General features: G+C 50.0%; 1 protein-coding gene and 1 long non-coding RNA gene across 5 annotated transcripts; one reads left to right on the top strand and one right to left on the bottom strand.

Annotated features, from left to right (window-relative positions):
* Positions 1–82491: 82491 nt before the first annotated feature.
* On the bottom strand, positions 82492–227721 carry NFATC2 (nuclear factor of activated T cells 2). 4 transcript variants are annotated; one of them, XM_038572609.1, is made up of 11 exons: positions 227579–227721; positions 208755–209766; positions 203122–203293; positions 162595–162797; positions 161462–161634; positions 146416–146556; positions 129430–129485; positions 128907–129033; positions 125702–126391; positions 93921–94008; positions 82492–86600 (listed from the first exon to the last, which is right to left on the bottom strand). In XM_038572609.1, exons 1-10 carry the CDS (start codon positions 227706–227708, stop codon positions 93965–93967), a joined length of 2748 nt encoding a protein of 915 aa, XP_038428537.1. In that variant the 5' UTR covers positions 227709–227721; the 3' UTR covers positions 82492–86600; positions 93921–93964. The 4 variants fall into 4 exon arrangements, with proteins under 4 accessions (XP_038428537.1, XP_038428536.1, XP_038428538.1 ...); XM_038572608.1 differs by having other exon boundaries at positions 82492–87065; XM_038572610.1 differs by lacking the exon at positions 93921–94008.
* On the top strand, positions 195997–198155 carry LOC119865690. The gene is made up of 3 exons (XR_005377978.1): positions 195997–196348; positions 197082–197158; positions 198070–198155. It is a non-coding gene; the product is annotated as an uncharacterized LOC119865690 (long non-coding RNA).
* Positions 227722–249482: the final 21761 nt, after the last annotated feature.

Consider the following 249482-nt stretch of genomic DNA (forward strand, 5'->3'; position numbering starts at 1 on the left):
ATCTCCATTTTACACGTGAGGAAACTGAGGCACAGAGATACTGAAAATTGAACATCGGGTCATAATAATCATGGCCATGCGCTGGCTGCTTTGTAGGGCCAGACACTGCAGTTAGCATTTTATGTGCTTATTAAATCTTCATAATATCTTTATAAAATAGACCTGTGGCAGGTCCAGAATTCAGGAGTCAGGGATGGCAGTCTGATGGGAAGGAAGGATGAGGTTTTCTATCCCTTTACCTGAGATTGAGGAGATCCAACTGCCCATATCAGGGAAGTGGAGGGGGTACTTCCAGGGGAATGGGCGCCACTTCTGTTCCCAGTTTATGGCTGAAGCACAGAGTATTCAGTAACACGTTTAAGGCCACACAAAGCCCGGGGGGGGGGGGGCCTGGTTCCAGTGTCCCAAGGCACGTTCCTCCTGTGTGTCTCTATCTGCTTTGCTGAGTGTCTTCTCCCTGGTGACCCCTGCAAAGCAGAGCTGAATGGAGGTGAATCTTAATGGAGTAAAGCTAGCATGAGAAGGAAATCGAAAGTTCCAGGAGATAAGGCTGATGAAGGGCTCTAGTTCAGCGGAACTGAAGCAGATTGCTTCCAGCAGAAGCAAAAGCAACTTATTTAACCCACTCAAGAAAGAGGAGACCAAGTGGAAACTTCCAGCCTCGGAGCTTTGATGAGCTTTCAATGCAAAGTGCCCCGTTCTGTTAGGTGGTGACAGGCCCAGGTAACTTCTCCCTCACTCTCCCACACATACCCTTGCCTCACCGTGCCCCTACCCATCCAGGAAGGGGACTTACTGGGGGGGGGGGGCTCCCTGGAATCCTTGGCCCCCAGAGGAGAAGGTGAGGACGAAGCTGATGAGAAAAGCTGAGAATTTACCCAAGCCCCAGAGTGGCAAACCCGTGCCTCTAGCCGACTTGGCAGGCACAGATAGGAGAGATAACAAGTTAGTTAGAAGGCCACGTGGCCAACCAGTGGGCTACTCCAGGCCCCTCTGAGTCACTGCCAGCCCTGCCAACACACACAGCACCTGTCCCGAACTGAAACATGCCCTTCCCAACCCTCTGGAGGAAGTCAACAACTGGTGTTGATTTTGCTGATTCTAAAAAGTAATGGTTACTATTATCCTGCTGATCCTGCAATGTAGTGCGATGTTGAGCTTGTGTTTATGGCAGTATTCATACTGACTGAGAGCATCCTAAGGTCTGAAAGGGACACTTCTGTTACACTTTCCTGCAGTCTAGAGGGAAATTAAATTTGGCAGCAGGGACGGCCAATGCAGGCATTTACCAAGGACTCAGGAGCAAACCCTTGCAAAGCACATAGGATTGATTCAAGGGCAAAGGTGATGCTCAGCGGAGAGGTTTTCTACCTGGAAGCCCCACTCACCCAGCGGAGCACCAGGACATGACTAGTACCTCCCAACACCAGGAATCTGAGGACAACCCGTTGCCCCCTTGACTTTTAGGTTCAGGTCAACAGCGTTGGAGGCAGGTAGATCCGGCTCTCTGAGGGCTGTGTCCTAATCTGCAAAATGGAAATAACCAGTTTCCTAGTGCTGTGGTTAAATGAGATGGTGGATGGCCAATGCTGTAGCACATGGTGCTAGGAAGTGCTTCACACACCCTAGGTGCTCCTGCTAAAGCCACTGGGACCAGGAAGCCACACTGTGCACATGCAGTGAGTGCAGCCGAAGGACCAGGAAGCCACACTGCACGTGTAGTGAGTGCAGCCCAAGGACCAAGAAGCCACACTGTGCACATGCAACGAGTTCACCCAAGGACCAGGAAGCCACACTGTGCACATGTAGTGAGTGCAGCCCAAGGACACAGGCCCAAGGACCATGAAGCCACACTGTGCACGTGTAGTGAGTGCAGCCCAAGGACCATGAAGCCACACTTTGCACATGTAGTGAGTGCAGCCAAGGACCAGGAAGCCACACTGTGCACATGCAACGAGTGCCCCCAAGGATGCAGGCAGGTATAATGGCTTCTGTATCAGCTCAGGGGAGTCTTCACCATCTCCTCTTCTGAGAGCAGCCTGTGGGTCTCTGCCACCACCATTCCTTCCCCTTCAGCCTTCCTCAAGCTTCTAGAATTTCCTTCAGGCTTGGACCCCACCCCCACGCAGCCCCTGCTTTGGGGAAGGATAACTCCACCCCCGGCCCCAGCAGCGGGCCCTGATTGACCCACAGGGTGAGCCGTCCATTTCCGCACGAACCAGTCATTGGTTCGCAGGCGAGCATGTGGCCCGGGGGCCCAATCAGGGTGCATCTTGTTTGGCAGGTGCGCTCCCACCTGCGCGCACCTGCGTGCACCTCCTAGGGGAGGGTGGACCCTCTGGGCCTGCAGACCACAGGTGGCTGGGAGCAGAGATGACAAAGAAAAGATACCTGCGCGCAGGTGGCACTGTGAGGCCTCTGGGCCATCCACCTGGAGGCTCAGCTCACCTTCACCTTGTGTCCGCATGACACACATCCCCTTGACTGCTCCAGGCCGCTCAAGTTTCTTCTCCGTTATTTACATCTAGAAACATCCAGTGGCCCTGCGCTTTTATGGAAGCAATGAGGACAGTAACCTCTCCATCATCCTCTGCGCTCACAGCCTCTCGCCAGGGCCTAGGACACCTCAGGCGCTTAATCATTGTTTGTTGAATCCATCGGACAGGACTTACCCAGTGGAACTTGGGTCTCTTTGAAAAATGAGACACATGGTTTTGAATCTAAATAAGATGTGAGACAAGCAGTGACCAAATCCCAGCGCTAGTCCTACAGGCTGTCAGTGTTGTCATGCCTAATCCTCCTTGAAGTGACCGTGCAATGCTGTCATGAATGAATGACCAACCCCTGTGAGCCAGCTGGGCTTTGGGGGAAGGTGCACGGAGAGGAGGGGAGTGTTTTTCTTTAAAAGGTAAGTTGGAATTGTTACAGAAAGTGGGAGACAGGCCCCCACACAAGGTGTCTATTAAAACACTTCTGGTTCAAATGGGACAGAAAAGTGGTTGCAAAGTGCCTTAAGCACAAAAGAGGCAGAAAGAGGGAGAGGGAACTTATTGATTCGTGTGAAAGAACAATCCAGGGGCAGATTGATCCTCAGGAGTGTAAATGTGAGCAGAATCCTGGCTTTTCTCCATTGCTGAGATCTGCCTCCCTCTCTGTTGGCTTCAGGCTTCTGCTCTGCCTGGGAGCAGGATTGTGACAGCAACCGCCACCGGTACTCCTCATAGGTTCACAGTAGGTGGCAAGTAGCTGGGGTTTCCTACCTCATTGACCCACGTGTCTGGGTCGGCACTAGTGGTTGCGGCTGGGAGGTGTTAATGCTTTGATTAATTTAGGCTTCAGTTGCACGCTTTGTCCCCTTGGTGCAGCCCCACTGTCAGTCCTTGAGATGCTAGGGCACTTGCCAGAAGGGCTGGGTGCCGGGGACATAAACAAGGGCTGTCCACTGCACACAGCAATGGATAGGAAGAGTGGACACGAAGAGGCGCACACATTTCCCAACTCACTCTGTAAAAGACCTGCCCCTCATCAGACCCCATGCTCTGAATACAGGGACACAAAAGAGACAGGGTCTGGCTCTGAGGAGCTCACAGTCCAGATGAGTTTTCTCTAGCGGATGCCTCTTTTAAAGGTGGAACTTGTTTCTTATACCTCTGGGCAACACTAGAGCCTGTGTGAGGCCTGGCACACAGTAAGCATGCAGTCAGGTTGAACAAATAATTTCTCATCATTTTCCCCCACCCCCTGACTTCTTTAGATTTCTAAGACTTGGCCTCAGGGGGTGAATATTGCCTTATGATTTATTTTGATCACTCTACAATGTGAAGCCCAGTGCCTGGCACAGAGTGGGCACTCAGCTGTTTGGTTTCCTGGCACCTCCGTAAATGCATGGGGCATCATCAGTCCACAGAAAAGGAGGGTCCGTATCCTTATAAACCTCGCTATGGGAGTCAGGGCTGACCGATTCTTAAACATGCAGAAAAAGAGAGCGATGGTATTGGAGTTAATGATCACCGACTGAGCACCTACTATATGTTAGACTCTGTGCCAGGAACTTGGCAAGTTGTTTCAAATCCTCCACCAACCCTTCAGTGTGGGTGTTATCCCCATTTTCTAGATAAGGCAACTGAGACGTGGAGATGATGAGTAATTAGCTCACTCTTTTAGAGCAGGGATTAGCAAACTGGCCGGTGGGTCAAATCTGGCCCACCACCTGTTAATGTAAATAAAGCTTTATTGGCACATGGCCTCAACCGTTCATTTACATAATGTCTTCAGCTGCTTTCGCACTACAACAGCACAGTTGAATAGTTGCGACAGAGACCATATGGCCCACAAAGCCTAAAATATTTACTATCTGGCCCTTTACTGAAAAAGTTTGCTTGGTTTAGAGGAAACATTTGAATACTTTCTTTTTGCTAGGCTGGAAATCAGATGGGGAAAGGCTTTGTAAAGGAAGGAGCCTCACTGGGCTGGTAGAGGATTACCACTGCAGGGGTTTGAGCAGGGGAGGGACTATTCGTGTTTCACGACAACCAGTCTGGCTGCAGCTGAGTGGAGAACTGTCAGCAGCAAGCTGACAGAGTGCGCGCAGACAGTGAAACCTGTTGGAGTCTGTTGAAATAATCCAGGCCAGAGGAGGCTGGGTTGGAAAATCCCAGCTGGGTGAAAGAATTAGGAGGGAGAATCAATAGGAATTGGTAACTCATTTTCTGGGGGTGCAGAAGGGGCAGAGAGGAACCAGAGAAATGCCTCCCATTTGGTGGGGGGTGGGATTAGAGGTGTTATTCCCTGAGCTAAGAGAGGGAGGAGGAGCAGGGAGGAGGAGGAGCTACTGGTGCTGGAGTCAGAAGTTCAGTTTGAGAGGCATTGATTTGAGGTGCCTGTTGGGTGTCTCAGCCAAGATGTCCAGTTGGAAGTTGGCCTTACGGGTCTAGAGCTCAGAAGGGAGGGACAGGCATGAACCAGAAGGTGGTGACTTAGAGGAGTCCCCAGTGTAGACATGTCCACGGCCTGAAGAATGAGCTGAACAGCAGGGTGTGTTCAGACCTGGGGCTGAGTTCTTGAAAACACACATTCTAGCAGCTCCAGCACGGGGCTTCTCCTCATGTCCTCCTGAGACCATTTCTTGAGCCTCAGGGGCATCTGCAGCCAGCGAGGGGAGCCTAGAATCCAGCCAACCCCAGCCCACCCTCCCTCCCCCCATGGCCGAGTCCTGTTCCAGGCCTCGGAAGCAGGGAAACAGCTCTCTACCAAGAGTCAGAGATCCCAGGAGAGCTAGAGGCTGTCACTCTTCCTGAGAAGGTGACACCTGTCACGCTGACAAGGCCTCTTCTGTTGCCTCACACCCCCAGCTGTGTTTCTGCTCTGAGGCGTGGCTCCGGGGAGCTGGGCTCTACCCCCACAAAGCCGTTTTCCTGGAGTTGTTTGCATCTGTGGGCTCAGGTGAGTACTCGCCTGTGGGAGAGAGCTGGAACAGGCCCCAGCTGGCCCTCAGGTACCGTCCTGGGTGTACAGAGCATCCAGGACGCATGCCTCATGTGGGCCTGGGAGCGGATGGCAAGTGGGAGGCATCCCGCACGCTGGAAATGTTTTGCACCTTAAGGAAGGCTGAGGAATCTCTTTCCTCTAAAGATATGACTGCTGCCTCGGATTTATTTTTTGCCATGAAAGATTTCAAGGCTGCCTGAAACCCTGAGGGGGGTGGTGAGGGGAAGCAGGGTGCTCAAAGAGGCTGGGTGCCCCGGCGGAGAGCAGCTCAGGGATCCCTCCATCTGGGAAGATGCTAATTTTTCTGGTCAAAGCCCTGGCTGACTTCTGGCCTAGTCTGCCTTGGAGTTTTGACTCCCTTTTCCCCTTTCTAGTGGAGACTGTGCCACAGGAAGTGTGCCGAAGGATGGCGCTGGGGCTAGCACAGGCCCTCACCTCGGCAGGTTTGCACAGTTGGGGAGAGATGGCCCCCTTCCTGCGACTGGCACTCTCTGCCCCCACCCCACCTCCCGGCCGCCTCCTCACGTGTCTCTACCAACCAGCTACTGACTAATGCTAGCTCTGTGCCTCAGAACAATTTTAGTAGCAAGTGACAAACTCAAGGCCAGCTGGCTTGAGCACAAAAGGGAGTCCACTGGCTTGGGGCACTGCAGATTGCAGGAGTGGCCTCGACTTCAGGTAAACATGGATCCAGGTGCGCAAATGGTATCATCTGAACCGTCTGTCTCTAGCTCTGCTACCCTCCGTGCTGGCTCTATTCTCAAGTCAGGCTGTTCCCACGCTGCGGGAAGATGGCTGGCAGCTCCAGGCTTTCATCTACTCAGCTCGGCATTGCCACCCGAAGAACAGCACCACCTTGCTGGTGGACACGTGGTCAGAGTCCTGGAATTCAATGGCAGTGGTGCCAGCTGGAGTCATAGGGACCGTTCCTACCAATCACGGGGCTGGGACAGTGCTGTGTGCTCATTGGCCAGGCCTGGGTCATGTGTCCTGCCTGGGCTCAGGGGCTGGGGGGGCCACAGGGGATAGGGGTGGGCTCCTCTGGGTGGGCTCCAGGGCCCAAGTATGGGGGTGAACAGTGGTTCTCTAGAGGCTGCACTGGGGTTCTATTCCCCAAGGTAGGGTGCAAGAGGCAGGTGGAAGTAACGGATGAGTATGATGCTTGGAGCCTCTGAGTACAGTGATGTGGAAACAGGAACTGGACTGGCCTTCATGACCAGAAGGAAACACTAATGGCAGAGTGTTATATTCAAGGCAGCTGTCTACACAGAGTTAGGCCGGCTACTGGAGTCCAGTGAGGCAGGGGTTGTGTGTGAGGGGCTGGGTGGGGGTGGAGGTGTGAAGGGAACCAGCCCCTGGGGAGGTGGGGTAATAGAAGCTCAAGAATGAGGTTGGGGGGATGGGTCTCCAGCTTCCTCCTCCTCGCCCACTCGTCCTCCCACCTTCCTTTCTTTTTCCTCCCTCCCTTCTCAAATACCTGAGTGTCTCTTCTGGGCCAGGCACGCCATTCAGCACCAGGAACACAGAGATGGAGAGGATGAAAGCATTCCCTGCCCCCTTCATGCTTATATTCTCCTTGGGGGAGAGAGTTAACAGATAAACGAGACCATTTTCAAAAGATGAGCTAGAGAGCGTCTCGGAGGAGGTGACATTTGGGCAGAGACCTAATGATGCGAAAGAGCTGAGCCCGGGAAGAATAGGGGAAGAATAGGGGAGGGACGGCAAGCATAGTGGCCTTGAGGCAACAGAGAGCCCTGGGTACTGGAGAAATAAGCAACAGCCCGGGTGTGTGGAGCCTGAGGATGGAGAACGTGCTAGAGGTCAGAGCAGGGCTAGGCAGGAGCTGAAGGGCAGTCCTGGAAGGCCAGGCAAGATGTTTGGGTTTCGGGGATGTTGGAAGGGAGTTGAGCATTGGCGCCTCATGGTCTAGATGGAGGATGATGGAGCCATGCTGTGGCTTGGGCCCAACCTTCTAGAAAAAAGATCAGTGTCCTTCAGAGGCAGTTCCGTGCCAGCTGCCATCTATCTGTGTCCCTCAGCCTTCAGAAAGACCCTGCGAAAGGCGTGATCCCCATTTTACAGATGACAAAAACGAGGCTCAGGGAGGCGAGTGGCCCAGGCCTCTTGCTATACTTGGTGGAGCTGGAATTTGAACTCGGCTCTTTTCAGCTCCCAAACTCTTCCTCCTACACGAACCTGCCTCTCGCCACACGCATTCAAAAGAGGCAGCGGTCCAGAGTGATTCATCGCTCCTCTTCCCTTCCCGCCGCCGCGCGTTTCCTTTCTTAATTTCCACATTTCTGAGCTGAAACAGGCTGGTATTTAAATTTGCCAGTAGCAGAGTAGCAGATGGGGGTGGGGGTGGGGGTGGGGGCAGCATTGGCCCCTCTGAGCACGAGGGATGGGAGGCTGAACCCCACCTGGCCGCCGAGGCTGGCGGGACCCCCCCCAAGCCAGATGCTCCCCGCAGCCTGCGCCAACGCCCCCCTTGCCCAGCTCCTGAAATGGTTTCAGAGTAAGAAAGGAGATATGCTTCTCCTAGCACGTAAATGTCACTTTACTTCATGTCTTCCTTTTTTGTCAGTGCGCTGGGAAAGCGCCTGCTATCTCCAAAGAAACGGTTTTGGTTTCATCTTCCAAATGCCACCACAGTTGGTGCCGGCACAGGGCTTAATAGCAGATTATTTTTACAGCTTGTGCTCTTCCCCGTCTTTGAATCCTGATACCATCTTGGTCAGACACGTGAGTGGCTAAGTGGAAGATTGCCATCATAAACAGCTCATATGTCCTGCGTTATGGAGACTTGCAGGGCCCTTCCTCGGAAACCCTAAGTCTGGGGCTGGACACGGGGTCCCTGACATGGGCTCAGGCTTGAGGAATTTACTGCAGAAGAAAGAGTTCCTATTTCACCTAGACATTTTGTAGGGCAGGTCTGCTGATTTTTCCTGCCCAGTCACTCCTGAAAACTGGACAACAGTTCGGGCATGGCTCGTGCCTCTGCACTTAGTTCGTACATTTTGGGTGAGGATGAAATCCATCTCTACCCACCCCCAGTTTTAGGGGCGATCAAATTATCCAGGCCTGGCGAGTGGGCATATTTTTTCCCTGCTCTACCTTGGCGATTCAGACATGAATGGGAAACCCAAGTCAGGCCAGGGAGATTTGGTTTGGGGACTTATATGGGAAAAGAGTAATTGTCCTTCTGGGAAGTGGCTGAATGGGGAAGATAGAAACCAGAAGCTGCTGGCAGCCAGAGTTCTGGGAGAGAGTCTCCTTGAGAATGAGTCCAATCCAGGAAAGCAGAGCTAAACCTTGGAGGAGAGGGAAGGAAAGATGGGTGTTCTAATGACATCACTTGGATGTCTGGATCCAGCCATTCCTGAAGCTAATTTTGGAGTTGATAGCTGCATGCATTCATAAATTCAGTTTGATGGCAAGATTACTGACTAACAGCTGTTGGTATGGCCTTGGCTGCAAAAAACAACCTTGTCTCTGAGTTTCCCCACCCCCACATGTTACTACAGAGGTATAGCTCAGGGCAAGAAGGATGGGCAGGAGCAAGGCATAGACGAGACTCCTCCTCACCTATGCGGACCCTATGGGGCCATCTCTTGAGGATTCATCTGCTCCCTGGGGATTCCCCGAGAGGGATGCTCAAAGGATAAATAGCAGGGCTACCTGCTGGGACGAAGTTGGCATTTGGGGGGTGCAGGTGGGGTCACAGAGTGAAGAGGCCTCTCATGGCCTCATCCTTTCCTTAACACAGGACCTGAGGTCTCCAGTTTGCACTCAGCAAGGGCCCTTCTAAACACTTTCATTCTGTTTATTTTACTCCCAGAGTTGCACTTAGACTCAGAAAATAGTTACCGGGGAGTCATGCCAGCTACTGGGGTTTGACATACTTGGTCTGGGTTCCTCCATCCTTGTCCCTTAGGAACTGTGGTGTTGAGCAGGGTCCCTAACCTCTCAGAGCTTTCCAGTCCTTATCTGTAGATGCTTCAGAGGGTGATTAGAAAGACTTAATGTTCAGCCCTGGGCCTGGCGCACAGTAAGCAACTGCTAAGCATTTGCCAGCATTACTAGAGATGACTATGTCCTAGTCCCTGTGTGTTGGGAGTCGGGGGTAGAGGGGTGGATAAAGGTGGCTCAAGTTTTAGAGAGTTATATACATGGATTATTTCTATGTTGTATAGTTGATAAGATGGACATAAGCCACTTGTACAGGCAGCCCCTGGAGCCCAGAAGAAGTGTCTGATCAGTTGGTGGGATGCAGGGAAGGCTTCCTGGAGGAGGTGACCACTGAGCCGAGCCTTGAGGATTGAATAGGACTTAGACCAGAGAATAGCAGGGGCAGATACTTAGAGGCATAGTGGGAGCAGGAAGTGTGCCCAGTTTGAGTAACTAGATGGTGGAATGTGATAGAACATCAGAGTCCGAGAGTAACATTGGAGAGGGCACTGGAAAGATGATAGCAAGGGTTCCAGGTAGATCCTGGGGACAGCAGGGAGCCTTGGAGGGTTTACTAATGAGGGAGCAGAAAGGTCAGATCTGAGTTAGGAGTTTCCCCCACCTGCCCTGCAGTGGGGCGATCAGAGGGAGAAGTCTCCGTTGAGCAGGGAGGCTGTTGGGGGCAACTGGACCAAGCTAATGCGGTCCACTACCGGGCAGAGGCGATGGCCTGGAGGGAGGGAGGGAGGGGCAGAGCTGGACCCACACCAAGCACCCAGTTTCCCTCCGAGCCTTGGTGCCCCTTGACTATGATTTGAAAACACGTCACACGTGCCTTATAGAATGATGGCTTGTTTACCAGGACCTCTAAATGCTGACAACCTCTCTCCCCAAATGAACCTCATTTTTTTTTCAGCCCATCTGCCGTAGCGGGGCCTATTTTACCTCGATCAACAGTTGTCTCATTTTCATTTTTTTTTTCTATCCCGAATACCAATCCTGACTCTCAGCTGTGGATCTGATTCTCTAAGTTCTTTAGACGCCAGAGCCCTGGACCACTTACCAGATGCTGTCCTGTGCATTATCCCACTTTGTTTTCACGGAAACCCCAGGTAGGAGCTGCAGTGGATATCCCGTCCATTTCAGACACAAAAGAACAGAGGAACTGGGAATTTGACTGATTTGCCTGAGTATCTGTTAGAGCTACCTTATGTGTTTGGGGATTATTTCTGTTTTTGTGGGCACGTGTTTGTTTTCTGTGCTAGACACTTAAGCAGGAAATTAAATTCCAAAAGATCTTTGAAAAAACAATAAAAATAAAAGATCTTTGAAATCCAGGGGTGCCCCTCGTTTGCCAGGTGGTAGATGTAGTGAACTGGTGTTGGGCATCCATCCCGCCTGCCTTCTGCACTTGCCCAACTACACTTCCCAGAGTCCCTTGCAGCCGGTGTTCTAGATGTTATTTAGGTCGGGCCAGTCAGTTGCACCCACAGGAGATTTGCACTTCCCTTGAGGCGGTTTGCTGTGTCTTGTTTTAATATTAAGCTTCTGTGACCTTAGCACATGCTCACGGCTATGTTTGTTGGACAGACTGCAGGGGATGTGTGCAGTCTCATGGTGGAAGGGTATTTGTTTCGGAGGTCGGTCTGCATATTAAATGCATATGCAGACACATTTATCATGGGTTGATGGCCAGAAATTCTTACTCCAGACAAAGCTTTGCTCAAGTAACACTTGAGTAAACAGCATAAACAGTATCACTAGCTGTATCCGTGAGAACTGTGTTGGCTGCACCCAGAGCAGGAAGCTGACCACCGCTGGCTTAAACAAATAGGGATGGTGGGGGTGGGAGGGGGTGATTTGTTCTGTCCCCACAAGATCCCCAGGGGTAGGGAACTGCTGACATTGACTCAGCTGCCCAGAAGGGACACAAGGAACCTGAGCTCACCCTTTATTCCGTCTTTCTACGTTGCTCTCCTTGGCATGACTGTCCTTGCCTCATAGTCACAGGAGGGCTCCTGCAGACTAGAGGTCATTCGTCCTTCCTGCGGCCTCACCTATTTGCTGGGAGAGGCTTTGTGTTGCTGCTCCCTCTGCTCTGGGTTTGGCCAGGATGGCCCCAAGCCCCCATGTCCCATTTGCCCTGAATGCCAACAGCAGCTGACACCACTGCTCCGGGAGCAGCCTGGGCATCCACAGGGGTTGTTGCTGGTGTCGGCGACTAGGGCCAGCAGCGATGACGGCAATTTGATTCAAGTGTGAAAGCTGATCCAAAGCAGCACAAAATGACGAAAATTCACAAGCTTTGAAATGTGGTGATGAGGACTGCAGATCAGCCTGGCTCGGTTCTGGAGTCTGGGTCTCGGGCCTGACGCTTACTGCTTCCTCCCTCTCGCCCTGACAGATGTGTGCAAGTGGGCACCTTCTGCCCAGATCTGACAGTCGTGGCTGGTGGCCCCTGTCCATACCTATTACCTCATCTGGGACACAGGGAGACCTCTAACCACAGGATATATTTCCTGTGGTCCAAATCGGAGGCGGCTCATCCCTTAGCCCCACGCCTGATCCTGTTCACTCTTGGAGGAGGAGTTGGATAGTTAGCCAGAAGATCCCTTCTATTCAGGTGATTGCTGTTTACAAGAAGCATTTACATATATCATCTTGCTGAATCCAGCCCAGTGGGTATGGGCACCCATGTTTTACAGGCGAATGAACCAGGGCTCAGAAAGACCAAAGTCATAGAGATCTGTAAGTAGTAGAGCCATGGCTGGGACCCAGGCCTTCCTCTACTGCAAGCAGCGGGGCCACGAAAAGGATGAGGCAAGTGAGGCACTTGGCCTCAGGTGCCAAATGTAAGGGACACCAAAAGGCTGAGAAATCAAGATAAATGATATTTGAATGCAGTACTTTTAAAAATTAAAATTCATGCAAAAAGAACCCAAGGCAAATACCCACAAGGCAAAATATCACAGTTTTTTTTTCTTAATTTTTTTATTTATTTATGATAGTTACAGAGAGAGAGAGAGGCAGAGACACAGGCAGAGGGAGAAGCAGGCTCCATGCACCGGGAGCCCGATGTGGGATTCGATCCCGGGTCTCCGGGATAGCGCCCTGGGCCAAAGGCAGGCGCCAAACCGCTGCGCCACCCAGGGATCCCCAATATCACAGTTTTAAACAACGACAGGATCTGTCTGATTTTTCCTTTTGCTCAAATTCCCGTGGGGCTTGGCACAGCTGCACCTGACACTGCACTGGCTGCAGGCTCCCCCTTGCTGGTGGCCACTGTGGCCCCAGGAGCCTCGGGCAATGTGTCCTCCTCCACGAGATGCACACGGAGGCTGTGGACCCAACTGTCCTCAACTCCTGCTCCTGGGGATGGAGCCCAGCAACGCGTGATGAGGAGTTTAGGTAAACCTCCAGCAGTGCTGAGAATGTCTCTTTATGCAGTACAGCACAAGAACAGTGGCAAGTTTCTTCTAGAATGTTGCTTCTCGGAGGTTCACCTTTCCCATAATGATAAGTCGGGTACTTGGGAGCCAGGGCCAGGCTGGCAGGGATGACAGGAGTCAGGGGAAAGGTTGCACATCTGTGGGTAGTCTGTGGGAGCCGCAGACCCCCGGGGCAGGGTCTGTGCTCTCTGTTTGCCACAGTCTCCACCACTCCCTGTTGTGAATTAATGTCTCTCTTTTTCCCCATTGAGACTAAGCCTTTTGCATCCCAATATCAGAGTATCTGGAAACAAGGTGGGGGGAAGGGGGCTCATTATCTCTCAGATCTCCCAGATCAGCCTTTAAGTAATTGTTCAGCAAATGTTCACTCTGTTCCCCCTTCTGTAAGCCTCTCTTCAAGGAGTATATTCCCTGCCCCACTGACATTGGGTTTGACCTTGTGATTTGTTTTGATCAACAGAATATGGGTAAAAGTGACGGTGTGGCAGTTTTGAGCCTAGACGGTAAAAAGGATCACACACTTCCACTTGCCCTTCTGGTAGCTCCAGATTTTACCCATGAGAATAACAAACTCCTGGGTAGTTGCTATCTTTCTACCCTGGACCCCAATAAATACATGTAGAGAAAAACCATCTCAGTCTTCCCATATACCTTTGAGCCTGAGTGCAAATTTTTATTGTATACTGCTGAGTTCAGGCATGGTTGGTTATGTCACAAGAGCTAACAGATACAGAGCTCAGGGCTTTTTGCAATTCAAGAAAATTGTGGTAGCAACAAGCATTCATGGTACTGCCTTGGGGCCAGATCAACCTTGGTTTGGGCATCCCGGGTGGCTCAGTGGTTTAGCGCCAACTTCAACCCAGGGCCTGATCCTGGGGACCCAGGATGGAGTCCCACGTTGGGCTCCCTGCATGGAGCCTGCTTCTCCCTCTGCCTGCCTCTCTCTCTCTCTGTCTCTCATGAATAAATAAATAAAATCTTAAAAAAAAAAAAAAAAAAACACCTTGGTTTGACACTGGTAGGATCTTATACTTATCCCCTGTGAGCTTAGGCATGTTACTTAACCTCTGTCTTTCAGGAATGTCCTTGTGTGACAAATGGGTACGGTCACCCCTGCTTCCCAGGGCTATTGTGAGAATTAACGAAAATTGTATCTAAAGTACTGGAAAACACAGGCAACGACCTTTATGAACTTTGCCACAGCAGCTTCTTACAAGACACATCTATGAAGGCAGTGGAAACAAAAGCAATAATGAACTATTGGGACCTCATCAATCTCAAAAGCTTCCGCACAGCAAACAGTCAACAAAACTAAAAGACAACCCACAGAATGGGAGAAGATATTTGTAAGTGACATATCAGGTAAATGGCTAGTATCCAAGATCTATAAAGAACTTGGATAAAAGTTCAAACTCAACACCCAAGAAACAAACAATCCAGCCAAGAAATGGACAGAAGACATGAACAGACAGTTCTCTGAAGAAGACCTCCATGTGGCCAACAAGCACATGAACAAATGCTCCACATCACTTGCCATCAGGGAAATACAAATCAAGGCCACAGCGAGATACCACTTGACACTGGTGAGAATGGCTAAAATGAACAAGACAGGAAATAACACATGTTGGAGAGGATGTGAAGAAAGGGGAACCCTCTTGAACTGTTGGTGGGAATGCAAACTGGTGCAGCCACTCTGGAAAACCGTGTGGAGGTTCCTCAAGAAGTTAAAAATAGACCTGCCCTACGACCCAGCAATTACACTGCTGGGGATTTACCTCAAAGATACTGATGTAGTGAAATGATAGGACACCTGCACCCCAATGTCCACAATAGCCAAACTGCAGAAGGAGCCACGATGTCCTTTAACAGATGAATGGGTAAAGAAGATGTGGTCTATATACTCAATGGAATCTTACTCAGCCATTAGAAAGGACAGATACCTATGACTTGCTTCGATGTGGATGGAAGTGGAGGGTATTATGCTGAGTGAAACGAGTCAATGAGAGAAAGACAATTATCAGATGTTTTCACTCATGTGGAATATAAGAAATAGTGAAAGGGACTATAAGGGAAGGAGGGGAACTGAGTGGGGAAAAATTAGAGAGGGAGACAAACCATGAGAGATTCCTAACTCTGGGAAACAAAGGGTTTTGGAAGGGGAGGTGGGTAGGGGGTTGGGGTAACTGGGTGATGGGCACTAAGGAGGACACTTGATGGGATGGGCACTGCTGTTATATGTCGGCAAATTGAATTTAAATCAAATTTTTAAGAATCAAGTACTGGAAATGTAGTAGGTCCTGCGTGCCTTGGTTGCCTTTTTTCCTCCCTTTTCTTTCCAAGTACTGCCAAACTGTTCAGTTTTGAGAATGGCTTTGTGAATCGCTGTGTCACCAGAAGCCCCTTGATAGAAGCTTTACGTTTAAAGACGGAAGGCTCTGCGGTGGGGCTGCCTTGCTCCAGTTCTGGGAGCGCTCTTCCTGGCTGGGTGACTCTGGGTCAGCTACTCAATCCCCCGCACCTCAGCAGTAAATAGCTACAGTGACACTTCCTGGGTCAGGGCTGCTGGCCGGGAAGGAGTCTCTGAGAAGGCAAGAGGGTGGCACCCCGATAGCATCCTGCAGCCAGGGCCACTGTTGTTAGTGATGCAGGACGTGGGTGTTCCGTCCCACCTGGTCTCCCTTCCTCTCTGCCGGTGCTTCTCCAAGTAGGGCCCACGGACCACCTACCATAGAATCCCTTGGCTGGTCAGAGTTCAGGCTCCTGGGCCCTGTCTCTGACCATGGGCTCCCACTCTCCATGGGTGGGCCTAAGCTCCTGCCTTTCAGCCGTCTCCCCGCCTCCGACCCAGGCTCCTCCCTGAGGACCATCTCGAGAGTCTGGCTGGGTGGCCTGGAATCCACTCAAGTCTCAAGCTGGAGGCATTTTCTTTGAGCCAAATCAGACCCACATGCTCTACTTGCATAGCATTTTCTTTTTTGTGGACAGAAAGTACTTGGAGCAGTCACGTTCGTCTGCGTGCCTTCACGGTGTTGGCAGTGTCCCCCAGCGGCAACCAGGGAAGGTTTAGAGAAGCGGCCCGGTTTCCGGGGTGATGTGCCCCAGAACTGGCAGCTGTCCACTCACTTGTAGGGTTCTGTATGCCCCAAAGACTGAAAAAGGTTTTCACGTTTTTATGCTTTTGGAAAAAATCCAGCATTGCAGTTGATTGCAATGATAGTGAACACTAACTTCGAACCCCAATTAAGTGAATACTCTCATCCACCTCCCATTCCTCTCAACAGTAAACTTGTATTATTTTTTAAATCTATACTTAGTTACTATATTTTGAATTTCATCAATAAAAAATGTGTGGAGATTATTTTTTATCTTGGAAATAGAAGTATGTAATTCTATTTTGCCTTTAGACCCACAATCTAAAATATTGACTCTTTGGCCCTTGATAGAAAAAGTTTAGGGGCACCTGGGTGGCTCAGTGTTTGAGCATCTCCCTTTGGCTCTCAGGTTGTGATCCCGGGGTTCCAGGGTCGAGTCCCACATCGGGCTCCCTGCAGGGAGCCTGCTCCTCGCTCTGCCTGTGCCTCTGCCTCTCTCTGCGTCTCTCATAAATAAATAAAATCTTTTAAAAATTTTTTTGAAAAGAAAAAGCTTGGTATTTCTGGTCTGCCCTCCAGGGAGTGGTCTCACTAACCCCTTGGCTCTGTGTCCTGCGGGAGAGCCCGGGGCCCCGGCTGCAAGGCTGAGAGTCGGAACAACCTGCTGGCTGGACAGGACTCTCTGTTTCACTCTTCCCTTAGAGTCTATGGTGGTTTTACACACACACATAACTGTCAAGAGAAAGAAATGCTGTTCAGAAAATGCACTGCCCCACGCTGGGGTGGTGCAGCCTTGGAGAGCCTCCCCTCTGCACTCCCCCCACCTAGCCCTGCTCCCCACACCCTCCAGCTTCTCCCACCATGGCTGGCTGGAGCTTTCCTTCTTCCCCACTGGCCTCCCCTCGCCCCTCCTGGAGGCTGGACTTTCCCGTGGCCAAAGTAACAGAGGGAGCATTATTTTGTGATGTAGCTCAAGGCAGAAAGGGCACGGGGGACGAGCACAGTGGGTATCCTATAGGCCTTATCCCTGCTGCGGGCCCCTCCTGCCCCCGCCACGCCAGGACAGAAGGCAGAGAGCCCCCCCCACCGCCGCCCTGGTGCCAGCCAGGAAAACAGGACGAGCCCAGAGCAGGGGGTGAAGGAGAAGCATTTCCAACCACTTGGGGTGGGGGGGACACGGGGCAGAGAGTCCCTGGGGTCGCCCTGTGAGTCCCTGAGGCCCTGGAAGCCCAAGCCCCATGCCAGCAAGTGGATCCCCCCAGCCTCCGCTGGGGGATGAGCACCCAAGTCCCCACTGCCCTGGTGGACTCAAATTTGGATTCTGTCCTTTGAGATAAAGAACCAGCAGAAGGGATCCCTGGGTGGCTCAGCGGTTTGGCATCTGCCTTTGGCCCAGGGACTGATCCTGGAGTCCTGGGATGGAGGCCTGCATCGGGCTCCCTGCAAGGAGCCTGCTTCTCCCTTTGCCTGTGTCTCTGCCTGCCTCTCTCTGTGTCTCTCATGAATAAATAAAATCTTAAAAAAAAAAAAAAAACAAAACAGCAGAGTGTTATTTCAGGGCTTTATGTACCTATTTGTTGGGGCTCCATGCCCACCCACTTCCAAGCAGGGGCAGATGCTGGAGGAGACAGGAGAGCTTGGGCCTGTGTGGCCCCGTGGCTGCAGCCAGGCTGTTCTGTGTCGTGTTGAAGCCACCTCTGCCCCCAGAAGAAAGGACGTGGAGCCCAGCTAACATGAATTTAAGCAACTATTTATAAACGCACTAAATATGCTTTTCCAAAAAAAAATGGAAAGGAATCATGTCATAATATTGCCCTAAAATTTGCTTTTCTGACCTATTTCAAGTCTCCCAGTGAGTCTACCTCATTCATTTAACGGCTTTAAACTTTCCCAGTTTTCTGTTGGTGCCAGAACTTATTTAACCCACATTAGGTTGTTGCTATGTGCATGAACATGTGTGTATACAACACATACCATTGCACGTGATGTCGTGTGAACCTTCTGGAATGTGAATCTTACTCAGCCTAGATTCCTCGTAGGAACATTTTGGAATAAAAGGGGATTCATGTATTTCACTGAAATTGATTTTGCCAACCCACGCTCCAAAAAGCCTGGACTGCTTTGTCCACTAAGTAGCTCCAAGTCGGATGTCCACTTACAGATGGGGAAACTGAGGCACAGACATTCAGTGATTGGCCAGATGTCGCACAGATAATGGTTGTATTGGTTCTCGTGCCCAGGTTCGTGTGACTGCAGGGCCGGACCTCTCTGCCACAGTACGGGGCAGAGAGATTGTAATTGGCCGCTCAGTGATACTTGGGGATGTGACAGCTGGCTTGGGTTTCCTCAGGAACCCTAATGAACAGATTCAGGATTCACAGAACTGCGTAATGGGGGCCATGATTCACATTTCCTCCACAAACCTTCTCTTTGATGCATTTTAGCATGCAGTTCTGCAAAAGTCAGCTGCTCATATACTTTTCCAGGAATCATCTACCTCCTGGGGAAATCCAGGTTCACCTGTGAGCTCAGGGGACACTGCGGGCAGCCCCTGCCTTCATCCGTTTTGTTGATGAACACCCAAAGCAGAGCTGCTGACTCTAACTGCCTGCTGCAATAGAAGGCTCTTCCCCAGGAGGTAAGTGTTAATGCCTCCGGGTGTCAGATGAATGAGTGATGTCTCGGGGTGCAGTGGGGATGGTGTGTGTGTTGGAGGGAGGCCGGGAGGCCGGGAAGAGAGATGGGAGCTCAGCAGGCAGCAGCCAGAGCAGAACGTATTGTGGCAGTTGATTCAGAGTTAATTTTTCTCTGTTGGCCAAGAATTTCCATTAAGTGCAAAGAACAGACACCTACTCAAATGAGGTCCAGCAAAAAGACAAATATATTTGTTCATTGGGCAGGCATTCCCTGTGTACCTACCCTGTGCCACACACTGTGTGCCCTCAGAAACTTAGGTTCTCATCTAGAGGAAAGCCAGTAAACCAGGCGCTGAATAAAGAAACAAGGCCATTGCAGGTAGTACTGGGTGCTGGGAGATGAGTAGGATAGATGCTCAGGGTGCATGGAGCAGGAGGTCGTGGGGGACAGCGCCTCTGAGGAGGGAACATCTGAGCCCAGGCCTGAGTGATGAGAGCCGGTGTTGGAAATCCGGGTAAAGAACTTTCCAGAGGCAGGGAATAGCAAGTGCAGATGCCCTGAGGCAGGAATGGACTTTGCATAGTAGAGCAGCAGAGAAGAAGGCTGGTGTGTCAGGAAGGAAGGGAGGAAGGGAGGAAGGGAGGAAGGGTCAGGAGACCAGGCCTTCAGGGGCCTCAGCGTGGATCTTACCCTCAGTGCAATGGGCAGGGCAGCCGTTGGAGGCTCCGAAGGGGCGTGAGTATTAGCGCGTTCCCAGAAAGGACAGGAAATTCAGGTGGGCCCAGGCTTTCTGCTCTCTGTGTGTCTGTGGCTTGTCACGTCACAGTGTCACGATGGCCACCGGAGCCGCCAGCATCCGAGGCAGGAAGGCAGGGCTGGGAGGCTGCCTGCCTGCCCTGTCTGTGACGCAGACAGAGGCAGAGCCTCTTCCAGAAGCCCCGATGAGGTCCCACTTTCAAGCTGTTGGCCAGTGGTCTCAAGGGCCACTGGGTGGGTAGGGGATGAAGCATCTCCCCTGGGGAGGTAAATTGCAATCTATCACTCAGGCTGGACCTGCCCCAGAGCTAAGGTTCTCAGAGCAGGAAGGAGGAGAGGACCAGCCCTGGGATCTAGTGGAGAGGAGGAAATCTCAGATCAAGTAAATTAGAGGCCTGTCCAAAGTACAGGGCCATTCACACCCCTACCCACCCCACCCCCGCTGTTGTTGAGGGGAAGGTTGCAGGTCAGGCTCCAGTGTCCGGGGATCCTCAGTGGAACGGCTGGCAGGAGCAAGGCCTCTGTGTTAGGAAAGGCAAGTGCTCCCTCTCGTGGCTTCATGGAAGTGAGCCCTGCAAGCTTGGGGTGGGGGGGGATTTGGTGGTGGTGTTGGTGGCAGGAGCCAGAGGTCTGCCCTGGCAGAGGGCTTAGTCCTCATGCATCCCAGAGCCTGGAAGGGGAAGTGCACCAATGCTGCCAGAAGGCGCGAACACTCCTGGGCACTTACCGTATGCCAGGGACCCGTCTAGGCAACTTACAAACATTAACTCAATCCCCTCGACAGCTCTGTCCCATTGATATTTCCATTCTAACGATGGGGACCTTTGCCCAATTTTGTAGGGATGGGATTGGACCTGCGTCCATCCCACTCAGAGGCTGTGCTTCCAGCCAGTGGATTTGGGGACTGCAGAAAACACCCTTAAATGTTATACCTGGCAAACAATTGCATTGATCACGAATTAAACATCTCCGCTGTTTTATTTATTTAATTATTTATTTTTATTTAAGATTTTATTTATTCATGAGAGACACAGAGAGAGAGAGGTAGAGACATGGGCAGAGAGAGAAGAAGGCTCCATGCAGGGAGCCCGATGTGGGACTCGATCCCTGGTCTCCCTGGTCTCCCTGGTCTCCAGGACCAGGTCCTGGGCCAAAGGCAGGCGTTAAACCTCTGAGCCACCCAGGCATCCCCATCTCCACCGTTTTAACTGGCTTACTTAAAAATCCTTGACTGGCGACTTACGGGGTCCATGAAATCCCTGGATTTGGATGCGAATTGCTGTAGGCAGCTCTGCATACTTCCCTGGAGAGAGGCCCAGAGCAGCTATCAGAGGGGCAAAGGGTTTGGGAAGCAAAGAAGTCAAAGAGCCTCTGTTTCTTATTATTTCGATGCCATGCTTCCCCTTGCATAGACTTTTGGAAGGGGATAGGGATGGAGCTGATTAGAGGATGTTTGTCACAAACGCCTGTCTGAGCCCTAATTGACTTGTTTGTGACAAGCTTAGATTTTGCATAAACCCAGCTTTTGTTGAGCTCTGGAAACATCTCGAGGTTGGCACCTAATCAGGGCCTCTCAGGGATGAGGAAAGCCAAAGCCACCTCCCTATTTAAAATAAAAATTTTGCTTTTAAAAGTTAAAAGGGAATATGAAAATTATGGTAGATTTTCACTATTTGGGCTTAATAAAGTAGTGCTTTTTCCATGTAGAGCTCGATGACTCATCTAAGTTCAGACAGCGTCACAAGTCTAGGCTGGAGAATCTACGAATGAATGGCCGGGAGCCAGATTGCCCTCCTGCCCATTACCATGCTCTGTAATGGGCACCCAGGAGCTGAATCATATTGACTCCGGTGCTGGATTCGAGCGGAGTAACAAAGCATCTCCCATCCTTCCAGTTCCTGGAGAAGGTGGCAGAAGCAAGGCTGCCTCTACTTGACACAAGCAGGTTCCTCTGTGCGGGAGTCAGGAGTCTAGGTGGATCCAGGGCCAGGGCGGGGGAGGGAGAATGAGGTTAAGGAAATTTCTCACCCAAGCTGAATTCTTGGCCATCTGGCTTGGGGGGAGGTTGATCCCCTGGACCCAGCCCCTATTCAAAGGGCACAATTCCAAGAACAGAAAAAATAATTTTGAATTCTGAGTCATTGGGTGATAAAGGGAAGAGTGTGGACTTTGGATTTGGTGTCTATTTCAACCCCTTCGGGGCTGTGCGACTTTGGGTTAACCTCTTTGAACTTCTGATTCCAGAAGTTCAGGTCAGCTGGATAACTACCTCTTCCCAGGCAGCCATAGGAGAAAGTGGGGTTCCTTCAGCCACCACTCAGGGTGGGCTCCTGAGCACTGGGGTGCCCATCCCAACCTCAGGGGCCTGCTGTGGCCTTTGGGAGACAAGGTGTGGGGATTTCTAGAGAAATCGGTGCAGGAGTTGGGGAACACAGGGCAGGCCTGCGGATCCCACCGCCTGTGGCTCAGAGAGAGGGTCCCAGGAGCCAGGGTGGCGATGACAGCAGGGGTAACCATCACCTGGGGAGCGGGTACCGTTCGCCATTTCATCTTTGCAAAGCCCTGTGATTTAGGCGCCGTGGCCCCATTCTGCAGGACACTGAGGCACACGCTAGCTTAGATCATGCCAGATGCCTTGTTGGCAGCCAGTGGCAGAGCGGGGTCTGGTGCCTGCCCCCACAGATGTCAGGATGGACTCTGTCTGCTAGGGCAGGGGTGACACGCGAGGAGTCCAAGCAGCCACCCGTGGACCAGTGTGACTGCCCGGAGAGGGGATGCGAGAAAACAGTGGGTGACCCTGAAAGTCCTTTTTAGGGAACGGAGGAGAAGCAGCCGTTACAAACAGGGTAAGTTTTTATTAGATTTAGTTTAACTCTACTCGTAACAGACTCTAAAAAGCCCGTGTTTCCAGCTCCGCCGTCCAGCTCCTAGAAAGGCCCTGGGCAACCTCAACATTTTGATGCCTCCTAAGGCTCATGATCCCCAGGGGCACCTGTCAGCCCGCACCCCGGCTCCTACTGACATCACTGCATTGAGAGCCGTCATCACCCCCGCCCCCCGCCCCCGCCTCGGGTGGCTGGTGTCCCAGGTTAAATCTCTCACATGAGGAGCACAGAAGCTTTGGTTAACTTTCACACGTGCACACAGGACACTCTGGGAAGGCGATTGGGCCCAGACAAGGTGTGGATCAGTGGGAGGATTTGCATCTCAGTAACCCAGCACAGCTCACAGTGTGATGCTGGATGTCCCCCATCTTATGAGGAGGCTCGAGACTCCTAGCATTTTCACGGTTTGGCTTGTCCCCAGCTGTGCGGTCCCCCTCGTGTCCCACCCCCCCCCCCCCCCCCGCTCTCCCCTCCCTCTTTTCTGCACTTCCCCCTGCCTTCCAACCCGCTTTGCTTGGGCACAGAGCCCTTCAGCTGATCTCTCTGCGGACCTGACCTCCAGGACCCCTTTCTGCCTCCAGAGGCACCTCTGTGGCCATCGGAGCCCAGACCTGCCACGCTTTTCAATTTCTCGCAAAAAGCTTCAAGTCTAGATTTTGTGTGAAATCTGCCCACTTGTGAGTATTAACATTCATTATTCAAATATTATGCAGACTTTCCCAGCTCCACAGGCTGACAGCTTGTGACTTTTGGACCGAAAGTCAGTGATACCCTCCCCAGTTTAAAATGTGTGTGACTCTGACACAACCCTCGGGGAGAGCAAAATTGAATACACACCCATCCTGTGACACACCAGTTCCACCCCACTGCTTAGATACCCTGGCAAAAGGCTCACTCCCGTGTGCGGGAGCCACACCGAAGGATATTCATCCCGGCGTCACGTGTAGATGTGCGTAATAGAGAAACACGGAAAGCTGTCCAGGTGTCCATCACCAGGCACGTGGAGCAGTGCTTGTGACATTTGCAGTGAAAGGAAACTACAGCTATATTTATTAACATGGACAATTCTCAAAACATCACTTTAGAATGAAGAAAGCATCATATTTTATTTACGTAAAGCGTTAAGCCTGACAAGTAATAACACCGGTTGTTTACATAGATGTGTCTTTGCTCCGTCAACGTGAAGGCACAGACGTGGGAGTGACGAGTGGCGTGTTCAGGATGATGGTACCAGGGTGAGAGAGAGAAATAGGTGGGGAGGAGTTACCCGTGAGGCTTTAGATAGGCTTTGTTTCTTAAAAACAAACCATGGGCGTATGAAGGGTTTCCTGGGATGTTGGTAATAAATTTCTTCATCTGGATGCTGGCTTCACTTTGTGGAACTTCATCCAGCTGATCACATAGTACATGTGCATTTTTCTGCACATATGTGATTTTTCAATAAAAATTAGAGAACTTAAGTCACGAAGCAGATTTGATCCAAGCTGGGCAGTGGATCTGTGCTGTTCTCCTATATTAGTCTCTGTTCTTTGTCGTGGGCTTGAAATCCCGAATAACGTAAATTCTATGAGCCTGTAAATGCTTGGCAATGACCCTGCAAATTGAGATTGTGACGGTTTTCTCATCCCGGCTGCCTGCCTGGGTGGCTGCAGGGTTGCTCTAGGAGGGTGAGCCTGTGACAAACACAGGCGTAGAATAAGATCGGTCTGCCACGTTGGGCTCCTCGTGCTCTTTCTGTGAGCCTCGGTTTCCTCATTTGCCGAAGGGGAAGGGCCATGCCAGCCTTACAGCTCTGTGGGGAGGCTCCCCAGTGCCGGGCCCTTGTGACCCTCAAGGAAAGGTAGCTCCCAGACTTTCGCGCTGAGCACAACAGAATGGGACGATGAGGGGGAGCCAGTCCGAGGGAGACCTTCTTTGCTAAGTCAGCGCTATTAGGAATTTGCAGGGTGACTTGTCCAGGGAGCAGATTCTTCTTTCACATGCCTGTCCCCATCTCTGGCACTTCCTTCCTTCTGATGGGCCTGACACGGGCTGAACAGAGCCTCTTCCCCCCTCTTCTCTCTTTTTTTGTGCACACACACACACACACACACACACACGTGCAAGCACACACACACAAACCATCCCAGATTTGATGGATGGCCAGTGTGTTGATTGGAAGATGATGGTTCATCAGCATGAAGATGATGCCTGTTCTCTGAGCTCTCAGAAGGAAAAATAGCAAGAAGCAGGAGCTCCAAGAGGGGGGTCAACCAGGTGTCATTTTTGTCCCACTAGAGGTCATTTGGTCAAGTCTGGAGATGATTTGATCCTTACAAGGTAGGGAGGTGCTGCTGACATCTAGTGGCTGCCGGCGAGGAATGCAGCTGAGCAGCCTGCCATGCCCAGGACACTCCCTGCCAGCAAAGAAGGATCTGGTCCAAATGTCAGTAGTGCCCAGGTTCAGGCTTCTAGGAGAGGAGGGCAGAGGGGAGAGAGTAGAAACCACTTGGAAAAGCTGACCTGGGATCCCTGGGTGGCGCATCGGTTTGGTGCCTGCCTTTGGCCCAGGGCGCGATCCTGGAGACCCGGAATCGAGTCCCACGTCGGGCTCCCGGTGCATGGAGCCTGCTTCTCCCTCTGCCTGTGTCTCTGCCTCTCTCTCTCTCTCTGTGTGACTATCATAAATAAATTTTAAAAAATTAAAAAAAAAAGAAAAAAAGAAAAGCTGACCTACCCCATTCAGGATGTGCAAAGAGGCTAACAGACTGGAAGCATCTTCTAAAGGCCAGCTTTCTCTGGAGCTCTGCCTGCAGAGAACCGCCTGCCCCACTCTGCTGTTTTTCCCAGGGCCTGCCATCCAGTGAGGGGGCCTCTCCTTCTGTCTGGACTGGCTTCTACAGGGTCCGAGCTGGTCTTGGGGCCTTCTCTGAAGCCCTTAGAAGGGCACAGGGGGGGATCCCTGGGTGGCGCAGCGGTTTGGCGCCTGCCTTTGGCCCAGGGCGCGATCCTGGAGACCCGGGATCGAATCCCACATCGGGCTCCCAGTGCATGGAGCCTGCTTCTCCCTCTGCCTGAGTCTCTGCCTCTCTCTCTCTCTCTCTCTCTCTGTGACTATCATAAATAAATAAAAATTTAAAAAAAAAAAAAAGAAGGGCACAGGGGGACACATTCCAGCATTGGCTTTCTCGCCTCTTTGATTACCGACTTCACACCCTAGTGAGAAATAGTGCATTCGAGAACAGTTGAGGGAGGAAGACCCAGGAAAAGATACCATCACCTCACTGTGGTCTAGGACTCTAGAGTCACGGGCTTTCCCTCACTTAATACCCACAGCAGCCCTGGTAGGTGGGCATTACCTGCGGCCTCACCCACAGATGAGGAGACTAGGCTCAGAGGCAGGTTATGGCTTCACGTCCCACCACTAATAACAGACTTGAACTCAGGCCTCAGACCCCAGAGCTCAGAGCCATCCCTGTAGACACCATCTCCCGGGAGCTGGACACCAGGACAGCGAGCTCTGAGCAGCCAGGCAGCTAGAGGAGGGAACAGCGGAGTGGAGACATTGTGGGAGTGAGCTGATGTGTCTTGCTCATCCCTGCTACACCTTACTGAACCCTTTATGCACAGGGTGTCATCTGGTCCTTCTAGAAGCATTTAGCAAAAGGCTAAAAATGTTGTCAACTCCATTTGCCAGAAGAACACAAAATTAAACCTACCCAGCGTTACCCAGATAAAAGAGGCGCAGAGGCAGGATTCGAACTCTGGCCTCTGATTCTCTAACCGGCCGCTTATCCACCACACGAGGCCACCTTCCGTTCTATACCACTTCCAGCCCCTGTCACCACAAGTTCGGACCCATTTCAGGATGTGAAAGTCCTGGCTACTTCCCCTCATATCTTAGGAAATGGAATTTGCCAGCAGATCCACTCTAAGGCTTCAGGCTTGATGCTTTGGCTTTTGTGCGTCTGCGGAAAGCTAACTGGTTTTAGAGGAACTGGCTGTGTGTGTGTGTGTGTGTGTGTGTGTGTGTGTGTGTGTGTGTGTTTAAAGAACAGAGTTGAAATACTGTTTGCTCAGAGGGGTGTGGAAATTTTTCCAGCGTTTCCTTGGTTACGTGTTTTTCTAGGGTGCTCGGGGAGGCTCCAGCAAATCATTTTAGAAGCCGTATTTTATAAATTTATAAATCTTTAACCTCAAACCCCCTCCACTCAAAAATCTGTAGAATTGGAAATCGGTCTTTGTGTTTGGCAAGTCCGTTAACAGCTAATTCCCATCCACAGCGACCATATCCATCTCCGCGTGGTGCCAGAAATAGAAGCGCCGGGGGTTTCAGTGGGCAGACGGCCGGAGGGGAGGCCTCCCACAGGCGCACCGGTCCGGCCTCCGCAGGGGTTGTCCTCATGTCACGTCTCGGACACAAGCCACGGTGATGTCACCCGCGGCCACGGCGCGGAACCCCCCTCCGTGGTGTCTGTGGTCAGCCCTGGGCTCAGAAGTGTCCCCCTTCCTGGGCTTCGGTGTCCTGATGAAGTCACATTTCCTGGGCTGTGGATTCGGTTACCGATAATTGCCTCGCGAACTGGCAGATGCAAAATAAACATTTCTGGAGCCCGGCGCACACGGAGCCCTGGCGGCGGCCCACCACGCGGCGGGGGGGCCCTGGGCCACGCGGAGTCCGGGCGCGTCAGGTGCGCTCGCGGGGCCCAGGGCCCGGCCCGGGGACCCGCACACCCCGAGGGCACCCTGCACGGCCCACGAGCGTGACCTCCAGCTCGCAGCGAAGGGAGAGATGAGAGTGTGTGACCGGGGGCCAGGCCGCGGGCCCTTGTGGTTGTGGGTTTTGCACACTCACGCAGAAAGCAGATATGGCAGTGGGAGGGTCCCCCCTGCCAGGCCCAGCAGTGAGTCACTTTTTCCACAGCCTCTGTGCCCCTCCAAGCTGCTCTCTCACGCTGTGGTGGTTCTGGGGAGGGATTGCAGGGCCTGGAAAGGGCAGATCCTGAGCCCGGGCCGGAGGGACCGTGTCCTTCCCGCTGGCCAGGTGCACGTCCGGTGGTGGGACATCCCCAGCAGAGAGCGATTGCTGCGGAGGAATGGGCCTCCCTTCACAAAGAGAGTAAACCCTGGGTTTTCACAAGGTCCTGCACAGTGTAGGCCCTGCCTAGCACCCCCCTCAGCCACCCACCTTCTGGATGATTTGGCCTCAAGATCCCCCGTGCTGTTCGTCAGCTACCCTGGGCCCCTACCCACAATCTGACCTCAGGAGGTTTGCACTGGCTGTGCCCTCTGCCTACAGTGTTGGTCTCAGGTTTCTACCTAGTTGTCACCTCCTCAAGGAAGCCCTCCATGATAACCCTATCTAAAATACTACCCCCATACTTTATTCTCTCACTCTTATAGGTTTTTCTCCCCTATAGCCTTTATAATTACCTGGCATGATGCCACATTACTTGATTATTTAGTGATTGTCTGTGTCTCCCTCCCTAAACTATCAGCCCCATAAGAGTGGGGATTTTTGCCTGTCTTGCTCACGAAGTCTCTTTGGCTTCTGAAAACTGGAGCTGGTAATAACACCCACAAGAGATTTGGGGTCGGTCTAGTGAGATAACACAGCTAACAAATTTAGCTCCATGCATGGCACTTGGCACACCTGCAATAAATGTCAGTTTTAAAAAGATCTGATTGTGCAAGGGACTGTCTTGATCCACCTCAGGGTGCTGTAACCCAGAATACCATAGACTGGGTGGCTCTTGAGCAACAGAAATTCATTCCTCATAGTTCTGGAAGCTGCGAAGTCCAAGATTAAGACACCAGCAGATTTTGGGGGTCTAGTGAGGGCCCACTTTCTTGTTCACAGAAGGCCCTCTTCTCACTGAGGCCACATGGCAGGTGGGGCAAGGGAACTCTTTGGAGTCTGCTTTATAAGGGCACTGATCCCGTTCTTGGAGACTCCACCCTCAAATGTTCAGTCCATAATACCACCCAACACCTGGACCTGGGAGGACAGGTGTCACTCTGCTTGGGCTTGCTTTCATAGGCTGTCCAAATACTCAACTATCTAGGCCATACTTTTTATTTTTCTGAGAAGGACTTTAATTTGCATGCCTCACACTATTGAAAAACATAGAGGTCTTAAGAGGTAGATATAGTTGATACCTAACAGCTTTTCACATGTTTGGGACCCGCGTGGTCTAGAGACAGGCGTATTAGTTACTGCTGTGTGACAAAGGACCACAAACCCAGTGGCTTAAAACAGCACAGTTAAAACAGTCTCCCAGTTTCTGTGGGTCAGGAATCAGCACGGCTTGGCTGGTTAACTGCTTTAGCATCTCCCAAGGCTGCAATCAAGGTGTCTGCAGGGCTGGGGTCTCATCCAAAGGCTCAACTGGGGGTGGATCTACTTCCAAGCTCACTCATGTGGTTGTGTGCCAGTTCGGTGCCTTGCAGATTGGTGGGCAGAGGGCTGTAGTAGCCACCCCCAGCTTTGGGGAGCTCTCTTGGTTCCTCACTGAGGTGGCCTCCCCATGGTGTACCCAATGATGCAAACTGACTGTTGGTCCATAAGGTTGCCTCATCACAACCAGCAGGGGAGAGAGTCTGCTAGCATGATGGAAGTTAGAACCTTCTGTAATGTGACCAGAATGTGACAGCCCACCACCACTGAGGTATTCTATTGGTTAGACACAGGCTACCCAAGAGGAGGGGATTGTCCAGGACAGGACAGCGGGGCAGAGGAGATCACTGGAGCCATCTCAGATGCTGCTGACAGCAGGAAAGAACCTGTGAGGTATAAGTGAAGGCATAGCCCAGTGGGCTCAAGCTTATCCTCTCCTTTAGATCGCAAAAAGGCCCCTGAACCTGCCCTGCACCTCCACTCAAGCCACCTCACAGTAAACCTTTGATCGGGAGGCAGCTGGTCTCTCTTAGTTCATGTGACGGGGGCAAGTAGCACCATTGCTCAAGGGTGGTTGTAAAGAACTTGTGTGACCCTGGGAAGCCCGGGTGGCTCAGCGGTTTAGCACTGCCTTCAGCCCACAGCCTGATCCTGGAGACCCAGGATCGAGTCCCGTGTTGGGCTCCCTTAATGGAGATTGCTTCTCCCTCTGCCTGTGTCTCTGCCTCTCTGTGTGTGTGTGTGTGTGTGTGTGTGTGTGTCATGAATAAATAAATAGAAATCTTAAAAAAACACACACACACACACACACACACAAAGAACCTGTGTGATCCAACAAAGGTGAGTCTCTCTCCATAAAGACCTAGTGGCTGGGGATGGGGCTGAGGGAGGCTGGATCTCTAGAGAACAAAGGGGCTCAGACACCCGACCCCTGTTCCTCAAGACTTGAAGTCAGGATAAGCCATCAGAGTGGACTCTGAAGCTCCCACCTGATAGCCACCGTGGGAGAAGGACAAGAAACCCACGTGGGAAATCATCAGGAAGGTGGCCGAAGACTGAGAACCCCGAGGAGCTTTGCAGGGGGCTGCTTCGGACAGGGCAAGTAAATGAGCTGGAGCCCCATTAGGCCCTGGCAGTCCTCGCACAACTGGGTCTGGGATCAGCGCTGATTGTGAACTAGGGAATCTGGGACAACCGCGCGCCGCCTGTGTTCCACAGTGACCCCTAGTGGCAGCGAGGACAGGTGGCCGTGGTTCACACTTCAGATGCCCCCGCTGGTCCCCTCAGGGACCATGTAAATGCCAGAGTTCTTGAACAATAGGCATGATGACAAAGTCAGAGGCTCAAGAGGAGGTGTCCGACTTTTCAATGAGACATAATTTATTTATTGAAAGCATGAAAGCAATAGAGAAGTTGTTGAACGCTTCACAGGTCACAGAGATTATAGAATAAACCAGAGGTCAGCAAACTTTTATTCGAGGATCACATAATAAATATTTTGGGGCTTGCAGGCCATATGTCTCTGTCCCGGCTAATGAACTCTGTCCTTGTCACATGAAAGCAGCCACAGGCCATAAGTTAAAAGAACGAGCACAGTCGTGTTCCAATAAAAGTTTATTTACAGAAACAGTCAGCCTGCCCTGGGCCCTCATTCGCCGCCCCCTGGAATAAACAGTTGAAGTCAGTCTTTCCAACTTTAAAAAACAGACGATCATTTACGTTTTTGTAAAACGTCTTTCCCTCTCTTAGGCAAATGAAATCTCAACCATGGGTTTGCTTATTTGCCCTTTTCTCCTTTAAATAGGTAGAGGCTCACTCATGGATTTACTCATTTTTTTTCCCTCCTTTGGATAAATGGAGGCTTATCAACAGATTTTCTAGTTGCTGTTCCCTCCTTTGTATCGGTGGAAGTTTATTGATTAGTTATTTTCTGCTTTAGGTTAATAGAAGCTCAGTGATAGTCTTGCTTATCCCCTTGCATAGTTCTTCATAGTTTGAGAGTTACGCTTGATTAGGTCATTTGAATGCGTTGACATATACACTCATGTACAAGCTTAAGAATGTACTACTTGTGGTTGTAAAAGTGAGGCTGTTCATCTTCTGCTGTGAGAGTCTGGAAAAGCTTATGCATATCGAGCAGTATCCGCTGGCATTGTCCAAGAAGACACATCACTTCCTAGTGTGCGGGCACTTCTCTCCTGTCTAGCCGCATGCTTGCAACACAGCTCACGCTGGCATCAGGATTTTCCACTAGACAGTCCACATTCTCCAGCAGCCAGTTCGGAGCTATTCCTGCCCTCAAGGCCACAGCCAAGTCCAAGGCCTCGGGGGCAGGTCTGGAGAAAAACCACCAAGTGATTTGGGAGAACCAAGGAGTCTGGGTCAAAGGCATGGGCATTTCCTCCCACCTCAGCACCTCTCCAGACAGACTTGCCATTCATCCCGAGGGTGTATTTTTCAAAACTTCAAGTAGAGCTTTTAGCCATGATGGGTGACACCTGTAGGTATTCCTTACGTGCCCATAGGTATTCGATGTCAGTATTTGAAAACAGTGATGCTTTGAGAATAGTCTTGGGTTATTATATTTTAAAGGACATCAAATGAGAATTAGCCTTCAGTTATTGGCTAAGGGTTTGGTCAGAGAAACTACTGGAGGGATTTATCATGGGGGTTTGACATTATGCAGATGTGGGAGCTGGTCCGATAGCCTACGTGAGCCTGTTTCTTTTTAATCTGGTGCTGTAGCCTGAAGTCAGCAGGGCAGCCACCAAGAAGGCAGGGTGAACGAGAAATAGAGGGATGAGGACAGCCTGGAGCCCCACCCAAGGACGGGCCGGAATCCCCACCCCAGTGACCCGCTGGAGAAGGTGGCTTCCTTTATCGTGGAACTAAAGCACGCCTGCCGGGATTCAGAGGAGCTGAGAGAGGACTTGCAGGAGCTGGAAGCCATGGGCTGTCTGCTGCCCCATGCCAACCAGGTGAGCCAGAAGAAGAGCGTCGGTGTGAGTGAGCCACAGCCTCGTCCCCACACCCCACCTCCAAGCATAAAAATGGTCTGTCTGCTTCTTCTACCTTCCCGGTCTTACCTGAAGTGTCTCCTGTGGCACATGCCAGCCAGAAAGCCTACAGGGGAAGGAATTCTGGGAATTCTAACTTAGCTGAGTGGACACAATCCAAACCCACCACAATTACTACATTAGAAAGTAAATAGCACTCAGTGAATTGATTTGGGCTTTTATTAGAAATGTCGCTCCCCACTGTCAGTTTAAATGAATGTAACACGATGTAGCATAGTGGCTGCACATAGTAGATGCTCAATAAATGAAGAAGGAATTCGTCAAGGCACTTAACAACCCATGTTGTTTTCAGAATGGACCAATCCATCTGAGTCTCTCACTAAACTGTGAATCCATGATGTCAGGGATTATGATTAAATGACCAGTGTAAATGAATCAATGAGCTTTATCCCTGGGTGCTAGGCAGAAAGCGTGGGGCTACTCCCATTTAAATATGATGAATGAGGGAGGCCTGGGTGGCTCAGCGGTTGAGTGCCTGCCTTTGGTCCAGGGAGTGATCCTGGGGTCCCAGGATCAAGTCCCACATCAGGCTCCCTGCATGGAGCCTGCTTCTCTCTCTGCCTATGTCTCTGCCTGTGTCTATCATGTAGAAATAAATGTTTAAAAATATTTATAAATAAATAAATAAATAAATCGATCAATTGATCAAATTAAACTCTAGTACTTGACTGATTGAGTGGCCAAGCCAGGACCAGGCACTGACTTTCTACTGTCTAACCTCGTGTCCTTAACCCCACATCCCTACATCTTTTCTGCACATCAGAACATTCTGGGAGTATCATGAGGAGGTGACTTTGTATTCAGAGCTGTTGCTTTTTCTTTTATTTCCCCCATTATTCTGAAGCTGTGGCACACGGTTGGCCTCACAGGCCACCCAGGGTGGGGGGCAGGGGGAAGCCTCTGTTGGACAGGCCATCTTCCACCTGTCCTCAGGGAGGTGTGTTCATTCTGCTTTGGCTGAGTTCCACCTGTACTGTTTACTCCTTAAGTCAGTCGGTTGTCCAACAAGATGGACTAAGAATCTGTTACGTGCCAAGCATTGTTCTAGAAACTGAAGACAGCTGTGAATAGACATGGTCCTGCTGTCATGGTATTCATGCTCTGGTAGGTGGTGGTAGCCAGCCTCTATGATGGCCCCAATGATCCTTGCCTCCTGGTATTCACATCCTTGTGTGGTCCCCTCCCACTCTGAACAGGGATGACTTCTCTCTCTTCGCCTCCCCCCAACACGGGAATGATGGAGGGGACCGCTGAGGTAAGGTTGTAAAGACAGAGTACCTTCTATCATGCTCTCTCTTGAATCCCTCACTCTGATGGAATCCAGCTGCCGTATCGTAAGCACATCAATCGGCCGTGAGAGGGTCCAGGTAGTGAGGAACTAAAGCCTCCCACCAACAGCGGCATGTGGGTACCATCTTGAAACAGAGCCTCCAGCCTCAGTCCAGCCTTCAGATGAGACTGTGGTGCCAGCTGACTGCAACCTCATGAGAGACAGTGAGCCAGAACCATGCAGTTAAGCTGCTCCCAAATTTCTGACTCCCTAAAACTGTAAGGTAGTCAATATTTGTTCTTTTAAGGTATTTAGTTTTGGAATAATTTATTATGCATCAATAAATAATTAATACATAGGGAGAGACAAATCATGCCCAAAATAATGCCAGGTGAAGGATAAGTGCTATGGAGAGAAATAAAGCAGGGAAGGGTGAGGTGAGGGGAGTTGAAGGCCTCAATAAGATAGTCACTGAGGCCTCACTAAGAATAGGTGACAATTGGCTAAAGGCTGAAAGGATTTGAGGGAATTAACTCCATGGAAGAGTCTCTGGGGCAATGAGATGACCAGATGCAAAGGCCCCGAGGCAGGAGCTTGAGTGTGTGTCACCAACAAAGAGCCTGATGTGGCTGGACCAGGTGAGGGGAAGAAGATGGTAGAAGGTGAGGTCAGAGAGATGATAAGGGGCCCAACTGTGAGGCACGGAAAGCTCCATGATGAGAAGATTATAGTGGCTCATGGCCCCTGCGTGCCTCAGTGCCAGGTGCCGCCCTCCCTGTGCATAGCCCCCTCCAATCCTCACCAAATGGGGTAGACACTATTACTGCCCCCACTGGCCACATAGGGAAACTGAGGCCCACAGAGGCGATGTAACTTGCTTGAGGTCACACAATCAAGTAGGGATTCAAATCCCAGTTTGAGGTCTTCAAACCTATGGCTTTAATAACCAACAGGAATTTGGGTGGGAAGGGAAGATGGGTTGCGGGGCGGCGGGGGGCGGGGGGACTTCATCTGTTTCCCTGAGGAATCCTTACACTTTGTGGTACTTGTCTGGATCGGGACCTGTGGACCTGTGTGGTGGGCAGTGCGTACGCAGACTGCGGGCCCTGGAGAGAGCACAGGAATTCCACGCCGCTGGGTTCTGAGGATTAGCAGAACCCAGATTCTGAGAACCTCCAAGGTTCTGAGGATTAGCAGAGTCGCCTGGGGCATCTCCAGCCCCGGGGCGCAGCGGGACCAGCCGAGGCCCACTTGGCAGCGGAACCCGCCGGCCCTGGGCCCGGCTCCCCACAGACATGCATGAGTCACCACGGGCAGCCCCGCGCGGTCTGCCCGGGACGCGCCGTTCTGCGGGGACCCCGGCTCCCACGGCTCCCACGGCGAGCTGGGGCCAAGTGGGCAGCGTCTGTGGAAAACTGCTGTGGTGGGGTACACCCTGGCACTCCGCGGTGTTCCGTGCTGCCCCAGATTCGCCTGGGGCCTCCTGCCAGCCCAGTGGGATTCGGTGCATTGGTTTAAAAAAAAAAAAAAAAAAGCCAATAGAGCACTTTTTGAGAAGCCAGAGGCCTAGATGTTAGGTTTCTCTGTTTTCCCCGCATAGGTTATCGCCACAGCCAGAGCGTGAGACCCCCCCCTTACTCCTGGCCGACCGAGGGCCAGGGGCTGTACTGGTGTGGATGGTCACTGCTCCTGTCACACCAGGCCCCCCTCGGGCCTTCTGGGCCAGATGCCTTCACAGGTCCTGTTTCCCGAGTGAGGGACCTGAGGTTCAGGGGGTTAGGTGACACGACCAAGGTGAAGAGGGACCCCGTGTGGTGTGGCACCCCGAGGCCCCTCTCTGGGCAATTCAAGGTCACACTGGGGCGTGGAGGGCACCCACTTCTCCCCACTTTGAGCACCCCGTGCTTCTATGGGGGCCTTCGGGTGAATAGTGTTAGTTCAGCATTAGACTGGCTCCCGTTTGTTTATTGAGGCTAACGGCATTAAGGATACGCGGCAGAGGCTTAATTGTCTCTTCAACCTCCATTCTTCCTTTCCTCACCAACAAAACCCCGGTTTTATCTAGTGCGACATCGTATCTGCTAAAAGACCCCATCCCACCCCTGCTTACGGCCAGAGGCAGCCAGGGGGATAGAAGCTGAAGTCACCAGATGGGGCTTTTAAAAAGGCTTCTTTTTTTTTTTTTTTTTTTTTTTTTTTTTTAAGATTTTGTGTATTTATTCATGAGAGACACACACAGAGGCAGAGACACAGGCAGAGGGAGAAGCAGGCTCCTTGCAGGGAGCCCAATGCGGGACTCGATCCCAGGATCCCTGGATCATGACCTGAGCTGAAGGCAGATGCTCAACCACTGAGCCACCAGGTGCCCCTAAAAAGGCTCTTAATAAAGAGGTTACTCATTCACTGGAAGGGGAGTCCTTTCAGCCCTTCCTCTCTTTGTCTCCTTTTACCTGCTGGGAACTTCAAAGTAATGGCTGGAGCCTTGGCAGCCACCTTGGACCATGAGTCATCATGGAACAGGGAAATTGTATGCAGAGGATGGGTGAGCAGGAGGCTGGGGTGTTAACGGCATCTTGACACTACCAGCCCCGTACTGCCTTCCACACGAAAAGAAAAGGAACCCTACATTTTTTAAAAACTGTATTTAGGTTTCTGTTCTATTCAGCTGGAGTTAAACTTACACAGTAGTGTTTGTTGAGCATTTGCCACATGCGGGGCCCTGAGCTAAAATTGTACGCATGATCTCATTTAATCCTTACAATAACCCAGTGAGTTAGGTGGGCTCTGGAGCCAGGTAATCCGGACTTAAATTCTTACCTCGTTCGAGTTAGGCAAGTAACTCCGTCTCCCTGTGCTCCATTTTCCTTCTTCTTAGAATGGAAACAGCGGCAGCCGGGGTCCACCTCATCAGGCCACTCAGAGGGCCAGATGGGGTGGTGTGCAGAGAACACTAATACTAACACCAGGCACGTAGTTGGCGCTCAGCGAGTGTCGGCCCTTATCCCTGTCGTACAGATGTGGACATCTGGGGGGTCGGGCCCCAGGTTCCATAGCCAGCATAGGGAGGGAGCAGGAATTCGGAGTCAGGCAGGAGTCCGTTACTAAAATAAAGGAGCTGCTTACTCTTAGGTGATCTGTAAAGATTATTCTCGTTTTGAATCCTGTGTAGTCTGTTGCGGTATGTGTCTATGATAAGGAATACGGAGCTAAAATGTGTCTCCACTTTTCAACCCGTTAAGAGACATTCAGTTTAAACAAAAACACTGAGCCCAGCTGCATGCCCTGGAGTGGCAAGGGCTGGGAATACAATGCAAATTACCCTGGTAAGTGGGAACTGGTGTCCTCAGGGGGGCTCATCCATGGTGCCCCCCATGCCGTAATGTAATAAGTGTCACAAGGGGATCCCTGGGTTGCCTAAGCTCAAAGAAGGAGCTCCTAACCCGGGAATCAGGGAGGGCTTCCTGGAGGAGGAGATATTCATATTTAACGCTGAAGGAAGGCGTGGTAAGGGTGCTTTTGCCACAGTCCCTAGGGCTCCCTGCCTGCCACGTGTATGCATGTCCTTGTGCACGCCGGACCTGATGACCTGCTTCCAGTGAATAAACTGTGGCAGAATGATGGGATGTCACTTCCAGGATTAGGTGCAAAGCACTGCAACCTCCATCTCGTGGGTCCCCACCCCCCCACCAGCCTCATGGTATGGAGAAGCCAGCCAGCGGCCTGCAAGGACCGTGGTCCTCATCAGTCCAACAACTCAGGAGGAATTGGGTCCTGCCCACAGCCCTGGGGGTGAGCCAGGGGCCTCATCAGTCAAGCTTTGGGACAACCGCAGCCTCCGAGAGCCCCACAGCCCGAGGACTCAGCTGACGTGTCTGGATCCCTGGCCCATAGAAAGCACGAGATGAAAAATGTTTTAAGCCACTTAGTTTTGAGGAGGGTTGTTACACAACAACAGATAACCAGTATAGAGGAGTGGGAATTGGCTGCGTGTTGGGAGGGACGTCAGGGAGCGTGGGGAGGCCACGGGCAAGGGGCCAGCCTAGCAGGAGCCTGGAAGGAAGAAGACAGACGATGCTTAGGCAGAGCCACAGCCATCCGGGCGGAGCAGAGCTCAGGCTGGGGATGCCCAACCTGGGAGGGCAGGGCCCTCACCTGCGGGACTCAGCACCCGCGCCCAGAGCGTGAAGGGCGGGCACACCGTAGGTGCTCAATAAACGTGTATGGGAGCTGTGATCCTGGGGTGAAAGGGTCGAGGGGAATCTTGCGGAGGAAGCTCCAGCAGTCGCCGACCGCTTGCTGGCCCGCTCCCGGTGCCCGGCCGGGGCCTCAGGGCCACCAGGCCTCAGCTCCCGTGTCAGCAGGATGACAGCTGTGTCGCGGGAACGGCGCAGAGACGAGAGGTGAGGGCAGAGGCGGAGGCCGGCCCGGAGCTGCCGGGGAGACGGGCCTGGACGGGCCCGGCCCCCGGGGAGGGGAGCTGCGTGCCCAGCCCCGGGGCATCGCTGGAAGGAGAGCCCCAGAGCTGCCCGTAGGTAGGACGTGAGGCAGAGGAAGTGGGGACATCGGGGGGCACCTACTGTCACGGGCCGAGTGGCCGGGGTGGGGCAGCCGGGGGCACTGCATTTTGGGATAGAAAACACCAGAGGCCTGACCTTGGGCAGGTCACTTAGGCTCTCCGGGCTCAGTCTGAGTCATCAGAAACGTAGGGGTAGTGAATCCACCTAGTAGGGCCGTGGAAAAATTAAAGGAAGTCATGGACAAAGACCCTGGAACAAGACAAAAAACAAACCAAGGTTTATACACACACACACACACACACACACAATTTATGTGACATGCGATTTCTATATTACACATGTGGTTTCTAGTAGACGGGTTTCCGTCGTATGTCTGAAATACTAAAGCCCTGGAGAAGGAGCAGGGGCGTCCGAGACACGGCCCTCGGGGAACGCTTCCCCCCACCCCTGTTCCTGGGAAGAAACAAGCCACTCGGAGGAAGTCAGGGCGCTCTGCATGAAAACTCCCTTTTGCCAGCTGTGGCGGAGGCCGACTGCACCGCTGGTGCCGCGATCTGCACCGGGCACCCCTGGGGGCGACCCGCACAGCCTCTTAAATGGGCCTGGGAGGGTGCAGGCCCACCCGCACCCCACCGCGGCTCAGAGCCTCGGGGCTGCGTCTCAGCAGGACACACGTGTAGATTCGGGGGGTGCATGTGCTGGCGGGGAGCCGTGGCCCGCTCGTGGGCCCGCCACCTCTGAGCTTCCAGGCCCGAGATGAAAGGGCCTGCCCTCCCACATGCCGGGTATCTCAGGGTCCTGACAAAGACAAATGTCTCAGGGGCCTGGCGACAGCCAGGTGATTGTGGGGTATCCGTGGGGTGGTGTCTAAGGGCTCAGTCTCCTTGGGTGAATTAGGAGCCTTCTGGTCATAAGTAAAAGAAAACCCTGCCAGACGCCGTGGACACCACCCCCACCTCCTCACCTCCTTCCTGGAAAGATGCTGTGGCCTTTCCATAGAGCAGAAGTCTCATTGGATCCCCTTTCTTTACATAAAACTCACCTAAAGTTGGAGGCCATCTCATGAAACCAGCTGAATTATAAAGCATACCCGAGGTGAAACCTGACTATAAACCTATTTCTTGTGTAAATGAGGGGTTTGGATATGCCTGCCACTATTCTGTTGAGACTTTCAATCGATTTTATTTGGTTTTTAGACTTCTTCTAAAAAGAAGAAGTGGCATCTGCTTCTTTTAAGTAAGAACAGGAAGTGGAAATAATGGAAGAAATATAATAACATGCAAATTAAACATCATGCAATTAAAAAAAAAAAAAAACCACTTTCCAGGAGGATTAAGTTCAAGTAGAAACTCTGCAGTACTGCCAGCAGCAGTAGCGGTGATAGCAGCTCATCGGTATTGGCCCCTCCTGCAAGCCAGGCATTGCTCGAAGGGCTTTATCAGTATATGCCAGATGCTGACACTGCCCCCATTTTATAGACAGGGACACTGAGGCACAGAGCAGTGAAGTGGGTGAGTTGGGCAGGGTAACGTGGCTAGTAAACGATAGAGCAGGGATTTGAAGCTGCCTCACCCAGCTATGGAATCTGGGTCCCCAACCACTGGCCCATGGGCCTGGGATAGCCTGGGTCCTGGCCATTGCATCCTAAGTGATGTCACCCTTTCTAGGTGGCCGAAAGGGAGGCCACCCCACTTGAACCTGTTTTCAGGTTCCTTCAGCAAAGGCCGGAATTCATGACTACTCAGGGTCTTTGTAGTTAAGCTGAGAAGCCATGTTGGTGGATGGAGTTTCTCAGTTTCTTCCTCCGCCAAAGTTCTCTTGGGCTGCAATCCTCAAAGGCACTTTGCATACACAGACTTCAAAGCCAATTACACGCAGCCTGACGTGACTGGAGGGTGCCTCCCAAGGCCCTGGCAGAGATGACAGTTGGTGATGGAGCTGTTTTTAATGATGTTTCATTTTGATCAAGCCAGAAAAAAAATGTGCAAATGCTCAAAAGATTGTTTACAAACTCCAGCTGTGGCCACTGACCCGCATCTAATTCTGCTAATGACATAGACACGAGTTTTATCCCCACCAGAGGAATGCATTTCCAGCCATCCCCACCTTTCACCCTCCCCCCATTCCTGTCTCCACCCCTATCCCCACCCCAAGCCAAAAAACCACTTTTCTTTGTGACTCCAATTGCTGTAATTAGCATTGTCTACACAGCAATACCAGGCCTGTTCCCTTTCTTCCCCTGTCCCAAGTTGTGCCATTAAAACAGAGAGCTTTGAGGTTTTATAAAATCTAAACATCCCAAATGGGTAGGGCTGCACTTGTAAAAAAAAAAAAATTCAGAGGAAGAGTCTCACTTCAGATTTTCATTTATAACCAATTATATCTGTTAGGATTGGGTTTTACTAAATATAACAGGAAAAAAAAACACCCGCCCCAAATATGTTATGCCTTAAAAAAGACCAGTTTATTATTCTCTCATAAAAAATCAGAGACCCAGACTATCTTTCTGTTCCACCATCCTCAGCATATGGCCTCTATCCTCAAGGTCATCTCACGATTCTAAATGACTGCGGCAGCTCCAGCCATCACGTCTACCTTCTAGGCCAGCAGCCAGAAGAAACGGAGGAGCCAGGGGCCCTTACACACTCCCATTTACAGAGCCTTCTTGGCAATAACCCACCAAATCTCCTTCTATATCTCCTGAGCCAACTCATAGTCATGTGGTCATATCTAGCTTCGGCAGATGCTGAGAAATGTGGTCTTTGGACTTTGGCGGACAGTGAGGTCTCTGTCACCATCAGAGATATGGTGTGACTGGATCAGCCCAGAAGACCTGGAGTTCTGACCACCCAGCATAGTGCTGGGGAGCCAAGGAGTCCTCTGGTGCTGCTACCACCCTTCACGGACCCTCAGTCTTTATTTCCTGGGGCAAACTCTCCTCTTCCAGAGGGGCTGTGGTCTGGGGATAAAAGTGACTTCCCGGTTTTAGGTAAATCTGGCTCAGCAAAACCAAAGGAGCGGTCTTTGGGATCTCTGGGTGTGTCTCCACGCTCTGCCCCAGGGGCAGCCCTGCCCTCTGGTCACTCAGTAGCTGAGAATCTGTCCCCTTTGCTTACAGTCTCCTGGTCTCTACCCCTTGTGTCCCAGTAGAAGAGCATTCCAGGCCTGTCCTCTGGGTCCTGCCATCTCCCTCAAGGTGGCCTTACCAACACTCATCTCGCCCTTCACCTCTCATCAGCTTTTTCTGGAACATTAGAGGGTCCTGTGGGGTAGGGGCCTCAGGAGAAATGGGGTTTCCTTCCACAGAGGCCCCATGGGATTGGCCGTGGTGCGGAGGGCTCGACAGTGGGGTTGACCAACCGCCTCGTCCTAGCAATTGAAGGGAGAGGGGATCCCTGGGACTTAAAGCAGGACTTAAAGAGGGGGAGAATTTGGGTAGAAACAATGGTCCTCAAGCAGGAAGGATTTTGCCCGAGGGGAAATGTGGCCATATCTGGAGACATTTTTGGTTGGCACAGCTGGGGCGGGAGGTGTTACAGGCACCAAGTGGGTGGAAGCCGAGGGTGGTGCTAAACATCTGCAGCATAGAGCACAAGCGACCACAAACAAGGCATCTGGCCCCAAGTGCCGAGAGTGTTAAGGCTTAAAGGGAACAGAGATGATGTAGCTTAGTAGTTGAGAGCATGTGTTCTCAAGTCCAAAGGCCCGGGTTCAAATTCCAGCTCTGCCACATGGCAACCCCGTTGACTCGGGACCGGCCCCCTGGCCTCTCGGACCCGCTTGTGCATCCTCAGTAGTCAGACCTACCTCCGGGGTCTTCTGAGGGGTGAAGGAGAGATGTTCTGTAGAACCCCTGGCACCCGGAGCTCCCCGAGTTTGCAGAGCAGGATCGAGGAAGGGAAACCCTCCGGACTTGCATGCCGAGGCTCACAGCATTAGCTTCCTCTCCTGCGATGAAAAGCTAGGCAAAGGTGGACTCTACAGTCGGAAACCAAGAAACACAAATCTAATGTGATTATGCAAATACTGTTTCCTGCGGAGGTCCACACCGCTGGACCCAGCCAAGCACAATCAGCCAACTGGATTCTCTTCTCTCTCTCTCTCTTTTTTTTAAGATTTTATTTATTCATGAGAGACACAGAGAGAGGCAGAGACACAGGCAGAGGGAGAAGCAGGCTCCATGCAGGAGCCCGACATGGGACTCGATCCCAGGACTCTGGGGTCAGGCCCTGAGTCGAAGGCTCAACCACTGAGCCACCCAGGCGGCCCAGGATCCTCCTCTCTTATGTTCTGTTAATGCTCGCTACCGTGCCCCACGTCAGATGGTTGGAGATTGGGCCTGTGCCTTTCCTCGTCCAGATTTCTTGTTTTGGTCTCGTTAAGCGGGGGCTCCTCGAGCTCAGACTTGAGGGAGACAAGAGGAGCAGTGGTTTCAGGCAGCGCGGGCCAGGCAGAGGGCACAGCAAGAGCAGAAGTCCCCCGAGTGGAAGCTCGTCTGACCCTCCGAGGGCCAGCAAGGGGTCCAGCGTGGCTGGAGCAGGATGAGAAGGAGAGGTGACGGCAAGAGGCAGGTGCGCTGGGCCAGTCTGGGCTTCTGTTGTACGCCTCCCCAGATGAGGAGCCACTCAGAAACTGAACGGGGGAGGGACGTGCTTTGCTTGGTTTTAACGGGCCCCCTGTGCTGCTGTTCTGACTATGGGCTGTGGGGAGCCAGGGAAGAGGCAGGGAGCCCTGAGGACCTAACTCGGGTCCAGGTGGTGGGGGTGGGGGTCAGAGCAGGGGTCGGGGAGGAAGATCTTCAGCATCTATCTGGAAGCTGGGACCATGAGGATTTGCTGATGGGCTGGAGGCGGGCTGCAAGAGAGTCATGTCATCAGCAGGGTTGTCTCCAAATGTTCTGGCCTGAGAAACTGTGGTGGGGTAAATATATCACTACCCCGCCTTGCCAAAAAAAAAAAAAAAAAAAGAGAGAGAGATGCCCAAGTCCCAATCCCCTGGAACCAGCAAAAGTGACTTTATTTGGAAAAAAGGGTTTTTGCAGGTGTAATTAAGGATCTCAAGGTGAGATCATCCCAGATTTAGGTGGGCCCTAACTCCAGTGACAGAGGTCTTTATAAGAAATAGAGCGGGGGGGAGGGGAGGGAAGCCTCGGTGGCTCAGCAGTTTAGCGCCGCCTTCGGCCCAGGGCATGATCCTGGAGACCCAGGGTCGAGTCCCACGTCAGGCTCCCTGCATGGAGCCTGCTTCTCCCTCTGCCTGTGTCTCTGCCTCTCTCTCTCTCTGTTTCTCATGAATAAATAAATAAAATCAAAAAAAAAAAAAAGAAGGAAGAAAGAAAGAGAGAAAGAAAGAGAAAAGAAAGAAAGAAAGAAAGAAAGAAAGAGAAGGGCTCCACGGTGGCTCAGTGGTTGAACACCTGCCTTCGGCTCACATCGTGATCCCAGAGTCCTGGAATCCAGTCCCACATCGGGCTCCCCCTAGGGAGCCGGCTTCTCCCTCTGCCTCTCTCTGTGTGTCTTTCATGAATAAATAAATAAAATCTTTTTTAAAAAGAAAAAAGAAATGGAGAGGACACAAAGACACACAGAGGAAAAGGGTGTGTGAAGAGGGGGGCAGAGATCGAGTGGTGCATCTGCGAGGAGCACTGGCAGCGAACATGTCCACCAGGAGCTGGGGTGGGGGGTGGCGCGGGGTTGACACCCCAAATCAGAGACCCCGGAAGGAACAGAGCCTGCTGACACCTTGATACTGGTCCTGCCACCTCCGGACCTGCGAGAGGACACATGTCTGTTTTTCAAGCCCTGCAGGGTGCATGCCTCATGCTAGCAACCCCAGGAACCCAACACCCCACCCCTCAAAGGATGGGGCTGACACTATTTGAGATGCAGGAGGTTGGTATAAAAGGGAGGGTGTCCCTGATAAATACTGCGCAGGGCTGCTGTGAGGGTCAAACGAGGCCGTGTAGGCAAAGCACCCAGCACACCTGACCCTGGCTGGTGCACCTGGAACCTTCTCCCCCCCATTCCCTGCCTGCAGACCTCAAGGCTCTCTTCTCCCCACCACCCCCATGGCCCCGTGACTCCCACCCCCACAGGAAAGGCCTTCCTCCTCCACTGTCTAAAACAACCCTCCGCCTCCCGCTGGGCTCTCCCATCCCATCTCCTGCTCCCCACCGCTCCTAGCACGTAGTACTTTCTGGAATAAGCTCACGCTTTGTCTGCTTTTTGCCATCTGTTACCGCAGCACCAAGATACTCACGTGCTCCAAACTGAAATTTGCATGTGGGTGGGGGCTTTTCCTGGTTTTATTTCGTTTTATGTTTTGTTCCTTCATTTTATGTTCTAGGTGTCATTTCCTGTCATGTGTCCCCAGGGGCCAGGGCCGTGCCTGGGCCATAGCAGGCCCCTGATGGGCCGTCATGGAAGTTGCTTGGCAGGTGCTTGGTGAATGTGCAGCCTCCAGCCCCCTGGCCTGATGGCCCTGAGTCCTGTGAGGATCCCTTGCACGATTCTGAGTCAATGGATCTGGGTTAGGACTTGGAAATCTGTATTTGTGATGCTATTCCCACACCATCCCCGGGCAAGTGGCCTGGAGGGGCGCATGCTTCGTCACACACCATTGTCCAGGCTGCTCCAGGAATGGTACAGGGCATGGGCCTGTTGCTAAAATGCTGCCCGCCTGTGAGGCTCTTGCCTCTGGGACCTTGTCATTTTTATCACTGGCAGGAGCTTGGACTCACACACAGCTTCAGGCCCTTCTCCTGAGGCCTGTTCTTTGGGGCGGTGCTTCGAGATACCCACACAGGGTGTTTCTGCACATATGTGTGTATCTGACTCACACGACGTTAGATCGAGCCAGGAAGGAGCCTCCCAGCAGGACACCCACTTTGATGCCAGCCCTGGGATAATGTCACTCTCATTGCCTTGTGACTGACTAACCCACAGCCCCAAGGGCATTCCTGGGTGGGGAAGGAATAAGGTCTGGCATCTGCAGAGTTTAAAACCAAACACCTCAAGATGATCTCTTAGAGCATCGAGTCCACTCAGGGAATTTTCAGATAAAGGCCAGGGCTTGATGGATGAAGGCAGGGAAGGGTAGCCAAGAGGTATACTCACGAGCTTGACCAACTAAGGGCATGGCTTCCAGAGCCTTAGGCATCACTGACCTCCAAAGTGATACTTGACCTTGGAAAAGCAATGAGTCACAGGGCTCTAGCGCCTGGTTCCTGATAGCAGAGTTTCCCACGTCTGTGGGCCTCGGGGCATTTCTGTCCTCACAGCGTCTACTTGGCCTGTGTCCGCCACTTCGGCCAGAATGAAGAGAGGCATCTTGCTCTCTGGGGAGAGCTCAGCTTTCTGGGGAGCCCCCCTCCCCAGCTGGATAACGACAGGCTCTCAAATGAGTCTCAGCTGGTCCCAGGTTTTGGGGGGACCAATAGGCCCCGGATCCATACATAAATTTTGTTGGCGTGCAGGGCTGAGGCCAGGGAGAAGCAGAGAGCGGAGGGGCAGGCAGCTGGCGGGGTGGCCTGTCTTCTCTGCTTCAGGGTGCACCGATCAATAACAGCAGCCAAGATTGATGGAGCAGCCTCGTATGTCAGAATGAACAGGAAAAAAAAACCCTGTCCTGTTTTCTCACACATCACTAGGGCACTTCTGGCGGGAGATGTGTGGGGTTTCCCCCACCAGCAATTCTGCAACACCAGCCTCAGGTCTACAACTCAATCTGACACTAACCGGAATCAGCCCCACAGGCTACGGGGTCAGTCCCACGAGCCTGCCTCCCCCTCCCCTGGTGACAGCAACACCAACCGGAAGTCCAGGTTGTCACCCGCGCTTCTGACCCACCAGCAGTAAATGGGGGTTCCCGTAGCCCCCTCCTCGAGTTTGGTAATTTGCTAGACGGGCTCACAGAGCCCAGGAAAACACTTTACTTACACCGGCTGATTTATTACCAAGGATATTTCTGAGGATATGAATGAACAGCCAGCTAAAGAGATTCCTAAGGCGAGCTCCAGGAAGGTCCTGAGGGCGGGGGGGCTCTGTCCCCAAGGGGCTGGGATGTGCCACTCTCCTGGCACGTGGATATGCTCACCAGGTCTGAATCCCATACTTCTGGAGTTTGTATGGGGTCTTCATCCCATAGACACAATCAGTTATGGATTCACTTCCCAGCTCCTCTCTAGTCTCTGGAGGACGGGGGGGGGGGGGGGGGGGGGGGGGGGCTGAAAGTTCCAAGCTTCTAATCATGGCTTGGTCTTTCTAGCAACCAGCTCTCATCCAGGAGCCCAGCCCCATTAAAACAGGAGATACTGCTGTCACGCAAGACATCCCAAGGGATTTAGGAACTCTGTGTCAGGAACTGGGGTCAAAGACCAAACATTAAAACAAAAGATGCTCCCGGCATCCCTACTGACAAGGGTTTTGGGAGCTCCGGGTCCCAGGGGCAGAGACCTATATATAGTAGGTTTTCAGACACGTGTGCCCTAAGTGCTCTGCAAACATCTCATCTCCTCTCTGTTCAGAGGTGGAGTGAGTGGGAAAAGCATTGGGCTCGGAAGCAGGGGATCAAAGTTGGGGACCTGATTATTTCTAAATTGTTGGAAGGCCTTGGGAGACTTAGGGCAGTGATAACAGCAACAGTGACCGCGGCCTCCTTCCTCCAGGGCTTCACACGTGCCAGCGGCTGGACCAAGCCCTCTTCACGGAGTCCGCTGGGACGGGGGGCAGGTGTGTGAGCAAAGGAGATGGGCTCCGTACGCACCTCGACTGTACCATGTGGTTCACAGTTGCCGTGATGTGGGATCTGGGACCCCCACCGCCAACCTGGAGTTTGGTGAAACTCAGAGCGAGTCCAAGGTGTGCGTGTTACACTTACAACCAAGTCAAAGCGGGGTTGGGCGGGGGTGCACCGACAACCCCGAGAGGCCAGGCTTTCTGCCAGAACCAGAACCTGCTTTGGATGTAGAAACAAGGCAAATGCAGAAAGAAACAACGACCAGCCAAGGAACCGTTGCTTACACGTGGAACCTGCCTGTCCTGGTCTCTCACAGACCCTGAACACGAGGACTCGGAAGGAGAGGAAGGATTGCAGAACCCATAATTCCTGCTCCTCTCTGACAGTCCTCACTCCAGGTGAGCGGAAGGCAGACGGGGCTGCTAGCACGTGCATGTATCCAGAAGCTTCTGTGCAGTGTTTCCACGGTGCTGGTGAGGAGGGAACGTGTGTGTGTGTGCGCACACCCGTGTGAGCTACGACACACCAGTCACGTAATTCGGGTGAATCTGCTGATGGGCTCGGTGCCCTTATATTTGAATTTAGAATTGGGGTTTTGCAGTAGACAGATGGGCGGCTAAAATTCATGCTAATAATTTCAATTTTTAAATTCTCCCGTACTTAGAACAACATTAAATAGCAAAGAAACACCATGACCAGTCCAGAAAGAAAAATATTTTGTGTGTTAGTACCTCGAGTCCCTGTAGCGGCACTTTTCTTCCTGCTTTTTGAACAAGGGCCCAGCGTGTTCACTTTGCCCTGAGCTCGTGCCTGCACCACGGTCCCGAGCGCTGGTAGCAACAAGAACGGAAGGGAGCGAGGGCCCAGCGCGGTGTGGACACCGGGACTTGGCTTGGAGCCCAGGCCTCACCTCCTCCCTGTCCCAAATTTGCAGAGGAAGGAGCTGGAAGATTTGTTTGCACTCAGTTCAGTTAATCAAGTGGCCGGGCAGGCATCAGCAGTAACTTAGACTTTATCACAATATTTTCTTTGGCTCCTGGCTTTACCCTGAAGGTGAAGTTTGGGGAGGGCCACGGCTGCTGTGAGCTCAGTCCCCTGGGTCCTTCTGGAGGCGTGTGAGCACAAAGAAAGCTCATTCTTCGGCTCTTAAAAACAATCAGGCCCTTTCCCTCTTTTATTTATTTTTTCATTTTTAAGTCCAATTTAGAAAGGGCGGGGGGGGGGTGCTGTGACTCTGTCCTACCTCGTGCCCCTTGGAGGAGCTGAGGACGGAGTGTGGGGCCCCGTAATCTCCGGGAGCAGCATTTATGACCCGCTAGGAGGTGGAAGGCACACACTGCTAGCTTTCCTGTCACGGTGACTGGGAGCTGTGGCTTACAGGACCCTGCCACTGGATGGCCGGGTGGCGGCCCAGCACACTCCCACAGGGACAGCCTTGTCGTCACCAGCTCAGCTTCTCTGAAAGGCTCTTCAGCTTCTGGGGCTGGCAGGAGTGAGGAGCAAGGGAGATGGGGGGCCACTGGCCTTTCCTGGGTCTGAGTGAGAGGTAGTGTCAACAGTTCGCTTGGGCGCCTTCTGTGGTCCCCAAGCTGAGGACCGGATGGGAAGAAGCATGTGCCTTGAGCCCTCAGTGATCAGGAAGGAAGTGAGAGATAGGGCACTGCCTGCCCAGATGGGGAGATGATGTCACTCTCAGGCGGGGGTTTGGGGGTAGAGTGGTTTGTGGAATTTACTTGCTGCGCCATTCTGAAGCTTTCTCTAGCATGCATCCAGCAGAATATGGGAAGGAACTAGGTTTTGCTTCTATTTGGGGGTGAGTTTGAATGCCAGTTCCCAATCTCAGATGTACCCCCGTCAACATGGCCAATGCAAGGACACGGAGAGGTGCTCGATGCACGCAAGTTCTCCTTGTCATCAGTATGCCCCAGAATCGATAATTCCCCAATTTTAAAATGTCAGTGTGTCAGAGACTACTCTTTGTCACCCAAATTGATGTTCTCCTTTTCCTTTGATAAAACCACCTCTAAATTTTTGTCAGGCTTGAGGCCAACCCAAATACGATACACTCCCAGCAACTACGTGTGGCCAAATGATCAAGTTCAGGCCAATGGCCTATCAGCAGAAACGATGTGGGAAACTGCAAGGCCTTGACCCCAAAAGGAAGGGCCCACCCTCCCCTGGTCTTCTGCCGCTGGTGGGGTACAGACAATGTGATGGTGAGCCACCATGGACCTTCTGGATGGTAGCACTTAGGAAAGAAGGCAGAACAGGAGAGAGGGGGCCTGAGTCCCCAGCCCGGTGGGGCCTCTCTATCCACCTGCTTGTCCTCAAACTATTCTGGCAGAGAGAGAGAAAGTTATTTCCTCCTTAAGCCGCTATTGTTTGGGGTCTCCAGCTCAGCAGCTGTACCCTCACTAATTCCTTTAGCAACTATCTCAAGTATTAAAACCACCTTGTGGGCTGACACCCGGTGTGCCAAACAGAACGCACCCCAGCCTGGGCACAACGTGTAGGACCCTAGTTTATAAACTCTGCCTTGGATTTGGAAATCTGACCTAGGGAATAAGACAGGAGAGAAACCAGTTTTGTTAAAATAAATGCATTGTAGTAATAATAATTAAAATCTCAATAATTGGGACACCTGGGTGGCTCAGTTGGTTAAGCATCCAACTTTTGATTTTGGCTCAGGTCATGATCTCAGAGTCGTAAGATTGAGCCTGTGTCAGACTCCACATTGGGCTTGGAGCTTACTTGGGATTCTCTTTCTCCCTCCCTCCTCTGCCCCTCTCCCCCTGCTCATGCACATGCACTGTTTTTCATAGATGATAGATAGATAGATAGATAGATAGATAGATAGATAGATAGATAGATGATAGATAGATAGATGATAGATAGATAGATGATAGATAGATAGATGATAGATAGATGATAGATAGATAGATAGATAGATAGATAGATAGATAGATAGATAGAATATATTACCATGAAATGTCTCAAGTGTATCAATAATTATCATGAAGTGTCTATGTCAGTCCTTTTCCTGCATTATCTAATTGGATCCTCAACTAATCCTATAAGGTAGGTCCTTTTAGAGATGAGGGGATGAGGGCTTATGACATTAAGTGTAGACCAAAACAAATTGTGCCTGTGGTCAGTGAGAGCCTCTGGGTACCTGGGGCCAGCAAGAGGCCACAAGGACCACAGACGTCATGCATTCTAATTGCACACTCACCATGGCAGAGATGAGGCTGTGGCTGGGATGGGAGAAAAGGGAGAGCTGACACTCCACAGACAACCAGGTAGTGGCCACGGTGGGCCTTAGGAGAGGTGGCATTACAGTAGGGAAGCAGAAAGAGCAAGCATGTGAGGGACCAGAAGATTCCCTCCCTCATGGCTGGGTGTCCAATCTCCCTGAACTCCATCATAAGGGGCCTGGATGGGGGAAGTGCCCAGAGGGTCCTGAGAGTGTGTTGAGGGGAGCCTTTTGGGTCTGGCTGAGGCTCTGTTCCTGTGGTTTCCTGAGCATAGATGCTCTTGGGAGTACCCTCACCCCAGGTCCCCAAGAGCACCCCTGACTCATGCTTCTGCCGTCACAAGAGAACTGTTCCCCCAAACAAAGGGAGGAGGCCTGCGGTGTGCTTATGGGCAGCCACAAAATGAGGGGTCTCTGAGCCACCAAACTGCAGCAAAGCAAAGGTTATTTTAAACCAAAAGAGAGAGGTTTAGAGGATTAGGAGGATATCCTGACAAGTTGGAAAAAAAGAAGGCATTATTTCCCAGGTTGATTTGCAGGGCACAGCTTTCATGCTACACTCTTGCCCTTCTGAACCTTCTTAAGTTTTTTGTTTTTTTGGTTTCTTTAGCTGAAGGCAGAAGAGCAACATGTTAGGAACATATCCTAGCTCCCATTTACCAGCTGTTTGATCTTGGACAATTGACAGAACTTCTCTGAGTCTCAACTTCTTCTGTAAAATGGGGGTGATGGGAGTAGTTCCCTGGCAGGGTTGTGAGGATTGAGTGGAATCATTTGCATTATGAATTTGTATTGTGAGCGTTGGATGAAAAACTCTACAAATGGCTACTTTAATTTTCTCATGGCTGGTGTATTCGTTTCCTCTTGCTGCTGTGACAAATTACCACAATATGAAAACAACACAAATTTAGTGCCTTACAGTTGTGGAGCTCAGAAATCCTAAACTGGAGGTGTCAGAAAGGCCGAGTTCCTCCTATGGGTTCCGAGGGAGAATCCATTCCCTTGCTTTGTCCAGCTTCCAGAGGCTGCATTCTTGGGTTGTGACTATTATCTCCATCTTCAAAGCCAGCAGAATCTTTATTTTTTTTAATATTTATTTATTTGAGAGAGAGAGAGAGAGTGGGAGGGAGGGGAGAGAGAGGGAGAGAGAGAGAGAACTTCCAGCAGACTCCCCACTGAGCTCAGAGTCCAACGCAGGGCTCAATCTCATGACCCTGAAATCACCTCAGCTGAAATCAAGAGTCGGACATTTAGCCAACTGAACCAGCGAGGTGCCCCCCACCCAGCAACATCTTTAAATCTCTATCTCTGACTTCTGCTTCTGTCACCACATCTCCCCCTTTAGCTCTGACCTCTCTCTCTTATATGGACTCTTGGGATGATATCGGGTGCTCCGGGTCACCCAGGGTGATCTTCCCATCTCAAAATCCTTAGTCACGTCTGTGAAGCCCCTTTTGCCACCTCAGGGAATGTATCCATTGATCCTGGGAATTAGGATGCTGACGTCTTAGGGGGCTATTATTCTGTCTACAACTGGTGATGGTGATTTGGTGATTTTTTTTTTCATAGGACCAAGAAGGCATCTTTAAGGTGGTTGTTTGGACTGAACATTTGCAACGGAAGCCCAAAGAGCAGCGGGTAAAATAAGATGAAGCTCTTGTCAGAACTAAGGAGGTGTCCATTATGTCAGGTCCTCGCTCTCTCCACCTCAATGCTTTACCATCACCTGGCACGTTCCAGAAAAGTCTCCATCACATCTGCAGCCTAGCCAATGGGAAGGAGTGAAGGGGGAAGCACATCCTTCCTTTCCCTTTGTGAGCACACCCAGAAGTTGGCTCCTTCGCTTCTGCCATCACTCTGTTGTCTGGGACTTGGCCACCCAGGCACACCTAGAAGCACAGAAGGTTAGGAAGTGTGGTTATTCTAGGTGGCCAGGTGCCCAGGAAAAATGGGAATTCCATCACTATAAAGGACGGAGAGTTCAATAGTAGGGAACAAAGAGCAATCTCCACTACAGGGCTGAGAGAAGAGAGAAGATCCAGATCTCTCTCATGGACGTAGGGCTGGTGAGGTGGGGGGTGTATGTAGATAAGCAGCTCCCCTGGGGGGAGGGATATGGAAGCACCTTTCCCACACACAGGTGGTCGCTCACCCAACATCTGATTTCCTTCGTCCTTTCTAAGAGGAACCCTGGTTTCTTCAAGATCACAAAGCGCTTGGCCAAAACGTTTTAACTCCCAGCCTCCCTTGAGACCATGTACCTGACCAGAAATTGGTTGGGGATTTCTGGAGTATCTTCCAGTCTCCTCTCTTCTTGCTTCCCTGGTCTTCCACTTCTTACCAGAAGCTCAGGAGTGAAGCTTCAAGGTACATCAGCCATCTGTCTGTCAAACATGAGAAGTGGACATCGAGGAAGAGCCTGGGCCCTTGGTGGATGATGTCACCAAGCCTCCCTAACATCTGTGGACTTCCTGTCCTCAGACTTCCTCCCTCCGGAGAAAAATCAACCCCTTGTTTGTTTAATCCTCTTCGCTATGGCAATTTGGAATCTCCTTTGCCTGCCTCTCTGCTCTCTGCCCTTGTACCCAGGCTTGTTGGTGGTTGTGCCCTGCCCATGTTTGCACAGCCCATAGCTTGTCCCACCCTTCCAAGGAGAGGCCCACTGGGGAAGGAAACCATTTGGAGTCACAGAGGAAAACCATGCCTCTCACAGACATTGGACAACTTGATCCAGTATTTGTCAACGTAAAACAACATCCAGGGGATCTCAAGGCACTTGGAGAAAACAAATATCACAAAAGCGAAGGATCGCTATGAATAAACTGACTACTTCACTCTGGAATAAGCAGAGATAATTCAGGGAGGAGGATAAAAGTGGTTTTGTCCAAATTTGCATCTTGAAGAGGATTTGAGAGACTTTTGCATCAACAAGAGTAGGCTGGTGTGAAATTGTAGTCATCTGAGAAGAAGAAAATGAAAGAAATATGATCTCATTTGAAAATTTCAGTGAGTGGGATGAAAAATAAAATAGACCCCGGCCGATGATAAAGTTAATATCTGGAGAACAGAATTGAAGAAATATCCTGAATGTAAAGAGAGAACACTAGAAAATATGAGGAAGTTGAGACAGAGGGGAACAAATCCAGGAGTTCCAACCCCTGTAAAATGGGAATTTCCAAAAAGGGAAGAGAATGGACCAGAGTGGGGGCAGGAGGACGGTGGTGGGAAATAATAAAAGAAATGAGAAGAATATTTCACCACACTCCAGGAGAGACTTAAGGTCTGCAGATTACATGCTCCACTGACTTCTGTTTCTGATGCATACCCACAGACGTTTCAAAGCTTTCAGAATAAAGAGGCTGCTGTACAGGCTTTTGGAGATAATTTTAAAGTGGCCAACGACAAAAGATTGAAAATCAGATCAGCACCACATTTGTCATCTACTTGGATGCCAGAAGATGATGAAGCTAGGTCTTTCATGATCTGAATGTAAAAGATTTTCAATCCAGAATTCGTTGTATATAGCTAAACAAAATAAAGATATTGTTAGACATTCTAGAATTCAAACATTAACAGGACAAGGACTGTCCTCTATATGAGAAAACTACTCAAGGGTCCATGTCAATCTCCCAAAAAAGAACCTAAGAAAGAGGATGGCATACACATTTTTTAAAGTGTCAGTTGACAGTCATACCATAGAGGCAGGGAATACTAGAAAGAATTGAAAGGAGTACATGTTAGATCTGACATTTGGGAGATTTTCCTTTGAGTGGTAAAGGTCCTTCTCTGTGGGTCCACGCACACTTAGCAAATACTGTTTACTGATCACAGTTTTCAATTTTTTGAGTCAGCCTATTGACAGTTCAAAGAGGACTTAGTTCTAAATTCTAGAGCAGAATAATGAGAAATAATTTAAGTAATAATAACAAATTAATGATAATTGATCGAAAACTTCTATAGCAAGCACTGTTCTAAGCATGTAGCCTGAATTAGCACATTTAATCTTCATGGCAACTTTATGAAGCAAAAACTAGCATTATCTGTCATTTTTACCAATGAGGAAACTGGAACACAGAGAGGTTAAGCAACTTTCCCAGAGTTACACAGCAAGAAGTGGGAGAGGTGGGATTTGAATTCAGACTGACCTCAGGGTGCACAAAGTAAAACTAACATAACTATACTAAGTCCCTCATCTTTCAATGGAAGGAGTCATTCAGTACTTCTTAATATTGATAAATCAAGAAGTAGAAGTAAACATATCATTAAAGGTAAATTTACATCAGAAAAACAAGAAAAGCCAAACCAAGAACGGACAGCACCGCAGAAGGAGCTCTTGTGTACCCTGGCGGAAGAAGACTTTGTGTCACACTCTTTTTCCCCCCTCAATATTAATATCCTGAGATAATTAACTTTGTTTCCATGTTTGCTGCTAATTTTTGTCTTTATTATTGAAAAGGGTGTTATCATGTGCATATGTTATTGCTTTCATTTTGGAAACTACTTCAATTTTCAAAGAACCTAATTCTCTCCATGCAGCGAGCCATCCTGACAGTCCTGAGTGGAAGTTACACGTTTTGGAGTAACAGTTACAGTGGGTCTGGGGCCCACTTCTAGCAGCCTGCTCAGCCTGAGCCCTCAGTCCTGTCCAGTCAGGGCTCTCTCCCACCCTAGGGAAAAGTTGATCTGGCAAAGTCTTCCAAGTTCAGAACCTTGGCACACTCAGCGTTTTAACAGGAGGCCCAAGGGGCACCTGGGAAGCTCAGTCAGTTGGTTAGGCCTCTGACTTTTGGTTTTGACTCAGGTCATGATCTCGGGGTCATGAGATCCAGCCCCACTCTATGCTCAGCATAGAGTCTCCTTGGGATTTTCTCTCTCTCTCCCTCACACCTCCCCCTGCTCATGCTCATGCGTGCCCTCTCTCTCTCTCTCAATAAACAAATAAATGGAGCCCCAAGATTCCTGGGAAATGGCTGTTTGTTCTCCCCCAGAGAGAAAGGTGTTAGGTGAGGCGACCCAGAGAAAATCTGGAGAAGAGGTCACTGACATTGCAAATAGAGTCACCATTCAGAGCATTCTGGACATTTGTAAAACCCCATCTTGGTCTAGCAGGATCCTCCAGCTCCCTGGAAGCTAGTATGGGGTGGAGTCGCCCCAACTTTGGGGTCTTTCTGTGGTCTCCCTCACTACCTTCTGAGTCTAGAGTCCATTGGCCTCCTAGGTCCACCATCCATTAGTGCCAGGATCCCAGGGCCGTCTTGGGAGCTGCCACCCTGCTGCTGGCCCCTCCAAGGGGTCCAGATGGCCTGGGTCGGCCATATCCCTGTGGTTCCCGCTGTGAGTCATGTGGGTCGACTGTGCGGTCCCCGCTATCTCGGGGAGCCGGAGATCCCCGTTAATTCCCTCCAGCTGCCTCTCTGCTGGGCTGAGGTCATCTGTTCTGGCGCAGGAGGAAAGCAGAGTTTGTTGTGTCTTTGTTTCATTCAAATGGTTTGGATGATGACTCACTTAATTTCTTCTTTCTTTCTTTTTAAACCAGGGCACCGTCTGGGAGTCGTTTTTGATTAGGAGTTGACCTCAGAAATATGCTCGCATCATTTTGAAAACATCTTCCAGCACCACAGAAACCAACCCAGAATGAGAAAGGACACTGAGTGGATGAGGGCCAGAACTGGGCGTGTGCTCGGGACCAGGGCCTTCCCGGGGCTCTCGGGGGCGTGCTGGCTTGAAGGGAAGTGGGGATGCATCCTGGTCATGCCCCCGGAAGCGTATTGGCCTGGCCCAGCTGGGAGTGATGATGATGATTGTCATCGCCGTCATCATGCGTGACACCAGCCAGTATTAAGGCCTACCTACCACAGACGGTACAGTTTCTAGGGGAGTCCCATCAGTACCTCACTTTGTTCTCCTACCTCCTGTCAGGTGTTCTCATTGGAGCCTGAGGTCTGAGTGGCATCGTCAGGTACTGCTCCAGAGCTGGGAGGTCAGGGTGGAAGGTCAGTGCACCCAACCCACTTGGTCAGGACCATCATATGGGTCCAGTGACTAGGAGCACAAAGCTAAGAGGCAGAAAGTGTGAACCCAGGGTGGGCATGGGAGAGTGAGGGAGGTCACAGGGGGTAAGCAGGGCATAAGTGGGGTCAGAGGTCACTGTTGATAGGAGGGGAGCAGAAGGTAGGCAGTTGGGTGCACAAGGGTGGGGGGCAGCAGGGAGCTATGTTTGACCAAGGACGAGGCTCTCTGTTTTCATTTCTTGCTATCCCTCTGCTGTGTGCCAGGTGGCTTGGGAGGGGGACAGGTGAGGCGGGAGCCGCTTGTTTCCCCAGGAGTCCACAGCCTATGGGAGAACCAGGGAAGAATCACCGCCAGGCAGGGGATTAGTGAAAGCTCCCAGCGGGAGGCAGCTTTGAAGTCAGGTGGGGGGGGGGGCGGGTACTCCGCATCTGTGCAGTCAGGTGAGTTACACACCTGTGTGTGAGGGAGTCGCTCCATTTGGCAGGGGTGTGAGTTGAGGGTGGAGGCCTCCAGGAAATTCAAAACAGAGGTTAGAATAGACTTCGAAGGTCTAACCAGAGTAGCAGGGAGGCTCCTGGGAGAGAGGCCTGGCGTCTCCCGGGGAATGGCAGGCGCCCCCAAGGCACAGAGGGCCCAGCTGGCTGCGCCGCCCCCAACGGTGCTGCCTGGTGGGTGGGGGTCTTGGGAGCCCGTTTGTGGGGTGTTTGCTGGTTGCTCAAATGTATTGGTTTCCCAGGGCTCGGCCATAACAAAGTGCCACACACTACGTGGCCTAAAACAACCATTTGTGTTTTAAAAAACAAAGTTTACTGTCTCACAGATCCGAACTTAGAAGAAGTCAGGATGTTAGTAGAGCCAGCCTCCGTCCAAAGGCTTCTGGGAGGAATCATTACCTTCTGTGGCTCCCCCGGGGCCCTGGGTGTCCCTTGGCTGTGGCCGCCAGGCTCTGGTCTCTGCCTACACCTCCGCAGCCTTCTCTGGGTCTTTGCCTCGTCTCGTGAGGACGCTTTGTCATCGGATTTAGGGCCCACCCAGATCATCCAGGATGATCTCATCTTGAGATCATTAACCTGATTACTTCCCCAAGACCCTTTTTTTTCTGAATAAGGTAGCGCTCGCAGGTTCCTGGTGGGCATTTCAACCTACTATATAGTCAGGAAGGTGCATCGTCCCCTATTAAGTGGGAGCTCCTTGAGAACAGAAACTGTACGTCTTCATTCATTCCTTCATTCATTCCATAGATATTGAGGGAGCATGTAGCATGTTCCAGGGCCCGTCATGGGGTGTGAAGCGATCCCAGCAGATCCCGTGCCCGCCCTCACGGAGCTGACCTTGCAGTGGGGGAGGCGGACCCAGCGAGACCTGAGGCACGACTGCACATGCAGGTAGAGCTGCCAAGGGAACAAGGGAGAGACGAGGCCAGCGGGGTGGGGTGGGCCAGCTGTGACCAGGGAGGGCAGGGAAGGCTTCTCAGAAGATGTGACCTGTCAACCGGGCGCTGGATGCAGAGAAGGACCTGGTTGTTCCCGCCCCCTCACTGCTTAGCTGTGTGATCTTGGGCAAGTTGCCTAATCTCTCTGTGCCTCAGTGTCCTCCTGTGTAAAGTGTGGATGGTGACAACACTACGCGAGGCAGAGCCATCCTGAGGACGAGGTGAGGGAGCCATGAGGGGCCCTCAGAACTGCAGCGTCCCTAGGACCTGCCCAGAGAGCAGTAGCTAATCCTCATAAAAGAATACTTAAGTCTTAGCATTATTACCACATGAACAACGCGATGCGCCAAAAATTTTTTGTTAACGGTTGGAGGGATATTTATTCTAGAAAATGAAAGAGACTTCAAAGCAGTCGTCAGGCAACACTCCGAAAGGTCTTAGATTTCCTTACTCTTGTTTTACGGCTTAATGTTGGGTTTTGTTGGAATTAGATTAGGGGGTGTGAGATGTCCTCTTCTATTCAGGGCGTGGGCATTTAAAACCTTTGGAGAAGGCAGACGTGCCTGGGGACGCCAGTCACTCCTTAGGGCAGAGCAAGCTGAGTCCTTGGGATTCAGCGCACGATCCAGGGACCTGACTCAGCCAGTGGGGCTGGGAGCCTCCTCCACCTTAATGACTCAGCAGATGGACTGTGGTCGAGCTAATGTCCTGGGGTGAGGACTGGAGGAGGGCAAAGAAGCTGGGGGGAGGGGGTGCACAGGGAGGACCCCAGGCCCCAGGCTCCAGGCCTGCGCATCCCCAGCAGAGCCTCCAGAATCTGCCCCTCTAGGGGGCAGTAGGGCTCCACTGAGTCCCCATCTCGCCTCCCAGAGGCCAGCAAATGCTCCTTGCCTTAGAACCTAGCTCAGTGTTCGGTGTAACGGAGAGTTTCTGCACAAACTTTGCCTTGTCTGGGCGCAGAGGTTACATCTTTTCACATTCAGATGTTGGTGTGGATGCGACACTCTTTAGGAAGGGGGAAGTTCGTGTCCCCGACCATGAATGTTTCTAAAAACAGAAGCCCAACAGCTGCATCCACTTAGGGGACACTTAGGGGTTCCAGCCAGCATGGGAAGTCCACCTCGTGTATGGCCGGGGAAGGTGGGTGGCTTTCTAAGGCTTAGAATATTCACATGGAGAAGAGGTTTCCTTGGCTGGCTCTTCTGCACCATCCTAGGGAGCACCTGCTCCTCCTCCTCCCCTCTCTCCATCTTGGCAAACAAGGGATAGCCCCTGGGTGTGTTTTGGCGTAGCCACTGTGACCCCAGATCTGAGACTTGTGGGCAGCCCCCCCCTGTGGCCCCATAGTTTCCCCCACCCCCATCCCGAGGGGCAACTGTGGGAGTTCTGAACATTTCTGCCTTGGGCGCACACAGCCCTGGGTTCAGATCCTAACTCCACCACTTCGGGCTGTGTGGTCATCAGCAGGGATCCTCCCTGACCCTCCCACCTAGCCTGGGGAACAGGGGGAGACCTGCCTGCCTTGCAGGGTGGGTGGCTGTGATTCCTGGACACCGTTCCGGGGACAGGCTTCCTGGAACAGGCTGAGCATGGTGCCAGGTACATCGTAAATATGCCTCACGACACTGCCAGCGCCCCCTCCCTGCTGCCACCCGCCCTGCCTGCGAGACTCCTTCTACCTTGACCTACTTCTCTCCTCCATGGCACAGGTTATTTGTTTCCATACGTTCTCTGCATCCTGTTTACAGTTGATCTCTCCTGCTGTAATGCGAGCTCCTCTGCTGCATCCCAAACACCCCATTCTGGGCACATAGTCAGCATCGGCATAGACTTACTGTGTGAATGAATAACGGGAGCTCTTTTTTAAAATAATTTTTAAAAAGATTTTATTTATTTATTCACGATAGACAGAGAAAGGGAGAGAGAGAGACAGGCAGAGACACAGGCAGAGGAAGAAGCAGGCTCCACGCCAGGAGCCCAACGTGGGATTCGATCCTGGGACTCCAGGATCAGGCCCTGGGCCAAAGGCAAGTGCTGAACCACTGAGCCACCCAGGGATCCCCATGGGAGCTCTTTTTAAAAAATATTTTATTTATTTATTCATGAGAGACTCAGAGAGAGTCAGAGAGAGGCAGAGACACAGGCAGAGGGAGAAGCAGGCTCCCTGCAGGGAGCTCGATGGTGGGAATTGATCCCAGGACCCTGGGATCATGACCTGAACAGAAGACAGATGCTCAAATGCTGAGCTACCCAAGTGCCCCCAATAAGGGGAGCTTTATGACAGCTCTCTGGGCCTCAGTTTCCCCAGCTGTGCAAGGAGGGTGATGGTAGTATTACAAGTCTCTGAGGTTGCTTTGGATGGATTAATACAAGCAAAGCTGTGTGAGAGCACCGGGCCCAGGCACTCTTACTTCCCGGTAAGTAACATCAGATTTCAGATGTTGGCCGAGGCTGAATAGTGCTATCAGGAGCATCGCCAGCCCACCACGCAGCTCCCAAGTGCAGCTCAGAGCTATGGGTCACCAGCCACCCGTTTACGCAGACTCAACCAGCGAGACTCTAGTTGGTTCTCTGCACCAGGCACTGTCCTGTCAGATCCTTCCGAACGCCAGGCAGAAGAGCCTTAGGTCAGAGAGGAGGACCTGGGGCACAGAGAAGTGGGGTCACTCATCCCTGCAAGTGGCAGCATTGAGCCCCGGAACTGTCTCAGCTGTTCCTCTCTGTGAAACAGCCAGGGACTGTGAGTCTCCCGGGGGGGAGGTGGCCCATGGTGGGAGACAGACCTCCCGTGGTGGCCAAGAGCAAGGACTCCTGAGGCATGAGTTTTCCCCTCTGAGTGGCCTCTGGTAGGTGGATTCACAGCTTTGAGGTTCAGTTTCCTGTGAAATGGGGGTGATGCTAGCCCCTCCCTCCAAGAGCCATAGCAAGACTATAACCAGCACCATAAATGGGAATCCTCACTGTGATGAGTTCGCTGTTGAGAGAGGAGTAACAGCCCCCAAAGATGTGCTAATCCTGGTCCCCAGAGCCTGTAGAATTATATTATGTGGCAAGGGGGCGATTAAGGTTGCTAATCAGCTGACCTTATGATAGGGAGGCTAGCCCAGAGTAGATGCAGTGTAACCATAGGACCCTGAGTCGAGGAAGAGGGAGGCGGGGGTGTCGGGGCTAAGGGGGATGCAGCGAGAAAGGCTCCATCTGCCATTGCCAGCTTTGAAGATGGGCAAGGGGCCATGAGCCAAGGTGTGCGGGCGGCCTCCGGAGGCTGGAAAGGGCAGGAAACTCTTAGAGCTTCCAGAAGGAACACAGCCCTGGACACACCTTGCTTTTAGCCCAGGGCGGACTCTGATCCCTCACACTGTTAGATGATAACTGTTGCTTTATGCTGCACACTTGTGGCAATGGGTTATAGCAGCCATGGTCACGCGGGGCGCTCCCTCTTGGGAAGGGGATCCATCCCACACCTGCTCACAGTGAGTGGAAAGGCCTAGAATCCTGGTCCTTTAAAACTGAAAAGAGAACTTCAAGATCATGTAGTTCAACATTTCAGAGTGAGATGTCCCCAGAATCAGTCCAGGGCAGGGGATCCACTCCAAAGGGCCACATAGACCCGTCAGGAAATGCCACAGACGGTCCACATCTGAATAAATCACAGGGTTCTCAGCTCTTGGATGCTCTGAGAAGGTCAAAGGCAAAGAGCAGAAAAGGATGACCGACTTTAACTCAGCACTTCCAGAGACGATGTACCACAAAATACACCCCCCCACACCCCACACCGGCCCAGAACACCTATTGGCAACTCACAAAGCATGTGTTTAGTGCAAGGGTGACCTCATCAGATCGATCTGTGTGACAAATGGAGAAACTAGAGCCCAAAGAGGTAGCAAGTGCAGCTGCGAAGTGCTGCGTCTTGGTGGGAAGGACGTAGGCGTTGGAAGCCGGGAGAGCCGGTCTGCGGCCTGGCTCTGTGGGAAGCAGCTGCATGACCTGGGGAGGTCACGTCGCCTCTCAGAGCCTCCATTTCCTAGTGGGTAACACGGAGATAAAAGTGCCTGCTTTGCAGAACACCATGAATGGCTGTCTTAGTCCGTTCGGGCTGCTAAAACAAGCTACTATAGACTGGCTGGCTTATAAACAACGGAACTTTATTTCTCGCCGTCCTGGAGGCTGGAAGTCTGAGGCCAGGGGGTGGCACGAGGCCTCTGTGGGGGCCTCTTCTGGGCTCTGCCCTCACGTGGTGGAGCAGGGCTGGCGAGCTCTTTTATAAAGACACTCACCCAGGCACCTGGGTGGCTCAGTGTTGAGCATCTGCCTTCGGCTCAGGGTGTGATCCCGGGGTCCTGGGATCGAGTCCCGCATTGGGGGCTCCCTGCAGGGAGCCTGCTTCTCCCTCTGCCTGTGTCTCTGCCTCTCTCTCTCTCTCTCTCTCTGTCTCTCATGAATAAATAAATAAAATCTTTTTTAAAAATTAAAAAATAAAGGCACTCACCCCCTTCTGGAGGATTAGGCTCCACCCCATGACCTGATCTCCCCCCCAAAGGCCCCGCCTCCTAATACCATCACTCGGGGGGGGGGGGGGGGTTAGGATTTCAACACTGGAATCCTCATTCCATACAAGGATCCGCGGCGGTGGCTGGCACGCACATGGTAGTTAGGGAAGAGTAAATATTACTGTTTGTATTAGTTTCCTATTGTTGCCATAACAAATCACCACCAACTTAATGGCTTCAAACACGAATTTATTATCTTGCGTTTCTAGAGGTCAGTCGCCCTAAAATCAAGATGTCGGTAGGGCTCATTCCTTCTGGAGGCTCCGAGGAGAATCTTTCCTTGCCTTTTTCAGGTTCTAGAAGCTGCCCATGTTCCTCGGCGCACATCCCTGTGGCCCCTTTGTCCTGTCACCTCTCTTGACTCTGACCCTCCTGCCTCCATCCCCTCAGGACCCTTGTGGCTACACTGGGCCCACCCGGATAATGCAAGACAGTCTCTGGACCTCATGGTTCTTCAGCAAGGCTGCAGAGTCCCATTTACCATGGAAGGTGATGTATTCACAGGGTCCAGGGATGAGGACGTGGACAGCATGGGGCCGTTACTCAGCTGACCACTCTACTCTTCCCTGGCCCTCCATTCCTCCTGCTGCCATGGGTTCTCTCTCTTCCCCTCCAGCCTGGACACCAAAGGGGTGATTGGGTTCTCCTTTAGGGTTCAAGTTGGGTCATAGGGAAGAGAAAGTTTGTGTCTCCCCCAAACACCCCTCATTACCCCCAGACCACATAGGTTGCCATGGGGGCTTCTTGGAAGTCAGTCTGCAGCCAAGGATTCCAGAGAAAACTGATAGATCCATTCACTTGCCAGATATCAGAGTGCCTGCCACATGCTTGGCCGGTCTCGTCTCTGTGGGCACAGCTGTGGACCGGAGAGACTGGCCTTGCTCTCAAGGACCTGCCGCCTTATGGGGAAGAAAGTCAGTCAGAGGAGAGATGGCATCATAGGCACTAGACCAAAACAAGATGGCAGGTATGGAGATGGAGGGTGGCAAAGGGGTGGCCAGTAGCCATGCTGGGCTGGGGAGGTGGGAGGAACTGAAGCTGAATCCTGGGGTTCTAGATTCAACAACGGGGTAGATGGTGGTGTCATTTTCTGGGAGGGGTTCACAGGAGAAGAACATTTTTCAGGCATGGGGGAGACGATGAATTCCATGCTGGGTACACCAGGATGACAGCATGGAGGGTCTAAGCTATATCCACATGGGGTGTCAGTGGTAAGGGGAGATCTGAGCTGGAGCAAACGGACACAGGCATTATTGGTCTCAGGATGGGAATCAAGGCTGTGGGGACCCCGTGCGTGAGAAGATGAGCCTGGGGAGCCTCTGTTTTAGCTGTAGGGGAAGAGGGCCCGGTGGGTGGGATGGGAGTGGGGGAAACCAGTAGCATGGGTGTCCTGAAAACCCAGGGGAAGGGGACAGGTTCGTGTGGCAGAGAGAACTGGGCAGTGCCAAATGCTGCAGAGAAGTCCAGGAAGAGAAGGCTGGAGAAGGATCCATCTGATTCAGCCTGAGAAGAGCGCTGGTAGCCTTGGTCTCAGCAGTGTGGTGGGGGCAGAGGCTGTAGGGCAGTAGCTGAGGAGAGAGAAGGAGGAGAGGAGAGGAGAACACACGTTAAAGTCTCTTAGACCCTTGGCTGGGGTTGGGGGGTGGGGGTGGAAGAGAGATACGCCAGTGGCAGGAGGCAGCGGTGGGGTGAAGGGTTTTTCTGTTGTTGGTGGTGGTGGTGGTTTTTTTTAAGATTTTATTTACTTATTCATGAGAGACACAGAGAGAGAGAGAGAGAGAGAGAGAGGCAGAGACACAGGCAGAGGGCAAAGCAGGCTCCACGCAGGGAGCCCGACGTGGGACTCGATCCCTGGACTCTAGGATCACACCCTGGGCCGAAGTCAGCCCTAAACCGCCGAGCCACCCGGGCTGCCCTCTGTTTTTGTTTCTGGTTTGACAAGGGGCCACCTAGCACGTTCATACGTGGATTGCCGGAAGCCAGAAGAGAGAGTGTGAGGATAAAGGGGAGGGTTTGGCCCCAAGTGAGGGAGGTGGAATGAGGTAGGGGGGCAGCCCTCCCCGAGGAGGGACCCAGGCAGGTGCAGGGAAGCCCGTGGGCTTGTAGCCGGCAGGGAATCCTTGGAGGGGGCCTGTGTGCAGCAAACACATCGTCACGGGACCCCAAGAGCCCGGTAAAGCGGTCATCCCAGGGCTTCACATCTAAGAGTGACTGGGTCTGACTTGAGCTTTGGAGCTAGTGCCTGGCAGCTGATGAATGTGGAGGGGGCATGAGGGCCGGTCAGGAGGCAGATGTGCAGCCCCATCAGCCTGTTAGGAGCTGGGTTCACAGCCAGATGCTGGTGGAAATGTCTCTCATGAGACAAGATGCAGAATATCCTGAGAGGCAGTTTGTTTTGAGATTAAAAAGCACAAGTTCTAGGGGATGGACTGGGCTTGGACACTGACTCCCTTCCCACAAGCTGTGTGACCCCGGGCTGGTGATTAGACCTCTCTGTGGGTATTAGTTATTCATTGTCGTATAAGCAATTGCCTCAAAACTCAGCAGCTAAGGGGCACCTGGGTGGCTCAGTTGGTTAAGCATCTGCCTGCGGCCCAGGTCATGATCCTGGGGTCCTAGGATTGAGCCCCACATCTGGCTCCCTGCTCAACGGGGAGCCTGCTTCTCCCTCTCCCTCAGCACCAGCCCCATCACCATGCTCTCTCTCTCTCTCTCTCTCTCTCTCCTCTCTCAAATAAATTAAAAAAAAAAAATCTTAGCAACTTCAACCAATACGTTTATCATCCTATAGTTTCTGAGTTTGGGGGATCCAGGAGCAGCTTCACTGGGCCCCCTGCTTGGGGTTGATCATGAGGCTGTGATCAAGGTGTCTGCAGAGTCAGAGTCCCTAGAGTCCCAAGAGGCACAATCCGCCACTGTTGGCAGGGTTCAGTTCAGTTCCTGGGGTGGGGGGTGGGGGCTTTGGAGGGATCAGTTTCTCACTGAGGCCAGAAGCCACTCTGAGTTCCACGCAGGGTTTGTCAAGCAGGCAGGTAGATAGTTGAGTCTGGAGTCCAGGGACAGGGGATCCACGCAGGTACATGAATTGGCGAGTCCTGTGCATGTAAGTGGTATTTAAAACCACGCAATTGGGCAGCCAGGGTGGCTCAGCAGTTTAGCGCTGCCTTCGGCCCAGGGTGTGATCCTGGAGTCCTGGGATCGAGTCCCGTGTCAGGCTCCCTGCATGGAGCCTGCTTCTCCCTCTGCCTGTGTCTCTGCCTCTCTCTCTCTCTCTCTGTCATGTATAAATAAATAAAATCTTTAAAAAAATAATAAAACCATGAAGTTGGATGAGGTCACCAAGGAAATGAGTGCAGATAGAATGGGGTCCAAGAGCTGAGCCTGGGGGTGTTCTAATGTTGGGGAGATGAGAAAGAGGCAGCAAAGGACAGAGGAGGGTGGGGGACCCAGCGGAAGCCCCGTAAAGAAAACAGCAAACAGAATCCGTGCTCAGGACCCATCCAAGTGGATGGTGCTGGGCAGGTGGCCACTGTGTTCAACGGTGACCCAGGGGTCGGTGACCTGGAGGTCGTTGGTGACTTTGACCAGGTGCTGTCGGGGCTGTCAACGCTGACGAGAGTGAGCTCAAGAATGGCGGGGAGGGATGTGGGAGAAAGCCGATATGCACGGTGTTTCAAGGAGTTCTGCTGTGGAGGAAAATAGAGAAATAAGGCAAGAGCTGAATGAGGTTGTAAAGCCAATCATCATTTTTAAGGGAGGTGAAATGATTGCGTGTTTGTATTCTGATCAGAATTATCTGGGATAAAGGAAAATTGATGGGGCCGAAGGCATGAGAGTGCTGAGTGATGTCTTGGGAAGGTGGGAGGGAGCAGAGGCCTGGCCTGGCATTTGTGCTTTGCTGGAGCTCACTCATGGGTGCAGGCATGGAGGAAACAGAGCTGGATTTAACCCGCGTGGGCGAGACGATGATGATGCTTGGCTATGGGATTGGAGCTGGGAAGGAGAAGGAGGAGGCAGGTGAAGGCAAAGGCAAGGGGGAAAAGTTGGAGGGGCAAAGGATTGTAGGTGGCAGGTGGGATGTAGGATTATTGGGATCAGGTGCTGGAGAGGGAGGAGTCTGGATCGGAGTGGGGTACCTGAAGTTGATTAGAGGGAGGAGCTACAGTTACTGGTGCTCTCAGGGTCAGGGTGATGGTTCTGTGTGGCGGCCCAGGACCTTGTTAGAAACGCAGATTCTCTGATCCCGCCCCGGACCTGCTGCCTCAGACTCTCTGGGGATAGAACCAGCGATCTGTGTTTGAACTGGCTCCCAGGTTTTATGATCCACAGGATGGTCTGAGCCACAGCTCTAGGGTATGATGGCTAAAGGAGGGGACAAGTCACGGGACCAGAAGAATTTAGGAAACTGAGAAGTCAAGTTGAGGAAAGGATCCTTTGATGGACGATGCAATTGCCAAAAATTAAGCCAAGAGTAGAAGCTGAAGAAGTGCCCCGACCCAGGAGCTCAAGTCACCAAGAAATGAGGACATTGGCCAGGGGGTGAAGAACAGCCTAGAGCAAGGAAGGCGCCTACAGGCAGAGCCTGGTGATTTACAGGCTGTGGGGAGCACGGTGGGCAGGAGAGCAGGCCCCCGACGTCCCCCTCGCAATCCCCAGTACTTGTGGATGTCACCGTGCCCTCTGCAGGTGTGAGTGCTACTCTTGGGCTGGACTGCATTCTCCAGGTGAGCCCAGTGCAATCACAAGGTCCTTAAAGAGGAAGGCCGAGGGCAGGTGTGAGGGGTGCCATCGCCGGCCTTGAAGATGGAGCGGGCCCCAGGCCAGGGGGCTGATTCTCCCCTGGAGCCTCCAGAAAGGACGAGGCTCCATGGACACCTTGGTTTAGAGACCATTTTGGATTTCTGACTCCGAAATCATAAGTTAATGAATTTGTGTCGTGTCAAGCTACTGGGTTTGTGATGATTTGTCACGGGTCTCCGAGGGAAACGGGGGCCTCGGTGGTGTGGCATCTTCAGTTAGAGCAAAATCAGCAGGCACGCGTGGGTCGGAAGAGCAAGGATGTGGGGATTTTGTCTGTGGCTGGCCATGAGAGGCAGAGGGCGAAGCAGCAGCAGTGTCTTTGGGAGCTGGGGGGCAAAATGGGTGTGCGGAGCCTCATGGGGACCAGCGAGTGGGAGATAACGGAGGCTGGCTTGCATCTGACAGGAATAGGGATGAAGGACAAAAAGAAAAAGAAAAACAAAAAAAAAAACCAGCGCTGAGGATGAGGCCAGGGCAGTGGGAGATGGGAAGGAGGGCCTGGGATCCCTCCTCACAAGACTCAGAGCGGGCCTGGACCCACTCAGGGCAGTGTTGGTCCCTGCCGGGGCCCCGGGGAGGTGTCCAGGGGGTAGGTAGGCTTGAGAAAGACGTTCCGCAAGGCTTGTGCCTGGAGGAAGCCCTGGCGCCTCTGCACCTGTTGGAGGATGGAGGAGAATGTGGGACCAGGTGTGCCCAGTGCAGGTGTATCTAGGGAGGACCAGGCCGAGAGGAGCCACAGCCACGCATGTTTGTACAATCTCAGGTGGCAAGCAGGGCACTCTGGCCGCGCCTTTTGCCCGCTTCAGACATTCCCATAACTCACCTTGTCGAACAGCCTCCCCAGAGAAGTGGTGTTTCACATTTGGCTTGTAAACGGCAGTTGGCCAGCCGCCCTGCTCTTACCTGTCCCCGAGGAGCTGTTGAGTCACAGCAGCAAGCATTTTACAGGCAAGAGGGCCACGGGTGACTGCAGGATGCCAGAAGGCAGATAATAGCCTGGCAGGCTCCAGGATTCTGGGGAATAATGGCCTTTATTGGCTTCTGCAGCAAGGAGAACTGGCTCTTTCTAGAAGACGGGCTGGAATACACTGATGTGTAATTAGAAGTGAACAAACTGAGCCATGTGGGACAGAAGAAAGGTCTCTCTTGAGTCAGATGCTTGGCTTTTAAAAATGTATTAAATAGTAGGAAACAATTAATTTTTCATGCGTTCCAGACAAGTCCGATGTTCTCAATGTCACTTGCATATGTGAAATTGAGCCACGTTTATTCATTGAGCACGCCGCTCCAGAGAGCCTACTGTGTGTAGGATCTAGGTGTGTGGCTTTGAGCAAAGACCATCCCTGTCTTTACCCTCATGGAATTGACAGGTGTAAGAGCTAGACCGTGAGCAAACAAGCAAGTGGTTATTCAAGCAAGAGCGTGCATGGCTTGTGACGCCTGTATATGTCAATCCTGCATTACCTGGTGGTCGGGGAAGTCCTCGGAGGATGAGCTGTTCGATCAGAGACCCGAACAAGGGAGAGCCAGGTCCACGAACCTCTGGGGTCAGAGCATTTGAGATCCTGGGAGAGCAGAGAAAGAGGCTGGGAAAACAGTTTTCGTCTGAGCAAAGACCAGAGGAGAGACTGAAGCTTTAGTCAGAGGCGAGTCTGGAGAAGTGGTTGGCAGGGAAGATCACTGGAAGTCTTGCCTGCAATCTGGATCATTCTAAATGCACAGGGAAGAGCTTGGTCCTGTGACTGGCAGGACACCAAGGCTCTTGCAGGGTCTCAGATCCAAGTGGTTGAGATGCCTGCTCCAGGTTTGAAGTTAAAATAAAGAAGTGATGTCAGCAAAATGGCAAAAGAAGCTCTTTTTATCCTCCTCCTCCTACAGAGCCTTGATTTCCTCCCCTGCCCCAAGCAGAGCATTGATCTCCAGCCCCCGCCCAGCTTTATCGAAGTGTAACCGACAATAAAGGTATAACATATTTAAAGTGTACCTCATGGTGAGCTGATATAAGGTATATACATTGTAAAAGGATTTCTCCCCCTTCTAGTTAATCCATCACTTCACATATTGACCTTTTCATGTGTGTGAGAACATTAGGTTGTCCTCGTAGCAAATTGCAGTTATTCAACAGTGTTATCAACCATCATCCCCATGTTGTATGCTAGATCCTCAGAACTAATGTACAGAACATGTATGTTCTGAGGATCTAACACTGAAGGTCTGCACCCTTTTACCAACCCCTCTGTATTTTTCCCGGTCCCTGGGAACCTAACCACTTTTCTACTGACTGTTGGAGCTGGACTTTAATTTTTTTTTTTCTTAGATTCCACATAGAAATGAAACCACGTAGTATTTGTCTTTCCGAGTCTGGCCAACTTCACTTAGCATGACGCCGTCCAGGTCCATGTTGCTGCAAATAGCAGGATGTCTTTCCTTCTCGTGGCTGGATGATCTTCCACTATGTGTACATACCACGTCTTCCTTGTCCGTTCATCCACTGACAGCTGCTTATGCGGTTTCTGCATCTTAGCTTCTAGGAAGATTGCTGCAGTGAACGTGGGAGTGTAGGTCTCTCATTTCCTTGGATCCATACCCAGAAGGCAGGTGGCTGGGTCATCTGGGAGTTCTATATTTAAGTTTTCAAGGAACCTCCATACTGGTACCAGCGTACATCCCCACCAACAGTGGATAAAGTTTCCGTTCCCTTCCTCACCAGTGCTTCTTTCTTGGTTTGTTTGTTGCTAACTGCCATCCTAACAGGTACGAAGTGAGATCTCCTTGTGGTTATGAGTTGCATTTCCCTGATGGTGAGCGATGCTGAGCACCTTCTCACATACCTGTTGGCCAGTTGTGTGTGTTCTTTGGAAAAATGCCTTAGTAACTCTGCCCATTTTTGAAATTGGATTGTTTCGTTGTTTGTTCTATTGAGTTATGAGTTCTTTATGTATTTTGACTATTAACCCTTACTAGATTTGCAAGTATTTTCTCCCATTCTGTAAGTTGCCTTTTCATTGTGTCGATGGTTTCCTTTGTTGTGGTTGATGGTTTCCATTTGTTTTCGTCTTTTTTTTTTTTTTTTTTTGACTTTTGTGTTTGTTCCCTGGGCTTTTGGTGTCCAATGAAGAAAATCATCATGAAGACTGAGGTCCAAGAGCTTACTGCCTATATATTCTTCTAGGGGTTCCATGGCCTTATATTAAGTCTCTAGTCCATTTTTAATTGATTTTTGTGTATAAGATATGGGTCAAGTTTCATTCTTTTGCATGTGGCTGTCTAGTTTTTCCAGCACCATTTATTGAAGAGACTATCCTTTCCCTGTTGTATATCCTTGGCTCCTTTGTTGTAAATTAGGCAGCCATATATGCATCGCTTTATTTCTGGACTCTTGTCTATTCCATTGATCTGTATGTCTCTTTTTGCCCGTACCACACTGTTTTGATTACTATAGCTTTGTGATGCAATTTAAAATCGAGAAGTGTGATGCCTACAGCTTTGTTCATCTTGCTCAAGATCGCTGTGGATATCTGGAGTCTTTTATGGCTCCATACAAATCTTGGGATTCTTTTTATTTCTGTGAAAATACCGTTGGAATTTTGATAGGGCTAAAATCTGTAGATTGCTTCAGGTAGAATGGACTTGGGATATTGTTCTATTTATTCGTGTCCTCTTCAAATTCTTTCATCAGTTACTTATAGTTTTCAGTGTACAGATCTTTCATCTCCTTGGTTAAATTTATTCCTAGATATTGTATTCTTTTAGGATGAATTTCTCTTTCAGACAGTTTGTTAGTGTATAGAAATGCAACTGAGTTTTGTATAATGGTTTTTGTACATTGTAATGTACAAAAACCATTATACAAAAGTCCATAACTTCACTGAATTTGTTCTAACAGTTTTTGGGTGGAATCTTTAAGATTTTCTATATATGATATATCATCTGCAAATATAAACATTATACCTGATAACAAAGAAATACAAAGGATCAGGGGCGCCTGGGTGGCTCAGTGGTTGAGCGTCTGCCTTTGGCTCAGGGTGTGATCCTGGGTCCTGGGATTGAGTCCCATGTTGGGCTTCCTGCAGGGAGCTTGCTTCTCCCTCTGCCTGTATTTCTGCCTCTCTGTGTGTGTCTCTCATGAATAAATAAATAGAATCTTAAAAAGAAATACAAAAGATCATAAGGGACTACTACAAACAAATGTATATATAGAAGTAACTGGATAATCTAGAAGTAATGGGTTGATTTCTAGCAACCTACAACCTGCCAGGACTGAATCATGAAGAAAAAGGAAATCTGAAAAGACCAATTACTAATTTAGTCACCTTACTAGCAATCAAAAATCTCCCAAGAAAAACCCAGTACCAGATGGCATTACTGGTGAATTCTATCAAACATTAAAAGAAGAACTGATGCCAGTCCTTCTCAAGCTCTTCCAAAAAATTGTAGAGTAGGGAATACTTCCAAACTCATTTTTATGAGGCCCCTATCACCTTGCTACAAAAGCCAGACCAAGGACCCTGCAATAAAAGGAAACCAGAGGCCAATATCTCTAATGGACACAGATGCAAAAATCCTCAACAAAATACTTGCAAACCAAATTCAGTAGCACATCAAAAGAATTATACACTATCAAGTGGGATTTATCCCTGGGCTGCAAGGATATTTCCTTGCATATACAAATCAGTAAGTATGATATACCGCTTTAACAAAATGAAGGATAAAAATTAGATAATTGCGGTTTGGCGCCTGCCTTTGGCCCAGAGCGTGATCCTGGAAACCCGGGATCGAATCCCACATCGGGCTCCCGGTGCATGGAGCCTGCTTCTCCCTCTGCCTGTGTCTCTGCCTCTCTCTCTCTCTGTGACTATCATAAATAAATAAGTAAACACCTTAAAAAATTAAAAAAAAATTAGATAACCGTCTTCATAGATGCACAAAAAGCATTTGAAAAAATTCATCTTTAATGATACAAACTCTCAACAAATTTGGAATGGAAGGAATGACCCTCAACTGCTAAAGGCTGTATGTATGCAACAAGCTTACAGCTAACCTCATATTCAACAATGAAAAGCTGAAAGCTTTTCCTCTTAAATTAGGAACAAGACAAGGATGCTAAATCTGACCTTCCATTCACCACAGTACTAGAATTCCTTGCCAGAGCTATGAAGCAAGAAAAAGATATAAAAAGTATCCAAATTAGAAAGGAAGAAGTAGGGACGCCTGGGTGGCTCAGTGGTTTGGTGCCTGCCTTTCGACCCAGGCATGATCCTGATGTCCTGGGATTGAATCTCACATTGGACACCCTGCATGGAGTCTGCTTCTCTCTCTGTCTCTCTGTCTCTTATGAATAAATAATAAAATCTTTCTTAAAAAAAGGAAGAAGTAAAACTGTTTGCAAATGACATGTTCTTCTATATAGAAATCTCTGAAGACTCTACCAAAACCAAACAAAAAAACCCTGCAAGAATAAATGAATTCAGCAAAGTTGCAAGAAACAAAATTAACAAATCCATTGCATTTCTCTACAAAAACAATGAACTATCCAAAAAAAGAAATGAAGAAAATGATGCCATTTATAATAACATCAAAAAAGAGTAAAATACTTTGGAATAAATTTAACCTAGGAGGCTAAAGATCTATATGCTGGAAACTATAAAACCTTGAGAGACCCTGAAGAAGACCCAAATAAATGGGAGAGATACTCCATGCATATGCCAATTAAAAGAATTGTCAAATTTCCCATACTACTTAGAGCCATCTACAGATCTAAAGTAAACCCTAAGTGGCCATCAGTGGGTGAATGGATGTGGAGAATGTAATAAATTTATGTGTGTACACACACACACACACACACACACACACACAATAGAGTATGATTCAGCCATAAAAAGGACATCCTGCATTTGAGACAATATGGACAAAACTGGAGGACATTGTGCTAAGTGAAGTAAGTCAAAGACAAATAGTCCATGATCTCATTTATATGTGGAATCTAAAAAAGTCAGACTCCTAGTAACAGAGTAGAGTGGTGGTATCATGGTTGAGGGCTGGGGAAAATAGATATTAGAGGGCACGGACTTCAGTTATGAGATCAGTGAGTTTTAGAAAGCTAATGTACATCATGGTAAATAGAGTTAATAATTACATTTGAAGCTTATTAATAGATCTCAAGTGTCCTCACCACACAGACAAAAAAGGCAACCATGAGGCGATGTATGTGTTAAATAGCTTGATTTTGGGCAATCACTTCACAGTGTTTGCATATATCAAGATACCTTGTTGTGTACCTTAAACACATAGAATTCTTGTTTGTCAACCATACCTCAACACAGCTGGAAAACAACTAAATGCAAAGGGACTCCCTCAGAAGTCTTTAAGTGAGCATGTGACACCCGAATTTTCTTTAAGCTCAGTTTGGCTGCTGTGTGGTCACTGAGGGCAGGAGTGGGCCAGAGCAGTGAGGGGGCTGCTCTCCCAGTCAGGTGGAACATAAATGGTGGTCCAGGGGGCGTGAAGCCTAGAGGTAATTGCAGAGATAGACTCACCAGGATTTGATGTGTGAGCCTTGGGGACAGTGAGGGATCCAGGGTCACTCCTGGGGTTTTGGCTGCAGAATGCTTAGGTGATTGCCACACACTGATGGGGAAGACTGGGCGTACTTGGAAGACCTAGGGGGGGTGGGGAGAGAGGAGACTGGGAATTGGGAAGATCAGGGCACATCGAGTGAGAAATAGTCTATGGCTATCAAAGTGGAGAAGTCACAAAAGCCATTGCATAAGAGTCTGGGGAGTGGATATGTGAGGGTAAACTCTGGTGCCAAGGTTGTCCTGTGAATCCTTTTCCTCAAGAGCTGTCCTGATGGCATCAGCTACAGAGGGTTCTTGATCAGATCACAGTTACCCTCTGGTATTTTGAGGACCAACAGCAACGGTTCTGGGGTGTTTACTGGGAAGATCTAGCAAAAGCTCAGGGCAAGACACCATCTCCGGGCCCCTAGAGAATGTTTAGGATCAGATTGTCCTTGTACTTCATGTCTGAAGTTCATTGCACTTTGTGTGTAGAGTTTCAGGGTTTGAAATTTCTAGGAAACCAAGAAATCCTGGGCTAGGGAAGAGGATTCCTTCTCATTGGTGATAACTCTGCATCAGCCCGCTTACCAAGCTTGATTTCTGAATTTTACCAGAAGGAAGAAGGAAGGGACTGTTTAGAAGTTTAGAGTGGGTAGCCGTTTTTGGAGAAAGTTTGGTCCAACCCTGTTCAGCAATTGTGCCTCATTACAGCTCTTTCAGCTACCCAAGTTCCTGAAACAAAAATGACTTTCATTTTTTTTCTCTTGAAAAATTTTTAAAAATTAATTCTAGTATAATTAACATACAGTATTACATCAGTTTCAGGTATACAATATAGTGATTCCACAATTCCACACATTATTCCGTGCTCATTATGATAAGTGTACTCTTTAGTCTCTGTCATCTATTTCACCCATCCCCCACCCACCTCCCCTCTGGCAACCATCAGTTTGTTCTCCATAGTTCAGAACCCGTCTGGGGGCACCTGGGTGGCTCAGTGGTTGAGCATCTGCCTTCACCTCAGGTCATGATCCCATTGTCCTGGGATCAAGTCCCACATCACCCCACAGGGAGTCTGCTTCTCCCTCTGGCTATATCTTTCTCTCTCTGTGTGTGTCTCTCACAAATAAATAGAATCTTTAAAAAAAAAATCTGTTTTTCGGTTTGTTCCTTTTGTTTCTTAGCTTCCACATATGAGTAAAATTATATGTATTTGTCTTTCTGTGACTTATTTCACTTAGCAGTATACTCTCTAGATCTGTCCATGTTGTTGCAATGGCCAGATTTCATTATTTTTTATGGCTGAGTAGTAGTCCACTGTGTACATATACCACATCTTTTTTATGCATTCATCTATCGACGGATACTTGAGTTGCTCCCATGGTTTGGCTGTTGTAGATAATGCTACAATAAATATAGGGATTCATATATCTTTTCGAGTTAATGTTTTCATGCTCTTTAGGTAAATACCCAGCAGTGTGATTACTAGATTACAGGGTACTTCTATTTTTACTGTTTTGAGGAACCTCCATACTGTTTTCCAGAATGACTGTGTACCAGTTTGCATTCTAACAACAAGACATGAGGGTTCCTATTTCTCCACATCCTCCCCACCCCTTGTTGTTTCCTGTCTTTTTTTATTTTAGCTGTTCTGACAGATATGAGGTGATATCTCCTTGTGGTTTTGCATTTTCCTGATGATTTATTAATGATGTTGAGCATCTTTTCATGTGTCTGTTGGCCATCTGGATGTCTTTGGAGAAATGTCTATTCATGTCATCTGCCCATTTTCAATGGGATTATTTGGGTTTTTTGGTGTGAAGTTGTAAAAGTTCTTTATCTTTGGATACTAACCCTTTATTGGATATGTCCTTTGCAAATACCTCCTCCCATTCAGTGGGTTGTCTTTTATGGACAGTTTTCTTTGCTGTGCAGAAGCTTTTTATTTTGATGTAGTTCCAATAGTGTATTTTTGCTTTTGTTTCCCTTGCCTCAGGAAACAGATATGTTTCTAGATATAGAAAAATATTCCTGCAGTCAATGTAAGAGAAATTACTGACTGTGCTCTCCTCTAGGATTTTTATGGTTTCAGGTCTCACATTTAGGTCCTTGATCGCATTTTGAGTTTATTTTTGTGTATGGTGTGAGAAAGGGATCAGTTTTAGTCTTTTGCATGGAGCTATCCAGTTTCTCAGCACCATTTGTTAAAGAGCCTGTCCTTTCCCTATTTGTGCCTCCTTTGTCAAAGATTAATTGACCATATAGTTGTGGATTTGTTTCTGGGCTCTTTATTCTGTTCCATTGATCTATGAATCTATTTTTGTGTGTGTGTGCCAGTATCATACTGTTTTTTTTTTTTTTAATCCTACTGTTTTGATTTGATTACTACAGCTTTGTAGCGTATCTTGAAATCTGGGATCATGATACTTCCAATTTTGTTCTTTTTCAGATTGCTTTGGCCTTTTGGGGTCTTTTGTGGTTCCATACAAATTTTAAGATTATTTTTTCTAGTTCTGTAAAAAATGCTATTGGTATTTTTATAGGGATTTCATTCAATCTGTTGATTGCTTTGTGTAGTATGGACATTTTAACAATATTCTTCCAACTCATGAGCATAGAATATCTTTCCATTTGTGTCCTCTTCAGTTTCTTTCATCGGTGTTTTTTCACCAGAGTAGAAGTATTTCATCTCCTTGGTTAAGTTTATTTCTAGGTAATTTATTATTTTTGGTGCAATTGTAAGTAGGGATTGTTTTCTAATTTTTCTTTCTACTACTTCATTATTAGTGTGTAGAAATGCAGTGGATTTATGTATATTGGTTTTGTATCCTGCAACCTTACCGAATTCATTTATCAGTTCTAGTAGTTTTTTGAGAGTCTTTAGAGTTTTCTCTATATAGTATCATATCCTCTTCAAACAGTGAAAGTTTTGCTTCTTCTTAACCAGCTTGGGTGTCTTTTATTTCTTTCTATTGTCTGATTGCTGTGGCTAGGACCTCCAGTACTATGTTGAATAAAAGTGGTGAGAGTAGACATCTTTGTCTGGTTTCTGATCTTAGAGGAAAAACTGTTTTTCACCATGAAGTATGATGTTCACTGTGGGTTTTTCATATAAAACCTTCATTATGTTGAGATCTATTCCCTCTAAACCTACTTTGAGGGTTTTTATCATGAATAGATGTTATACTTTGTCAAATGCTTTTTCTGCATCTATTGAAATTAAGATATGGTTTTTATCCTCTTTTGATGTGATATACCATATTGATTTGTGAATATTGAACTACCCTTACATCCCAGGAATAAATACCACTTAATCGCAGTGAATTAATTTTTTGATGTATTGTTGGACTTGGTTTACCAATATTTTGTTGAGGATTTTTGCATCTATGTTCATCAGAGATTGGCCTATAGTTCTCTTTTTCTGTAGTATCTGTCTGGTTGTGGTATCAGGGTAATGCTGATCTCAGAATGAATTTAGAGGCTTTCCTTCCTTTTCTATTTTTTGGAATACTTTAATAAGAATAGGTGTTAATTCTTCTTAAAATGTTTGGTAGAATCCACCTGTGAAGCCATCTAGTCCTAGACTTTAGTTTGTTGGGAGTTTTGTTTTATTGGGGGGGAGGTGCATTGTTTTAGAGACAGAGCAAGAGCAGAGAGGGGCAGAGAGAGAGGGAGAGAGAGAATCTTAAGCAGGTTCCGCATCGAGGATGGAGCCCAACGTGGGGTTCAGTCTCATGACCCTGAGATCATGACTTGAAATCAAGAGTTGGCTGCTTAACTGACTGAGCCACCCAGGCACCCCTGTTGGGAATTATTTGATTACTGATTCAATTTCATTGCTGGTAACTGGTCTTTTCAAATTTCCTATTTCTTCCTGCTTTAGTATTGAGAGGTTATATCTTTGTAGGAAGTTATCCATTTCTTCTAGGTTGTTCAATTTAAGAGTATATAACTTTTCCTAATTTTCTCATAATCCTTTATTTCTGTGGTGTTGGTTATTCTTTCTCTTTAATTTCTGCTCGTGAGTCTTCCCCCCTCTCTCTTTTTTTTAAAATGAGTCTGGCTAAAGTAAAGGTTCTATTTTGTTGCTCTTTTCAAAGAACCAGCTTCTGGTTTCATGGATTTTTTTTCTATTCTTTTTTGTTTCTGTTTTGTCTATTTCTGCTCTAATCTTTATTTTCTTCTACTGGTTTTGGATTTTGTTTTTTCCTTAGCTCCTTTTAGGTGTAAAGCTAGGTTGTTTGAGATTTTTCTTGCTTCTTGAGGTAGGCCTATATTGCTATAAACTTAAACAGCTTTTGCTGCATCCCAAGATATTGGCCCATTGTGTTTTCATTTTCATTTGTCTGCATATATTCTTTGATTTCCTCTTTGACTTCTTGGTTGACCCATTCATTGTTTAGTTAGTTGCATGTTACTTAACCTCTGTGTATTTGTTTTTTTTTCCCCCTCAGCTGTTTTTTCTTATGGTTGATTTCTAGTTTCATAGCATTGTGGTGAGAAAAGATGCTTGGTATGACTTTGATCTTTTTGAATTTTTAAGACTTTTTTTGTGGCCTAATATGTGATCTATTCTGGAAAATGTTCCATGTGCACTTAAAGAATGTGTATCCTGTTGTAAGATGGAATGCTCTGAATATATCTGTTAGGTCCATCTGTCCAATGTATTATTCAAAACCACTATTTCCTTATTGGTTTCCTGTTTGGATGATCTATCCATTGTTGTAGGTGGGGTGTTAAAAGTCCCTTACTCTTACTGTATTACTATTGATTACTTCTTTTATGTTATTAACTGCTTTTTGTGTTTGGATTGTCCCATAGTTGGGTACATAAATGTTTACAATTGTTATATCTTCTTATTGAATTGTCCTCTTTATATTAGTGTTTTTTATCTCTTGTTACAGTCTTTGTTTTAAAGTCTATTTTGTCCAATTATAAGTATTGCTTCCTTGGCTTTTCAACTTCCATTTGTGTGATAAATGCTTTTCCATTTCTTCACTTTCAATATGCAAGTGTCATTAGTAGTATCTCTGAAATGAGTCTCTTGTAGGCAGCATATGTATGGGTATTGTTGTGGGGCTTTTAAAAAATCCATTCAGTCACCCTAAGTGTTTCCTGCTTTTCTTACTCCTACTTACAGTTTTTCCCTTCCACTCAGAGTCCCCTTTAACATTTCTTGAAGGGCTAGTTTAGTGGTCATGAATTCCTTTAATGTTTGTCTGGGAAACTCTATCTCTCTTTCTATTCTGAATGATAGCCTTGCTGCATAGAGTACACTTGGCTGCTGATTTTACCCTTTTAGCACTTTGAATATATCATGCCACTCCCTTCTGGACTGAAAAGGTTCTGCTCAAAAATCAGCTGAAAGCCTAATGGGGTTTCCCTTGTATGTGACTGCTTTCTTTTCTCTTGCTGCTTTTAAATTTCTTTTTATCTCTACTTTTTGTCATTTTAATTACTGTGTGTCTTGGTGTGGACCTCCTTGGGTTGATTGTTGTTGTTGTTTGTTTTTTTTTGTTGGGGGCTCTCTGTGCCTCCTGGATCTGAATTTCCATTTCCTTCTCCAGCTTTGGGAAATTTTCAGCTATTATTTCCTCAGATAAACTTTCTGACCCCTTTTCTCTTTTCTCCTTCTGGGATCCCATAATGTGAATGTTATTACACTTGATGATGTTGCTGAATTCCCGAAGTCTTTTTTCACTTATTATTTTTTCTCTTTCCTGTTTAGCTTGATTGCTTTTCATTACTCTGCCCTCTGGGTCACTGGTTCATTCTTCTGCTTCCTCTAGTCTACCATTTCTTCCCTCTAGTGTATTTTCAGTTTAGTCAATGAGTTGATGGTCTCTGATTGGTTTTGTATGTTTCCTCTCTCCTTGCTAAGGGTCCCACTGAGGTCCTCCACTCTTCTCAAGTCCAGTGAGTATCTTTATTACCATTACTTTAAATTCTCTATCAGGCATATTACTAATCTCCATTTCACTTCAGTCTCCTGCTGTGTTTTGCCTTGTTCTTTCATTTGGGACCTATTCCTCTGTCTCCTCATTTTGTCTAACTCTATGTATCTGTTTCTCTTCTTTTTAAAACAAGATTTATTTATTTTAGAGGAGAGAACAGGGGCGAGGCAGAGAATCTCCAGTAGATTCCCTGGTGAGTGTGAAGCCCGATGTGGGGCCCAATCCCATGACCCTGAGATCACGACCTGAGCCAAAATCAAAAGTCAGACATTTGATTGAGCCACCCAGGTGCCCCTCTGTCTGTTTCTATGTGTTAGGAAAGTCAGCTAGGTATCCTATTCTTGAAAGTAGTGGCCTTATGAAGAAGAGATTCTATAGTGCCTCACAGTTGAATGTTCCCTGTTCACTGGAACTTCATGCCTCTGGGGTGTCTCCTATGTGTGTTGCATGCTCCCTATTGTGGCTGAGCTGCTTTTGCCTTCAGTCTAGTCATCTGCAATGGCTCCTTTTGCCTGCTGTGGGAAGGGATTGGTGTCTGTTATTAATGGACCCATCTGGGGCTGCCTTAGGCTTGAGCTGAGTCAGACCAGGTGTTTGCTGGAGACATGGTAGCACCCAACTACAGGAGAACGTGGGGACGGGGCACGTGGTGCCAGCAAGGTGCACACCAGGGAAAGGGGACCTGTAGCCCCTAACTGCAGCAGGCAGGGCTGGAGGAGGCAAATCCCCAGAAGCAGGTGGGAGGTGGGAAGCAAGGTTTGCAGGAGTCTACCATGGAGGACACCTGGGGTGGTGGGCCTGGGTGCCCACAAGATAACACAGGGGCAGGGCTTGCTGTTAGCGAGTTTAGGTAGGGATTGCTGTGGCCTTGCTGTTTCCTGTTAGGTGTCTAGGCAGGGGGCAGGGGGAGGAAAGCGGCACCTGCCGCCAGCTCCTTTGTTCCTAGAGCAGTGTCCCTGCCCCTCCAGCACTGCTCTGGGATTAGTAAAGCAATCTCCCTCCCCTATTCCACAGGCAATTTTCAAACTGCTGCCTCTGTACTTTACGTCCACAGGCTGTTTGTTGTGCTGTCTCTTCAAGGTCAAGGACGCAGCTTCCTCTCCCTCCCACCTCTGCCAGAGCCTGTTGATTTTTAAAGTTCCAGGTTTTAAGCCCTGAAATGTGCCCCGCCCCCCCACAATTTTCAAAGCCCAATGGTATGAGGATTTGTCTTTCTCGTACAGGCTTCCCAGTCTAAGAACAGTTTCTCTCCCCTCTGTGCACTTGTGGCGTCCCTCCAGGGGACAGCCCCGAGGGTCTGTTTAGCTCCCAACCCTGTCTCTGCTCTTCCTGCCCTCTGATGTGGCCTTTTCTCTCCTTTCTGGTGGCCGTCATGCTGGGTTCTGGGCCATGTACCTGATGTGGTTGTTGCCTCGTATCTGTGGGACAAGGTGAGCTTAGGGCTTCCTGCTCTGCCATCTTCCCCAAAAGTCTGGCCTTCATTCCTTTTCTAAGATTTTATTTATTTGACAGAGAAAGGAGGAGAAACAGACTCCCCGCTGAGTAGGGAGCCTGGTGTGGGACTCAATCCCAGGACGTGGGATTATGACCTGAGCCAAAGGCAGATGCTTCACCACCTGAGCCCCCAGGTGCCCCCGGCCTTCATTTCTTAATGGTCTCTGTGGTTATGCCTCCTTCTTGGGATTATTTCCTATTCAACCCACTCCTGCCAAGAAATCAGTTTCCTTCCTATTTTGTGAACCTGAAAATAGTGTAGTCAGCATTTTGTTGGCTCTTGTCTTACTGCTTCTTAATATTTCCACTTGTTACTAAACCAGTGTTGTGGGTTTCTTTTAATACATTTTTTAAAGATTTTATTTATTTATTCATGAGAGACACACAGAGAGAGGCAGAGACACAGGCAGAGGGAGAAGCAGGCTCCCTGCGGGGAGCCCGATGCGGGACTTGATCCCAGGACCCCGGGGATCACGACCTGAGCCGAAGGCATATGCTCAACACTGAGCCCCCCCAGCTACCCCCCAGTGTTGTGGTTTTACTCCTTAGTACAAAACTCCATCATGCTTTCACGTGTAGGAAGAGACCTTCACGGATCTGCCAAGTTGCCCTGATGCAGAGAAGATGCCCCTGGGAGTTTCCCTTTTGTTTCAGGACTTGAAAATTGGATAAGCTTTAGCAATTTTTGGCTTTAGCAATTTCTTGTGAAAAGCTGACCTATTGTCAGAGCTCTGAATGCTGCCTTCCTGGTATTAGGAAGACAAAGAAGTCCAACTTTAGGTGAATCTTAAATTTGCCAGGCACTGGGATATTTTATCAGTGGCTAATTATTGTTAACAGTATTAACAATGCCTATGATGCAGGGACTATTCATATCCTCATTTTACATCTAGGAAAACTGAGGCACAGGTTGACTGGCGTTTTCCAAGTGTGACTCAGATATAAATACAGAACACAGATTTATTTTTTAAATGGCTGTATGGTTTTATCCATGTCCTCTGCCTGAGATGACGGGGTTTCTATTCAGGAAAAGCAGTATAAAGTTTTCAGGAAGTTAGTTCATTTAAAGACAGCCGGTGAACCCAGCTACAGCAGAAGCTCTAAGAGGGCAGAAGTACCCATAGAGTGTGTGGGCCTGGGAAAACTGTTTTTATGGGGATCCTGTCTACATAAGCAATTTGGGGACTTTCTCCAATCACTGTTTCAGCACCATTATGGTGACCCAATTTCACATGATCCCACAAAAAAAATTCAACTCTTCTACCAGGAGGTCATCTAGAAACCAGGTGGCCCCATAGGTGTGGATTTTAGAGCTCTCTGGGGTATCTGGTTGACCTTGTGCTCTGAAGAGAAGAGATGGGAACCAGCTGGTTCTGGCCACTAGAGGGGATCTAGCTTCCAGTAGCCAGAACCCATGCAGGGTCCTGCATGTGCTTGGGACACCCCACCATATGGTACTGCTGCTTCCAGGTACTGGAAGGGGGACTTGGAAAGTCTACGAAAGCACCCCAAAGGAGGGCCATGGCGTGGTAGGGTGGTCATGAAGCACAGCACCTGGGGCAGGGATCCTGCTTCCCTGGGGCTTAAAGGTAGTGCTGACCAGGGGATGAAGTTTGAACAATATTAAGACTTACATAGTGATTATTTTCAAACCTCTGATAACAAAAGGGCCCTAGGAAGAAAAGCTGTTGTAAGGGAGAAGTCAGCTGGAAAGTTCTCGTATTTACAATATCTAATTATGCTTGTGGGTTTGGTAAGAGAGACTTTTTTTTTTAATTGTGTAAAATGTTTAAGCAAATAACTGCTTTTCCTTTCAAGTGACCAGCTCAGCCTGACTGGCTGTGAAAGCTCTGAGAGCCTCGGTGAGCTGGCCCAAGGTGGACATGATCAGTCATCTTTACCTAGATGCTACTTCTAAACAGGAATAGAGACAGAGTGTAGCAGAGCTGCAATGGGGGGAGCTGGGAGAGAAATGGGCGAAGCCAGGATGACCTCGTGGCTCTGTGGCTTTGGGCAAGTGGCTTCTGCACCCCAGCGTTAGATGTAAAATGGATCGCGTCTACCTCCTGGGGCTGAGCAGAGGATTGAACATATTCCGAGAATGTGCACGCACACGCACACACACACACAATTTCCTTGAACTCAAAACATAAAGGGTAAATTTGAACAGCCTCTCTAGAGAAGAAAAGATACACCAAAGCAGCTGTTGCTTTCAACTGTTTTATTGCTAAACTATCATGATACAAGCCGTATAAAAATACTTTACATATAGCAAAAATAAACTACATTAAACTGGAGATTAAAAACATTTTGCATAGGAATGTGATGTATTCAAACTTCTTTAACAGTCAAGATTTCGAAAATCCTAAGCCTTCTAGCACCACCCCGTTGGAGAGCATTCTTTGTATTTGTTAGAGAACTAATTAGGGCGTTGTCAACATTTCTCCCCTCTAAGGGCTGTAGAGGCAATGGGAGTAAGGAAGGTTCTTTAACAAGATGCTCAGGATGCTAAGCTTGTTCTAACCAAAGCCTCTGTCTGCTCGAGCCAATCGCAATGCTGAAGGCACCTGCTCTGCTGGAAACAGTGGCCTTTGCATCCAAACCCTGAACCAGGCAGGCGTTTGGTCTGCTAACAGCCGCATCAAGGCAGTGTTAAATGATTTTTTTCCAGCACCCAGCACCCCATCTCCTTTTCAGAGGGGCTTGCTTTAGGGACCATCTCTAGTTTACCAATCACAGAAACGTTTGTTTTTAAACAAACTGAGTTAAGATGGTGATGGTGGTTGTAACTCCAGGTACTCCTGAAAGCTGAGGGTAATTGATGTTTGCAGTCCCGGTTCTGTGTGATCCTTCTGTAGCTGGAATGCAGGAAAACACTTGCATTGGCTGCTTTGGCTCCATGAGATTTATTGCCCAAGCTCCAGGCTTGGGAGATGGGAGGTTAGGATGTGTTGGGTGGTACCTGCTAAAGGGTTATCCCTCCAAAAAAAATGAGTGCAGGAAAGTGTAGCCCAGCTTATCAAGAGTGTCACAACCCCCATGCCTCTTGTAAACATGAACAAAAACTGTTAGCCGGACCTCTGACAGTCTTTCAATTCTGGACAATAGAAAGCACTTGGAAAGTGTTTGACATGAAAATAAACACATTCAGCCCTCCCTTTAGTTCAGAGTGACAAGTAGAACACATCAGCTTCCAATCTAAATGTGACAGCTCCCACACTGGCCAAGGCTGGCTTCCTGAGACCGACGTCTTGGCTACTGGATGTAAACAAGAAAGGCCACATCAGTGCTTCCCAGTTTCTAGAAGGAATCAATCTGATTCATCTAGGGTGTGTCTATGCTGGAAAACTCTGCAGGTCCTTTAGATAATGCGTATGGGGGTTACCTACCAGGATTTGGTCAGCTCTGTAAACATGAGCCTGCCCTTAGGGTTCTGTGAACATTTTCCAGAATCCCATCACAACACAGGCAGTTTTGTTTTTAAATCAAAATCACCTCCTGGACTACTGCTTTGGGGGAATCTCAACACTTCACAATTCTCCTCCGTGACCAGAGGAAGGCTCAGAGCTGAAGTCCGTGTCCTCTCAAGCAACAATTAGAAGGTTCCTTCTTCTACAAAGCCATCCCTTACTCCAGAGACACTTTCTTCTACGACTCAGGTGACTCGACAGACTCGGAGGTGGGTTTTTGTGTTTTGCTTTGGTTTGTTTTTGCTTTTTGTTTTTTGTTGTTTTTCTTTTTTTTTTTTTTCTTTTTTTTTTTGCTAGAATGAATTACAAAATTTCAAGAATACATCATTTCCCTTAGGGGAAAGAAATCATCAATGTATGTAAAAAGTAACACTTGAAAAAGATTTCAACCATTTATAAATATTTTCTGATTCCAACAGGGGGTGTTGTGTGATATTTTCAGGACAGATAAAAAGCATAAAAATACAGATAAGAAAATAAAATTTAATAACCTACTAATTTGGATTGCTCTTATATATTATCAAGCAGCAATATTTTTGTACAATACAGGAAGACTTGCAAACTTTGGAAATATACTACATTCAGCAACACGGTAGATTCCTGTTGGCAGTGCTACATATTTACATTACCTTGGATGTAGCAAGTGCAAACCTCGACCTGAGATCCTTCTATCACGTGCAACACACACATCTTTACCACTTAGACATCCTTATTTTCTCCTTCTCTTAGAGGATCTTATTGCCTCTTCCCAGACTGAAAAATATTTCATGAGCAATTCCTCTTGGCAAAACTTCCTCCTGGCAATTGTTACCGACCCAACTTTCTTGATAGCTGTCGGCTCCTGATACACATTCTCTTACCTGTTTAGGTCTCAAACTAATGCTTTGGTTTCTCTTTCCTTTGTTATTCGGTAGAGTTGTTTATGAAAGTGCTTCCTCTACTATCCAGCTAGGAGGTCTTAGAAAAAGCTTGTGTGTACATTAGACACACACACGTACATATGTGGGTGGATCCGTACAAGTGTCTGAACTAGGCGGGAGGCCCTGTTCACCGACAGGAGACTGATGGAAAACACGTTAGCCCTTGTTCGGCCCATCCACGTACGATGAAGCAGAGCAAGTTTGCTACAATAGCAGGAAGGCACTTGGGTAGAACATTCAGATAACCAAGGAAAGGCCAAGTTCCCTCATGTGCAAAAAAAAAAAAAAAAAAAAAAAGTTCCTAGCCAGGTCAAGTGAGACCAGATCACTCACCAAACACTTAAACTCTTCCCCAGGAAAGTCAATATTGCTGGAGAGAGAATGCTTTAGGTAAAGCTGCTGGTATAAGGAGTCTTTTTATTAGGAAGAATTTCACATCCCACAAGCTCTGCAATGACAAGTTCTTACTGGCATTTTGTATGGAAGAGGATTTTGCCAAACTTTGTGCTTGAAGAGAGGTCCCCAGCTGTTGGGGGAAAATAAAAGCTAGGTCTTGATTGAAAGGTCACAGCCGGGGGTGTCCGGTCCTCTCTCTGGAGCACCAGGCCCACCACTGGGCCGTAGTCACCGAGCCTCAGGCTCCTGGTCAAGCTATGAGCAAGGTTTAACCTCTATGTCACCTTGACAAGAAAGCCAGGACTTGGAAAACCCACAACGAGCCCTTAACGGCCACGATTCTCTTCCTGGGCTCCTACCTGGCAGATTTGCAGACTGAGAAATCCCTAAGTGGAGCCTTCCGAAGAGAGCCAGGAATATTTACATTCTGTGCTGATTTACTGGGGAAGAAACCGAATGGCGGAAAAGGAATCCCTGGCTTGTCCCAGGGTGCCCACAATAAATGCAAACAGGAACACCTCTGTGTGATGAGAACCGCCCCTGCGGGCAACTTTTGAGAGTTTTGTGTGTTTGCAAAAACTGCACCAAAGGAGGAAGACTCTTGAGGACTCGGTGTATGCAGGGGAGACAAGTGGGGAGAAGATCCCCATATGACCAGTCTGGGCAGAGCTCCTTCCAAGTGAGGGATGCACGTGGGCTGATTCTCTTCGATGCAGAAGCAGCAGCTAATGCAGACAGGTCTTGGGGCGGGGGCGCTTTAAAAGGGTGCAGGTTAAAAAAAAAAAAATAACCAATGAACTTTGGGGCTAAAGCCTGAGCTTGTTGTCTCACTTTAAGTCTAGGCCAGAGAGAGGGAATCCAGCCCTTGTCGTGGGGGAACCCACTCAGAGAAACACTTAGGCCGGCCAGTTGCCTCATTTCACACTTCACAAAAAAATACCTGTGCTGTTTAATTTTTTCTTTCTTTTTTTCTTTTGCTTGCTGTAGCTCTTCTACGATTCCTTCTCAACATTCAATGCACACGCTGGAGATTCTCCTTCACTAGTTTATGGAAAAGCAGTCTGGCCGCTAGGAAGAAGGCAAGCGAGACTTAGCAGAAAGCCACTGGGTTGCAGGGCTGCGGAAGACGGGCGCTTGCTCCAGGGCCCGGGGTCCCTGCTTCCAGTCCCCACGGCTGGCTGCAGGGGTGACGGGCAGCTGGCCCTGAGAGCTCCTCCTCCAGCCACCCGTGGCCAGCTTTTTGCAGCGGAGACCAACATAAAAGCGTGGACACATGTCATAACTTAACGCTGAGTTTGAACAGGTAATGTCGTGGGGGGGCCAGAGCGTTTTTGCTTCAGGAGAAAACCAAAAAATAAGGCTGGAGCCATGGCCCGACCGCGGCCTGGGAGAGGCAGTCAGTCCCTAAGGGTGACAGTCCAGCTGCTGTTTTGCTTCGGCCTGGAAGCCAGGCTCTCGGGTCACGTTCCTTTGGTGGCTCTGTGTGAAAACTCCTTTCCTTCAAAAGGTACAGGAGCTGTATCTGTGACCTGGAAAAATGAAGGCAGGGCTGGGGTTTAATCACGGGGCCCAGGTCTTCCATTCCCCCACCCCAGCCCGCGCCCCCAGCTCCGCTCTCGCCGTCCTCAGGGCCGCTCCAGCGCGCTGTCTTGTTCAGAATGTGGTTTTGGTCAGCAGGCACTTAAGGTTTGGACGGGACACCATGAAAGTCAACCGAGATGCTCTCTGGGATTTAAGACACAAATCAAAAGGCAGAGTGTTCTCTCTGGTGTGGACACCGAGAGGTGGCGAGCTCCTGAATCGAGTCAGCTTTCTGCCACAACCGTGTCCCGCGGGTGGCCTCCGGGCCGGGAGATGTAACAGGAAAGGAAACAGAGGTGAGGGCAGTGGAAGGCTCCAGGGGGTCAGATACGGAAGGTGTCTTGCTAATGGCATCTTCTACGTCTGATTTCTGGCGGGAGGTCCTGAAAACTCCTTCCTGATAATTTCATTAACTACAAGAGAAAAGAGAAAGAGAAAGGGAGAGAGAGAGAGAGAAGGGGCGAGTGAGCGGGCGCCAACAACATGGATCAGATTAGCTTTCTAGAACCTAACAGCAATGGGGCTGTTTTGTAAAATGCGCTTAGGTTCGGATAAAACCTCTGGACGATTCTTAACATGAGACATGCCTTCCTCTGCTCTTTTTTTCCCCCCTGGATGATAATACTTGTGCTACCGGCGTTAGTGAAGGTAACTTTTACAAATCCTGGCAGAAATAGAGCTGGGCCAGAGGGCGGGTTCTCAGGATGTTCGGTCTCTCTGCCGACCACCCCTATTGTAGCATCCAGAAAATACCTACTACGTGACGAAACCATAGTTGACCCACAAAGCAGGCGACCTTTTAGAAAAGCAGCTAGGAATTCCACTAAGGCTAGCCATCAGGGTAGACCATCCCTCTCGGCACAAGCAGGAATGCCCCCCCTCCACTGGGGAAGGGCCTCCCAGGGGTCTGGAAAATTCGGCCACCCCCTCCCGCAGAAGGACTGTGTGATGCCTAGCAGGGAACCAGGGGATGGTGGGATGCCCACCCCTGGCATCAAGAAGCTGGTTCTCTCTTCCCATCTTGGTCCCTCGTCCAGGGCCCTGGTCCCTGTAGACAAGGCAGCAAAGGTCTGAGAAGGTGGAGCTGGGACACAGGCTTCCTTTGATGTTCTTGGTAAAAAGTGGCTCTCGGTGGCAGCCCAGACCCAAGGGAGAGGTGTGTGCCTGCCCTGAGGGGTGTATCCACCGCCGTGTGGGCCGCGGGGCAGCTGACTGGTCCCAGGGGCAGGAGAGGAGAGGAGGGAGGTCCCTCTTGGCTTCCAGGGAAGGTCACCCAGGGTCCCCTGCAGCCCTTCCCCGCCTCCTCCTCCAGGCTGTTTCATCTTCATCTTGCTTTTCCGTCTCAAATGGTGGAGACTTGCTCCTACTCTCCCCAAGTTCGAGCTGAGCCCTCCTAGGGCCCTCCTAGGGCCAGGCTGCCTTCCCCAGAAGACCGCTGCGTGGACCAGTCTGCCAGCCCTGACGTGGGAGGAGTGTGGACGTCCACTGCCTTAGAGCCACCAGAGGCACGTCTGACCTTTGGACCCCCGCTCCCGGGCAGCGGGACTTTACCTCTCTGTGCTTCATGCTCTCCCTTTTACAGAGGACGAGACCAGCAGCGTGTCCCGATTAGTCCCGTTAGGCGTTGAGGCCCACACAAGCTCCTGGGTCCTGCCTGGTAAGCGCCGGTAGCTGCGATCTTACTAGCCCCGGGCTGTGGGAACGCGTGCCTGGTGCCAGTGGGTTTTATTTTGTGCTAGAGACTGGGCGACCACCGCTCTCTGCTCTTCAGAGACAAGGTGGGTGTTTGGGTCCTGCAGCCAGATAGCTCCAGGCTTTGAACCCCATCTCTACTGCCGCCTCGTTTGCTAAACCTTGCCTCAGTCTCCCTGTCTGCAAATCGTTTATAAAAGTCACCTCCCTTCTAGGGCTGTGGAGGAGCTTAGATAAGCTCTTGCAAGTGATGAAAATAGTAGCGTGCCTCGTGTATGGCACGTGTTGGTAGCGTGGTGTGCGCTAGACACACGTATTGGATGGGTAGCGGTGTGTGTGAATGTGTACATCAGAACAGCAAACTGTGGATCTATTGGGAGTGACTCAGAAGATGAATTCAGATTGAGCGAACCAACATTAATTGGGCACTTACTGTATACCAGGCACCAGCTTAGCTGCCTCCCAGGAGCCCTCAAGCAGGAACCCAAGGAAGACTGGCCACCCCCACAGGCCCACCCTTCTGTGACCCCTGCCGGGGCCTGGTAAGCAGGGAGGCAGGAGTGAAAGCAGAGTGCCAGGGTGGAGGTGGGGTCAGCACAGCTTCATGCAAAGCTTTTCAAAGCCCGGATTCTGAAGGGCTTCCTGTTTTCTCAATCTAGGAAACCAGGGGAGTCGATCCTTAATGGAAATGTTCCATAGCCTCGGCTTTCTGAAAATATCTGGGAGGCAGCGAGGCTGGCACTGTGGCCCTCACTAAAGGGTCGTTTCCCTTCTCAGAAGGCAGGGGCCGGGGTGGGATGGAAGGCAGGAGATGCATCAAGGAGGCAGGAGTGGCTTTCCCCCTGCTTTCTGGGAGCTACTTTCAGGTAGAAAAGCTAATAGCTGCGTCTGGAAAAACTCTGGACACCATGTGCTTAGCCCTTCGTGGGGGTGTGGGGAGGCAGCTGTGTTCTCAGGTCCCGAAGGGAGGCTTGCTCAAACCCCACAGAAACCTCTCTCTGGGTAGAGGAACCTTCTCTTGCTCAAACCTCAGAGCTCGCTCTCCTGGCTGCGAATAAGGAGAAAGTTCTGTAGCAGAAGTGCCAGCTGGGTGGCGGCAAGGGCAGCGCAGCCCCGTCTGTCTGGGAGCTGAGAGGGTCTCTGCTCCACCGCTTCCTCCAGAGCCAGGTGTCCTGCCTGCAGGAGGTGTCCCTTCACAGCCAAGGGTATTGGGGGAAGGAAGAAGAGTGAGCGAGGCCACCCTGCTCTTTGAAGCAGTTCCCTGGCGCCCACCATGAAACCCCTCCCGTGGTCCTTCCCCAGCTTCTGTCCTCATGGGGAAGGGGGCTCCTGGCTGCCCTGTAGCAGCTCATTCTCAGGCCCTGGCCTCACTCCCTCGCTCCGGGCCCCACCTGCAATCTGGTGCCAGCTCCCTTCCCCCCTCAGCTCCTGCCACTGCTCTGCCACTTGGGCTCCCACCTGCACCCCCTAGGCCTCTGTCCTGGCTGCCCACCCCACCCCTGGCCCCCAAGGCCTTTCTCCTCACTCCTCCATTCAGGGCTCTGCTCCCTCTCCTCCAGGAAGGCCGCCCAGGCTCCACAGTGCACGCCCCTAGCCCCCCTCGGTGGCACTCTCCCCTCCATCTTCTCCATTCATAGGTTCCTGCAATTCACCAGCTGGGGTTTTGTTCAAGTTCTTGTTGAACAAAAGGGCTTCAGGGCATAGGAAGTGCTTGCTGACACTGAACCCCTTTCTGCGCTTCCCTTTTCTCGTTAAGCAGCCTCAGGTCATACTGACCCATTGTGGGCTTGGTCCTCAGCTCTGACTGAGGTCTGAGTGCTGGATTCTGTGTCAGCCCTCTACGTTTCATTCATTCAGTAAATGTTTTGAGCATCCGTCCTATGCCAATCTCTATCTTTCCTCCCCCCTCTTCTCAAACTGGGCCACATGCATTTCTCCAAATAGTCCCTCTCCTTGTCCCAACCCTAACTTCCCTTCTGCCCCTGTTCCAAAGCCACCTTTTCATGGAAGCCACCTCCCACTTCTACCCTTGGGCCAGCCCTCCCTCCAAAAGCAAATCTTGAATTCTCAAAATGCTTTGCTCATGAACTCCTGGGCCAGGTTAGTTACCTACATCCCCTGCACACAGCAGGTACCTAATGCATGCATCTCAGCTGCCCCCATGGGGATCCCATACTATCAGCCTAGGTCATTTGGTCTGGGGAAGCGGATTTTCCTCTGTCACCCAACTGACAAATGGGTTACCAGTCTATTACTTGTCTGGAGCCTTTTCTCTACAAGAGAATGTAAGCCATTCATATTTTTTGAAGGTTAGCTATGCATCAGGCACTGTAATAAATGCTAGGTTTTTCTTACACCATACCTAGTAATATAATCCTTGTTTTATAGGTGGAGATAGGCAGTCACCAGCCAGGCAAGGTGATGGGATCAGGATTAGAACTCAGGACCCGTGTATCAACCTGAACACTGTGTGGCTACACAATTGACAAAGAGACTGGCTACTAAGTTCAGTAGTCATCATCTTTCCTCTGTGACCCTGGAGTCCTCAGTATTGTGTGTGTGTGTGTGTGTGTGTGTGTGTGAGAGAGAGAGAGAGAGGAAAAGGTAAGGGCAACCTGTAAGTGCACAGCAGAGGCCATGTGCTGAGTGGTTAAGGCGGTCACCAAGCATCACTTTCTCAGAACATGATTGAGGCCAATGGTGTTGACTCTACCACAAGCACCCCTGACCTCTTGTCACCCTTAGAGCGAGGCTTTGTGCTGAAAACACTGATGAACCTCAGGGTGATTTCTAAGCCTGACACCTAATGCTGAAACCAGGAAAGGAAAAAAAAAATGACAGATGTTAAGTATTTAAAATTATTCTTTTCTTATTTGATTTTTTGGAGTTTTAAAGAGAAAACTGTGTAACTATTCTAATAAATGGCTGTAGGCATAAAAAGAAAATACGAGGGATCCCCAAACTTTGTCTATAAAAGGCCAGATAAAAATATTTTCGGGGCTGGTGGCTAGATGGCCCTTTACTCAACTGCTCAGCTCTGCTGTTCTGGTGTGAAAGCAGCCACAGACGGCATGTGAGCAAATGGCCAGGGCTGTGTGCCAATAAAACTTTACCACCACAGGCCAGGGGGCTAGATTTGAACAGACCAATTACCAACTGGCCCGAGACTTCGTGTACCAACCCCTAGTATATACCAATGGCAGAGAAGAACAGGAAAGGAGTGTTTTCTGCACCTACTGTTGGGGAGTAAAAACTGCAGAAGCCAATGCCACCTCCTAGCGTTGTTCATCCCACAATTCTAGGTGTTGATTTCCAAGAACTTGGGTTTCTGTTAGCATCCCACTCTGCCCTAGGGATTTTCTGATCCATGTGAAGGGATGCATGCTGACTTTCTCCTTTCAGCTGAGCTCGGAGGTTCTCAAACTTCACCATGCAGAAGAATGGCTGCTCGGGGTTGCATACAGAGAAAACCACACAGATATACGCTAGGTGTAACTGAAAGGTCTGGTGAGCGTCCTTTTGACTCTAGGCCGTTCCCCCTTAATTGCTGACTTTGGAACTTCATCCCCCGAGAAAGCAACAACAGGAAGGAGTGGAGAGACCCCATCCTGCTTCTCTCCCAAACCTCAAGCATGTTTTCTAAAATCCGGTTAGATCATGTGAGTGCCCACGAGAGTCTGGGGCCAGCCACAAAGGCCACAGCCAGAAAGACACTCCTCAAGCTTGGATGGGAACTGGGGAGGCTACATCCTCTAAGGCCAAAGAGGCTGAAGAGCCAGTATGGGTGCAGCCCCCCACCCCAATTCTCCTCCATCCCCTCCCACAGTGCTTTGCAAATTCACTCCCAAGACTCATGCTTGGGGCGAGAAGGCCGGATCAGAAAGCACAGAGAGTGTCCTCTGGGTCCTTCCACCTCTCGTCCCAGCTGCTTGTGGGAGAAGCTGCTCCAACAGCCAAGAGTGAGCACCAGGCCTGTTTTCCCCACTAGGCTGCAGAAAGGGGCTAAGCAGGAAAAAGTGGCCCTTGGCCTGGGGCCTTCTCCTGTGACTCGGTATCAGAACTGAAATGATTCGTCCTCTGAGAACAGAACTTTCCCAAGGCTCTGCTTTTGCTTCCTAAGTAACTTCCCAGCCATCTCTGCCTGTTTTGTGGGCACCTGGGAAACTCTAAAGAACTTTCCAGAGGGGCCAGACTTCAGAAGCTTGGTGTAAAAGACAAAACAAAACACAAAAACCTTGACAGGCCTACAGCTCCAAGCCGCGGATGAGGTCTGAGAGCTAGATGTTGGTAAATCCCCCTGGGGCCCTGAAGATCCCAGCCGGCTTGCCAAAATTCCCAGACCTCTGTAAGGTCAGAAGCATCATCAAGTGCTAATACCAGGGAGGGGAGAAGTCCGTTAAAAAGGCCCTTTAAGGGCTTTGGTTAAGTGCCTTATAGTCTGAATTTTTGTCACCCTGACTCCTGGATGTGAAGCCCCCAGGAGGGAGTCTGGCACCCGGCGTCCAGCAGATGTTCACCGACGGTGTCACTGTTGGAGAAGGTGCCAGGGCAACACCCCCTTCCCCACTGCCCCTTTCCTGCCGCTGCTGGAAAGAGCCCACCCTCTGGGAACCACGATTCCGGGGTGTCCACTCCCCTGCGTGTGCTGATGGTGAATATTTCTGTGCTTCCAGAGTGGGCCGCCAGTGTGCTGCCGCCGTGCTCTTCTGGGCCTGGCTTCAACGGAATGGGCCCGCTGTCTCTGACAAAGGGGCCATTCAAAAGCCACAGCCCAGCGAGCCGGGGAGATGTCAGGAGGCATGTAACCCAGGGATACCGCCGGCTGACTTCGGGGGACTGCTCGTCCCATGCTGGGCGCTGCGTGTGCTGATTCTAATCAGAACCTCAGAGCATCCAGTAACAGCAGTAGCATCTGAACAGCTGAGACACAGAAAGGTAAAGCAGCGGCCTCACGGCCCACGGGGAGCCTCCCTACCCCTGTGCTGGAAGGTCTGCATTAGCCACCAGGCTCCTCTCGACGCAGGCCCAGAAGCCAGAGTCAGCTGAGGTCGATCTAATGCCTGAGGCTGGCTCAGGGGCTCCGCTGAGCTCAAAGGGAAAACCAGCTCTACCCTGGATGGACCAAGCACTGTACCCTTTGAGGGTAGCTGCCCGGCTCTTTGGCTCTACCTGCCTTCTCTCGCTCCCCAGTGCAGAACGCCCCACCTTTGACAGTCTGTCTTAACTGGATACGCCAAACAAAGTGTACAGAACCAGAAAGGAGCTGGTCTGGTGCAGGAGCAGAACTTTCAAACGTAGGAACGTGACCTGGGAGAGGGGACGGGGCCTCTGGGAGAACATGCAAATTCCCAGAGCCTCCTCCCCACCTCCCCCCCCCCAACCCTGAGCTCTAGCCTCCCAGCCAGTCTCAGGGATGTCCCCCAGGGGTGTCCCCTCAGAGTGGTGGGGTCCAGCCCTTAAGAGCAGGAAGTGGTGTCTGTGAGGACGGGTGGAAAAGCTTTCTTCTACTACAAGTAATTCAAGTTAAGGAAACACACAGCTGGAAAACAAAAAGAGAAGCAGAAGATGTCAATTACCTTTCACTTTGATTTCTCGGATCAAAGATCACAGTCATTCTGTTTCATAATATGTTTTGTATCCAGCTAAGGTGTGTGTCTATCAGCTCTGAAAAAGATTTGCAAAACCATTTTTGAGAAGAAAAAAAAAATCACCTTTGACCTCTATTACGCTTCCATCTCATGTTAATATCATCCATTTACTGAGTATCCCTTAGCCTCGGGGCCAGTCAGAACCCAGGACAGAATGTCACCCTCTGGGTGCCGTTGAAGCCCACATCCTGTATCACCTTAACAACTGTGCCAGAATTAACCCCAAACCAGTGGAATAGTCACTGAGAGGAGGGACTCTGTGCAAAGAAATGAGGGTCTCTGGGATCAAAGGGCATCAGTAAGGTTTTGGTGGGTTCTCTTTTTTTTTTTCCTATGCTAGACAAAACAGCCCTGCTGCCTGTCTGCCCTGGAGTTGCGAGTCAGGGCCAACTAAAGAGAAAAAATTTTAAGACGCTAGCTTCTGCAAAGAAAATGAGAATTTCATGAGAAATCTACTCAAATGTAATCCTCCTTCGGGCTTTTATATATGCTAAGTTTGGCCCCTGTGTCCTTCTTACAAGTGATATAACCTCAGTGTGCATGCAAACTCATAAGGCTGCACATTTTCTTCCTGTTTTTTTTTTTTTGGTTGACAATGAGAAAAAGTTACTATTTTTATAGCCGCAGCCCAGTCAGAGCACTGAAGGCCCCTAAAAAGAGTCCTGAACAATCTACATTACCATTCTGTTAGATCACTTTTTTCTCTTCAATTTTCAAGAGCAATACACTCCCCTGCGTAGCCGTCTATCATGTCTAGGTTTCCAAACCACTCGTTCTCTCGATCTCCTTTAAATGGCCCAAGTCCGTTTAAATGGCCAGGGTCTGTTTTGAGTGCCTGAAATTAATTTCCTGCAGGAAGTGCCTCAATTTTTACTAGGTGCAGCTTTATTAAGCATCAGTAGGTAAACCAGGATGCTCTTGAGGGAGAAGCTGGGACGCCCTGAAATGTCCCTTCAAGGCGGAGACCACCGAATCATGAGAGCTCGCCAGCACTGGTGCAGTTATAGGGCTTGAACGCCCTAGTGTTGGGCTCCAGGGGGTGGGCTGGGGCTGGTGCAGGACCAAGTACCCAGCTCCCCCCTGCTCCGCTGTAGTTGCGGTAAACACCGTTTGGACCATGCATTGCAGGCGGTCTCCTGAAGGAGAAGGCCCCCTCCCCCCACGCCTGGGTGGCTGTGGCCCTACAGCAGCTTCCCCACTGTGCTTCCCTCTCTGGACTACACTGTGGCTTGTTCCACACCCACGAGCAGAAGGCACCGTCAGACCATTCACTCGGGGCCTTAAAATACCACCTGTATCCTGACCATGTTTTCAGCCCCAGACCTCACCCTTGGACTTCAGACGCAAACATCTAATTGCCCACCGGGCATCTCAAACTGAACAGGGCCAAGGTCGACCTCCCGATCCTCACTCCCGCTCCCACTGCTCACCCATCCCCAAACGGCAGCCCTGTACCACTTGTTCCCACCATAGGAAACCTACTGCCTTCCTCTGGTTGTTCGGGCCAATCTTGGTCACAGCCCACATCCCTCCAGATGCAAATGCTTCTGGATTTACCCTCAAAATACATCCGGAAACGAGCAGTCTCTACCACCTCCTGTCTCGATCACTGTCTTGGCCCCTCCCCCGTCTCCCTGACCCTGTGCTGGCCTCTGCCCAGCAGCAGGTGGACCTGTTGGTACCGAAGGCAGAGCAATTGGCTCAGTTGCTACTCCCAGAAAAACCTGCTCAAAGGTGCTGTCGGGGCCAGGAGGTGTTTGCTCTGTCCATCTACGCCCATTCAGGGAGCGCTTAGGAGGATCCGGTGCCAGCACAGGGCCAAGGTCCCGTGCTTGGAGCAGTGAGCCAAATCTAGGGGAAACCCCAGGAACGATGCCCCTAAGACCAGCCAGCCAGTACCCAAGAAGCCAGCCCTGCTCGGTCTCCACTCCCTACTCCTCGTCAAGAGTGTGCAGAGAATTTATAAAGCATCAAACTAACTGGCTTGTGTGCGGCCTTTTGAGGTACAGCTTCCTGTTTAGTCATGAAGTTTCGCTCTTTAATTGTCTGTTTCTTGGTGGAAGATGGAGGCAACAAGAGGAGAGGAAGGGCCTGTTTCCATACAACTTAGACCCCAAACTCTGCTCACGACCCAGCCACCCCCACCCCCTTGGCCTGCTCTCCTCTCCCACAGGCAGCTACACAGGGGCTGTACTTAACTCGCACGGCCATCTCTGGGGATTGGTAGTGGGATGCCCATTGCTCAGGTCAATCACTGAGGTGTAGAAAGGTGGGGCAACTTGGCCAGGACCAGCCCCCTGTGCTGGGCAGAGCTCGGTAAGGCCCTCGCTCCCCGGGCATTAATGCCAGGCTCCCTACAGTGGGAAGATGGTCAGGGGGTCCTGGGAGCTGCATTAAAATGCAGACTGGCATCTGGAGCCCTTGGAACAAAAGCACCCTGGCAGGGACATCCATGTTGGTCTCGGGGCCTCTCGCTGAGCCCCAGGGTGGGGAAAAGAACACCTCCCTGGCAAGGCTGCTGTGTGGATTAAATAAGAGGTTCTGTTTGACTTATTGGCAAGTATTTATAAACTCCGCAATATAGTCTCCTAAAGAAGAGAACGGGGAGAGGATGTGAAAGGAGATGGAGACCTGGCCTAACCATCTTCTCCAGTAACCAAGAACATGATTCTATTTTCTTATGTGGTTCAAGAGGAAGTAGGTTCCTTTGATCAGTATGACTGCTCTGGCCAGTTGTAATATGGAGGGAGACAGCGAGAGAGTAGGCCATTGTTCCGAGTTACCTGGGTAACATCCACAAACCCTCCCAGAGCCGAGGAGTGGGGCCTCTGGTCCTAGAATCATTGCCCCAGTTTGTGGTCTTTTATGAAGGCCACAGCTGAAGACCTACACAGTGGTGTTGCATTTTTACAACACTAGGCACAAATCGGTGAACCATTCCACTGGTGCTGTGGATTAGATGGTCATTGAGGCTAAGGGTCAGAAGTGCTTCACTGATTCAACAACACTAATAACTATCACACGAGCACATGATATCAACAGATAAAGTGCAAAAGCACAGACCCAAGAATCTGTCACCTTGGCAAATCATATAATTAGCATCCAGTCTCATGAAAGCCCATGCATGCATCTCTGAGGTGGAATTAGATGGGAAGTCCTGTGTGCATCTGTCATGGAGCCGGTAGGAATTAGAGACGGGTCCAAGGTGCATTCAGTTTGATGGTTCTACAATGAAAACACTGGTGTCCCTCCCAACCACTCACAACTACCACCATCCTACTCATTTTCTACTTTTCCCAGGGTTACGCATCCGCTTACAATCTAGAGAAAAACAGCTTGGACGTGCTCTGAGCTAAGCTGCCATACAAGGAAGGATTATCCAGCCATAGAAACTCAGACCTGAGCCAGGTTTGCTCCTGCTGCCCAGTCCTTTTCTCCAATTCAGCAGAATTTCTTCTGATTTCATGCAGCTACATTGCACCTCCCCTGGCGAGCAACCACACGACTTCTAAGGTAGCAACCACAGGCAGGAAAGCATTCTAAACAAACCACGGCTTGCTTCCTTGTCCTTCTGCCATTTCATCATGGCCTTGACCCCAAACCTCTGCTGAGAGGCATCAGCCACAAAGCAAGCATTGCAAAATAAGTTGTTGCCAAAACAGAAGCAAAAGAAAAGCACTTGTTACTACATCCAGTTGAGATTTGGGAAAGAAACAGCGATCCAAACCCACAAATCAGCCTGTGACCGCAAATGAGATGATAAAATAAATACCTAATTGTTTGGGAAGCCATTTTTCTCTTTGGGGGTTGAAGGAATTAGCCAAAAACTTACGCTAAGACATCTGAGTGTATTTCTCCTTGCTTCCGTGTGAGCTATGGGATGGAGGTCGGGGGTCGGGGGTGGGTTAAACAGGTGGTAGCAGGAAGAGGCATCTCCCTCCTGGGCCCCTTTCCTCATGTCAGGGCCCCTTTCCCCATGGCCTCTCAGAGGTGGCCCAAAATCCCTGACCTGGTTCACAAGACCCTCTGCCTTCAAAAACCAGCATGGCCCTCGCTGCTTGGAAAGGACTCACTGAATATTTATTGACTCTTCCAGCTGTCTCCACCTCACTCTCCAGATTATTCTGTGTCCTCCCATCTCTGTCCTGACCAGCTCAGAGCACAATCTATCCCCAAGAGGGACACCCTTCCCTCACAAACACATGCATCCACACATCTCCAAAGCCCAACATAAGCCCATGACCTGTAAGGAGGCATCCCATCACTTCACACTCTCTTCCACCACACCTTCCCCCGTCTTGCACATTTTGTCTTAAATCCCCCAGAAGATTTCAACCATGTCTGCCTCCCTCTCCCTTGGGTTACTGTAATACTTGATTGACCTAAAGACTGGGCCTCCTGAGGATGGAGGCCTGGCCCCAGGTTCACCTGACAAGCCCTCACTCTAGGGCCCAGCCCTGGGCAAGCCCACCTGCCTCGGGGAGGGAGAGGGCAAGTGTGTGGCTAAGAACCCTCTACCTTCCTGGTTCAGCCAAGGGCCTGTGGGGTAGGAGACAGCAAGATAAATGAGGGACACCCCCACACACACCCCGGGCCACCCAACCCACACATTCCAGGCTCAAGAAAGCGACTAGCTTCTAGCGAAGAAATTTTGCCAGGTCTGAGCAGGGACCAAACCTAGTCCTAAAGTTCTCTGAGATTCACAGGTCCGGCCCAGGCACTTACTGCCCTCAGCTCAAAGGCTGTCCAAGAGACTGGCAAGGACCCTGTGTGTGACATTATACCATGTGTCCCTAAGATACATGCAGACAGAGCCCCAACTCTTGGCTCATCCCCTCCATCAAGTCCAACCATGAACTGAACTGTGTCCCTCAAATGGCTCTGTTGAAGCCCTATACCCCTCAATGTGATGGTACCTGGAGATGGGGCCTACGGGGGTGACTGGAGTTGATGAGGTCGTCAGGGTGGGACCCCCATGATGGGATTCGTACCTTCATCCCAAGAGATAGCAGAGAGCTTATACACTCGCTCCCTCTGCCTTGTGCCAACACAGCAGGAGGGTGCCCATCTCAAGAGCGCTCTCACCAGAACCCAATGGTGCTGTCACCCTGACCTCGGACTTCCAGCCTCTAAAACAGGAAAATTAATGGCAGCCTGAGCTAAGATAGGCCTATAAGCACTATTCTGCAGAGCACCTTCCTCCCTGTATCTCCATTGAAGCTCACATGTCAGGCACCTGCAGAGAAGCAGCCAAGTGTAAGTGACTGTCCCAGGTCACAGGGCTGGTCCATGGCAGGATGTGACCAAGGAGCAGATGCTGCTGCTATGGCCCAGTGTTCCCACTACCACCACACCTTCACGCAGCCCGGCTCTGGATCCAGAAGGGCCCCCTCCTCGAGATATGCAGCAGGATGCCACTTCTCTGTCTACACCCCGCCTCAAATGCCACCTGGGTCCCCCAGCCCAGAGCCCCTTCTCCCCACTCTACCGTCCACTGATGTCACAAATGCAGCCTTTCTGTGTCTGGTAAGGCTGTATAAGTCTCTGAGGGTGGGGGCTGAGCTCCGTGGACATGGATGGGGGGCTGGCACCCCAGGGCGGACTGGGGGCCAGAATCGTGGGTCCAGATCCCCGCCTGACACACCCTGCCACAGACTGGAGGCCGGCCCCGGCACTCCCCGCACCTCCCCTGTAAAAGGCGGATGATGGCTGTTCCTGACCATCCCTGAGGGGATCGACGCACCAGCACGTAACAGGTGCTTCCAACAGCGTGTGGCACATACTGAGCTCCCTGCAGATGTCGAGGGAACGTGAGCCAATCATTTCACTCCCCAAGGCCCAGCTTCCTCATCCGCAAAATGGGAATAATAACACGTAACCCAGAAAAGTGCTGTGCTATGAATCCAGTTGGCACAGCGCAGTGCCACGCTAACAGCGTGTCTGCGCCGCTCCCCCTCTGCTTGCTTGTATGCATTTGCCCACCACACAGAGAGCGTTTGGTTAACAGACGGAACCGATTGGACAGCCACCCTCTTTCACCAAAGCACTTTCACCCTGGCAGCTATTTCTGCATCTTCAGAGTGGGTGGGTCTGAGGTCAGCCATGCTCTCGGAGATGCGTTTTCACATCCTGCCGAGAGGGGCCCCTCTGGGGCCGGTGTGCTGGCTGTACTGGGCCTGCGACATGCAGAACAGCCCTCTGAGTCACCCACACTCTGCAAACCAGAGGGCTCCGGAAGCCAGCCCAAGCATCAGGCCCGCACAGCACCCAGCCACCCAGACATGTTACCAGCAAGACCTAGGAGCTTCCGAGAAAGATGCCACGCCGCAGCAAACTGTCCCCAGCTCTCAGGATGAGTAAACATGGCAGGACTGAGGCTCGGGTTCTGAGTCGGAAGCCAAGGTGCTAACTGGGAGGAGGGCATGTCATTGGAAGATGGGGAAGACAGGCCGGCTTGCAGCCAAGATGGGAATTCTTTTGCAATTATCACCTGGCAGCCAGAACCTGCTTCTTTGGATGCGATTCTGAGCAAAGACTGGTCCCTGGGATACCCCGACTTTCAACAGGGTTACACAGTGAAAGTCACTCGCATCTATTGGAGGGAAAATGTTGTTCACTCAAGTTAAGTGGGGGGAGTGAGATGTAAGAAGCAAAGAGTGGCCTGGCCCCCTGGGGACCACAATGTCAAGCATAGGGCACGTGTCTCAAGAGTGACACGGTGCTAGCACATCACAAGACTGGAAACAGAGTGAGGCCCAGGGCTCAGAGAGAGACGATGGCTTCCTCAGGTATGACGGGAGGCATCCAGCTTGTTCCTATTGACAAGATTCTCCAGCAAAAGAGGAAATTTTAAGCTCACATCCCACAAAGCCACCAGCAACCTGTGTTTCTAGACCTAATGGAACCCAGGCCTTCCCATGCTGTCGATCTGATTCTGGCTTCGGGTTCTGGTGGCCACCTGCAGGGCACATAAGGCACTCTTTCTCCAAAGAAAGCATAACTATCTTAGCCTCCATGGTCAGGGGCCTGATGGGGAAATCCAGGTGACCCCAGAGGGTGACGGGTGAGTGGCTGCCAGACTGGCAACTATCCACAGCAGGAGCCTGGGTGCTGGGGATACCCACTGGATTCCACTTTGATGGACTTTCTCCAGCTGGCACTAACCCACTCTTGGGACCTAGGGGTCTCCCTTGGCCCCGAGAAAGTCCACACCTTTAAGATCAAAGAGAATACATTCTCTTTCTCACGATTCTCTGAGCCCCGCAGCCCACCTTCTTACACTCTAAACGCCGCAAGCATATACCCCAGGGCCTTTGTACTTGCTGTTTTCTCTCTCCCTAGGATGCTGTGTCCTTAGATATCTATAAGCTCTCTCATTGAGCTCTCTGCCCAACGTCTCCTCCTCTGGGATACTTCCCTCTCCTGAAACAGCAGGCCTCCGTGCTACCTACCACTCTCTCTTCCTGGCCCCCTTGCTTTGCCTTTTTTCACAGCACTTGGCTCTACTTGGTTCTATCGTTTAGACTGTGAGCCTGATGAGGGCAGGGCCCTTGAGCCATTCTGTTCATGCAGTATCCCCTGGAGTGACAATAAATAGCTATTGGGTGAATGAATGATTGAATAGAAGGAAAAGATGGATGAATAAACTCTGCTCTGAGTACTGGCAAACCCAGTGCTGACTTCACTGAGGCAAAAAACACAGACTAATATAATGCTTGTCCCTCAGAGCAGATCCCAGGAGAAGCAGTGACATGTCATGCTTTGCTGTCATAAGGGAGAAGCCAAGGCCTCTGAGCTTTGGGTCAGGCTGTCACCCACCTGGCTCCTTCTAACTAGTGAAATCCTGCCTCAAAAGTCTCATGGGGCCCATATCCCCCTCCAAGTACCAGGCGTGGACAGAGTAAGCCCGACAGTAAGCCGCAAATAGGGTCAAGACAAGGACATAGAATCTGGAACCTCAAATTTTTCTTTACCACTAAGTCTGACTTAAAGGGTGAAAAACTGTTTCTTCACCTGTGAACATCTCTATCCTGAGTTCATTTCTTTTTTTTTTTTTAAAGATTATATTTATTTAGGGATTTCTGGGTGGCTCAGTGGGTTAAGCATCTGCCTTCAGCTAAGGTCATGATCTTAGGGTCCTGGAATCAAGCCCTGAGTCAGGCTCCCTGCTCGCAGGGAGTCTGCTTCTCCCTCTGTTGCTCCCCCCACTTATGTGCATGTGCTCTCTCTGTCAAATAAATAAATAAAATCTTTTTTAAAATGTCTTTTACAGATTTTATTTATTTAGTTGACAGAGAGAGAAAGCACAAGCGGGAGGTAGGGGTTAGGGGGAAGGGAGAGGGAGAAGCAGGCTCCCTGCTAAGCAGGGAGCCCGACTCGGGGCTTGATTTCAGGACCCTGGGATCACAACCTGAGCCAAAGGCAGACATTTAACTGACTGAGCCACCCAGGCGCCCCTTGAGCTTCTTTCTTTCTTTCTTTTTTTTTTTTTTTAAGATTTTATTTATTTATTCATAAGAGACACAGAGAGAGAGAGAGAGACAGAGACAGAGAGAGAGAGGCAGAGACACAGGCAGAGGAAGAAGCAGGCTCCATGCAGGGAGCCCAATGTGGGACTCGATCCTGGGACTCCAGGATCACACCCTGGGCCAAAAGCAGGTGCTAAACCGCTGAACCACCTGAGGTGTGTCCCCTTGAGCTTATTTCTTAAGCCAACTGGGACATGGCTAGAAACTGTCTGTGAAAAGACCTTTCCAAGAGGCAGGTTTTGAGTAGTGAATCCGCAGGAAACTAGAAACACTCAGGCATGAGAGGGTCAGCCTGTCCCACTAAAGCCCTCCGTCCTCCTGGCCCTGAGCACACATCCACTGAGGCCGCCAAGCTCTGAGTGGGGAGGCAGGTTGCAGGGCAGTCGTGAGTGAGCTCAAGAGGTGTACCCCAGCCCACATGGCAGGGTCGGTGGCCAGGAATGACGGCAAACCCTTGTGTGAGCTGGCTCTGTCTTTGCTCCTGTTACGAAGGAGGACTTTGAGCAGGTTCTAGAAAAACTCCACAGGAACTCAGTACTGAACAATATTTGTTTTTTTCCTGTTTGAGCCAGACATCCAGCGATCTGAAGTCGATGTAAAGATTCAACGCCATCCCGTGGAGTCTGGCAAACCGACTCTTCCGTGTCCACAGACACGCCAAAGCCCCCAGATAGCCAAGACACTTCTGGAGAACAACAAGCTGGCGACTGACCCTACCAGAAACCAAGACTATCTCCAGAGCTGCTATTATCAAGAACTGGGATCGGGGACAGACAAACTCATCTACGGAACAAAGTCGAGAGATCAAGAAGCAGCCCACGCTTACACAGAAATGATATTTATACCAGCGCCGGATTACAGGCCTGTGGGGAGAGGAGGGACTTCTCACCGGATGGTCTGGGCCCATGACTTATCCACATGGAAAACAATGAAATGAGAACCTTACCTTGTACTGGACACACAAACAGTTCCAGGTGGATTACAAACTTCAGTGTGAAAAGGAAGACTACAACATATTGGAACACAATATAGGAGAAGCTCTTTCAGGCATCAGGGTAGAAAAAGCTTTCCTAACCCAGTCCTTCTGATGCTCTGGAGAAGCACCAGAATCACCTGGAGGGCTTGTAAAGAGCAGCTTGCCGGGCCCCACCCTGGTGTTTCTCATTTACCAGGTCTGGAATTTGCATTTCTCATAAGCTCCCAGTCCAATGACACATTTTTGGGTGAGCACCACCTTAAACTATGCTCAAGAAGTTCAAACCTTTCGGAAAATAAATTTACATTAGAAGTTTCTGTTCATCAAAAGGTATCATTTCACACATACCAGCTATGCAAAACCACTTACAAATCTCCCAGTACCAAACACTGGGAGGACGTGGTGCCATGCAATCACTTCTGTGCTGCTGGTGGGAGTATAAACGGGTACAACCACTCTGGAAGACAATTTGGTATTGTCTACTCAAGTGGCAGATGTGTACGCCCAAGTGGCCTAGTAATTCCACCTGGAGGCATAAGCCTACAGAAACTCCTGTTGTGTGTGTGCCAGGAAACAGAGAAGAATATTCCAGAAGGCACTGTCTATAATAAGTAAAGAGGAAAACCGTGGAAACGGCTGAATGTCTACTGGCAGGATGGATACAGGAGCTCGGCAACGGAATACGACACAGTAGAGAAAAGGAAAGCATTGCAGCTACTGAAACGACAATCTAGGAATCTCAATGTTGAGGGAAGAAGCAAGTTGCAGAGAACTTGCACAATGATTCCATTTCTGTGACCCTTCACCAGCGTGCAAAACTAAGTGTACTGTGTGGAGAATCAAACAAGTGGAAACATTATAAAGAAAAGGAAGTACCCAACACAGAACTGAGGACAGCGATTACTCTGCGGGGTGGGGGTGGGGGTGGGGGAGGAGGTGAAGAGGGTGCACTGAGCACCCGGGCTGTGAACCCCGCAGGACAGAGGCAGCTGGGCCCCAGGTGCCTCCTTGGGGAGGAACACACCGGCTCTCATGAGGTGGTCTCCCCTGACCCTTCTAACAGAACCTGATCTGGCCCCTGGTCTCGCTACTGACTTGCAGGAAATACTGAGGATGAAGCACCACGTCAGAGGCACACGGGGCTTCAATGTGCAAAACCAGCCTACGTGCAAACCACCTGGCTTTGCGAACAAACGCAGAGACAGCGAACGGGAGAAAGAAGACGGGGAGGTGAGCAGAGGGAAGAGACGAAAACACATGTCCAACAGCCACACGTGTGGGCCCTGCCTTGGATCCAGAGTCGAACTAGCTGGAAAAAAGAAAAAGAAGAGAAAAGAAAAAAAGAATCAGGCACTTATGAGACAAGTGAAAATTTAAGCATTGGGTTTGATATCAAAGAATTGTTTTTAGCTGTGATAGTGAAAATCAGAAGTTTTTTTAAAGAGCCATCTTGTAGAGAAACCTAACTGTAAGATCTGTGAATTGTAAAAGTTTTAAAGACAGAAGAGCCACAAGGCAGTCGTTATGTTCTTCTTTATTTTTTTTTTTCGTTATGTTCTTCTTTAAACTCAGGATTGGGACCTGATATTTGTACCCTTATTTTTGCATCTTACATAGATGTAATAAAAGCAATTTGGTATTGGAAGGAAAGAAGGAAGGAAGGAAGGAAGGAAGGAAGGAAGGAAGGAAGGAAGGAAGGAAGGAGGAAGGAAGGAAGGAAGGAAGGAAGGAAGGAAGGGGGGAGGGGCAGAGAAGGAAGGGGGGAGGGAACAGGGACGAGAGACAAGGAAGATGGATGAGCCCCATTCCCTGCTGCCTCCCACAGGAGCACCAGCTTGGAGAGCAGCAGGAAGCAGCACCCCTTCAGGGGACGGGGAGGAGCCTGGAGCACCCCTGGGCCAGGAGAATGCCTCCTCCTCCGAGAAGCCTTCCCTCCTGACTTTGTCTCTCAGCACCTGTTCCTTCAAGGTCTGTCTCACCATCTGAAACACATCTCTGTTGTGCGAATTATCCCTGCTCTCCCTTAGGCTGCAAGATCCACAGCAGGGCGACTTCCCCTCATGCATCCAGCACCTGTCAGTTTACCTGGCTGGTCACAGGGGTCAGCGCATAATGGTCCTGAACTAAGACATCTACATGCGCTGACCAGTCAGTGCTTACAGGACCCCACGAGTAGATGTCACTATATTCCCATCGTGTAGTTCAGTAAACCCGGGCTCAGAGAGCTGAAGGGACTTGCTCGGAGTCACAGGGCCAGGATTCAGATGCAGCTGGTGACACCAGGGCGCCAACTGGAAACCACTCTACCCTGCGCTCCTGCCTCGCCCATAAATGTTGGTTTAATGATAAAGACGGAGCTTTTTGTTTGGGCCCACAGTGATCAGTTAACCCCAAAGTCCAAGGAGAACCTGATCGGGCCAACTTCTTTCTCTCGCCCACATCAGCACCTGAGCCGCTCCTTGGCACATACGGTTGTGGCTGCACACACGCCCATGCACGCACGCACACAATCCACACTCTCCTTATTACACACCACAGTGCAGGTTACTAAGCGGAGACCCCCTGACTTGTTCTCAGCTTGGTACACAGCAGGCACCCGGCAGACGTGCTGAGTGGAACAGACTCAAGAGCAGTTTGGCCAGGATGCCGAATGTTCCAAAACAGAAACTGGAGGTGCCAACCTCCGCCTGAAAACACCCCATCCCCTTTCTCCTTAGGAGACCCTCTGGCGTGAATGAGCCCCTCCTGGGCCTGAGGCGCCCACGGGAGGGGGCCCTACCCTCATCAGTCCTCCCCACCTTAGCAAGAATGACCTTGAAACAGATGCTTTACATCTGTCCCTCTGCCAACAGCAGCCACACAGAGGGGACCCTGAAAGGAGAAGCAACTGCCTCAGGGCAGCAGGTGCCCCGGGGCTGTAATCTAGAGTTTGAATTTAGGACCCTCCTGTCAGGGTAGTTAGTTCTGGCCTCAGTCAAGTGCCAAGAGGCCATCTCGGGGTGAGCCCCGGCCCTGTGCGCCCCACGGCTGGCGTTGGGTGAGGGGAGGGGCCGGTGAGTAAAGGGATGGCAATTGTAGGTGGAGCAGAGACCATCCCTGGAAGCTTCCCTCTGATCAGAGCGAACCGGGAGGCCGGCCGGGGGGAAGCGGGCACCTGCCTCTGAGAGGGGCCGGGTGGGCAGGAGAGGGGCGGTCCAGTTTCTCAGAAGCTTGGCAGCCCGGGGAACGCAGGGCTGGTGTCTGCTTTCCGCCCCCAGAAACACCTCAGAGGCAGAGCGGGAGGGAGGCCCCGCGGCCGGCGGGTGAGGGGGGGAGCCCCAGCCAGGGAAGAGGCGCGGGCAGCTGGGCCAGCTCCTGGCGGGCAGAGGGGCCGCGGGTCTCCCCACAGAAGGGCGCCGTGCCCCCTGGAGCCCCGGCCAAGCACAGCAGAGGAAGGGCTGCGCCGGCCGCCAAAGCTACTGCGCACACACTTCCGGGCAGCCAGCTCGGGCTTGCACAATCGCTGCCGAATCTACTGCGCACACACTCGTGCACACACTCCCGGGCAGCCGGCTCGGGCTTGCACAATCGCCTCCGAAGCTATTGCTCACACACTCGCACACACACTCCCGGGCAGCCGGCTCGGGCTTGCACAATCGCCTCCGAAGCTATTGCGCACACACTCGCACACACACTCCCGGGCAGCTGGCTCGGGCTTGCACAATCGCCGCCGAAGCTACTGCGCACACACTCGCGCACATACTCCCGAGCAGCCGGCTCGGGCTTGCACAATCGCCGCCAAAGCTACTGCGCACACACTCGCGCACACATTCCCGGGCAGCCGGCTCGAGCTTGCACAATCGCCTCCGAAGCTACTGCGCACACACTCGCGCACACACTCCCGGGCAGCCGGCTCGGGCTTGCACAATCGTTTCCATGGCACCTGCTTTTGCTGTCACAACAACCGCGGAGGGCCCAACGCTGGGCAGCGTGGCCCCCAAAGGCAAGAAATCAATTGTCTAGGGCGCCCCATGGCCAGCATGTATTTGGAGGCCTGCCCCGGCCCGGCCTTCTGACTCTGCCTCTGCCGGGCCTGGGGGACAGCGAGAGGCCCGGAGAGCGGGGCGCTGCGAGGGAGCCCGCGGCCCGGCCCAGCCTCCCCGCGCCCGGCCCTCCCAGCGGGACGTTCAAGGCCGAGGCACTGCTGCTACTTTTAGAAACTCCAGGCCCTATCATGCCAGACAACTAGGAAGCCCCATCACTCACACGAAGCATCGCACAGTAAGGGCCGGGGTGACTGCTGGCATCTTACATCACAGGCGTTCCGTTAAACGTTCGTCACTCCCGTTTTGCCGCTCTGTGTTTGGATTTGGAGGTTTATTCCTCTACTAACACCCCCCACCCCACGTCTCTCAAACTGTCTCTTAGGCCTTTTGAAAAGCTCACAGCTCTAAGTCACAAAGCTATCCTGATGGGGCCTGATTCTAGGACCGGGACGCAGGCTGTCCCCCTATATGCCATCGACCTTGCTAGCAGGTGCCACCGGGTTGTTTCCTTGCATTCCTCAACTCCCAAAGAAAGATGTAGGATCTTGCCTCAAAAAGCAGAGACAGAACAACTAGACACTCACTCGCTGTGTGACCTTAGTCAGTCCACCTCATCTGTCTGGGCTAGAGTTTCCTTACCTCTGAAATGGGAATAATAATAGTACCTGCCCGTGAGCTGTTGTGAGGGTTAAATGAGTTAATACAGCAAAGTCTTAGCAGAGTGTCTGGCATGCAACGAGTGCCACCTAAGTATTAGCTACTATTATTATTATTAAAAATAGGGGTGCCTGGGTGGCTCAGCTGGTTAAGCATCTGCCTTTGGCTCAGGTCATGATCCCAGGGTCCTGAGATCGAGGCCCACATCAGGCTCCCTGCTCAGCATAGAGTCTGCTTCTCCCTCTCCATCTGCCCCTCTCCCACCACTTGTGCTCTCTCTTTCTCTCAAATAAATAAAAGGAAATCTTTTTTAAAAAATTATTTTTGTTGTTTTAGGTTGAGAAGTTTTAAATCATTTAAAAGCCAGGCAGCATATGATCTCCATTTTGTTCTCAGATATTCATTCAGTTCCACAGGTCTTAACTGCAGGGAGCTGGGCAAGGCTCTGAGCAGAGGGGAACATTAGCAGACGTTGCCAAGGACCTACTATGTGCAAAGCCATCGCAGAGGCAGTTGCAGGTTCAGACAAGTCAGAGATGTTAGTCCCTCCCACCCAGAGACTTGGACTTGAACCAGGAAGGAAAAAAATACATAGAAACACCTGACAGGTATATGTGATAAACAGCAGCTGCCAGGGGTGGCGTGTGTCTGCAGGACTCAGAGGAAGAGACAATGTCCCCCCTCCCCGCAGCAGAGAGGAGAGAGCTCCACAGAGCCTCAAAACACTGGCCAGACTCCAGAAGGCACAAGAGGGAGGGGATGGCATTCCAGGAGGAGCGTATGGTATGGGCACAAGTTCAGAGGCAAGAAAGTCTTAGCTCAGCCACATGTCATCCTCCACTCAAAGCCGCCAAGAGGGGTGGACAAGAGGGACAAGTTCACATCCAAATGGTGAGACGCACCCATAGGCAGAACTAAAAGCTTTCCATTGCTAAAACCCCATTTTCTCAGACCTGAACTATGTTCCCTTTCTTTCCTTTTTTTCTTTGTAACTTCTTAAGTAATATACGCATATAGCAAGGAAGAAAAAATCTGTAGGTATAAAAACACAAACAGGAAGAGGTCTTCCCCTCTATTCCTGTCTCAGCTGCTCAGCACCCTCCTCTGGGACTGTGTCTTATTAACAGTCCCGTAGATTGCTTCTGGTCGTCTGCCAGTAAGGGCAAGATGGCAATCCACACCCACGCCCCTCACCTGGGGGGCGGTGTCTAGTGGCCGGGCTGGGCTCACTGTGGTATCCAGGCAGGTAGGCTTCAACCCAGAACAGACACAAGGCCATGAAAGAGGGCTGACGCATCCCAGATGCAGGGATGGGCCACTCCTTGGCCCTGGATGGATAAGGATGGTTTCAGGGAAGATGATGAGCTGCCAGTTACTCCCTGCCAAGTACCTACCACGCGGCTGCACCTGCTACAGGCACTGGCTGTGAGTCAGTCATTAAAACTTGAAGCACCTGAATGATCCCCCTTTACAAATGGGGAAGTTAGGGGTCCCAAGTATTAAGTAACTTGCCTGAGGCCACACCCCTACGTTCTCTAGGTGGCCATACATATTGAGGAGACAGGGACTGAGGAGGATGGGCACTGCATTCCTGTGGGGCATCCACATGGGGGTGTCCAGGAGGCAGGCACGTTGGCGGGTCTGCCGTGAAAGTCAATTTTCTGAAGTCCCATTAGAAGGAGGGAGCGAAAAGGCCCAAGAGAAATGCTCCATCCTGCTTATGAACTGTAGCTAGACGACTCTCTCATGTCATCGATATGCACCTGCCTCTGACGGCCCCTCATCTGGGCCTCTAGCGTTGGGACCTGAGACACATTGCTCCCTCGCTCCTCAGCCTGGCTCATCATAGCTGTGCTCAGAGATGATAATCAGTCCCTGCCTTCCAAAGGTGCTCATTAAGTGCGACAGACTGTTGTCATAATTATTTCCTGTACTTGCAAACACACACCCCAACCTGCCACCTGCCAGCAGCTTCCCTTCCCTTCCAGAATCGAATCCAAGCCTGTGGCTGTGGCCTCTGAGGCCCTGTGTGGTCTGACCTCCCCTTAAAACCTCGCTTTTATCTCCCGGCCATGGCTTGTCAGCTACACTAGACCTCTCTCTGCCCTCCACACAGGTCAGGCTTCCTCCCACCTCTGGCCCTTTGCACATGCTGTTCCACCTGCCTGGAACTCCCTTCCCTCACCCCCTTCTCCAGGGCTCAGGTCAAGGTCACCTCTTCAAGCAGACTGTCGCTGGCTGGTCCACCTGAAGCTCCTCCTTTCCCTACCATCACCTCGTTTATTTTATTCAGAGCATTTTGCTTCATCTGAAAGTCTCATTATTCATTGGTTGATTTCTGATTAACATTTTCTCCCCTAGAGACCAGCAGAAGAGGGGCCTCATCCATTGGATTCACTGCTATGTCCCAGTGCCCAGGACAAAGCCCAGCACATAGTAGGTGCCTAGCAGAAATCTTTTCAAGGAAGGAATGAATGAATGTCTGGGCCAGCAGTTGATTAGAAGCAAACAAGAAGGCAAAGGCCCAATACGAGATGTCTCCTGGCTGTTTCCTGAGGCAGCCAGCCCACCAACCCCACGCTAAGGAGAGGCTACGCCCATACTGCTGGCCCTCGCCATCTGCTGTGGGGCACTTTTCACACATGCCTCACCCAAGGCCACAAGGAGGCGGTGGCCAAGCAGGCTCCAAGCCACGCTTCCTTTGACTTCAACTACTCATCAACATTGGACCCTGAAGCCACTGTCCTGGGCATTCACCAGGGAAGCCACTGTGCACAGCAAGAAACCAGTTCCTGGTGGCTTTACACACCCAGAGAGATCTAGGAACTCTCCACTCTACAAATAAGTGGCTTTTTCTAGAGTGGACCCCCATGTACCCCAAAAAACATATAGTTTGGTCAACATTCAATACGATAAAGGCGTGGTTTGCACCAGAATCAGGCACTAAAGCCTTCAGTCTGCTGGTTCTTAACTAGTGGCAGTTCTGCACCCCAGGGGTCATGTGGCGATATCTGAAAACATTCTTGGCTGTCACTAGTGGGGCGGGGCAGGCGGGCTGCTGGAATCTGGGAGGTGGAGGCCAGGAATGCTGGTAAACATCCCACAGTGCACAGGGCAGCTCCCACGACAAAGAATTATCTGGCCCCAAATGCCAATAGTGTTGAGGTTGAGAAACCTGATTCAGGCAAAAAGATAAAACATTTTGGGGGGTTCCTGGACTGACCCTGAGGAGGAGGAGGAGTCCCTGAATCTGGGGAGAAACAGCAACTGGACATTTGAGGCCTCATTCTGTTTTGGATTTTCCTCATAGTGCAGTAACCATTGGACATTATCATATATATTTTTTTAACTGTTTGTTTGGTTCCCCAACTAGGAGGTAAGTCCCATGAAGGCATAGACTCATCTGTTTTGTGTACGACTGTGTCTGTGGGATCTAAAACAAACAAAACAAAACAAAAACAAAACAAAAACAAAACACAACAAAAAAACACCTCTCTAAAACTGTCTCCATTACAATAATGTTTTATTTGTGATTGGGAAATGTAAATACTTAAAACCACATTTCCCAGCCTCATTTGCAGCTCAGTGTGAAGGGTTGTAGGAGATTACCTGGTTATGCCCTTGAGAGGAAGGGGCATACCTTTCTTCCTCCTGGTCCCTACCCTGCCCCCCACACACACACCAGGAGCCACCTTGGACAATGCGGATGGGGGTACCACCTTGAGAACAGTGGAATGATAAGATAGAAGGAGCCTAGTCTCTGCACCTCGTGGCCTGTATACCAGCCCTGGACCGCTTATGTCCCAGCTGTTACGTAAGCAAGCAAGCGTCTATCTTGTTTAAGCTGCTGTTAACTTTGGGTTCTGGTTACAGCAGCCCTGTATACCTAATCAATACAGAACTTTCTCCTACCCTACAAACTCTAACAGTTCTGAAGTCACATCTAAAAACTCCTTAGTGCTTTGAGGAATACCTCAGTCAGCTGGTGCAGAAGAGCTCTTTTATGATTTCCCCTTCACACGTGTAGGGATCATAACCCTTAGTCTATTTGTAGGATTCTTTCCTCCCTAACACCTCAGAATAAGCACATTGCTAAGCCAGAGAAAGAAAGGAGAGGAAGTCATATTATTTAGAACCATCAAATGATGAGGACAAAAGGAACTACCCCCTCAAAAAAGTCTATTAACATCTTAAGACATCAAGTATGTTTAAATCTATGAGTTCATAATGGCACAAAAAACCCCACAAAACCCTAATTGACTGCCACTGGAAGGATGTTAAGGAACCAACCCATTATTTTAAAAACTGGTAAATAAAGGGGAAGAATCAAGCATTCATCCATCTTTTCCTATATGAATTCTATCATTGTTGATGAAGGGACATTTCTCTTTATAGAAGTTTTCCAACTAACAGAGGAGGAAGGCAGGACAGAATTAGAACAGAATATCACCATTTTGCAGTTAATGCATCACTGAATCAACGGAGCTAGGCACTCTCGACAATTACTAGCATCGCCAAAAGAGAAGTGACCTGACATCATGTGCTTCCTGACAAAAGAACCCACTGCCAGCTATGAGGCCGTCTTGGCCAATACAGTTGAACCTGAATCAACTGAGCCTCTAGCATCGACAGGGGGGCATGCTGAACCTCACCATGGGAATATAATTGCCAAAAGCCAGACTGTGAGAAAGTTGATAGGATAAAGAAGCCGTTTTTGTTTTTGTTTTAACAAACTGGCAAAATACTAGCAACAACAATAATAAAAAACAGTTCTAGAGGGGAACCTCTAGATTAAAGCAGACTTAGAGAAACCAAGGTATCCCACTTATAAAGTATGGGCCTGGTCCGCCTTCTGATCCAGACAAACGATAAAGTAATGAAAATGAAACCGAGAGGGAAAAACCTTTATGATGGGTCTGAGACAACGGGAAGTTTAAATACTGGATATTTCATACTATTAAGGAATTTGCTCTCAGTCTCCTATTTGCTAAGAGTAGTATGAATCTTTTGAGAGTCTTTTTCTCTTAGGGATACATAGCACATGTTTACACATGCGATGATGTAGTTCTGCTATCTAGGATTTCTGATGTCTAGGATTTGCTTCGAACTACTGGGATGAAACAGGACTGGGAGATGACAGAGGTCTGGAAGAAATCAGATTAGCTGTGAGCTGATTGATAACCGTCAAAGCTGAGTGGTGAGTACACCGTACTACTCTATATTTCTGTATATTCAAACACTTCGTAATAAAAGCTCTTTAAAACATCTTACCCCCAGCTACAAAGGAGAAAGAAGAAAGAGGGAGCGAACACCTCCAGAGTGCCGCTGTAAGCCAAGTGCTGGGTTAGGCAGCCACAGATGGGAGTGGCACTTCCAGAAGAGAGGTCACAAATTCAAATGCTTAACAGGCTCGGAAAGAAACCTTGACTGAGCAAGGTTGGCCCAAGTATGAGAGCAACAACGGCAGGAGCACAAAGGAGCAGTTGGCAAAACACAAAGGACACTCCATCCATCTTCAGGAGACAGGAAGGAGGGGCGGGGGCTACAGACGAGGGCAGCTATGTGCTCTAAGGGAGGTGGTCGCTACATTAGGCCAGCCTTGACTTTGATTCCAGGTAGCCACCATGCAGAACGTGGGGCCCAGGGCAGCCGATTCCTGGATTTTCCAAGGAAAGCCTGAAATCTGTATTTTTATGTGCAATCTCCTAGTTTTTAAGCGTTGGCATCTAATCCAAATGTTTTTTTAAAATACTGTGTGGGCCAAACAAAATATCTGCAGGCTAAATGGAGCCCTTGGAACACCAGTTGGCCGCCCCTACTCCCAGTCCTGAAGCAGACCACAACTCGATCCATCTGTAAGAAGTAGAAAGAGTGCATTAATCAACTTTGGGTCGATTCTTTTTTAGGCATCCAGTAAAGCTGAGAATTCAAAAGACACCATCAACTTCCAGAAATCTATAAGAACCGGCTGCGGAACATTTCAAAGGCGTCGTCCACATAAGTAGGCTTATGCAACAGAACCTTCACTCTGTCCAGAGTTTTGGAAACTAACAACCAGGGAGTGTCCTTTCAACTTTCCTGGGATGGTGGAACTAACAGGCTTCAGATGAAACCCATTTGTTGGTTTGCAGAATGCCTAGGACTTAAGTCCAAACCACTTGCAACAGACGATCCCATCATAAAATCAAGTTGGGGTGCTTAGCATCCATTGTAAAATGACCAGGAAGTGCTCCACTTTGGTTGCCAGAGATCTGATTTCATGGCAGTTTAAAGAAATGAGGCAGATGTCATTCTGAAGCCTTAAAGTGGCAGGATTGGTTGCTGAGGACCTGAACAGACTCCTTCCTGAGTGTCAAGCCTCGGTTTGCTTGTGGCTTTGCCCAGGGAAAGACTGCTGACATCCTGGATGGGCAAAACAGGCCCCGGCCCTGCGTTTATAGGCACAGGCTCAGCTTAACCAGATCCTCAGGTTTAACAAATTAAAGAGGTGTCAAGAATGTGGTGGAGAAGGGCCAGAGAAATGGTTTCATCATTCCCTGAGAACAAAGCCCCTCTTTTCTCCTGAGAGGGTGAAAAGTAAAAGAAAATTTGTCCTAAAATAAAGCTGAACGGGCCCAGGGCAAGAAGAGAGTCCAGAACTATGCTCAAAGGCCACGAAAACAATATACACCCAAATCTCAGCTCTACGGAATGGAGTTGAAACCAGGGCTATTTCGTAAAAGATTTTGTTTTTTCTGGGTAAATAAAGCATTACTATTTATCTGAAATGGGTTTCTTGATGGGGGAGAGGGCAGGGAGTACAGAGAAAAATGCAGTATTAAAAGAAGATCTGATTAAAGGCCGCACATCCAATGCATAGCCTCAAATAACTAAATTGCTTTTCAAGTTCTACTTTTCTAGAGAGAAACAAATTATGGCTCGAGCTGATACTCTGACGTTTTGTACTTTTTAACACAAAAATTCTGGACTATCTTGGCTTGTGGCCTGGGACGAGTGAGGAGCCACCACAACCATAACCCTCCATGTAAGGAGGCTCAAAACAATTGCTGCTGTATCATTCCGCAAGGAGCAAAGTCTCGGGCATGTCCCACACACTGACTAGGGAGGAAGTGAGCCTCAGCACTTCTGTCCTCTGCGAGTAAGCATGAAAAAGAGAGGAGCTTTTCAAAGCAGGTTTGGCTGCTGACCTACCCATAAATCTTGTTTAACCCATCACCTTATTCCTGCACAAGGATATTCACTTGTTACCACAAGACGATCACCTCACTTGGAGGTAGAAACGAATGACTCAGAACAGTTTAATGCGTGGGTTTTGGTAATGACTGTGGGGCCAGCAGATGACACCAAGTCATGTCTCTCCTGGTCCTCTTTATTGGGTCCTGTCTGCTCTCTGTGGATCAGATGCTGCTCTGGAACACAGGCTGAGTGGACAACAAGTCTGAGAATGGACTTTCTTGTGGTTTGGTAGCTTCTGATCTCGAAATGCAAGGGCATATTCCCTTTGGAAACATCTGCGCTGCAGAATTTCAAAAAGATGGCTAAGCGTTTCTGGGTGGGGACTCAGCTGGAAGGTGGCTCCTTACATTTACATAAGCTAGCGACACAAAGTACACATCAGTGGGGATCAAAGGGTAGCTAAGTGCACAGCTAGAAATTGCAGGTTCTTGGAAGGTGGGGAAATATCGAGAGGGGCAAAATAGATGCCTCTAGGGAGGCACCTACGTGATGCTCCTTCTCCTGGAAGGGAGAGACATCTGCTCTTAGCCCAGTTCATTGATCTTCCAGCAGCAGCTCTTGCAAATTTTGTGGGCTCACCTCTAAGCAAGCAGTTTTCTGGAATTTGGTATTTTCTAGCAAGACTCTAAATATCCTTTGCTGAATTAACCAGAAGTAGCCTAGCAAGGTAATAAGGACACAGGGTGAATCAGCTTCAGGGCTCTTCTTCAAAGCCCAGCTCTGCCCTGACGACCTGCACGGCTGTCTTAGTCTGTTCCAGCTGCTATAACAAACAAGCCACCAAGTGGTTTACAGACAACAAGTATTTATTTCTCACAGTCCTGGAGACTGAGAAGTTCCAAGATCAAGGTACCACCAGATTTGGTGCCCCCCTCAAAGACGGCCACCTTCCTCAATAAGCTCACACGGCAGATGGGAACTAGGGAATTCTGAGGGTCTCTTTTATAAGAGCACCAGTCCCATTCAGGAAGCCCTGCTCTCATGACCTAAGCACCTCCCAGGGGCTACACCTCCTAGTACCATCACCTTGGAGGTTAGGCTTCAACATATGAATTTTGTAGGGACCCAAACACGCAGACCACAGCAGTAGCCCAGACTGATGATGATGATGGTGGTGGTGATGGTGGTGGGAAAGTACACTGGTAAGTACTGAGCACTTACCATGCATACCAGGTAGTGGCCAAAGTGCTCTCCTTTTAAGGAGGCTTCCTTTTTCATTCTTACCATAACCCTCAGAGTTGGGACCATCATCATAAGTTACTTGCCTGAGGTCATAAACAACAGCAGAGGTGAGGCCAGAATGAAAGTCAGGTCAGATGACCCCAGAAACTCTCCACCCAACAGATCCCAAATCAAGGCTGGACCCTCAGACCAGCCCTCTCATTCCTGAGACCCAGCCCCTGACATACATGTCCCTTCAGCGGGTGACAGATTCACACACCCTGCTTGTACAAGACATGCCCAACTTCCCATCCAGGGGGGGCCCGGGAGTAGACCTGCTACATTTTGTAGAAGGAAGGAGGGAAATAGGATTTGCACCTGCCAGTGATGACATAAAGAACTCTACAGTGTGTATTCCCAAGGCAGTGAAGATTGGACCTTAAGGAATGAAGAAGTCTTATATATTACAATAGTTTGTGGCCCCACAAAGGGCCATGGTACCTAACCATGTGTATCTGTGGGACTGACAATCATGGGGGCACTGACAGGAAAGAACTGTAAAAGGAGCCTGGCCAGAGATGGTGGTGGTAAAGAAAATAAGGTTGAGAAAGGCTATTCTAGAAGGCTGGAGAAGGGGCAGGGCAGAAATGCAAGCCAGACTGCGCTGGATGGATCTTTTTATATGGTTTTTTTAAGCATGTGAACATACTGCCTATGTAAAATATAAACATCTTTAAATGAATTTTAAAAAAAGAATGCTGACCAAAGACCTCAGCCAGGGCGGGACTCTGTTGGCGCCTACGAAAGGCAGCCACGTGAATTAAACTTGGCTTTGGATTCAGGTGAACAGCACTGCCCTGATCTACGGCCCCAGAGGCAGACCCTCTGGGCGTCTGTGGCCTCTGGGCCTCCCCGCCAGGCACCCGCTCTGCTTGGTCCTCATCAGAAGAGACGATTCCCGTGTTTCACCCAGACCCTGGGGCCCACGCGGCAGCCGGGCACAGGGGCCGCTCTCGGCAGTGCCAGGCTGTCCGTGGGCTGGGCACGCCTCTCCCCTCTCCTAACAGGAGCTGCTTTGTCCCAGGCTTGCTGGGGGCCCTGAGCAGCCGCAGAAAAGATTCCTGACCTGCTGAACAAAGCTGTGCCAGTCACCCTCAGCTCCTTTCTCTTGTTCTGCGCGTCCCTCTGTCCCTTCTTCCCTGGCCTGTTGCTCACGCACGGGCCATGTCCAGCTTCTGGGGAAAGAGCCTTTTAGAAGGAACTCCTTCGGGGCACCTGGGTGGCTCAGTGGTTGAGCATCTGCCTTCAGCTCAGATCGTGATCCTGGGATCCTAGGATCCAGTCCTGCATCAGGCTCACTGCAAGGCGCCTGCTTCTCCCTCTGCCTGTGTCTCTGCCTCTCTGTCTCTCATGAATAAATAAATAAAAATCTTTAAAAAAAAAATAGAGATTCAAATAAATGAGTGAATGGATGGATGGATGGATGAAAGGACCCCCTTGGTCCTTCTGCTGATTTGCACAACTAGCAAAACTTAGGCCCTTGGTCCTTGTTCCGCCAGGCGAGCACAGCAGAGGCCATGCTAACTGGCCTTTCCTGCAGCCCCTGAGCAGATGGCATCATCTCCTTGTGCAGGCAAACATCCTGAGGTCCCCAGAAGGAAGGGGACCCTGAGCCTGTGCAGCGTGGGGGAGGCAGGGCCTAAGGGTCTTCAGCACCAAAGACCAAAGTAGCCAAGTTTTTCTTTTCCTAGGCAAATACACTCTTAAAAATGTAAACCGTGTTCTACAAGATGACAACTAAGCTCACAAACAAGAAGGGCAGCGGATATCCATAGAGAGTTACTTTGTGCCAAGCAACACTCTAGGCATGTGACACGCATCTGCTCACTCCATTGGCGGGAGGAGTGGGGGTCACTGCCACCTGCAGGGCAGGAGGCTGAGGGGCAGCGGCCAGTAAGCTGCCCTGGGGTCACAAGTACGGGCTGGAGCCAGCCGCTCAAAGTCATACTGAGTCAACACTTTGAGCAAGGCAAGGGAAGGATGAAAACAAGACCAAATACAGCAAAGAGAAGGGATGACGGGAGGCCACTGCATCACACCATTTCCGCAGGGGGCTGGAGGGTGGCTGACCTTCAGCTCCACACTGCCTGCCAGCCCGAAGCCTAGAGAATTCCACGGGGTATGGTCACCTCTTCTTCCCAATGTGCTCTAGGGGCTCTTCCAAGGGTAGAAAGGCCGCCTAACCTCCAGGGATGAGGCCAGCTGTGCTTTTTCCCTGCCCATGTCCTGCCATGAGATGAGCAAACATCTACACTGTTTCTTTGCTGCCGGAAAAGCTATCACAGATCAGTGCTGCTTTCTCCCGGGCTTTTCCCACTTGCTTTTCCCATAAAGTTTGCTTGTCAAACAAACAAAAAAAAGTAATACAGGTAAGCCTGGAGGAGACATTACAGGAAACTGCAAGGGAAGCAGAAATAGGATGATCATCATGATTCTTTTTTTTTTTTTTTAAGATTTTTATTTATTCATGAGAGACACAGAGAGAGAGAGAGAGAGGCAGAGACACAGGCAGAGGGAGAAGCAGGCTCCACGCAGGGAGCCCAACGTGGGACTCGATCCCAGGACCTCGGGATCACGACCTGAGCAGAAGGCAGATGCTCAACCACTGAGCCACCCCCAGGTGCCCCAATCATCAGGATTCTTATTAACGGAGCCAATATTGAGTACTGAACATCTTTCAGGAGTCATACGTCCTTGGCTGGCAACTCCACATTCTGATCTTAATGTATCTTTGGCAGTTTGAGTATTCTGAGCAAGAGGCGTGATTTTCATGGGTGAGAAAACAAAGGTCCAGGGAGTTTAAGTGGCTGACACCCAACCAGCTTGCCGTGCCCTGGGTCTGCAGCCCGGATCCCCCACCACCAGGCGTATTCATCAGTGGTGAGGGCAGATCCCAAGGTCAGCAGATATTAAATGGACTCTGCTTCAGACAAGTTCATGTGCTGTCCATGTCCTGCTCTGGGTGGATAAACTAGTACAACCACTTAGGAAAAGTGGCAAAGGCTCTGCTCCTGACCTATGTCCGGGCATCAAAAGAAGAGTTCACAGAAATTTTATTCATAAAACTGGAAACAAGCCAACTGTCCATCAATGGAAACATGGGTGCAGAGACCACAGGATATTCCCTCAATGGAATAACCCACAGTGATGAAATGAATGAGCCCAACTACACCCAACAGTATCTCCGGATCTCCCAGGCCCACGGTTGATGGAAAGAAGCCAGACACAAAAGAGCACCACTATATGACTTCCCTCTATACAAAAAAGGCAAAATGAACCTCGGGGTAGGAGGCAGGAGAGTGGCCGAGATGGTGGATGGGACGTATGTGGGGGCACACATGGGGGCTGCTGGGGTGCTACCATGATTCCATGCCATGCATGGTCCAGGTGGTAATCACGTGGGTGGCCCAACAGGTGAAATTCAAAGTACACTACTGATTTCTGAATGTGCACATGTCTCAATATTTAAGTATATAGAGAAATATTCAAATTCATTCAACGTATTTCCAAAAAATGGTTTTGTAAGTAGTTCACATGAAGACCAGAGAAGTAGATTCACAAACGGACTGGTCTAGGGCACCAGGGTGGCTCAGCTGGTTAAGCATCTGCCTTTGGGTCAGGTCATGATCTCAGGGTCCTGGGATCGAGTCCCACATTGGGCTCCCTGCTCAGTGGGGACTCTGCTCCTCCCTCTCCATCTGACCCTCCCCCTACTTAGGCTCTCTCTCTCTAGCTCTCTCTCTCTCAAATAAATAAAATCTTTAAAAAAAAAACAAACAAAAAACGACCAAACAGACTGGTCTATGTTCTTCATAGAACATAGACGTGCACACACCATCTGCTGTCCTCCCAAACCTCTGGTGGAGGCTCCAGCGTCACCAAGACCACATCCTTTCTCCCCAAGACATTTCCAGAATGGGATCAAGGAATTCCTTTGAGTCCCAAGCCTCCCCCTGTCCCTCAGTCCTCTTATCAGTGGCTGAGTCTCGAGGCTGATGGCGTAGGCCTGCCACCCGGAGCCTGCGGTGAGATGGCCTCATGACCAGAGAACACCCCCCCGCCCCAGTTCTGTAGACTGTGCCATCAGTGGCACACAGGAGGAGACCTGCCCCTGCCTCTTCCCTTGCCTGGGCCTGCACGGCACAAACCACCCCCCCCGACCCACCTGCTGGATCACCTAGGCCGATGAGGTACAGCCACCTCATTCCAGGCAACGGCAATGCAAGAACTATTTGTGAACTAAACACGTTTTGACAATTCCAGTTACATTTTAAATAATCGCACTAATGAAAGGACACACAAGGCAACCTTTTGTAAAACGACTCACCCCTCCATAACCCGCCTGCTGTGGGATTCTTGCTCTTTGTATCTGGCTTTGTCTGAAACAAAGTAAAGCCCCTGTTGGCCAACTCTTGCCTACCTACGGTCCATTTTCCAAACACAACCAAAGTCAGCTTTTCAAAAGGTAAATCAGATCACACCACACTGCCAAAAACCCGCCCCCTCCTCTGCCCTCAGCTACCACCACCTACTATTCCCACCTCCCCACAGCAGCCTCTCTGCATTGGGTCTCAGGGGCCAATACCACACCCTCACTCCTCACCTTGTGCAGGTTCCCTCATGGCCTTTTATCACCATCTGAAATGTGCTTACATATTACCTTCCATACTAACGTCTACCTCCTTTACGGAAAAATTATCCCACATGAGCAAGGACTTCGTCTGACTTGTTCACCTGTGTGCCCAAGTCCCAGAACAGTGCCTGGCACACAGTAGGCAGCCTGTCACTACCTAGGCGAGGGAGGGAGGTGGGAAGGAGGGAGGGAAGGACGGTCAGGATGGAGGGGACAGAGGGAAGGAGGGAGGCCTCTAGGCAGGGAGGGCTGGCAGGAGATAGGTTGGAGGCAGGAAGGGAAGGGGGAGAAGAATTCATTCATGACTGGTGTTTTCCAGGTAAAACTAGGGACTTTTTTTTTTTTTTTTTTTAACTAGGGACTTTAGAACAAGGAACAATGTAGAGAAGTGACAAGAGGACAGAGAAAAAAGAAGGCAGTACGTGTGCAAAGCCTACATTTCAGAAGAACGATGGAAAGTGCCTGGTTTGGGTGGAGGAGTGTGGGGAGAGGGAGGAGTGGGGATGCGTGTTGCCCTGGAATCTCACTTACTTTGCCAGTTCAGAATGAGACTCAGTGAAAATGTCTCAAATCCTCGGAGTGGGGAAAGCAGAAGCTGCATTTTGGAGTTCCAAGAAAAAGTGGGGCCCAGACAGACTGTCTCTGTGCAGGAATGCAACATGATGGAGTCAGGTGGGACGCCCAGACAAGGCACTAGGGACCTTTCGAGAAGGGTCGGGAAAAGATAACCAAGCATGGGGGCTCCCAGGGATCACAGTCAGGTGGCACGATCAACTTCAAAGATTATTTTGCTTGTGTTTGGACCGGAGTCCACTGGTGGCCCCTTCCTCTTGCAGCCCGAGAAACCTCCCCTTGACCCTCGAAACACTTAAACTGCTCTCGAGAAGTTTCCGAGGAAAGTGCACTCTGCCAAAATCCTAAGGCAAAGGAAAGTCACGTGAGAAATCCCCACCACTGGAAGCACACACAGCTCCAGGATGCACAGCCTGATATATATTTTGTGGGGGAGCCTCCCTCTGAGTAATCGGTGAAAGGTGTAGAAAAGGAGCTTAATAGGGCACCTGGGGGACTCAGTCGGTGAAGCATCTGCCTTCAGCTCAGATCATGATCTCAGGGTCCTGAGATCGAGCCCCACATTGGGCTCCCTGCTCAGCAGGGAGTCTGCTTCTCCCTCTGCCCCTCACCCTCTCTCTTTCACTCTCAAATAAACAAAATCTTTAAAAAAAGAAGCGGGGGGGATGGGGGGGCAGTTTCACAACCCAGGATGTCTCCCAGCCAGACTAGAGAGATGACCCAGGGATCTCCAGATTGCCTGTCAGAAATAAATGCAAAAAAAAAAAAAAAAAGAAATAATAAATGCAAAATCGACTGAGAAGTCTGACTCCCACATCCACAAAGCCAACTGTGGAATCCGAGAATGTTCCATCGGAGGGGTCCGAAATCTCAGCAAATCAGGAGACCGAAGTGCACACACCTCTTCTGGTGGCTACAGCAGTGGTGCTGTTTGGAGCTTACACTGGGCACAGCTGGCCCCCCTGGGTGGTCCTGGGTTGTGCAGAGCCTTGGAGACGCTGCCGGTCAAGTCCTGAACATCTAACCAGCAGCCACCTTGCTGCCTTTTGGAAGCCACACAGGCAGACATTATTCTCTTGCCTTGTCCTACTCTGGCCCCCCGTGAAGCCACAGAACTCAGAAGCGTGAATACAGCCATATGGGGATGGGGGCAGCACGGGGCTTCTAAACTCTGGAATTCCCTCAGTGTTATTTCCCCAGAAGGCTGGGGAACAGGGGTTCCAGGCCTGCCATATTGCACCACTCCGGGGATTCCATTCACAGACGGTATAATAAAATGCAGTGTGAATGGCACCCCTCGAGTTGCACACTGTCTTGTGTGTGACTAATTCAAGGAAGTGCTACATCCCTCATTTTACAGATTGACACTGTCCACAAGTACAGTAAAGGCTCTGAGAAGTCCCACAGTAAATGGGTTTTTTAAAAACTTGGTTGTTTTTTTTTAAGCCCTGGAACCCTCACTTCAGAGAATATGTCCTAAAATCCCATGGGATTGGACTTGTGCACAAAGTACTGAAAAACAGGCCCCATCAGGAGAAGCAATTTCACCGCACTCAGTTCTCTGAGACATCCTCAGAGCCGACTCATGTTACCGACCTGCCAAGAGCTCACTTTCACCATGACTTTGAACTGGCCTGTGTTCAGAAAGGCATTTAGGAGGCCCTATGGGGTCTCTATCCTCAGCTGCTTTGTCCCTAACCCAGGCTTCTGTGAAAACAGGAAGCACCTTTGCGGGCCTGGAGCCATGACGGACCTGGAAGGTGAGTCATGACCACCTGTATACTGATGGATCCCTAAGGGCCAGGGCACTGACTAACTCACCATCTCTAATAGAGACCCTCACCATTTGTCTTTCATGTGGAACGACAGACAGGTGGGGGGCGGGGAGGGGGCACATTTCTCACTCTGGGAGACTAAACCACCAGACACAGAGCCAGCTGGGGAAAGGCACCTGTGCCTGCTCAGGCATCATTTATTTATAAAGCACCTCATCCCTGATACATCCCCTGAGTGCGAGCGTGGTGGAGAGAGGTCTGGTTACAGCCACGTTTCATTCACCTGCTCGCATTAGGCATTCTGCATAAAATGGAGTTCCTACAAGACAGCCCCCTTTCAAATCAGCACCAAAATGTTATCTTAGCCATTTGGAAGTGTGGGTTGTCCAAGGACGGATTGCCTATGGTCTCCCTTTTATTTTTTATTTTTTTAAAGATTTTATTTATTTACTCACAAGAGAACAGAGACACACAGAGAGAGAGGCAGAGACACAGGCAGAGGGAGAAGCAGGCTCCATGCAGGGAGCCCAATGTGGGACTCGATCCCGGGTCTCCAGGATCAGGCCCTGGGCTGAAGGTGGTGCTAAACCGCTGAGCCACCCGGGCTGCCCATGGTCTCTCTTTTAAAACCCAAGCACAGTGCCCTACCTCGACTTGTGTTTGAATATTCAGGATGAGACAGATCAATTATTCACATGGCAATACTCTGAGGTCAGCCTTGCAAGGACAGTTTGACCCTATACCAAGTCACCCTAGACATCTTTGCTTGATGGGGCTTGGGTGTGTGACCAATAGTTGCACTAGAGAGAGGATGTACAAACTACTAGAAGTCCCGGAACCCCCCATCACCCAGATCGTCAAAACTCTCCACCGAGTCAAAGTCAACAGTCTGAGAAGTGCCCGAGGATTCCTGCCACTGAAGGGTCTGATTCTTAGTATCTGGTTTCTAGGATAACTGTTGTGGCCATTTTGGAAGCTTTCTGCCTTCCTTTCCTATTACCTGGCTGGGTTCCTGAGAGTAAATTTCCCTAAATAATTGAGGTTTTGGGGTCTATCAGATGCTGCCGCCTCCAAAATGCAAAGCTGGAGCTGTGGATGGCAGCCAGTGGTGTAGGTTTTCCTTCTACTAAGAAGCTCACACCACCTGTTTTCTTTTCTCTGGAGCCCCTGCGGGTGGTGGTGGGGGGAGATGCTGGTGAGGGGGATGGCTCTGCCTGCCGCCCTCTCTGTCCGTCAGCCGGCAGCCACACCTGGCTGATCCCAGGTGAGTCCTCTAGCACAATGGGCCCCTCCTCCCTGAGATCACAGACCACTGTCACAGACACAGCCACTCCACCAAGACTGCCATCCAGCCGGCACCCCGCCCCCGTTACCCCCAATGTCCTCCCCCAAACTCAGGCACCTACAGACTCACACAAAGCTGCCCTGAGTCTTTTGCTCCGGCCCAACCACCCCAGCAACCGGGCTCACCACAACGGAAGCCCGCTGTTTCCCTCCCGTCAATGCGCCTCTCTGTTCCACTGGCACATGGCACAGAGATGCCCGGAGCCTGTCTGCAAGCCCCCCATTCATGCTCCACTTTCCAGTGGACTTGCTCCTTCCCTTTCTCTGCTCCCCTCCCCCAAATACACAAAAGAGGGCTATGAAGCAGGACTTTTTTTCTCTCTCTCTCTCTCTACGGGAATAAAAGGTTTGCCTTCCTTCCTTTCTGTTTGTCTATTCTTGGTCTAAACTTGGCAACGCAAAGAGAGTGGAAGCGGTTAAACTGCCCCAGTTCATGACCCAGGGAGCCCTCCTTTGGCCAGAACTGCCCTCATTTGCTCTTTCTGTTGCAGTGGTTATGGCGAAACATCTAAAACTCTCAGCAGCCACCCCCAAGGTCCTGCTGGGAGGACTCGTGCACACAGAGTTGAGTGAGGCAGTAAGGGTTATCTCAGTTAACCCCTTTACATTAAGAGGGAGACTCGGAGGCCCAAAGCAGGGGCAGGTGGATGGATACCCAGGCCACAGCGTGAACTTGCTGGGGGGGGGGGATACTTTGGGGGCCCTGTCCTTATGGGCAACAAGAAAAAACAAGCATCTTACCGTCATCCAAGTAGGTCTGGTCCAAGTTCTGCTCCTGTTTAATTGTCACTCCTGCAGGTAATACTTCCTTTTGGTCACTGACCGGGGGTCCGTTTTTGGCGGCTCTTTGGCTGGTGGCGTTCTGCTGCTGGATGACCGTGGGGTAGGACCCCGGGCTCAGCCTCTGACCTTGACTCACGGGAGGTGGGCCGGGCCTGGCGGTGCCGGGTGCGAAATTCTCGCAGTACATGATGTGCTGGAACTCCTGGTGGCCGCCGCAGCGCAGCGGCTGGTTGGTGGGCGAGTAGTGGATCACCGGCGAGGCCTGCTGGTTGGCGGGAGACGAGTGCAGCAGGGTGGAACCCTGGCCCTGGGAGCCAGCATGCACCAGCACCGAGCGGTGGGCGTCCGCCAGGGACAGGGGGGTGGCCATGAGGGCCGGCTGCTGGTAACCCAGCAGGCTGGGGCTCAGGCTCTTGCTCCGCTGGTAGAGGACGGCCGCCGGGTTCTGCTGCTGGTAGCGGGCATCGGGGGACGAGAGCCCCGAGCGGAACTGCTGGCAGGGCGCCATGGTGGCCACGAGGCAGGAGGGGGACTCCGCCACCATCGGGTGCTGTGGGTAGTAAGGCTGGCTCCCCAGGCCCCCGTGGGCAGGGCTGCAGATCAAGGTGGGGTCGTATTCGTCGGTGGGCTCCGTCTTGATGGCTGGGACTGGGGGAGAGAGAAGCACACGGGGTGCACCCTTCTTAGTGAGCCACAGGTGCACACAGAGGATGCGAGCACTGGGGCCGGGAACGTGGCCTTGGGAGTCCAAGTAGGTGGGATCAGAGCCCCAGGCTCTGTCACTTATTAGCCTTGGACAAGAGCCTCCCTGTGTAATTGTCTTACGTAGAAATTTTACCCTGGATGATGACGACGAATGGTGGGTCTTTCCAATAGTGGAAAGATGGCTGGTAGGTCTGTCTCAGCCCCGGGACGTTCCCAGGCTTTTCCCAGGGGCAGAGCTTGGACAGGAAGGCTTGACTGAAATTGTACCCCCTCCTCCTCCTGCCCTAGCACTTCAGTCCCTGTTCTCTGCCTGCTGTCCCTGTTAATGTTTACCATGCCCTGAAATATTCTGGATGTTTCATGTGCTTACTTATTATCTGCTAGACTGTCGGATGCTCAAAGGGAGGATTTTTTGCATCGGTTTTGTCCCATGCTGTGTCCCTAAGCACCTAAAACAGTGCCTGGCACTCAATTGGCACTCAGGTGTTTTCAGGAAACAGGAATGACCGAATGGTGGTGGATCCATCTCAGTTCTGTAGTATTCTGGGGGCAGTGAGACCTGCTGGCCTAGGCTTCAGTTTCCCCATATGTTACCTAGCAGTAACAAGCATACCCCTGGGCCCCATGGGGTTGTTGGGAAGATGAAATGAGATGAGTGGAAAGAATTTAGCACAGTGACTGGCATACAGTAAGTGCTCAGTGCTTGCTGTTATTATTACTAGCTTTCCACCATCAGCATTGGTGCCGTTGCAGCTTCTCTCTCCACCTAGGACAGTCTCCAGAACTTGTACTCTTCCAGCATCCCTTCCTAAAGCATTGCCAGTCCCAGGAGCTGAAGAACCAGTTTCCCCACTGGAGTGAATGTGGTGGGTACAAGACGGTAATCATGCTTGGGAACCACCAGGCATCAGGAAGTAGAGACAAAAAAAAAAAAAAAAAAAAAAAGGAAGTAGAGACAGCAAGGAGGTTCAGCCACTAGAGCTAAAGACAAATTGGACACCAACCAGCGATTGTTTCTCAAATTGTCCTTTAAAGACCATCATTGCAGTCCCTGGCCGACCTGGAAGACTGAATTCCCGCTCAGGCAGGCAGGTGCCAATGCCAGGCCCAGGGAGGCCTCCTGACCACAAACATGAGGTGAGAGTGCCATAGAACACAGGGAAAAACCTCTATGTTAAACAGGATCATTGAGGACGCCTGGGTAGCTCAATGATTGAGCATCTGCCTTTGGCTCAGGTCGTGATCCCGGGGTCCTGGGATCGAGTTCTGCATCAGGCTCCCCACAGGGAGCCTGCTTCTCCCCCTGCCTGTGTCTCTGCCTCTCTCTCTGTGTCTCTCATGAATGAATAAATAAAATCTTAAAAAAAAAAAAAAAAAAAGGATCATTGAGCTTTAGTCTAGAACCTTCTCAGAGATTCTCCTCTACACAGTTTTGGGTTCCTGCAAGCCCCTGCCACTAACAGCATGTCATGTCAGCCCTGGGATGGTACAATGACCAGAGAGACCAAGCAAATCTATGGACGCACTCCACCAAAGCCAAAGCCCATCAAGCCTGGGCTGCCAGGATGGTCCCCGCTTGGTCTCATGCTGCCGGCAGCACAGAGGCTCCACGTGACACTGTCACAGGATGGAAATTACACCCTGGGTGATAGTCTTGGATTATAGGTTTCCACTCCTGGAAAGGTGGCTAGCAGGCCTGTGTCAGCCTTGGGAAGCTTGTAGGCCATCTCTGCAGCCCCAGTGATAATCTGACATCTCAATAATATCAATATTACCTGCTCTCTGAATCACCTTTGATCAATTTATATTTTATCATAATCCCCCCTGCTTGAACACAAGCTCCAATGAAGGTAGGGATTTTTTAGGTTTTGTTCACTACTGTTATTTCCAAGCCAAGAACAGTGCCTCAGATATGGCACTCAGAGATTTTCTGAACGAATGAATGCATGCAAAATGGCCCCTGACACTCTTTTTCCAACTGTAGTCCTTCGTGGGAATGAGACCTCCTGGCCGGGCTACCTACCCAAGACTTCCTCTGGGGCACAGGGTGACCACCCTCTGTGGGGTCCACTAAAGATTCTGCAGGTTTCAGGGCATGTTCATTCACCAAATCATGAGCAAATCTAAGACATGGACAGGAGTCATCAGCGTTGCAACCTTCTGTTGAACAAGTCCACATGTGCCTCCCTCCTATTCTGCCCTCCCAAAGGAAATTATTAACAATAATAGCTAATATCATCCATATCTGCTTACTGTGCACTGTGCTAAGCACTTTACATGCATTTGGCTTCTCTAAGTCTTATAAGGAAGGTGCCATCTGGCAGATGAGACAGTGGAGGCTCAGAGAGGGTGAGTCACCTGCCCAAGGTTACCCAGCTGGAAGCCAACCTCATGTGTCCTCACCACATGCCTGTGCTGCCTCTCAACGCCAAAGGGGCCTTCAGAGAAGATTCCTTACCTGGGTGGTAGGTAAAGTGCTGAGGTTGACTTCGTTTTCTTTTCCCATTGATGACATAGAAGTTCACCTTCACCGATGCACGGATGTGCTTGTTTCGATATTCGGGGATCTCAACAAAAAGCATGTTCTGGAAGGAAGGAGCTATTATCAACTTCACTGCACAACGCCTACCTTCCTACGCAAGGCACATCAAGCCAGCTCAACTAAAAGGAGTCAAGACACATCCTGTATGCTTACAGGTGAAATTCTCTCTAAGGGGAACTTGACCTTCCAGCTGCAGCGAAGAAAGGATTACCACTTACTCTACCAAAGTATATTATGATGCCACAATTACAAATTAGAGGGCCGGGTGCTCGATAACTGTTCGATGGATTTGTCGATTTAATACCTACTGAGTACCTATTTGGTCCAAAGCACTGAGACTTTGATGAAGGAGGGGAAAAAAAAAAAGAAGGAAAGAGAGCACAAGGGAGGTGGGAAGGAAACAAGACAGGGCGCTCGGTCATCTCGTCCGTGTGCTTACTGGCTGGCTCTTGTCTTTATCCACCGTGGCTTCCATCTCCCAAATTTGTTGCCCATCTGGAAAAATTGAAAAGGGACACACTTTGAGGCAACTGTGAGAAACCAAGGATTTAAGACCCAAACTCACCAACTTATATTTATTTTGGTTTATGCATAGGTCATCCAAGCAAGGTGTACATGTGCGCTTGTGTTACGCATGCCTATTTGAACACACATGTATTTTTATTTACATATATTTCTTTTTCCACAGGGAGTGCATGTTGACAATAGAAAGTTGGGTACCCGTAGGTAATGAGGGAAAGAAGAGAACGGAAATTGCCCATCACCCCACTGCTGTTATGTTTGAATGTCTGTTATATCTTTCTTAAAAAAAAAAAAAAGCAGTATTGTTACACATTATACATAACTCTAAGCTTTGTTCAACCAAAGACTAGTTCCAAAATGTCCTGCACATGCCAAGACAGTCAGAGGAGCCCTATTATGGATCGCTGGCTGCCCCATATGTGGCTTCTTGATTGTCTGGGAACACAGGTGGCTCACATATTCTGCTCTAAGAGCCTTAAATGATGTCTCAGCTTATGAGTCCCTGGAGATGGTGGAAGTGTAGGAGCCCACCCCTCACCTTTCAGGCAACAGCTTGGATTTCGCATGACTCATTACAATAATCGATGAGAGGTTTTGCTCAGGAGTGAACTCTCCTTCCCTGGAGAAGAGCACTAATTCCTCAGTTTGGGGCCAACGAGTTGGGCCAAACAAAACTCTGCATCTGCAAATAACAGATTTCTTTTTCTGACCACCTACATTGGCCATTGGGCAGTTTTCGGCTGAAACAAATCATTTCCACAAGTGTTTCCAGGGTGTTTTGTGGAACGCTGGCTCCGAAGAATATTAAATGGGTTTATGAGGACAGGGAAACAAATTCTAAAGCTAATAAGCGTTTGGAAAATGCTGAGTCAATGTCAAATGGGTTTCTTTACTGCAGGACTTCTCAGGGCCTTTAATCTGCTCACATGCAGTGTAACTCTCTGAGGTGGGCTGCGGTAAATACCATGTCCCAACATTTGGCCACACAACCCTCCCTCTCCCCTGTTTTAAGCACAACGAGTAACATCTTCTATGATGGTTTAGATTTGAATCCACATAGTCTTGGCTCTTAAGGTTCACCCAAAGAAATCTGGTTTCCAAGCATTAGTTGGACTTCCTAGTACAGAATATATTTCCACAACTAATAATGAATAAAGTCCTGTGATTGCTACCAAAGCTGAAGCAATGTCGATGATCTTAGCAACAAAGGCAAGGAGCTAGCTGGAGCCCTCAGTAATGAGGACGTCTCCAAGCCTTGGCCTTAGAGTTCTACTGGACTCCTGAAATGATTAAGGGAGACATGGACTTATGTCAAAAGAAAAGAGGGAAAGTGTGGTCCATGTACCAACTCTCACTATGATGGGAGGGACCAAGGCAGAGTCACCACCATCTCCTCAAAACCCGACATTGCAGGTGCCTACTAAACATCTCATGTCTGAACACACCAAAGTGTCGGCAGCTCCAAGGGCCAACGTCAGCCATGCTCAAAAGAAGGCAAGAAAGGATGGTGGGTGGACATCAGGAATTTGAAGTTAGGGGGGGCTGGGTGGCTCAGTGGTTGAGCGTCTGCCTTTGGCTCAGGGCATGATCCTGGGGTCCTGGGATCGAGTCCCGCACTGGGCTCCCCCTGCAGGGAGCCTGCTTCTCCCTCTGCCTGTGTTCTCTGCCTCTCTCTCTCTCTCTCTCTGTCTCTCATGAATAAATAATATTTTTTTAAAAAGAATTTGAAGTTAGGTCACCAAGACTGGGTACTTTCCAGGTAAAAAGCCCTGGACAGAACTAGTCAGAAAAAATCCTCACCCCTTTATGAAAAGTCAAAACTCATCCTCAGAGATGTGTGCCCATCTTTCAGGTGGTGGTTACGAGTGAGGCATGGGTTCATGTCAAAAAGTGCATTCTTACTCACTAACTACAATGCGAGCTCTAAGTCAGGAGATCAAATAACAAATTAATCGAGGAAACAGACAATAACGTGTTGATGTCTGGTGTGCCACCTCCTCCCTGGCCTCTCATTGGCTGAACTGAGCTCTGTCATCAATAATATCTTGGCTGCTTCAGCTCGGCTCATTTCCCTGGAGACTCTGACCCACTTTGAAAAGAAAGCACAGTTTTCCAGAGTCTCATCATTGGGAGGAAAGGGAGAAGTAGCTGGGAAATAGCACCAGGACCTATTAAGCTGGGTCCATCATCTCCATCCCCAGCTCTCTTCTTGACTCATACCAGCAAGTGAGAGGCAAAGCACAAAGTGGCACTCTGATGTCCCCAGAAAGAGGATTCTCACGGGGTCTCTTCTCCTGGTCCAGGGACCCAAGAGAAATGAGAGGTGGCCTTTCTCCTTAAATTTCACTTTTTTTCCAATCTCCGGTGGGCATATATAATAAGTAAGATTCCACCCATGAATAGCCACAGAATTCCAGGGCCCAGGTACTTGGGACTACTTTTAGGAATTAGCCATCCGACACCATCAGATGGGGAAACTGAGGCCCAGAGAAAGAACCGTGGTTTGTCCAATGGCAGGAAGCAAACAGTCACAAAATCCCAGTCCTTACGCAACAACTGGCACAGTCCAATAACAAAAGAGATGATTTTGAGGAGAAAAGCTCAAGGTCATTAAGCAGAGACAGGAAGACCAGCTTCCTGGGAGGCTCAGGGAAAGTTCTCCGCAGGTAAGATCTTTCCAGGGCCACATCCACCACAAAGGTTCATGTGCATCTTCTCAAAGGCTCCCCTGCTCCCCCTGTGACAGCAGATAGCGTCTGAGTAAGCACAGAGGCCTTGAAGACCCCACCCACCCTGTCCTGGCCTCCATGGGCCCCATTTTTGCGACCTCGCCCCCAGGAGGAATAACAGCTATTGCTTCTGAGCACCGTCAGTATGGGCTGATCCGATCCAACAATCCTATACCGCAGGTCTGATCATCACCTCCGTTTGGTAGGTGAGGACACTCAGGCACTGGCCCGAGGACGGGGAGCCAGATTTGAACGCAGGCAGCTGGCCCGGTTCGCCCACGTGATGTGCTTTCTGGATCCCTGTGCAGCTCCTCCACCAAGTGAAGGAAGGACACTGGGCAGGCACTCCGGGCAGCGCATCCTTCACCCCTGAGCTGCAGCCTCTCCCGGGGAAGCCAAGCCACGGTGTCCATGGCACCCCGGGCAACCCCACCATCACCTCTCTCTCCTCAAAAGTGTGCATCTGCCTCCTCCACTGTCCTCAAAGGCCACGTTTCCCTTATTCCATACCCTAGTGCTCAGCCATCGGTCAGCACAATCAGAATTAAGATGGTTGCAATAGTCACAACCTAGGTATTTGCTGGGGCAGACGCTTCTTCAGAGGAGACAGAGGTCCACGGACAGACAAATGCATCAGCCGAAATGTGGTCTATTCGCACATACAGTGGAACAGCCTCCAGCCTCCAAATTTGGATGCACGCTCCAACACGGATCGACCTTGAACGCGTGATGCTGAGTGAAACAGGCTCGACGCAGGACAGTATTACCTAAACCCCCTTACAAGAGGGACACAGAGCAGGCAAATTCACAGACACAGAGAGAAGAACGCAGGTTATCAGAGGCCAACGGGGAGGGGGGTGGGAGAGGGGAGACTGTTTAATGCGGACAGAGCTTCTGTTTCAAAAAATGAAAATGTCCTGAAAACCGATAGCGGCGACAATAGTGGACCAATACCGTGAGTGATTTAATGGCACTGAATGGTACACTGGCAAATGGTTACAATGACCACTATTGTAATATGCATAGCTTACAATTTTTTTTAAAAGCCACTGGCCCCACCCTTGAGACCAGGCCTGTTTTATGGCCTGTAAGGTAGCTCAGACGTTTTTTTCATTAGTTGCTGCCATTTCAAAATGAGGTTTCACCAAGAAAATGCAGATTTTTGAGACACGTGGGTGGCTCAGCGGTTGAGTGTCTGCCTTTGGCTCAGAGCGTGATCCCGGGGTCCCGCAACTAGTCCCGCATCAGGCTCCCCGCAGGGACCCTGCTTCTCCCTCTGCCTGTGTCTCTGCCCCCCGCCCCCCGTCTCTCATGAATAAATAAATAAAATTAAAAAAAAAAAAAGTATCAGAACCACATGCCCAGGAGGGACATGTGTCCACAGGGCCCTCCCCAGGTTGGGCTACACAGGGATGTCCCTCTACAGCCGCTCACTTAAAAACTCTCCCTCCTTGCTGCCCCCTTTCTCTGGGCTCCAAGCAGAGCAAACAGGACCCCCACCAGGTAGGGCTTCTGGAGGCCTCTGCAGGAAGACCCTGGCGTGGCTCAAGGTCTCACCCCACTGCTGGAGCCCCAGACAGCAGGTCGGGAAGAAAAAACTCTGCCCAGTGTTCTCTGTCGGGTCTTCAACTACACGGGCTACTGTAACCCGAGCCATCTGGGGCATGTTCTGTGGCCAGAACAGAGTTCCCCTCCGTGGCACCACAGCGCTGTCTGCTTTGTTCCTGCGAACCCCAAACTCCAGAGGAGACAGACCCAGCTTGGAATCCCTGTATTTCAAGTGAAATCTCATTTTGAAATGGCCACACCTAATTAAAAACACCTCTCAGCCACCCTACAGGCCACAGGCCCAATTAGCTGTGTGCACTTGGATAAGGCACTTTACCTCTCTCTGCCTCTGATCCAAAATATGGGGACAATCACAGGACCCATACCTCACAGGTTCGTTGCCAGACAGACACGTGGCACAGGATAAATGTGGAGCAGATGTTCGTGTGCATCATTATTATGGCTCAAGGCAACATAGTATTTAAATACTGTCTTATCATTTTTTGCATTTATTCCACAATGTGTCATGATTGGGGAACAAAAAAACCACAAGCATATTTTAATCAGAAAATAATACACGTTTCTCTGCTTATAATTATGAATTTTTTTTTATAATTATGAATTATAAATATTCTTGCCTACGGGCAAAAGTAGAGGGAATTCACAAAGGGACAGTGTCCATCATAGGAGGCAGGTATACATGGTGCCGGACTTTTTTCCTTTCAAATGGGTCTTCCCACCATTATCCCAACTTTTAGAAAGAGACAGAAAGCTCACAAGAATGAAAAATCAAAACCTAAACCATGAGGCACCCATTTGGCTCAGTTAGTTAAGTGTCCGACTCTTGGTTTCAGCTCAGGTCTTGATCTCAGGGTTGTGAGGTCGAGGCCCACATCAGGCTCTGCACACAGTGGGGAGTCTGCTTAGGATTCTCTCTCTCTCTCTCTCTCTCTATCCCTCTGTCCCTCCCTGCTTTGTGCACATGCTCACTCGCTCTCTCTCCTTCTCAAATAAATAATTCTTTAAAAAACAAAAAAGAAAAAAACACCTAAATGATGAGCCAAACCTAGGGGCCCAGCTCCTTCCTTTTTAAGTACCAGAAGCCCAGAGGGCAGCTTCAGGACTCTAGCCTGGTTGTGCATCTCCAGTGTAGTCTGCACTGAGCTCCAACAGACAAGTCCCCAATGGGAACTGAAAGCTGACACTGCCGTCCTCAATTTTAGGTAGCACATGGAAGGCACACTCAAGGGAAATGATCTCTATGGGAAGTGCATGGTTTACAAAATACCTCAAGACCATTTCCCTGGGCTCATCTTCCCTTCCCCCACCCTGCATCCTGCAGAGCAGGAAGTCCTGGGGTTTCATCAAGAGAACACCCTAATCCCATCCTCTGAATTGAGCTTCCAGGGTCAGAGGAACTCTCCATAAACACTGGCAGGGCGCACTCTGCCTGAACTCACTCCCTCCAGGTTCAAGCTCAACCATTGCCATTTACTTGCTGTGTGGCCTTTGAGTGGCAGCTTAACCCCTCTGTGCCTTAGTTTCCTCCTAAGCAAAATGGCCAAGTTCATTTACTGACTTCAAAGAGTTGGCCAACATTCAAATAGATTATAGGTAAAATGCTTATTAGCAAAATGCTCAGTCCACGGTGAGTACTGCTGTAATTCTTCTTCAAGAATCTGGTGTCCCATTGGTCTGACTCTGGGGAGGAAGAACTTGCTGGTCATCTTGACCCAAGTGTTCCAGTGGGTGTTCCAGTTCCTTGTTTCACTGCATTATATTACATCTCTCATGGTGAATAGATAAAACGGCCACAGAAAGTTTTCGTGGATAGGGGGCTGAAGTAATTACAGGCCCTCTGTCCCTGGTATGGAATATCAGGTAGATGAGCTCTGAGAACACTGGGCAGCACTTAGAATTAGCATGATCCGATTCTCTGCCCTGGAAACGTGTCCCTGTTACATTAAAGAGCAGGAACTGGTAAGTACCACAGCCCCGTATGTATGGTACAAGCTCTGAGAACACACACCTCACACTGTCCACATGGCTACACCCCCGTGGCCAGAGCGGATGGACCCAGCCCAGACACGCACCTCTTCTGTAACACCATTCAGGAAACTGGGTGGAAATACATTGCATGCATATTTTTTAAAATATTTGTTCATTTTAGAGGGAGAGAGAGAGTGCAGGGTGTAGGGGCAGAGCAAGTCTCAAGCAGACTCTGAGCCGAGCTCAGAGCCCGAGGTGGGGCTCGATCTCACGACCCTGAGATCACGACCTGAGCCAAGACAAAGAGCTGGACACTTGATTGACCGCGCCATCCAGGTGCTCCATAGGTGCATTTTTAGTGTTGTTGTTGTTGTTGTTGTTTTTAAGAGAAATCTTTTCTCTTAAGGTAAAAGTATATTGCAAGTGCCTGTCTCCCGGGAACCCTCTGGGGCCACGGTCTCCGACAGAAGCCAAGCATGGACCACCAACACTGACCAAGCTCCTACTGCACAGCAGGCCCCGTACGGGTCGCTGGGACCATGGTACAAGCCACACACGCCTTCCTGCTCTCAGCAGGCCCACCATTGCTCACAAGTGAGGACTCAGGCTTCTTCAGGTCTCCTGGGCTGGAGACTCTGTCTCCCTCATCTCCCTCCGGCCACACCGGCCTTCCCCATTCCCCCCCAACAACCACACTTGCTCCTTTGCAGACGTTGCTGAGATCCGTGCCTTCCCAGACCTCCAGCTCTGCTTGGGGATGTCCCCTTGACTTGTCCCCCATCGCCTTCCATCCTCTGACCTCATCTCCTTGGCCTAATGGTTTTCTGTCTCCATCTCCTGCTGGACTGTGGGTTTCCTGAGAGCAGTGCCATGCACCTGCCTGGTTCTCTGCTTCATCCCAGCCCCACCGTGTCTGGCACACACGAGCGCTTGGGAAACACCAGTGGCCTTAACGAACAAGGTGACGTCAGGATTTCCCAGGGCTTGGCCCACAACCAGACCACTGGCTTCTCTGACAGAAAGACCCCACAAGGAGAGACTGAAGCCTTCATGAAGAGTCCTTTTGGGGGACGGAGGGATGGGGAAGACACCTGGGATAACGGTGCAGACACTGAGTCACGAACAGCTGGACCAACCCAGCTGAGTTGTCTACAATCCACTTCCCGACCCAGACCTCAGGTCTGAGACTCCGGGAAAACCTGCCCAGGACAGAGGAGGCCCAAGATGACCAAGTACGCTTCTGCTGCTCTGGGCTGAGATGAAATGAAGGACTTCAGTCCCTCAAGCAGATGTTTGGGCAAACTTCCCCCGTCCTAAATTAACAGGGACTGGCAGCCAGCACGAAACGGGCCCTTCCAAGTCTTACTCAGAGGGGAAGAGAAAAGAGCCAGGTTCTTTGGGCAATGGGGATGAGTCTAGAGAGGACTTAGCAAGCCTGTGCAAGCACAGAGAGACACGGGGTGGGGGGTGTGCCTGGTTCGATGAACATTCCAGGCTCCGTGGTGGCTGGGCCGCCGTGCCAGAGGGCGCACCCCAGTAGGCAGCGTGTCTGTGGGACCCGGGGCCCCTACCCTGCAGTTGGTCTCACGTCAGCTTTGTAGACAGTTCTCGAACCCGAAGCATCAGGAAGCGGGAGGGCTGGCATCGGGTCTGGGCTGGGGTCTCAGCAGCCAGCCTGGATGAGCCACGGGCTCCTGTCAGCACTCGAAGGAGAAACAAGGAAGCCTTCAGGAGGAGGACAGCGAATCCGTCCTCACTGGGGCCGTGAGCACGCCCCTGGGCTCCAGGCAAACGGGGAGGAAATCCAAGTGTCAGTTTGTGTTAGGAAACCATGTGTGATGCTTCCCAGCCCCGGCCCTGCTTTTAAAATTAGCTAAATGAAGATGGCCCGAGTCCCTCCAGTCTGCTCCTGCCCACTGCTAATGAGCAGAAACACGTATAGTCCCCGGGTGTGGGGGCTCAGTGGGCCGAGCGGACGGGGCCGGGGGCCAGGAGGGGCGGGGGGCTGAGATCTCACCACCCCAAATGCTACAGCCGCCCACATGCACTTGCTCACAGCGCCTTCCCCTTGTCCCCTCAGCCCTGAGTCCGTCCTTTATCCAGATTGCCAGGACGACCTTAACGACAGAAATTAGAGCCCGTCACCCCCCTGCTTAGGACAAAAAAGATTTCATGATAGACATATAGAGAAAGAGAGGCAGAGACACAGGCAGAGGGAGAAGCAGGCTCCATGCCTGGAGCCTGACACAGGATTCGATTCTGGGACTCCAGGATCGCGCCCTGGGCCAAAGGCAGGCGCCAAACCGCTGAACCACCCAGGGATCCCCTCCTAGTTGCTTTTGTAACAAAATCCAAACGCTTCTCCGTGCCTACAAAACCCTGGGCATGTCCTAGGCGCCACCCACCGTTGCCCCACCCTAGCGACCTCTCCAGGTTTGGCTGGTGTTGTCCTCACCACCCACCCCCGCCACCCTGTGCTCTTCATGTTGCCCCGGGTGGCCACCAGGGCCTGCTTTCATTTCCTCAAACACCCCAAGCTCATCCCCAGGCTGGGACAGTGGCCCTGGGCAGTTATTTCCACCTGTGACCCTCCTCTGACAGTCTGTGCAGATCCCTCTTTTCTGCCTCTAGGCCTCTGTGCAAAGCCACCTCCTCCAGGAAGCCCTCACTCTGATCACACTCTCCAGGGCGGCCAGATTTAACATCTAAGACTACAGTTAAATTTGATTTTCAGAAATCAGTGACCACTTTTTACTACAAGTATGTCCCAAACCCTGTGCTGCTGCACGGGACAGAGTGTGGTCTGAGATCTGAATTCCCCTGAGCCTCCTACATACATACATACCTGCCCCCCAACCCGAGCCCTTTGTCTAGCTCCTCTGACCTGTTTCACTGGCCTCAGAGCACTTTCCCCATCTCTGAGTGGCCTGCTCATGGGCAAGTTTGAGACTGTCCACCCCCTGAGAGCAGGGACCTCATCCGAGATGGGTCCCCAGTGCCTGGCGCAGTACCTGCACCTAGTAAGTGTTGGGTAAATACCTAGGGGGTGTCATGGAAATACCCGGGGCTAAGCGCGTGGAAGGAGGCTAACGGGGCCTCGCTGGGTTGGTCCCACGGAGGCTGGATTTGCGCCCATCTTCCATCCCCCCACAGGGGCAACCCTTCCCCACAATGAGCAGTCACCTATGGGTGCCCCCCAACGGCTGCGTCCAGCCCATCGCTCTGGGAACCAGGAAGTGGGGGCTGGGGACCCAGCCCTCCACCCACAAGCTCTGCCACCTTGAGGAAGTCTGTCAACCTCACCATGTGAGTCAGCTTCCCCACCTGTACGATGGGGGCAGGGAGCGGCCGGCACCCAAGCTCCCTCCAGCTCCTCGGTGAGGCGGTGACAGCAGGTGAGGGGTGGCTGGGGGGCAAGAGGAGAGACTCCTCTGTGCACAGAGGGACTCTTCTCTCAGATGAGAAACCAACTCGGTCCCTGCCTGCCTGGCTCCATTTCAGTAAACTGAGCTCCCAGAGGGCACGGGGAAGGTCAGCTGACCTCTTCTGAACACCTACTATGTGCCAGACACTTTGAGATCCTTGCTGTCTTTGCATTGCTGAAATATCATGAACCCCATGTTAGAGATGGGGAAACTGAGTCCCAGAGCACATAATGTGGGGCCTATCCAGGCTTCAAGCCAAATCTGCTAGATGATCCAAAATCCAGCCTCCTTATACTGCTTCTACCTTAAACATAGACAATTTTTTTTATTTATTTATTTTTTAAATATAATTTGGGATGCCTGGGTGGCTCAGTGGTTGAGCATCTGCCTTCAGCCCAGGGTATGACCCTGGAATCCCAGGATCCAATCCCACATCGGGCTCCCTGCATGGGGCCTGCTTCTCCCTATGCCTGTGCCTCTGCCTCTCTCTCTCTTTCTCTCTCTCTCTCTCTCTGTCTCTCATGAATAAATAAATAAAATCTTTAAAATAAAATAAAATAGGGATGCCTGGGTGGCTCAGCAGTTGAGCATCTGCCTTCAGCTTAGGGCGTGATCCTGGGGTCCTAGGATCAAGTCCCACATCGGGCTCCCTGCATGGAGCCTGCTTCTCCCTCTGCCTGTGTCTCTGCTTCTCTCTTTCTGTGTCTCTGATGAATAAATAAATCTTAGAAAATAAAATAAAATAAAATAAAATAAAATAAAATAAAATAAAATAAAATAAAATAAAATAAAAAGCATGAAACCAAAAATGTAGGAAAAAAATACAAAAGGGTGTTAATAAAAGATGATTTTCTTTTATTAGTTTTAACTAATAAAAGATAATTTCTTTCTTTCTTTATGATTTTCTTGCGGGTGTGTGTGGTGGCGGGCTGTGGAGGGGGGCACTTCGGCCTCCTGACTGCCATTTACACAAAGGTCTGTTAGCACCAAGAACAATTTCTGATGGTAGGAAACGCTTGAACCCAAGTTAGCTCGAAAACTCATTTCTCTGTGTCCTCTTTCAAAGCCTTCCAAACAGAATGAACTGTCAGATTCTTTCACCCAAAAGCCTGTCCTTACATGCAAGGGATGAAAATGAGACCATTTGCTCTGTCTCCAGTGGGGCTTAGGGGCCACGGCCTGGCCTCTGGCTTTGGAGGCAAGCCTGGCGTCCCGGCCAGCTGTGTGTAAGTGGTGGGCTTCAGCCCAGGGGGCCGATGACAGTGTGGACATGAGTCACCGAGGGCAGAGGTCTGTGGGGCCTTAGCCATGCCCCGGCCCGGCCCAGCCTGGAGTCTGACCTTTCCCAGAGGGAAGCCCAGTCTAGAGAGACTCCCACACCAGGTCTATTGTTTTAGACAACGCCACACTGGGCGAAGCCGAACCCGCAGAGAAAAACAGGTGGCAGGAGCAGATGCCTTCCTTAAGGTGGTTCCAAGGTTTCTAGGATACTAATTCATGGAAAGATACTTAATTTAGCAAAAAAAATTTATTTTAAGCATGTGCATTTATATTTATTAAACAAAGCCCAAAATACAACCTTTGGGAACCTCCAAGTAATAAAATGACTCATATTAGGATATGATGACTCAGTGGGAAAGAGGGAATTCCGCTACCCACGCCTCCTTTCTAAAAAATCAATTTGCCCTCTCAACAGGTGATGGGAGCCTCTGCCATCAGACTGTTCCAAGAAAATCGTCCAGCAAAACAAAACACAAATTCTCTTCAAACAATTTAAGTTTCAAAGCTGAGTAATCCGATGCAGGCAGGTTTCCAACCTACACCCCCGCAGGACACAGAGAGCCAGGGAGCTACTTGGCTGGGGCCGGGGGCCTGAATTAAGAAAGATTTACCAGCTGAAAGATTCCAAAACCCTGTGTCATGTGGAGGAACCTTCCAAAACATTGGATCCCACCCAGAAGCGGCGAGTCGCTCAAAGCCATGGCAACCCTGTTTCCGCTGCCACATCACTTTTATTTTTGTGTCCTTAGATTTTTTCCTGTTTTGCAATGTTTTGCTGGGACCCCCAACTCTGCCTGAGGCCTGGGTGGCCAGGGGCCAGGGTTACCAGCTGAAGTCAGAAACAGCCTGGACTTCTCTGCCTGAACTCTGCCTGGAAGGTTACACATTTTTTACATTTCAGAGACTATATGAAGGGTTTTAGGCCATCACCGAGGATGGTAAATAGGAAAGACCCTGATCATCCTGTTTGGTTTCTCTTTGTCCTCGTGGACGTGACCAGAGAGCTTCCTTGGGGTGGGGGTGGGGTACGGGGCGGGGGGGCAGATGCTGATTAACACCACCTGGGCATCCAGCTCCATCACCAGCTCTGGGCTGACCTGTTACCTCGGCTGTAAACGGGGACCATGTCACCTGTCTCTTGGGGACGATGTGACAATTAAAGGAGAAGACCCCCGTTGGACAGTATGAATGAATACCTACTATGTGCACAGGGATTGTTCTAGATGCTGTGGATACAGCAGCAAACATGGAGTCCCCACCCTTGAGGTACTAAGAGTCTGGTGTGGGAGACCAGACAACAAATGAATCAACAAACAGGCAAGATAATTTCAGCAGAGCAAGGTGCCACCCAGAAAACAAAGCAGGACAATGTGACGTAACCAAGGTGACGGGGTTATGGGGAGGGGGATGTAGAGCAACTTCAGAGCAGAGGGTCAAGGAGGCACTTGTTGAGAAAGTCACCTCTGTGCTGAGCCTCAGAGACACAGGAGGACGCAACCTCGTAAAGAAATGGTGGAAGGACATTCTAAGAGGGGACGGTGAAAGCCAAGGTCCTGAGGCACAAACCAGCATGGGGTGTCTGAGGACAGAACGAAGACAGGTGTACCTATGGCCAAGTGAGCAAGGGTTTGGTCCAAAAAGCATGAATTCAGAGGGATGGGCAAGGGCCAGATCATACAGGCTCCTGGAAGTCGTGAAAATAATTTAAAATAGTAATAAAAATAATATAATAGTCATTATTATTACTGCTGCTATAAATAAGATGCCATTTTCCAAAACACCAAGCTTTTCTAACTTAAGAAACACCATGCTGCCCCTCTCCTACTGTTTTTCCATCACTCTCCAGTTTGTCATCCTGCTGGAGTAGAAGCTGCCAACCCCATTTCAGTTGACGGCTATAAAAAGAACATTGGAGCTGGTGGTGCCGATGACCCAACGTGGGGGCTAAGATTAGCCCAGGAGGCTGTCACCTTTCCTTAATGTGAGAACCAGCTGGGGTTCCCCTTCCTTGGAAAACTTCAGTCCGTTCCACTCCGCCCCGCCCCGCAGCGCTCTTGCCAGCCAAGCTGTCCATGGAGATGGGAACGGAGATGCGTTTTGGAAAAACGAAGTTGAGCAACAGGGATTCCCCCTGCAGAAGGCTGTCCTGGGTGAGGAGGCGAGGGCTTGGGGTCAAAAGAGCAGCTCCCTGCAACGCAAGACTAGCCCCCCCTGCCTGTTGGAGCCCCAAGGAGCCACACACACCCGCGAGGGAAGGCCACTGGCTCTCTGGGGGCACAGGGGCATCTCCGAGACCCCTGCTGGTCTGCTGGCATCAATCCAGAAACCACCTTCACCCAAGATTCTTTAAGCTAGGCATGAAGGGGTTCTGAATGGGTCCTCTGGAACCCAGTGACCCCCTGCAAAATCCAAGGACCTATTTCACCGCAAAACGGCTCATGTCAGTGGCTCAAAGCAGCTGAAGGGCCTTCAGGCAAATTAACCTGGTTCTGAGCTTCCTCAGAAGAGCTAATGGTCAGGGGTGCCGGATCCAGCACTGCCACTTGGCACCTGTGTGATCTTCCCTAAGTTACTTAACCTCTCTGTGCTCAGGCTCTCGTTAGGAAAATGAGGAGAAGAGTAGCTACCTGGTAGGGTTGTCAGGAGGCATCAGATTCGGTAATACACACAAAGTGCTTAGAACAAGGCCTGGCAGATAGTTCCTTATTGTTGCTTATTGTTTTTCAATGTCCCCTAGGGCCATGAGATAAAATCTCATCCTTCTTTGTTCTTCCACGGCCTAAATGTAATGCTAACAATAAAAACTCAGGTTTCCTGAGCATCTACCATGTGCTAAGATCTAGGCGAAGAGCCCCACCTGTGCCACCCACTCATGCCATCCTCTCTCACAAGAAGTAAATCACGTGCATGTTACAAAAGAGGAAATGGGGGCTCGGAGAGGTGAAGGGACTTATCCAGATGCCGAAGCTACTGAAAGCACATCACGGATTCGAACCCAGGCCTTCTGAGCTCAGAACCTGTGCTTGCAACCATCGAGTCAATGGTGGCCCGAGCCATGATAGTTCTGAGCATACAAATGACAGCAAACGTTCAGTGAGCAGACTCTGCACCCTAGGCGCATGCTGCCTGTGTATCCATTTAACTCTTGTGGGGAGGGGGCATTATCATCTCATTTTATGGAGAGGGAAACCGGGAGGCTGGACACCAGGACAATGGTGGGTGTTAACCGTGGGTGAGTCCCTCATCCCCCCACCCACAACGTGCAAAGTGACAGCAAAGAGCAGACATGGCTGCTATTATTATTATTCCTTATTAACTCCTTAATTACTCCTTATTCCTTATTAATACATGACTTTTCAAAATTGAAACAGACTCTGAGTTTTCCTCCCACCAGGAGGTCAACCGTGACATTTCCTCTGAAACCAAGAGACAGCAATCTAAAGAGGAAAACCATCATTCATTCACTCAACAAACACTTCACTGGTACCCCTCAGAGGGCGTCACAAGTGCCTGAGCTCTTGGGACAAGGACAACTGGCTGGCTCCTAAATCCGTGGGGGACCTAGTAGGACCTGGCCTCCCTCCAAGCCACCCCCACCCCCAGAGCATCTGCCAACCTGTGTGTGGCTGACAAGACGTCTCTGTCTTATGAGCATTTCCCCCCTGCTAACAGGTGCTACGAATCCACAGGCTTCTGGTGAAAAGTCAGCGGAAGGCGCGCAGGACGGTTTGCTCACACAGGAGACACCAATGCTGGAGCAGCGAGTGAGCGCTTGGTCATCTACACCTCATGCCACTCTCCTGCTGGAGAACTCACCACGACTCCCCCTGACCATGTGCTGACCAAACCAAGGCCATGTCCCTACCTGGCACTGGGAGACCTCTCTGTTCTGACCTCTGCCTGCTTTGTCACAACATGCCAGCCACATCGGTTTGCCCTCTGATTTACAAAAGCCTAGAAAATTCCTGCAGAAGAGAGTAGTTCACTGTTCCATCATCTGAAAAGTAAGCCACCCCGCAAGATGCTTAAAACCGTGCATGCCTCCATGAAGCCATGACACCACAGGCAGGCCTTAACCCTAGGAAATAACACCAAATAGCATTACTTAATGTATCCTGAGTACTATATATACCAAGAATGTTGTGAGTACTTAACGTGCAGAAATTTTTAATCCTATGGCCACCCTATGAGGTAGGACTGTCATCTTCATCATCGTATAGACGAGAAAATTATTGCCCAGGGAGGTTACGTAACCTGCCCATCGTCACACTGCTAGGAAACAGTGGAGCTCGGTTTTGGCTCAAGAGCATGAGCTCCTACCTAGCTGACTAAAGGGATGTAGAGGATGTTCATCACTGAGTTACTCATAATAGCACAGAGTTGGGAGCAGCCTAAGTCATAATAAAATGGGAATAGCTAACTAAAGTACTGTACAAACATGGGATAGAATGCAATGCACCCATTTAAATGTTGGCATCCCTAACCCCTCACCATACCACCACTACTCCTCAAACCCACAGGGATGGATCACATTCCCTTTAAACCACTCCCAAACCCACCCATCCATCTCCAGCCCCCACTGCCCACAGTCTTCCTTAATGTCATGTCTGGTCACAGAGCTAGCCCACCCCAGGAGAAGGCATTGTGTGAAATGGGAAGAAACACCCCTTCCCTAAGACATCCCACTTCCTCTTGCCAGCAGCTGTCTTAGTAACACACTGATGATGGATCCCCATTTGAATGGCAGTCCCTAGAAGAGGTGCCCTTATGCAGTGCACAATCCTCACAACTGGACAGCCTGCCTACTATGATCTCCAAATCATCCTAAAGACAGTCAACAAATATCAATATAATACCCCCTTAGAATTAACCATGTCCATTAGGGAAAAAAAAAAAAGTTGGTCTAGCATCCATAACTAACAAATAATTGCATAACTTGAAATTCATCCTATTTTAGATCATTCTCTTTCTACCGTGTCCTCATTGGCAAAAGATATTAACAGACAATATATGGAAGGAAGAATACACACGGCCAATAAACAAAAACATCACAGCTCTCACAGCAAAGGAGCGTGTAGTAAAGAGAAGTAGCAATTCACCAAGTATTTTTTAATTTAAAAAAAAAAATGGCACTTCTGGGATGTGGTGAAACCATTCCGAACATGGGACTGATGGAAGTTTCAATTTGTACATTTCCAGAAGGTAATTAAAGCTCTCAAAATGACTATCCAAAATTCTGCTTTAGGAATAAACCCTAAGTACACAACAATGGACACTCAGGTATAGAAGATTAGTTAATTAATCCTAAAGGTATTAGAGAAGATTCAGCGCAGCACTATTTGTAATAAAATCATAAGTAGCTTATGTTTATTGGCCTGCAATAAACCGGTGCTGTTATAATTACTCGACCTGTATTAACCCGGTTAGCCTTCCTGACATACTGTGGGGTAGGAACCTTTGTTATTATCATCCTATACGTAAGGAAATGAAGACACAGAAGGGGGGGTGATGTGCCTAAGATCACAGAAAAAGCAAGTAGCAAAGTTGGCATCTACACCTAGGAGATCCAGGGCCAGAGCGTGTGAACTCAGGTCCCGTGAAAGGCCTCCCTTTTTGATAATAGTAAAAAGTTGAAAAGGTTCGCCTCTCTATGTGAAAACATAGTAGGAAAAAAAAAAAAAAAGAGTTTTGGGTGGAGGTCAACATCACCAACCAACAGAACCCAGACCACATCATGGCACATGGCATGGTGAACTGTGCTGATATCAGTCGCTGGAGGCCTGGGGAGCTGCTCGTGGTGAGCAGAAAGAGCAGACTAGAAAGCTCTACCCAACAGAATCTATCCCCCCAATCGGTGCTGTTTGGAAGAAAAAGATGGTGCTTTGATATGGTGCCAGCAGGACAACAAAAGAGCTCAAAAAGCCCCCTGACCTGTGGTCTTCTCAGTAAACACGACTTTGGACTCGGCGGTGAAGTTCTGTCCGGTGAGGATCATCTGCTGGCCCCCATAAACCAGGCAGCTGTCAATGTCTTGTCTCTCCACCATGGGCAGCTCGTGGGCGGATCGCTGGGCTGAGGGCAAGAGAGAAAGAAGTCACGGTGATGGCAGGAAAAGTCCGCTCACAAGAGGCTTTCCGATTTCACGGCGAACAGACACGCTCTGCCCATCTTTGTCACCTGTTGTCATGGCAAACGTGAAGCCATGGGTCCCGGCAACCACTGACTCTGGAAATGCCATGTTAACGTAAAAGTGCCCTAAGTTATTTGGGCTGGTTTTCTTCTAACAACACATTTTGTTTTCGTGAACCAAGGGACAGAGATGTCTGTTCTCCTTGCAGGGAGGAAAAGCGAATGAGGTTTGGTCTTTATTTTATAAAAGGGCCAATCAGCTTTTTCATAAGAGAGTCCCTTGGCCCGGGTGTCCTCTCCTCCTGCACCTGATGTCAACAAATTCTTGAAGGAATCATGCATGCTAAGTGCTAGGACCCAGTTCCTACGGGGTTTAGACATAGCAGCTTGGGACTTCACTGGCAATTCTGAACTGAGTCTTCGAAACAGCATGATTGCCCCATCACCTCTCTGAACTCACTTTCTAGGACCTCCCCTCCTCCCCACCCCCAACCGCCTGGCTCACTGTTTCAGCCATACTTCTAGAATGTGCTTTAAAAAAAAAAAAATTTTTTATTTATTCATGTGAGAGAGGCAGAGACATAGGCAGAGGATAAGTAGGGTCCCTACAGGGAGCCTGATGTGGTACTCGATCCCAGGATCCCAGAATCACGCCCTGAGCTGAAGGCAGATGCTCAACCACTGAGCCACCCAACTGCCCCACTTCTAGAATGCTTCTCAGTGTCTCTCCAACACACTCAGCACACTCCTATCTTTGAGTGCTTGTACTTTCTAGTCCCTCTCTCTAGAAGGTTATTCCTGTTATTCCCATCTTCGCTTCATGTAGGTTTCTCCTCCAACGCCCCTTCTCAGAAAGGCTTCCTTACCTCCTACCCCTCTACGTAGCCTCCTGCCTTCAAGTTAGTACCCATCCCATTCATCCATGTCTCTCTCTTCCTCTCTCCCTTTATACTTGCAAGACCCTGTTTTATTAGTTCACCTGTCTTTCAAATCTCTCCCCACTAGAAGGTAAGCCCCAGGAGGGAGCCCTGCTATAATCCCAGGGCCAGGACCAGTGCCTCAGACTTAGTAGGACGTACTCAGGATGGATGGACTGATAAAAAGATTGATGGATATACATGGATGTGGATATATCTCAATATATTTTAATACATACATATCAGACTCTCTACCTATATCCTCATCTGTATATATGATGAATGAAAGATGGAGACACAGGACAGGCCGATGCTAAGCACCAAGCCACAGTGATATAATACTTGAAAATGCTCAAAGCAACCTTTGGAGGAAGGAAGCATTAAAATTATTCACATTTGCCTACGGAGAAAACTAAAGCTAAGAGAAGTCAGGCCAGCCCTTGACCAAGGGACTCAGATTTGAATCCTCAGAAGCTGCTTTGTCCCAGCTCCAGACCTCCATCCCTTGCTCACTCCAGTCAGCCACCGATTTTTCTGGAAGACAGGCTGCAGGAGAGAATGAAGACCCTCTTCAGCCACGTTTCCCGGGCAGGGTGAGAAACAAGTCCCAGTCAGCGAGAGGGACCCATCTGCTCAGGCCTCGCCTTAGCAGCGTGGGCCGCAGAGGCTGGCCCTCCCCTTGTGAGTCAGCCCGAGCTCCTGGCGTTCCTCCCAAGCCCAAGAACTGGGCAGAGGGCCAGCCCTTTCCGTGCCAGGGGCCCAAGGACCTCCCCATCCGGGAGCTATGGCAGGCAGCAGCCCGAGCCTAACCCTTTCCTCCTGGCCGGCCTGCACCTCCAGGTGGCCGAGCATCCCCTTCCATCTCTCCTGAACCCGGCTCCTTCTGGAGCAACCGTGCATTTGGCAACATTTCAGCAGTCAATTGTGGACCAGCCGCAGGCTCCCAGACACTTCACCTTGAAAGTGCAACCCAATGACTCACAATGATCCCCTGCTGGTTTCTCCCCCTGCCCGGCTTAGCCCAGGGACCAGCCAGCCGGTGCTGTTCCAAGGGGCTGCCAGTTAAGAGTATATATTAAAAAGGCCTCTCTGCAGAAGCTGCTAATCTCTCCCACATGGGCCGGGTTATTAATCCCTTCTTTCAATATAGGAGTTTTGTATGACTTCCTAATTGAGCTGCCACAAATGGAGATTTATTAGCAGTGAAAACAGCAGTTGCATCGCCTAGAAAAGCAGGCCCCAACTTTTAAGATCTGCCTTTGATGAGTTTGGGGGGCAGCTGGGGAGCTTCTGGCCCCCAGGAATGGGTGGGGAGGCGGCAAGAGCCATCCCTCCCATTTTGCAGGTGGAAAGCCTTAATCATCACTACTGGGAGAGTCAGCCAAGGGCTCGCGGCCAGCCGGGCCGGGGACTGGCCGTGGCCGTGACTCTCCGCGCTGGGGGGAGGCTGGCCCAGACGGCTGCTCTGTGAATCACTGTGCAATGCTGTGAACACCACGGTCTCCTTCCTGGAGCAGCTTCACCGCTTCTCCCTGCAGAGCCTCACAACATTCTCTCCCTCGGCCACACTTGCATTTCCCACTCCTTCGCCTGAGCTGAAGGAAAAGACTGTTTTCTTAAACAATAATTTAAATAGAGAGAACCAAGAGTCTAGCCCTGCTCCCTGTACTTTCTCATCTGTTTTCCAGTCCTGAACCGAGCTGAGCATTACCCAGACTCTGTCAGAAATGCAGAGCCTCGGGCCCCACCCCAGGCCTAAGGAATCCGCATGATTGTTAGGCACTGCCAAGTCTGAGAGGCACTCTTACCCCTGAGGGCTCATTCGAATGAGCCAGGAAGTTTAGAGAATACTGGCAGGTCCTAATTCTAGAGCAGGGGTTCTCAGCCTGGATACTATTGCCATGTGGGCTAGAGCTGCCTCTGCTGTGGGCCCCCCCACCCAGCACCTCCACCCACTGGCTGCCAGCCGCACCCCTCCCTGTGGACAACCAGAAGTGCCTCCAGACATCATGGTAGATGGCCCCCTGGGGAGGAGGAGGTCAAAATCATCCCTAGTTGAGAACCACTGTTTTAAAGGTTCTGACTTCAATGCTCTGAGGGAAGGTCAGCAGCAGAGATTTAAAAAAAAAAAAAGAATAATCCCTAATGATTAATCCCAATGGGTCCCACAAGGTATGATTTGCTATACCATCAATGGCAGATTAATGCAGGACCCTGGAAGCCAAAGGAGAATTCTTGGTTTACTGCTGTTTGGGCTCTGGGGTCAGAAAGACACAGCTTCAAGACTTGCCTCTTCTCCCTCCCTGCTACGTGACCCTGAGCAGGTCACGTCACCTCTCTGGATCACTGATGCCACCTCGGTAAAATCCAACCCATACCTGCCCTCATGGATCTGCTGCAAGCAGTACCAGAGAACATACCACATGTAAACACGGGTGGGGGCAGCACACACCCAGTAAGATAGCAAGTATCAATAACCCAAATATCCATCAATGCACAACTGGATGGACCCATACAGAAGTACAATTCGGCCGTGGGAAGGAACATACACCCATGTAATGCTGAGCCTTGAAATGTTATGCTAAACGAAAGGCGCCAGACACAAAAGCACAACTATTCTGGGGTCCCGTGTAGGCTCACTGTTCACAATGGGTGAATCCATTGAGATGGAAAATAGGTGGCTGCCAGGGTCCGGGGAGTAAGTGCCAAGGAGTATGGGGTTTCTTTTAGTGGGGATGGACAAGCTCTGTGACTAGGTGGTGGTGGTGGTGGTGGTGGTGGTAGCACAACATCAGGAGTGTCCTGAGTGCCGCAGGATTATCCACCTGAAGGTGGCTTAAATGGCACATTTGGTGATGTGTATTTTATCACAATAAGAAAAAAAATCTACTGTAAGACAAAAGCACTCAGCTGGGGCCTAACACACAGTAACTGTTCGAGAAACGACGCCTTACTACCATCAACTTTTCAAATGCTGCTCTCTCTTACCTAGACACATTCTAAACATTTTCTCATTTGTGATCTTTTTAAACTCTTCAGTGACAGCCCCACCGGAGTCCCGAGGAAGACACTGTCAGCGCCACCGTATAGGCAGAGGAACAGACGCTCGGCGCCCACTCCACCGGGGGGCAGCCGCGGCTCGGGTGAGGGCTGGAGCACTGGGGGGTCCCGGGGCCTAGCTAGGGTGGCCCTCGCGTGGGGCTCCCCTAAGTCGGTTCCCCATCTGCAAGCTGCAGCTGTTCACAGCCCAGGGGAGAATTCACAACACGTGTATTCGGCTCAGTACATTTCACAAGGTGACCGATACTAAACCCTGGAGTTTCTTGAGCCGTTTCCACGCGCGAGGCGCTGGCTCGGGGTTGCTGTCTTAGAGCCTTTACTTCACCGAGACCGTGCCAACCACATCCCACGTGTCTACAGGTGCTACTGCGCCCACTCCTGTTGTTCCTGGTGGATCCTGAGCCAGACGCCAGATTTCTCAACCCTGACAGCCAGAGTTGCTCAAAGTAAGGCTCCCAGGTCCCCGGCAGCCAGATTACCTGGTTGGAGGAGGCACTTAATAAACATGCGGATGCTCAGCTCACACCCTCAATCTCCTGCACCCAAACCTTCCTAGAATTTGCATGGTAACAACCTTTCCAGGCGACTTGTCGTACACATCTGTTTGAGAGCCAAGGTTGACACTGAAGAGGCCACCTGGGGACAAGGGGACCTCCTCCAGGGGATGCCCCCGCATCCTCAGAGAGCCCAGAGGTAAAGCAAACAAATCCAATTAGGCTCTGAAAGAGGAACTGAAGAGAGGCAAACAGCAACCAAAATTACCCTCCTGGGCTCCACTTCCTCCTCTCTCTCTGATGCAACCTCTCGCACCTATGGCTGCTAATTGGAATGACACCATCCAGGACCCGTGAGAGGGTTCTCCGGGAGAAGGGGCTCACACCAAACCCCCATCAGCCCCCGCTGACTCTCATTCAGCCTTTCAACCATTAGAGGATCCAGACTGTCCAAACCATACACCCTGCCCTGCTCTACCCAGACCAGGGGCTGCCGTTTTCAAGCCATCCCGAGGACCCGGCTCCAGCCCCTGGGTGACGTCTAGACCCTCCGCTCCACATTAAGCTTCTAGGTGGCCCTCACCAAGAGACTTCCCCGGGCTTCCCGCCTGCCCCCAGATTCTGGTGCGTCATAAAGGGGCTTAGGGCTCCTGGGTTTTACAAGCTCTGAATCAACAGGGCACTGTTGTTTTAACCAGTTGGGGTGTTTGCTTTTACCAGCAACAGAGGCTGATGCGGAGCCAAGCGGCAGCGACAGGGGAAATTCACACGGGCGCGGGGTCCTGCAGGTCCGCCCAACGCAGCCTGGGAATGGGGGGCATCGCTGCTTGCCTGTCTTCAGGGTGCCCCGTCATTGGGGCATGTGGCCAAGAATTACGATCTACCCAAAAAACCTCAGGAGACAGGCAGGAGAAGCTGGTCGGAGAAATCTGATTCTGCAGAGTGGGTGGATTCTGCTAATAATAGCGAGTAATTACAGCTGCCATAGAGAGTGCCTCCGATCCCAGCCACTTCACATATACATTTTTTGGTTGATGTTATAAAACACACATGAGGAGGCAATTTAGGGCCATGGATAAAAGGATGCTGCCAAGTGAATGCCCGAGTCCAAAGCCCAGCTCAGTAACCTCTGAGCATTGGGACCTTGGGCAAGTCACATAATCTCTCTGGGTCTCTCTTGCCTCATCCCTAAAATGGGAGTAAGCATAGCACCAACCTCATAGGGCTGTTTGCAGATTAAATGAATCAATGCACAGGAAGCATGTAGCATTTTGTCAGGCTCAATGAATGTTGTTTACATTTATTTTTGCTGCTAAACTTCATGAGACCACTAAGTGAGAATTATTCCCGTCTTGGTGTTGGGGGCACGGCATTTCCCAGAGGAAAAGCAGTATGCTGGAGAGCTCACAGCTAAGTAAGGCAGACAAGCAGAATCTGAACCTAGACTGTGGGACTCTATCTACCCTGAGGGGCCCCTTTTGAGTAAAGGCTTTCCCAGTACAGCTGCCAGCCAGCCCAGGCAAGGGGGGGCCTCCCATCAGTCTCATCCTGGCTTGAGCCCTGACCACCCCTGGCCATGGCGCTCCAGCTGCTGTACATCCTTCTCCTCACTACATCAGGCTGTCATCCTTGGCTGTGAGCCTGGCCCAGCTCAGAATCCAGTGCTGACTCAGGCCTCGCCTGAGACCCACCCCATAGGTCCCTCAGCCCCTGCCCTGGAGATTCCCGAGTATTCCCGGGGAAGCGGGAGGTGGGACAGCAATCCTCCCCGAGTGTGGGGTTCACCTCCGTGAGAGACCTTTCAGCTTTCACCCCACAGGAGTGGGGTCCGGTCTGCACAAATACATGGAGTCTGCAGTGCATGTGACCACCTTCTAACTCTGGGCCTCCTGGGGCTTTCTCACATGCAAAAGTAACATGTACCCTGCAGGGCCGGTATATGTCATCACACTGAACCCACAAAGCACTAAGGGCCACAGTGGGCACCATGACCTTTCTTGCTTGCTCAGATATTACTCTCCCATTCCAATGTGCTAACAGGCGGCCTCTTCAGGATATTCCCATATATCTCCATTATAACAAGACCCTTCCTGAGGGCGGCATGAGTCTCCATTCGACTGACTGATGAGCTTTCTAGTCACTGAGGGACCCAGGCAGCTTGGACCCTTTCATCAAAGGACATGGATGTCACCCCAAGCTCTGCCCCTCTCCTTGCCAGCAGTGTGGCTGCAGCAAATCACAAAATGCTTCTGAACCTCAATCCACTAGAAGAAAAGCTCCAAGAAGGCAGCATTTCATGCCTCAAACACTCACTGGCACCTGTCAATAAATGCTTCTGAATGAATGAATTGAGCAAGTCTTTAAGGTGAGCCTTGCAAGGCCATGAAGAGGCTAGAAACAAGTCAATACATGTGAGAGCCATGGGCAACTTTGACCTTTCAATCAGGTTGGTTTTGCCTTCCCAGCCGCTGCATAACTAGCTCAGTAAGGGGCCATAACCTTTGGTCAGATAACCGTATCAATCAGCACGGAAGCCACCTCAATCCTGGGCCCCTTCCCCTAAACCTACATTCGCCACCTGGCCGACCCACTCCACTGGCCAGATAACCATCCAGGTCCCTTGTCAGCAGTACGGTGTACTGCTTGGTGCTAGCTCGCCTGAAACAATTAACGATTGTTAAAACACCCACACCTGCTATTGCTGCCTAGGCTATGGTCTCTTGGCAGTGACAGAGTGGCAGTCAGAGGTGTACGCAAAGCTGCTCTGTAGAGCCATGGGAAGGGCTGTAAACAAGCATGTGTGAGACATACCACAGGAGAGGCATTTGGGTTATCCTAGTGTGATCTCAACTGGCACCTACTGTATGATACACACACACACACACATTTAGCCCCCCACAAGTGCCAAGAGATAAGCATGACTACTATCCCCATTTTACGGATGAGGAAACTGAGGCACAGAGTTTTAAGTAACTTCCTGGGACTATATAGCTACTAAGTGGCAGAGGCAGGTTTTGAACCCAGGCCCAGACCTAAACACCAGCCTAAACTGCTTCTCCCCATCATGGAGGTTTCTGGTGTTTCTGAAAGGTGGCTTCTTGGCTCAGAAGTCTCCTTGGAAAGCAGGGGCCGACAAAGGCCTGGCCTACCCACTCTCTGCCTAATGCCCAAATTTCACTCAAGATTTACTGCTACGGGAGCTCAGGAGAGACAATCTATTGCCATGGGTGGGAGGGCATCCACAGGCCTATGAGGGTTGCTGAGCTGATCTCTGGTTTATGTGAGATGCCAATCTTGGGTTGCAGCCCAAATTAATCTGTTACTGGTGATACACCTCCACGTTGGTGTCCTGAGACCCAGCACAATGTGGGTGTCATGCTGGTTTGGTCCCTTGCTAGCTGTGTGACCACAGGCAATTTATTTAACTTCTCTGTTCTTCAGTTTTCCCAGCTGTGAAATGGGAACACACACTGAGTTCGCAGTGTTTTTGATGAGCCAACAGCAACACAGAACGTGCTTGACTCACAGTAAGTGACTGATCATTTTTCCTTTTCCTTTACCTCTTCCCTGCTGGGTCCTGTTGTCTCCCTTCTACCTTCATTTGGTCTTACTAACATCTACTCTGTACCTGGCACTGTGCTAAACAAATTTGAAAACATAGATCCCATCATGTCAGTCCTCTACTTAGAACTCAAGACTTACTGTTTCATTTCAAATAAAATCCAAGTTCTCAGCTTCATCTCAGGTCTCTCCTGACCCCTCTTCACTCCACACAGCCTCCCTAGCTGCTCTTCTTTTTCCTGAAGACCCAGCGCTCATGCCTGCCTCAGGGCCCTTGCACTTACTGTATCCTTCCACTAGGCCATGCTCCCCAACTACTCAGTCCCAGGTTAATATGAAACTTCTTCCAAGAGGTCTCTCCTGATCAGTACACGCAACCCTGCTGCTCCCTGCCCCCAAGTCACCAACACATGGTCCTTGTTATTTTCATCATCATGCTTAGCTGTGTGAAATGATGGTTTTCATTACTTGTTTATTGTTGGTTTTCCCTACTAGAATGTGACCTCCATGAGGGCCAAGACTTTGTTTTGATCACTGTTTCATCCCTAGTGCCTAGAACAGTATATCATGCACTCCAAATATATTTCTAAGTGGAAAAATCCACGTTAAAAAGCCCACAGGAATTATGTGGGTCCTCCCGGCTTCTGGCAGAAGCAGGTAGACAAGTTAAGCAGCCTTGCTTCATGAAGCAAAGGAGGGAATATGCCAGAGTGGTCCCACTGAGTCTAAGGTCTTTCCTGAAGCAACCCTGCATGATTGCCTGCCGAGGAGACTGAAATGGAGCAATGAAGGAACACTGATGAGGGAAAGAACACAGATGGGTTTTCTAAGCTCTTGCTTTCAGAAAAGGGCATATGAAAGAAGCAGATTTCCAGATGGTGAACCATGGACCTCGACCCTACCTCACACCCTACACAAAAATTAGCCTCAGATGGAGTATAGCCCTAAGCCTAAAAGCCAGAATCAAAAAGCTTCTAAAAGAAAACATAAGATAATACCTTTGCTTCCTTCAGACAGCTAGAGATTTGTTGGGGGAATGCAAAGAGCACTAATCCCAAAGGAAAAGAAAATGATAAATTAGGGCTTCATCAAAATAAAACAGCGATGCTCGTTAAGAAAATAAATAGGAAAGCCACAGACTGGGGAAAATCGTCATAACACATACATTGACAAAAGACTCCTATCCACAGTACACAAACAACTGCTGCGTAATAACAATAAAAATATGAGTAACCCAACAGAAAATGGGCAAAAGCTTTGAACGGACACTTCACTAAAGACATGGAAACAGCCAATAAGCACACAAACTGGAGTCCAGCATCCTGGGTCACTGGAGAAATGCAAGTTATGCATAAAGAGGTACAGTTCAGGCTCTCTGTAATGGCTACTAATAGAAAGACTGGCAAAATCCAACACCAGGGACACCTGGGTGGCTCAGTGGTTGAGCATCTCTCTGTGTGTCTCTCATGAATAAATAAATAAAATCTTAAAAAAAAAAAATCCAACACCAGTGAGGATGTGGTGCAAATGGAACTCCCATGCACTCTTGCACAGAGTATAAAATGATTTAGAAAATACATAAGCTGGAACATATCTTTCCACCCGTGAAGCAGCAAATCCATTCCCAGATATTCACCTGGGAGCAGTGAAAGCATTTGTCCACAAAAGACCCGGAACGAGAAGGTTCGTGGCAGCCTTCTCCACAGCACCCAAACCCCGCCTGCAAGCCAAATGTCTATGAATGGTAAATAAACGAGCATTATAGTCACACAATTGAATAGTGTTTGGCAAGAAAAAAGAATAGACTATCAAATCACACGATAATAGCAATGGATCTCAAAACCACCGTGCTGAGCAGAAACCGCCAGACACAAGAGTACATGCTGTATAATTCCATTACATGAAGTTCCAGAACGGGGAAAGCTAAGCTACGGTGATAGGAATCAGAACAGCGGTTGCCTGTGTGCGCGACTGGGGAGGAGGTGCTGGCTGACGGGGTACGAGGGCCCTTCCAGGAGGGAAGGAAATGTCCTGTGTCTCGTTTCGAGCTGTGGTCACCCAGGTACCGTGAATTGTCAAAAATCATTCAGCTGAAGACTTGCAGTCTGCACCATTTCTTGCATCTTAATTATACCTTAGTAAAACACAGTTATGTCACCAAATGGGAGAGAACGAAAAGAGCTGGTGAGAAAATCCACGTTCTGGTCCCCATCATATACCCACTCCCCAGTTCCTGCAGAAGGAGCAAAGCGAATTTCCATCCTGTGCTGGGAGCGGGTAAGACTTAGTGGAAAACTGCTTTTGGTGCTTTTTGAAACTCGATTGACAGAGAGGCCCCTTCGGGGCAGGAAGAAAATCCACAGGGAGGTTCTCACGGGACAAGGCCTCTGCACCTGTGGAGAGCCCCACTCCGTCCCCTCGCTGCCTTTCTCTCCCCCAGGCGGCCTGGAAATGCTTGTTTTCACTATTTCTTTTTTTAAAACAAACATTCTAGAGATAGTTGCTCTGTGCCAGGCCCTGGCTGACACCCTCTGGTCTCCATCCTTACATGAGAGAGACTGGTAAGTAAACTGGGTTGTCAGCACAGCCGTGGGGGCCCCATGCCCCGTGGGGTCAAGGCAAGCATCATTCTTGAGGGGCCAAGTGAAGAGCAGCCTTGGATGACGAGTAGTGAACCCAGTGACTAGAGGGTGGGAGGGGTCAGAGGGCCTCATGCTTCTCACAGCAGAACCACCGTCGACCTCCACTTAAAAGTCTCCCTGTGGGGCACCTGGGGGGCTCAGTGGTTGAGCATCTGCCTTCAGCTCAGAGCATGATCCCAGGGTCCTGGGATCAAGTCCCACATTGGGTTCCCCACGGTGAGCCTGCTTCTCCCTCTGTGTCTCAGCCTCTCTCTGTGTGTCTCTCATGAATAAATGAGTAAAATCTTCAAAAAATAAAATAAAAGTCTCCATGCACAGACCCCACCACTGACCAGCAGACTTGCCATCTCTGGGTGGGGTTTGGGCACCATACTGTTTTTTTAAGAACTCCCCAGGTGACTCCAACATGCAGCCAAGTTTGAACCAGTGTTCTGGATGGAGGGGACAGGATGGGCAAAAGCCAAGAAAGAAATCAGAGAAAGATCCTAGTGGGTTTGGGAACTGAGTGACAGAGAAGGAATGCAGCTGAGGCAGTTTCCTGGGTTGAACAGAGCCCCAGCCAAAACCTTCCAGCCACCCAGAACCCCACTGTATTTGGAAATACGGTCTTTGAAGGTGTAAATAAATTAAGGATGGAGGGCAGATCACACAGGAGCAGCGAGGGCCTCGAATCTCATAAGAATGTCCTTATAGGAGATGGACAAGGACACAGGGAGGAGAGGGGCATGTGAACAGGAGGCAGAGATGAGAGTGATGCCCCCATAAGCCGAGGAGTGTGAGACTGCTGGGCTCCAAGGAGGAGCCTCCAGAAGGAACAACCCTGACACCCTGATTCCGGGCTCTGGCCTCCAGGACCCTGAGAGAACAGATGTCTGCCATTGTAAGCCTCCCTGTCTGGCACATCCAGGCATGCCAGTCCTAAGGAAGTCCTACAAGAGGGACCCAAGGGCTCAAGCACCACAAGGAACTAGCAGTTGAAGCTGAGAATACAGAGGAGCCCTGAGGAAAGGAGAACTGTCCCATCTCAAGGCTCCGGAGGAGGGAAGGCACCGGCCCTGCGAGCCAAGTGTGTGTTTGCCATCGGGGAAGACCAGGGTGTTCCCCCAGATCTCTCCCATGTCCTCAGAGAAGTGGGAGGTACCTAGAGCCAGGGAGACTGGAGAAGCTTCAAAATAGGCTCTGCTGGGGCACCTGGGTGGCTCAATGGTTGAGCATCCCCCTTCGGCTCAGGGCATGATCCTGGGATCAAGTCCCCCATCGGGCTCCCCACAGGGAACCTGCTTCTCCCTCTGCCTGTGTCTCTCATGAATAAATAAATAAAATCTTAAAAAAAAATTTGGCTCTGCTGACAACCACGGGAGGGACCTAAAAGTATGTCCTTGGCCATACCAAAGGATCTCATAGAAACAGAGAAGTAGTGTGGATATAGAAAGACATGGATTGCCTGTCTGCGCAAAGGGGAGAGTTGACCTGTGACATGCTGACCTGTGAATAAATAAATGTAAGGAATTGACTTTTCTAGCAAATTAGTCACTTTCCAAAGAGTGGCCTTCAGTAGTTTGTTCAAGTTTGGTTTTGGGGTTTTTGTTTTTGTTTTTCTTTTTTTTTTTTTTTTGTTTTGGTCTTTCGCTAGAATCTGAGAGCTTACCCTTGATCCCCAAGACATTATTACATAAGTGGCCCCTCTGAAGTAAGTAAGCTAGCCTTGCAAATAAGTACCAGCCCATGGAGTGTTTTTCTTACCAACTCACCTTCCCCACAGGGTATACACTAAGTCAACCAGTCAATAAATATTTATTGTACAAATACTCTGTCAACACAGGCTACAGACTGTCAATAAATATTTATTGAACATCTCCCTAAGGATCATACGGTAAGTCCATTAGTCAATAAATACGTGTAGAACTATCAGGCACCGGTCTAGGCAAATAGGACACAGAAGGCAATAAAAATGACAGAAGATTCTAAGAGAGAGAGAGAGAGCAACCAACCAACTGGTCGTTTAGTCTGGAACTGCAAGAAATGGTGGTGTTCTAGAAACCTTAAGAAGGTATTTCATAGAACTGAAAAGCTGGAGACTCTGGCTCTGCTACCTACTGAGTAAAAATGAGTGAATCACTCTACCAAGAAAGTCTGTTTCCTTATCTGTCAAAGGGAGGTAGCTGAATCAGCCAAATAGAGGGAAAAAACCCTATGTGCAAGGTTGTCAAACAACTTTATAACACCCTGAAGACCTTACCGGAGCTGTACGTGGTTCAATGGTGATCCTTAAAGTCTCAGCTCAACAGGAGACACATTGACCTCAGGGACCCAAGATGGAGAGGGACAGGGGCTCCGGCATGTGTTCTCTCCTGAGGCCTCCTGCTCCCTACCTTACTACAAACCACAGCCCCATCCTGTAATGTGACTCACTTGCCAGAAAGAGGAGACCTTATCTTCTCAAAATCCCCCAAATTACTGAGGAAGAGCCTGAGTTTCCTTCCCAAAACATCTCGAGATGTTCAAAACCAACAGTGGAGTAGGGCAGCCACCATGACTAGCATTCAGGGGACAGGGGTGGGGTCTGCTGGGTAGAAGAGGGGAATTCCAATGTTTCTGCGCTGAAGTTTTCAACACTTGTTTTCCCTTGTTGTCTGCTATTGGGTCTTTCTCATCTAACATCAGAGGATAAGCTCACCACTGCGTTCAGTCTAATCCACATCGTGACTTGCAAGGCTGGAAGAAATCACAGGGCCCCTTCATCTTTTTCCAAAGACCAACCAAGACCAAGTTCTGGCTTCACTCCCAAAGAGGGCCCACGCTCTCTCCTCCTTGGCTTCTAGTCCTGAGGGCCAGACGTCCTCAACCCTCTCTGCATAAGATATTCATGCTTTTGCTTTACTCATTAATGTCTGATTAAGACTACCTCTGATTAATCAAAGCCACATGAAGATTTCCTCTGATCCACACAGTAGTTTGAATTTGTTACTGTTTTTTAAAAATCAGGAGATTTTTGGTTTGTCTGACAAAGTCAGAGGATCTGGCCACCTCTAGTCTACATGCCCGCGTGGAAATATTGGCTGGGGTAGCATAAAGGCAGCCCGTTTAGGTGGGGAACATATCCTTCTGCTCCCTGGTCTCCACCACTCCCTACTGCTACCCACCAAAAGCCACTCCGCTCCTCCACGTGACCCCCCTGGCCTCTGCCGGCAGCAGATTTCTGTGACACCAAGTTATGGTAAAATGTCCAGCAAAAAGGAAAAAGAATCCTGAGACATAATTGAATACAGAACACGACTGTAACAACATAAAAAATACTCTTAGAAGAGACTAAAAAAATCATATAAACAGCTTTGGTTTCCGCAACGTTTACTTTTTCTTTTTTATGCTTTGGCAAATGATTTGCGAACTCTCAAACCCTAAGCAGACAATAAGTTTTGCCATGTCCGACTGCAAAAACCAACTACAAAACTTGCCTCGAGTCCCCATGAATGAGCTCAAAGCAGCTTCTTCTTTCAAAGCCTGATGAGAACTGAGCCAGTTTCTGCTCGGGGCCCTTCCACACAGCAGGTCTCGGCCATTGCACACTGGATTATTCTAAGATTCCTCTGCACTTTTGTTTGGGCATCTTTCCCTGTTCAAATCCCAGCCCTGCTGGGACAAGTTAGCCAACCCTTCAGCTCTCTCCCACCTCTTCTGTAAAACGAGCATCATGGTACCAGCCATTGCCAAAGACTGCTGTGAAGATTCCACGAGCTATCGAGTGCTGAGTGCTCAGCACTGTGACCAGCAGCGTCACCGCTCAATAAGCGAGAGCCACTGGGAGACCCTTCTGATTGAAATGAGAGGCCAGGAAAAGAAAATGAGGACGCTGTGTACAGTGAACTCACTCCTACTGCATCAACCTTTTTTAAGACCAAATCATTTATACATTTCAAATCTTCTAAACAAAGCTGTAGGCTACTCATTAGCTGTATTATTTTTTTAATTTCCTGTGAGACCACAGAACCTTCCACAAGTAAACAGAAGCAGAGAGAAATCGTTACATGTGCTCTGTCTCTGGGCCCTATGGTCCTCCTGGGCCCCCTGTGGACCCTTGTGGGTCTGGGGTACTCTTGCTGGGCACCTTGCCCAGGGTGGACTGTCACATACAGTACACTTTGCAGAGGCCGACCCTGCCCAAAGCCCAACTTACAGCACTCGATGGGGTTAGATGCTGTCTGCAGGGAGACGATCCTCCCACTGGACTCTGGGATGTGCACTCGGAAGACCAGCCGCACCCGCGTGTTCTTCCTGCCAATGTCCGTCTCACCCTTCCGCAGCTCGATATCAGCGTTCCTAAGCTTCAGGATCCCCGCACAATCAATGCTGCCAGGAGGTGGAGAACCCCATTTAGAACTGACCATCTCGGTGAAGAGAAGAGATCACCCATGAAACCACCTTACTCAGTTAACCAAAATAATACCACCAGCTATGGTGGATGGGGAAGGGCGGTGGCTGCAGTCCATTGATAAATATTTCATCCAGGAGCTGATGCCCAGTTGGGGGTAAAACACTTCCAAAGTCATGAGCGAAATTCCCTAGTGGAAATTACTTCTCCAGGGAGATTTTTTCCTGCCAGTTTTTCTACTCTCAACATTATATGAGAAACCCAAATATGCAACTGGTCAAATTGATTATAGACTATTCAGTAGATAAAGAGTGGTGTATCAACATTAAGGATCTTTAATTTGATAAATGTACTGTGGTTACGAAGGAACGCAGTCTTGTACTGAGGAAATGCATACTCAGGCATCTAAATGTAAAAAAGTCACTGTGTTTGCAACTAACTCTCAAACAGCTCAGGAAAAGCCGAAGAGTGAAGGGAATAATAAAGCAAGTTGGAAAACGTTCGTGATGGACAAATGTGAGTGAACAGGAGACAGGAGTTCTTTGTAAAATTCTCGTGGTTTGGAAGTTTGATATTATTTTCTAATAAAGAGTTTGTTTTAACTCCAATACATGGGTGCAATGTCTCCCAAATTTTAGCTATATTGCTATTGCTTTGTGGGTTTCAGCCTTTCCGCATCATCATTTAATAATTTTCTTTAGGCCAAACACATTTTTAAAGGTCAATAAATTTAGCCTCATCCCAAATGAGACAATCCAAAGATATATGTGTTCTCCTCCTGACACTTTTTAAACAAATCTTTAAGGGTCCATCACAGAGTGGGAAGAACCATCCATGGTTTCTTCCACCAACTTCAGAGTCCCCTGTCCCAAATCCCTGCCACTTGGCCCCACTTGCTTCCCCGTAAAGACCCATCACCCTTGGCCCACAGCCCTTACGTCGCCCTCATGTTGTTTTTTGGCTCCAGAGGGATCTCCAGGACTTTGGTGTTGCCCACAATCTTCTCATAGCTGGTGGTAGTGACGGTTTTTCCTGTGATCCGGTGCACCTGGTAGAAGGCATGGGGCTTAAGGATCCGCTCATCAGCTGTCCCAATGAAGATCTGAAGACCCAGGGGCTTGTTTTCCATGTAGCCATGGAGCTGTGGGGGAGAAAACAAAAATCAGATTATTATAGCACCTTTGGTATGTAGGGTGTTGCTGGGTGTAGTCCCACCAAGATCTGAGAAGCTCATGGGCAGCAGAAAGAGCACAGGATTGCTGCATCATCTAGAGGAATGGAGAACTGGAAGTAACCTTGAGGTCCAACCAGAAGGGCTGCTTAAACAAATTACAGAGATCCTCTCTTAATTGGAATATTAAACAACCATGAGGAAGAATGTAGTAGATCAGAGCTGCATTTATGAGGAAACAGCCAGAAACTCCCAGAGCTCGGTGTTGTCAGTAGGGTGGTGGGAGAATGTCACATGGTGGTGAAGATAGAAAATAATCAGGAAAGGTAAACAAGAGCTCTTGACAATGGTTGCCTGGGAAGATCAGAAGAAGGAACTCACACTTTTTATATGAATATATTTTTTAATTATAAGTTTTTTTTAATTAAAATCATTAACAAGTTATATTTTTTAATTAAAAAAAAAGAAAAAGAAAGAAAGAGGGAGAGAGAGCAAGGCAAAAGTACCATCATCTGAGTCAAAAGAAAATTAAAGACTGGAAGAAAATGTGGGTAACATAGAATAGGCAAAGGATTAGTACACAAATACATAAAGAATGCCTACAAATGAATAAGTAAAGGACAAGATTCCTGGCCATCCTACTTAAAATTGAGTCTTACCCTCAGTGGGTAGGACTATCTCCTTCCTTCTTCTCTATCTCCTCTTCCTTCTTTTTATCCCATCTAATATTATTATATATTTCTTTGATTCCTTTTGGTTAGGTCTTTCTTTTCTTTTCTTTCTTTCTTTCTTTCTTTCTTTCTTTCTTTCTTTCTTTCTTTCTTTCTTTCTTTCTTTCTTTCTTCTTTCGAGAGAGAGTGTGTGCACATGAGAAGGGGAGAGGGCCAGTGAGAGAGGGAGAGACAGAATCTGAAGCAAGCTCCATGCCCAGCATGGAGCCTGACATGGAACTCAATCTCACAACCCCGAGATCATGACCTGAGCCAAAATCAAGAGTTGAACACTTATCCAACTGAGCCACCCAGGAGCCCAGGTCTTTCTCCTACAACCATCTCTTCAAAGGCAGGCATGTCTATTTATTTTACTTGCCACAACATCCCTAGCACCTAGAATGCTGCTTGGTACATGGTAGGTGTTCTGGTACACATTTACTGAATGAATTAACAAAATTATCCCACATAAAAATGAGCAAGAAGGGATCCCTGGGTGGCGCAGCGGTTTGGCGCCTGCCTTTGGCCCAGGGCGCGATCCTGGAGACCCGGGATTGAATCCCACGTCGGGCTCCCGGTGCATGGAACCTGCTTCTCCCTCTGCCTGTGTCTCTGCCTCTCTCTCTCTCTCTCTGTGTGTGACTATCATAAATAAATAAAAATTTATTTAAAAAAATTAAAAATGAGCAAGAAATTTGAACAGGCAATTCACAGAAAAACAAATGGCCATTAGTGTGGAAAAGATGTTCAATCTGACTTATAAACAGGAACACGCAAATTACATAACTATGGGATATCATTTTTCACCTGCTAGATTGGCACGCATGTTGGTATTTAATAAAATCACCTGTTTTAGAAACTATGGGCACACAGGCACTCCCATGCAGGTGATAAGGACATAACAGGGTATAACTATTTTATTATTTTTTTAAGGATTTTATTTTTTAGTAATCTCTATACCCAGTGTGGGGCTGGTATAATCCTGAGATCAAGACTTAAATGCTCTACCAACTAAGCCAGCCAGGTACCCCTTAAAGAGTATTATGTAGCAGCTATTATAATCAGAAATACATATTCCCTATGACCTGCTAATTCCATTTCTCACTATGTACCTTTAGAAGAAATATTGTGCATTTAGGAGACATGCACAAAAATGTTTATGAAAACAAATGTAATAATAATCGATTAACTACAGCAGTAGGCTTCTGAGTAATATGAAATGTCCAGGCTAGGAAACAGTCCAGCAATTAAAAAAAAAAAAAAAAACACAGTAAAGATCAATGAACTAACCCAGAAAAGTCTAATACTTACTGCTGAAAAAGATGACAATTTGCAGAAAAACACATACCACACAATACAACTTATTTTTTTTAATGCTGGATGTTTGGGATCTATCCATTGATACATATATAAATGCAATAGGAAAAGGTACAAAGGGTTGTATGCTAAAGTGACCACACCATAGTCACTTCTAGGGATGGAGGAGATTAAGGTTAAGAAGGTGGTCAGAGAAGACTACCACTTGATTTACAATGAATGAAGAATCTATGCCTAGAAACTTGTGAAATGTAACATTAGTTTTTTAAAACACACACACACACACACACACGAAAAAGAGGACTGGGTTGAGACTTTGAAGATGGTGTCTCATCTTGCCACTCTCCCCCTGAAAAACACTATTCCATTCTTGGCAAACCATGTGGGCGTGGGGCTGTGACAAGTGACAGCTTCCAAAACCCTACCCTTCTCTGCAGATCTACAAAACTAGGATCTCTAGTCAACTGCCAAGAAACAAAGGCTCCAGGGTAATGGGAGGGGTTACACATGGTCTAGAACCACGCCGGCCAGTATAATAGATACAAAAATTAAAGAAAATGGAAAATCCAATTTCTCGGTCACACTAGCCACATTTTCAGCACTCAGGAGCCACAGATGGCTAGTGGCACAGATACAGAACATTTCCATCAGCAAGTTCTACTGGACAACACCTGTCCAGAGAGATGTTCTTCTCAACAGCCTTCTAAACACCAAACAGAGACAGGCTGGGAGTGGAGCAGAGCCAGATGACACCTCTTTTAAAACCTGCCAGGCCGAGGCCCACAGCATTTACATGTCTGATACACACCCAAGAGGCGCCCAAGGGCAAAGATGGAAATCCTGAGTGGGAGCTTCTTATCTTCTCCCCCAGGCAAAGTGAAGAACAGTGTACTGTTCTGCAAAAATCACAGGAAGAAGGTCAGAGTTCAGATTTTGTTTCTGTTGGTTGTGCTTTGTATTTGGACCCAAGATAAATATATTTCCTCACCTCCTCTCTGGGATTTATTGGGAGGTAGTAAACAGAGTATTGCACAGTGTAGACAGGAGTAGGTCGGATAGATAGCGAGCCCTGATGGTCTGTTTCCTTCTTCCTCCCCAGGATGGAAGAAGAAATCGCAGCCTCGGTATATGTACTCACGGTGAACATCCAGGAGACACCTGAAGATATAATGTGCCACATCCCTGTGGATCCACCTGAATCCACTACTTCTATCTCTTTCCCTGCAGGAACACTGGCCCACACACCACTGTCCCCCAACTGGCCCCTTCTGGCCTTTCACAGAATAGTCCAATCACCTTTTAAAAAAAAAATGCAAATGAGACACAGACACTCTCTTGCTTACAACTCTCCAAAGACTTCCTGTGGCCTTAGAAAAAAATCCAAACTTGGTCCCATGGTCTATGAGGCTTCCACCAGCACAGAGTCTCACTTCTTCTCCCTTCACCCCATTAGGTTCCTGCCAAAACCCACCATCTTCTGTTCCCTGGGTACACCGAGCTCTCTCCCCCACCTCAGGGCTTGTGCACAGCCCCCTTCTCTGCCTAGAATGCTCTCCCACTGGTACATTCTGTTTTCGGATACTTTCAGGTCTTTCCCGAGCCACACCCAATGCTGGAAACAGCTTCTCGGGCCTTGCAAAAAGCCACTTGTTAAAGTTTTAGAAATTTTAAGAGCCAGTGGATGCCACTTTGGTAACTTGAAGTCAGCCACAGTAGGGATATTTATACCACAAAAACTGGCAAATGCTACACATCAGGGCTCTTTTTTTTTTTTTTTTTTCCAGAGAATCGGACACTTAACATTCTCGAGCATAGCACTGGAATCGTGACTTCAGACAATTCTAAAAAATGTCTTGTTTCGTTAGTTATTTGTTTGCCTAGTATCTCTCTCTCTCTCTTCCCCACCTGAACACGAGGCCCAAGAACCTTGGTGGCAGGAACCTTGTTTATTTTGGTCAGTGTGAGCAATAAACATATTGAATTCACGGTCATGGTCACCAACAACGCATCAGCTAAATGCATGCCACCCACAGGCCAAGTAACTGGGTAGGAGGGGCCCACTGAGGCTTGCAAGGGTCAGGCGGCCTGTCCAGGTACCCCGGCTAGTGTAGGGCCGAGCTAGGATGTGGATTCCAGGCTCCCAGGCCACTCCGTTAACCACCACACGCTCCATGACCTGGTGTGACCACAGCTGCTCGGGGAGCTGGGACTACAGGTCAGACACACAGATGAGGTCCTCAGAGGAAACACGTGCTCAGGTGGGAGATCAAACGTGTTCTCCTTGCTCAAGAAGGGGTGTCAGAGGAGTCGGAGGGGAATGGATGAAGAGAAAGGAAGGCACCAGAAATCAATACAAATAATGGTGCTCCTCATGAAAGAGAAGCTCATTCCTTTATTTTTTTTTAAAGATTTTATTTATTTATTCATTAGAGACACACAGAGAGGCAGAGACACAGGCAGAAGGAGAAGCAGGCTTCATGTAGGGAGCCTGATGTGGGACTCGATCCCGGGAGCCCGGGATCACAACCTGAGCCGAAGGCAGATGCTCAACCACTGGGCTGCCCAGGCATTGCTCTCGTTCCTTTAAAAGAAGGGCCTCAAAAATTAAATAAATAAATAAATAAATAAATAATAAATAAATAAATAAATAATAAATAAATAAATAAATAAAATAAAATAAAATAAAATAAAATAAAATAAAATAAGTTCCTCTCTGCGTTCTAGAGCAGCCCCGTGGTAGAGCCTGACCAACGCCTGCGGTGAGAAGAGAGAGAGCCCATCTCACCAGGGGAGTGGCCCCTCCCCAGGTAGCACCAGGCAGGGGTGTGGTGTCCCAGAAAGAGGAAAGGATTTCATTCTTGGTCAGACACAGCTAAAGTTCGATCCCAGCCCTGCTTCTTGAAAGCTGTGTGACTTTGGAGCAGGGGCTCCACCCTTCTGGGTTTCAAATGATCACGAAAGAGAGGGATACCACCTCCTACTCCCTGGGGCTCCTTCAAAGGCTTCGCAAGATGACTTTCGTAGGGCCCCAGAGTATAGCACCCAGCAAGGGCCCGTGAGCAGAGACTTTTCCTTGTCATCACAGGATGACATAAATCAAAACACGGAGGTGAGACTACAGAACTGAATGGAAAGGTGAAGAATGAATGTGAAAGACTAGCAAAGTGAAAAACGACCCGAAACATGCCTGTGGGTGGCAAACCCAGGCACTAATTCCAGTCTTCTCTGCGGGCTGGCTAACAGCCACTCTGACAGAGTGCTGGAAGGAGGTGGGGCCCCGTGAAGAAAGCTCACCAGCTTGCATGAAATGCAAAGAACACTTCCCCTCCACACCCACCCTCCCAGAGAAGGTGGTAGAAGGTGCCCCAGGGCTCTGACTGCTTGCTGTGCTCATTCTGGAGAGCCCAGCCAGCCATCTGGAGATTTGGTAGGAAGATCATGGAGCCATTTCCTTGCTTCTCCAAAGCCGAGTGATTTGGGTCTTGCAAAAACCACCTCATGTCTTGGGATAGCATGATGGGCCCTTGAGGTCCCCTAGGCCCTGTTGCCCCCATTTTAGGGAGACTTTGGTCACGAGGCCTCTTTCTAGGCTCCCCCAGAGGTGAGGTCTTTCCCAGGGGCAAGCAAAGTCACCTTCCGACTTTAGCAGACACCTGCTGCAAACCTATGAGTTCAAGGTCAGCTGGTCTCCAAAGCACAAGAGGCTCTGCTTCCTGCACAGAGGTGAGAGCGAAAGTTCTGCTTCTTGTCATTTCCCAGGTGGCTGACAGGGTTCCAGGAAGAAGGGGTGTTTCTGGTGCACAGGGTGGTGAGGTTTGGTTCGTGAGGAGGGAGTGGCAAAGCTGATTTAATCTGCACAGCAGGAAAGCAGGGTCGCTCCTTTTTTGGATGAGAAAACTGAGGCTCAGCAGGATTAAGGGCCCTGCTCATGACCCTACAGTTCCAAAGCCCCTGGGGTGGAACCCCAAGGATGTGGCCAGAATCTGGAGTAGGTCTCTTAAGACAGGCAGGTATATCCCGCCAGCTCAGCAAAAAGAACCCGGAGCGAACACGGTGTCCAGGCCTCGGAGACCCAGGGTTTCAAGGGAAGGCCCATCAGAACCCCCACCCCCCTGGGACGCCTGGGAGGCTCAGTGGTTGAGCGTCTGTCTGCCTTTGGCTCAGGTCATCCAGTCCCACATTGGGCTTCCCACAGGGAGCCTGCTTCTCCCTCCGCCTGTGTCTCTGCCTCTCTCCGTGTGTCTCTCACAAATAAATAAATAAAATCTTTAAAAAAAAAAAAGAACCCCCCACCCCCAGATTCAAGCCCTACCCACTTGCAACAGCAATACAGCAATTTAACTGCCCTGGTGCACAGATAAAAGAACATCCATCGACGTTGATAGTAACTGTATAACAAGACAAAGGAAAAGTGAGTAGCGGGTCATTTATTGTAGGAAAAATAGGCAATACCAAAAAAATCAAAATAAAGTATAAATTATCAAGAAAATACTCTCTCAAAATAAGGAAGCGTTTCAGTATATTCCTTCCAGACTTTTCTTCTAGGCGCACATATTTGGGATTCTGTTTTACATACTGTTTCCACTTAACAATACAGTGTGACCATTTCCCCTTGTCATTGAATCTTATTTGAGACGATCTCAAATGACTGCAGAGGCTCTCCCGGGGACTAGCAAGGCCAGGGAGGTGCCCGGGCACCTGGCCACGTGACTTACGGAGGCACTGGTTCTCGGGATTGTCTAAAGTCCAGGTAGGCACCCGGGAGTGAGTGCTGCCTTAAATTTTGCCCCCAGCCTTGCGTCACCCTGGGTCCTACCCCTGGCATTTCCAACCTCTGTATGGGCTACAGCTTTAACCCCTACCTTGGGGCACTGACTGCGTTCAAACTTTCCCCCGTGATAAACCCTGCAATGAGAACTCCTAAATGACATTTCCTTGAAAACAATTTTTCTATCAACCCTGCTCAGAGCTTTTTAAATACTCTCAGATGGACGAAGATTGCCATCAAGTCCAAAATGTGGGATTGATTTTCAAAATGGCAACCGGCCAAAGAAACTGTTTTGAATTTTACTAAAATCAAACTTTAACAATGTTAAGTAGCATTTTTTTGTTGTTGTTGAATTTGGAATATTAGGAAATTGGTATCGTCCTCATAGACTTCACTGTGAAAGAAGGGAAAAGCCTGTGAGGGTGTTTTCTTGCGATTCCCCGTTGCCACATAGCAGGAGGGAGGAGATTTCTCCAAGTATGCGTGGATCCCAAACTCTGCCTTTATTGTTTTGGATGCAAAAACTGCAGAACGTACCTGCCCCCCCCCACCCTCCACACATAGGCACATACACACACGGACACACACAAGCATACACATAGACACAGATACTCACAGACACACACAGACACACATAGACGCACACATAGACCCACACAAATAGACTCACACAGACACAGACACACAGACTCATACACATACAGACACAAAGACACACATAGATGCATACACAGTGATACACACACAAGCATACACAGATAAACATAGATGTACACGCACTCACACAGATGGACACACAGACACATGCACACAAATAGACTCACACACAGACACACATAGATGCACACAGACTCACAGAGACATACATAGATGCGCATACACAGATACACACACAAACACACAGACTCACACAGACACACATAGATGCACAGACACACACAGTCACACACAAATAGACTCACACACACACACAAGCATACACACACAGACTCACACCAGACTCTCACACACGGACACACACACACACCAGGGAAATTAGATGATGACTTTACTCTCACCTCAGGCATCCCAACAGGCATTACACACCCACCTAGTGAGCACACAGTAGTAATTTCACCAGAAATCCTAATTCTTGGGACCACCCTCTGCCTCCTCCCTCTACTGGCTCCATCTCAAAGTCCTGTCAATTCCACTTCCGAAAGCGCACTCAGACCCACCCCCTCCCTCCATCACCACCCCCTTCATCCAAACTACCACCTTCCCTCCAGCCCTCGCCCCCCATTCCCCATCCTGCAGCCAGGATGACCTTTCAGAAACTTTGGCTCCTCACTCCCTGTCCAGTCTGCTGGCTGAAGGGCAGGCGTGGCCTGGCCCCTCCCCACAGCACACATCCCCCTACCAGCACCCCAACCCCCTGCCCCTTACAGGGTGTTCCCCTGCCTCTGATCATCAGGAATAATCTCGCCCCACCCCCATCCTCCTTAACTCCTCCTTCACTCCCACTGCAGAGCAGGACCCAAATCTTATTTCCCACCGAAGTTTCCTTGCTCCCAGGTGGGGCAGGGCCCCCAGTAACACTCTCCTTTGCTGCCTCCTTCACCATCATTACCAGACCTAATTCACTGTCCAGTTACTGCTGCATGTCTGCCCCCCCGTCCATCCCCACAAAGTTCTGTGAGCTATTCAAGTGCCCTTTTTACAGAAGAAGAAGCTCAGCTCAGAGAGGTCAGGTCCCCCCAGCAAGCTAGCAGCAGAGCAGGGATTTGAATCCAGGTCTCACCTCCTTCATCTGCTCTACGTGGACGGACACAAAAGACAGGACAAGAGAGCGACCTGGTTGAAATACATAAACCCACGAGGAGAGTCTGTGGAAATAGGGTGCGCCCAAACCTACTACACACACAGACACACCCAGACACACACAAATAGACTTTGGAGATTTGGTAGGAAGATCATGGAGCCATTTCCTTGCTTCTCCAAAAGCCGAGTGATTTGGGTCTTGCAAAAACAACCTCATGTCTTGGGATGGCATGATGGGCCCTTACGGTCCCCTATGCCGTCGCCCCCATTTTAGGGAGACTTTGGTCACGAGGCCTCTTTCTAGGCTCCTCCAAACCCAAAGATGAGGTCCTTCCCAGGGGCCTGGGGCAAGCAAAGTCACCTTCCAAATTCAAATTGCACACCAAAGTATGCAGGTAACTTTTGCAGTTATCTTTTAAAATTAAAAATGTACACCCCCTTTGATGAAGTAACTCTACTACTGGTGAGTGGGCTGTCCTATGGGCGTCCTGGCAGATGTGTGGAAAAAAATAAGCACAAGGTCACTGAGTGCCACACTTTTTAAAATAGCAAAAGATTGGGCCCATCAAGAGTACTGGTTAAGTCAGTGGTGATGGACGACGCAATATGATGCTGTTACAGAAAAGAATGAGTATTCTAGGAACCTGCGTGGCAGTTAATACGAATGGCATCCCTTGGCACTGTGCAGTGCACAACCTGGGCAACTCTAGGGAAGCTTTTATGTATGGATATAAAATAATCTCCAAAATATACTGTGACAGTGAGACCCAATATACCTATTAGTGTTATGTAGGTGTGAGGGTGGGGAGTGTGTGGGAATCCAAAGTAAAATTTAAAATAAAACCAGAAATCTGGGGATCCCTGGGTGTCTCGGTGGTTTAGTGCCTGACATTGGCTCAGGGTGTGCTCCTGGAGTCCCAAGATTGAGTCCCACATCGAGCTACCTGCAGGGAGCCTGCTTCTCCCTCTGCCTGTGTCTCTGCCTCTCTCTCTGTGTCTCTCATGAATAAATAAAATCTTTAAAATAAATTAATTAATTAAAATAAAATACAAAACCAGAAATCAGACGCTCTTTTTAAAATGCCCATTGGAGGGATGCCTGGGTGGCTTAGTGGTTGAGTGCCTGCCTTTGGCTCAGGGCGTGATCCCGGGGTCCTGGAATCGAGTTCTGCATTGGGCTCCCTACAGGGAACCTGCTTCTCCCTCTGCCTGTGTCTCTGCCTCTCCTTTTGTGTCTCTTACGAATAAATAAAATGTTTAAAAATAGTAATAATAAAATAAAATATCCCCTGGATTTTTATCATTCCCAGGGAGAAGCTTGGTTGTCCCAAGAGCCCATGGCTGCAGCACCCCTGAATCTATTATATTGGTTACAGCTCAACACAAAATTTTTCTGAATGTATAATGTAAAAAATAAGGCCAAAACATTCATTCACAGAAAGAGATCCTCCCCGCCCCACTTTTCTCTTTGTGAACTTGACACTTCTTTTAAAGGCCAGAAGGAAGAAAAACTAAAGCAATGAAGGTACCAATGCATGTGCGATGTGCCATCCCATCCGGTGAGAAAAGTCAAAACCCAGGACCCACCCGAGGAAACCTCAAGAGTAGGAGGTCCAAGGTGGAAGCCTTCAGCAAAGAAAGAGACAGGCCGAAGTGCCAGCAGGCTCCATTTGAGTTCAGGCTATGGGGCCTACAACCAAGAGAGAAGCAAACCACACACCACATCCAGTCGAGTAGCAAGTCTTGGTGACTCAACATTCAAAATCCATCCAAAATCTAACTGCTTTTCACGAGTCCTATTATCACCACCCTGGTCTGAGCTTCTACAATCTCCTGCCTGGACTGGTGCAGTAGACTCCTTCCTGGTCTCCCTGCCTTCATCCTTCTTCCCGCTCCCTCCCTGCCCCCTCCCCCTCCACACAGTCTTCTTCACGCAGCAGCTAGAATGATCTTTACAGTCTGAAGTTAGGGATCCTGTTCCTCTGCTCAACACTGCCCTCCCCCTGCCTGCCCTCCACCGCCTCCCCCCCCCCCCCCCCCACCAATAGCCAACATCTTACTCAGATCAAAAAGCCTGTGTCTTGCACATGACTCAGAAGATCCTATATGATCCGGTCCTCTCTTCACCATCTCCAGCCCACCGTCCTCACTCCCTCTGCTCCAGCCACACTGGCCTGATGGTCCTCAAACAGGCCAGGCACAGGCCAGACACACCCTCCCACTTATTGTTCCCTCTGCTTGGAATGTTCTTCCCCCAAATCCACAGTGCTGCTCACTTCTCTCTTCATTCAAACCTGTCCTCAGAGGACTCCTCACCGGCACGGCCTTCCCCAACCACCCACCCCAATGTGGCAGGCACCCCCATATACCCTTCCCACTCCTCATTCATCCATCCTGCTTCCGTTACATCAGCCAATTATCGCCACCAGGCACCGCACAATATATTTATTTGCTTCTTTCTGCCTCCTGCACCGAGAGCATCATCAACTTATCTGTCTTGCCCACTGAGGCATCTATGGTGCCTAAATATCCATGCAGATGCTCGATGTGTGAGCAACACTCACAAGGAGCGTCTGAGTGGCTGGCAACCCCTCCAGACCCTTCCCTCCCCCTATGCTGCCCACACCACCTCCTCCCCAGCGCAATCTATCTTCCCGGCCCAGAGCGACCACTGTGTCCTGCTCAGCGTGGGCAGGACTCGGCTGGTCGGATGACTGGTCCCTGGCCTGCCCTGTCCCAAACAGAGGTGACAGCAGCTCTGGGGTGTGATGAAAAAGGAGCGGCACATCCGCTTGTCAACCCCAGCTGGGACACCCTCAGCCAGACACATCTTCAGCTGGCAGGAGACCTCTGTGACCAGCAAACTCCAGATGCCCACAGATAGGGCCACGTTTTAAAATCACATGGTGAGCCGGAGAAAGAGAATTTGGTATTTTGCACAGGCTTGAAAACAAAACAAGACAGTCTCTCTCTCTCTCTCTCTCTCCCTCTCTCAGGATTCTAAATTAAGAATCAAGTCATTCTATATTTCTCACATCACTGGAAATTAAAAACAGACGTATCTACCGCACAGCAAGCACGCTGCCTGAAGAGAAGCCTGATGGCTTTGAAACATGCTAAATTTGTTTCCAATTACCATGTCCACATTGGAAAGCCCGAGGAAGCCAGGGAGAGATCAGAGGCGAGGCGCATTAGCGGACGAGATCCCGGACCTAGTGTGCGTCTCCCACCCAGCACCTCCAGGGGTCTTTGCACAAAGGAACTGGACCGTACTGCCCCTGCCCCCTCCTATAGGGGGGGCTTCCCCTTCTCAGGTCCACTCACCCCCTCCACTCCCAACCCCCTGCCTCTGGTCCACTCGAAAGAACTGTCAGCTCCATCGTGGCTCCCCACCAGCATCTCCATCCTGACCAGTTATCTCCCTGGGCCAAGGAGCAACTGAGTCATCTAAGAGATGAGTCTGGAAGTCCTGGATTAAAATATGCAAGCCTTCTTGGAGTCAACCTTCGGATGGAGTTTGGGGTTTTTTTGTTTTTTGTTTTAAAAAGCCAAATGAGTACTTTGCAGGTCTTCTCTCTGTGCCACTGCGCGAGTGGGGCCCCCGGAGCCAGCCTGTCCGGGGTCATGACCTGTCACTGGTACTTCCTCTGTTGTGGCAGGGGAGTTACGGACTTCTCCGGGACTCAGTTTCTTCATCTGTAAGAGGGACTACAGGCATGACGCACCTCACCGGGCTGTCGGAAGGATCGAGTGAGTTACGTCTAAAGTGTGCAGCAAGAATTCAATAAGTATCCATTCTTGTTAATACTCATCCACCAATGGTGGCTGGGTGACTTTTGGTAAATTCCTCTTCTCTAGTTTCAGTTCTCAGAAGAAATCATCTTGAAGGCTGTCTCTCAGCTCTAAAACGTAATGATCCTCAGCTATGTTTAGAATAAAACCCAAATGCCTCGTCACTGCATACAAAACCCTGCACGATCTGGCCTTTGCTCGTGTCACCAACACTATCTCCCCAACTCTGGTCCAGCCACATGGACCTCCTTGATGCTCCTTAAATAGCCCGAGTTTGCTCCTACCTCAGGGACTTTGCACTTGCTGTTCTCACAGCCCAGAATACCCCCCCAACCACCACCACCACCCAGATCTTCCCACAGCTGGCTCTTCCCAATTCTTCAGGTCTCAGCCTAAATTCGAGGCCTTCTCAGAGAAGTCTGGCTAGAGTAGAGCCCCCGCCCTCACCCCACTGTCACTCCATCATGGCTTCCTGTTGATTTCCTTCCTTATAGTGATAAGTGTCACCTCATGCTTCTGCTTATTGTCTGCCCCCACTCCCCCCACAGCCCCCGCCGCTAGAATGACAGTTTGTTCATTACTGTGGCCCAGCATCTTGAGCAGCACCCGGCATATAGTAGACGTTCAATAAATATTTGCTGAGTAAATAAATGAACAGATTGATTCTCAGGTTCCTATGTGGCTCAACATATTGCCGGGTGATTCATCCTCCAGTGACCCTGAAAGAGGAGGCTTATTCATGTCTGGAAGAGAATCTCCGCATTTGGAGTCCGCCTAAATTCACTACCGTTTGAGCCAGTCTGCAGGAATGTGTCTCACCGTGAAAGAGACATATTATACCAGGCCAAGTCCAGTCCACTGGAAGTCAAAGAGGAGACAAACTTGGGCTGGAAAAATGAAGTTTACAATCTCTTCTCCAGGCAGCACTCAGGGATCCACACAGGGAGAGACTGGGCCGAAAGTGCAGTGACTTGGCAACCCGGTGGAGACGGTGAGGGAGAAGCAAGGCCCACGCAGGGCCCCCCACCACCAGCGTGTTCACCCAAAGCCCAAACGAGAAGGGACAGCATGCTTCAAAAACGTTTCTCCAGGCGTCTCTCACCCCAAGCACTGGCCTGACAGTGAGGGACACACTCCTGTCTGCAGGGGGGACCTGGGTTCTAGGAGAAGCAGGGAAGAGGAAGAAGACGGAGTCCCCCTTGCAGGGGACAATTGAGGACGCAAGGCAGCTCCTGGCCTTCATGGCCATTCTGTGGGCCTACCTGCCCCTGACTGGTGGGACCCGACACAGCAGCGTGGAGCACCCCAAGGACGCCGGCGGGGGGGGCGGTAAGAATCCCATCTCCCCAGCCCTGCTGGCAGCCCCCCAGAACACTCCAACATAACACCCAACGCAAATGCAGCTCAGCTCCTCATCAATGTTCCACCAAAGGCAGGGGCATGGAGTGAGGGGAGATAAGCATCTGCTCCGGCCCCTCCTTTTTCATAGCAGCCCAAAGCTGAGAAGGAACCCCGGGACAGTGGGGTGGGGGGAAAGGCAGACTCTAGAAAGGCAGCAGAGCCATGGGAAAGGTGAGCCAGCCCCATCCAATCACACCCCCGCCCCTGCCCCCGCCCCCAGAGGCAGCGCAGGTCTCCCTGGATGCAGACCAACACCTCTGAGTCACTTTTGCCACCAGGGGGAAGAGGGGAAGGCAGACGTGATGTGTACCTTTCCGTACACTATTTTGGGATTTTAAGATCCAATTTCTTTCGTTTCAAAGGGTGGGTTTTTGGAGGGCCCCGCACCACTCTGGTGCCCCGCGCTGGGCGGCGAGACAGCGGGGAGACTGCCCGCCGCTGCCGGTGACCTGCGGAGAGGCGGGGCTCCCTGGCAGGTCAACAAATCACATCATACAGGAACAAGGAGCCCGTTCTTGTGCGCAGCGGCACGGGGCCCGGCTTTCGTAACACGAGGGGAGGCTGGGGGCCGATCCCCTCTGACTCATCTCTTGATGGAGGCAGCTCCTGTGCTCATTCATTCATTCGTTCATCATTCAGCAGAGGGCCTCGCGGGGAGGGGCCGCAAGCAGAGGGCCGCGCTGCAGAACCATTACACCCACCCCTGCCGTGAAGAATCAGGGACCCCTCTGGGCCGATGGTAACATTCAGGATTTTCATTGTCCTATAATTTATTTAAGATATGGGCTAAGAATTTTTTAAAAGCCCAACAACTGATGAATCGGAATTTCTCAGCCTCGGCATATTGACCAAGGTTGACTTGATTTGGGGGCCAGGCAACGACCTGCCGCAGGGGATGCCCTGCGCACTATAGGATGTTTGGCAGCAGCATCTCTGGCCTGCACTCAGGAGATGCCGGGAACCTACACCACCCCCCACCCCTAGTTGTGATGCAAAAAACGTCTCTGGACATTGTCTATGTCCCCTGAGGGTCAAAATCACCCCACTGGGAACCAGTCCTCAATTCCTTTGACATTCATGGGGGTGGGGGGTGGTTTCTGTGGGAAGCCTGTACTGGAATCCTATCCCTTGTCCATCAGGAGTACAACTGGCAAAACCTCCAGCCTTCACTTCTCACCTTGTTCTCCACCTCCCCTGGGTCCCCCAACGGCTGCCTCTCGTCTAGACCACAGCATCCACCCCACTGTCATCTCCCTGCTTTTCTTTTGCTCTGCCCCACTCCTCGAATCCTAAATAGCCTCTAGAAACAGCCAGAGGGATCTTTTTAAAGCAAATCAGGTAATATCACTCCTCCACTTGAAACCCCCAATGGTTTTCCAGTGCATAAACAATTAAATTCAAATTCTATGGCCTGCAAAGTCCTGCATGATCAGATCCCTTCTTCTCTCTCTAGTCTTATCTCCTCCTGCTCCTTCCCTCATGCGCCGCAGGAAGCCACACAGGCCTCCTCATCCTTCCTCAAACACCTGAGCTCTCCTGCCTCAGAGCCTTTGCACTTACTGTTCCCTTTATCTGGAGTGTTCTGAGTCTCACCAGCCTGATTCCTTATGGTCATTCAAATATCAACTTAAATGAACCCATCCCTGGAGAGAACCCCCCTCGATGATCCCAACACAAAGTAAACCACCTCCCCAGGCTTTCTCTCCTATTACCCACTTTTCCCCCTTAAAATGCTTCATCACAATCTGAAATAATCGTACTGATGGTTTAACCTGTTTGATATCCATTTCCTCCGTGGAATGAACACCTTATCTTTCTTCTTCACCTGGACTCAGAGCCTAGCACACAGTAGGTACATAATAATTAATAAGCGAGCAATCTATATATTATAAACACTTCATAATGAGCACATATTGCCTTAGTTCTTAAGAAAAAAAGTATTAAAAAGTAATAGCTGTACCTTGCCCAGCATTTTGAGCACTGACTTTGTCTTTTTTTTTTTTTTTTTTTTTTAGTTAACATACAGACATACAGTGCAATATTGGTTTCAGGAGCAGAATTCAGTGGTGATTCGTTACTTACATACAACACCTAGTGTTGAGCACTGACTTTATTTTCATTTTATTAAAGATTTTATTTATTTATTCATGAGAGACACAGGCAGAGGGAATAGCAGGCTCCCTGCAGGTACCCCAATGTGGGACTTGATCCCAGGACCCAGGATCATGACCTGAGCCAAAGGCAGACACTCAACCACTGAGCCACCCAGGCGTCCGTTGAGTACTGACTTTAAAGGCCCCTGGCACCTGCTATTATTCATGGCTCCTTAGAACACGCTCTAGGTACAAAGGCCAGAAGGTCAAAGGCACTTATCTGGGTTTTGTCAATGAGGAAACAAGGCTCAGATTCACTTATTCTTTCACTGAATACAGAGAAAGTGCCTACAGTGGGCCTCGCGCAGTTCTAGATGCTGGAAACTTAGCGCTGAAAAAGACAGGTGAGCAGGAGGGAGGCCTGTGATGTTTTGACTTTTGCACACAGGTTCTCAAAAAAGAATCCCAAAAGTTCCCAGAGACCATCATCACAGGAGCCCCCTCCTGCCCTCCTCTCTAGCAGCATCCTGTAGGACCTCTCTCAAAGCCCCGCCACATCTACGAGTTGAGCATTCACCTCCCTAGACCACAGGCAAGAGAAAGCCAGTTAAGAACTAAAGAACCACATCTCTCAAATTTTTAAAATTGTATTATAAAAATGGTGCTACAGTATCTTTCTTCTTCAAGGTCATCTGTTGTGGCAGAGACCTCTTGCCCTCTATCCATTACTCACTTTCCCTTCCTTAGTAATAGGATCCTAATGATCTCTGGTGACAATGAGCCCAGCTAAGGGTCTACATGTCTCAGCCTCCTTTGCAGATGAAAGTGGTCACATGACCAGGTTGGAGTCAATGAGATATAAGCAGAAGTGTGGGGAGAACTTGCAGAAGGGCTCCCAAGAGGAAGCTAACCTAGTGGGGGAGCGAGCCCCTTTTGCCCTGTCTTCCTTCTTCTTGGAATTTCACTGCATGGAGCATAGATGTGATGGTGGCATCTCCTGCAATCATTATGGATCATGAGGGGATCTTGAGCAGAACAGGAAGGGAGAAGGAGCCTGGATTCCTGATGGCTCCACCGTACTCTGAATCACTCACTTCTAGGCTTTGCACACAATAAAATAAATTTTTGAGTGTTTAAGCAACTATGATGTGCGGTTCTATTAGATGCACCTTTAAACCTAACTGAAAGGCCTATCTCCCCACCATCAGAACATCATTTACCTCTACACCTCCATGTTCCCCTCAACTCACCTCAGTGAGAACAAGACAACCATGCTCAGGTGAGCCTCAATTAAAAACAAAAAAAGAAAAAAAGAAAAAAACTCAAGGTGCAAACAGTAAATCTATACATCAGAGCACAAGTCTGCTTTACAGAAGGCTTCACAAAAAAAATTGTTTCTCTCAAGAGCCAGTACTGAAAGTGAATCAGGAAGAAACTGCCATTTACAAAAAGTCAAATGATCCAACTGCTCAGAAAATACCAGGTAACAACACCCAAGTCAGTCTGGGAGGCTCCCTGCCCTCTCCCACACAATCCTAGTGAGCGTCTAGAAAGGTATTCCTGAGGGGGGTGGTGGGGTGGGGGAAGAGACGGCCGTCTGACACACATAGGAGTGACGATGGGGCTCGCTAGAAATAAAAATTGCTGCTTACTTTCTGTCTGGTTTCCCGATTGCTTTTTCCTGGTTGAAAGGTGCCAGGCCTGGCAGCTTTCTAAAAATCTAAAATTCGATTCAAGTCAACAAATATTTGTTGAACCCTGTCTATCCACAAAGAGAAAAAAAAAAAAAAAAAAACGCCATGCTAGGGAAAATCTGTATAACAGGGGGATGCTATAATTAATCATAATAACAACAACCGCAATGGCAGCGGCAGCTAGTACTGTCATGAGTGTTTGCTAAATGTTGGGCATTGTTCTGAATGCTGGTACTATCGACTCATCCAATCCTCATGCCAACCTCGAGAGGGAGGTACTGCTTTCTTATACAAGAGGAAACTGAGGCACAGGGAGGGCAGGGAATTTGCTCAGGGTCACACAGCAGGGAAGGGAGAAGCTAGGGTTCCATCTGTGGCAGATCCAGCTACAAGGCCCCTTCTCTTCACCCCCCTCTGATACTCTGTTCCTACTGTTTTAGGAGGGAGAGAGAGATGCAAACCCACAAGTGGCCACAACAGTGGTTCCGCAAACCCCCTTCTCCAGCCACGTGTCTGAGCTTTTGCTGGACTGTTATTTTCTGAATCTTTCTCCTTAAAATTTAACTCATATTTTTACTTGTAGAAATTTATCGACAAATAATCTTTAGGTCACTACCATAAATAGGAAGCCAGGATCACCAGTCAGAAATCAAAGGTGCACATAAATACACAACAGAACAAAAGTGCCAGTAAAATAATTACAAATGCTTTCTAAAATGCAGATTAAGTACCACACAATTCATCTATCAGGGAACCCCAGTTTGCAGAACTGACTGATGTACAAAGTATATATCACAGGACGTGCTAGGGAAAAGCACAACCAAGCCTGGGTGATCCTGGGGGTGGGGAGCCAGGAGATGATCAGGGCACAAGTTCAGAAAACCACCTGGGTCAGTGCCCAGACACAGCAGAGGCTCAGCAAACCTTTCTTTGTTCAGGGGGCCAAGAAGCTTTGCTAAAGACTTCCCTGCAGGAGGAAAAAGCACCACTGTCCTGCCTGGGGGCTTGAAGGGTCCTGTGTGCAGAGAAGAGGATGGAAAAAGAAAATCAACCAATCTATAAATGTTTGATATTTTTTCCTAAAACAAAAAGTAGCATTTGTTCAGGCAGCTTCCTGCCTGCCTGCCTGCCAGCCTGCGTGTGGCTGGGGGGTATACAGCAGGGGGCTGGTAAAGATTTAACAACCACTCTCCAAGGGAAGAGCCTTGATTTGTAGCGTTCACTAATTTCCACGGTGTGAATACTCCCACCGGGGTGGTTCTCAAGCTCTGGGCATGTTGTCAGTGAAGATGGAGTTGGGAAGAGATATTCTTTTTTTTTTTTTTTTTTAAGATTTTATTTATTTATTCGTGAGAGACACAGAGAGAGAGAGAGAGAGAGGCAGAGACACAGGCAGGAGAAGCAGGCTCCATGTGGGGCCTCGATCTCGATCCTGGGACCCCAGGATCCTGCCCTGAACCGAAGGCAGGCGCCCAACCGCTGAGCCACCCAGGTGAGCCAGGAGGTCACTGTGCTATACTCTTCCCCCCCCACCCCCCCGCAAGGGAGGGGATCCAAGGGATGTAAATTAGCCAAAATACCGTGGAATTCCTGAAAACTTGGCCATCAGTGCCCAGGAGCTGGTACAGACTGGCTGGGGCACAGCCCCGGGAGCAGTAGGTCCCTGTGCACGCGAGTCCACACATGTCCCCAGCCCCAGTCCCCGTGCAAAGCCCGTGAGGGTCCCGCCGTGGTCCGTCCCCTCTCCGCGTCGCCCATCCTTGTATCGCTTCTGCCCTTCCTGTCCCCTCTGCCACAGCGCCCCTGCCTCCAGCAGCCTGGGCTCCCCCTGCGCCCCCACTCCCCCAGGGCTCCCCCCAGCCCCAGGGCTCCAGGCGGCTGCCCCCCCAGCAGGAGCTACAGCCCCGTCTTGAATCCAATCACACACATCTTCCTGTCTAGACACGGCCACCAGCTGCCAGGGCCCCAGGGTGAATGAATTCACAGCCCTCCACGCCCTGGCACGGCGGGCTCCGTGGGGCGGCCCTGGGGGCCTGGGGGCCGGCACCCCGCTCGCTTGCCCTGGCCCGGAGCCGCGGAGCCCACTGTGCACCCGCCGGCCCCGCGTGCGTGAGCGTGAGCGTGAGCGTGGCGTGTGGCCTGCCCCCCCCGCCCCCCCCAGAGTCATCCATCATCCTGGCGCTGAAAAGTGGGAAAACAAACAACAAAAAAACCCGGCCCGGCCTCATTTAATGCGAACCAAACACAAAAGCCGCAGGAGAAAGCCTTTCCTCTTTACGCTTCCCTTTTCCGGCCCAGAAACAACAACGCGCCGAGATAAGGGCCGCGTGGGGCCCTCTGGATGGTTTCAAAGGCTTGGCCCCCCCTCCCCGTCCCGGGCCCACTCCCACCGCTCGTGGCCCAGGCTCCAGGCCAGGGACTTGGAAGGGGTTTAAGGCTCGGGCCACGCAGGGGAGGAAGCGGGGCCTGTCAAGAGGCGTGATAAAGCGCCTCCTTATCGGCAGCTTTCCTTTCAACTGCCTCCAGTGAGCCGGGGGCTGGGCCCGTCAAGGTCGAGCCTGTTCCTTTCATGTCCCCCTGTCCGTGTGTCCGTGTGTCCGCGGGCGCACGGGAATCCAGCGCAGCGCTGCAGTTCACCGCTCAGACAGGGCTATATGCCTCTCCGAGCCTGGGCCTGCTGGTGGCCGTGGGACCCGTGGGACCTGGGCCCAGTCACTGAGGCCTTCTGGGCCCCGGTGGTGCCATCGGGAAACCCGAAGGAGAGATTTTAGAGCAACGGCACCCGCCGTGAAGACGGGGGTGCTGGGGAGTTGGAGCACCCCAGCCGGGGTCCCAGCGGCTGACCTTGGGCAAGCCACTCAGTCCCCTCTGCCCCTAAACGAATGCTTGCACACGGGTCTAAGGGAAAGGGCGCCCATCTATCTCCCGGGCTTGGAAGGATGAGCAGTCATCACAGCAGCGCAGTGGCAGCGCTCAGAACAGAGGCGGGCACAGCAGGTGCTCCGTAAACACTGTTCATCACCCGCCCCCTCCCTTGCTCTCCTGGGGCTGCTGCCGACACTGGAAGGAGATCTGGGTGGCAGGTCATGCCTGCTGATGGGAAATCAACGACACACCAGAGAAACTGTTTTGGTCTCAGAGGTGACCCTCCTCACCTTTCCTCTTTGCCCTCCTGCAGGAGAGAACCATTCGCTACGCGAGTATCTTTCTGCCCCAACAGAGTCTCATTCGCCAGCCCAGATACCAGCCTGCTCCCCACCTGAGGTGGCTCTGAAGCAGCAGCAACCTGGCCATCCTACAGGCCGGCTGTGCTGACATGGGGTCGGGAGCAGCTCAGTCCAGGCTGCTTCCCCATCTTCATGCAGCGAGGGCACCAGGTCCCCAAGCACTATGCTCCCCCACCAGAAGACACTAGCAAAGAGTCGGGCCCAGGATGCAGGTGGCTTTGACCACCAGCTTTCTCGGGCCCCAACTGCATCCCAGAGCTGACATTCGTTGGGGGTATCCCACACTGGCCCCCATCTGTACCAGAGGGGGAACGAGAGATACGGCTCCCATGGGCTGCAGTGAACGGTTAATGATAGAAGACGTGTAAAGAACTTAGATCAGTGCCCGGCGCACAGTAAGTGCTCAATAAATGTCAGCATCGTCACCATCACCACCGTTGTCATTCGTTTCCAACCTTGCTCCGTGGCATCAGTAGTTCATTTTTTCAAAGGAGGGCCCGAGGAAGGTTGGGGTCCGTGCTGCCCACCTGCCTGCCAAGCCCTCCACCAGTTTGCTCAAACTGAGCAAGCTGCCTGAGGCACCCAGCCCACGAGGGGTGCAACTGGGAATCAGAGGCAAATCCAGGGGCTTCTCCAGGCTCTCCCTTCCCTGCTACACCTGCTCGCCCTGTTTCCTCTTTGCATAAACATTTCTCTTTTACCACCGTGGAAAGGCAGTGTGAGGGAGTGGCTCTTGAGAGGCCTGCGGCTCCCCCCCACCTCTTACTGGGGGGGCCCAAAGCGCTCTCCCTTTGCTACTGCTTTCAGATCCCTTTAGCTCCTTTGGTGGTGAACGACCCCCCCCCTCCCCCCGCCTAGACCTAGAGTTTCCCACGGTCCATCTGAGTCCTGAGACTCAGGACCTGAGAGGTTGGAGGGGCTGGTATTTGGCTGCCGGAAAGCAGGCCTTCCCCGGGGTTGTTCCCCAGCGAGGGAGATGTTCTCAGCTCCCACAGCAGGGGGGTCAGAGGCGGAGAAGCCACAGCCTGCCAAGAAGAACTTCTGGAAGGAAAGGGAAATGAAGTCTGTTGTAAAAAGGAAGAGCTTACTCTAACTCCTTAAGGATTCGCGAGGCCTGGGCCACCCCAGCTCCGATGGCCTTTGTGAGCACGGAAAGGTGGCTCTCGGGAGGACGGCCACATACTGGACCAAATGTGGCTGCACATGGGGGTGCCCGCCTCCGAGTCCTCCAACACCCACGCTGGGGAAGGAGGCCGGCGTGGGACCCAGACGGACACCCGGTCACTCGACGGGCACTGGGTTGTTAGCAATGACCTTGTTAGCAACGCACAAGGCAAGACCCAACCTGACTCCGTGGGGCCGGAATCCCAGCGAGCCCCGAAGCCTCCTTCCAAACAGGGATTCCAGTAGGACCACAACATTCAGCTCCGGGCCAAGGCGGCTTCTCCAGAGCGCAAGCGGGGAGTGAAGAACCGGATTCCATGATAGCCACCCAAGGTGGGGTCGGTGCTGCCCCCGGGGCAGGAGTCACACCTGGGTCCCACCACAAGCCCCAGCTTCCCGGAGCCCACCTCCCAGGGGCCGTGCACTCTCCAGGGTGCACCCCTGCCTGGGGTGGGGGGCAGCAGAGCACCTACAACATCAGCAACCCCAGGTCTAAAGGCAAGGAGCCCATTCTCCGGAGAGGAGAAGAGCACAGGCCCGATAAATGGACACGGAAGGAAAGTGCGAGTGAGAGCGGCAGGGGCTGCAGGCAGGGGCTGAACCTGCCACGATCACGGGGGTCTGACCCCTTTCTGCGCAGTTTCTTGCCCTGACAGCCCTTGGTAGAGATCCCGGTTGAGCACTAAACTGCCCCTGTCCTACCACCACACAGGAGCCACATCCTGTGTCCCCATGTAAGGGACACTCCGTTGGGGTCCGGTTGCTGAGGCCCCTGCCTTGCACCGCCGGGTCCCCTCCCTGTGCCCCCCTGCCCCAGGGGGACAGGACAAGGCTGACAGGGGCTATCCGGAGCAGGACAGAGATGGGGTAAGAGCCAGGCACAATAAACAAGCCTGCTGCCTTGTTCCGAGAGGGACCCCGGGACCCCCATCCGAGCACGGCCCTAAAAGCACTACTAGTTCAAAGTTGAAGTTAGACACACGCAAAGCTGAAGCCCCAGGGGGATTCGGAGCTCGACAACAATCCTCCCTTTGACTCAGAAACCACAAGGGAACACCCACAGCATACTTACTGATTAAAAAAGGAAAGTGAAAAATAAGGTTTTTTTTCTCTCTCCTTCTTAATCATTATGCAACAAACTTAGGCCTATTCCATCAAGTCACGCTTCTCTGTGCCTCGGGCGAGCCCCCGTCATGCTGGGCAAAGAGACGAGGGGCAGAGGAAGCCTGGGCTTGTCCCAGAGAACTGAATTGGTCCTTCTTAATTGTTGACACTTCCTTCCTCCGCTTCCTTTCGCACAGGAAAGCCGCTGAGGAGCCGCCCGTGTCAGCACATCCATCGCCTCAACTCCCAGGGCATCGCTCATCTGAGGGGCCAGGGCACAGTGGGGCTCACCGATGCCTCATAGGAATGGTGATTCACACAACAGATTAAGTGCCTGCTGCGTGTCGGGCATCGGGCATCGGGCTTGGGACTGGGGCTGGAGCAGTGATGGAGGGATGATGGACGGGAGGGGAGAAAGGAAGACAGTATCAGGTTAGGAATGAAAACATCACAAGTACAGGGACAGAGGGTGGCAGGGGAAGGGGGGATATTTTGACAGAGCAATCAGGGAGAGCTTCTTTGAGGAGGTGACAATTGAAGCGAGACCTGAGACCTGAGCGAAGGAGAGAAGAGAGTCAGGTGGCTATCCAGGAGAGGTGAATAGCAAATGCAAAGGCCCTGAGGCATGAGCCTCCTTGGAGTGTTTGAAGACTCCCAAGAGGCCAGGAGGGTGGGAGTGGAGTGAGGAAGAGCAGAGGGGGCGGGGGGCGGGAGCAGGTGACATTGGGCCTTGTAGACCCTGGGAAGGACCTGGTGCGTCCTGAGACGGGAGGCACAGGATTCAAAACAGAGGGGTATGGAGTGATTCACATTTCGAACAGATGCCTCTGGCTGCTGCGGAGAGCAGACTTGACAAGGGGCAACGTGGAGACCGGGAAACCAGTTAGGAGGCTATAGGTGTCACCCAGACAAGGGATGAGGGTGCTTGGCCCCAGGGAGCAGAGGGGAGGTAGTAAGAGAGGAGCCAGTGGCTACCAAAGTACCAGCATGCCCCCATCCTGGCACAGTACAAAGGCATGTGACAGATGCCAACAGGTAAACAGGATGCGCTAAAAGTTCACAGAGCAAGAGAAGTGCATGAGGGGAGAAAGATCCGAACTCTGAAATGGTCCCACTCACCACCTGCAAAAGCCTTACCCTGGGTAGGTCACACATTCCCCTGGGGCTTGGTTTTCTCCTTTGTGAAAGAATGGGACCTCTGATAGGGTTAGAATGGGTCATGCAGACTGGTGCTTAATAAGGTCTGGCCTGGGATCCCTGGGTGGCGCAGCGGTTTGGCGCCTGCCTTTGGCCCAGGGCGCGATCCTGGAGACCCGGGATCGAATCCCACATCGGGCTCCCGGTGCATGGAGCCTGCTTCTCCCTCTCCCTCTGCCTGTGTCTCTGCCTCTCTCTCTCTGACTATCATAAATAAATAAAAATTAAAAAAAAAAATAAGGTCTGGCCTATCGTACCTGCTCAAGAAGTAACCCTTCCCTAACCCCTACTTTTCACAGTCTGAGTGGTGGCTCTGCCCCCCTCCCTTAGTCACTGTGTCATTTTTAGGATTCACTGAGCCCCGATCTGGTCATTTGCAAACCGATGGCGATGTCGCCTAGCGCAGGCAGTAAGCATGAGACTGAATGACACGACGTTAGCTAAGCAGAAGGCCTGACACAATCAGAAGCCCTCAGTGAAATGGTAACTGAAGCCCTCAACTAAATGGTGGCTGAAGCCCTCAACTAAATGGTGGCTGAAGCCCTGGGCAAAAATGACACATGAATCGGACACACCAGGCACTTGGGTAAATGATTTCCAAGTCTCCTTCCAGCTCATGCATCCCCAAATTCTATTTTTTTTTTTTAAGATTTTATTTATTTATTCATGATAGTCACAGAGAGAGAGAGAGAGGCAGAGACACAGGCAGAGGGAGAAGCAGGCTCCATGCACCGGGAGCCCGACGTGGGACTCGATCCCGGGTCTCCAGGATCGCGCCCTGGGCCAAAGGCAGGCGCCAAACCGCTGCGCCACCCAGGGATCCCGCATCCCCAAATTCTAAACAAACAGACAGACACCCCAGCTTCAAGTCCCTGAATGAGTCAACTTGGGAGCTAGGAAAGCACGCAAGTTAAGGCAGGCCTGGTTGGAGAGAGGCTGGAACTCCCATCTCTAAGTAAATAACCCTGAATGCAGGCACTTCGTCTCGGGTGATACCTATATAATGTGAGTCATAGAATCCTGAGAGTTCAGTGGTGGGAGGAAGCTCACAGAGCACACACACCCCCTCTTTTTTTTTCTTTTTCTTTTTTTTTAGAGCCAGGGTTCCCACAGCTCAGAGAGGAGAAGTGTGTAAACGGAGATTGCACAGCAAACACAAGCAGAGGTGGATGATGACATGACTCCCTGCCTGCTGCCCCGGGTGGTCTGGTCTGACAGCAGGTGGGGAAAAAGAATGCCACGGAAACCCCATCTGGTAAAAGAAAGTCCTGGAGTATAGGGATGTCTTTTCAACCAGCAGAAATGCCTCTCTCACTGTCAAGGCTTAAATTCAAATGCCTTCAGGGGCCACGCAAGGAAGGTAACTGAGCTGCGTAACCCCCTATAGAGACTGACGACTGTCCCTAACCTAAAGATGTGGACACTCAGATTTTCTTCTCTTTTTATACCACCAGGGCCACTGCTAAGTGGCCTGCTGCTTTTATGCAGGCAGATCAGCAAAAGATACCACTTCTACTGCACCCTTCAGAACACTGTCCTAATAAATATGCAAACGTGAACGGTGCCCTCATGTGATGCAGTACCCTTTGCAGTGCACAGCATGTGCAACTGTATCCAGTGACACACAGAAGGCTTCCCTGTGCTATGAGATGGGGACCTCTATCTACATTCCATGGTCTCATAAAAGGCACTAAAATGCCACAGCAAAGGTGGTGTGAAAGCTGAAAACCAAAACCACATTCACGGTCAACACTTACCTTCTAAATCAGACCCGGCTAGCTCCCACCTCTGTACTGATGGACAAAGTGGACACCAAGAAAGCTCCTGCCTCAGGCCCCTTGCACTGGCTGTTCTCGCTCCTGCAATGCTTTCCCCCAACATAGCCATGCAGCTTACTCTGTTTCAAAACATAACTCTTCCAAAAGTTCTCTCAACAGCATCCTCACCACCTCACAATCATCTTCCACCCCCTCTCTTGACTTATTTTGCTTTTTGCTTTTTTTTTTTTTTTACTACCCAACAGAGTGTAGATCTTTCGGTTTGCTGTATATCTGCCTCCAGCAGAATGCTAGCTCAATAAGAGCTGGAGTTCTTTCTGTTCTGTTCACTGCTCTGTCTCCAACTCCGAGCAGCAAACATCTTCTGTAAAGGACGAGACAGTAAACATGTTAGGCTACGTAGGCCACACGGTCCTGTGGCCAGGACTCCACTCTGCCCTTGCAATGTAAATAAATGTATGTAAATAAATGGGCATGACTGTGTTCCAATAAAACTTTATTTAAGGGATGCCTGGGTGGCTCAGCGGTTGAGCATCTGCCTTTGGCTCAGGATGTGATCCTGGAGTTCTGGGATCGAGTTCTGTATCAGGCTCCCGGCAGGGAACCTGCTTCTCCCTCTGCCTATGTCTCTGCCTCTCTGTGTGTCTCTCATGAATAAATAAAATCTTTAAAAAAAAAACTTTATTTAAAAAGAGGTGCCAGGGATGCCTGGGTGGCTCAGCGGTTGGGCATCTTCTGCCTTTGGCTCAGGATTCCTGGGATCAAGTCCCACGTCGGGCTCCTTGCATGGAGCCTGTTTCTCCCTCTGCCTGTGTCTCTGCCTCTCTTTCTGTGTCTCTCATGAATAAATAAATAAAATCCTTAAAACAAAAAAAAGAGGTGCCAGGCTGGATTTGACGGTATAGTTTGAGGGCTCCTATCCTAGAATAACATGCTTCAGACTCTAATATCCACACAAATCCCCCTGAGGATCTTATAAAAAGGCAGACTGACTCAGCAAGCTGTGAGGGAGCCTAAATTCTGTATTGTTAGCAGGCTCCCAGGGGATGTCTGTGCAGCTGGCCCATGGACTAAACAGTGGGGAGCACCCAGCACAGTGCCTGGCACATGGTGGGAGACCAATCATTATTTGTTGACTAAATAAAAGATAAGAAAATCACTCATAATCCTATTCAACACTTTTCTTGCTATTATTTTTTTTTTAAGATTTGTGAGAGAGCGTGAGCACAGGGGGAGGGGCAGAGGGAGAGAGAGCCCCAAGGAGACACCTCACTGAGCGCAGAGCCTGATGCAGGGTTCAGTCTCAAGACCCTGAGATCACGACCTGAGCCAAAACCAAGAGTCTGACACTTAACCAGTTAACTGACCGCACCACCCAGGCGCCCCTTTTCTTGCTACTTTTTAACCATGGGTTGCACCCTTGTTGATAATATCCATCTTTTTTTCTTTGATGTATCATTTTCTGATGGAGAAAGGATATGTGCACACAGAGGTTTAAGGCAGTCAGTGTGCCGACACAAGCCTGGCGTCAGGTGAAGCCAACGCTTAACATTCACCCGACACAGGCTGCATGAATTACACTCATTAGAACGGCACTTACAATTTTATAATGAATGTCAAATTAGGAAGATGGGAGCTCCTTAACAGAAACCTAAGTCTGGTGGGGAAAGGTCTATTTGGTTAAAGATATGACACCAAAAAGATCAACTCAGCTTCACTTCCTATTTGGGAAACTGAAATTAGAAGCCTCTTTAAAAATATATTTTATTTATTTATTTATTCATGAGAGACACACAGAGAGGCAGAGACACAGGCAGAGGGAGAAGCAGGCTCCATGCAGGAAGCCCGATGCAGAACTCGATCCCAGGACCCTGGGATCACAACCTGAGCCAGAGGCAGTCACTCAACCACTGAGCCACCCAGGCACCCCTAGAAGCCTCTATAAGCTCCTCAGTAATAACTGCTTTGATCATTTATCGGGTTTTTCAAATGCACAGGACATTCTGCAAATTCCTTTATAAATGATAATGCTGATGAGGAGGACAGCGACAACAAAGGAGATATCAGCACAAGGACACGTACCCCTTCTGGAAGGATAATATTCAAAACAGGTGACACTGGGGCCTCGGGAAGTGGAAGTGGCCACTCAGGTGTAGGGTGGGAGGAAGGCCTTGCCCTGCACATCTCTTGTACCACCATGTGAATGCGTCTCCTCCTCAAAAATTAATTTATAAAAGAAATCAGGTAAGTCTATGCTTAGTACTTTGCTAACTGTCTTACAGAAATCCTCCAAGTAGCATTTTGTCCAATTTGCCATCAGGGAAACTGAGGTCTCAGGAGGTCAGGTTATCCTTCTTCCCAATCACACCATTGGTACAGTGGGAACAACTCAAGCTGAAGAGCAAGAGTGGACAGGGAGGTCCCATGACCAGCTGACACAGGTCTGATCATCAAGGTTTGCACTCGGGAGCTAGACCTGGCCCCGATCCTACTGCCAGAACAGAAACCTAAGTCTGTTTTCCCAAGGGCTAAGTCTCGAATCCCAAGGGCAGGCTATCCCATCTGGAAAAAGAAAGTCCTGGAGTGTAGGGATGTCTTTTCAACTAGCAGAAATGCCTCTCTTGCTGTCAAGAGTTAAATTCAAGTGCCTTCAGGGGCCATGCAGGGAATGCAACCTGCAGGCCTCTGGGGGTTTTTGGGGGCTCTGGGCCCTCACACCAGGACATGTGGGAGCATCAGCTGAAGTCCACACCCCAGGAGGCTGCACCACCCACAAGCCGGCTGTTGTTCTGCACCTGGGAGGGGCCTGCTGGCTGCTGTGGCACAAACACAGGGAGGGCAGAAGCCAGGCAGGTGGCGAAACACACTGGAAGGTGGGAGCCTGAGCCAACTGACAAGGGAAAAATTAGACTTGATGCTCAACCAAACTAGACTTATTTCCTGAATTTTTCAAAATACTTAAATAACAATAAGAACCCTTAGGAATGACCTGGAAGATTAAAGCTCATTAAAGGTCTCTATTTTTCCTTTAGGGCCAGACCACCTAGGTTCGGTTCAGGCCTCATCCACTTCCTGTGTGACCTCGGGCAAGTGACTTAACCCCTCTGTGTCTCCAAGTACAGCCTAGATATAATGGTGGCATTATACACATTTAGAGATGGAAAATAATTTAGAGACGGAACGTAACTCCTAGTCTAACTCAGATCTTGGTAGGGGCTATTTTGCCCCTGAGGTTATCACAATAACCTGATACACTGCCGACCATTGTAAGGAGGGCAGGAGGAGCAGGCTGCGATGGGCATATGTGTGCAGGCTCAGCGGGAAAAGACTGGAAGGAAATCTATCAAAGCAAAACCAGTAGTTCTCCAGGTGACAAAGGGTGGGTTTCTTTTTTATATTTTCCTGTATTTTCAAAACAATAAATACATATTAAAACAAGAAAAAATAAGGGCACCTGGGTGGCTCAGTTGGTCAAGGGTCCGACTCTTGGTTTCAGCTCAGGTTGTGATCTTAGGATTGTGAGGTTGAGCCCCACGTCAGGCTCTGTGCTGGGTGTGGAGCCTGCCTGGGATTCTCTCTCTCATCCCTCCCTCCCCACTCATTCACACTCTCTCTAAACATGCTCCCCCCCACAAAAAAACAAGAAAAAAATAATTGAATAAAAATATGTATGTGTGCCTGATGCACATATACATACACACATATGTATAATGTCTACACTTACATGTGTATTTACATATCTATATTTAATACTTAGATATATTTAATTTGTATATGCCATCTGTGGATATCTACACACACACACAGGAACCAACTTCTTCAAACCTGCGTCAGAACACTCACAATGAGCTAACCCTGCACGCTGGGCCTGAGGACGACGCAGCCCCATGGCAATGGTCCAGCCAAGCAGCTCAACAGGTGTGCTCCTAAATTCCACTCTGCTACATCCAGACCCCAGGACCCTAAGCAAGTCCTCTGACCTTGCCCAGAGCCCATGCTCAGGATGTGTTGGCCACCAGCATCACCCATACCCGCAGCATTGAACTACCGCCTGCCCCAGGACTGCGGCACAAGATCCAAACTTCCACGTAAGAACGAATGCTCCCTTTTTTACCCTAATGGGACGGGACAGAGCAAAGGAAAGAACAATAGGAAACAGTAACGATGAACCCATGTTGAGTGCTTCTGGGGTGCCAGGCCCCACTCCACACACTCCACCACGTTAGGTCATTCACTCTTGGCAAAGACCCGAGGAGGTTGGCGTGGGTACCATCCCTTCTGATGAGCCCTGTGATTCTGAGCCTCAGTTTCCTCTTCTGTAACTGAAGTTAATAATAGCACCATGACCTCCCGCGGCTCAGTCAAGTGTCACTTGGAAAGTGCTCCTTGGAAAAGGCACGCAGGCCTCTGAGCCTGTTTCCCCACCCAGAGAGCAAGGCACAGCATGCCTTGCTCAGCCAGTCTCTGAGACATGCCTGTCACATGGAAAGGGCTCAATAAATAGACACAAGTATGGGCAAGATTGGTCCACAGTCTTCCAGGAGGCTCAGAATCAGTGGCTCGAACCTCCCCACTGTCTCCCAGGGTCTGGAGTATGGCTTTGCTGCTGATGGAGAGGGAAGGGGGCCCCTTCGAGAAGCCATCACCACCCCAACTCTTGTGGCATGTTAGAGCCAACAGGTGCTTGAAAATCCACCTCCGGCAGATGCTTCCTTTCTCGCAGGACCCGAGAAAATCTTTGCTTCACTCAGGGTTCCTCGGTGGAGAAAGTGGAGACAAGGGTAGGACCCAGATGCCCAACACTGGCCCGGGGCTCAAATCACAGCCAACCTGGCACCGCCCAAAGCTCAGCCCCATCCCAACTCACCCCCGCATTAACCCAGCTGCAGGGCTCTGGGCTTGCGCTGTGTGCGGGGCTGGCGCGTCGTGCAGGGCTGTCTGCGAGCCGGTGATGGATGAATGGAGAGGTAAGTGGGCAGAAGCTAAAAGCCCAGATCAGGGCAATACACTAGTTGCCTTCAGGCAAATGATGTTAGAGTCTCTCCTCACCTGTACAATGTGAATAATAGCCCCACCTCACAAGAGTGAAGTTAAGATCGTATACATAACAATGTATAAATAAACAACCCTCAGAGCGCTCCCAATACCCTAGATGAGTCTCAGATTTGGGTCACTCAACCAGAAAAGGCCTGAATGGGCACCAGTATCCAGTCTTAGGCTAGCACAGCTCAAAAACCCCGGATCCAAGTCAATCGCTATAGTTCTCAACAATAAGAACAGCAGATTAGATGCCTGCTTTGTGCCAAACATCACGCCGGACACTTTTGTGTAGCATCTGAATGACTCTAGACACAACAAAACAAATCATCTGAAAGATGCAGGTCTTCATTACTGGAAGGGAATGAAGGGAAGAAAAGGGGAAGAAACTACAGCCCAGTCAGTGACGTAGAGTCCCAAAGCTCATGAACCCCAGGACTGCCTTGCTCCAAACCACCTGCTTTTCCCTACTTCCAAGAGGCCGTGCAGACGCATGGTTAAATGTAGGCTCTGGCTTCAGGCCTGTGTCCAAATCAATGCCATCGCTCACCAGCTGAGTGACACTGGGCAAGTTGCTTAACCTCTCTGTGTCCCAGTTTCCTTGCCTGTAAAAGGAGAGTAGTAATTCCACCACCTACACTCCATGGCATCACTGCAAAGATTAAGTAGGTCACCCTAAGGAAAGTACACAGTAAGCGCTCCATAAGTGCAGCTCTCGTTGTTACAACATAGTGCCCGGCCCGTAGGAGGGACCCAAAAAGTTGTTTGGGAAACAAATCAGGTTTCATCTATATGTTCCCACTGGTTGCCAGACATATTGCAAGCCTCAGACTTAATACTCTTTTTGGAACAACTCTTTCTCCAAGATTCTGGAAGCTTTCTGTTTTCTCCCTACATCTGGGGGCAATGTTTCACTGATTCATGACCATTTATCTTCTAATGTGAACTGAAAGCGCACCCTGCTTCCCATCGGTGTGCATTTGACACAGAATGTGTGCGCACACGGGATCATCCAACCCTGCACCTGCTCATCACCCACACCTTTGCCGGCCCCGCCCTGGACACCCTGTCTCCTCCATCCGGCTCACCCTGGAAGCCAGCACCAGCCTCTGTTCTTTCACAAAGCCTGCTTGACCACTCGAGGTCACACACAGGAGGCCACATCTGGCCCACAGATGCACTGGGTTTGGACTGCACTCTTACGGATTTTTAAATGAACAGCCAGCCTTATAATCAAGAGATCGGTATAACCAAGAAGCGGCTGGTGAGGATGGCTCCTCCAAAAGCTGGCATCAGCATCCCCACCCTGCCCCGTCCCCATCTTTACACGAGAAGGCTGGGTCAGGTCACCCCTAGAAGAGGTCCTCCCTCTGAAAGTAGATGAAGCCTCAGTGGGGGACAGGCAGGGCTGCTCAGCCCTGGGGACTCGGGCCTTTCCCAAGACTACAGCCACACCCATGCTTCTCGACCATAGCCAATCTCTCAACTAGACTAGTTAACCTGGCTTTCAAAATATACCCAGAATCCAACCACTTATGCCCTCCGCCCCCAGCTCCAGTCCAGCCACGCTCCCCTCTCACCTGGACCACAGCAGCCCCTCTTCACCCCCCTCCCTGTTTCTCTTCCCCGGCCCCCCTGAAGTCTGTTCTCACCTGCACAACAGCCAGAGGGATGCTCCCATCCCTCCCAGCTCCCAACTCACTGAGAATAAAAATCCTCGGTGCCCAAACCCCAAATCTGCCCATCCTCTTTCCTCTGGGCCTCCATCTCCTGCACACCCCTCCTGGCTCACCCTGCCCCTCTGGCCACCTCTCTGCTCCCAGCCCATGCCAGCTTGGCCCAGAGAGCCTCTCAGTCAGGAGCATTCATCCCCAGATCCCTGCACATTTTCCTCCTTTGCTCCAAAGCCACCTGTGCAGTGAGGCCTCTCTGACCCCTCCCAATTTCCCTTGGCCTGGCAGTCTTTCCCATTGTACTTATCACCTTCCAGCACACTATTTAACTTTCCTACTTATTAGATTTATTGTTTATCTCCCAGCAGCCAGAACGTCAGCTCCATGGGGGCAGGGATCTCTGTTTTGTTCACAGCCGCATGCCCAGCGCCTGGAAGCGTGCCTGGCACATAGAAGGTGCTTGGTAAATCTTTCAGACAAACAGATGAATGAGCAAAGGAACTTCTGGTGATCTCAGGACACAAGCCTGAGCCACCTCCGTTTCCTTTCTCTCTCCAGAGGGTTGGACGGAACCCTCTGGAGAAGCAAATTCGGCAGCTTCTGGACAAATCAGCATCGGCAAGACCTGCTTCCTGTTTCATGTCTAAAAAGTGGGGGGTTGGGGAAGCCTCACTGAGCACAAAATTTGGTTAGTCAAATAGAAGCCCACGTGTGCAGCCGAGTGCCAAAGGAGCGCTGCTCACTGTCATGACTGTAGCTTTGCCTGGTAAGGAAAAAAGGCCACCTGGCTTCTCTCTGCCCTTTCTGAGATATAATTTAAAGTGAGTCGCAGAGGGGATAAAGGCTAAAATCCAGCAGGATGAAAATCACAGCCTCACAATCCATTTTATGAGATGAAAGCCTGGAGACTTGACTGGCCTCCTCAAGGGCTGGGCGGGTGGGGGGGAGGGGGTTGCGGGTAGAGGTGTAAGGTGGACAGGTGCGGCCCTGGCCTCCGCTCCCCGCCCTGCAAAGCTCGTCACTGTTGCCCGGCATGAAACACAGATCAAGTTTCTGCATCTGTAAGGAATTTCTCCTAAAGGAACTACCCATGTTTTTTCCATATGTCTGAACATCTGTTTGAAAGAATTGTCTTTGGAGGTGTGTACTCTGGTTAGACATTCTCATTTTGATTACTTTCTAACTGAAAGGATGCCTTTCCGATCATTCATTCAGCTGAAAACAAGTCCCAGAGTGTGGTAAGAATAGTGTGTTTTGAAAGCCCCTAGGACAAGGATGCCTAAGGAAAATGACAAAGCATCTTCCACCAGGAATTTCTGTGCAGGAATATGGTTAAGGGAATCTGGAAGCAGGCAGGGAAAGGGTTCCAGGACAATGGCATTATACAGGCCAAGGTCAACTGGGGTATTATTATCCAATCCCAGAAGCTGAAGAGCTGGGGAAATGCTTAAAGCCTAATTTTGCAAAGCAGCCTCTGAATGGAAGTTTTGTCCACCAAGGACCCCTGCATCCTGCCCCGAAACAGAACGAGGAAATGATGGCTGGGTTCTGCCAAAGGGCACGTGGCTCTTTCAAGGTGAGTCAAGCAGGTCCCTTTCTCGTCTGGTCCTTGCGGGTCAAAGTGAGGTGGTAGAATTAAGATGCCCTGGCTCCTGGGAAAGAACCATAAGCTTGTTCTATTTCCACAGGATTTAAAGCTTTATAAAAGAAACAACGTGGGCCTGACTGCTAAGAGTGCTCCTTCCCTAACCAGACAATTCTTAGAAATCGTATAAATATAGCCTCTCTCTTATCGCCTTCTCTATTTGATAAACCTTGAAGTAGCGCAGACCTTATTTACCCCAGAGGTTATGAACTTGAGGATATTTGCCTTGAGCCAAATCTAACCCAAAGTTTGATTTAGTCGCCAAACTTAATAACCAGAAATTTCACGTGAAAATTCAGACTTCCTAGCTTCTCACGAAGAAAACCTGTAAAACCTGGTAGTGCTGGGCCCACTTTCCCACGTGGCACAACCAATGGGGGCTGAATAGTGGCTCCTAGAGATGAGGCACACACGCTGCTATGCCCTACTCCCCGCCACTCCCTATTGGTCCCTGACATTTGGACAACTCAGCCATTTTTTTTTCATTGCCTGGCCCCCTCCAGCTTGTCAGCTTGTGATCCTGTTTTTCCAATCTCTTCTTGGGTCCTCTCCTTAGTCCACTGCTTCTGGAGAGATGTAGGTTCCTACTAGGGTGTGGGAAATAAACCCTTCAAAGTGGATCTGTGCTCAGCCCTCCAGTGATGGCACATGCGATCCTGTGGCATTCCAGAGGCCTGAGAGGTAGAAAGTTCAGTGCTTTGCTTCCAAGCTCTGGGCTCTTAAGTCCAGCTGTCTGTTGACATCTTTACTTGGATACTTCACAAGCCCTTCCAACTTTCTACACCCCAAACTGAATTCATCATCTTCCCTTAATAAAACAATTCCTTCCTGTCTCCCCACAGGGCACACGACATGATCCTGGACCCATAGGCCCTTCACCTCCTGCATCGAAGCCAGCTCTGAGTCCTGAAGATCGATCACACCATAGAATCCCTCCCCCCCACCCCCACCTTCCCTCTCACTGACATCTTGTCCTCAGCAGCTTGATCTTCACCTGGCACTGCCACAGCCCCTCACATTCATTTCCCTGCTTCCTCCCTTATGCCTTCTAACCCACTCCCTAGATAGAAGCCCAAATGATCCTAGAAATAGTAAACCAGGGGCACCTGGGTGGCTCAGTGGTTGAGCATCTGCTTTCAGCTCAGGGCATGATCCCAGGGTCCTGGGATCGAGTCCCACATCGGGCTCCCCGCAAGGCGCCTGCTTCTCCCTCTGCCTGTATCTCTGCCTCTCTCTGTGTGTCTCCAGGAATAAATAAATAAAGTATTTTTTTAATGAAAGAAAGGAACTTTAAAAAAAAGAAATAGTAAATCAGAATCACCTTCCTCCTCTACTCAAAACTTGTCACTCCTTCCCCTTACCTTGGAATAAAACTTGAGCTCCTCCCCTTGGCTTATGAGTCCTGCACAGCATGGTCCTGCCAACCCATCACCCCCCCAAGATAAACTCAAGTGACACTGGTCTTCCTTCAGCTCCTCAGACACACACCAAGTTCCCCCTTGCCTCAGGACCTTTGCACATGCTATACCTTATGGAAGGAACACTCTCTCACCACTACCCGGAGAGAGAGAGAGAAACTGAGAAAGGAAGAGCATCATTCCTCTCTTTGCTGGCTCTGTCATCTGCTCAGGGACCCAGCTGATAAGTCATATCCTTAGCAAGACTCCCTTCTACGGCAGGTCTTCCAAGTACTCTCTTGGCATGGTGGGTTTTGTTGAAGTAGTTACCCCCATATGGTAAATCCTAATCAGTCATCATGTCTTGCCCTAGGGTCCAGATGTCATTCCAGATTGCCCTCATCTGCCTCCCTGACTCACCCACATCTCAACAATGGTCACACCAAGCTATTCTGGTCTACTTTGCACCCCCAGGACCCCCTGAGTTCCAGCAGGACAGAAACTGTATTCATCTCCCCCATCATTGCATTATCAGCACGTAGCACACTGCCTGGCACACAGCAGGTCCTCAACAAAATATATGCCAGTTGAATGAATCATGAGATCCAAAAGCATTTAAGGTTTGGAACAAACCTTTCTTCCAAGGCCAAGGGATATTAAAAAAAAAAAAATGAACAGCTAAATATGCACACACTTAAGGTTTTTAATTTTTTTTTTTTTGGTTTTTAATTTTATATGTAAAGAACGAACGAAATGATCTTGTACTCATTTTATTTTCACATAAAGAGGAGCATAAAACCACGAGGCATGCAAAAAGAATGAAGTTTTATAGTGTGGTAAATAAAAAAGAGAAGGGTGGGGACCAGTCATTGAGGGGGGAAGGAGCCGTGGTACTGTACAGAAATAGAAACAGATGTAGAGATAAAGAGAAGAGAGACAGATCAAGAGAGAAACCAGCAGAAGCATCTAGGCAAGGTACAAAACAGGGCTTCGCTGTACTTTTGGGAACAAAAGGGCAACCCTCCCGATTTCGAAAGGGGTTTTCACTCCTACTCCAGGGGTAAGAGCACTTTGCCTTAAGTCCCCTTCTCACTTCAACTTTCAAAGAAGTTTTCTAAAAAAACTGACTTACTATGCTCGAAATCAGGGGTTAGCACATTTTGAAGAAAACAATCTATTGAAATGATTTTTTTTTTAATTGAAATGATTTTTTAAAAAATACTTCACTTTGTATCTTTCAAAACTGTGGCTACAAACTTTTAAGTCATGTGCTGGGTTTTCAAAGTTAGGAACAGGAAGAAGGATGGATCCTTAGAGGCCTGTCAGAAGGAGAGGTACACGAACTTCAAGCACAGTTCAGCAGGGTCTTTTGAATTGCCCATCCAGCTCATTCACTTCTCTGGAACTTGCTATGGCCCTGGCCCTAGGTGAATGGGTGAGCAGAGCCCAGCACTGCACACGGTCTGACCTCTCTGGCCAAGCCAACTGGACCAAGGCCAATCCATGAGAAAAAAAAAAAAATCTCCACGAAGACATCACAATTTGGGCCCCCAGTGACCTCGTGTGAGGACCACACATAAAATTGATAGGCAGGAGGTGTGAGCATCTTTCCAACAGGCTTTGGAAGCCTGGTAAGGGTGTGGAAGCAGGGAAAGGTGGTCTGCAGAGAGACGTGAAAAATCAGCAACGTTGTGTAGCAAGAAGAGCCAGACCCACGGGGTCCAAATCCCAGGCCCACTTAACAGCTATGAGAGTCCCTCGGCATCTCCTTGACCTCACTGTGACTTGCTTCCTAGGGCCCCTTTGAGGATTAGATAAGTCAATACATACAGTATGGGGAACAGCTGAATCTTAACTACTATTATTATCATTTTGCTCAACTGTAACCTCCTGAGGCCAAGGATTTCTCACAGTTTGGTTCATATCATTTTTTTTTAATTTTTATTTATTTATGATAGTCACACAGAGAGAGAGAGAGAGAGAGAGAGAGGCAGAGACACAGGCAGAGGGAGAAGCAGGCTCCATGCACCGGGAGCCCGATGTGGGATTCGATCCCGGGTCTCCAGGATCGTGCCCCGGGCCAAAGGCAGGCGCTAAACCGCTGCGCCACCCAGGGATCCCTGGTTCATATCATATCACAGCATCTAGAACCGTGCCTGGTACACAGTAGCACTCAACCGGTGTCTGATGAGTGATCAGAGCATGGAGAGCACAGCCCTGAGAGGACGGAGCCTGCTAACTGCCTCCTGCCCACCTCCACCCCCTCCCTCTGGCCTTCCCAGCTCCACTTATACTGGCCTCCTTCATTCCTCTGGCACAGTTCCAGACCTTTGCACATGCCACTCCCCCAATGCATCTTCAACCACAGTCACCTTCTCAAGGAAATCCTAGCAGATGTTCTTCCCTCATTTTCCTTGGCTCCTCCATTTTACATGCCTAGAGCCTCGGTTTCTTTTCCTTCATGCTACTTGCCACACTTTGTACCTTTATCGTTTGTATCATTAACCTCTTTTTTATTCTTCATTGTATTTTAGTGTCAAGCACAGTATATGGCAAAGAAGTAGGTGCTCGACAACTACTTCCAGAATGAACCCCCTTGTTGACTGGGTTGACTGAACAAAAAAGTACATTTTTGGACTATTCTCAAGTCCAGTTTCTTCCCAAGTCTCCTGGCCTGGTTCTGCAAAGGTAGCCTTCTCAGACAAGCCCCTAATTCCCCTTCTAATCTGCCTTCAGTGAGTTTCTCTTCCCATGATACTAAAAGTTTTGATTCTGACCCACAGATGAATGCCACACTCCGAGCCAGAGTCCCCATCATAGAATCGATAAGCCTAGATCAATAATGACATAAAGACTTCCTTTCCCAAAAAGCAATTTTCATGCATGACAGAGAAAATGGTACCAGGCCAGCCTCGCCCCTCGGCCCGCAAATAAACAACCGTTAAGTCCAGACAAACACAGATAAGTCAACTGTTTTCAGGCTTTAGATATAGCAGGCAGCATAAGACTGGGGTCACTGAGGAAAAGAACATACAGGAGGTGAGCCCATGTTCACTCCCGCATGGAGTCACCTCCCTCACCAAGCATCTATAAAGGTTATTCTTAGAAATAAGGGTATGCCTTAGAGTAGAGGCTACCCTAGAACTGCCCCTGGCAGACCCTAAAATCAAGTCTCAACTAGCTTAACACAGGAGGGACCATTGTAAACTTTTCAGGCGTTCCACAGGTGACCCTCACAAAATGTAAAATCAAATCTACACAAGTTCAGTGATCAGCCAGTTACTGAACTGCCTTTGGAGGAAGATAACAAAATCCAGAGTCTCTATAATGTCCAGTGTGTATATGTATATGTGTGTGTGTGTGTGTAATCATCACAATATCAGAAGAGAGCCAACAGTTACTAGACATGCAAACAAAGAGAAGAATGTGGCTCATGATCAAGGAGAAGAAGTGATGAATACACACAGATCCCAAAATAGCTGTGATATCCGCTCTAGAAAAAGCAACGCCAGGATTTGTAAGTTCCTAATACCATCATAAAAGTCCTTAACTGGATGTGTACACCCAAAGCACCTGTGAAGATTTCAGGGTTTTGGGGTTTGGGTTTTTCACTTGCCTGAGCCCTACTCATGTAGTTTCTCATTAAGTAGTTTCAGGGGATGCTTAGGAATCTCTACAGGGTTCTAACGCATCACAGAATTCTTATCATAGAATACATCCATACAAATAAGAGGTAAATTTATATATATTGAAGGTTCTGCTTAATTGAGTTGGTTGGTGAGCACCAATTAGCAGTCTCAGGCTGAACAGATTACACAATTAAGAAAGATAATTTCAACTCTAATTATTTTGCAGAAAAATGCACACTACTTATTTTGAAAAAAAAGTCTGAGGTTAAATCAAAAGCCTCAGACATAAAAGATAATGATTAAGAAAAAAAAAACAGGAGGAAATGTTCATGGTATAATATAAAAAAAAATCAGAGTACCAATTACTGTAACAGCATATAAATGTACATTAATAGACATTGCCAAGTTTGTGAATAGAAAAAAAGGCAACAAGAACTACAATACAGTGCAAAGAATGGTTATTTTATATGTAATTTCCATTTTCTCCTAGCTTTCTATATTTTACAAGAATGTATGAATTTTCCTCAGTGGACTCACATCTGAAATTTAAACACAAAATAATGCCTTCAGAAACCTTCTGCCAATGCACAAACCTCTGCAAAATCTAGCAATTTTTCCATCAGGAAGAGAAGGGAAAAAGCAGCTTGAGCAAGAATATCATTTCTATCCTTATCCAGCTCAGGAAGACTTTCTCATTTGGCCTCTGAACTAGTCTCTGATACTCATTCCATCTCAAATTTTCCATCCATCAGACAGGTAGGAGGCTTAGACACAAATGACAACCCAATAAGCAACAGACAGTGGCTGAGAAGTAGATCACCTAGTGGCAGATGAAGGACACAAATAGGACAAAGATTCAAGTCCATACCTGAACGACAGGATGGCCACCAGTTGGAGCTTTGACAGCTCCTCGGCTGCCTTCTGTCTCATAGTGGGCCCGGTGATGTGGCTTGGGCTGCACCTCAATCCGCAGCTCATAGGAGCCTGACTGGTGGGAGAGTGGCCACTCAAGCGGAGGGAGGGATGCGGTCACTGGGATGCTGAAGGAGGAAAAAGAATCAGTCATGTGTATGAGAGATCAGAACCAGTCAACCTGTACACTAAATGTAAATGGTCCCTTTTCTGAAAAATCATGTCCAAAAGGTATATGATCCTATCATTAGGAAGTACTTATTTCTCAGACAGGATGGGTGGGACTCTTCACAAGGTAGAGATCCTTTTGTTTTCTCTTCCATCTTTGATGAAAATTATGGGACTAACATCTCTATTTTTTTAACATCTCAATTTATGAAGCTAAATTCATCATATGTGAGTTCTAGCACATTTCTAACTGCTATAGCTTATTTTCCTCTGGGAATTTTGAAGAGTACCACCTCCTACCTCTACAAATCACCTGTTTCTCAGAATGTTCTCCCTTTCTAAATGACTGAGTGTGAGAGAAGGTACACTGAAGTGGAAATCAGGGGGCTATGTGTTGTCACTAATGTGCCATGTTACGTTAGGCAAGTAACCTCACCTCTTCTATCTTCGGGGTCTTATAATAACATAACATATGGACCAGATGGCACCTGAGGGTTATTTCAGCTCTTATTTCCAAATCTGATGCTTTCAATTAAAAGATAATTCTAAAAAAAAAATAAAAATAGGGATCCCTGGGTGGCGCAGCGGTTTGGCGCCTGCCTTTGGCCCAGGGCGCGATCCTGGAGACCCGGGATCGAATCCCACATCGGGCTCCCGGTGCATGGAGCCTGCTTCTCCCTCTGCCTGTGTCTCTGCCTCTCTCTCTCTCTCTGTGACTATCATAAAAAATAAATAAATAAATAAATAAAAATAAAAATAAAAATAAAAATAAAAATAAATAAAAGATAATTCTGGGATCCCTGGGTGGCGCAGCGGTTTAGCGCCTGCCTTTGGCCCAGGGCGCGATCCTGGAGACCCGGGATCGAATCCCATATCGGGCTCCTGGTGCATGGAGCCTGCTTCTCCCTCTGCCTATGTCTCTGCCTCTCTCTCTCTCTCTCTGTGTGACTATCATAAATAAATAAAAATTAAAAAAAAAAAAACTTTAAAAAAAAATAAAAAAAAAAAGATAATTCTAGGGAGAGCCCATTTCTCGTCATAGGCATTGCTTATCAGGGCAAATATAAAACATCTAATCATGGAAAGGTAGCTAAACTTAGAGACCCCTAAATTTAAAGGAAGAGTAAAGGTCAAGAACATAACTGGAGTTACTCACCGGAGTTCAAGTCCAAACTCCACCTCTAACTACTTTGAGCAGATGCCTCTATCTCCCTAGGCCTTAGTTTCCTCAACTGGGAAATGAGGATACTGAGATCATATAAACAGCTTAGCACAATAACTCCCCAATAAATATTAGGCTATCATTATGTTTCCCTATACATATATATCGCATATTTCAAATAAATGGTTATGTCCTCTAGACAATCTAATTTACTTGTGGTTATGATAATTAGATATATATGCCTTTATATCTGAAGTTGTAATGGCATGTATTAAGTTTTATTTTCATATAGAATCTTAAACCTACCCAGCACAAGTACCCATTGGGTACTTAATATATGGTTAAAATTATGTCATTTAAGAGTTGACTGAAATCTTAATGATCTAACTAGAGTATTCCTTCAGAGCCTCAGAGAACACAGACATTTTCCCAAGATTACAGAGCAAGACACACCAAGGCTGCAACTTATGTGTCTTGATTCTGGGTCCAGTGCTCCATGTACATCTCTATACTACCTCTTATCTTATTAATTCATTTAAAATAGGGCCAAAATAATCCCTCCTTTATGGAATGACTCTACAATAATACCTGACATTTGCAAGATCCTCAGTGAATATTCATGTGCTCGCTTTGGCAGCACATATCTCAGTGAATATTCAGTGAGTGGGTGGGTTGATGGCTGGATGGATACATGAATGAATGAATGAATGAATGAGCAGTTTTACTGCAAAGGAGCCCTGTATATTCAAAGTAGTTTCAGAGTTGCAAATGCATGGATTTGTGTCACTGTGTCCTGATTTTGCACATATGGCACCAATCATTAATCCAATCAGGATATTCTTTTCCACTAAACCCAGAGCTGCCAAAAGCTGAGATTATCAACTGGACTTAGTTAAGCATTTGCAATGAAACCAATTCCATCCCTTCTCCATCATAACAGTACCAAGGGGAGATGCAGGGGAGTGGCACCCCCTAAACTCCATCAGCAATGGAGTCCAACTTGAACATACAATCCAAATTTAAAATTATAACCTCACTATGCAAGCAAATCTCAATCTCTTCTTTGTAACTAGTTGGCTCCTGAAGCCTCTCTTACTCTGAAGTCTTACAATGTCCACCTTGGTTTCAGTGCCAATATGCCTGCAGCCAAGGTGTCACATGTGTTACCCATACTCTCATTCTGTACACAAATTAAATTTTTTTAAAGTTTTCAAAATAAAAAGAAGGCTTATAAAAAAAAATCACTTCACCCTTGTATTATCTTTTGAAGTATAAAAAAACAAAAACAAAAACAAAAACCAAGGAGTAGATCCACTGGGATATCTCTAAGTATCGACCTCAGATTTTCCTTGGTTCTAGAATAAGTCTTTGATGACTACAATACAATCTTAAGAATTAGACCATCAGAGCCAATGTGAAATGCTGCATGTGAATTCCAGTCCTCTGCTCCACACAGACCCTGAGACAAATATTATCATGAGACATCCTTGAATACCCTATCCTCTCGATCTTAAAGAAAACTGGCACTTGTAGGCATTAAAATAACTCTACCAGCCTCCACAGTTATTTAGATCAAGCCACAGAATGGAGATGGAAGGATAAATGATAAATTCTTTATAAACAGTAAAGTCTCAGGCAAATGCAGCATGATCATATTTTATGTGAATGTTCTTTCCTACCCTCAATCATTACATAAGTCACATTCTGGGATTGATCTGCAGCAGAGAGAGCAAGGAGTCAAGAACTCGAGATTCTTTTTTTTTTTTTTTAATATAAATTCACTTTGCCGACATTTAGTATAATACCCAGTGCTCATCCCATCAAGTGCCCTCCTCAGTGCCCATCACCCAGCTACACCATCCCTCCACCCAACTCTCCTTCTGCAACCCTTTGTTTGTTTCCCAGAGTTAGGAGACTCTCATGGTTTTTTCTCCCTCTCTAATTTTTCAAGAACTCAAGTTTGGTTCTAAGTTTCCTACTCACTCATTAATGAGCTGGGTGATCACAGGCATGAGGCCTCACCTCCCCAAGTCTAGGTTTCTCAACCTGTACCAGCATTGGCTTTAATCAGCATTTCCTAAGGTGGCTCCATACAACTTTCATCACAGAACTCGTAACTCCATGGCCAAGTGGCCTTTGAAATCACTGCCTATTCCTATTCTGTCCACAGCTGGGAATGGCCCCTGCATAATGATATCTGTTTAACTCTGTTAAACTCAGAAACTCCTTTTTTAAGGAACAACAATCAACCTATGATGGCACTGGTGTTCTCAGAACTGTTCTGGAGGAGGCGCCAGACTGGAAGCTCCCTGTGGTCCAGTTCAGTCTGGTGCAGGATAAGCAAGGCCTGGGGTACAGAGCCCTAGTCTACTCTCCTCCCATCAATCAAAACAGATCTCGGGATGCCTGGGTGGTTCACCTGGTGGAGCATGGGACTCTTGGTTTCGGCTCAGGTCATGACCTCATGGGTCATGGGATGGAGCCCAGCATGGGGCTCCATGCTCAGCAGGGAGTCTGCTTGAAGAGATTCTCTCCCCCTGCCCCTCCTCTCTGTCTCTATCTCTCTCTCTCTAATAAATAAATAAATCTGTAAAAAAGAAAAGAAAAGAAAAGAATCTAGGGCCTCATGCTATTATCGTTACCTCAGGGCTTTCAAAGTGTTGGGATTATTTTTACCTCATTTTGATGGAATATCATTTTCTTCCAAACTCTGTGAGCCTCATTTTTCTTAGCATCAAAATGAAGATAAAAATAATACCAGCCAGGGGCACCTGGGTGGCTCCATGAGCTAAGCATCTGCCTTTGGCTCAGGTCATGATCCCAGAGTCCTGGGACTGAGCCCCACATTGGGCTCCCTGCTCCTCCTCCTTCCTCTGCCCTTCCCCCTAGCTCATGCTCTCTCTCTCTTTCCGAAATAAATTCTTTAAAAACTAAAAAATGAAAAAAAGAGTACCAACCAGGTTTATATAAGAATGAAATAGGGCAGCCCGAGTGGCTCAGTGGTTTAGTGCCATCTTCAGCCCAGGGCCTAATCCTGGAGACCCAGGATTGAGTCCCATGTCAGGCTCCCTGCACAGAGCCTGCTTCTCCCTCTGCCTGTGTCTCTGTGCCTCTCATTCTCTCTCTCTCTCTCTCTCTCTGACTCTCATTAATAAATAAGCAAATAAAATCTTTTTTTAAAAAAGAATGAAATAATACATACAGAACACTTAGAATCATGCCTGGCACACAGCAAGCATCCTTAGCACTGGAGACTATCACTGTCATGTCGTTCCTTTGACAACCATTGGGAGCTCAATCTCCTAGGATAAGGCTCAAGGATGAGAAAACTCCTAAATGCTTCCCCCATAATAAGAGGATTCCTCTATAATGACTGCCCCTCCTTTGTACTCTTACTTTGCTCAGGCTGCATGCCAAGAATTTGATATCCATCCTCTTGCCTCATCCTTGCAAAAACAAAACAAAAACCACCATGCTGAGGAGAGGACTATTATCATTCTCCTCTCACAGGGTAATGAGCCAAGGTGCTCAATGAGGAAGGGGGGTCCTGAGTGATTAGCCATGCCTGCCCTGGGCACAGCACCAGAAATGCCCATGATCACACAGCCAGTGAGGGACAGAACCAGGACTCAAATCCAGTCCCGACAGACCCCAAAGCCTACACGCTGCCACCTGTATGCATCTCTTCAGCTTACCACTATTTTAAGCTCCTTGAGGATTACAGTTCACACTTGCTTTTTTTTTTTTTTTTAGGACCTCCAGGGCACTGATGGCAGTACTGAGGCACACAGCAGACACCAACCAACATCAAGGCCTCTTAGAAGAGGCCCAGCAAACTCCCCACATGAAGGCTTGCTCTGTGCTTCCCAGAATGTCAGCTCCCCGCAGACAGACATGTGTGCCCGTTCTGTTCACCACTGGCTCCCCAACACCTGTATCAATCAGCGCCTGCCGGGCACATGGGAGGTGTTTGATAAACACCTGTCCCGTGAAAGAATGAATCGGCCGGGTGCCCCTGAGCATCCTCACGACCACCACCTGGTGAGTTCGGCACACTTGACCTCCTCGTCCCGACGGGGAAACCACAGCTCGGAGGAGCTAACTTCCTTGCCAAGGTCTCGCAGCCAGTAAGCGGAGGGCCAGGGTGTAAATCCTGTCCAGGGGACTCTACGCCCCATGCCCCCCCCTACCCGACCCCCACCCGGAAAACGCGCCCTGAAGGTAAACCGAGGCCCATACCGCGTCCCGAGCGCGCTCACCTGCAGATGGGAATAGCTGGCACCAGCTGCTTGGGCCAGGTGGGCGGCACGAGCAGGATGGACTCGGGGGCCGAGCTCCTGCCCTCCTCCTGCTCGCAGGGCCCCAGGAACTCCACGGCCGGGTAGATGTGGCGGGGCAGGCCGGCCTTGGGCGGGGCGGCAGACACGGGCGACGGGTCGGGGCTCGTCTTCCACATCTTGGGGGGGATGCCGCAGGGCGAGTCGGCGGCGAGGCTGTTCAGGGCGTCCATGAGGACGGCAGAGCCGGCCGCGGGGGGGTAGCCGGCCGGGGCGCCGTCGTCCCGGGGCTGCGGCGAGGGGCTCCGGGAGCGCTGGGGCGAGGCTCCGGGCAGCGGGGCGGCCAAGGCCCCGGCACACGAGTGCCTCCGCTTGGCACCAGGCGACGAGGAGCGGGAGGCCGGACGGGGCACGGGCGAGTGGCGGCCCAGGCAGCTGTCCTCAGCGAGGCTGGTTCGAGGTGACATTATTGGCGAGGTTCTGGGGGAATAATGAGCAGGGATGTTTTGAAACTGGGGACACAGGTCGTCGGGCCCGCCGTTATTGGGCGAGACGCAGGGCGAGGTGTAGGGGGAGAAGGTGTCGGAAATGAAGCTGGCAGAGGAGCCGCTGCTAGCGGGGCTCAAGCAAAGCGGCTCGCGGTAGCCCTCGAAGCCGGGCACGGGCAGGGTGAACCGCGGGCTGCCGGCCACGCCGGCCAGGGCCGGCTGCTCCCCCAGCAGGCCAGTGTCTCTCCCGCGGAGGGGGCCCCCTGCCTGCATCAGTTCGTGAGATGGAGTGATCTCGATCCGAGGGCTCAGGCCCGAGGGCCCCGCTGGCTTGGCCGCGCTCAGAAAGTTCTGCGGCCCTACCCTATCCGGCTCTCCGAATCGGCCGGGGGGTTCGCCAGGGAGACTGGGGAGGGGGCTGTATGGCTTGAGGCCATAGTCCAGGACATCATCGGGGTATGCGAGTCCGGAGGGTGGGCTGGCGACCTTATGTGCATTCGGTTCTTCTGGAAAGAGAAGGGGGGAAGGAGGGGTCTTTTTAAGCCTCTAAAACAGAACTCCCATGCAGAGCAATCACAGGCTGGGTTTTGTCTCCTGTTTTTTCTTGTTTCTGTTTTTTTATAATCCCCACCACGCCAAACCCCAAGCTGGAGCCCCCTTCCCTCGCCAGAGGAAAGGCGGGGTGGGGGGTGGGCCACTTCATCCCAGATTCCTTGAAGACAGAGACCAAAGCGGAAAGACTTTAGTGCAGATGCACAGAGCACAGCTCATCCAAGCCATGCAGGACGCGCTGGGCCCGTGGCTTCCAAACTTTGGGTTCGGTGGAACCCTCGGAAGAAATGCGTTCTCTTTCACAACTCCGTTCACACCCCATTTACACCCCATTTACCGGAGACTGAAACAAAAGCTTCACAAAACAATACTTACCCTGCTACATACAATACACTCTTATCTTTCCTCTTGTCTGGGGTGATTTGGTTTGAATGCTGGTCATTAACTCATTCAACAGATTTCCTACCCATCCCCCCCTCCCCGTGGGTCATGACCACAATACAAATCCCCACCACCACCACCACCACCACCTAGGCTCATCTCATCATCCTGCAGAGGGAGATTGCACCAGCTCTGCAGTCCAAAGAGCTCTGGGTCCAAATCCAAGCCCTGCACGCTCAAGTGTAAATAGCGGCTTAGTTTAGAACGAGGACTCCTGAGTCCCGTCTCATCTTGTGCCATTTTACAGATGAGGAAGCTGGGGCCTGGCGTGGGGAAGAGATTCACCCAAAGACACAAAATTCACAGTTTGAGAAATCCCACAGACAAGCCCCCGGGCCCTCCAAAGGCAGAGCCCTGGCTCTATAGTCTCCCGAACTATTGAGAACAGTGGGTGCCCAGAGGACCTAATTTTTCTTTAGGAGCGGCCTTCTGTCTCCAGCTTCTGCTGCCACCTTGAAAGGACCCACCTGGAGAGTGGATTTAGTGAGGGAAAGAGCTGTTCTTTCCCAGCCCCCCTGACTCTCATCAAGCTCCCCCACTCAGCAGAGGCGCCTCCACTCTCCCTGTCGGGGCTTGGCTCTGCCTGACTCCTCTCTCTCCCCCACCTTACATCCAATCCAGAGCGAATCCTAACCACCCTACTGTCAAAACCTAAGCCCCAAGCATGCAAGTCTCCCTCTCCACCACGAAACCCTGCCCTAAGCCAGTGGCCAACCTCTCTCACCTGGACCAAAGTCACCTCCTCTCTGGGCTCCCCCCTTCTACCCTCGCCCCTCTGGTCTGTTTGCCATGCAGTAGCCTCTTGAAACGCCCATCTGCAAAACTTTAAAAGCTTCCCCAGATGTGTTCTAAAGTCCTTCACACCCGTGATAGAGCCCTGGCCCATCTCGCCCCTTGTACCTCCTCACTCTTTCCCCACCTGATTTCAGCAACAGCTGCGCTAACCCCTTTATTATGTTCAAGTAGCTCCCGCCTTGAAGTTCTCGAGTGCTATCATTCCTCTGGAAACTCTACCCCCTCAGATCTTCGCATGGCCGTTTCCCTTAATTTCTTCATGTGTCTGCTCAGTCAACACCTCCTTAGAATGGCCCATCAGAAAGATCAGCTCTATCCCCACCCGTGTCACTCTCCGCCCTTTTCCCCTGCCATTGTTTCCCTGTTAACACCTGCTACCAGTTCACACCACATCTGGTATTATCTGTTTAGGGACTCTCATCCTGATGGATCAGGGGCAGGCAAACTGCAGCTCCTATGTCAAATCCGGCCCACAGACTGTGTTTGTAAATAAAGTTTTATTGGAATGCACCCATGTACCTGCTTGTTTACATACAGTCTATGGCTTGTTTTTGCACTACAGTAGCAGAGATGATAATTACAACAGATGCTCTGTGGCCCAGAAAACCTAAAACGTGTATTATCTGGCCCTTTCTAGAAGTTTGCAACCCATGCACCAGACTATGCTATGCTGGTGTTGGAACCATACCTACTGAGGTTCAGCATTGTTTGCCAGGCACCTAGCACAGGCGGTCCATAAACATTTGCTGAGTGGCTGAGCAAACAATAGATGGACCTCATGCCCAAGGTCCATCCAGCCAGAAATGAGACTTCTTCCTAGAGGTGTGTGGCTGGCCCTTGCCTTGGGGAGCCAAGGTGGCTATATAGGTGATCCTCAACCTCCTGGGGCCCTTTCTGGAACATCCTGGAGTACATGCTGCCTGGTTTAGCTGAGCTGATCTCATGGGATCCAGATGATGCCTCTACCTAGGAGAGGGCCCAGAAATGGCTTCCCACAGCTCTTAGTGTAAAGATAACCAACCTCATCTAGGCCAACCTGGCCAAACCCTGCCTGCCACCTCCAGCCGCACCTCTCTCTATTCTCCTACATCTCTCCCTTGACTCCAACCAAACTGTTTTTGTTCTTAGAAAGCATCTACCTCCTTTCTGCCTCAGGACCTTAGCACTTGCTGTTCCCTCTGCCACAACGGCTCCTCTCCCACCATTCCCAGGCCTCTTCTTCTCTACATTACAAAAGCCACTCATTCCTTACAGCTCAAGTGACATGTGCTGGGGAAGGCGTTCTGGTCTCCTTGGCAAGATCAGAGCCCACTCATGCTTCTCCATTCTGCTCCATACCCCCGCTCCTGGCTCAAAGATATGTGCTAGTTGGGTGAATGAATTTTTTAAAAGTGAGTTCACAAAAGTATGTGAAACATTTAAACTGCTCCTCAAAGATGCTAACATCCAAACCAAAAAGTAGAAAGATACAACCTCGAGAGGGTAATTTGGTAATATCTACCAAAATTCCAACCAAACAGTATTGCCTTAGAAATTTATCCTGCAGACAAACCCTCATATATGCAAAGTGAAGTGTGCATAAGATTAGTTAATGCTCTCCTGTTTGTAACCTCAAAAGACTGGAAGCAACCTAATGTCCATCAACTGGGGATGGGTTGAATTCTGGTTTGTTCATACAATGGGATACAACACAACTAGATAAAGGGTTAGAGAAATTCTTTCTGCATTAAAACGGAATGACCACAAGATACAGTGTCAGAGGAGAAAAGCATGCACAGTATAAAAGCAGAGGATAAAACAATGTGTACACAGGTACACACACAGCTGCTGGGAAACTAAGTAATCAAGCATGGCAGAAAGGAGATTGATTCCTGTATGACCTTGAGAAAAGAAATACAATTCCCAAAAGAAACATGTTTTTATTTTAAAGGTGATGGGGCGTGCTGGTGACATAACAGGATATACAGTAATGACACCCTGGTTTAAGAAGCAGGAAATTGAGACCTGGTCCTACTCTGCCACCAACGAGCGGTGTGACCTTGAGAAAGTCCTCCACTGGCTCTATGTCTCACCTTCCCATTTATAACAGGACGGCACTAAACCAGATCGGTCTCTTCGGTCACTTCTGGCTGTAAAATCCTTTGATTTTTTCTAGCTGGGGTCTGTAAGGTCTCGCGTTCTTAGGAAGAGACAATCCCCAACAACTCGTATCTATGTGTACAAACACACACACACACATGCACGCACACACACGCCTTCCCGGCAGGTAACAGAGGGCACATTTTTAATCTAGCAAGAGATCAGCATCAAATCCATGTCCAACAACGTTCTGATCATCCAATGCCCCGTGAACCAGCACAACTGACCACAAAAAGTCTCTTAGCAAAAATTCCGGCCTTTATCAGATGAACGGCATCACATCTCATCAGACACACCCCCTCGGGCCTGATGGGAACCGGCACAGAAACCCGGCCATGAAAACACACATCACTCGCACTGGCTGGCAAGCAGTGCAAAACAGAAAGGCCGGTTTTGCTGAGCAAAAGCATCCAAAGCATTTACACTGGTTTTAATTAATCCAAGCAGCAGAGTTTTTCCGTTTTCTTTTTCCTCTCAAGATTCTGAAAGTTGCACAGCAAGCAGGGAATGTGACGGTAATTTATCATCATTCCATTCTCGGCCCTCTGGGTGTTTGACAGTAAATATCCCAGACGCACAGCTCATCGTGAACACATTTCTTTAAGCAACGAGGATTCTCTGCTCGCTCGCTTGCTCTCTCTCTCTCTCTCTCTCTCCCCTTATACAACTGCCCCCCTCGCAGCCAGCCCCTGGGGGCCACAGCCATGCCCACAAGGCAACTGGGCCAAGTGAGTTTCATCTCAGAACCACCAGATTTTCAGAAGGGTTTCCAAATTTTTTCCAAAATCTCGCTCCTTTTACAACTTGCGCGATCTTTGCAATATCTGTGTATCACCAGTAAATATTATTTACTTACTTAATATTTCTATTTAAATTCACTGACCTAGTACTTTAATTTTTTTTTTATTTTAAAAGGAAACTTTATACCACTGCTGCTAATGGAAAATCTGTGTCACCTCCGTAAATAGAAGGTAGGGTAAAAAACACAATAAAAATAAGAGTCACTAAATTCGATTCAAGACACTGTCGCCTTCCAAAGGCTCTAGTCTGAGGTCCACCCTTTTTCTGCCCTGAATGCTCTCTTTTTATTGAAGTAGAACTTATATATACCAATTTTGACTATGTAGAGTTTGATGAGTTTTGCCAAATGTTATACACCCTTGTAACCACAACCACAATAAAGATGTAGAACATTTCCACAACCCCAGTAAGCCTACCTTTTTTAAGGCTGGAGGTGGGGGTAGGGAATGGCAAGTGCTAGAAAGGAAGGTGTTAAAGACACAGTAGCACCTAACGGAGACCTAACCTTGGGCTCGTTCCAAGCAAAGTAGCGCTGCAGTAAAATGGCACTCATTACACGCAACGTACTCATCAGTGGACCTACATAAAATCATCTCATCTGTGATGAGATGTGCTGTGAGAGATACCTAGCCCACCCTCGATGCATCCATACTCAGAGAGAAGAAGAAGGTAAAAGCCACGACAGCAGATTCAGAGGTTGCTGTTCTAAGTCCTCTATGCCTCCATGTCTTTGCATATGCTGTTCCCCTTACCTAGAACTCCTAGCCTCCAAATCTTCCAAATCTCCTAGCCTCACTCCTCCTGGCCAGCCATTATTCCTTCATCAAGATTACACTTAGGCCACCTCCTGAAGGCCCTCCTGGATTCCCTAGTCTGGATCAGGAAACTCTTCTTCTGGGACACCTAGGAGGCTCATCAGTTGAGCGTCTGCCTCCAGCTCAGGTCATGATCCTAGAGACCAGGGATCGAGTCCCACGTCAGGCTCCCTGCATGGAGCCTGCTTCTCCTTCTGCCTATGTCTCTGCCTCTCTCTGTCTCTCTTGAATAAATAAATAAAATCTTAAAAAAAAAAAAAAAGAAGCTCTTCTTTTGTGTTCCCAGAACCTACGGAATCATGTAATAAGTCTATCAATTAAGGTCTTAGGGGCAGACAGGGATCATAAGTCAATAATGAAATTGACTGAAACATGTTAGCAACATGAAAGCAGCTAACATTTATTGAGAACCTACATGCCAGGGACTGTGGGAAGCACGTTACATGTGAACTATTCTATCCCCATAACCACCTATGAGGTAAGCCCTGTGCATCCCCCTGTCACAGATAAGGAAACTGAGACACAAGGAGGTGAATTAACCTGCCCAAGGTCCCACCGCCCGAACCCAGACAGACCTGAGAGCACCATCAAGCACCAGGCCAGGGATTTTCAACCTCAGAACCAGCAGCAATTGGGGCCTAGGCTAATTCTTTTGTGCGGGGGAGGGGTTATCACCCGTGGCCTCTACCTACTAGATGCCAGTAAAATCCCCACCCTTCTCCCAGTTGTAACAACCCAAACTGTCTCCAAGTATTGCCGAATTTCTCCTGCCAAGCAGAAGAGCCCACCCCCCAGCCCAGGCGAGAATCCCTGCTCTGTGCTATACAACCCTGGTATGCATGGCCTGCCACATACCAAGAGGCCCAAAAGGCTGCTGGAAGCATTCACTCAAGTCAGGCTCTGAACCCAAAAAGCTTCAGAGAGGAGACATCTGCTCCCTGTCGGCCCCAGCAGGTGAAGCATGGAGCAGTGTCTGGAGCAGACACTGGAAGGCCTGATTCCCTGCACTCTCCCCTTCCTCAGCTTCCCAGAGGCTCACCCCAGCATCCGGGGCCGTGCCTGGGGGGGTGCAGGTGCCTCAGGCCACTGTAGGGGACTGTGGGACAAGATTTCTGGGGGAACCGCTCTGGCCCCACATCAGCGGGGTGCCTGCACAGAGATCCGGGTCTCACCTAGCACAGAGTGAGGGGACCCCAGCTGCACCACCTCGCCCCTCGCCCGTGTGACCGGGGCACCCCCCAAGTCCTCACGGTGATGAGGTCAATGATGGTACCAACCTGAGAGTTCACCTAACCCACATGAAGCCTGAAACACGTGGACTGAGCACCCAATAAATGGGATCTCTTGGTGTGATGGTATTATTATGGAAAGTGACTTTAGAAATGAAAATTCTCCCCTTTCTCAGCTCACACTGCTATATTTTATAACAACTTGCCAGCAGGACACACACCGGCCCCTAATGCCTCCAATAGCATTAAAAGAAAGAAGAAGGGCAAGAGGCCTGGCTGGCTCCATCAGGGGAGCATGTGACTCCTGATCCCGGGGTCCTGAGTTCAAGCCCCATATTCAGCATAGCATCTACTTAAAAGAAAAAGGGAAGAGTGTTTTATAAAAATAAGATGGATTCGTCAGCACTTTGAGAAATCTTTTTCTGCTAGCATTCAAAAAATATGTGGAATAGGCAAAGAAGGCTTCCAATACCCTTCCATTTTATGCTTTTATGCCCATCCCCTGGGCCATCTGGGAGCTGATCAACTAAATCTTACTAAGGTGTTAGTGACTCAGTAAGCTACTCGCCTTAACAAAAATGATGACAGCTAACATGTCTGTACCACTGTAGACCAAGAACCCCTGGGTACACATTTAATGTTTGTCCCACAAGAACCCTATGAGGCTGGAGATACGGTTTCCTCATTTTACCAATGGGGAAAATATGGCTCAGAGAGGGTGACGAATTTTCCCAAGGTCACACTGCTTCTAAGTGGCAGTCTGGCTCCCCCACCTCCTATCCATTACTCTAGCCTGCTGTTCATGAAAGGGGCTACATTTGGGCTGACGACACCTTAACCCCGACACTGGGACCAGGAGTACCCCAAGAATTGGAGCTGCTCTGGGGGTTCCTTCAGGAGGCAACTGACAACCAACGACACGGATTCCTTTCTTCTGAAATATTCACATTTGCCCCAGGGTTGAGTCAACGATTTATTTTAACATCACACTCAGGCCACACGTTGGTCCCTGCCAGCACCTCTCCTCCTGGAGCCTCTGGCGGGCCTGTTGCTCACCCTCGGGGACACACGGCCAAGCCCGAGGCGGGCGTGCAGTGCCAACCTGCCAGCCAACAGATCGCTTTTGAAAAAAGAAAAAAAAAGAAAAAAGAAAAAAAGGAACAGCAAGAGGACATCTTCTCCGCCTAGAACTCCGGGCGGGTGGAACTTTCAGGAAGCAGAATAGAATGACCCAAATAGAAACCCGGCGAGGGAACCACCACGGGGTCTGCCGTCCGGGGGCGGGGCGGACACAGGAAGAAGCGGGGCTTTCAGGCCTGGATGGCTCGGAGGAAGGGAGCCAGGTCACGGCCAGGGGGCTGCGGGCCGCCGTCCCTGTCTGCGCGGAGGGACCCACTGCGTGATGAGCCCACGCCCCAAGGTGGTGCGAGTCACAGGCCCTGGGCTTGAGTCATCACAGTCTGTTGCCGGGGCAGCACTCGGGATGCCACAACCTGGCACCAGGGAGCGGAGCCGGAGGGAAGGGGAGGAAGGGGAGAAGGGAGAGAAGGGAGAGAAGGGGGAGGTAACGAGCCCTGCCTCCCACCACCCGGCTACTCCCCTAACCTCCCGTGTGCGGGGGGCTGCGAGGAGTCACCCACGGAGCAGGAAGGCGGAGGCATTGTGGCCGGTGGCCGGCACCACCTCCAGCCAAGCCCGTCTCTGAAAAGCGACACGTGGCCCTGGGGCAGTAAGTCCAGCGCTCGGCAAACCTTCCCCAAGGCCAGCCCGGGGACCCCCCACCGGAGGCCCCCCCAGGCCCCCGCCGCGCACACACAGAACAGCAGCTGGATTCCTCATCCATGACCCATGTGTGTGAATCATGACGGAGAATCAGGTCGTCACACTCGTCCCAAGGAGATGACATAGACAGACGCAGGGCACGAAAGGTGAGAAATTCCATCCAGATAACTCAGGTCCAGAAGTGCCAGAAAGGGAAGAAAAGCAGTTTACCGTCCCGTCTCGTCCATGTGGAACCACTGGAAAAAGCCACCTTGAACGCCGTGCTCTTTGCTGACCTTGTCCCAGCGAAGACAGCTGTCTGCCTTCGCCAGACAGGACAGAAAGGAAGGCTCGGTCCCGCTCCCCAGGCGGCCTGCCACGAGGCCAGGCGCCTGGGACACAAGACCCAGGATGATTTGCAAACAATCAGCCTCACAGACCGGCTGCTGGCATGTCTGTGTGCAAACCCACACGCGCCCAGAGGTGGACACGTCCTCCTTTCGGAGAGCGGCAGAGAAGCGCATGGAATCGGCGACCCGCAGGCCTCAAGGTCAGCTTTTGGATGGAGGCAGGACGGCCCAGGCATCGGCAGACTGGAGGCCTCATCTCCATCCTCAAATCGGGGTGGAAAGAGCCACCTCTTGCTGGTTTAGGCGTCCCAAGGGCCCCGGCCTGCTTTCATAGCCACCGTGTCCCAAGCTTTCACGCGTACTACTTCTCTCCCTGCAGCTCACAACCCCCCGGAAGGCAGGTGCTCTCAAGTCCCTTGTGTTACACATAGAGAAACTGAGGCATAAGGGTGCAAAGATCCTCCCAAAGTCACAAAACAATGAGGGGCAGAGCCGGGGTTCGAACTGAGACCTCATCATTTAAGTGCCATAAAACGCACAAATGTGAAACGTACGTCTCTCATGCCTTTTACACCTGTACGTATCTGGTTACCCACCGTCCAAGATACAGAACATTTCCTTTCTGCCCCAGGCTTCCCTGGGGGAGGCCCCCCAGCCAGTAACCCTCACCAGGCCTGACTTCTCCCACCAGAGACTCGGTTTCCCTGCCCTTGAACGTCACATAAATAAAATCCTATGGGGTTGACAGGATTCGTCTTTCACTCAAGGTTCTGAGATTCACCCACGTTATGTGCAGCCACAATTTCTTTCTTATCACCACGTAGCATCCCCCGCCATATGATGACACCATAATTTATGTATCCAAGGTCGCCAGGCTGTACGACCTCTCTCTTCAAAGACAGCCATTTGAGACGGAACTGGACGTAGTGACCCGTCCCTCCACGCTCGTCAAGGGGTGCGTGACAAAGAACACAGTTCAGACAGCTTCCTCACCGAAAGGAGAAGGAAAGATCTGGTCAGAACTAACCAGAAATAGACTTCAGATAACCCTCCCTCAGACACCGCGGGCTCACCCACCTCTCCGCTGAAGGCCTGCATGAGGGGCCACGGGTGGACGCGCACTTTCCCCCCAGCTCAGCAGAGACCCCTCACCTTCCCGCCGGCACCTCGGGGCTGCACCCATGGGGTCTCACAACCCCTGGCACTGCCGACACGCTGATGGCCACCTTTCTCGTAGCCAACCTGAAATCCAAGTGGAAACTTATGCCTTGAAAACAGTGGGGCCCCTGGACTCTTGGCTAGGGACAGAGATTTAAAATTAATACCCTGATTGACTGACAGGTTCTTTATTTACACTTTCCCCCAGCAGTTTTCTTTTCGGTGCCACGCTCCCAGGGGCGGGCACACCTCATCACTGGCCCTGCCAGCCCCGGCCCTTCATGGCATTCCTCCTTTCAGAGGTGATGTCACCCACTGCGGATCTCAGACCGGCAGCCCAGCCTCTGAGGGTCACACAGGTAAACAGCCCCTTTCTGTGTGTAGTCTGCGGAGTCACTGTTACAGGCACAGCAGACCAAGGTCTTCCCCTCCTCATTTAACGTCTCCCCCCTAGTGCAGGCGTGCCCAAGCAGGTTTGTTTTGATAAGGGCCTTTATAAATCCTGAGCTTTGCAGGCGACTTTCTTCCCTTCACAAAGCTCACCCAGGCATGGCTCAATTAAAATTCACAGGGGAAGGCCTGGCTTTTAGAAATGCATCTTAACTCAAACAGGCCCCGTGGAGAAAATGTGCTTTGCCCGAAACTCAGATGAGGAGGTGGGGAGGGTCCCAGATGCCAACTCAGGAAAAGCCATCTTCTGGCTCTGCTTGTACCTTAGTGGGCCTTTGGCTATATATCCCCTCCCCCACACCAAGAGGGGGAGGGGGAGGCATTAAAAATCCGAGGCATGGGGCTTTCCATCTCAATGCTAGTTTATAAGAAATGCAAAGGACAGAGGAACATGTTCGAAGACACCCCAGGAACGCCCCTGGCCAAATCCAGTACGTGGAGAATGGAGCCGGAAAAGTGGCCTTGTGTCTTCGGCAAAGAAGTAGCAAGAAAACAGATGGATGGGGACTTCTGCAGAATCAAAGAGACACAGTGGTCACATCAACCAAATACAACGTGAAGATCTTCTCTGGATCTTGAGTCCAACAAATTAACTGTAAAAAGATACCTGTGTGACAAACAGGAAACTGGCAACTAGACATGTGAAATTAAGTAATTATTGTTCTGCTTTAGGTTTGATAATAAGCATTTGATTTTTCTCCAGTCCTTATCTTTGAGAGCTCCGGGCTACTCTAGTTTATTAACAAAATAGTAGGTCATCCGGAATTTGATTCAAAATGACTGTGGGTGGGAGTGTTAGAGAACAAGTCGGGGGAGGGATGAAAGATTGGCCTCATGCTGGTAACTGAAGCTGGGTGATGGGAACGTGAATGTTAATTATATCATTTCTCTATGTTTCCATTTTCCGGGAAAAGTTCGTAATAAAAATTCAGGAAAAAGTGAAAGGCAGTTGTTCTTGCTTTGGGGAAGCCCATATCGGGCGCTGCTCCAGGCAAGGAAGCAGACAGCCCCTGACCCATCCCAGGAAGAGCCCCAGGGTAGAGCGTTGCCTTCTTCCCTGAGCTCAGTTTGAACAATCAGCAGAAAAAACAAACCTCACACCAGCCGAGGGAAGCCAAGTTTGGCTGGAGCTCTGCGGAGTGTGTGGCTACTTCCTGTGCTGGGGAGGAAAGAAGGAGGAAGTCCCTTCGTGGGGGGAAGCCACAAGGCATCCATCACACTGCACTTTCCAGGGCTGCTCCTTCCTGGCCCTGGCTCAAAGGTCCCATGGGGCCAGAGCAGGCTACCTGGGGAAGCCCTGCCTCCCCAGGAGAGGCAGCCACAGGGGAACCTCCACGCCCCGGAGTCTGGACATTGGAGAAAGTTTTTGCAGCCAGCCCTGTTCTGGACCCTGTTCTGGAGCCTGTTCAAGGAGCCAGATGAGGTTTCGGGGTCTACACAGTAAGTGCATTAAGGTAGACAGCACCCACTCAAGCCAGGGAGCCAGGGGCTCCTCTCTAAGAACCAGAATCTGCTTTATTCCTGGCCTGTCTTCTTTTAAAGCTCAGAATTCATCCAAGGTAAAGGCTCACTCTTCCAAGGAGCCAATGCTCTCAGGAAGTCAGGAGAGCTGGAGGCTATCCCGGAGCCCATCACCACGGCCACCCAATCTCTGCACAGGCCTACCACACACTTCGAGTGTGCTTCGAGCACACTGCCTCCAGGTAGCCTCACCTCCACTCCAGCAGGTGAGCTCAACCCTGCTGCACAGGTGAGAAAACACAAGCCCAAAGAAGCAAAATCCTGTGCCCTTAGGCATACGGCTAATAAGGAATTATTATGCAACTTTTCATCCATTCATTTGGCGATTACTTATTGTGTGCTTGCTAATGCTGACTTTTGCTTGGCCAAGGTCAAGCAGGTAGGAGGCATCTAAACCAGAATTTCAAGCCAGGGTTTTCTGATTTCAGACCTGGTGCTCTGACCCGCTGAGCCACTGGAGCTGGGGGATCATGTGCGCCCGGAGGAATGTATAACCATCCACTGGGATGCAGAAAGAAATAGAAAAACAGCTCAAGTCCCACTGATTTCCTGTCCTTTATCATTTTTATTTTTGCTGTAGGAGCATAACCCCCTTAGGACAGCAGCAAACATAAAGTTGATGATTCTAGAAATATCAAATATGAGGGGTGAACACAGCCCAGGCTCCAGGACATGGGACCCCTCAAAGCTGGAGTTTGTGACACTCTGGCTGAGTTGCAGTGCTGACAGCAGGGACTCAGGACCCCAACTACCTGGGCTCAAGGCCTGCCCTGCCATTTGCCGCTGCACGACTCAGCGAAGGTAACGGACCCCCAAAGAGTCTGACTTCACTTGGCCCAAGTGCAGCCAAAAGATTCTAATGTGCAGCCAGGACTGAGGACCGCTGGCCACAATACTGCATTTTTCATATATATTCAGCTACCCCCCCGCCCCCCACCAACCTTACAGGATTAGGACACCTCTGGAACCAACCCAAATAACACTGCCCTAAGGTTTTAAGAACCTCGCTTCCAATCATCTCCAGAACAGAGGGCCTTTAATCTGGAAGCGTGGAATGACATCTGTTCAGTAGTAAAGAATGATTAGGGCAACTTTCTCCCCATTTCCTTTGCCTCCCTGACAAGGCCACCGCTCAACCCTAGCCCTCATTTCACCTTTCCGGCTGCACCTGGAGACGCTATTTGTACAAACCAGGCTTAATAAGACCTGTCCTTAACTCGACACAGACGGCAACGTCTCTGAATGTCACATGTGTTTAGCGAACCTGCTGGCTTAGGGTAGAACTCTATTTTTAGCAAGCACCAAAAAAAAACCCCATGATACCATATCCCAGCACCTCACTTGTCCCTCTTTGTTTACCAGGCTGTGTCCCACAGTGGCCCGGGGGCCAGGCAAGGGTAGGACCACATCTAATTGTCTCTACACCCCCACAGGGCCTGGCACAAAACCAGCATTCGGTGTATGTTTGCTGAAAGAATGAGGTTTTAATTGTCCCCCGTGAATGGGTTGAGAGCAGGTGTTCCTAAGTGGAAGTGCAGGTGACAAGAGGGGATGGGCTCCAGCAGGGTCTGTGACTCTACCTGAAAATGGTATAAAAGGCACACAGAGGGCAGAAGGGGATGTGTTGGGGAGATGGGGCGTGCGAGAGTTATGCACATGTGCAGTGCACACATGCTCCTATACTGTGTGTGCATATGGGGTCTGTGGCTTTCAGTGGCTATGACCCAAAAAGCTTAAGGACCACCAGAATTGACTCTACAAGCAAATGACCAGGAGTCTGAAAGGTCAATGCTGGTGCCATTTGCATTAGCTTACCAGGAACTGAAGGGAGGGATACACCAGACCCATTGAGGTCTACCAGAAATGATCACTCCCAATGGGTCAGTCCTGACAGTCCAGAGGAGATGTGGCACTTCTGGAGGTGACCAGAATTCCCAGTATCCATCCATCTCACCCAGTGTTTTATACATTGGGAGAAGTAATAATCCATTTCATTGAATTCACAAGCACCCACAAAGGAATTAAAGTTCTAACTTTTCCACTGACAACCGACACACCTCTCTCCTCTCCACGATGAGCAGTAGCACTGGTCGGGACTTCCAGCTCCGTCCCCGTTCTTTCTGTTACTTTTTTCAACTGAGGGAGACAGCTAAGTATAGTAAGAGTCTACTTTTCATGCCTCTAAGCAAATAAATTTGAAAACCGAGGTAAATAAAATAGATGATTTCTTAGAAAGATATGGCTTACCAAGATTGACTCTAGTAGACACAAAGTGCAAGCAGGCCAATTCCCATAGACACAATAGAGAAAACAATCAGAGAACCACCCCATAAAAAGGCACCAGGTCTGGATGGCTTCACAGGGAAATTCTATCACAGCTTTAGGAATGGGATAGTCCCAACAATACATACATTGTTCCTGAGCACAGAAAAGGAAAGAAATCCAAACTTAATAGCATACCAAAAAGGACATCACAAATACCACTCGTGAATACTGCTGACAGGAATCTTAAATATTATCAGACACCAGCCCCACCACCTTAAGCGACCAAGTGGGGTTTAAACCAGGAGTTTCTCAATATTCGGAAGTCCATTAGTATAAATCAGCATATAAAGAGATCTAAGAAGAGTAAAATCATTTTTCCATAGATCCTAAGGAGTCTATGACATAATACAACTCTCATCAAAGCTCTCAAGAAAACAGTCATGAGTAGGTACTTCCTTGACATAATAAAATACATCCACTTCAATCCTAAAGCAGACACAGGAGGTATTCCTGCCAGGGTCAGAAACAAGGCAAGGGTGCCTACTATGTCCACTATTACACAGCAGGCTGCTGGAGGTATTATTAGTCAACACCATTGGACAAGAGGAAACCACAGAAGCACCATTAAAGGCTTTAGCTCAGTGAGGGCAGGGGCTGGGTCTCATTCCCTATTGTATCCCCAGGATCTAATACAATAGATTCTCAATAGTTAGCTGGATGAGTAAATGAATAATGGCTCATATTAACTGGCTATTAACAAAGCCAAGGGTTTAATAAAATGCTGGCAACAAATCACACTCTGTATTGATTTAAATAGATAAGAGGTGCCTGGGTGGCTCAGTCGGTCGAGCGACTCTTGATTTTGGATCAGATCATCTCAGGGTGGTGAGATCGAGGCCTGTGTTGGGCTCTGCACTGGGCATGGAGCCTGCTTAAAATGTTCGCTCTCCCTCCACCCACCCCTTTCTCTCTCTCTCTCTCTCTCTCTCTCTGTCTCTCTCTCAAATAAATAAATAAATCTTAGATAAATAAATAGGTCAAGCCATTCAACAACAACCGTGTAAGATAAGTACTATTATTTCAGCCATTTGACAGCTAAGCAAACCAAGGTCCAGAGAGGTTAAATGACTCATCCAAGATCACTCTGCTGGTAAATGTTTTAAACTCCAGTCTTGCCATGGCTGCCAGGCCCCTTACACACTGCTTTACATCTCTCTCCTCAGATAAGGGAATAGTGAACCCTCACACAGTAGTTAAGAATGTAGGCTCTGGAGCAAGACAGCCAGGTTCAGGTTTCAACTCTGCCATTTAACCGGCTCCACTTTCCTGGGAAACTTTCTTCACCATTCCATGCCTCACTGGCTCCTCTGTAAAATGAGGTGACCATAGTGCCCACCTGCTAGGGTTGGAGGGTTATGGCATGACTTAAGAAGCATCTGCTACAACGCTATACTTCCATAAAATGAGCATCCAACTTCCCCCAAATTTCTAAGGACCATCACCAAGTTCTGACAATTGTCCGACCCATTAGGGGGCCCTTTCCTTCCTTGACTTTTGCCAAGCTCACGCACAGAGTTAAGGGCAGCCCTCACATGCACCACCAAAACACTGTCACCTGGGACAGAGCCCAATAGCAACCCAAAGACTAGTGCCAGTCCTTGGGGAGCTCCACCATGCAGAAGCAGAGGTGACCCCACTAACATCTGGGTAAGGCAGGGCCAGACCACATCTGGAAGAGCTCGTTTAACCTCCCCAGGCTCACAACACCCCTTCTCATCCTCAGCCACAATGTTTCTGTGCTGCTTACTTCCCAGCAAGGACTCATCATTTATAGATTCCACAACAAACTCCCCCACCCCATAAGGGGGACGGAGGGCCTGCACATAGGAACTTCTTTCCAAAGAGCCCAGTTTGGAAGGGAGGAATCTGACAAGCACTTCCTTGGCCAAGTGGATCAAGGTCCATATCAACATTGATCAAGTTGATAATAGGTACCCTTGATAAGATGTGATGGGCATTGTCACTTCAGCTGCACGCTCTTCATCCCCAGAACCTATAGCCCCAGTCTTTCCATGAGGGAAATGTCAGAAAGACCCTAACCGAGGCCCATTCTACAGTATACCTAGCCAGTGCTCCTCAAAACTGGCAAGCTCATAAAATACAAAGACGGCATGGACTCTAGTTCATAATAATGCATCAATACTGGTTCCTGAATGATAGTAAGTCTACCCATACTAATATAATGTAATGTTAATAAAATAGGGACCTGGGTGCTCAGTATATGGCAACTCCCTATGCTGTCTTTACAACTTTTCTGTGAACCTAAAACTGTTCCAAAAAAATAAGGTTTTGTTTTTTTTTTAAATGATTCCGGGGCTTTCACTGTGGCCATTTAGACACCCATCTGGCGGCCACCAAGCACCACTTGCCAAGAAAAACTATAAAAAGCACCTCCCATCAGATTTGGCTTGGAAAGTATTTCCCCGGAAAGCTCCCCTGTGCAAAAAAAAAAAAAAAAAAAGAAAGAAAGAAAAGAAAAAAGTTAGCTGATTGTGAATCTGGGAGGGGTGTCAGTATTAGTTCTCTGTAAAACATGACTTTAATCTTAACAAACAAAGACCACGGATGGTAAAGGATCCTTAAAGGGATCGTTTGCAGATTCTTAATTGTATCTTTTCAAAGCGAAGGATGGCCTCCAGATTGCAACTTGAGAAGACTGGTCTCTTAGGCTGGCTAATCATTTCCATCTCCAGCCAAAATACAGAATAATTTACTAATTCCCATCTTCACTTGGCAACCAAGCCAAAGCAAGCCCCTCACCTAACCGGCCTGTGAAGATGGCCAGGGAAGGAAAGTTAAAACTTCTCATTCACCTGCCATACACAGCATCTCTGGGAAGTACCAAACCCCCAAATATCTGTGTAAAGGCCTCCTACACAAACCAGCCGGCACAACCCCTTCCTGCGTTCCGGATGCGGCCAAGCCCGAGTGCATCTGGAAGTTACCAACAGGCCTGCCCCTGAGGCTTCAACAAGCATTGGCTGGGCTGGGCTGTCAAAATCAGGAAGCCTGGTCGGGGTTTTTTTTGTTGTTGTTGTTTTTTCCAAGACAACCTGCTAACCAGAAAAATACAGTGAAGTTGGGCATGCGACCTCCTCCTCCTCCTTCTGACAAATGCTCCTGTTAACCACGTGAAGTGATGGCCCGGCCTGGGGAAGTCCCCAGCCACCCAGGGCACCTGAAGGCAGACACTGACAGGTCGTTGGGGCAGAGATGGGCTGCTTCTTCCTGAATCCACAGGCCAGCCTCCCCCTCTCCCCCCCAAAACCCCACATTCCACTACGACCATGAGGTAGGGGGTCACATAACAAAGCTCAGACTGATCCATTTGGGGTGATTCACAAAGGCAGCAGCAGAACCCAGGGAAGAAATGGGCTGGCTTCCTAACAGCGAGGTCAAACCACGCTCCGGCATCAGACACAGACAACAACCTCTTCACGAGTTTCGCCACCGCGTGTGCGACAAACCCAGCTCACAGGCGGTGCTGTCTGGAGAGGGGAGGCTCAGTGCCACGGGCCCTGACACTTGGGCTCCGTGGTAACCTTTGGGCCCCTCCGTTCCCTCCCTACCACCAGCTTTGGCCTCCTCACCTCCTCCCTCCAGAGGCAAATCTAGCCCTTCCTTTCCCCCTCGGAGCACCCTGCGGCCGGGCAGAGCCAGCTGAGGCCCCAGCTGAGGCCGGGGCCACCTTTTGCTCTGCTCCCAGTGACCCTCGGGGAGAAGTCACCAGTAACTGGGGCTGACGCCCTACTGGGCAAGAGAGGGCTTACCGCCCCCTAAGGGTGGCAGCAGTCCCAGACGCCTCATGCCCTCCCTCTCACCTGCGGAGACGCGCCCCTCCCGCCCTCACCAGCCCCCCACCCCGGGAAGTGAGACCTCGGGAGCAAGGAGGCGCCCGGTGCCCACTCGGCAGGCCCAAGCCCCCGCCCCGGCTCCGGGGCTGGCAGCGGGGGGGCCCGGCCGGGAGGAGCCTCCACCGACCTTCGATGGGGTTCAAATACTCATAGTCGAAGAGGATGGAGAAGTCGAACTCGTCTTGGGGGCTGCCCCCGGGCTCGTGACCTGGGGCGCCCCCGCCGTCGGGGTCCGGCTGCCGCTCCGGGGCGTCCATGCTCGCGGGGCGGCGGGAGGGCGGCGGGGCCGGGGCCGGGGGCGAGCGCGGGAGCGGGCGCGGCCTGCTGGGCCCGGGCGGGGGCGGGGCGGCGGGGGCGGCGGGGCCTGTCCTCGCGGGGGCGGCGCGGGCGCAGCGGGTCCTGGACGCGCCCGGAGCTGAGCGGCGGCGGCGGCGGCGGCGGGCTTCCTGCTCCGGAGGCACCTGCTGCAGCCCGTCGCGGGGAGGCGGGGCCGGGCCGGCCGGGCCGGCGGGGCGGGGCGGGGCCGCGACCGGGGCGCGGGGAGGGCGGGGGCGGGGGGGGAGGCGCCCGGGAGGAAGGAGGCCGCCCCCCCCACCCCGGGAGCACGCGCCCCGGGTCCCCTCCGCCGGGCGCTCCGGGGCCGCGGGGGAGGCTGCGGGCCTGCGGGCCTGGGACCCAGACGGGGGGGGGTAGTATTTGCCCTTCGTCATCAGCTGATCCCCTTCCTTTCCCTCTTCTCTTCTCTACGGGGAGGTGAGCAAGGGGGGGCACCCACTCCCTTCCCCTGCACGCTGTGTCTCCGGGTGTCTCTGCGTGCCCACAGCTGTGGCATGATCTTTTTTTCACCTGCAGTTGGGTCACCTGTATACCCCCTGAAAGCAGTTTCCCCAGTTTCCCAGGACCTGGGGGTGGGAGGCTGGGGGGGGAAGAATCCTAGGTACTCTAGAGCACGAGCCCCTACCTTACATCTGGACCCTTCCGGCCAACCAAGCTTGGCCAACCTAGCTCGTGCCTGGCGCCAGGGCCCCAGCATGAACCTGACACCGATGCCCCTCCCGGGAAGCTCAGGTTGGGGCTAGGGGCAGGCGTGGAGGTGATGAACAAGAGAAGAAAGGTCATCTTGGAACAGTGTCGGGAGGGAACCACCAGGGGTCTGGGCAAGGACTGGCTGGGGAGGCTTTATTCTCTGCGGTGGTCAGTCACCGCCTCTCCGGGAGGGTGGTGACAGATGGATGAACCTAACTGATCTGGGGGAAAAGAGTTCTGGCAGTGGGGGAACCACAGGGAAGCTAAAGCCAGAAGGGGTTCAGTGTGTTGGAGAAGTTGGCTGGTAACAAGTCCACCTGGACACTTGTTAAATACACAGACCCCCAGGCCTCTCCCTGGAGGTTCTGATTCCTTAAGTCTGGAGCAGAGGCTCAGTGATGTGATTTTTTTTTTTTAAGTGCCCAAGTTGAATGCTGTGAACAGGTACATTTGAGGAACACTGTGTAAGAACCCAGTACCACCACCACCACCCCATAAAACACGTCCAGGGGTCTTGGACCAAGTTAGCTGAAGTCAGAAGAAAGACTCCCAGAGGCAGTAAAGGAGATGAGAACAGAGGTCTTCAACCCTAACAACATGTCAGAATCACCTGGAACACTTTTTAAATGCCTGTGCCTAGGCTTCAATCCAACCCCCAGGGAACCAGAACATTCAAGGGTTTTTTTGTTGTTTTTTGTTTTGTTTTGTTTTGTTTTGTTTTTAATGACCTCAGATGAATCTAAAGTGTATGCAGTGTTGAGAATCTCTGGATCAGAAGATTAGGTGGGAAAGTTCCTAGGATTCCCAGAAAACCACAACTTGACCTCACGTGGAAGTGACTCAAATCCTTCTCCACGTGCTAGGAAGAACAGTGAATGTGCATCCTTCAGGTGGAGCCATCTCTGCTCCATTAGAGGACTGGTGCAAAGCTAGGGATCATCGTTCATTCCAGATATTTGCTGAGCACCTCCAGGTACCTGACACTGCTACAGATCTTGGAGATGCAGCCATCAATAGGACAGCGTCTCTACCCTTATCATGCTTATATCCTGGAAGCAAAGAGACACAGCAATGAATAGGGTTTTCCAAATTGTACTTAGACCGGTGGTTCTTAACCCCAGCTATGCTTTAGAATCACCTGGAGAGCTGTTTAAAAATTCAATGGCTGGGCCCCACCAAAGACCAGTTATAATCAGAATGTTTGAACAAAGGGCCTGGGCATCAGGATTTTGTAAAATCTCCCTAGATGCTTCCAATGGGTGGCCAGGGATGGGAAACATTAATTTAGACTCTCACTTCATTTCAAGGGACCCAGCCTGGCTCAGGACTCACCAACTTTCAGAGTCTTAGGAAGTACTTTCTGGTTGTCAGAGCAGAAAACTATCCTCTTCTTTGATTCCTAACCATGAGCACAGTGACACTGGGTGTAACCAACCAACATCTTAGGGTAGCTTAAAATGTAGATGGAGGAGGGGGGAGTGATGATGACCCAGACTGCGACATTTAGAGCTGAGCATCTAGAAGAAGACGAGTGTTCTTGGGTCCTTATGACAGGACTCAAAGTCGAGACCCTGAAATGTGGTCAGAGATAAATAAAGGAACCAGCTTGCCCTTATGCTGTAGAAAAAGGAAGGGCTGGTGTCACCCTCACAGGTCATCTCCCACCCATAATGATTAAATGCCTCTAATCTAGGGATACCTGTTGATTTTGCCTACCTGGATTCATTCCCTGCTTCTGATCAAAACATCCCAGCGTGTTCCTTTGGGAATCTACTCTTGACACAATTTTGGCAAAACTATCAACCCAGTTGTCCCACCCTTCCCTGGCAAAGAAGTGGGTGAATGACCCACACTTGACTAGAGAATTTTATCTCTTCTAGCCTATGAGACCTACTAAGGCAGTGGTCATGACTACCTCATTCATACACAGCTTTGTGCCCAGCAATGTGTGGATGGATAGATGGATGAATGGATGAGTGGGTGTTTGCATGAATGCATGGATGGATGGGAGAGTGTATGTTTGGATTAATCAATGGATGCATACATAGAATAGTTCAGTTGATCAATCGATGGAAGAGTAGATGTTTGGATAATAGTAGATGGATCGATCAATGGCTCAGTGGAGAAGTGGATGTTTGGATGGAGGAATGGATGGGAGGGTCGGAAAAAGAGAGTTTAACTGTCCTGTATGTATAAGTACCTTAGTTTTTTTTAAGGGTCCTCCTCCCTGAGGCTTACACTGGCCACCCAATTGTTAAGGCAAGAACCTCAATCATTACCCAAACAACATCCTCTTGAGATACCCAATAAGATGAGATAATGAAGGGAAAGCCCTTAACAACTGACAAAGGACAGCAAACACTTCAGGCTTACGAAGAGTGGCTCAGGACATTCTAAATTAAGACTCTAACTGCTTTGAGGCGCCTGGGTGGCTCAGTTCATTGAGCATCTGACTCTCAATTTTTGCTCAGGTCATGATCCCAGGGTCCTGGGAATGAGCCCCGTGTTAGGCTCCCCATTCAGCAGGAAGTCTGCTTGTCCCTCTCCCTCTGCCCCACCCCATGCTCACAAGCTCTTTCTCTCTCTCTCTCCCCCTAAAATAAATAAATTCTAAAAAAAAAAAAAAATTTTTTTAAATTAAAAAAAAAACTCTAAGTACTTTAGCTGTTCCTCTGAACAGTGGATGTATTTTGTTTAAGGCTTCTAAGGTTTGGAATCTGCACCCAAACAATCAGAGTTCTCTAAAGGGAATAGGTTCAGACTAGATCCTGACCCAAAACAGTTTCTGCTGGAGCAGTGAGAAGTGAGAGGCTTTTCTTCTTGGAGGGCCACCTAGAAGGTGGGGGTTTGGGTTGAGGAGAAGACACATTTGCAATTCCAAAATAAATAATTTGTGCTCTTAGGAGCAAGGACTAGGAGCAGAATGTATGACCTTTGTGCATTCAGTGGCCATCTGGGGGAGGGAGGGGTGGGCAGGCGGATGGAGGCCCTGACAGGGTAGCTCTGTCAACCTTCTTTCTGCCCCGTGGCTGACCTCCCTGAAGAGGCCCTGGCGTCTTCATTTTTTCTCCAGCCTTGACAACAAAAGTGCAAGGGGAAGCCAGCGAAGCCCCTGAGAGCCTGAAACTTATAGCATGCATTGATATTGCCTGGCCCTGCTCCAGGAATTCAGCTCACTTCAACAAGCATTTACCCGAATGTATACTTGCCGACTGAGGTAAGCACCGTGAAGAAAAGAAGAAGGTGCTACAGAGCTCATATCAAAGAAACCTGATATAGATAGGAGTTCAGGGAAGGCTTCCCTAGGAGGTGAGGTTTTAGCAGAGACCAAAGAGTTGCCAAGAAGTTGCCGAGGAAATACTGAGGGGAAGAACTAACAGCCAGATGAGGAAAGTATGTGCAAAGGCCCTGAGGCAGGAGGAAGTATGAAGTGTTGGCGGGACCGAAGGAAGACTGGAGGGGCAGGTGCTCACGGACCTGAAGAAGGTGTAAGGTAAGGCTGGGAGGTAAGTGGGGACCATGGGGAGAATTCAGGACCTAAGAGCAATGATGACAACCGAACCGTATCAGGAAGTGTGCGACAAGATCATATCCGAGTTTCTAAACAATTGTGTCCTGTGTGGAGAGGAAACTGCAGGCTATAAAGGCTGAAGTGGGAAGAATGTTTAGGAATCACCTGTAGCCGCGTGGGCGAGGGGTACTAGGAACAGGGACTTCAGTGACTGCATTGAAAACAGCAGCAGCGCACAAAAGACACGAGTGTGTACCCTTGTCCTTGACCCACCCTTGACATCTCTTTTCCTCTTCTAGGCTTCCCCTTAAAATGCAGCACAATTTGATTCCACCCGAATGCGAGTATCAGAGGAGCACTGGCCCCCGGGGCCTTGCATCCTGACGCCCATTCAGGTGGGCCCTGCAGGGACCCACTATGCACAGCTCTGCCCTTCTTTCCACCTTCTGGAGGAAGCAGCCCGGACCTCTCCCCTTACATCTGGGGGCAGGTGTCCAGCTGCCAAGCCGACAGCTGGGTGTCCAACGGGCATCCCCAAGTCTCCCAACCAAGCCCTGCGACCCTCTGCACCCTCTCCGCTCCCGCTCACATACCACCTGCCCCGACCCGCCACCGTCCGTCCAGTTCTCTGCCCACATCCGAGGAGTAGTCCGTGATCCCTCTCATTTTCTCACACCCACAGGCAACCCAGCAGCAAATGTAGGCATCTCTATCCTCAACGTGTAACCTAGACCCAACCGTCTCTCACTGACTTCACGACTCTTCGTCCCGCCCCAACCACCCACTTCCCCAGAAGACTGCAGGTGCCTCCTCCCCGGCCTTGCTACTTCCACTTTTGCACAGAGCAGCCCCGGGCATCCTTTCAACATACAGACTCGTGAGTCCTCCTGTGGCTTCCCATTAAGTCTAGAATTAAATACAAACCCTGCAAGACCCTGGATGAGCTGCCCCCCTGCACCCCTCCCTTTGACTATCATCTCTCGCCATCCTCCCCTTCTCTCACTCCTTCCTGCCACCCCGCTCATCGCCCTGTTCTTGAGAATGCCACGCACAGCCTCACCTCCGGGCCTCCGCACCTCCTGCTCCTGTTGCTATTTGCCCGGCCACCCCCTCACTTTGTTCACGCCCCAGCTCAACTGTCACCTCCTCACAGTGACCTCCCATGACCACCCCCTGGTCTGCTCTGTGGGTGCACCCAACTTTTCATCCCCCCCGGCCTTCACCTCCACAGTGTGTTGTACTCCTCTGTGTGTCTGTTCATCCGTCGACTGCTTGTTCTCACTTGAATGCAAGCCCCACAGGGGCAAGGATGTGTGTCTGCTTTGTTCACTGGCATATCTGGGGTTGTCAGATTTAGCAGATGAAAAATACAGGACTTAGGCGTCTGTTAAATTTGGCGTTTAGACGAACAACAAATATTTTTAGTCTAAGTATGTTCCGTATATTATATGGGACACATTTAAGCTAAAAATGATTCATTGTTTGAGATTCAAAGTTACCTGGGCACCCTGTATTTCTGTCTGGCGACTCTGGCTGTATCCCCGGGTCCTAGAATAGTACCCAGCACGTGGCAGCTAGTCAGTGAGAGGCAGCTAAAGGAATGAGGGAAGGAAGGGTGCCCAGCAGAGCTTCCCCCCACCCTGACCCGAGAGACCAATCCACCCTGAGCCTGTACCAGGAGGAGCCCCTGGGCCCCCACTTTCCTCAGTTTAACGAGACTCATTGGGGATATCCTAAAATCTGATGTTTTGCACAACTGGGGGCCCAGCCTCCAGCGTGGTTATAATACCTGTAATCAATTTTATATAAAAACATTTCATCTGACTCAGTGGCTTCAGGGAACTTCTGCCTATACATGTTTTTATTTTAAAAATAAGAGAGAGAAAAAGGAAGAAAGAAGAAAAAAATACTTCTAGACTATATGTCCTGTTATAGAAAATACGTGCTTGGGTTATTGTAATAAGACTGGTACGTTTGAATCCCATCACCACTGCCCCTACCGCTGACCTCCCTGAAGGTCAATGGCACCCACAGGCCTGAAAATATAGATGTTTGGCCAAGGTTGGGGTGACCTTGTGGTCCAGTATGGAACGTCCCAGAGTGGGAGGCCCAGGACCCAATCCAAGTTCTTCCCCTAAATCACCCTGCAACCTTTAAGCAAGTCACCTGGCCTTCCTGTGCCTCAGTTTCTCCATCTGTAATATGGGGGGGATGAATTGGATCATCCCTGAGCCCCTATTCTGGCTCTAAAATTCAAGGGTTCTTTGACGCTCACCCAATTGGCATCCAGGGTCATCTTCATGGGTGTGTGACCTGCACAGGCACACAGGTCCCTGTGCTCGGAAGGACCCCATGCTTGGTTCAATGCTCTGGTGTCCTAAGAATCTTTTTTTTTTTTTTTAAGATTTTATTTATTTATTCATGAGAGAGACAGAGACAGAGAGAGAGAGAGGCAGAGACACAGGCAGAGAGAGAAGCAGTCTCCACACAGGGAGCCTGATGTGGGACTCAATCCCGGGACTCCAGGATCACACCCTAAGCATGAAGGCAGATGCTTAACCGCTGAGCCACCCAGGCATCCCTGTCTTAAGATTCTTAATTTTTTAACATGGGGCTGCATGCACACTTTCACTTTGTCCCGAGGCCTACAAGTGACCTAGTGAGGCATGATGGAAGGACACAACGCATAAGTCACAAATTCTCATCACCAACTTCACATTTTGACAACACCCATTGTAATAAAAGCTTGGCTATAAAACACAGTCACTGAGACATTTTTAAGTCAAATTCAAAAAGCAGGAACATTCTCTCCCAGCTTCCAGAGACGATCCCACATCAAGGACATCATGGCATTATCACCCTAAATACTAATGTTATAATTTATAGTTGGATGCATTTGACTCCTACATGCCTGGAACTCAGATAAGGCAAGCGAGGCTAGATTCAAGAGAGTGCCAAGAAAACTCAGCAATCAATGAAATGCTATTTCCATAAGATGTTTTCGAAAATCAAAATGAATACCAAAAAAAAAAAAAAAAAAAAAAAAAAGATCCATGGTGAGCAAACTATGACAATTCTAATAAAGACAGAATTAGTAGTAACAGTACCCTGCAGAGCCACACCAGAGCCTGAGGCAAAAAAGGAAACATGAGTAATACTGATCCTGTCCTTTTTAAATTTTTTTTATTTTTATTTTTGGTTTAGCATGGATTTTTTACAGTAATTGTGATTCTTAAAGATATTACATTAAAATCTTACTCATCTCAACTACAGAGCCTTTTGGTGTTCCCCTATATTTTGCCTTCCCACCAAAGTCATTTTCAGGAACGTGCTCCTTATGAATCGAGGGAACAAGACAGTTTGAGAGCTGACTTCTCCTCCAATGCAACACCCACATAATCTTTTATTTTTTTAAAAAGATTTTATTTATTTATTCATGAGACACACACACACACACAGAGAGAGAGAGAGAGAGAGAGAGAGGCAGAGACACAGGTAGAGGGAGAAGCAGGCTCCATGCAGGGAGCACGATGTGGGACTCGATCCCGGGTCTCTAGGATCACACCCTGGGCCAAAGGCGGCGCTAAACCACTGAGCCACCCAGGCTGCCCCAGACTAACATTTTTAAATTTGGAAATTTGGGGGCTCCTGGGTGGCTCAGGTCGGTTAAGTATCTGCCTATGGCTCAGGACGTGATCCCAGGGTGGTGAGTCTGCTTCTCCCTCTCCCTCTGCCACTCCCCCTGCCTGTGCGCTGTCTCTCTCTGTCTCTCTGTCAAATAAATAAATAAATAAAATCTTTTAAGAAAATAAATTGGGAGATTTTACATAAAAACCCCAATTTCCAGTATCTCCTGAGAAAATGGGAAGACCTGGCCACAGCAAGTCCACAGTCCTGCATGGACCAATCGTCTGGAGCAGAGTAGGAGCTTCCCCCTTCAGAGGATTCTGTTGCTCTCAGGCCACCACCCAGCTGACCTGTGTCCCCGTGAGCATGTGAGTTTGAGACCCTGGCTTCCAGGCTCTTGACTCCTTCTACCTGGTCCCTGCTCCCACAGTATGTCCTGGTTGTATTTCTCCTCTTCATTCCTTGCTTTCTAGCACATTCCCCCTCTGCCTCCTGAAATGGATCCTTAGCAGAGGAGCATGTCGGCAAACTCCCCTTCCTCCTAAACCTCATCATCTCCCACCCAGTCCTAGCCTTGGATTAAGCACAAGGTGCCACCATCCCTCTGCCAGGGGAGCCCCAACTCCTCCCGAAGCAGAGCCTTACTTAGGGGCAAGCAGCGGAGGGGTGGCTGGGTAGGGGAGGGAGCATTGCTTAGCGTCTGCCCACCCCCACAATCATTCCCCAACCATCTGCCGTCTGCCCTTCTGTCACCCAGGCTGTCCCCCTAGATGCCTGCCACCCCCCCCCCCCCCCCCAGTATTGCATTTCTCATCTCTGTTCTCTCCCGTGCAGTAGTCTCTGCAGACTGGAACATCTGTGTGGACTTCGTACTCTGAAGTCAGGGAGTGATGAGCTGAGAGCTACCCTCCATCAGCTTCCCTTCGGCACGACCACACCTGGCCCCCCCATAAAAGCACATGCTATCTGCTCTTGTCCTCTCTCTTTTGCATTCCTCTCTCAAAACCATCACTAGATTTTCACTTAAACCTTTAGTTAAGTAACTTCCCATATGATAGCGCCTCCCTGATTTTACAAAAAGAAAAATCTCGGTATCTGACTTTCGAATGCAAGCAAGCATGTCTGTATATATCTTGGATTTTTTTTCCCTCAAGACCTAGTTGGTACCTTGCATCTAGCAGAACCTACACACACACACACACACACACACACACCTCTGGACTTACTGGTTCAGCAACTGAATAAGCCATCCAGAAGCCACAGAAAAGAGCCCTGAGATTTGGTAGACAATGGATTTACCCCCTTTAGGACAGACCTGAAGGTTATAAGGCTGAAGGAAAGCGCTAACTTGAATTTAAAACAATAAAGTGGCAGCTAGCATGAACGGACCACTTTCCATATGCCGAGAGCATCACAGACATGATCTTCGAACCCCCAAGCAGCCCCCGTGTCTAAGGATTACTATTACCCACATTTCAGTGAAGGAAACTAGGCACAGAGGAGGTTGTGATGTTACTTCTAAAGTCACACATGCCACCACGGAAATGGCTTTATTTGGATTAAGCCACACAAGTCTGATACTCATTACTGAGTCACACTGTTCCTTGGTTTTTAGCTAAGGGCGGATTTGCTAAGGGACATTTTGGACCAGGATGAAACGCTGAAAGATGTCTTGTGACTCTCAGCGATACCAGAGGGTGAAGGAGGGGCTCCTGTGGGCATCCAGGCTGGGCCGAGAGGAAGATGTGTCTGAAGTGGTTCAAACTTCATAAAATCAATCGCACCTACCCCCGGTACCAAAGACAAGGACCATTGCTGTAGGACCTCAGGGCTCCAGGGAACACAGTGTGAGAACCACAAAGGAGAGCACTCTGTGGACTGGAAAGTACCAGCACTCTCCATCTCCTCTGCCCCGCGCTGGTCCCAGCTGCCATCATCTCCCACCCAGGCCACCGACCACCTCAAGAGCCACCCATCTGCATTCTGAGCACCTACTCTGACCTGCTAGAGGCTGTTCTCCACTTAATGGTCAGTATGATCCTTTGAAATGATTAACGAGGCCACACCCTGTGCACTTAAAATTCCCCTAATGCCTCCCCAGTACCCTGAGAATGAACTGCAAACTGCTCCTGCCCTGGCTTGCCTCGTCTCGGTTTCTGTCCTGCTCCCCCACCTCTTTTGTTCCAGCCTCCTGCCATACGGTTCTCTTGCTGTTCACTGAATGTTCCAGCACATCTCTCTCCTCAGGACTTCCTCCTTCTGCCTGGATGCTCTTCCCCCAGACATTTTATAGGCAGACCCCATGCCATTCAGAGGTTGGTGAAAAAGACATCTCTTTAAAGAGGAAGGGGGCCATTCAGTCTGAATTCGCAATCCCTACTGTGAGGGTTAAATTGTGTCTTTTCCCAAAAATACGTTCATTTCCTAACCCTAGATACCTATGGACATGATCTTATTTGGAAATAGGGTCTTGGCAGATGTCATCCAAATGGGATGAGCTCATTAGAGCTCAAGGCCGGAATCCAGTGGCTGCTTTCCTTATAGGAAGAAGAGAGGACACACATACATACAAGGAAGAAGGCCACGTGAGAGCAGATGCAGAGACTGGAGGGATGCATCTACGAGCTAAGGATTGCCAGGAGCCGCCAGGAGCTGGAAGAGACGAGAAAGGATCCTCCCCTAGAGTGCCTTGCTGACACCTTCATTTCAAAGGTTTAGTCTCCAAAAATATGAGAGAATATATTTCTGTTGTTTTAAACCATCCAGTTTGTGGTAACTTGTGATGGCAGCCAGAGGAACCTAATACTCCCACCCACAGCACACGCACGCACACATACATGCATACACATTTGCATGCATGCACACATGCATGCACACATATACAAACAGACATGCACACATATACACATACACCCACACACATATACACATGCACACATATACAACTATACGTGCATATGCATACACATGTATACACACATGCATGCACACATACAACATACATGTGCATATACACATTCATGCACACAAATATACTGCACATATACACGCATGCATTACATGCATGTGCGTACACATGCATATGTGTACTTGCTCACATGCATACATCACATATACATGCATGCACACTGCATACATATATACATGTGTGCACATATAAACACTCAAATGCGTATATAGATACACATATACGTGAACACATGCATAACACATATGCACGCACACACATACATATGCACACACGCACACACACACATACAGACGCATGCCCATGTGCTTACACAGGCCATTCACAGCTCTATTCTCCTCTTTGAGTCTCTAGCATTTGACTTCGTTTGAAACTATCATGGATCTTCCTGGGTTCACCCACGTGGCGCTCGCCTGATGAGGGCAGACTCCATCTTGTTCTCTACTCTTTCCCCAGCCTCTGGGACGGTCACTGGCACATAGGGCATGCTCTGAAGTTGTTGATGAAAATGAATTAAATGGTCAAGGGAGCTTATCAGCGGAGGATGAGGTGGGCCTTGAGGAAAGGTGTGGCAAGGCTGGCAGAGGCAGAGGGAAGGACTGAGTGGCATGTACACAAGGCACAGACCAGCTCCAAGAGCAGCGACAGTGCCATTAATGGAAGCGCTACGGTCACCCAAGAAGCACCAATGGAGCCTTCTCCTCCCAGAGAGCTTTGGGGTCATGGGCCCCTGGACAGGTGCATTGTGCCAGAGAGAGCCAGAAGGGGTGGGGATGGGGACTGCCTGAAGTTACTGGGTAGCCCAGAAAGTCAAAATGGAAGGAAGGAGGAGACCTCAACCCACCCACCCCTGCTCCAAATGTTGTGGAGCGCAGGGTCCTGCAGCCCCCTCTCCCACTCACCTTCTTGCTGGGTGGTCCTGCTGCCCAAAGCAGGGCAGACAGGACTGTGGGGCCCTTAAATGCCAAGTTCTGGGCATGAGTAGGAGCTGGGCCTGCTCTCAAAATGCCTTGACCACTCCCCATCTCGGTTTCCTCCATCTCTACGTGAGGCTCAATATTCTATACCCGCCTCTTGGGGGGTTTTGTGAGAAGCCCCTGAGATAACATGACCACTCAGCCTAACAGGGAGTGACAGGTCAGAGTGGGCTGCAAGCAAGCTCTGTGACTGAGCCATGTGATCCTGGGGCGTGACTGCACCTTGGGCAAGATGGGCATGGTAGCCGTCGGACTGGCGTGAGGGGGCACATGAGAGCCCCTTGGGATGGTGCCTGGGCTGTAGCTGGCAGTCAACAAGTGGTGGCTGTTGTCGTGATCTTTGGGGCTGATTCTCTGCAGACAACAGCAAGAAAGCACCTGCCTGTTGGATGGCCTAGGAGGAATCCTGTCTAGGTCTCTAGCCTTTGGTGGAAAAACATGGAAGTCAAAGGCCAGCGTCATTGTCAAAAGGAGGCCAAAGAGCGTGAATCAGAAAGCTGGCACCGTGCTCCCGAGTTAAGTCTTAGTTCTGTGGCCTTAACAGATTGCATGACCCCTACCGTGCATCATCCATTCATGTATTCATCCATCTGTCTGTCCATTTAACATAAAAAAGTACTGAGCACCGACTGAGTGCCAGGCACGGTTCAAGTTACCGGGGCCACAGGAGTGAGCAGGATAGCTATGGTTTCTGCTTCTTGGAGTTGAAGTCTGAAAGAAGACACAGACGAAGCATGGACTGTGTTACCGCCAGTGTGACCAGCACAGGATGGAGCAACATGGGGCACGGGCCTCCAATCCAGCCTGGGCAGTCAGAGCTTCAAATCCCTATTCTAACAAAGGAACAAAAATAGAAACCTTCCTGGCTTCTTCTGGGTGAGATGTGAAATAAGTAGTAAGGGAGATGCACCCAATGGCAAAATGCAAAATGTGAAATAAGTAGTAAGGGAGATGGACCCAATGGCAAAATGCAAAAGAAAGCACTCGGTAACTGGCTTTTTAATTTTGATTTTTTGGGGGAGGGGATAGAGGGTAAATATTGAACTAATGAATTATACGTAGTAATGACAGCAATTATTTATTAAGGGGGTCCTTTGAGGGTCATATTGTTTATTAAAAGGTCGAAATTCTCTGTAGGTTAATAAATAATTGCTGTCATGCCCTCTAAGGGTCTCTGCTGCCTTAGGACCTTCCCTGCGATTCGGCAAATAGAGGGGTAAACCTGGCCCCACAGGGATGTCTGTTGAGACCCTGCTCCTGCTGTTCTAATGGGTTGGCGCTCAGTCATTAGGTATTATTCCACATATTATGACTGTCATCCTTTGATGTGTGGGGTGATTGGGACACAGGAAGGCAAAGTTATCTGCATAAGGTCACACAGCCAGCAAGCACCAGAGCCAGGATGTGAACTCCCATCACTCAGATCTCAAGCTATCGACTTCTCCGGTGTAGAAATGTCCTGGGTCCCATTGCAGACACAGAAACAGACCTGGCCCTGTCCAAAGAGGGTTTACAATCCAATCAAGGGACGTTTTCAGCAATGGTAGTTAGAGGAAAATCTGGGAAAATGAGTGCTTCTCTCTGAAGTTCTAGGGCAAGAGGGAGAGACCTAAAGATCTTGCTGGAGGTGGGCTGACGGGGGGAGCAATGCAAGGGCTTGGCCCGGCTGAGGGGCCCTTACAGGGGTCTCTGTTCATCGCAGTTGGAAGGCAGTGCTGGTTTGAGAGCCTCCTGGCTGCCTGGGGACTGTTCTTCCTCTAGTGGAAGTGGAAACATCTCGCCTTCGTTCCCCTGAGGGAACCCCACAACTGAAACTCTAGGATGGGGATCCCTGGGTGGCGCAGCGGTTTAGCGCCTGCCTTTGGCCCAGGGCGCGATCCTGGAGACCCGGGATCGAATCCCACATCAGGCTCCCGGTGCATGGAACCTGCTTCTCCCTCTGCCTATGTCTCTGCCTCTCTCTCTCTCTCTCTGTGTGACTATCATAAATAAATGAAAAAAAAAAAAAAAAAAAACAGTTTGAAACTCTAGGATGATGCTTCTACCCTTCACATCATCTCTCACTTCTCTCCTTCCCTTCTAGGATATGTCGGGGAACAACGCGGTGCTGGGAAAGGAGCCCAGGACCAGGGTCAGGTCGGCCTCAGCTTCCTCATCTGTCAAATGGTATTACAAAGAATTGTAATAATATTAATGAGTTCCAGAATCGACAGAGCATATGGTCGAGAGGCTGGATTCAGATTGTAGCTCCCCTGCTTCCCTGCTGGGTAACGCTTGGCCATCACCGCCCTTCTCTATGCCTCACTCGCCTCCTCCGTGAAGGAGGCAATAATTGTGCTTACCCCGCACACACAGTTGCACCAATGATGCGAAGACTTAATATTTCTAAAACATCTAGCCGGTGCTCCGTATGTGTCTGCCCCCACCACCGTGGTGTGCCAGGCATCGTGCTGCTAACCTGCTGTGTGACCTTAGGCAAAGTAGCTCTCATCGTCCTCAACTGTCAGGCAACAATCACATTTAGTAAGTGTTAACCTCGTGTTAAGCACAGAGGTAAGGGTTTTGGGTGCATGATTTCATGTGATGCTCGTGACAACCCCATGAGGTCACCACCATCATTATTCTCTGTTGCAGATGAGGAAACAGGCTTTATAAGCCACGATCTTAGCCCAACCTGGTGCCATCAGGAAGCTCCCATAAGTTAAAAGAGTAGCCAGAGAAACTTAAAGCACTGCACCTCCTCAAAGAACCGTTGCTGTGAAATCCAGTGTCCGCATCACTGCGTTGTTGTTTTGCCTCTTTAACATAATGGGAATTGCAGCTCCCCTTTGCCACGTGCTGGCTGCCAGCATGACACTGTCGTAGGTGCCTTACCTGTGCCACCTCACTGAATCTCACAGCAACTTGTAAGGGAGACATTATTATTGACCCCATTTCGGGGATGTGGAAACCGAGGCACAGAGAGGGTAAGTCACTTGCCCACGATCACACAGTTGCAATGTGGCCAGGCAGAAATTCAAAACCAAGCAGAAGACAGGGAGTTTAGGTCTGGGAGTGAGCAGAGCTCACCCTGGGTTTGTTTATTCCTAAAATACTTTCCATCATCCCACTTCAGATAAAACTGAACACACCTCTTTCAGATCTTCAGTTTTTCCCAGGACCTTGACCCGGAGCTACACAGCAAGGTCAGTATTTTCCTACCATGCAAATATTTCTATTCACTATTGCTGACCCCGCCCATCTACATGCACACTTCAGGTCTGTTGCTAGGATCATGGCAGTGTTTGAGCTGAAAGGTTTTTTTCCCTCTGGAGACCCCAATGCAGAACACGGTCGAAGCGACTCATGCCAGCTGTCTTTGATGCCTGGAATTGCATTCTGTGTGCCCAGTTGCCTTGGCATGCCAAGTGTGGTTTGCCGGGAACAATGTGGTACCCTGTCTCCCACATGCGTACACACACACTGGCACGCTACATATTCATAATCCCTGCACACATGAGCACGGGCTAGGGAGGGTAGGCAATGCACGTGCACACCCCAAATACACATACTTCAAAACTTTGAGAAAGGAGAAAGTTCATAAACCCAGAGGAGAGGTGTAGCCGCCCCAATAAAATGTGAGGCTTGTATTAGATCACACAGTCAAACAGAAGCCCAGTTACTCCTCCAAGTCCAAGCTCTCACTCCCTCTCTTTCTGAATAGAGCTAAATGTGTCACTAGTCTGTTCCCCCACCACCACCCACCTCCACCATCATAACATCAAACACCATTTTTTCGGTATGTTTGACAGTAAAAACTAATTCGTGTCCGTAATAGATCTGTAGGCTGCCTGGGAGTATCACTTTTACAGATGATGCCATGTTAGTAATGTATTTTGGCCATTATTGTCGTATGCTTGACCACTAGCAGAGAACAGGATAAACTGGTACCCGTAAAAAAAAAAAAAAAAAAAAAAAAAAAGTGTTCAAAGCATTGGCAGGGTCTTGCTTTCAAAAGTGCAGCTCAGCTAAAAATATATGTCAGTGAGGTCCGCTGTGGCAAAGCACACCATTTACCTAACCCAAGGCATTTGGCCTCGCTCCGGTTTAAAAAAAAAAAGAAAGAAAGAAAAAAGCTCTTCAGGTTTATTTACTGAAATTGTCATTTCTTTTCCCCCAGAACTTTAATCAGCCACACAGAGCACAAAACCTACATTCAACTCCGATTTTATGACACGAGGCTAACTCCTCCTACGCATATTTATTTCACTTAACTCTTGCGGTCCTGCCCTCTGGGCAGTGCCCACCTCTCTAGGCGGGCTGGCCTCCGAAGAACACATCGCATTGCCCGCTTCCCCCTCTTGAAGCCTGCTTCATTAGCGTGCAGCCGAGAGCCCGCCACAATCCCGACCAGATGGCTATTTTCATATCAGATTCTTATACATTAAGCCCCTCCCGTAAGGTCCAAATAGTAGGATTCCAGGGCTAAAGCCGAGGGGAGGGGGAGAAAGAGAAACTCGGAAAGTGGAGGGTAATCAGATCGCCAAACAAACTGATGGTACATTGCACTTAAAAGAGCCGGAGGACTGTATGCATCAGGCACATCAAAAAAAAAAAAAAAAAAAAAAAAGGGAGGGGGGGGTTAAGAAAGTTGTTTAAATGTCCCCGGGGGCATCTGCCGCTCTAACTGTTAAAAAGCAAAAATCCTCATTACTATATCCCTGGTATAGTAAAATGTCAAGCGCCTTCTCCTAAAAGAAAAAAAAGCTAGATGGTGATGGTGATGATGGTGATGATGGTGATGGTGATGGTGATGGTGATGGTGATGGTGATGGTGATGATGCAGCTGAATGGCATCTGCTGTCAGAAGCCGAGCGCTGGAATGGTTAAGCGGCCAGCGGTTAGTAGCACGAATCTCTCCCACTGTCCCGAGCAGGGGACAGTCCTTATGACAGATCTGCCTGGGGAATCCCGCCCGGGGACGCCTCGCTGCCCCGCCGAGGGGCCTCGTCTCCCCTCCCCCCCGCCCCCCGCCCCCTACCTGCGCCCCCAGGAGCCCGCAGTCCCCGGGCCTCCCCGCCGCCTCCGCCGCCTCCGCCAGGAGCTGAGAAAGCGCTGCCCGAAAGGAGCAGAAGGGACAGGGCTGGGAGGCGGGAGGAGGAACAGACGGAGCCAGAAGGCGAGCGAGCGGCTTACCTTGGTCCACAGACCCCATGATGCGGAGGGGATGGCAGTGCCCCGGTCTGAACGCAGCCTCTCTCTGCATCTGGCGGGGCTGGGGGCTCGCGCGCCGCGGGAGCGGGAGGCGGCGGGGCGGTGCTGCTACAGCATGCTGGCCGGCCGGCCTGGCGCAGGAGCCCGCGAGCGGCCCGGGAGCTGCGCGCCTGCCGCCCCGGGCTGGGGCTCCGACCTCCGGGCGGGGGCTCCCGGCTCCCGGCTCCCGGCTGGGCTCCCGGCTGGGCTCCCGGCTCCCGGCTGCAGCTCCCGGCTGGAGCTCCCGGCTCCCAACTCCCGGCTCCCAACTCCCGGCTCCCGGCTGCAGCTCCCGGCTGGAGCTCCCGGCTCCCAGCTCCCGGCTGGGGCTCCCGGCTGGGGCTCCCGGCTGGGGCTCCCGGCTCCCGGCTGCAGCTCCCGGCTCCCGCTCCCGGCTCCCGCTCCCGGCTCCCGGCTCCCGCTCCCGCTCCCGCTCCCGGCGCGGCTGGGCGCTCGGGCTTACTCGAGAGGGAACGCGACTTCCTTCCCCGCGCGCCGTGTTTATAGGCTTTCAATGCAGTAAAATAACGGGATTCCCTCACTGTTTCCTCCTGTTTATCCAGCGCCATGGAAACCGCTGGATCCCGGCCATCTCCAAAACTAAGGGCTTTCCTGCAAACTTCACACTCAGGAATCCATGACGTCGCCTCCTCCGCGGCCAGCCAGCTCCGTGGCTCCCTCGGCCGCCAGCACAAGTCCCTGATTGTTCGGGAGAGAAGTCGGGGAGAGGGAGCAGAGGCGGGCGACGGCCAGGAGAAGGGGTGGGGGCTTGCAGGAGCTCCGCGGCCGTCTGCACCGACACCGCGCCCCGCCCGCCTGAGCCCCCACCGCTTTGCAAGCGGGCCTCTCGCAGGGCAAGCTCCCCAGGGCTCCAGCCCACAGCCCAGGTGGTCAAGGCACCTGGACACCCACCCAGGGGCCCTTCCAGGTCCCTCGGGGCCTCTGGCTGCCCAAAGTTTTTGTCTTGGGGGGGATGGTGGGGAGGAGGAAGGGGAGGAGGGGGAGGGGAGGAGGGGGAGGAGGGAAAAGAAATAAATAACGGTGCCTTGTGTCAACTCTCCAAGATTTTTTTTTTTTTCGAAGGGTTTATTTTTAGATTCATTTAGAAAACCCAAGGTTTCCAGTGATGCTCAGAGGCTCCAGCAATAATGAAATGGCCAAAGGGACGCGGGAACCAGGCAACCCATGTGTTTACACATGCTCTGAATAAACAGGAAAATAAAGGGAAGGGATGTCATGAACTTTGCACACTCTCCAGAAGAAGGTCCGTGGGATGCCACGCGTGGCTCCCATCAATGGGCCACAGACCCCGGAAGGTGGGGGACCCGGGGCGGGGGGCGCAGCTGTCAAGATGCTCTCTCCCGTAGCCTGGCTCTGCTTCTTCACCTGCACGCCGCGTGGGAGATTCCGGGCCCACCGTGAAAGCCCAGCTTTGAAAGTGGCCATTGCAGATACTGTTGATAAAACTGTGGGTAGCACCAGGGCGGGTGACTCATCGGCACTGCCACCCCCTCACAGACAGACTGGACCTTTAATAGGCAATGCAAGGAGCTGGCTCCGTCTGTGGGACCACTCTGTTTGCCAGGCCTCGGCCCACGACAGCCTGGCTGGGCTCTGGACATGACCACTTCTGCTGCAGATGCTGCCCCTCAAAGAGCCACTGGGGAAAAGCCTCCACCCGCAGCCCAGCCGGCCTCACCCACCCACCTCACCTGGAAGCCTGCACCAACCACATGGCCTCCAGCGGTAGCACTGACAGGCTCTGCTCTTCCCCCAGGAGCCGCCACAGCTGTCCACCTGCTGTGCCCCGGGGGGCCTTGTACTGCCTACTTTGAATTCCTTGCAGCTGCCCTGCAAGTAGGGCATCCTTCATCCCCACTTCCCAAAAAGGGAAACTGAGGCACCCAGACAGCAGTTGACTCCCCTGTTGCTTTACTTGGCCAACGCTGGAGTGCAGCCTGTAAGGCCAGGGAGGAGATTCTTTTCAGCGAGTCTGTTCAGGAAGCTCCGATGCCTGAGGACTCTGCACCCCCTCATCTGAGGCAAGAACAGGGTGACCAACTGTCCTGGTTTGCGAGGACTGGGGAGGTTCCTGGGATACAGGACTTTCAGTTTCAAAACTGGGAGAGTCTTGGGCAAGCTGGCACAAGTTGCTCATCCTAGGCATGAATGAAACTCAGCCCTCAACTTCCTTTTGCTGCGATCCAGACAACAGGCAAGACTGTGAACCAGTCTTCTGATGATGATCACTGTACTTAGAAATACTATGAATAGCAAGTCCTAATTCGGCACCTACTGTGTGCCCAGCCCTGAGCTGGGTCGGCTATAGATTCCTACTCTTGACCCTTTGCAAAATAATGCCGTGACCCTGGGAGGGGCTGGCCCTGCATTGTCTAACATGGTCGCCACTAGCTGCATGCAGCTATTAAAATAGAAAATAATAACAAACATAAACATCAGTTCTTTGGTGCATGAACCACATCTCAGGTGCTCAAGAGCCACCTGTGGCTATTTGCTACCAAGTTGTACAGTGCAGAATAGAACGTTTCCATCACTGTAGAAAGTTCTGTTGGGCAGCACTGCGTCAGATAACCTGAAAGGCAGGATGAAGGAAAGGCTCTAGAATCAGACTCTTGGCTCTGCCACAGTCACTTACCCGCTCTGTAAAATGGGGAAACTCATAATGCCTTGCTCAGAGTTGATGAAAGAATGTGATGCTAAGAACAGTATAAGCCATATAATAAGTGCTTGAAATACATTCTAAAACAAAACAAGGGTGCCTGGGCGGCTCAGTTGGTTAAGCATCACAGCTCAGGTCACGTGGGATCAACCCCGTGTCTGCTTCTTCCTCTCCCTCTGCCCCTCCCTCCCCACTTGTGTTCATTTTCTCTCTCTCAAATAAATAAATTTTTAAAAAATATATTGTATTTATTTCTTCATGAGAGACCCAGAGAGAGGCAGAGACATAGGCAGGCTCCTGCAGGGAGCCTGATGCGGGACTCAATCCCAGGACCCCGGGATCACCACCTGAGCCCAAGGCAGATGCTCAACCACTGAGCCACCCAGGTGCCCCTCCAATAAATAAATTGAAAAAAAACTTCAATAAAACAAAACAAAATGAAAAATCAAAACAAAACACCGAAACCTTCCTATGGTCAATCTGTGAATAGTGCTTAGGTTGGGATTGGGACTGTTTGACCCGCTCATCGGTGCCCTTGACCTCCAAAAGCCTCTCTCTATTAAACAACCGTGCTGTCCAGGTCGTGCAAGAGGCTCTTTGCAAAATCCCATTCGGATCACCTTCCCACTGGGCTCGATGCTATGAGCCCCATTCACAGATGAGCAAACTGATGCTCGGTGAGTTGCCGTTCACACGACCAGCCAAGACTGGAACCCAACTCTGTTTGGCAGCAAAGCCCATGTTCTTGGCACCACGGCCCCTGCTCCCAGAGGCCGCCCTGGGAGCCGAGGTCTTAGAGGCCAGAAGCTAGGCAGGAAACTAGCACGCTGGGCCTGCTTCTGCCAGACTCATTACCGGGGATAATTTTAGACTCAGTCCCACCCAGGCTCAGGCCTCGGAGGCCAGTGCCCATCTCCACAGGTGCCCAGTGCTGCCGAGAGGGGGCCGCCTCTTGGAACTCGGTGGAAGCAGCATTAGCCACATTTTTATGGAGCCCACTCTGTCACAGTTAAGCATTTTTCCCTTTTAAAGCACTTTCATGCTGCAAGGATTGGAGCCGGGGGAGTCGAGGCTGAGTCACCTAATTTGCCCTTATGGGCTACAGCTTTCGGCTTCTTAGTTTAGCTATTCGGCTCCTCAGACAATTTCTTTCCTCTCCCAGTGCCAGGGCAAGAAATATTTTGTCCTTTTGAACTGAACCACCCACTGTTTTTCACTTCTCTCGAGCACTCTCCCTTTTTTTTAAGGGATGCTCCGAGGGGGGTGGGTGGGGAGCTTCCGCCCACTAAATTATCCACGAAAACTCCCAAAATAGAAGCTCTCAGCTGGGGTGGGAACGGGCCAGCATATGAGGAAAAAGCGAAAAAGAAGCTGAATCAAAGCAAATAGAAGGAGTCCAGGTGGCCGTGGGGAGAAAGGCCCGGGAGACTGCAAGGCATCTGGGCTGCAGGAGACCTTGAATCACCGGGGAAGACTTTTATTAGACTCTCTTCCCCCCAATGGCCCCATAAATAAGAAATGCAGGTATTTCTGCTGAGACACCACTTACTGGTGCTGCCCCGACAACTGATTCAACACCAGGCACATTTAGAAGGGCTTGGGCTTTTTTCCTGGGTCCCCCGGCTGCATTTATAGCTCAAGTGTCACCTCCGCCTGCCGGTCACCTTGACCCACAGCAGCCCTTCCTGGCTGACAGGTATTCAGCAGGTTAGCATCGGGCCAGACTACCGCACATCCCAAGCTCGGGGAGTGGGGCTGACAGGTGCATGCAACCCAGAACTGCAGGGTGTGTTGAGCCAGCCACCCCCGTGGACACTGGCTGAGTGGCAGGAGCGAAACTCACGCAGTCGCCACCACAGCCCTATGATTATCCTTTTGCAGAGAGGAGGAAGCTGCAGCACGGAGGGGTTATACAGCTAGCTTCCGGCTGCACTGCCGGTGAGTGGCAGGTGGGAGATGTGAACCCCAAACCACCTGCTCGAGAGCCCGTGTTCTTGCCCACGAGGCTGC

Source organism: Canis lupus, chromosome 24 (assembly GCF_011100685.1).
Source record: "Canis lupus familiaris isolate Mischka breed German Shepherd chromosome 24, alternate assembly UU_Cfam_GSD_1.0, whole genome shotgun sequence".
Taxonomy (NCBI): Eukaryota; Metazoa; Chordata; class Mammalia; order Carnivora; family Canidae; genus Canis; species Canis lupus.

What these genes read in the sequence shown, in the direction of transcription:
- NFATC2 (XM_038572607.1), bottom strand. Translation starts at nt 227,708, where the DNA reads ATGGACGCCCCGGAGCGGCAGCCGGACCCCGACGGCGGGGGCGCCCCA. An exon ending in CCAGCTATTCCCATCTGCAG is followed by an intron (nt 203,294 to 208,754) that starts GTGAGCGCGCTC and finishes TTCCTCCTTCAG; the next exon opens with CATCCCAGTGACCGCATCCC. An exon ending in GTTTACTGAGAAGACCACAG is followed by an intron (nt 129,486 to 146,415) that starts GTCAGGGGGCTT and finishes CAATTTTTCCAG; the next exon opens with ATGGGCAACAAATTTGGGAG.